The 288,358-nt window shown below is 36.4% G+C and overlaps 1 protein-coding gene, 1 long non-coding RNA gene and 1 pseudogene across 10 annotated transcripts; 2 read left to right on the top strand and 1 right to left on the bottom strand.

Annotated features, from left to right (window-relative positions):
- Positions 1 to 2,121: 2,121 nt before the first annotated feature.
- Positions 2,122 to 199,632, bottom strand: SLC16A7 (solute carrier family 16 member 7). 9 transcript variants are annotated; one of them, XM_009425020.5, is made up of 7 exons: positions 199,401 to 199,481; positions 153,028 to 153,125; positions 140,430 to 140,528; positions 90,107 to 90,353; positions 20,615 to 20,758; positions 16,509 to 17,327; positions 9,363 to 12,556 (listed from the first exon to the last, which is right to left on the bottom strand). In XM_009425020.5, exons 4-7 carry the CDS (start codon positions 90,321 to 90,323, stop codon positions 12,300 to 12,302), a joined length of 1,437 nt encoding a protein of 478 aa, XP_009423295.1. In that variant the 5' UTR covers positions 90,324 to 90,353; positions 140,430 to 140,528; positions 153,028 to 153,125; positions 199,401 to 199,481; the 3' UTR covers positions 9,363 to 12,299. The 9 variants fall into 9 exon arrangements, 8 of the variants coding, with proteins under 8 accessions (XP_063641589.1, XP_054520164.1, XP_009423295.1 ...); XM_063785519.1 differs by lacking the exons at positions 9,363 to 12,556; positions 153,028 to 153,125 and adding an exon at positions 2,122 to 2,501 and having other exon boundaries at positions 199,401 to 199,537; XM_009425018.5 differs by lacking the exon at positions 153,028 to 153,125 and having other exon boundaries at positions 199,401 to 199,632.
- An 8,415-nt stretch (positions 199,633 to 208,047) lies between these two features.
- On the top strand, positions 208,048 to 208,198 carry LOC112205201 (U4 spliceosomal RNA; annotated as a pseudogene).
- A 64,104-nt stretch (positions 208,199 to 272,302) lies between these two features.
- LOC107967752 (uncharacterized) lies at positions 272,303 to 282,037 on the top strand. The gene is made up of 4 exons (XR_001708468.4): positions 272,303 to 272,396; positions 274,120 to 274,338; positions 274,546 to 274,641; positions 281,924 to 282,037. It is a non-coding gene; the product is annotated as an uncharacterized LOC107967752 (long non-coding RNA).
- Positions 282,038 to 288,358: the final 6,321 nt, after the last annotated feature.

The raw sequence follows: 288,358 nt of genomic DNA on the forward strand, positions 1-288,358 counted from the left end.
GTAACACCTCTCCAGCAAAGGCACAAAACTGCACTAGAGCTGAGATGGCTGAACTGACAGAAGTAGGCTTCAGAAGGTGGATACTAATGAACTTGCTGAGCTAAAGGAGAATGTTGTAACTCAATGCAAAATCCTAGCCAGTTATTTTGTGGATATAAATAAACTATTTCTAAAGTTTAAATGAAGAGGCAAAGCCCAGAATAGCCAACACAATATTGAAGAAGAATAAAGTTGAAGGACTAACACTACCTGACATCAAGAATCACTATAAAGCCACTGTAAAGCAAACAGTGTGGTATTGGCAAAAGGATGAACAAACAGATCAAGGAAACAGAATAGAGAGTACAGAAATAGACCTACATAAATATAGTCAACTGATCTTTGACAATGGGAGCAATAGAGGCAACAGAATGCTATGGAGGAAAATTTTTTCAACAAATGGTGCTGAAACAACTGAACACTCACATGTAAAAACAAAAACAAAAAAAAAATGAAAGTAGACACAGACCTTAAATCTTTCACAAAAATTAACTAAAAGTGGATCACAGATCTAAATGTAAAAAACAAAAACATATAAAACTCCTGGAAGATAACAGAAGAGAAAATCGAGATGATTAAGGGTTTGGCAATGCCTTTTTAGATGCCAACCCAAGGGCACAATCCAAGAAAGAAAGAATTGACAAGCTGGACTTCATTAGAATTAAAATATTCTGCCTCCCCAAAAACACTGTCAAGAGAATAAGAAGAAAAGCCACACACTGGAAGAAAATATTTGCAACGGACATATCTGATAAAAGACTGTTATCCAAAATATACAAAGAACTCTTAAAACAGTAAGAAAACTAACAACCCAATTTATAAATTGACCAAAACTCTAGATTAACACCTCAACCCAGAATATATACAGATGGCAAATTCACATATGAAAAGATGTTTTACGTCATATATCAGCAGGGAAGTAAACAGCAATGAGATACTACACACATATTAGAATGGCCAAAACCCAGAACACTGATGATACCAAATGCTGGAGAGGGTGTAACAGAAAGTCTCATTCAAAGCTGGTGGGAATGCAAAATGGTACAGCCACTTCAAAAGACAGCTTGATGGCTTTTTATAAAACCAAACATACTCTCACCATACAATCCAGCAATCATACTCCTTGGTATTTATGCAAAGGAGTTAAAAACTTATGTCCAAACAAAACCTGCACAAGGATGTTTATAAGCAGCTTTATTAGTAATTGCCAAAAGCTGGAAACAACTGAGATGTCCTACTGAAGTAGGACATCTAGATTGGAACATCTAGACAATGGAATATTACTCAACTTTAGAAAAGAGTAAGCTTTGAAGCCATGAAAATACATGGAGGAGACTTAAATGCATATTCCTAAATGAAAGAAGCCAGGTGAAACGACTACATTCAGTATGATTCTAACTAAATGACGTTGAAAAGAGTCGAAACTATGGAGATAGTAATCAGTGGTTACCAGGGTTTAAGGGATTGGGATGACTATTTTGAGTACAGAGTTCCAGTGCACTGAAACTACTGCACCATGCCAAAAGTGAACCCTAATGTAAAAACTATGAACTTTGAGTAATAATGATGTGTCAATACAGGTTCATCAATTGTGACAAATTTACCACTCGAGGGGCCGGGGTGGGGAGTCATGTTGATAATTAGGGAGGCTATGCATGTGTTGGGGCAAGGGGTGTATGGAAAATCCTTGGACTTTCAATTTTGCTGTAAACATAAACCTGCTCTAAAAAAAATGGCCTATTTTTACAAAAAGTCCAGAGAACAAGAATAGGCTGGGAAGGGGTTTGAGGGGATCTTCTGTGATGCCAGTAATGTTCTCTTTTTGAACTCTGTTTGTTTACTCTGTATAAATCTATTAAAATGTATACTCACGAAAAACAACAGTAAAAATTCATTTCAGCCCTTAGGAATTCATTGTATTTTTGGCCGTGTCTGACTTCTATTGACATTGTCAATTATGTCCATTCAGACAAAAGAAATGCCCTTAATTTGGTCTGGTGTGGAAAAGTATGTTTTGATTAGCATAGAGTAACAGCATTTAATGGCCCTTAAGAATATGTAGTATAGATTTCATTTCAAAAATTTAACATGAATTTTTTTATTTTAATTTTAATTTAATAAGCAATACAGGTTTTTTCTTACATATTATAGAAATATATATGCATGTACTTTCTAAGAAACAGCACAGACCTGCAGTAAAAATTAGTGATAAGTAAGAAACAATAACTAAAATACAGTAAGAATAGAGTACAGAGGAACATGGACAGGGTTAAACTGCATAATTCAGACAAGAGAGATTCTGATTTTATTGCAACCTTCCCACCAAACTTTCTGTCCAAAAACAATAAATAAAGCTCAGCAGATAGAAGCACTTATGATCAAGGTCAATGTTGAAAAATAAGTAGCACCTTTGGTCATTAAAATGATTGTCGACATTTCCAGGAAGCTTAAATACAGCATTTCTGATTTTGAAAAGAAAATAAAACTAATTAATATGTACCATAAAGTTTAGCTGTTGCATATTTCAATATTTGCATAGAATGTTTGACAAAATAAAAAGGATTCAAAACAGAGTTTCAATTTTAAATAAAGAAAATGCTACAGGTGTTTTGTTTTCTATGTCTTACTTTTAAAATTAGCCAGAGAATTACTGTAATATACATTCAGCCTGCATCGTAGAATACTGTAGTAGCATTTTAATAATCAATATCTATCAATTCATTTCGATAAAGGAATACTCTATGCCTGGCACTTTGCTAGATATTAAAGTTGTCATTATAACTAAAATAACATCCTTGTCCACAAGGAGCTCACAGTCTAGTAAGAAAGAGATGAATTTGAAAATATGTTTGAAACTGTAGGCAAAATAAGTACCCTCACAGAGAAATTCAACATTTGGTTTCAAATTTGTTATGCAGTGAAAATTAGAAACTACAACCAAGATTTTTTTAAAACGTTATGTTCATATAACACTGTAGTATACCTGAAAGGCAAGAACTTAAACAAGTGTGCTGAAAAACAAAGTAGGAATATTTGAACAAAATATACTTTAAAAATGATCAACAACATAAAATATTCCTGATTTAAATAAATCTAAGTTATTTTATTTAGTTTAAGCAAAATATGTATCCATATGAAAATGCCAGTTCTTTCATTTTTGGTTAATTCCTTTACACATATTATTTGCTAAGTTCAGAAGTGCTATATATACAAAAATTTCAAAAATAAATAAGTATCCCAAGATCACATAACAATACTTTAAGTACATTCATGTGTAAGAAGGCAAAAAAAGAAGGTTCTATCTTATATTTTAAAACTTTGACAGGTATTTAAATGTATTATTTTATACTTTATTTTCTTTAAAAATGAAATAATACAGCCATGATTTAAGTCATGTAAAAACAACTGTTTGGATCATTTAGGTGTCAAGCAAAACTATCCTCTTTATTTCACTATCATAGTAACCATAGTTGATAGCCCATGTGGCAATATGATCATTTGTTCAGTGGTCATTAAGATATCTATAGAATAAACAAGACAACTACATTTTATTTTTTTCACTTAAAAATCACAAAAATACAGCCTAAAATATAATTTATATTTTAAAAATAATTCTAAACATTAACCCCTAAATCTAATCCCTTAAAAAATTCTTGCAAAAGTTAGCTGGATGTGGCTGTTGTCAAGGAATGTCTTTTATTAGCAACAAGTGACTATCTATAACTTTTATTCCAACAATCTTATTTTAAATATTTGTTTCAATTTAATACTGGGATGAGAAAAACATATTTGTTCAAAGTATGTAAGTAGTAAGTAAAATAATTTCAAAAATCTATCAAAAAAGAATTATTCATTCTAGGAAATAATTAACATACTGGTTTAAAATATCTGGGAGAAGAACTTTTACATAAAAAGCTTCAAATTTAGTCAGTTGTAGCAAGCACTTGAAAAGACCCTGCTCTTTCATCTGCAATATCAGGAATTACTATATCTGACTCATATTTGATTAAGTTACAATCTCATTTTTGTTGTCACTACAAAGAAGGATCCTTATATTAGTAAATGCACTCACTGCAACTACTGAGGCCTGCCTCCTGTCAGAATGACAATGCAGTCTTAGCATACGGGTGTCGGTTTGGCTGAATCTAACCAAACACATCACGTACTACAGATGTTTTTAGGGCCCACCCAATTCATAAAAGATTTTACTGCGATACATGAGTTTACCCAAATTTTTATTAAAATGTGTTTTTAGGGTAAATATCTTGATGAACTAGGCAAACAAATACTGAATGCAGATTACTGTTTTTACAGTTTTACCGGGAAAACTCCTAATAGCAACCCCTCTTCCCCTTCACCACAGATCTTTAATTTAGGTGTGATTTTTGTTTGTTCTCTACATGGGAATAAAGGAGAAAGTCTAGAAAGACTATCTAGCTAGATAAGATGCAGAGGTAGATGGAATCTCTAACATAAAAGAAGCTCTAATTACACTGTTGCCAGACAGCTGTTATGGATTTTAGTATTGTTTATTAGGTGAAGAAAACATTCATAAAGTAAGAAATTTTTGAGATAGAACTTATTCTAATAATTTCATTAACACATGTTCAGGTTCATAGATCAAGAAATACTGTAGAGGTGTTCTCAAGACTATGCTATGGCAATAATTTCTTGCATACAATTTAATAATTTAAACTTGAACTGTGTGTTCTGTGCTCTGGCGTTCTACTTTAGAAAAAAATGAACACTGCTTCTAAAATAAAAAGGAACATAAAATAAAAAAGGAATTAATGAGATATTGACATGTTTTCTATTAATACAATATTATGTTTTAAATGATTTTGATATTGCTATAACAACATATATTGTGCAAAATAATCTCACTAAATATTATTTCTGATTTGCCACGAATTATCTGCCGTGGCAATCAGGAAATAGTCTTCAAAGTAAGTTTGCAAACATGATTTTGCAAACCATGATTGGAAAAATATATTCATTTGGGATATAAACTATCAAGTAGGGTTGTTATACATATTTCTAGGAAAATATTTTATTTACTCTACAAAGATCATCATTGTGACCTTATGGCTTCTGTAGTGCAATGGAGAAAAGTGTGTTAGAAGTTAAAAGACCTGAATTCTATCTCCAACCCTGCATTTACTCAGAGTATTGGTATAGGTTTAGGCAAAATCCTTAATCCAGTCTAGTTTTATATGGTAAAAATGTGGATACCTAACAAAACTGAGGGTTGAGAGGATGAAATGAATTCATTAAACATATCTTCTGAGACATAAATATATCAAAACAAATCAAAATACAATTAGATCTAATGTTTAGAAATAAATATTTTAATTCATATTTGCTATTTCACTAAATCTAGAAATACTAATGCTTTAGTTAAATATAGAAAGTTGATGATAGAAAAATAAAATCCATCGTACCATTGAAAAGCTTGTCAGAAATATGTACTCTTGAGATTCGGAGGATGAGAAAAAAAATGTGTACTCTAACGAGGAAGCTATATAAACTGAGTCTAACTCAAAACATTTATTTTAGATGCATATAAGAATTAAAGTCTTAGTCAAAAGAATGTTTTAAAATTTCATCCTAAATTTATGTGAGATAAAATGCCATTCTTTTGTTTTTCTGAACAGAGGAGCTTTTTATCAACTTATTCTATTTTTATTTTTATTATTTTATTTTATTTATTATTATTGTACTTTAAGTTTTAGGGTACATGTGCACAATGTGCAGGTTAGTTACATACGTATACATGTGCCATGCTGGTGCGCTGCACCCACTAACTCGTCACCTAGCATTAGGTATATCTCCTAATGCTATCCCTCCCCCCTCCCCCCTCCCCACAACAGTCCCCAGAGTGTGATGTTCCCCTTCCTGTGTCCATGTGTTCTCATTGTTCAGTTCCCACCTATGAGTGAGAATATGTGGTGTTTGGTTTTTTGTTCTTGCGATAGTTTACTGAGAATGATGATTTCCAATTTCATCCATGTCCCTACACGAACTTATTCTATTTTAATAGAATGTTCAGTATCAGTGTTTTCACACTGAGATTCTCTAGCTTATTTTGCCATATTTAAATTAAAAAGAAACAAAAAATCCTGTTTGATCATGTGAAAAATATTTACTGAAATGTGAATAAATTTATGATCATTAATTGCCTACTGAAATATTCCTGAACATTGCTCACCTTATTAACAAGTATATATGAAGACTGAAAAACATGTAGATCATGCAAACAAGTGTAACTAAATACACCAAAGAAACAAAAGTCCATACTAAATATGTCCATAATTAAATAAAAAATGCTAAACAAGTTTTACCTAGATATTATAAAAACATAGAAAGGAAAACATTTAAAAAATAATTATATAAAGAAAAGGGGGGAGATGATGAAGAAGCAGGAGATTGGGATGGGAGATGGAATTTGATCTAAATTCCCATATGCTCCTGTAAAATCAAAAATTCATTCTGCAATATTAATTTTGCTCTTAAGGTAGAGACTTTTAAAATGACCATTCTCAATACTACAGCAATTCTTCCCTGATTTGCACATAAATGAATTGAAGTGAAGAAAAAGCAGTAGAGGAGAGAAGACTAAAATAAACCAGATTGTAGCACCCTGTAAAGAGCTAAAATCTCCAGTGTACAAACAACTGATAGGAAAGAAAAGAAAATCAGAACTATAAAAAAATGACATAAGCTCAGAAAATTACTCAGTTTTAATTGTATCAACAAAGATAATTTATAATTTTGATCATGCAAGCATTATAATTACTGATAATTGGGCCTCTCAGCTTTTAAGTGCCTTCTCAAACATGAGCTCTGCATATGGTTGTGCAGAAATCAAAATCTTAAAGAGAGATGAGTAAAGTCAAGTTTGTAATATTAGTCTTATATTCTCAATATAGATGCTAATTAGTGCTCTGAATGGTTGTGGTTAGAAATCTTGTTGGTATGATGTATCAGTGATGTCACTGCATTGATGGAGACAGAATAATACATAATGGTGCAATGTGGTGATGGTAAGCTTTGTTACTCAATATTGTCAGGCACTTTAAGAAAATCAGAAACATTCAGGATAGTGCCAAAGAAGATCAGTTTTTCAAGACTCTAAAATCATATTAAATTACAAATCATGTGTATGTAATTATAAACGTGCATCATGGCTGACTTTGAGAAGAATGCAGCGCCTTGCAAGTGCACTATTTGAATAGAGCTAAGGAGAACTATAGTCTAAGGACTGCAAAAGTCTAGATGGAGAAGACAAAAGCAATGACACTTGTTTTCTCTACAGAACAAATAGACAAAGAGGTGAATGACAACAAAGATGTTCAGAGAAACTTGAAAAATAAGCTACGGTGTAGGGTAAGTTGTATTAAATGATGAAAATTAATATGTAACTGTATGGGTAAACCAAATCATTTGTATCTTATAATCTTTTTTTGGTAGCTAGGGGATAATATTATAAATGGAATAATCACTAAAATTCTAAATATAATGTTTTCTAGTAAGAACATTTTACTTTTTTTTTTTTTTAATAGAGACAGATTCTCACTCTATTGCCTAGGCTGGACTGCAAGTGGGGCCATTATAGCTCACTGAAGCCTCAACTTCCTGGGCTCAAATGACCCTCTCGTCTCAGCCTCCCGAGTAGCTGGGACTACAGGTGCACATCACCACATCCAGGTAATTATTTTACTTTTTGAATCATGATATGTAGCAACCAATCTGGGAATTATTTATTCATAAAAGATAACATTTTCCTGCTAACTCCAACCTCAGAAAAAATGTATTATGCCTGACTCAAATATGTCATTATTTTTATGAGAAAAAGAGTCATATTGAAGTAATTATGTCTATATGTAATAATTATCATTATTTGAGATAATTTGCATTGGGGAGAAAAGCAGGCAATCAGAAATTACATATTCAAGGCTGGGCGCAGTGGCTCACGCCTGTAATCCCAGCACTTTGGGAGGCAGAGGCGAGTGAATCACCTGAGGTCAGAGTTCAAGACCAGCCTGACCAACAAGGAGAAACCCCATCTCTACTAAAACAAAACAAAACAAAACAAAACAAAACAAAACAAAACAAGCCACAAAATTAGCCGGGCATGGTGGCACATGCCTGTAATTCCAGTTAATCGGGAGGCTGAGGCAGGAGAATTGCTTGAACCCGGGAGGCGGAGGTTGTAGTGGGCCGAGATTGCGCCACTGCACTCCAGCCTGGGCGACAAGAATGAGACTCAGTCTCAAAAAAAAAAAGAAAGAAATTACATATTCAGGTTCTAGCAAATGCAGTTCTCTAATAAACACTAAATAAATCATAATACAAGTTACAGTTAAACCTAATTGTTTTACTATATAGGATGTATCTTTTTTGTACCTATATTTTATCTTCCTTTGCTTCTCTGGCCTCTATTGGGAGGCAGCACGGTAGTGAACACCTCGGGGATCTTTCTGGTTAGGTAAACCTGAGTTTTAATTTTGGTTCATACTACCTTTTAACTTTGGGTAGTCTGCTGAGCTTCTTTGTTTTTTGTTTTCACTCATCTGTCATATCAAGCTAGTAATAATTCTGCCATGGTTTTGGTTTTCATATTGAAAGGCATTACATAAGCAAAATGCATAACATATAAATATTAGTTCCCTTTCCACTATGCATCCAATCTCCCTATTAAATTAAGCCTAAAAATAATAATTTTTATTTTTATTAAAAGTCTTCCACATTCTACATATGAAAGGGATTTTTTAAAGGTGTTTTAGATAAAAAATGTTTCAACCAACTGACCAAGAATATCTCTTCATATTTATGTCATCTACATAAAAACTTACATTTATATCATATATCTTTTAGTCTTCTTTTCTATATTCTTGATTGTCATGTTGTACAGCCAGAAAAGAATGAGTATAAATTATCTAGATTTTTTAAAGTGCACATTCAAACACAGAAAATCTAATTATTTTACTTGTTTCTTAGTATTAGGCTGACGCCAATGAGTCCATGAGCTAAAGGGTTGAAACTTGGCACCAAAAAATTGATTATTTATGAGTCCTGTAGATTTATGCTGAGAAAACATCATGTCTTCCAATGTGAAATACACTAAAACCTGATTTGTTGTCTCTTAAGGTGTGCTAGGTGAATGCAAAAAGGATCAGGAAAGGGGGTGAGGATAGGTCAGGAAAAGTGCAAACCCAATGTTCTATTCATAAATTAGTGATGGCATATTTAAGGTTAAAAGTAGTAAAAAATATGGGGGGCTCAGTTAACATGAATGAAAAAATAGTTAAAGTAGCCATGAATTATTTGGATACCTTGATTTAATGACACCCTTTCTTCTGTACAATTTCATAATGTGGGAATAGAGATTAGTGGGGATTGTAGTGGTATACCCTGACTTTGCTTCATGATATCTCAAATGTTTAAAACCTATTATTCCCTAGAGAAAGAAATATGTTCATACTAATTGTTGCAGAGGCAGAAGCCAAATATATCTCCTCCTCCATTTATGTGACTATATAATAATGAAAATCCTAGGTTGATACACTTTTCTCAATCTTGGAAAGATTCTGCTAAAGCAGCAAATCTTCTAATAAGTTCAAGAGGGTGGGGAGAGTGAACAAGTAGAATAATTTATATTACCCTGGAACAATTCTGAATCCTGTAGGTATTTATGTCACTGTTTCAATTGTGTTCTGGTTTAACTGTCAATATTTATGCATAGCAGTTAACGTGTGTGCATATTTGTAACTGTGCAGTGCTACCGCCAGGTGTGACTGTACAAATCATGTGCTTTGAATGTGCAAGTTTTACTTTCTTTTCTAACAATTTAATACAGTGTTAGAAATAAATAACGAATGAAGACAACCAAAGAGCAGCCAGACAAATGTGAACTGGTTTTGACGTGACGAGAAACTCATCAGTAAGTAAATAAACCTCCTCCCTGGAGAAGGCCACTGAAATGCACCCAGGAGGATGTCTCTACTAGAAGGTAATAAAAAATATATATAATGTAGTCTTTGACCTAAAACCTCATGATTATTACTTTGCCATTTATTTCCCCCTGGTATCTGATGTTCATATTAGTTTAATATGCCTTTTCAGAGAATTCAAGACACTTTTTGGAAAGTAGAATTTTTTTTGAAAATTTATGATTGGAGAGGTACTACACAATTTAGAGGTTACATTTCTTGACAAATCTGAGTTGAATAAAAAAGAACTAAAAATATAAACATAGCTAATTCAAGAATCAAGATCGGGTGAAACTAAATTAAAAACAGCCATAAAGTCCCACATTTTCCCTAATTTATTTACCTATGATATTGGCACATCTTGTTTTACTTAACATTTGAAAAATACAAATATCTCTTCATATGCAAAAGAGCAAATGTTAAATGAAAAACTGAATTTTATATAGCTTCCTAAATATGAGCCACATGCTTAAGCAGTGAATTAACTTTATGAATCAAATATTTAATGTTAACTATTACAAAAGCCTGGTATCCAGGTGCAATCTCACCAGAAAAAAATAGCACCTGCCTTTATTACAATAAAAAAAATGGCTAATTCCCTTTGACATCTTAAGAGTGACACTACTTTAATTGTCAAGCACTAAATACTTTTTAAATTAATCATAATGTTAAACTTCAGATTTATAGATATAAATATTATAACTTTAGTCATAATGTACAATTTTTTTCTTGTTTAAAAGTACTTTCTCACTCAAAATGGTATTTATAGTTTAAAAAGAATATGCCTCTGTATTCAGGAGTGATTCAAATTCCCAGATGTTTTCACATAGTTATGAAAATGGGAAAGTGCTGAATTAAACTGGGCTGCAATATTTCAAGTTTTTCGCTATCAGGTTATAAACTATACCTACAATTGCAAGTCATACAGTGCCTCTATTTCTAGAAGGCTTTTTAAGTTTCCTGGCTTAGTTATGTCCAAAGGCAGCAGGAAGTCTCATCGGTAGAGGGCAGATTTTTCAAGTGCTGCCATTCTTATCCTAGGAGGCATTTCCAGTGGTTGAGCACAAGGCCTGTTTGTAGTTTGCTTTTGCTCTTGCATTTTGTGGAAGGGAAGGAACTGAGAGAGCTTAGAGGGTTCATTAAAACCACCCCTCACTCTCTTAGTCGTAGTCAGATGGAGTATTCATAACAGTAACCTCCAATTACCACTATGTGTTGGGAAAAATTAGAATTCGGTCTACTTACAATCCTGCCAACTAGGATTTTACTTTGATATTTCAGTATAACAGTGAATCTGGATTGATGCCTGATTAAAATAAAATCCCTGATTATTACTTTCTGGATTACGAACTAAAATCCCTGTAAAATCAATGGATGTGGCTCATTGTTAAGAGTCATGCAGACTTTTACATATTAGGTAAGAATTCTAAAAATTATTTGAGGGTTCTATTCTCTAGCACCAGATACTAATGCTCCCTACTCAAAAAAAATCATGTGCATGGATTAATCAAGTCTAACCGTGCTCAGATTTAATGGTTTAACATTGATTTTCTTTTCGTTGTCAAACTTATATATGCAAATATTTTTATAGTAGTCAGATGTTATTTTTGAATAAGGATCACCCTCATTTTTACCCATGTGCTTATCTTTAAAACCAACATTGTAAAGTAGCACGCAGACATATGTTTCTTTGATCTTCATGGATTATTTTTACCTTAAAAATAAATTATCATTTTTTTTTTGAATTTGGGTTTTATTCTCCAGATACTCTGTGTACATGTGGGTAAGTATGTGGGAGTATGTGTGTTTGTGTGTAAGAGGGGATAATTAATTGTCTCTCAACTCTATCTCATACTTTAATATCAAATAAAAAATGAAATGTATAAAGGGTCACTTTGTAGGTTTAGGCATCCTCCTTCTACCTACTTAAACCAGGGGTTTGGGATTCAGAATTCTCCATATAACCAAGACCAAAAGTCACTGGAAGACTTTAAAATTAGTATTTTAACCACCACACCCAGAGTCAGGTATGGAAATAAACCTATAGCATGGATTCTTTCTATGCATAATCTCAAAATTTAACTATCCAAATAAGTTTTTAAAAACTAATTTAAAATTTGCCATTGAGGAAAATATCATCTCCATCCTTAATTGTGATTCCTCATTTCAGCTAAAACCTTTTCTAATACTTTTTACTTTAAAAAAACAAAATGAAAAACAAACTCCTAGATAAAGTCATAAACACTGAAATCAGAGATGTGATTCTTGTTAAATGTTAGTTTCTCTTTCTGAGGTTACACTCTGTGCATTTGAAACTTTGACATTAACATCTTCCGAATGTTTAGATTTGCTCAAGGGTTCAGATTCTCTGGTCTTCTGCCTTGCATTTTCCTCCTTCCTTTCCTTTGCAAGCAATCTATAGTTGATAGCATTGCCAATGAGCAGCCACACGCTTGCTGCTACCACAATAGCCCCACAGGACATGTACATGTATTTATATTCTCCAGTTAAATCCACCAATTTACCTAGAAGACAAAGAACATCTTTTAAGTTGGCATAATAAAACAGTCATATAATGATAAAAATTCAAACAAATTATTCTTCAAAGTATATTCCTCTTATTTAAATTAATGTCAAATAAGACTTTAAAAATAAAAAAATCTAGATTATGACTTCTACATATGCTTAGTAAAGGTATGCAGAGACACAGTATTATATTACTAGTACATTAAATTTACTAAAAATTATTTCTCTCAATAAAATATACAAACAAGACAAACTAGGCATTTTTTGTGTGTATATATTAATACATACACGAGTAAGGTATATTTTTATATCTATACATGTGAATATAGACATCTCTATTTACAGCACACGTTAGGATTGCTTCACCCTTTCCATGCTTCCTTTTCTCTTCAATAGAGAAAAATTACTTTCTTTAGGAGAAACCCAAAGGCTTTTACATGGTTCCTAACAGTGTCTAATATTTACTAAGTAAGTGCTTTCTCTATGCCCCATACTAGCCTAAGAATTTTATCTGTAATATCTCACTTGATCCTTACAAGGAGTACTGTGAAGTAATCTGGGCATGGTTATGTAGCTAGTTAGTGGTAGAATCTAGACTCTTAACTGAGGTCTGTCTGTACTCATTCTTAACTACTCTGCAGAATGGCTTCACCTAACCTGTTGTTTAAGTGCCATGTCACTATTTGAGCTAATCCTAGTTTTTCACTTTATCTGAGTCTAAATTATTAAGGGGAAACTAATCAGTAAAAAAACTATTCCACTTGATTATTGAGACCATTTAAAATCTAGCCTGGTGCCATTTAATATGAAGGTTAATTGACTTTTAAAATTTTGTCAGCTTATATTTAGTTTTGTCTCTTGCTTATGCAGGCATCTAATTCTTAGTAATTATTAACAGCAAAATTTAGTGTATACAAATCTATATAAGTTAGCATATGCATTCCAAGTGATTCTGATATACAACTTTCAAACCAGTCTGTTTAGTCAGAATCCATAGCATTCTCCCTAGAATCTAGTCAGTGGCTCAACATTAAATTTGGCTACTTGTAATATATTACCTATTTAAACAAAATTTTCTGTTTTAATCAGGTAGATGGTATAATGGGTTTATTTAAGTAAGCATGACATAGTCATAAACATAATAAAAATTGCATAATTTTAATTTGCTTTCTTAACTTGAGTCAAATATTTCTATTTCTACAATGATTATTATACTTCTAAATATAAAAGCATTAGGTCCATGGCCCATCAGAGTTAATACCACTTTGGGCTGCCACATCAGCATACTTTCTAAATGTTTTAAGAATTTTTTATTGCGGCACTATTCACAATAGCAAAGACTTGGAACCAACCCAAATGTCCAACAATGATAGACTGGATTAAGAAAATGGGGCACATATACACCATGGAATACTATGCAGCCATAAAAAATGATGAGTTCATGTCCTTTGTAGGGACATGGATGAAATTGGAAATCATCATTCTCAGTAAACTATTGCAAGAACAAAAAACCAAACACTGCATATTCTCACTCATAGGTGGGAATTGAACAATGAGAACACATGGACACAGGAAGGGGAACTTCACACTCTGGGGACTGTTGTGGGGTGGGGGGAGGGGGGAGGGATAGCTTTAGGAGATATACCTAATGCTAAATGATGAGTTAATGGGTGCAGCACACCAGCATGGCACATGCATACATATGTAACTAACCTGCACATTGTGCACATGTACCCTAAAACTTAAAGTATAATAATAATAAAATAAAAAATAATAAAAAAAGAAATATTTTAAGGATCAAATAATAATTAGCATAATACCGCTAATAAGAAAAAAAAAGAATTTTTTAGCATCATCAAGAAACCAGATATGCTTTCCAGAACTAAAGCTTCAATTCTTTCTGAGAGGAGCAGTGAAAGTTCAGTCTGAAAAAAACAAATATGAAATAGAAACCACACACTCCCTACTTTTCACTGCTGTGCTGCAACTATGTAGGACATAACAGCAATAATATACAATCATTCAAAAATATTAACTCAGTGCCTACTATGGGCCAGCAGTTGTAGCGATAATCAAATACTATAGAGAAGAAGCCAATCTAAAAGTCAAGAAATATTAGGGGTAGCAGATGGCAGACATGGAATGAAAAAATGGGTATATAATGGATACAGTCTGAGAGTTTCAACAATAGGTCTAAAATCAATTATTGCCATTTGCTACCAGTGGCACATGGTTTGGCAATGTTAACACAATAAGCATTCAAAAATATTGAAACTGTTTTTTAAAAATATTAATGCACATTATCTGCTCAGGTGGGAGTGGCCAAATAAGATTCCTTTATTTTAATTCTTTTCTTAGAGTCTATCCCCACTATGTATTTGGACTTGATTCTTTTTTCATCCCCTCATGCATGGTAACTTCTCTGTTGACACTAAGAATTGTGTGGATAAGAATAGGCTCTAAAACTCAGTTGATCAAACTAATTCCGTATGAAAAGAAGGACCAATTGTGCTTATCTTATGTAACAAAATCAACTGCCTGATAAATAACAAGACCTACTGGCTTTCACTCTCTTTTGACAATTGTTTTGATGTCATGGTATATTTATATTGAGAGATATACCACCTAAAACACCTGTGCTAGATACCATAGGATAGCCCTGGTGGACAGAGAAAGACAACAACCACACCACCTAGGTCTTAGAGCCGACTTTGATACATTCCTAACCAAGTGAAAAAAAAATGAAGAGACAAAAGGTCAATGATGTCATTAAAATTAACAAATTAAACATAACTTTTCACACTTTCAGAATGGTTCCTTGATGTCATGTAGAAAACAGTTTAAAAACTGACTAAATAATGGAAAAATTTACATTTAGCCTGGCAATGACTCTGACCATGAGAGAGCAGGCCAAGAGTCTAAGTGAATACTTAAGTCCGGTATTAACCAAAACAATATACATTGGTTGCTGGCAAAGGCTGGTGCACAAACAGAATGTAATATTTATAACATTTAAAGTCTAAGACTAAACAAAGTTTTAACTTCAAAATGCTCTGATACATGTCTTTAAACCATAAGTTCAGAAGGCATAATTTACTTCTAAAAGCATTCACCACTGTAATTCAGAAGGAAACTATAAAATAACCACAAGCAATTCCAATAAAAATCTAATGCTTCTGTAATGTATATTTTATCTATTTCTCTCTCTCTCTTAAGTATCAGACCAGCTTCTCAATTTGTGAGGGTATTCTTTGGTCATGCTCTAAACATGTACTGCATCTTTTTACTGAATAATTTAGCACAGACACTTTTATTGGCATCTTTGAAAATATTTCAGATCTTAAAAGCTGAAGGTAATCTTTCCAATTTATAAACATGGAACATGAGTGGCCCTCAAAAAAACTGTGAATAAATTTTCGGTCATCCCTGTCTTTCTCTATATGGAATAGATACATGAATATATTCTTATCAGTGATATTATAAATGTATTTTCTCAGCATGTAACAAATTTCAAATTAATATATCCAATGTACTCAACTAAAAAATAGATTCTGACCTTTTGAGAGAATATTTTACAATTTTGGCTCATTTCAATATAAACAGACGAGAGATCTGTTCACCAATGATAAAGATAAAATAGCATTTTTTTCTGATATATTTTTAAGAGACCAAAACAACTGAAGTAGATAAAAATCCTGAAGATTATGCTACTAATTATCAATCTAACATAAGTTCTTAAGTTCACAGGTCCAGGTTCTGAAACAAATTTAGGTCTAAAATTGACTAATTATGAAATTTTAAAGTTTATAATAAAACCTAAAATTAACCTGCCCATATTCCTTCAGGCTATTAGTATTATTATAAAACACATTTAAACATCTGTATATAAAGTCTCAGTTAATGGATATTAATTTTATGCTTTACATTTTCCTTGATGAAAAATGTTCTTACCTGCAAGAGGAGGGCCAAGAAGAACTGGGCCACACTCCACAATTGTGACAAGTCCGACGGCACTGGAAAATCTTGGTGCACCCACGAGGTCCATGAGAGTTTCAAAGAGAACACTGCTAACACTCCCAAATCCAAGGCCAAAAAATACAGCATATAATACCAGGCTTGTGTAGTCCTGTGCCAGTGGGCACAAGAGGTGACACACTCCATTGAACATGATTGCAAAACTGAAGAAGTACTGAATTCGAGGTCGAATATATTTGGAGTTTGCAATTAATCCTACAGAAGGCCTAGCAAACATATCAACGAAAGCCATAACAGATAGCAGAAAAGCTGCCGAGTACTCATCAATTCCTTGGTCTTTAGCATATGGAGCCAAGAATATAATGGGGGCAAAAAAACCTAGGAACATAATGACATTTCCAGACAGATATATCAGAAATCCTCTATGCTTAAAAAGGGAGAAATCTAAATACTTATTAACTTTTTCCCAAGTTGATTTCTTCGTTTTGATTTTCTTCGGGCTTGAATCATCTTCTGTTTTGCCAGTCTTATTTTTAGACTTAGAAGTGGTTTGATTGGGTCCAAGGGGTCTCATGAGGGAACCAGCCACACAGGCATTCAAAAGTAGACTTCCCAAAATCAGGAAGCTTCCTTTCCAGCCAAAAGTATTAAAAAGGTACTGATTGAAAGGAGCCAATGAACTTAAGAAAACAGGACTTCCTGCCATGGCCAATCCATTTGCCATGGGTCGCTTCCTATAGAAGTATTTGCCAATTATGGTTAAGGCGGGTTGCAGGTTGAAGGCTAAACCTAAACCTAAAAAGAACAAAAGTGGGGGAAAACATAAACACATTATGGCACTCACAAAAGAAATTACTCCTCAAAATGTACATTCAAGTGGGAAAGGCAGAATTAAAAACGCAATATCAGATAGTACATTTTGATTGATTATTATAAATGTAATTGCACAAAAACAATAAGGTTTTCATAACTGAACGCTTGAAACGACAGTTTCATTTCAAGTTTAATTCCTTTAATTTTAAAGCACAAAAATAAAATTGAGAATTTCTACTGATATATCAACAGTCGTACAATAGGTTGAAACTAGGACAAAATTATTAGTTCTCAATTAAAATCATTTAATTTCTCAGATCCTTTCCTCTTGACATATACTTATATACACAAATATAGAATAGATTTCTTCCTTGTGAGCAACAGGGCAATATAAAAATTAATACTTTCCTTTCGGCATTGAAGAATTATAAACAGACTAAAAAGGTCGTAATTTGTAACAATCTTATGTCTCCCCACAAACATTTGTTTCAATACTATGCAAATAACAAAAATTTCATGCTGTACATCCCTCACATTCCACATTTAATGTATATAGATGCACTTGTGTGCTAAGTAAAAAGGAATTTTTTGCTTGAAACATAGTTTTAATTCAGGGATTAACACTGATTGTTTATATGAGCCAAAGTCCCACTGTCTAGGGAGTTCCTTGGCAGTGTTGAGTATCACCTTTGGAAAATAAATTACCTCTTGTAGCTCACTAAGGCACTACTGAGCAATTGTAATAAATAAGATCCTTTAAAAAGTACATTGATTTAGGCTGGGAGTGGTGGTTCATGCCTGTAATCCCAGCACTTTGAGAGGCCAGGGCAGATGGATCATGAGGTCAGGAGATCGAGACCATCCTGGCCAACATGGTGAAACCCCGTCTCTACTAAAAATACAAAAATTAGCCGGGTGTGGTGGCACATGCCTGTAATCCCAGCTACTTGGGAGGCTGAGGCAAGAGAATCGCTTGGACTGAGGAGGCGGAGATTGCAGTGAGCCGAGATCATGCCACTGCACTCTAGCCTGGCGAAAGAGCAAGATTCTGTCTCAAAAAAAAAGTACATTGGTTTATATAAAATTGGGCTTATATAAACTATCTCTTGTTTTCCCTTAAACTAGGAATTACTCTATATTTATTTTAGGGGCTAGAGAGGTAAGAGTTCTTCTATATTAACTAATTTACCTAGATTGAAACAGTTCTGTAAAGTGGTTAAGTATTCCAGTTGTGAAATACACAGGTCTGTGTACAAATACTCCAACCCTTTAATACAGACATTTTCTATAAGTAAGATGACCCCTAAAAGCTGACAAGAAGGAACAAGAACATGCTTTGGAGAGTAACAGGACAGCATGTTCTCTAACGCTATACCTCAGCCATACCTGTGAGATATTCAGAATGAGTGTAATTAAATCCGATTTATAAATAACAAAACTGACCAGCCTATGGTCAAGTAGCTTGTAAGTAGAAGAACCCAAATTAAAATCCAGGTATTATGTTTCAGAGCTTAAGGTTTTTTTTTTTTTAATCTTATATCATTTTCCCCATTCTGTTGCCTGGAACTTTTGCCTTCAAATCTTAATCCATATTTTCATTTGGAAATAGTTGCCATCTCTTTCTCATTCTGGCATGGTAAAACAAACATAGGCTTGAAATCAATAGAACTGATCTACTCCAAATAGGTACCTATTTTATATTACTGGGCAAAACACTTAGACTTCCTGAGCTTGACTTCACCTAACAACACAAAAAGATTTTGCCAAAATAAAGTAAGTTTTAGAACTGTAAGATATTATATAAATGGTATTATGATTATTTGCAAATATTTATTTATGATCATCAAAATTCTGGGTACTCTGTAAAGTACTACGTATTCATTTTTTACATTTTTCTAATAACTCCTTTAAAAAGAGCTATTATTTATCTAATTTTATAGACAAAGAAAGTATAAGGGGGTTAACGTACCCATGATCACACAGATCATATGTGTCAAGTCAAGTTTAAATGCTAGATCTGTCTACTTTTGGAAACCAAAGTCAAAGTATTTGCTGATAATGATTTAAAGTAAATCCCTCATAGATGGACTTAATAATTGAATTTGGGGGCATCAAAGTATTTAAGAGCCAAAGGAATACAATCCTAAGTTGAAACACCAATAATGCCATTGATATCTGTAGTGAAGGAAATAACAAAATCATCTTTTCCCTACTTGTAGGCGCATCCCGACTTCTACAGTCAAATGCAGTAGTCAATTTCTCTACACAAAAGAAAAGGCACTCTCTTCACTATGATAATGCTTACATATAAGACGGTTTTCATTTACAATATTAAATGCATTTTGTTATATCAAAAAAGGAGAGAGATGTGGATAGATTGTAAAGAGAAAGATTTTAACATCACTATTACTGTAAGCTTCAATACTTTTTTTCATCAAATGATGCATGAGTGTAAGATTACATGAGTGTAAATATGTTTGCCTTTTTATCTCTGGGCAGAAAGAAAAGATTCAGTCTCTTTATATATTGAAGTCCAATTTTTCCTAATATGTTGAATATAAATTTGTAATGCAATTTTTTATTTAGACTAATAAAAATAGTGCTTTCCAGGTGTACATATTGTGGTCATTTTGAGTCAATAGATATGTGCATGAGAAACAACTATCATCAAGTGACAGTAGGTCATTTTTAATATTTGCGTTAGAAGAAAGTGTGGCTCACCGAGCTTTTAAACAGGATCATTTCAGTAAGAAAAAGAAGGAACAGGGTTAATGAGCTCTACCACTAATCAGAACAAGTAACAATAATTTTATTGTTAAAGCTAAATCAGTGCATCCAGAAAATATCTCTCTGGCATCGTTTTAACATATTATGAGTGGAAAGTCAGATACTGCAAATGGAGATAAGTCATGAAAATAAGTTTTATAATAACGAAGGTATTTATTTACATCAGAAAGTCTGTGTCCAACAATACCATCTCCATTGGCTGAAGAGTAAAAAGCAAAAAAGGAAAAAAAGCAAACTAAAGCTGTTTTCTTTTTAAATTTATAACATGTAACTTGTCTGATAATTTTTTATTTTTTTAAAAATGAAATGTTTGCCCATTATATAGCTTGAATTTCAATGTACTAGATAAAAATACTTTAAAACTGCATTGTTTATAAAAAAATAAATTCAAAGAAAATAAGAATTTTCTGTTGTTCATTCTTCTCATAGAGCTTTGAAAATAACAGAAGAGTTAAGAATAAGCTGAAGACTAAATGGCTTACCTGTAATGAATCCCATAGTGAGGTACAGCTGTACCACGCTGCTACTAAAGGAGGCCAACACCATTCCAAGACAGCATAATAAGCCTCCTGCTATCACCACCGGCCGGCTGCCGTATTTATTCACCAAAACACTACTTACAGGACCTACAGCAGAGAGGAGATAAAGAAATACTCAGTTGCTCTTGTCATTTATTTGTTTATCTTTAACATCCAATCATTTGGAAAGGCAAGAAAGCACATTTTAATGGTCAGAGGAGAAATACTAGTTCACATGAAACATAATGAGAACTTTCCAATACTTCACAAATGATCAGTTTGACAGGTTATTTTCAGTCATACGTATAAAAGCACATGAAATAATAAATTAGAAGTGTTGAACATATATTTTGTTGTAACCATAATCATTCAAATCTTGATGGAAAAGTTTTTCAATAGAACATAGCTAAAATGTCCAAAACATCTTAAAAGATGCAAGTAAATTTATGTAACAAAAAAATCTAGGAATTACATAAATGACTTGTCTGTTAAAATTTTATTTTCTAGAATAATGTGTCTGTATACACATACATATGCCATTAATTAGAGCTGAAATTGTTTTTTAAAATTATCTTCAACAGTGATTTTTCTTTAATACTATAATTTGTTGATTCTAAGACACCTATTGTTTTCACATCCTATCATATTAGCAATAAGGATGTCTTACACCTAATGACTTTTTCCAATCTAGGTTCATCAAGAGGCAGTCATAGGTAGTAATGTTGTTATCATGGACTATGCATGTCTGAATTTGGTTATTATTTCCTGTGGCTTGATTGGACAATGCTTAATCACATTTCAGTAGAACCTTTTAAGGAGCATTTGAAAAATGAATATAAATATAAATCCTGATTTTTGACAGGAAAATCTTCTATTGACACGTTCTAGTAAGGTAGAGTAAATAGCAACATCAAAACTTAAAGATTGGGTGTAGCTCTTTAGATGAAATCACTGGAAAAATGGTGGATCTCTCTGTTAAAATATATTGCACACTGACAGAATAAGCTTAGGTGTGAGATGTGAATGTTGAAAACTCAGACTCCAAAGTAATTTAGAAGAGTCCGGTAGTGAAAGGGAAGAAGGTTTAGGAATGCCTTACCAATTTTTTTAATGTATATTTTCCAATGTATGTCTGTGTGTGTATATACATAAAATATTCACAAGTGATTAAAATTATTAAAATAATCTGCATTTAAGTCTAAAAAAGTTCTTTTAGTAGTTATAAAAATTCTAAATGTTAAGAAACTGTGTTTTACTTCAGTGACAGCATTATTTTCTTTCTTCGTGTACTATAAAATAACAGTGTAACTTAATAATTGAGACTATCTTAGACTTGATTAAATTCCATAGTACTTTATGGGACTTGTCAACGTATAAATGGCTTGCTTTCACATTTCATTCTTAAATTAAAATTGTATTTCATCTGAAACTAGGGACACTATTTGGAGGAAATAAATACTAGGTTAGGTCAGAATTTTCAATCCAATATTTGGCCTAAAAAACATGATTTTTCAGCTAATACTATGGTATTAAGAATTTCCAAGTGTATTGTATTTGAGAATTTTTACATGGATCATATATAAAACACATTGAGATTCACTTATCAATGCACTCATATCCTTTTATACAAATATAATTATTATTTTTATTCTGCAAAAAAATTTAAAATTAAACTTCAGTGCCTAATACTATTAACTCCACAATATCTTTTGAAAGAATATTGGTAATAACACACAATTTCAGAAAGAGATAACTCAAACACAGAATACAAAAGTTTGCATTTATAATAGCAAACAACATAAAACTTTAAAAAGGCCACATGAAAGAATGCTCTATAAAAACAACAGGGTTTGGAGGCAAGAACTAAAAGAAAATTGTACAAGTTGTATAAAAAGAATATAATTCTGTCCCTAACATGGTAAAGTTCACCTGAAGAGCTGAAGAAAATAAATTATACACGTAGAGAATATATATAACACATATTATATAAGACATACCTCAGAGACACTGCAGGTGAGGTTCCAGAGAACCTTGATAAGGTGAATATTGCAATAAAGTGAGTCACAAATTTTTTGGTTTCTCAGTGCATATAAAAGTTATGTTTACACTTTACACACTATATTAAGTGTGCATAGAATTATATCTAAAAAGTGTGCATAACTTAATTAAAAATATTTTATTGCTAAAAAATGTTAATGATCATTTCAGCCTTCAGTGATTTTCAGTCTTTTTGCTGGTGGAGGGTCCTGTTTTGATGTTGATGGCTGCTGACTGATCAGGGTTGGCAGTTGCTAAAGGCTGGGGTAGCTGTGGCAATCTTTTGTTGTTGTTGTTGAGACAGAGTCTTGCTCTGTCACCCAGGCTGGAGTGCAGTGGATCGATCATAGCTCACTGAAGCCTTGACCACCTAGACTCGAGATCCTCCCAACTAAGTCTCCCTAGTAGCTAGGACCACAGGTGTGTGCCACCATGCCTGGCTATTCTTTTTAATTTTTTTCATAGAGACGGGGCCTTGCTATGTTGCCCAGGCTGGTCTTGAATTCCTGGGCTCAAGTGATACTACCACCTCAGCCTCCCTAAATGCTGGGATTATAAGTGTGAGCCATTGCACCTGGCTGGCAATTGCTTAAAATAAGACCAACAAGTTTGTTGCATCAGTTGATTCTTCCTTTCATGCTAGATTTCTTTGTAGCATGTGATGTCATTTGACAGCATTTTACCCACAGTAGAACTTCTTTCTAAACTGGAGTCAGTTCTCTCAAACCTTTCCACTGCTTTATCAACTAAGTTTATGTAATATTCTAAACCTTTTGTAGTTATATCAACAATATATACAGCATTTTCATCAGGAGTAAATTATATTTCAAGAAACCACTTTCTTGGCTCATCCATAAGAAGCAACTCTCCTTGATTCAAGTTTTATAAGATTGCAGCAATCTAGTCACACCTTCAGGCTCCACTTCTAATTCTAGTTCTCTTGCTATTTCTACCACATCTGCAGTTACTTACTTCACTGAAGTCCTGAGCCTCTTAAAGTCACCCATGAGGATTGAAATAAACTTCTTCCAAACTTCTGTTAATGTTGGTATTTTGACCTCCTCCCATAACAGTGAATGATCGTGATGTTATCTAGAATAGCAAATCCTTTCCAGAAGATTTTCCATCTCCTTTTCCCAGATTCATCAGAGGAATCATTATGTACGGCAGCTGTAAGCTTACAAAATGTATTTAAATTTTTTTATTATGCTTTAAGTTCTAGGGTACATGTGCACAACGTGCAGGTTTGTTACATATGTATACATGGGCCATGTTGGTGTGCTGCATCCATTAACTCCTTATTTACATTAGGTATATCTCCTAATGCTATCCCTCCCCCGTCCCCCCACCCCACGACAGGCCCCAGTGTGTGATGTTCCCCTTCCTGTGTCCAAGTGTTCTCATTGTTCAATTCCCACCTATGAGTGAGAACATGCGGTGTTTGGTTTTTTGTCCTTGTGATAGTTTGCTGAAATTGAAACTTGAAATGACTCCTTGATCCATGAGCTGCAGAATGAATGTTGTATTAGCAGGCATGAAAACAATATTAACCTCTTTGTACATCTCTATCAGAGCTCCTGGGTGACCCAGGTGCATTGTCAATAAGCAGTAATATTTTGAAAGGAACTTTTTTTCTTAGCAGCAGGTCTCAACAGTGGGCTTAAAATATTCAGCAAACTATGCTGTAAACAAATGTACTATTACACAGACTTTGCTATTCCATTTATAAAACACAGGCAGACCAGATTTGGCATAATTATTAAGGGCCACAGATTTTGCAGAATAGTAAATGAGCTTTGCTTCAACTTAAAGTCACCAGCTTCATTGGGCCCTAACAAGAGAGTCAGCTTGTCCTTTGAAGCTTTGAAGACAAGCATTGGCTTCTGCTGTCTACCGATGAAAGTCCTAGATAGCATCTACTTCCAATAGAAGGCTATTTCATCAACACTGACAATCTGTTGTTCAGTGTAGTCACCTTTATCAATGATCTTAGCTAGATCTTCAGGATAACTTGCTGCAGTTTCTAATCAGCATTTGTTGCTTCACCTTTCACTTTCATGTTAGCAAGATGGCTTCTTTCCTTAAACCTCATGAATCAACATTTACTAGCTTCTAATATGCAAATAAACTAGAAGCTAGTAAATGTTGATTCATGAGGTTTAAGGAAAGAAGCCATCTCGCTAATAAACTAGAAAATCTAGAAGAAATGGATAAATTCCTCAACACATACACCCTCCCAAGACTAAACCCGGAAGAAGTTGAATCTCTGAATAGATCAATAACAGGCTCTGAATTTGAGGCCATAATTAATAGCTTACCAACCAAAAAAAGCCCAGGACCAGATGGATTCACCGCCGAATTCTACCAGAGGTACAAGGAGGAACTGGTACCATTCCTTCTGAAGCTGTTCCAATCAATAGAAAAAGAGGGAATCCTCCCTAACTCATTTTATGAGGCCAGCATTATCCTGATACCAAAGCCTGGCAGAGACACAACCAAAAAAGAGAATTTTAGACCAATATCCTTGATGAACATTGATGCAAAAATCCTCAATAAAATACTGGCAAAACGAATCCAGCAGCACATCAAAAAGCTTATCCACCATGATCAAGTGGGCTTCATCCCTGGGATGCAAGGCTGGTTCAACATACAAAAACCAATAAACATAATCCAGCATATAAACAGAACCAAACACAAAAACTACATGATTATCTCAATAGATGCAGAAAATGCCTTTGACAAAATTCAACAACCCTTCATGCTAAAAACTCTCAATAAATTAGGTATTGATGGGACATATCTCAAAATAAGAGCTATCTATGACAAACCCACAGCCAATATCATACTGAATGGGCAAAAACTGGAAGCATTCCCTTTGAAAACTGGCACAAGACAGGGATGCCCTCTCTCACCACTCCTATTCAACATAGTGTTGGAAGTTCTGGCCAGGGCAATCAGGCAGGAGAAGGAAATAAAGGGCATTCAATTAGGAAAAGAGGATGTCAAATTGTCCCTGTTTGCAGATGACATGATTGTATATCTAGAAAACCCCAATGTCTCAGCCCAAAATCTCCTTAAGCTGATAAGCAACTTCAGCAAAGTCTCAGGATACAAAATCAATGTGCAAAAATCACAAGCATTCCTATACACCAATAACAAACAGAGAGCTAAATCATGAGTGAACTCCCATTCACAATTGCTTCAAAGAGAATAAAATACCTAGGAATCCAACTTACAAGGGATGAGAAGGACCTCTTCAAGGAGAACTACAAACCACTGCTCAAGGAAATAAAAGAGGATACAAACAAATGGAAGAACATTCCATGCTCATGGGTAGGAAGAATCAATATCGTGAAAATGGCCATACTGCCCAAGGTAATTTATAGATTCAATGCCATCCCCATCAAGCTACCAATGACATTCTTCACAGAATTGGAAAACACTACTTTAAAGTTCATATGGAACCAAAAAAGAGCCCGCATTGCCAAGTCAATCTTAAGTCAAAAGAACAAAGCTGGAGGCATCACGCTACCTGACTTCAAACTATACTACAAGGCTGCAGTAACCAAAACAGCATGATACTGGTACCAAAACAGAGATATAGAACAACGGAACAGAACAGAGCCCTCAGAAATAATGCCACTTATCTACAACTATCTGATCTTTGACAAAACTGACAAAATCAAGAAATGGGGAAAGGATTCCCTATTTAATAAATGGTGCTGGGAAAACTGGCTAGCCATATGTAAAAAGCTGAAACTGGATCCCTTCCTTACACCTTATACAAAAATTAATTCAAGATGGATTAAAGACTTACATGTTAGACCTAAAACCATAAAAACCCTAGAAGAAAACCTAGTCAATACCATTCAGGACATAGGCATGGGCAAGGACTTCATGTCTAAAACACCAAAAGCAATGGCAACAAAAGCCAAAATTGACAAATGGGATCTAATTAAACTAAAGAGCTTCTGCACAGCAAAAAAAACTACCATCAGAGTGAACAGGCAACCTACAGAATGGGAGAAAATTTTTGCAACCTACTCATCTGACAAAGGGCTAATATCCAGAATCTACAATGAACTCAAACAAATTTACAAGAAAAAAACAAACAACCCCATCAAAAAGTGGGCGAAGGATATGAACAGACACTTCTCAAAAGAAGACATTTATGTAGCCAAAAAACACATGAAAAAATGCTCACCATCCCTGGTCATCAGAGAAATGCAAATCAAAACCACAATGAGATACCATCTCACACCAGTTAGAATGGCAATCATTAAAAGTCAGGAAACAACAGGTGCTGGAGAGGATGTGGAGAAACAGGAACACTTTTACACTGTTGGTGGGACTGTAAACTAGTTCAACCATTGTGGAAGACAGTGTGGCAATTCCTCAGGGATCTAGAACTAGAAATACCATTTGACCCAGCAATCCCATTACTGGGTATATACCCAAAGGATTATAAATCATGCTGCTATAAAGACACATGCACACGTATTGTGTTTATTGCGGCACTATTCACAATAGCAAAGACTTGGAACCAACCTAAATGTCCAACAATGATAGACTGGATTAAGAAAATGGGGCACATATACACCATGGAATATTATGCAGCCATAAAAAATGATGAGTTCATGTCTTTTGTAGGGACATGGATGAAGCTGGAAACCATCGTTCTCAGCAAACTATCACAAGGACAAAAAACCAAACACCACGTGTTCTCACTCATAGGTGGGAACTGAACAATGAGAACACAGGGACACAGGAAGGGGAACATCACACACCGGGGACTGTTGTGGTGGAGGGGGAGGGGGAAGGGATAGCATTAGGAGATATACCTAATGCTAAATGACGAGTTAATGGGTGCAGCACACCAACATGGCACACGTATACATATGTAACAAACCTGCACGTTGTGCACATGTACCCTAAAACTTAAAGTATAATAATAATAAAAAACAAAAACAAAAAAAAATGTACTAGCTTCAAACTTCTCTTCTGCAGATTCCTTACCTTCAGTAGAATTGAAGACAGTTAGGGCCCTGCTCTGGATTAGGCTCTGGCTTAGGGAATGTTGTGGGTGGTTTGATCTTGTATCCAAACTTCTAAAACTTTCTTCACTTTTCCTTTGCATTCACAACTTGGCTAACCTTAGTGCTAGACACCTAGCTTTCAGCCTGCCTGTGCTTTCAGCACCTTTCTCATTAAGGTGAATCATTTCTAGCTTTTGATTTCAAATGAGAGACTTGCAACTCTTCCTTTCACTTGAACACTTAGAAGCCACTGTAGGTTTATTAAGTGGCCTAATTACAATACTATTGTATCTCAGACAGTAGAGAGGCCCTAGGAGAGGGGGAGAGATAGCAGAACAGCTGGTCTATGGAGCAGTGAGAATGCACACAACATGAAACTTACCCTCTTATATGAGCACAGTTCATGGCACCCAAAAACAATTACAATAGCAACATCAAAGATAACCATAACAGATATAATAACAATAAGAGTTTGAAATACTGTGGGAATTACCAAAATGTGACACAAGACACAAAGTCAGCACATGCTGTCATGAAAAATGGTGCCAACAGAGTTTCTGAAGGCAGGGTTGCCACAAACCTTCAATTTGTAATTAATGCAGCATTTGCAAAGTGCAATAAAGTGAAATGCAATAAGTAGAAGTATACCTGTATTTTAATTTTTCGATTTTTTGCCTCTAAATGATAAAAAGGCAGTATAGTTATTTTCATTTTTTAAGTTTTGGTAAATGTTTTTGATACACTTCTCAGAAATGCTAAGTTTATTGACTAGAAATAATCTTTTTGTTAATCAGATGGTTTCCAATTTTCTGCTTTTCACAATATTGAGGGAAGATTCAAGTGAATTGTCAGTCCACAGATCATTACAAATAATTTTTGATAATAAATCATTATGTGATTTTTGGCAAGTTCAAATAATTGACTAATACTGAAAATAAAATACTTTCCACCGTCATCTACTTTATTATGTGAACAAGTTACTCAGCACGTACCTCAATTAAAAACCAAGAAAAACCAAGAAAGAAATATAATTGAGACAAAAACCTGTATCTGCTTAACTAGCACTAAAAATTATTCATCTATAGATATACAGGATGCCTATTGATTTCATTAAAAGGGACATTTCTAGTCAATGTTTACATTTTATTCAGTAATTATCTTATTTTGATTGAATCTGCTATAAAAGTATTATAATAGAATATTTTAACCATGTAGTCTTATGATCCCAGAAAATTTTTAAAAATCAGATGTATGTACAATGTTTTTGCAAATAAAAATAAAATGAATTAAAAATACTTAAACCCATGAAAATAATTTGCAGAGATGTAACAAAAATATCAGTTCAAATATAGATTGAATACAGAATTTATCATTTTTCTGTCCCATGATCATTCATTCATTTATTTTTAAATGATTGATACTGAGCATCAGATTTTTTTTTTTGAGAAAGATGTGGTCTCATTATGCTGCCCAGCTTCAAGTACAGTGACTATTCCTAGGCACTATTATAGTACACTGCAGCCTCAAACTCTGAGCCTAAAGTGATCCTCCCACCTCAGCCTCCCAAGCAGCTAGGCCTACAGTCATGCTGTACTTAACCAGACTAATTTTGATATTGAGATTCCACTGTTGTTTTAGAAAGAAGTTACTGTTTCTGTTCTTATGCAAAAATTTGTAGTAGAAAGAAAATTCAAAAGAAATTTTTAGACCTTTTTTAGTTCTGGGAATGATTGTTTTACATTGAATATGTCCCTTATGGACAATTTGCAGTCAGTGGATAATTTTAGAGATATAAATACATAATACATAAGCAACAGCACAGCTTTTCAGAATTTTATAAGACCTTTCGTTCAATTCACAATGTGTCATAACTATATAAATAGTATAATAATAGAAACGTACTTATGAATTTATCTTAACACATTCCATTTGGATATTCAAGCTAGAATGAAACAATTCAATAAGAAAGCTTTTCATGAAGAGTTTCAAGGGAGTGTATAAAAAGAAAGGCTCCATATTCATCCCATTGCATTCTGGCTTATGACACGAAAATTGTAAAAAGTTTCTCAAATAGCAGGTGTAAAACAGAACAACTCAGACTCCAGAAACAGAGAAAATTCACATGACACAGTAGAATGACAAAGACCCTCTCCATTTGTTCTCCTTGAGTCAGATTACGTTACAGAACAATTCAGCCAGAGCTTAAGTATACCACTCACTGTATATCGTGGTAGCCTGATGAGGGCCCAAAGAAAGATGGAATCCCCTTAATACAGTTGGCATAATGAGTAAAATCATATATAACATTGTATAAACACCATGTGCTACTGATTTGTCCCATAAAATGGCCATGTTTAGGACTTCTCTTTTAGTAAATATTGTAATGATGCCCAGATACCATGAAAATGCTCTGAATTTCTGTTTAGAGCCTTGAAACCAAGGGAACAAATAGATAAATATGTGAAAACAAATGAGTAGCCCTGCCAAGAGTTTCCTTGGGCATTTTGGCATTGTCATTTCCAAGGAATTATGCCTGGGCCTCAGCCATTTACTTCTGTTTCTTGACAAGAATGTGTGTAGTTCACATGAAATAGCTACTGTTTAAGTTGATGTTCATTGATTTACACATGTACTCATGGTACATATTTTTAGAGAGCAATCTGTGCTACAAATAAAACTATATACTACAATTTGGTATCATTGTGATTAGTTAGAAAGAAAAATTAAATAAAATTTATATGAGCCAAACAAGGCAATGGTAATAAAAGAGTTGAACAAATAGATTCAGATGTAAGCAATAGTCTATGGTAAATCACTGTTTTCTGTACTCTTTGTATAACCAATTACTAGAGAGTCATATAAATGCATTGAGATTTTATATATGCCATTACCAATAATAAAGCATTTATGTAACTTAAGTAGTACATTTACCAATCCAAATATTGGAAAAGTTAGAAACCTAACCATCAGACTTTAAGCGAACATAAATGCTTCTAAAACAGAAGATGAAAAAAGAAATCTAAATCTTATCAACCAGGTATTTAACAATACATAGTTTCATGTACCTAGGAATGATCCTGATTGAGTAAAGCTGCACTGAATCCTCAAGGATGTGAAGATCAAAAAGCTTTAAAATATTCTACCTGTAAACACAAGTACATTTTGCAGTAACTTCTTCAATTAAATATCATATTGTCAAGACGTGATTTTTTTTAATATTTAAAGTATTTGAAGACTAGTTGTTTAAAAAATACACGTGGTTTAATATTTAACAGAAGAATCCATGCACAATGTTACGATATATTTCACTAACAACAATGAAACGATTAACCAATCTGCTCCTTGCTTCATGCCTTTTTATTTCAGTAGTCCCCCTTACCCAAGGTTTCACTTTCAGCGTTTCAGTTACCTGTGGTCAACAAAGGTCCAAAAATGTTAAATGGAAAATTCCAGAAATAAATAATTCATAAGTTTTAAATTGTGCACTGTTCTGAGTAGCATGATAAAATCTCGTGTTGTCCTGCTTCAACCTGCTTGGGATGTGAATCCTTCCTTTGCCCTGTGTATTCACGCTGTATAGATTACCTGCCCATTAGTTACTTAGCAGCCCTCTTGGTTATCAGGTTAACAGATTGCAAGAAGAAAAAAGGCAAGTATAGTACAGTAAGATCTTTTGAGAATAAGAGACCACATTCACATAACTTTTACTAAAGTATATTATTGTTCTTTTTTATGAATTGTTGTTAATCTCTTCTTGTGCCTATTTTAAGGGCATATAGTGTTGAGTACTATCTGTGATTTCAGGTCATCACTGAGGGTCTTAGAACATATCTCCCACAGATAAGGAGAGATTACTGAATATGCGATTGTGAGTTTACTATGAAATGCAGCTTAATCTCCAGAGCCCTGCACTTTTATAGGTCACTTCCAAGGACCTGGGAGGACCTAGAGATGTGTTCACATGGTCATAAGCTTAATAAAATTTGAAAGGTAAGACAACATTCATATTTTTTTTCTCAAACACTTTTTCCCAAATGGTATAATCTTTAGAGGGAATAAAATCTAGATTTATTCCTGGAAATGCCAATGCTTTTTGTCTGCACTCTACATAAAAGTCTCAAGTTTAGATTTATTTTAGTTTCACAAGGCCAAGTTTGAATTGTTTTGTTCTTGTAATAACGGGTATAGTTTCTGTGTATTTCTCGGACACTAAGATCTATGATAGATTTTTAAATTAATGTGATCCATAAAACTGGGAAAATTCCAGGGTGTTCACAAGAAACATATTTATTTTCTCTATGGCCATGAAGATCAGAGGCCATCTATTTTTGATCTACACATAAATCTCATTAGAAAAACATAATTGCTAGGTTTAAAATGTCATGCTAATATTAGTTACTTGTGCAATTTAAGGAAGAAAAAAGATTGTTTATAGGAACTGACCAAAAATAATTCTACAGAAAAGATAGCCTTTAATATTGCATAAGTTATCCCAAACACACCACTGCATTGTTCTATATCTCAGAGGCAGAGCATCAGAGCATTCTGAAATAACATATTTTCCCCTGAATTTATCTCAAATACAGCCTACAAATATTTTATAAAATATTTACTATTGTGCCTTAATAACATAAATCACAAGATGTCTATTTACATTCATTAATAAAACTGTTACTTTTCTGGAAATATAAATATTGTTTTTCATAGTTCAGTAATCTGTAAAGAAACATTGGGATGTAAATAAAAAACTGTATTCTAAAGGCAAATGATAAAATTAAAAGTATCTGGCAAATAACCAACAAAATAAGAACTTCAAGGATATAATTTACCATGTTTCTTTGCATCCCTAACTATTGTCAAGAGGTTTTAAGAAAAATGCCCATAAATATGAAGTAAATCTTATTCAGTGAACAAGAAAATGGGGTCCTATTTTAATGACCCTCGAATGTTTCCAATGGTATATAAAGAACAGACTTTAACAGACAGATAAAAGTGCAGCTATGTAGATAGGCACATAGAAAGATGGATTGATTTTAACTTAACTACTATGCTAGATACTTCTTTACACTCTACCCTAAATACTATAAAATATATGCTTACTTTCATAATTCTGAAGGATAAAAGTTCCAAGTTACATGGTTATTATTAAAATACTCAGTAGTCACCAGATTAGATTAGTATATGTAGTAGTAGATTAATAATATATGTCCAGTTTCAGAATGTACATGTCTTTCCTTAAATAGAAAAAAAAGTCCATACAGAAGACTCATAAAAAAGACTGATTGACCCAAAATATTTTCCATATCAAATTATGTAATACAGCTGACAGCCCTTAAAAATGGCAACAAGACTTGGAGATGAAACAATACATACATGCATTAAAATAATGTTATCCTAAAGCTATCTGACAAATGAAAATGAATTTGTCATAAATTGATGCCCAAGAACCAGTTCACTGTGAATTACAGACTTATCTTAAAATGAAGTGGCACAGAGATGTGCATGTGGTACTGTAGCAACAATAAATAATTATCATAGTTAAGAAATTTGTTAAATTTATAGAAATGCCAATCATATGAGACAGTGGTTTACACATTCTTCTCAAATACATATTATGTACATATAAACTGGTAATCATTATGATTCCATTCACATTCTGCTGGGTCTATCTCTTTTTTTGTTTCTCCCTGCTTTTTTTTTTACATCAATATTATCATTTTATTCTATTTGTGTTATGAATTATTATGATTGAATAAATACCCTATAATAATTATGCTATCTGTTGTAGAGATTCTACTCCCCTTTTTGAGGATACCTCATGCTAGTTTCATTAAAAACAAAGTTTTAACATTTAAATGTAAATTATTCCCATCTTCCTTTGTAGAGGAAGTAGCATATGAGAAAATACAGTATCTCCTGGAAAATATAGAATATCCTTTAATAAATTAAAATCTAATAATTATTCCTAAGTTTTCTAAAATCTTTTTGAAAAATTTATTTTATTGTGGTAAGAACACTTAACATGAGATCTAGTCTCAACAAATTTTTAAGTGTACAGTAAAGCATGGTATAGTTTTTTCTAATTTTTTTTGTTAATTGACAAATAAAAATTACATACAATTGACCCTTGAACAACACACTCTGTGTATGCAGTTTTGAATGCATGGAGGATTGGTCCCCCTAACCCCTGTGTTGGACCCTGTGTTGTTCAAGGGTCAATTGTATGTAATACTTATTTGTCAATTAACAAAAAATAACTAATACCTAAAATGGATAAAAAACTAATAGCCTTCTGCTGACTCTGGAAGCTTTACTGATAACATAAATAATAGATTAACACACATTTTGTATATGTATTACATACTGTCTTCTTATAACTGAAGCTAGCAAAAAGAAAATGCAATTAAGAAAATCATAAGGAAGAGAAAGTATATTTACTATTAATTGAGTGGAAGTGGGTTATCAAAAAGGTCTTAATCCTCATTATCTTCATGTTAAGTAGGCTGAGGAGGAGGAGGAAGAGGAGAAGTTGGTCTGGCTGACTCAGGGGTGCCAGAGATGGAAGAGGTGGAGGAGGTGGAAGGGGAGGCAGGAGAGGCAGGAGAGGCAGGCACATGGTGTAACTTTGTGAAAATACACAGAAGCTTCTGTCTGACATTTTTGCACTTTCATTTCTCTAAAAATGTTTCTATACAGTACTAATCTTCTTCCACCATTTTGCTTTAGTTCCAGTGCCTGTATCATAGAAGAGTGCAAGTCATTAAAAAAATCAAAAGCAGTCTTGAATAATTAGAACCCTCTGTCAGATTATTTAATGTCAATTTGTTTTCTGGAACTACTTTGTCTTCTTTTTTTATTATTATTAAAGTTCTGGGATACATGTGCAGAATGTGCAGGTTTGTTACACAGATATACACGTGCCATGGTGGTTTGCTGCACCCATCAACCCGTCACCTACATTAGGTATTTCTTCTTTTTTATTTTATTTTATTTTATTATTATTATACTTTAAGTTTTAGGGTACATGTGCACAATGTGCAGGTTAGTTACATATGTATACATGTGCCATGCTGGTGTGCTGCACCCATTAATTCGTCATTTAGCATTAGGTATATCTCCTAAAGATATCCCTCCTCCCTCCCCCCACCCCACAACAGTCCCCAGAGTGTGATGGTCCCCTTCCTGTGTCCATGTGCTCTCATTGTTCAATTCCCACCTATGAGTGAGAATATGCGGTGTTTGGTTTTTTGTTCTTGCCATAGTTTACTGAGAAGGATGATTTCCAATTTCATCCATGTCCCTACAAAGGACATGAAATCATCATTTTTTATGGCTGCATAGTATTCCATGGTGTATACGTGCCACATTTTCTTAATCCAGTCTATCATTGTTGGACATTTGGGTTGGTTCCAAGTCTTTGCTATTGTGAATAGTGCCACAATAAACATACGTGTGCATGTGTCTTTATAGCAGCATGATTTACAGTCCTTTGGGTATATACCCAGTAATGGGATGGCTGGGTCAAATGGTATTTCTAGTTCTAGATCCCTGAGGAATCGCCACACTGACTTCCACAATGGTTGAAGTAGTTTACAGTCCCACCAACAGTGTAAAAGTGTTCCTGTTTCTCCACATCCTCTCCAGCACCTGTTGTTTCCTGACTTTTAATGATTGCCATTCTAACTGGTGTGAGATGGTATCTCATTGTGGTTTTGATTTGCATTTCTCTGATGACCAGGGATGGTGAGCATTTTTTCATGTGCCTTTTGGCTGCATAAATGTCTTCTTTTGAGAAGTGTCTGTTCATGTCCTTTGCCCACTTTTTGATGGGGTTGTTTTTTTTCTTGTATATTTGTTTGAGTTCATTGTAGATTCTGGATATTAGCCCTTTGTCAGATGAGTAGGTTGGGAAAATTTTCTCCCATTCTGTAGGTTGCCTGTTCACTCTGATGGTAGTTTCTTTTGCTGTGCAGAAGCTCTTTAGTTTAATTAGATCCCATTTGTCAATTTTGGCTTTTGTTGCCATTGCTTTTGGTGTTTTAGACATGAAGTCCTTGCCCATGACTATGTCCTGAATGGTAATGCCTAGATTTTCTTCTAGGGTTTTTATGGTTTTAGGTCTAACGTTTAAGTCTTTAATCCATCTTGAATTAATTTTTGTATAAGGTGTAAGGAAGGGATCCAGTTTCAGCTTTCTACATATGGCTAGCCAGTTTTCCCAGCACCATTTATTAAATAGGGAATCCTTCCCCCATTGCTTGTTTTTGTTAGGTTTGTCCAAGATCAGATAGTTGTAGATATGCGGCGTTATTTCTGAGGGCTCTGTTCTGTTCCATTGATCTATATCTCTGTTTTGGTACCAGTACCATGCTGTTTTGGTGACTGTAGCCTTGTAGTATAGTTTGAAGTCAGGTAGCATGATGCCTCCAGCTTTGTTCTTTTGGCTTAGGATTGACTTGGCGATGCGGGCTCCTTTTTGGTTCCATATGAACTTGAAAGTAGTTTTTTCCAATTCTGTGAAGAAAGTCATTGGGAGCTTGATGGGGATGGCATTGAATCTATAAATTACCTTGGGCAGTATGGCCATTTTCACGATATTGATTCTTCCTATCCATGAGCATGGAATGTTCTTCCATTTGTTTGTATCCTCTTTTATTTCCTTGAGCAGTGGTTTGTAGTTCTCCTTGAAGAGGTCCTTCTCATCCCTTGTAAGTTGGATTCCTAGGTATTTTATTCCTCTTTGAAGCAATTGTGAAAGGGAGTTCACTCATGATTTGGCTCTCTGTTTGTCTGTTATTGGTGTATAAGAATGCTTGTGATTTTTGTACATTGATTTTCTATCCTGAGACTTTGCTGAAGTTGCTTATCAGCTTAAGGAGATTTTGGGCTGAGACAATGGGGTTTTCTAGGTATACAATCATGTCATCTGCAAACAGGGACAATTTAACTTCCTCTTTTCCTAATTGAATACCCTTTATTTCCTTCTCCTGCCTGATTGCCCTGGCCAGAACTTCCAACACTATGTTGAATAGGAGTGGTGAGAGAGGGCATCCCTGTCTTGTGCCAGTTTTCAAAGGGAATGCTTCCAGTTTTTGCCCATTCAGTATGATATTGTCTGTGGGTTTGTCATAGATAGCTCTTATTTTGAGATATGTCCCATCAATACCTAATTTATTGAGAGTTTTTAGCATGAAGGGTTGTTGAATTTTGTCAAAGGCCTTTTCTGCATCTATTGAGATAATCATGTGGTTTTTGTGTTTGGTTCTGTTTATATGCTGGATTACATTTATTGGTTTGCATATATTGAACCAGCCTTGCATCCCAGGGATGAAGCCCACTTGATCATGGTGGATAAGCTTTTTGATGTGCTGGTGGATTCGGTTTGCCAGTATTTTATTGAGGATTTTTGCATCAATGTTCATCAAGGATATTGGTCTAAAATTCTCTTTTTTGGTTGTGTCTCTGCGCAGCTTTGGTATCAGGATAATGCTGGCCTCATAAAATGAGTTAGGGAGGATTCCCTCTTTTTCTATTGATTGGAATACTTTCAGAAGGAATGGTACCAGTTCCTCCTTGTACCTCTTGTAGATTTCGGCTGTGAATCCATCTGGTCCTGGACTCTTTTTGGTTGGTAAGCTATTGATTATTGCCACAATTTCAGAGCCTGTTATTGGTCTATTCAGAGACTCAACTTCTTCCTGGTTTAGTCTTGGGAGGGTGTATGTGTCGAGGAATTTATCCATTTCTTCTAGATTTTCTAGTTTATTTGCGTAGAGGTGTTTGTAGTATTCTCTGATGGTAGTTTGTATTTCTGTGGGATTGGTGGTGATATCCCCTTTATCATTTTTTATTGTGTCTATTTGATTCTTCTCTCTTTTCTTCTTTATTAGTCTTTCTAGCAGTCTATCAATTTTGTTGATCCTTTCAAAAAACCGGCTCCTGGATTCATTAATTTTTTGAAGGGTTTTTTTGGTCTCTATTTCCTTCAGTTCTGCTCTGATTTTAGTTATTTCTTGCCTTCTCCTAGCTTTTGAATGTATTTGCTCTTGCTTTTCTAATTCTTTTAATTGAGATGTTAGGGTGTCAATTTTGGATCTTTCCTGCTTTCTCTTGTGGGCATTTAGTGCTATAAATTTCCCTCTACACACTGCTTTGAATGTGTCCCAGAGATTCTGGTATGTTGTGTCTTTGTTCTCGTTGGTTTCAAAGAACATCTTTATTTCTGCCTTCATTTCGTTATGTACCCAGTAGTCATTCAGGAGCAGGTTGTTCAGTTTCCATGTAGTTGAGTGGTTTTGAGTGAGTTTCTTAATGCTGAGTTCTAGTTTGATTGCACTGTGGTCTGAGAGACAGGTTGTTATAATTTCTGATCTTTTACATTTGCTGAGGAGAGCTTTACTTCCAACTATGTGGTCAATTTTGGAATAGGTGTGGTGTGGTGCTGAAAAAAATGTATATTCTGTTGATTTGGGGTGGAGAGTTCTGCAGATGTCTATCAGGTCCGCTTGGTGCATAGCTGAGTTCAATTCCTGGGTATCCTTGTTAACTTTCTGTCTCGTTGATCTGTCTAATGTTGACAGTGGGGTGTTAAAGTCTCCCATTATTATTGTGTGGGAGTCTAAGTCTCTTTGTAGGTCACTCAGGACTTGCTTTATGAATCTGGGTGCTCCTGTATTGGGTGCATATATATTTAGGATAGTTAGCTCTTCTTGTTGAATTGATCCCTTTACCATTATGTAATGGTCTTCTTTGTCTCTTTTGATCTTTGTTGGTTTAAAGTCTGTTTTATCAGAGACTGGGATTGCAACCCCTGCCTTTTTTTGTTTTCCATTGGCTTGGTAGATCTTCCTCCATCCTTTTATTTTGAGCCTATGTGTGTCTCTGCACATGAAATGGGTTTCCTGAATACAGCACACTGATGGGTCTTGTGTCTTTATCCAATTTGCCAGTCTGTGTCTTTTAATTGGAGCATTTAGTCCATTTACATTTAAAGTTAATATTGTTATGTGTGAATTTGATCCTGTCATTATGATGTTAGCTGGTGATTTTGCTCAGTAGTTGATGCATTTTCTTCCTAGCCTCGATGGTCTTTACAATTTGGCATGATTTTGCAGTGGCTGCTACCGGTTGTTCCTTTCCATGTTTAGTGCTTCCTTTGGGAGGTCTTTTAGGGCAGGCCTTGTGGTGACAAAATCTCTCAGCATTTGCTTGTCTGTAGAGTATTTTATTTCTCCTTCACTCTTGAAGCTTAGTTTGGCTGGATATGAAATTCTGGGTTGAGAATTCTTTTCTTTTAGAATGTTGAATATTGGCCCCCACTCTCTTCTGGCTTATAGAGTTTCTGCCGAGAGATCCGCTGTTAGTCTGATGGGCTTCCCTTTGTGGGTAACCCGACCTTTCTCTCTGGCTGCCCTTAACATTTTTTCCTTCATTTCAACTTTGGTGAATCTGACAATTATGTGTCTTGGAGTTGCTCTTCTCGAGGAGTATCTTTGTGGCGTTCTCTGTATTTCCTGAATCTGAATGTTGGCCTGCCTTGCTAGATTGGGGAAGTTCTCCTGGATAATATCCTGCAGAGTGTTTTCCAACTTGGTTCCATTCTCTCCGTCACTTTCAGGTACAGCAATCAGACATAGATTTGGTCTTTTCACATAGTCACATATTTCTTGGAGGCTTTGTTCGTTTCTTTTTATTCTTTTTTCTCTAAACTTCCCTTCTCGCTTCATTTCATTCATTTCATCTTCCATCACTGATACCCTTTCTTCCAGTTGATTGCATCAGCTCCTGAGGCTTCTGCATTTTTCACGTAGTTCTCGAGCCTTGGCTTTCAGCTCCATCAGCTCCTTTAAGCACTTCTCTGTATTGGTTATTGTAGTTATACATTCGTCTAAATTTTTTTCAAATTTTTCAACTTCTTTGCCTTTGATTTGAATTTCCTCCTGTAGCTCGGAGTAGTTTGATCGTCTGAAGCCTTCTTCTCTCAACTCGTCAAAGTCATTCTCCGTCCAGCTTTGTTCCATTGCTGGTGAGGAGCTGCGTTCCTTTGGAGGAGGAGAGGTGCTCTGCTTTTTAGAATTTCCAGTTTTTCTGCTCTGTTTTTTCCCCATCTTTATGGTTTTATCTACTTTTGGTCTTTGATGATGGTGATGTACAGATGGGTTTTTGGTGTGGATGTCCTTTCTGTTTGTTAGTTTTCCTTCTAACAGACAGGACCCTCAGCTGCAGGTCTGTTGGAGTTTGCTAGAGGTCCACTCCAGACCCTGTTTGCCTGGGTACCAGCAGCGGTGGCTGCAGAACAGCGGATTTTCGTGAACCGCTAATGCTGCTGTCTGATCGTTCCTCTGGAAGTTTTGTCTAAGAGGAGCACCCGGCCGTGTGAGGTGTCAGTCTGCCCCAACTGGGGGGTGCCTCCCAGTTAGGCTGCTTGGGGCTCAGGGGTCAGGGACCCACTTGAGGAGGCAGTCTGCCCATTCTCAGATCTCCAGCTGCATGCTGGGAGAAACACTGCTCTCTTCAAAGCTGTCAGACAGGGACATTTAAGTCTGCAGAGGTTACTGCTGTCTTTTTGTTTGTGCCCTGCTCCCAGAGGTGGAGCCTACAGAGGCAGGCAGGCTTCCTTGAGCTGTGATGGGCTCCACCCAGTTGGAGCTTCCTGGCTGCTTTGTTTACCTAAGCAAGCCTGGGCAATGGCGGGCGTACCTCCCCCAGCCTTGCTGCCGCCTTGCAGTTTGATCTCAGACTGCCATGCTAGCAATCAGCGAGGCTCCATGGGCGTAGGACTCTCCGAGCCAGGTGCAGGATATAATCTCCTGGTGCACCGTTTTTTAAGCACGTCCGAAAAGCACAGTATTGGGGTGGGAGTGACCCGATTTTCCAGGTGCCTCTGTCACCCCTTTCTTTAACTAGGAAAGGGAACGAACTCCCTGACCCCTTGTGCTTCCCAAGTGAGGCAATGCCTCACCCTGCTTCGGCTTGCACACGGTGCACTGCACCCACTGTCCTGTGCCCACTGTCTGGCACTCCCTAGTGAGATGAACTCAGTACCTCAGATGGAAATGCAGAAATCACCCATCTTCTGCGTCGCTCATGATGGGAGCTGTAGACCAGAGCTGTTCCTATTTGGCTCCAGCAAATCTTGGCTCCAGCGATCCAGGTGTTTCTTCTAATGCTGTCCCTCCCCTAGCCCCCCGCCCCCCGACAGGCCTCAGTGTGTGATGTTCCCCTCCCTGTGTCCATGTTTTCTTATTGTTCAACTCCCACTTGTGAGTGAGAACATGTGGTGTTTGGTTTTCTGTTCCTGTGTTAGTTTGCTGAGATTGATGGTTTCCAGCTTCATCCATGTCTCTGCAAAGGACATGAACTCATCCTTTTTTTATGGCTACATAGTATTCCACGGTGTATATGCGCCACATTTTCTTTATCTAGTCTATCATTGATGGGCATTTGGGTTGGTTGCAAGTCTTTGCTATTGTGAACAGTGCTGCAGTAAACATACAAGTGCATGTGTCTTTAGAGTAGAATGATTTATAATCCTTTGGGTATATACCCAGTAATGGGATTGCTGGGTCAAATTGTATTTCTAGTTCTAGATCCTTGAGGAATCGCCACACCATCTTCCACAACAGTTGAACTAATTTACACTTCCACCAACAGTGTAAAAGCGTTCCTATTTCTCCACATCCTCTCCAGCATCTGTTGTTTCCTGACTTTTTAATGATCGTCATTCTAACTGGCATGAGATGGTATCTCATTGTGGTTTTGATTTGCATTTCTCTAATGACCAGTGATAATGAGCTTTTTTTCATATGTTTCTTGGCTGCATAAATGTCTTCTTTTGAGAAGTATCTGTTCATATCCTTTGCTCACTTTTTGATGGGGTTGTTTTTTTCTTGTAAATTTGTTTACATTCTTTGTAGATTCTGGAAACTAGCCCTTTGTCAGATGGATAGATTGCAAAATCTTTCTCCCATTCTGTAGGTGGCCTGTTCACTCTGATGATAGTTTCTTTTGCTGTGCAGAAGCTCTTTAGTTTAATTATATCTCATTTGTCAATTTTGACTTTTGTTTCCATTGCTTTCGGTGTTTTAGTCATGAAGTCTTTGCCTATGCCTATGTCCTGAATGGTACTGTCCAGGTTTTCTTCTAGGGTTTTTATGGTTTAAAGTCTTATATTTAAGTCTTTAATGCACCTTGAGTTAATTTTTGTATAAGGTGTAAAGAAGAGGTCCAGTTTCAGTTTTCTGTATATGGCTTGCCAGTTTTCCCAACACCATTTGTTAAATAGGGAATGCTTTCCCCATTGCCCTGCTTCTTCTATGTCTTCTTCCTCATTGTCTGGCGCTGGTTTGGAAACTTTCATCTCCATCAAGTCAGCTTCTACTAATTACTCTGGTGTGATTTTTATTATCTCTTGAATTTCTCCAAGATCCATATCTTGAAGTCCTTTACCTTCCAACCTTTTCTGCCACATCCACAATCTCTTTCATGATTTCTTTGATTGGCTCTATCATAAATCTTGTGAAGTCTTGCAAAACATCTTTTCTGTAGCAGAAATTTATTGCTTCAAGCTTGGTGACTTTCATGGCTTTTTCTATAACAATAACGACATCTTCAAGGGTGTAATTCTTCCAAACATCCATGATACTCTCTATATAGAGGTTCTCTTCCACAGCGTTGACAATTTTTTCCATAGAGTACCATGTGTAATGAGCCTTAAAGGTGCTATGACCTCACCTCCTGATCTAGAGGCTGAATGAGATATTTTGTGTATGGGGGCAAGTAGACCACTTCGACACCTTTGGCACTGAATTCGTGGGGTTTTGGGTGGTCAAGGTCATTATCCAATATCAAAAAAACTGCCAGTATGGCAGCCCTTACTGGCAAGGTACTTCCTGAATTGAGGGACAAAGCATCAATGAAACCAATACAGAAAAAGGGTTCTCATTGTCCAGGCCTTCCTGTTGTACAGCAAAAAGACTGGCAGCTGGTGTTGATCTTGTCCCTTCAAAACTCAGGAGTTATTGGCTTTGTAGATAAGGGCAGTCCTGATCATAAATTGCATTTGCTTAAAACAGTACAGTTAGCCTGTCCCTTCCTACCTTAAATTCTCAATGCTAATTTCTCTTCCTTACTAATAAATTTCCTTTGTGGCATTTTTTCCCCAGACTAGTGTACTTTTGTCTGCATTAAAAACCTGTTCAGGCAGATGTCATTTCTTCTCAATGATTTTTTCAGTGATGTCTTGGAAGTCATCTGCTGCTTTTTGGTCAGTAGAAGCTGCTTCTCCTGTTATTGTGACATTTTTTAAAGCCAAATCTCTTCTTAAAATTATCAAACCACAGTTTGCTGGTACTAAACACTCTGGATTTAGATATTTCATTTAGCTTTTACTTTAAGTTGTCATTTGCTTGTTCTCAAATCACATTAAAGTGCATATCTATAGGTATGTCTTATAGCAATCCTGAACCTACATAAAAACTGCATTTTCAATACAAGATAAAAAGGCAGTTTGCAAAAAGTGTAAGGTTTTCACACCTGTTGGCAGAGTCTGCAACAAAAATTTCATAAATTTCCTTTTATTTTCTTACAGTAGTATTTTTGCTGTATTCAATTATCTTGAAATGGTAGGCAGCTACAGTAGCCGACTTCAGTCTATGGTACATATCAAGCAATTCAACTTTGTATGGGTCCCGTGGTGTTATTCAAGGTTTATGGTATTGCACTAAACATGATACAAAATATGCAAGAACTCTGAGAGCCCATTTTTTATTGTGATAATTTATTAGAGGAAAGAACCGCTCACATAGAGATAAGTGTCACACGTTTTAGGCATGACACAACACTTTAGCCCAGCACAGTAGCAACAGGAGATGGCTACAAAATTATTACAGTAGTACAGTATGTATTACAGTTAATTTCAGGCAGCTTGATTTTATACCGTGTCCTTATGTTTGTTTACATTTTTCTGCACTGTGGATGGTGGCCTGTAGCATCTATAAGGGTTCCTGTACATAAGTTCTGATAAAATTTTAACTTTTTATAATAGATTTGTAGCTAAAATCCTATCCTATCTAGCTAAAATTTTGTATCCTTTGACCCACGCCTCTCCACTTCTACCAATCCCTCGATTAACCCTTGCGATTCTCCTGCCTCAGCCTTCCGAGTAGCTGGGATTACAGGCACCCACCACCATGCCCAGCTAATTTTTGTATTTTTAGTAGAGATGGGGTTTCATCATATTGGCCAGGCTGGTCTCAAACTCCTGACCTCAGGTGATCTGCCCTCCTCGGCCTCCCAAAGTATTGGAATTACAGGTGTGTGCCACAGCGCCTGGCCTATGATTCTGTTTTTATGATTAATGGTATCTAGACTGCTTCACAGATTGTTGTAGGATCAGTGTTGGAGGATCAAGTGAAGTAATATATGGGAAAGAGTTTTGCAATTATTAAACAAATAAGATCCACTTTTTCTTCTTACACTAAGGTTGCCTCTGCTTACACAGCTTCCAGTTATACAACCCTACCCTACCCATTACCTATTCTAGGGCTAGAGAGAAAGAATTGCTCAAGTAATTGGTTAGAGTCTGCAAATGGATTCAACCTGTTTGACAGTATTGTTTGCTTTAAATAGTGTGAGCTAGACAATTGCACCCTTTCACTTATGGTGCCTCCTATGTGCTCCTCTTCTTGGATTGTTTCCCTCCATTTGGCCTGAAAGAAGAAGTTAAGATCACAAGTTCTAGATATATGGTGGGGATCAGGAAAAGAATGATACAATCAAATGTTTATTTATTAGAAAAGAGTTAGAAACAATTAATTAGAAAAATATTTTATAATTTTTTAATTTGAAACACTTAATACATTATAGTATTTTCTGTACAATACATTTTGAATTTTGCATTAAATAACAATTTTGTTGTTGTTTAGAGTTATTTAATGATTTTATTGAAATGTACAACATAATAACTTTATTATAATAGTCTAATAATTGTAAAACTTTCTGCTTAAATAGTAACTTAATTTTTAATGCCTTTCTTTATATAACTATATCATTAGATGTATACACATATATGTATGCATGTGCAGTTCTTGGTAGTAAAATGTCATTTGTTTTAAAACACAATAGGCCAGGTGCACTGGCTCACACTGGTAATACCAGCTCTTTGGGAGTCTGAGGCAGGAGGATCTCTTGAGCGCAGGATTTAGAGACTAGCCTAGGCAATACGGTGAGACACTGTCACTACTAAAATAAAATAATTAGACAGGCATGGGGGTGCACACCTGTAGTCCCAGCTACCCGTTAGACTGAGGCAGGAGGATTGCCTGAGCTCAAGAGTTTGAGACTGCAGCAAGCTATGATCGTCACTGCACTCCAGCCTGCGTGACAGAGTGAGATCCTGTCACAAAAGCAAAAACACATACATACAAACAACAGTAAAAAAACACACTATTGCCTTTCTGACTTTGAGGGGGTAGGGATCATATTGCAAGGACATCCTCATCCATAAATTTCTTAATTATGTTGCTGTTACTTTGTCAATATTCTTTGAAGGAAAAGATAAAATAATTTTCTGCTGGGTTCAGATGCATGAGAGGACAGCCTATTTGGAATGCTAACATAGCTTGAACCAAACTGGGGTACTATTAAAGATGTTCTTGAGGGAGTTAACATTAACTCAGAGTCTACTTTTGCTCAGCTCAACGTTAAATGTGAAGCCATCTTCTCATCTCACTTTCTAAGTTTTCTTTAGACTTTAACTACCTGGTGGGTACCAAATTAAAAATTGTAGATTAAAACTCTTTTCTGATTGTAGGACAAGACAAACAAGACCTTTCTAGCATTTTCAGGTGCTCATGTCACTGATGCCTCAAAATAAACTGAGTCATATATATTGCTTAATTCATGCCCTGAAATAAAATTTGCTTTGGCTCTTGTATTGCTGATTTCATTGGTAGACATCACTATCCATTCAATCAAGCCTGAAAGCCAGACATCATCTTAGATTACTCCTTGTGCTTCACATTTGACATCAAATTAATTACAAAGTACTGATAAGTCTGTTTTCTAAATATACTTCGAAGACAGTTATTTCTTTTCTCCTTGTTGCTGTTTCCTTACTTGAAGTTCATCCGACCTTTTACTGGACACAAAGAAGTAACCAAGAGTGATCTTTCAAAAAGCATATTATTGATTATGGTTCTCCTTTTTAAAACCCGTAATTGACTATTAGCTCCAGAATAAAGACTAAATACTTTAAAATAAGACATGTCCCATTCATCATGTGACCTGTCTTCAACTTCACAATTTTTCACTTTATGTTTTCCATTCTTTCATGATTACCTTTGTGAATGTTGTTCATATTCTTATAAATATTGAGTACCCACTATGTTTTAAACATAGCTCTAGGCATTGATGATACAGAATGAACAAAAGGTAATTAAACTTCCTAGTCTTCTAGTGCTTTCAGTGTAATTCTGACGAATATGCCTTTTTTGCAGACATAAGAAATGTCTATAAGAATTTCAAAATTCATCTTAAATATAACCTCTATGTACACCTTCTAAACCTTCCAGGAAGAATATCTGGTTTTTTATGTGTGCGTGTATCATAATTGCCACAGTGCTATATTATGGCATGTTACTTTGATTCTGATACTTCTGTCTCCTGAAGTAGAATGTGAATTATTTTTTGTCATTCATTGTGTGTTTGGTGACCAAACCATTGAATTTCTACTTCAGTGCCTATGTACAGAGTTTCTTCTATTATTTGTTGATTTAAATCTTAACTTGAAATTTTACTACTTTTATATCAATTCATAGGGCAATTATCCATCATCCCCATTGTCATTATCATCATTGTAGTGGATACTATGCTTGATTCTCCAACATCCATTCCCAACCCAATAGGACTCTATGCCAGTGACAATGACCTCATTCTTTTGCTAATACTTTATGGGAATGGTTAGACCTAAACTCACTTGAGTGAATAAAATGCAAGAATAGACTTGGTTAGGGCTTTGAGGGTAAGGAAGACAAATTTTGTTTCTGTTTTCTTCAGATATGAAAAAGACAGCATATTGTCTGATTGCTCCTGGCAGCCATTTTATAATCATAAAGAGAAGCAGTCTAAGGATGAAGGTGATGAGGGAGATGAGGGGAGGGGTGTAAATACCTGGTTTCTGATGACATCCTTGAACTCCAGAATCAACTAACCTTAGGGTCTACCCTACCTCTCAATTCAATGAGACGAGGCTCTCATAATGAAGCAGAAAAGTTTCCCTGACACCTTCGATGGGGGGATCTAGAGTACATGGGCACTGGATGTAGCCGGCCACTTCAGCACTGGCAGGGGCAAACTCCACTCACTGGGACCCATTACATTTCACCCCTCGCAAGAGGGAGTGCACAGATGAGTGGGTACAGGAGTTGGGGCAAGTGCTTTTGGGTGCCGGCCAGACCAATCTCCATCCAGGGCCCTGCAGCAGTGTCTAGGAGGTGCCTGCTATCGCCGAAGCCTCAGAGGGCATGTGTTACAGTCAGCACTCTTTTAGCTTTTGCCGTCCACAGACGGCTTAAGTATTTATAGCTCAGTGGGCCCTCGGCCTTTTTGCATGAGGTGGTTGCTCTCTGCCAGTGAGGGCAGAGGGTCAGTGTGATAGCCTTTAGCATCTGCACCTGTGGCACCCGAGCTCTTGTTTAGCATCCAGGAAAAATCAGGTTGCACGAATGAATTGAGGTTTGGTGAATATGGAGGATTTTATTGCCAATGAAAGTGGCTTTCAGCAGGAAGGGGAGCTGCAAAGGGAATGGAACTGGAAGATAAGCTTCCCCGAGAGTCCAGCCTTCCCCGCTGGACTCCTCTTTGAAGCAACATTGTCAAGCCGTCACTCTGAAGTCAAGCTGCTTCTCTCTGACGTCCAACCATAGTCTCTGATGTCCAGCTGCTTCTTCTCTTCTCTGCCAGCGTAGCCTAGGGTTTTTATGGGTACGGGATGGGGGTGCTGGGTGGGGGGTTATGGGTGGTTTTGGAAAAGGCAACATTCCAGTGGGAAAAAAGAAATGTATGTTCTCACTTTGGGCTGCTGTTCCAGGCTTGAGGGTGGGGCACTTGCCAGGGGACTCGCCCTCTTCTGCTCAGAATTTGCCTGCCTCCAGTCCCTATCAATAATCTTACACAAGATAATACATGTGCATTTTGTTTAAACTGAATCTTTTTTTCTGTTTCTCATATAGAAAACATTCTAATAATAACTTTCAACAGTGAGTTTTAGTGAATTACAAGTACTCCACTAAGTGACTTTCATTCAGTATTTCATTTTCTCTCAGTAAGACTGTAAGTTGAATAGTTGAACTCATATTCTACAGATTTGGAAATGCAAGCTTGGAAAAGTTAAGTTCTTGTGACTGAACAAATTACAGAGCCAGGCTTTGAATCTAAGTCTTTTTCATTGCAAATCCTATGTGCTTAAGATTATTGTAAGTTCAGTATAAAAATTCCTCATTTTCAGAACTAGAAATTGATATGTAATTGGAAAATTTATGTATCAATTGTACACATTTAAATGTAATATTTGGATGTAGTAGCTTCTAAATATATTTAATTTGTTTAATAAAAATTTGTTAAAGTCTTAATTTACTTGAAAATTGATTTAGACAATTTTTACAACAATACAAGTGAAAAAATTTGTTCATTCCTTTACTCACCACATATTTACTGAGCATCTTTCAGGCTATGTGCAGGGATTATGATGAACAAGATAGTTATGACGCCTGCCTTTAAGGAGTTTATATTTTAAAGGATTTATATAAATGCTAAAAATGCAAAGCATGTCATGTAAGACTATGATGTTGTATCCTTTTCTCTAATTTAGAGATGGCAAATTATCGGAATGAATTTTAAATGCAAAGGCATTTAAATGATCTTTTGTCAATACAACTTTTACAAGTATTTTCTTAAGTCCAAAAATATTAATGTAGAAAAACGATGTTTTGATTTATAGGTAAATAATTTACAAAATTTGCCTTTTGTTCTGACTCCTCAGTAATTACTCTAGCCTCTTTCTTTAGTGCCGGCATCCTAAATTTCTCTTTTTACACAGTATGACTAATTATCAGTGAAACAGCATGATGAGTCCCTGGAGTAACTGATATTCATATGCATTTTCCCTCTGGTACCTCAAGCATTGCTTCTTCTGCAGCCTAGCATTATACATATTAAGTTCTGAAAGAGTGGTTTCTTCTTTGTCAGAATAATTTCTGTGCACTGAGTCATCTACTTTTTTTTGACAATTTATAGATGCATGCAATTTCTTGTGGGTGGGAAGATCCTTTCTTAAACTTCCAATAATGTAGCTCTAGTAATAAAACAAAACTAAAACGTGAAATTATGAAGAAAATTAACTGTGCATGGATTTATACAGAGAGGAAAAACATGCTGAAGGAAAGAGAATCTTCAAAATATATTGACTGATAAAGATATTGATAAAGATGTAGCGCAAGAATATCATTAATTCCCCATCCTTACTTTCAGCAGAGCCTAAAAGATCTCTAGAGAAATTCATTTTGATAAGTGTTTCTCTTCTTTGGGTTTATCTTTTAGGTCAGGACCATTATCTACAGATGCCTGATTGTTTCAAACCTCTCTATACATTTTTATCAACTTTCATTAGGATATTTTTCCTTGCCTTTTATTTCTCTTTAAACTGCAGAACACTTGATTTTCCCATCTCCATTGTGATTTCTCACTTTCCTCCTAGGTTGACATTTAGGGACACTGTGGAGTGTTACAGGTTATTAGGCATGAACAGGGCAAGAGCGGGCTTTTCTCCCACATCCACTAGGAATATTAGGTGGTGGTTTGACAATTATCACACTGCCTCTTTAAAAATGATAATTCAGCAGCCCCACCTAGGCCACCAGGGAGAGACAATTTCCTGATGATCCAGAGCTGTTAACATTAAAGTGTTAATAGAATGCAAGTGCCAGGGAGAAGCAAGTTCCTGGACATGACCATTAAGAGACAAAACGTTGGAATATGACTTTCCAGGGGCACTCTACCAGAAAAGGGAAGAAAGCCTCAGATGCACATGTGTGCAGCTTCCTAAACAGACTGCTCATGCTCACTTCCCAAGAGCAAGGAGGGCACTGTGCATGTGAGCAGCCCACCCTAAGGGAAGAATCATGGGAAAGGGCTGCAAGATGCCAGCCTATAAAGTCCTAGGATCACAGTTAAACACCCCAAGTCACCCGCTAGGATCTCTTTTAAGTGTTCTTTCTTTTCTTTCCTGCTGCAAAACTTTTTAATAAACGTCCACTCCTGCTCTGAAACTTGCCTCAGTCTCTTTCTGCTTTATGCCCCTCAGTCAAATTATTTCTTCTGGGGAGGCAGGAATTGAGGTTGCTGCAGACCCAGATGGATTCACCACCAGTAACTCAGATACCTTCTACCATAACAGGAGGACTGGCAGGCAACAAAGTGAACATTGAACACACACTCCTTTCCTCTCTGTCCTAAAATAAGCTGTAAATCAACTAACCAATAGCATAAAGTTCTTGCTTTTAACTACTGGCTGGCTTCAGAGATTCCCGTGAATTTTCTTCAGATTCAAATCAATGTTTCCTTGCTTCTTGAAAGAACTCTAAAATTGAGTGAAAAGAATGGTGGTAACTGAAAACGGCGACTGTATTAGCATGCTATCCCTACGATAACTTGCTTTTCATTTCCTTCTGAAAGAAAGGAGCAGAACCCGTCACTGTATCTCTGGATTTTTTGCCCTATTTTTAATGAGCATCTACAAGAAACCCTAGGAAGCCTGTTATTCCTAAGACTAACCAGCACTAACAGCAAAGAAGGGGAAATTTCTGGCATCTGTCCAGGACAGCTGTGAAAAGTTTGTTCCTCCTGACACCACATTTACAAACACACTGGGTAAGGTTTCTCAAAGTGCTCCAAGGTATAAAGGGGACTTTGATACCAACTGCATAAGAATCTTTGAGGATAGGCTTAGGATTGACTTGGCAATGCGGGCTCTTTTTTGGTTCCATACGAACTTTAAAGTAGTTTTTTCCAATTCTGTGAAGAAAGTCATTGGGAGCTTGATGGGGATGGCATTGAATCTATAAATTACCTTGGGCAGTATGGCCATTTTCATGATATTGATTCTTCCTACCCATGAGCATGGAATGTTCTTCCATTTGTTTGTATCCTCTTTTATTTCCTTGAGCACTGGTTTGTAGTTCTCCTTGAAGAGGTCCTTCACGTCCCTTGTAAGTTGGATTCCTAGGTATTTTATTCTCTTTGAAGCAATTGTGAATGGGAGTTCATTCATGATTTGGCTCTCTGTTTGTCTGTTATTGGTGTACAAGAATGCTTGTGATTTTTGTACATTGATTTTCTATCCTGAGACTTTGCTGAAGTTGCTTATCAGCTTAAGGAGATTTTGGGCTAAGACAATGGGGTTTTCTAGATATACAATCATGTCATCTGCAAACAGGGACAATTTGATTTCCTCTTTTCCTAACTGAATACCCTTTATTTCCTTCTCCTGCCTGATTGCCCTGGCCAGAACTTCCAACACTATGTTGAATAGGAGTGGTCAGAGAGGGCATCCCTGTCTTGTGCCAGTTTTCAAAGAGAATGCTTCCAGTTTTTGCCCATTCAGTATGATATTGGCTGTGGGTTTGTCATAGATAGCTCTTATTATTTTGAGATACGTCCCATCAATACCTAATTTATTGAGAGGTTTTAGCATGAAGCATTGTTGAATTTTGTCAAAGGCCTTTTCTGCATCCGCTACCTGACTTCAAACTATACTACAAGGCTACAGTCACCAAAACAGCATGGTACTGGTACCAAAACAGAGATATAGATCAATGGAACAGAACACAGCCCTCAGAAATAACGCCGCATATCTACAACTATCTGATCTTGGACAAACCTAAGAAAAACAAGCAATGGGGAAAGGATTCCCTATTTAATAAATGGTGCTGGGAAAACTGGCTAGCCATATGTAGAAAGCTGAAACTGGATCCCTTCCTTACACCTTATACAAAAATTAATTCAAGATGGATTAAAGACTTAAACGTTAGACCTAAAACCATAAAAACCCTAGAAGAAAACCTAGGCATTACCATTCAGGACATAGGCATGGGCAAGGACTTCATGTCTAAAACACCAAAAGCAATGGCAACAAAAGCCAAAATTGACAAATGGGATCTAATTAAACTAAAGAGCTTCTGCTCAGCAAAAGAAACTACCATCAGAGCGAACAGGCAACCTACAAAATGGGAGAAAATTTTCCCAACCTACTCATCTGACAAAGGGCTAATATCCAGAATCTACAATGAACTCAAACAAATATACAAGAGAAAAACAAACAACCCCATCAAAAAGTGGGCAAAGGACATGAACACACACTTCTCAAAAGAAGACATTTATGCAGCCAAAAAACACATGAAAAAATGCTCACCATCCCTGGTCATCAGTGAAATGCAAATCAAAACCACAATGAGATACCATCTCATACCAGTTAGAATGGCAATCATTAAAAAGTCAGGAAACAACACGTGCTGGAGAGGATGTGGAGAAATAGGAACACTTTTACACTGTTGGTGGGACTGTAAACTAGTTCAACCATTGTGGAAGTCAGTGTGGCGATTCCTCAGGGATCTAGAACTAGAAATACCATTTGACCCAGCCATCCCATTACTGGGTATGTACTCAAAGGACTATAAATCATGCTGCTATAAAGACACATGCACACGTATGTTTATTGCGGCACTATTCACAATAGCAAAGACTTGGAACCAACCCAAATGTCCAACAATGATAGACTGGATTAAGAAAATGTGGCACGTATACACCATAGAATACTATGCAGCCATAAAAAATGATGAGTTCATGTCCTTTGTAGGGACATGGATGAAATTGGAAATCATCATTCTCAGTAAACTATCTCAAGAACAAAAAACCAAACACCGCATATTCTCACTCATAGGTGGGAATTGAACAATGAGAACACATGGACACAGGAAGGGGAACATCACACTCTGGGGACTGTTGTGGGGTGGGGGGAGGGGGGAGGGATAGCTTTAGGAGATACACCTAATGCTAAATGACGAGTTAATGGGTGCAGCACACCAGCATGGCACAGGTATACACATGTAACTAAACCTGCACATTGTGCACATGTACCCTGAAACTTAAAGTATAATAATAATAAAATAAATAAATAAATAAATAAATGAAAAAAAAATTTACACCCAGCTCCATAGTGAAATAGTTTGCATCCTAATATATAATATTCCACGCACAAATTGATTTGGAGAACTGTAAGTTCTCCATAGATAAATGGGTAAGTGATATAAATTTAAAAATGGCAATAGTTTATAAACATGAAGACCTTAATAAAAATGTAAGATAAAAAAAAAAAAATTTGAGGGTAGAAAACAAAAATCTGCTCTTAATAAGGATCAGTATCCTCAAGAGATTCTTTTGTACCTAAGTGTTAAATTTCCTGAGAGCTAATCTGTGTGCTCATAATCTTTCACCTATGAGCAGTCATTAGCATTTTCTTTCTCTGAGGCAAAGCTCCTCTGTGGGTCAATACTATTCCCTGCCATAAACCCTTGTTAAGATAAAGAGTCAAAATTAGTGACAAGCAAAATGTTGAAATGCCAGCAAAGGGTAGGATGAATGAAAAATACTTTATATTTTGGAAACAAGGACAGAGACTTGGTCTATGTCAGAATAGACAGGCCTTCTCCCATAACCAGTTGCAGAAAATAAAAACTCTCTTCCTCCCCAGTTCATCTGCATCTTGTTATTGGTCCATGAGAAATAGCAGCCCAGCCCTCAGTTTGATATGGAAACAAGTTTAGATTTGTACTTGTATTTCACAATCATTCACACATACGCTTTGAAGAATTATGTTTTTGTTAGGAGGTATTCTATCTTGGAAATCTTATAGTATAGTTGCATATTTTATGGATAAAATAATTCCTTGGCAGAAAGATTTCATTCTTGTGATGGTGTGACATAGACTGCAAAGCAATTCTCCAAATCAAAACCGAAACCACCCAGATCCAATGTGGTATACGTGCTGGGCAAAATAGTTTAGACCAGACATCTGCTGTGGAGTTGATGTGAATACATTTTTTATAAGTACAATATCTCTGTGATAAAGCAGCATGAGAATGCATAGCCTAGAGATCTTTAAGGATATAATTTAATATAAATCTTATAAACAACCAAATAATGAAATAAAACAGGAGAATGGATCATTATCTCATACTGTATAGGCAAAGCAGTATCAGTCTCTGCAATCCACAAGCTCTTTGTGTGGTGTACTCTAGTTTAGACCAGTGACCTACAGGCAGAAGCTGACATGCTAAACCATTGGAGAAGAAAGGAACTATTCCATTTGTTGGGTTGGTATAAGAGTTGACAGGATAAAAACAGGACCATACCCCAAGTATCAGTTAATTTAACTGTGCTTCTAGGGCCAGGAACACTGGTTCAGAGCTAGGGAAAATTTTGTAACAGGGACAGGCTAGAGTCAGGACAATCTAAAGACAGGGAGTCCAAGTCATCCCCCCCAAAAGTCCAGTCTTTTCAAATAAAAGCAATGGTATTAAACATTAGAAAATCTAGAAAAAGTCCTATCAATTTACCCAGTTACTCAGGAAGTCAGCTCCCTTTTTATTGCAGTCAAAGCAGTTAAGGAGCATAAACATTTTGTTAGTAATCAAATGCCTAAGAGGACATAGTTTAAAGTAAAATTATTTAATGATGTTTCAAGAGGAAAGAGGTTTTAGAGATTGGATTGACTATTTTAAAAGGTCCATTACTAAGCAAAAATCACTCCTTAGAATTCTAATAAACTGGTCTGAAATTCCTCTTTCTCAACAATGCAATCAACCCAAACACTGGCATTTTTAACTTATTATAAATCTTCAATTTTAATTCGTCAATGATTTCATAAGATAATGAGTAGCCTCTTTATTATTATTATCTAGGCTTTTAGGTGTGTGCCAAAATTCTCTCAAAGAAGATAACCTCATGGAGAGGATTAGGTGAGTTGTATGTCCTGTTTGATGCTGACCCTAAATGTCCTTTGTACCTCATTTGCAGATCCCTTCCCCATCTGCAACTGTGCCTCACAGCACAAGCACAGATGTTATCTGAGTCTTGACAGCCGGTGTCTGTGACTCACCATTGAAAAGCTGTGGAACAACATGCAATCTCCAATATGCATATTAGAAGTCAGTCAGAGAAGACCTCAGGGCTTGCTTAGGATAAGCAAACAGAGGAATTGTTCAGTGAAATGGAGGCTGAGGGTGTAGAGAACAGATGACAGGAAATATCTTGGAAAAGCAGTTTCAGAGGGCTCAGTGGGAGGGATTGGAAGGCATGCTAATGCAAGACTAGAAATCATTGGAGAATCATTGGTCAGCATGTGGAGGAAGTTATGCATAAGGAGGACAGATGATCAGGACTTGTTTAGTAACAAAGGCTAGAAAGAGATGAAGAACTAAATTATTAAGATGAGGTCTTAATTTCTAGGCAGAATTAGGCAGTGAGTTCTAACGAGGCTGGTCATCTGTGGTCAAGTTATTTTGATAGGGTCCTAAAGTGGCATCTGCCCAGTCTGTTGTTTAGAAGGAATGATTTAACTGCAGTGGTGGGAAATACAGCATCTGCAGCAGCTGATAGTGGGGAAAGTCACCAAGTGTAGCCTCCTGAACCAATCCAGCCTTGGAGTGATGCCTGACCAAAGTGAAAATTAGTTCAAGACAAGAACTCACCCTACAATGGACCTTAGTGGCTGCTGGAGTTAGTAATTTGGATACGGTGTTTAAAATTAGTTTTAGAAAAACTTTGTTTTTGTTTGTTTTTGGTGTGCATTTAAAGCATTTCACTCAAGCCCTCCCTATTTTCTATTATTTCATATTTATGAAATCTCTTCTCTCAGATAAACCATTTGATTTAACACCCACTCTCTAGCAATTCTTATTATTTTGCCTCCATTGTGCTTTGTGTGCATGTTGTTTCTGATAATATTTTGCTCTTTCTTTAAGATCCAGCTCAAACTCAGCCATGTCCATGATGCTTCTGTCCCTGGAGCCTTGCTCTCATATTTCCAACCACTGATACCTTTTATTCTCAGATATGGGAATAAATCTCTCACAGTTGTATGGTGTCTCACCAACTATATCCCTGAGTTCTTATTAAAACCATGCATTAAAATAATGTTTCTACCAAAATCTTGTTACCTCAAGTAGATGGTGATCTCTTTAAAGGGTGAATGATGCATTCTGCTTCTCCTTTTTTCCTATCAAAGTCATAGAGAATTTATATCTGATAGGGGCCATTTGAAAGGTTAGTTTTGTTCTAATGTTGGTATGTTTTAAAATATATGGCAATCTTCATAACATAAAATTTATAATATATTACTCTGCAAAATTTCATGATAAATATATATTAATAAAGTGTTCAAAAAACCCCAGTGGAAATTGCATATTAAATTTATGTTTTAATATAATGCAAAAGCAGCAGGGCTACAGTTTTTCATTTAAAAATACCCCACAGTTACCTATGATAAGGCACAGTGAAGTGCATGATATATTGTTACATAGAACTGGTAGACTTCTGACCTGATGCCACTTTAGGACTGGGTTTATTTTCCTTTTGATATAGTCATATTTTCTCATCTGACATCAAGAAATAAAACCTACCACAAACAGAACTCTTATTCGCCATGAACTGATGTAAAGCAGCTTACTACTAATGGCTGCAATGCATCATAAATTCAAAATAAATTAGTGGCCATTAAGCCACAGGCTCCCCATCATTTGTATTACAAATGATGCTGAGACATCAGGCATTACTGGAACCACCTTTCATCTGAAGAGTGATATTGATATTCTTCAGTCAGAGCACATTAAAATGATTCAATGAAATACACCAACTTTGGGAAAGATATAGCATGTTAAGCTTGTGATGAGAATAATACTGAAGTTTCCTAGGAGCAAAAAACATTTTCTTCCAATATAAAAACTATGTCTTCGAGGTAGAAGTTAAATATATCTCAAATCAAAGCAGCTTTTTAGGAACCTAGTAGTGGTGTACTATTTATACCTTAGCCGTTCACCACCTAAATCACAAAGCACAAAGGGAATGTTCAAAATTTATTCATAAGCTATAAAAGACAATTTCAATTTCATTTTTGTATCATGTTTTAAACTCTCTTCAAGATGATTTAGTTATACAGAAAATGCATTGGGCTTTATTGGTGTCATAGAAAAGGAAATGTCAAGCTGAATGTTAAGAAACTAGAGAGTAATGCATAAATGCATGAATTTATAGCAATGGATGAGATTTTAAAAAATATAGCTATATACCTAATGAAACTACTCTTTTAATGTGTTATTTATATATATTTTTTGAATTTAACATCTGAATAATATCTAGTTACAAATGAAATAGAGAATGACAATGATGTATATCATCAAAGTCCCCAAATCCACTCAACTATAATCTCAAAGGAATTTTACTATTTTTGGTCCTAATGGCAGCAGAGGCTGCCTGAAGTGGCCTCTGCAAAGGCAGATGCTGCAGTGGGGCAGGTGTGGCCGGGGCTCCACACTGTGCAAAGCCGGCAGGGGCCAGGAACAGGTGGCAGCCCCGCCCCCTACCAAGTTAAAGGGGTTGGAGACCTACACTTCCCAGTGCAGGTGCAGCTGCTGCTGCTGCTGCCTAGCCATGGCTCCAGACCTGGACATCCTGCACTCTCTGGGGCCCTGGAAGCCCCCCTGCCCCTGCAGGCTCAGAAGTGCCTGCTCCTGCTCCCTGGCCTTTCCCCGCTCCTGGTGCCTGCCCAGATTTCAGGTCAAAGTTGAAGCCGAGCCTGGGTGCTGTTGTGATCTGGCCATATGCACCTGCTTGGGGCAGTGTTGACATGCCAATCCTGCCTGGAACCCCTCTGAAACTTTGTGCATTGATGAGCTCTGGGAGGGAGGCTGGGGCAGGGATGCTGAGGGCAGCTCGGTGTGGGTCTGCAGGTGCCCCTACCTGGGTGCCATGGAGGGCATGTTGATGGTGGGAGGCAGACAGATTCCTGGGCAGAAAGGGGTGGATCCTTAGTGAAACCCCACCTTTAATCCAGAGACAGTCTGAGGCCTGGGGGTCAGACTGTCAGTTCTGGGTAGTCTGTAGACCAAAGTGAGAACTTATGGAGCTTTTTCCAGGCCCACCCATGGCTGCCCACAGACCAATCAGCATGCACTTCCTCCCTTCTGACCCCTTAAAAACCCCAGACTCTGCCAGACTCACACAGACGTCAGGATTACCAGCTGTGGGAAGGAGATACCCACTTTGGGTCTCCTCAACTAGTCAGGACGACCTGCCTGCAGAAAGAAGGTGCCCACTGTGGCTCTCCTAAGAGTTGTTATGTTGCTCAGTGAAGCTCCTCTCTGCCTTGCTTGCTCTCCAGTTGTCCATGTGCTTCATTCTTCCTGGAGGTGAGATGGGAGCTTGGGACCTGCTGAATGGCGGGACTGAAACAGTTGTAACATAACCAGGGCTGAAACACCCCGGGATTGCCATGTTCAGGTGATGAGAAGGAGAGAGGAGCTGTGGCCCTTTGGGAAGCCCTTAGTTCTAGGATCCCTGAGCCAGGGCTGTGACACCCTTTGGGGCTCTGTGGCTCCTGGCATTGCCAAGCTTCCAGGCACCATTGCATTCCCCAGTGCCCACAGTAGAAGCCGTTTGTGGTATGCCCAGTCCAGCCAGCAGCCTCACACAAAGCCGGTGACTTTGCCAGCGCCTGGAGCTGCCCACCAAACAAAAAGCCAGTGCCTTTGCCAGCACCTGGAGCTGCCCACCCTGCTGCAGCCGGCATGCCTGGCTGTGTGCAGTGGCCAGACCCCAGTGCTCACTCACACACCCCTCGCCGCTTTGCACCTTGCTCACCCTTGGCAGGTATGGGATCTGGGCAGATCCCACAAGCCGAGCACAACCTACTGGGCCAAGTAAGCTGAATGAGCCCAGCAGGCTTGAACAAAACTTGGACAAAGGCGCCACTGGTCACAGAGGTTTTGGGCTGGTGAAGCGACACCCCTAAGGATGCCATGACCCTAACCCAAATCTTCCTGTCGATTCCCTCTATAGGCCAGAAGATCCAGTGTGTATTAAGACAACTCACATTTGTTGAGTTGCACATTGAGAGTGTAAAGTTACCACTTAAATGTGTTTGCTCACCTCCCAAGAGCCCTTTTGGGTGTGTTTGCAACTTCAGGGATTTTTTTTTACCCCCACATATCAATGAGAATGAATTACATACTCTTTCCATAAAGACATTTAAAAGTGATCTTGTCTGTCAATTCATAGCAATCAGTGCTTCATATAACACCTTCTCTTTTGCAAAATTAGTGTTGGCAGTGAGAGGATAAGGAGGCCTCTAGCTATATCTAGCTCAAGAAAGCTGTCAATTTAATAAATGAGTGGGGTGAAGAACTATGCATGAAAGGAAAAGTCTGTATGGAATGTCAGTTCAACTCTTATGAAGTCCCTCAGAATGTGGTACAAAAATTAAGAACATTGGGTATTTGAGAAATTTAAGTAATACAGGAAGAAAGGAGTTTGAAACTCCCTGAGAAAGGCAAAAGTGTGAAGATGAGTGAGTTACAAGTCACAAATTAGGCTTCAGTCACATATGATCTGTGCACAGCACCCTCTCATATACCTACTTTGGCATATTTCCTTTAGAAGCCAAAAAGATTCAGGAGCCATTATGTTTTCTGACATAGTACTAAAACTATAGCATTTTTTTCCCCTTGAGATGGAGTTTTGCTCTTGTCGCCCAGGCTGGAATGCAGTGGCACGATCTCGGCTCACTTCAACCTCCACCTCCCAGGTTCAAGCAATTCTTCTGCCTCAGCCTCCCGAGTAGCTGGGATTTCAGGCATGTGCCACCATGCCAGGCTAATTTTGTGGTTTTTTTTAGTAGAGAGAGGGTTTCTTCATGTTGGTCAGGCTGGTCTTGAACTCTGACCTCAGGTGATCTGCCCACCTCGGCCTCCCAAAGTGCTGGGATTACAGGCATGAGCCACTGTGCCCAGCCAAAAATTAGCATTTTTAAGTATACTATATGCAAATAATGCTTTTCTCCATATATATGCAAATATATATATAATATATATATTTGCATAGCTCCTTTTCATTGTATAAAGACCTTCACACTTTTGTTTATCCCATTCAACCACTCACAGCAATTTGTCATTGATAAATATCACTATTTAAATGACTTAAATATCACTCAAAAATCCTTATTTTACAGTGAACAAAACAAATTCTCACATAGGTTCAAGGACTTGTCTGGAGTCACACAGCTTCTAGTGGTAGAGTTGAGGTTTGACCCTATATCTTTTGCCTCTGGGTTAAATCCTCATTACAAAATGCCATGATGGTATGAAACAATATTTGTTTATGTTTTTAAAAGGCATTCAGTCATTTTCAGAGCATTTTTCCTTGTTGGTGTGGGCCAAATGAGCTCTATGTGGAAGATCCAGGAGCTGCACTATAACCATGTTGCAGATACAGAAGTCAGGCTCAGAGAGTTTACATCATTTGAATAAGAATCACATGGCTAGAAAATAACGAAGACTGGAATTTGGCCTTTTTATTTTAAATTCAAAGTTCTTAGCCAGCAAACTCAATTAATTGAAGCTATACAGAGAAAAGTTAATGGGAGGGCTATCTGGGATTCTTATCCTACTATCAAGCACTTCAAAGCACTGAGCTTGGGGCTACCAGGCTTGCTTTCCTAGGAACTAGTCCTGTGATCTTTCACCATTTAACCTTTTTGTACTTCATTTCTATAATTTGGAAAGTGATGATCATATCCTTCTCTAACTCATAAATTGTTTGAAATTCAAATGAGGTAACACATGTAAAAGGATGCTATAAACTTTACAATGCCATACAAATGTAAAATGTCACTGTTTTCTACCACTTAACTCATGATTTTCTTAAAAGGTCTTAAGAGCAGTTTCTTATTTGATTCATAAATTTTGAACAAACATTTGAATAAAGTTAAAAAATATATACATATTTAAGCTTGAATATTTTATATTCAATTTTATTAGCAGTATACAATATTTACCATTTATTAGGTAAAAGGAATTATACCAGACCAAAAAAAAGATACTTGGCATAAACACATTGAGGACCTGTCTTGGCAGAAATTTAATAAACAAACATGTATGCTTTAGATTTTCATGATAATTTATTTTATAGAGTGACAACCTCCCCCATTTTGTTTCCAATTGACTCGGTAGTGCAAAGATCTTGATGGGTCTCAGGATAAACACTGCTATACATAATCACAAGTGGTGAAGAGACTTGAGAGCAAGTCTCTCAGAGAGCATGAAACTTTCTTAAATCTAATAACAAAGTAATACTTTAGTGGAGGAAAATAGTACTGGGCCATTCCATTCTGAAATGCAAGTATTTCAAGAAAGAGTTTCTGAGCATACAAATGCCATTTGGCATCTGAATGACTCTCAAAATAAACTAGGAAAATAAAAAGAAAAATATATGAACTTTGCATAGATACTCAGAAAAAATGTCCTCTGTCATATGGTCACCTAACTTGTCCTCCTTAGCTAAGTCAATCCCAATGTCTTTTGGTGATTTCCTTTGTTCATTACATAGCGTTATTATTATTATTATTTTTTGCTTTACCAATATTTGTACTCAGCTGCAACTATACTATGTAACAATAACCTTAATACTCATATGCTAACATATATCCCACAGTTATATTAATATACTAACATAGGAAATAGGTGGCATTTTGGAAATTCCAGTAGGTCATCATTTTAGGAGGTGTGTTGTCTGTCTTTTTTTTTTTAATTTTAGGAAGCATACCCTTTTAGAGCGGACATAAGACTATCCATGTGGACGGGAGTAGAAAATTAAGTTATTTTTGGTAGACAGTGCTAATGGAGAGGTGCCTAAATATGAGTCAGAAGTGGTTTTTTTTTTTCTTTTGTATTGGGAATCCTAAAGAACCCTGCAAACAGTGAGGAAATATGTTAGCAATAACTGATGTGGACACCTGCAAGCTAAGGCTCCAATAATTCCTGGTAGATCCTGAACTAATTTTTGGGAAGAACCTCAGTCCTGAAATTTCAAATCTAGATTTCCACAAGTGGTATGGCCATAACTGACCTCTTTGTAGACACAGAACAATCTTGCAAATGTGAAAGCTTGCAGACTACTCAGTAGAAGAATAAGAGATGCTCATTAAATTTTAATTATTTGAAAGAATGAATCCCTTCCTAAACTTACTTTTAGCTTTTCCACAAAGGCACATGACTGGATAGCACTTTCCAGGTGTAGGGTCAGCTAAATTGTCAGCAAGCCACATTGTGCTATTGAACACTGTGTTTAGCTTTTCCTGAACTCGTCATTCCACATTCAGATGCTTACTTTTGATAGGTCAATTTTAAGTGACAAATGAAGACCTATTTTAAGCCAAAAATTGATGAAACTATTATGTTTGCATGATGAGGATCCATCCCTTTGCTATATAATCTTTTTAAGAACCACAAAATCATCTATCTATGCAACTTATACTAGAATTAAGGGGTGGGGAGGGAAAGGGTTGGGCTTCTTGTAGAGAAAGATGAACCATAAAAGGCTTTAGTTTACACAGGTGCAATGAAAGGATTAAAAGCTATAAAATTATAACCAAATGATAGGAATGAAAATGTCAAAAAATAATGATTTGGGAATTAGAATAAGGCATTTAATAAAGACAGAATAAAGAGAGAGAGGCCGGGAAACCGAAACAGAGAGACTTTCTACTTTTTACTTTTGTCCCAGAAGATTTACATGAAGCATGAAGTCAAAAGGAGATGATAGGAAAGGCAAAGACAATGCCCACCTGGGCAGCATGGTAATCCGCATGATGAGTTATAATACCAATAGATTCCTTCGATGTTTATGGATTCTGTGAAATTGTGTAAATTGTATAGGCCTTAACAGTAACCTTAATACGAAGAATAAATGACTAAAAGGAAAAGTGCATACTTATTAACTCAATTATGCAAACCACACATAAATATGATTAATAAGAATGTGTTAAGTATCCAGTGACATCATATAGATGACATAACTTTCACTCAACTTAATGGCACCACTAATAATCTGAAGTGAAAAAGTATTTTGCAATTTTTCATTGATAAAAATGAATTATAACATGAAAGTTGAGACAAATTGGAAAAATCATCTCAGACAAGTATCTAGGTAGGACACCTAATTATTTGATATTTCCCACTTAAGAAGTTAATAAACTTTCAGAATTTCTAGGTTCCTATTTTCCTCTACTAGGAAAAAAAGTACGCTACAAAGTATAAAAGTGTATGTCTTTTCATGGGGAAATACAGCTGATTGTCATCCCATAGGTGTCACATAATGGCATTCATTATCTAAACATTGTGTGATGATAGTTTCTTATTTATTTTTTAAGAGAAAAGATCTTGTTCTGTCATCCAGGCTGGAGTGCAGTGGCACAATCTTAGCTTACTGCAGCCTCAAACTCCTGGGCTCAAGTGATCCTCCCACTTCAGCCTCGTGAGTAGCTAGGACTATAGCCATGCTCCACCACACTCAGCTAATTGGCTTCCAAAGTGCTGGGATTACAAGCATGAGCCACCACACCTGGATGACGATAGGTTCTTGTACTTGAAAGCTCCAATACTATTTTTGTCAGTAATCTGAAAGCATATCCATCTCCCAGGGGCAAACTCATATTGATCATTTGCCATCTTAGTTCAAGACATTATCATTTATCTGCAAATTGTTACTTGCTTAAAGAGCTGCTCACAGCCAATAGGGCCTCACTCCAGTGTGTAGCTAAAAGAATATGCACTGGATGCCAGGATGTCACTAAAGGAAGTGTTTGAACTCAGAGAATTAGCAGTGAGTGAGTGCCCATGCTCTTCCACCTGGCCCAGACCCATTATGTCCCAAATCCATGGTCATCCTAATCACCCCCAGAAGTGATTTTTTTAAACATTCAGGTTGCTGTATTAAACCCACCATGTAATACTCTGCTTTATAATTTCTACCTTTTTACTGTATGCTTTGAAGCTATTTCCATCAACTCATAGCACCCTCTCCAACCTCCTTGTTGTTATTATCTATTGGAACCTGGGTCTCTACTCACCTTTTCATACTGGCTTATGGCTAAGACTCTATCTCTGTTCCATTTCCAATCATCTTTCATAGTGACATCAGTATACACGTGGCTTCTTAAGTTTCTCAACATTTTTAAATTTCCCCTGACCTTTTGTCTTTCTCTTTTTTGTCATATTCCACCTTATTATATACTGCATGGTCATAAACTAAAATTTGTCATTAACCAATATGAAACTACCTCCCCCCAACACAATTAAAATGTAAACATCGCCCTCACCAACTTAAACTACTGTCAGTTCATTTCACTTGCTCAAATACTCTCACTATTAGCAGTTTTTTAGCCTCTCCAAGATTCCCAATATGCAAATGCTATTACTTCACTCAAACCTCCGGTATTTATCAAGTTACCCTACTTTTTGTTCCTTTGTTATAGAACTTAAATTAGATGGCTAATTCTTACAACAACTCCTTTGAAAGCATTTCTGAATTATTTACTCCTCTCTTCATGATGTTTATCTGGAAAATACCTAACCCAGGATGAACTCAAGTGCATCTCTACTAAAGACCTGAAAATTGCTGGATTAGATCACAAAACCATACTAACTGGTGCCTTTAAATTTCATGATATCAAACTTCAAATGTAATCTCAACAGTGTCCCAATGCTGCAAAATAATTTTCTAGTAATTTGGCTTTCCACAGTATCTGAGATTTTGTACACCTTTTCCTCTATCCTCTGTTCACAAGTAGCCACTGCTCCATTGTCAGCCTATGATGAAACTGTTAACGTCATCACCAGGGACTCACTCATCTTTTCATGACTAAATACCTCACTCTATCTGAATATGTAGTTTTACTCCTTCTAAATACAACATATATATATTATATATATATATATATATATCCATCTCATATTTTTAATGATCTTGCTGACAGAATTGTAATACTCAATATCAGTTGGCTAAAGTTCCTCCAACACCGGTCAGTGTTTGGATAGATACTGACAAGTTTTGCCTCATGATCACTCCTTTTGATTGTCATCCTTCTTTAAATAAGTAAATGAATTTAGTATAATTACTATTGTAATCTAGATGCTTTTAAAATTTTCTGAGGTGACTTTGCATATCTCTATTCTGATCTATTATGTATTGATCATAAAGCATAAATCTCTAGACAATCTGATTTTCAAGTATTGTTTCCCATACAATTCCTAATTTTTTTCAGATTATGTATATAATGATTACTGGGTGGTGAGTTTCTGGAGGGGCTTAGTTGAGGTTGCAACGTCTCAGGACAGGAAGGTAAGGAAAAACGTGACCTGAAACACCACAGCCAGCATCTCTGACAGCCCAAGACGGAGAATCCAAGACTAGAAATCAGATCTCCTGGTCCTTGGTTCTGTACCCTTTTAATTTTTAATGTTATTTACTAACTTGCTCACAACTAACACAATCATTATAATCTAGTGGATCAGAAACTGGTTAATAAGATTTTAGACCACATAATTCAATATCCAAGAGCAGTAAGAAAAAGAAGATTGTATGAAACAAACAAAGCTGTCTGTCATAGTACCTGAAATCAATCCAATCTTCCCCTTCTTTCTCTTTTACCCTATCCTTCATTTTTTTTCTATTTTTAAAGTGGAAGATCTACTTGAAAGCCATACACTTAATATTTCCACTAATCTACAACTAAAAACTTTATTCTGTGCTTTCAATAGATTTAAAAATATTGATTCTTTAAAAACATACATTTTGGCTACCTAAAAATAGCCATTCTTTATATTCCCAAGACCCTTCTCAAAAGAGTCTCACGTCACTTTTAATTTCAGTGTGAACGCCACTGGAATTCAGAGTAGCATTCTGATAATTTACAGGTCTAAGACAAATTAAATTAGATGTGTACTCACTGATCACTTTAACTAAAATAGCTTTAAACGTGGTTGGAGGAGAAACAAGATTGAGACTAAAAAATGCTTCTGAAATCTAACCACTGACTGAATTTTGATTGCTTCTTCATATTCCATACAAGATTAGAATGGCTTAGTCCACTTAAAGTTCAGTCTGTGACTTCCTGAGAACACACTAAACACAATGTGGCAATTTTAGTCACCTCTGAAAAAAAGATGTTATGCTGTGAACAGTGCCAAGTAAACTGTCAACACTCAAAAACTAAATTACAATAATAAGAACATGTAGGAGGCTGTTCAAGAAAAGACAAGTGAAATGTCTGAAGCCTAAGGAACTAATTTATGAGGGGTGATTAAGAGAACAAAAATGAGTAGCATGGCCAAAGAATACTAAGGACAGTGATGGAATAACTTCATATTTTTTGAAAGGCTTAAACATATTGAAAAGTAAAAGCATTTATTATTCACCAGGTAGGATAATAATGATAACACTATACAACATTTTCTTTAGCATAGTTTTCAAAATACATCTCATCTATCTTAGAGTGTTATTAAGCAGTAAAGAAGTCATTTAAAATCTATAAAATACTATTTTTGTGATGAAATACTTTGGCAGAGAAAAGTTATTTCTAATGAAAGAAACTGATGAACCATTTTTAATAGGGAAATGGAGACTGACCTAACAAGGATAAATAATTCTAAAAGAATGATAGAAGGTGCCACAAAATCCTGGAAGTTGGAAGCAGACACCCTCATCCTACCTCGCACTGACACTCCCCGAATGGCATTCAGAAAACTCCTAACTTTCTTAATCTGTAAAGTAAAGCAGTAGAGAAAAGTTTCCCTCACTTTGTAAAGATCTATGAATTCATACAATAGTGATTCAAAGTGGTAAATATTTCTTTAGATAATATTAAGTTCTATGGAGTTGAAAGTGGAATCTAGCTGTTTAACAACAAACCATACCTGTAGAATGGCATTAAGAACGCATCAAAAATAGTATTCTATACTTTTAGTTATGAACATAGCAATGAATGATTTCCAGTATCTCTGTGATTAAATTTGGATGTGTTCTTGAGGGAAAGCATTCATGCAACAATATTTTTGGAATTATACTATTATTCCTTGGTAAAGAATATCAATAGGTATCATTTTTGAGCATGCATTACGTGGCAGGAAATACACTACACTTTGCATAATTCATCTAATTTATTGGTATTTTCACAAACCAAAAATTTTCTATTATTACCTTCATTTCAAGGATAAAGAATTTATAGAGACTTGCTTTTAATGTCATCCTCTTAAATGCAGAAATTCCATATACATCCTAATTTTTAAAAAGTTATTCTTAAAAATACATAAAAACCCTCCATTTCTTTAAATCTAATTTTAATGATAATATTCCGAGTGACATCATAAACTAGTTAATCATGCTCTGTAAAATTAAATACAAAGTCACATTTATGTTTTAAACTCTAGCCTTTTTCTTTTATGCAGCTTGGCAAATATCTCATATATAAGCACCCAACTGGTTCCAGCAAGTCCTGTAGTAATAGTTACTTAGAATTATAATTGAATTTGCTAATCTGTGGTATTACTTCCAAGTAAATACATGTTGCACTTTGCACTTTGCAACATGTATTTACTTAGAAATATATGTTGCAACATGTTTTTACTTCGAAGTAATACAGCAGATTAGCAAGTTCAATTATCATTCTTTTTTATTATCTATATTGACATAAAAACCTACAGACTAATTTATTTTCTTCTTTCTTTAGTATACACCTGAAAAGTTGTATTAAACTATGACAACAAGCTTAGCTTTCAGGGGAGATACCCAATATGTCCTTTGGCTGGTGTGAAAGGTGAAAAGTTGCCCTGCTTTATCACATTACCAGTACTTTTTATTCCACTGTCACTTAATCCTCAGCAGTAGAATGAGACACACACACAAAACCTGTATTCTGCTGAGGATCTAACAGAAGCTGCTCTGCACTTGCACAGCCTTCAGGCTTCTCTGCTTTAAAGTTTCTTGGAAAGTGTATCTGACTGCTTATGGAGCTGGTGAGGTATCTAAAATATTAAAATCATATACTATACATATATAAATCGGTAGGCCAACGACATTATACATATTTTTTAATTGCCACAATTACATTTTTCATTTTGAGTTTTTATAACTTGCATGCCTGTTTAAGAATGAAAAGATGAAAATTTGTAAAATATTCACTAACTATAAGTGGGAATATACTTCTCACATGGAAGAAAAAAAGGCAATGGAAACAAAAAAAGCAATATAAACAGGGGAAAAACAGTAGAAAACAAATACGTATTGTTTTAGAATTTTGTAATAGAAAATAGCTGAAGGATTTTCAGATCTTATAAGAGTATTTGTGCATATTTACACTGTGACCTAATAATAGCACACAGAGTCATTGTGCAATGCCTTATGCCTAAATATCCCACATTTCCACATTTCATGTTATAGGAAGGAGTGAATTTTGAATATACTGTATGTTGCCTTTATACTAAAATGCTGTTTCTTTCTAAACATTTAAAACCTTTTTTATCTTCAAGAAAGTCTTGCATTTTCCCTTTCATCAATTATTCCCTTGACCATTAAGGCTGTCTTTTATTTCTTCTGTCTTCTCCCATTGCAATTCACATCTCCGTCTTTAAGAGTATCATGAAGCTTTAATAAATTTTACTTCTCTTTATTCCTAATTAAATCTTTGTTAGCACTACATCTTTGTCACCTTTGTACATCAATATCCACCATAATTCCTGGCACACAGGAGGATCTCAATACATGTTTATTAAATGAAAGAGAAAAATATGAATGAAGGAACTTGGGTTCCAAGAAAGTAAGTAACTTCTGAAAAATCACCACATTATTGAGTGGCAGGGCAAGGACTAGGATTGTCTTTCAATGTCTTATTTGATCATTATTATAATAATTTTTATAATGATCAGTTTGTTCATTCCTTCAAAAATATTGTCTACTATATGCCAGGGTATGTCTAGGAATACAGCAATGAACAAAGCAGAAGGAAAAAAAATCTCTGCTCTCATGATATTTATATTCCAGTGGGGGACTGAAAGTTTACATTCTAAACACACATTGTCCAGTATGGTAACCATTTGCCAAGGGAGGTTTTTAAAATTTAAATTAATTAAAGTAAAATACAATAAAAATTCAGTTCCTTTCTCAGACTAGCTTCAAGTGTTTAATAGCTACATGTGACTAGTGGATAACATATATTAGACAATCAGATTTATAGAACATTTCTATCACCACAGAAAGTTCTATAGGACACTACTATTCAAATGAAAAGCAAATAATAGTGATTAGTGTTATGGAGAAAAAAACATAACCAATGAAGATGGACAGAACCGTGTGACATGTTGTTGAAATTTTAGACAGAGTACACCTAGAAGACCTCTATGAGAGGTGATTTTTGAGTAAAGGCCTGAAAGAAACGAGGGCATTTTTAAATCCAAGGGAAAATCATTCCAGGTAAAGGGAAGAATGGGTGCAATTCCCTGAGGTAAGAGCATGGCTGGTATATTCTAGGAAGAGTAGGTAGATAGTATAGCTAAAGCAGAGTGAGCAAAAGGGAGGATAACAGAAGACAGGTTCAGGGAGATAACAGGGAGAGTAGATAATTAGAGTGAGTTGGGAAGTCTTAGGTAGGCTTGGACGTGATTGAACTTAGGTTATGACAGGATTTCATTGGTAGGTATATTCAGAAACAGGAACACCAAATCATAGACTACAAAGATAATCTAGACTACAAATAATAATACCTTGGGCCAGGTAACAGCAGCAGAGGTGATGAGAAGTGATTAAGTGTTGGATTTATTTAGAAGGCAGAACCAATAAATTTGCTAATAGAAAGTTATGCAGCTGAAAGAAGAGAGAGGAAAAGTCAAAGCATGGCTCCAATGTTTTTGACCTGATCAACAGGTTTGGAGGAGAATTTCAGAAGATGAATTTTAGATATGCGAAGTCAGAGATGCCTGTTAAGCATTTGAGTGGAAAGACTGAAAAGAGGGTTTATATATAGGTCTAGAGTTCAGGAGAAGTTGAAACTGAAGATATAAATTTAGGAGGCATCAGCCTATAAATATGAACTACAGTCACGAGAAGGTGCAAGGTCATTTATGGAGCAAGTATATATGGAAAGGAGATCCAAGAGCCAAACTTTTGAACATTGAGAATTTAAGGGGAAAGGAAGAACCAAAAATAGATACTGAAAAGATGTGGCTAATGGCATCAAAAGAAAAAATTTAAGTGTAATATTTTATAAGTAAAATCAAGAATGTGTTGTATGGAAGACCGAGAGTGATTAAGTACTGTATCAAATGCTCCAGAAAGGTCAATTACAATGGGGACTAAGAAATGACCACTACATTGGTAGCATTGAAGTCCTGAGAAACTTGGAAAGAGCAATTTCAGATGAGGGGTACAAGAAAAATTCTGATTGGAGTGGGGGCAAAAAGAAGGGGAAGAGAGAAACTGGAGCAACACTTTCAAGAAGTTTTGCTTAAAGGGAAGGACATAAGTATGGTTGTGGCTGACAGGTAACATTGGTCTAAATAACATTTTCCATTTGTTTTGTTTTTTTCCCAAGTTGGAGGTTAGAATATCATGGTTATAAGCTACAGGAATGACCCAGTTGTGAGAGGGAATATTGCTAATGGAGAGAGAAGAAAGAATTTTGTCCACAGTAATACCCATTAATAGTTGAGGGGGTGAGAAAGGAAGTGTATAGTTGGCCTTAGTTAGGATAGATACTGATACAGGAAAGAAGGTAAAGTATGTCAGATCTGGATGTAAACAGGCAGGAGAATGTGGTAGTAGAAGTATGTGGAAGTTCTACTGATAACGTAAACTTTCTGAATGAAGTAGGAATTGAAGTTACCTTCTGGGATGAAGAAAGGAGGGAAGACAGTGGCTTTGGGGAATATGGATTAAATGACAAATAATCATCTCATATAGCGAGAGAGAGAGACTGGACTAGAGTAATAGAATATAAAATATGGTTACCAAGCAGCATTTCGGGCCCACCTAAGATTATCGATCATCAATTAAAGAGATTAGTAAATCCTAGAGTGTGGTTTACATTCTGCCATGGAGACTCAAAGGAACTAAGCTGATGGCTTTAGCCAGAGTTCTGGTTTCATCAAGAGATACAAAAAAATTAATGGTAGGTAGATGAGTTAAGAATGTATGCAAGAAACTTAAATTAATTGAATCTGAAGTTTAGATGGTAAGGAAGGTGAAAATGGTATGGAAAGCAGTGATGGATGAGGTAGTATTGATCAATAGCTTAACAGTACTGATGGAGTTAAAGGATTATTATAGTTGCAGTACTAGAAAACAATGCGGTGGAAGATACGACATGGTGATTGAGGAGTAAGTTATTTAAAAATTGAGATTATTTGAAAGCTATTGATAATGACAAGTTTAAGGGTGTGAACATGGGAGTTGGGGAGCTTCTGGAAGACAAGGAGTGGGGAGGAGATTGGATGATGATAATGGTGATGATAGCTATTGTTTAATTAATTCCCTTTTCTCAATTACGACAAAGTGTCTGGATTGGATATATAATTTCCCCCTATATTGTAGAAAAATCACTAAAATTTAGAAGGGATGGATAACACACTTAAGGAGATACCGGAAACAGGACATTCCTCGGTCTGACATCAAATATATGCTTTTGTTCACTATTTCATTTTAGTGATACAAGAAGTTTACCCTACTATGACTGGTCCTTTTCAATAACAAAAAGGTATACATTTCTATTGTTATGGGTACTAATTATGGTCTCAGAAGACTAAAAACCTATTTCAAGAAAACATAGACCAAATTTATGAAAGGGTGCTTAAAAAAAGAAAAAGACCTAATAAATTTTAGTCAACTATAAATACATAAGTAACAATTAACAATAACTTAGGAAGATTCCAAACTCGAACAAATTTATTATCTTTCCAATTCTGTGTTCTTTAGACAGCGATCCCATAATAACACGTCAATCAACTGATGGAATATACAGCTATTGCATATGATACCAACCTGAAGAATTAGAAAAGAAAGGTATAGTCATGAGGCATTCCTATTCCAGAAAAGTTTACAAAAACATGAGATTCAAAGTCAGGTAGACTCAGGTATGCATCCTGTTTCCAATATTTACTTAGAAGATTAACATGTTTATAATAGCTAAGGTTCCACCACTGATAAATGCCAACTTCCCAGTGGACCATGGAAAATTGTCTATTTTGGGCCACTCCGTGGGAGGCCATGGAGCTTTTATTCATGCTGTGAAGAATCCTGGAAAGTGCAAATCTAGGGCAGCATTTGCTCCAATTTGCAACCAGTTCTCTGTTTTTGGACGGTGGAGGTGGGGATGGGGTAAAAAATCTCTCAATGAATATTTGAAATCAGATCACAAAAATAAAAGGCTTATGATGCTGCCAAGAAAAAAGAAGATTAACATGTTTATTCTTAGTAAATTCAAAATACAGCAATCCTCAATAAGTGCAGATTGATATAAAATATATATTTAATACTTTTGTTTCCCTTTAAACCTACAGCTATCACTAATGAATTTAAAGTTTATTTATTACAAACTGTTATAAAATTTGGTTTAAATCGTTTTTTTTGGGATCACACATTTTGTATATTTTTCCCTTATGTTATAAAATAGATCTTTTTCAAGCTTCTCTTGGGCCCCATTTTTCTGTCTTATTTCCCACTGCAATTCCAATATTGTGGAATTTAATTAACACATCTCTTCATATAATGCATACTCTTCAGGATTTCATATTGTTTTATTATATCTCTTCTTAGACTTGATATTTTTACCTTGTAAAGATAAAATCTGATTTGTCTTTCTTACTAGAACAGGTATTGTCTGTTTCAAAAACAAACATGAATTCACAAATGTGTGCTTTTGATGATTTTAGCTTCTCTGTTTTTAATTTTCTCTGGATGCCATGTTATGAAGAATGCTGCTCATTTTGTGCACCTATTGTGTTAAAGTCTGTTTGAACACAATACACAGCTATTCACAGCAAAGGGAAAGCACAATGACCTCTGTAATTAAAATGGATTTTACAATTTATACATTCTCACATGTGACAAGTTTTCTTACTCTAGTGCATTGAAAAAGACAAAAAAAGTGGGGGAATCGGGTCCTAGATGATAGAACATAAAGCCTGGACTAAATGTTAAAACATCTAATCTAGATAGTGTCTAGAAGTACCATAGGCTAAAGATGGCCAGAGTAACAGAAAGATGAATCACTTTTTCTCCTTATGTCTATAATTCTTTTAGGTTGAAATATAAGGCAAAGCAGGCATTATCATGTGATACTTATTTCCTTCTTATCCATTTTCCCTAGTTCCCATGCTGCAGAAGCTGTCCACATCTTTGGATAATTTTGAATTTTCAAAACAGCTTAAATAAGCTCAATGTTATAACATAACCTTAACATAAACATGTTGAGAAGGTAAGACATCTTCACCCAGATAGCCACATTATTCTTTCTTATTGTATTTAATTATGAGATATGAGCTAATCAGTAGAGTTCAGAAATATTAGTTCATACAAATAAACCATGGGCATTTTATACATAAGGAATTGAAGCAGAGAGGTATCGAGTATCTTCCCAAAATTCCAATTAGTAGGAAGCAGCACTGGAATCTGAACACAGCCAAATCCTCCATGCCCTACCACTATTCCACTATGTCAATGCCTCTTAAAAACAAAAAAGGCAAAAAATTGTTTAGGTATTTAGTAAAAACGATGAGTTATTCATCTCTGAAAGCTTTTGGTATGCTTTGAAACAAGATTGTATGCAGGCTCTTTACTTAAAATCAATGATTAAGCACTCCAAAGGAATAAATAAACAAGATTGCCAGTGGAAAAAGGAAGACCTCTTAGAAAAAAATCACCACAACAAATAAAGAGTTATATTTGTAATATTACATAAGTACCATTGAAGCTATAACTAGTACTTGTATATATAGCTAATTTAATTTTGACCTTATTCAATTTATTCTGTGGTTAATAAATATTTATGACTTAGCTAAAGCAATAAAAAGAGAACTGTCTGGAACCAAACAGAAATTTAGATACTTTGTGAGATGTATTTTTCTGACACTATTACTGCCCCTCCTAAGGGAGCATGAATGTCTGCAGAAAATATATCTTTCAAAAGGCATTTCTGTGTCCAATTTTGTTTCTTCACAAATAGGTAGAAAAAAAATCTAAATATAATTGTTCAACATTCACTGCTGTTTCATTTAATAAGCCAAAGAGAATAAAATCACTCAAATAAACAAGAGATTACAAATATAAACTTAAAATATGAAGTGAATAAAAACCTTTCCTTTTTTTCTCCCACATTTGTATTTTGGAGTGTTTATAGGGCACAGAGGTGAGACTATTTTGTTAGGGAAACAGTTTCAGAAGCATGCATGAATTGCCTCAGGTTTATAGTTCAGTTGTGTTTGATCTAATTTGGGAGCCAACTCTAAGGGGCAGAGGTTATGTTGCCTTTGAAAAGTTGTATCTAGCTTCTAAAACATATCATGTTCGATTTAAGGAATACCATTAAGTAATATTTTTGCCACAACAGAGGTACTTAATATTTCTCGTGAGAAGCAGTGTTCATGAGAAGGACTTAAAGTTCATTTTATCAGAGTCATCTGATTAAACTTGTTTTTCTTTATCTGCAAGTGCCAAACTAACTCTGTGTAGATATTTTACATACATTTTAAACTAATCATGAAATACTCCTGGCGCCCAAGAGGCATTTGGAAAGTTAATGACAACCTCTGTGTATTCAAGGACACTGTAACTAAGGTTATTAAAATTCAACCCTTTGCATATTTCTGATGGAAGTGGGGAAAAGTTTGTCCCACATAACAAAAGACTAAGAATACAAAGGGAAGCTTTAAAAATTTTCTCAGTCTCTAGATCCATGCTCACTCTTTGGAAGATGATAGAAATCTGAAACATTGAGAAAGACCTATTTCAACAGCAATTTCTATATCCCAGTTCTTGCCCAAAAGTCAAATAAGCAACCATCTGTTGTTTGCTACGTAGATTTTACAGCTGCCATTGCCAAAACACCTATCATTTCATCTTTGCACCAATATCACAGCCGCTTACACCAGCTGAGATAAAAGCCTAAATGTTTTGAACTTACTATACGATTTTTTCCTAATAGAACCAAAAAGATACTTTAAATGCTTTTGATTTATAGATAATTCTTTTATTTATTTATTTTTATTTATTGTGAGACAGAGTCTTGCTCTGTTGTCCAGGCTGGAGTGAAGTGGTGCCATCTCAGCTCACAGCAACTTCCCCTCCTGGGCTCAAGTTATCCTCCCACTTCAGCCTCCTGCGTAGCTGGGACACAGCATACACCACCATACCCCAGTAATCGTTTGTATTTTGGGTAGAGGCAGGGTTTCACCATGTTGTCCAGGCTGGTCTTGAACTCCTGTACTCAAGTGATCCCCCTGCCTTGGCCTCTCAAAGTTCTGGGATTACAGGCATGAGCCACTGCACCCAGCTGATTCTTGTATTTCTGTATCAATGTAAGTCATATACATGAACTCAGGATTATCTGGGAGAAGATTGGAAAATTTAAAAGAAATTCCAAATCGCCTGCACACACATCATATTTCTCCTTTTGCTCCCCTTTGTTCACTACCCAGATTTCTCTCATAGTCCTATTTACAGATGCTCTTTACTCATCATATAAGGAGAAGAGATGAATCTGAAGTAGATCGGAGTTCTATTTAACGGTTTTATTCCATTTCAGCCTTCCAAGAATGCACACTCATTTCCTGGGGTGCTGAGAATATATACAGGTTGCTTCCACGGGCTGCCGCTAATCCAATCATTGATTGCATGAGATGCAAGGCCAAAGCAGGAAACCACCACCCAACAGAATGCTACAGTCATGCACAGCACATTCTAATCAGAATAATTCAAGGCTGTGGATCTTCAGTTGTTCATCAGTTTTCAAAAATCCATCAAAGCTTCCACAGAAGCTTTCCAAAGCTTTACACTTAACACCCTTCTAGTGATTAGTACTATTCTAAGTGTAATTATTATTGCTTTTATAGCTTAAGAAAGTTGTGTTCCTTTAAAAAGAACTTCAGTAAACCCCAGGATGATAACCAATGCCTACCTACAAAAACGCTAATGTAAATTAGCTTTGTGGTTGTGCAGGCTTATCCAATTCTTATAAACAACAGATAAACAAACTGTAATAAAAACATTGGGTAATTACAAACACCTTTATAAAGTATAAGAAATGCAGTAATTTCACCAGAGAAAGGGAATAGGTATATTCAACCTTCATTATTTGCAGATTCTATATTTACATATTTATCTACTTACTAAAATTGATTTGTAACCTTAAAATCAATACTCTCAGTTCTTTTGCAGTCACTGGTGGCTATGTGCAGAGTGGTGAAAAATTTGGATCACCTGACACGCATTGTGTGACCTCACCTTCCCAGCGGAGGTCAAACAAGATGATGAACTGCTTTCTTGGTCCAGCTCCCAGAGTGTAAACAACTGTCCTTTTCAGGGTCTATATAATACCACATTTTCTGCATTTTTGTGCTTTTAGTTGGTAATTCTTCTGTTTAAAATGGCCTCAAAGCATAATGCTGAAGTGCTGTTTGGTGTTCCTAGGCACAAGACGGCTGTGATATGACTTATGGAGGAAAGGTATGTGTTTAATAAGCTTAATTCAGGAATAAATTATAGCACCTTTGGCCAAAATTCAATGTCAGTCAGTGAAATATATTGAATACAATGTCTTTAAATGGAAACACATAGAAAACAAAGTCATGGATTGCTTGGTGAATTAAAATTTTATGATTAGAGGTTCAGGGGCCTGTAACCCTAAATCTCCCCTAGAAGCAGCAATTTGGTATTTTTTCATTCAGTGTTTGTGGCAACTTTATAGAGCATAACTACCACAAATAATGACAACCACCTGTATTTTAACACATTCTGGATTATGCATCTGCTCCTAAAATTGATTAAAAGGGAGGAGAGTACTCAGAGTTATGATCCTAGTACCTGTTACGAACTAAATTATATCCCTCCAAAATTCATGTTGAAGCCCTAACACTTAATATATCTGTCTGTGGAGTTAAGACCATTGAGGAGGTAATTAAGGTTAAATAAGGTCATAAGAAATATTAAGTTGGGCCATAATCCACTATGACTAGTTTCCTTATAAGAAGAGAGAGAGGCTGGGCATGTTGGCTCATGCCTGTAATCCCAGCACTTTGGGAGGCCGAGGCGGGTGGATCACCTGAGGTCAGGAGTTCAAGACCAGCCTTGCCAATGTGGCGAAACCTCATATCTACTAAAAATACAAAAATTTGCTGAGCATGGTGGTGGGCACCTGTAATCCCAGCTACTCGAGAGGCTGAGACAGGAGAATCACTTGGACCTGGGAGGCGGAGGTTGCAGTGAGCCTAGATCGTGCCACTGCACTCCAGCCTGGGCGGCAGAGCAAGACTCCATCTCAAAAGGAAAAAAAAAAAGAGAGAGAGAGAGAGAGAGAGAAAGACACCAGGGGTGGGTGCACATGCAAAGAAAAGACCATGTGAGGACACAACTAGGAGGCAGCCATCTAACAAGCCGAAGAGAGAGGCCCCACCAGAAACCAGCCCTACTGGCACCTTGATTTTGAACTTCCTGCCTCCACAGCTGTGAGAAATAAATTTCCATTGTTTAATCCACTCAGTCTGTGACATTATTTTATGGCAGCTAGAGCAGACTAACATGGTAGCATAGATGCCTATCCTCTGATCCTCTTCTCTTTTGTTTATGTGGATAAAATATGTGGCCCAGGATCATTTCCAGTAGGTTTTAGACCGTCAAACACAACTTTCTCCATCTTTTCACCATAGATCAATCACATTCACCTCCTCTGGGCTACTAGAACTCTCCATGACTCTTCCACGGCTTTCACAAATACTGTTTCCTCTGCCTCAAACACTTCCTCTCCCTTGACTAACGCTGCCTCCTTATCCTTCAAATTCAGCTCCAAGAAATATTGCCTGATCACTCAATTATGAGATCGATTTCCATTTTCTGCTGTTGCATGGCACCCACTGTGCCTCTTTACTAACATTTATCATAACTGTAATGAAATAAGGAAAAGTGTAAATGGCTATTTAATATTCTGAAAGCATAGCCTGTGTCTGTTGGCTTGCTGTGGTTTTTCCAATGCCATACCAGTGTTTTGCACATTTAAGATGCTCAGTGTGTATCTATGGAATAAATGAATGAGTGAAATTATGTATAGTTTTCTTCTTAATTGTGATGCTGGATTACCTGGACATCCCTACCTCTGGTGACTACAAATGAATCCTCAGGCAATGATTGTGCAAGGCTAGTGTCTGCCATTGCCAGGGCGTCCCCTTAGGGTCAAATCTATGAACCACACTCCTGAAGCATATACTTCCAGCCAGCTGAGCAAATTCTAACTCAAGGAGAGCCATCTAGATTAACCATTTAAAAACCCCTTTGGAACAATGCATTTACTCTGCCAAAGTCACTACTATTATAATGAAAAAGTATTCAATGTGTATTTACTTTGCATTTTGTGACATAATCCATCAAACTTAAGTCACCCACAGCATATGAAAATATAAAATTTAATTTCAATTTTTACAGAGCCCTTTAAAATAGTTAATTAAAAAGAACTGCGGTAAATTTATAGCACTAAATGCCCACAAGAGAAAGCAGGAAAGATCCAAAATTGACACCCTAACATCACAATTAAAAGAACTAGAAAAGCAAGAGCAAACACATTCAAAAGCTAGCAGAAGGCAACAAACAACTAAAATCCGAGCAGAACTGAAGGAAATAGAGACACAAAAAACCCTTCAAAAAATCAATGAATCCAGGAGCTGGTTTTTTGAAAGGATCAACAAAATTGATAGACCGCTAGCAAGACTAATAAAGAAAAAAAGAGAGAAGAATCAAATAGACACAATAAAAAATGTTAAAGGGGATATCACCACCGATCCCACAGAAATACAAACTACCATCAGAGAATACTACAAACACCTCTACGCAAATAAACTAGAAAATCTAGAAGAAATGGATACATTCCTCGACACATACACTCTCCCAAGACTAAACCAGGAAGAAGTTGAATCTCTGAATAGACCAATAACAGGAGCTGAAATTGTGGCAATAATCAATAGTTTACCGACCAAAAAGAGTCCAGGACCAGATGGATTCACAGCCGAATTCTACCAGAGGTACAAGGAGGAACTGGTGCCATTCCTTCTGAAACTATTCCAATCAATAGAAAAAGAGGGAATCCTCCCTAACTCATTTTATGAGGCCAGCATCATTCTGATACCAAAGCCGGGCAGAGACACAACCAAAAAAGAGAATTATAGACCAATATCCTTGATGAACATTGATGCAAAAATCCTCAATAAAATACTGGCAAACCGAATCCAGCAGCACATCAAAAAGCTTATCCACCATGATCAAGTGGGCTTCATCCCTGGGATGCAAGGCTGGTTCAATATACGCAAATCAATAAATGTAATCCAGCATATAAACAGAGCCAAAGACAAAAACCACATGATTATCTCAATAGATGCAGAAAAGGCCTTTGACAAAATTCAACAACCCTTCATGCTAAAAACTCTCAATAAATTAGGTATTGATGGGACGTATCTCAAAATAATAAGAGCTATCTATGACAAACCCACAGCCAATATCATACTGAATGGGCAAAAACTGGAACCATTCCCTTTGAAAACTGGCACAAGACAGGGATGCCCTCTCTCACCGCTCCTATTCAACATAGTGTTGGAAGTTCTGGCCAGGGCAATCAGGCAGGAGAAGGAAATAAAGGGTATTCAATTAGGAAAAGAGGAAGTCAAATTGTCCCTGTTTGCAGACGACATGATTGTTTATCTAGAAAACCCCATCGTCTCAGCCCAAAATCTCCTTAAGCTGATAAGCAACTTCAGCAAAGTCTCAGGATACAAAATCAATGTACAAAAATCACAAGCATTCCTATACACCAACAACAGACAAACAGAGAGCCAAATCATGAGTGAACTCCCATTCAAAATTGCTTCAAAGAGAATAAAATACCTAGGAATCCAACTTACAAGGGATGTGAAGGACCTCTTCAAGGAGAACTACAAACCAGTGCTCAAGGAAATAAAAGAGGATACGAACAAATGGAAGAACATTCCATGCTCATGGGTAGGAAGAATCAATATCGTGAAAATGGCCATACTGCCCAAGGTAATTTATAGATTCAATGCCATCCCCATCAAGCTACCAATGACTTTCTTCACAGAATTGGAAAAAACTACTTTAAAGTTCATATGGAACCAAAAAAGAGCCCGCATCGCCAAGTCAATCCTAAGCCAAAAGAACAAAGCTGGAGGCATCACACTACCTGACTTCAAACTATACTACAAGGCTACAGTAACCAAAACAGCATGGTACTGGAACCAAAACAGAGATATAGATCAATGGAACAGAACAGAGCCCTCAGAAATAACGCCACTTACCTACAACTATCTGATCTTTGACAAACCTGAGAAAAACAAGCAATGGGGAAAGGATTCCCTATTTAATAAATGGTGCTGGGAAAACTGGCTAGCCATATGTAGAAAGCTGAAACTGGATCCCTTCCTTACACCTTATACAAAAATCAATTCAAGATGGATTAAAGATTTAAACGTTAGACCTAAAACCATAAAAACCCTAGAAGAAAACCTAGGCATTACCATTCAGGACATAGGCATGGGCAAGGACTTCATGTCCAAAACACCAAAAGCAATGGCAACAAAAGCCAAAATTGACAAATGGGATCTAATTAAACTAAGGAGCTTCTGCACAGCAAAAGAAACTACCATCAGAGTGAACAGGCAACCTACAACATGGGAGAAAATTTTCACAACCTACTCATCTGACAAAGGGCTAATATCCAGAATCTACAATGAACTCAAACAAATTTACAAGAAAAAAACAAACAACCCCATCAAAAAGTGGGCGAAGGACATGAACGACACTTCTCAAAAGAAGACATTTATGCAGCCAAAAAACACATGAAAAAATGCTCACCATCACTGGCCATCAGAGAAATGCAAATCAAAACCACAATGAGATATCATCTCACACCAGTTAGAATGGCAATCATTAAAAAGTCAGGAAACAACAGGTGCTGGAGAGGATGTGGAGAAATAGGAACACTTTTACACTGTTGGTGGGACTGTAAACTAGTTCAACCATTGTGGAAGTCAGTGTGGCGATTCCTCAGGGATCTAGAACTAGAAACACCATTTGACCCAGCCATCCCATTACTGGGTATATACCCAAATGACTATAAATCATGCTGCTATAAAGACACATGCACACGTATGTTTATTGCGGCATTATTCACAATAGCAAAGACTTGGAACCAACCCAAATGTCCAACAATGATAGACTGGATTAAGAAAATGTGGCACATATACACCATGGAATACTATGCAGCCATAAAAAATGATGAGTTCATGTCCTTTGTAGGGACATGGATGAAACTGGAAACCATCATTCTCAGTAAACTATCTCAAGAACAAAAAACCAAACACCGCATATTCTCACTCATAGGTGGGAATTGAACAATGAGATCACATGGACACAGGAAGGGGAATATCACACTCTGGGGACTGTGGTGGGGAGCGGGGAGGGACAGCATTGGGAGATATACCTAATGCTAGATGACGAGTTAGTGGGTGCACAGTGTGCACATGTACCCTAAAACTGAAAGTATAATAAAAATAATAATAATTAAAAAAAAAAAAGAACTGCGGTAAATTCTTCAATCCTAATATGTTGTTGAGGAAGAGCTGGGAAAGAGTAGGAAAGGTCCTTCTTTTAAAGGAAACATTCAGCTGGGTGCGGTGGCTCATGCCTGTAATCTCAGCACTTTGGGAGGCCTAGATGGGTGGATCACCTGAGGTTGGGAGCTTGAGACCAGACTGGCCAACATGGTGAAACCCTGTCTCTATTAAAAATACAAAAATTAGCTGAGTGTGGTCGTGGGTGCCTGTAATCCCAGCTACTCAAGAGGCTGAGGAGGGAGAATTACTTGAACTCTGGAGGCAGAGATTGAAGTGAGCCGATACTGTGCCAGCGCACTCCAACCTGGGCAACAGAGCGAGACTACATCTCAAAAAAGAAAAGAAAAGAAAAAAAAAAGAAAAGAAAAGAAAAGAAAACATCCATAGAAAGTTTTCAGAATAACCAGTTAGTTCACGAGAGCATTTCATGCTAGACCTCACTAGGACCTTTGGGGAACTTAATACCACATGTATCTATCATATATCCTAGTTAAAGAAGAAGGCATTCAATAAGGACATGAAAGAATGTCAGAGAATATGAGGGGGGATTAAAAAAAACCAAGCTATGATGCTGACCAAATCACATGACAAAACTGATTGCTCCAGTGGGGACATCACAGCTGCCACCAATGACCACATAGTTTACACTGCAAGTCCCATTGACCCTAAACACTGACACTAGTTTTGCGTGAATGGATTATTAATTACCTATAACCACCTCATCTGAATGTTTTTCTTGAGGAATCTGCTTCTTCACATCAGTAGTTTCTGAATGAAAACGGGCCTTTCTACACCGGGTTGATGGAGACTGGGTCACATGCCTGTGCCCTTAAGTGTAATAAACTCTGAGAAAGTATATTTCTGTCTTTTCCCTTGGGGAGGCAGAAAATGGTGATGTTGGGAATTCCCTAAACATAGAAGGATTTTTCAATATAGGATGGCCCAAAAAGAATGACCAATGTCTTGTCCACTATTCAAATCATAGGAGGCACAAGAGAAATGCCACGGAAAATATGGGTAAAGGGCATAGATTTCTTTTAGAAATGATTATTGACCTATTTATTTCTTGCATTCCCAGTCGTTTTTAAACGTTATTGGCACAGATTGCTTGAGTCAGACTTACTATCTTCTCTGTTCCTTATCTGCAGTTTCACTGCATAATGGAGAATATCAAGAACAACAGCAGCAACAACTGCAATGAATCAAAAACTACAATTTCCTAAGTATCGTATTTGGTGTTTATTACTAATAATGACTCTGAGCAGGAGAGTGTACATTATACATACACACACACTCACATATGCACGCATAAATGTATATATTCTTGTGTGATTTTTACAGATAAGGAAACTGTGTCCAAGGTAAAATGGCAAATAGGCTGAATGACCAAGTAGCAAAGTCTCAATTTCATATCTGCTATTAATATTTTGGAGCTCACTCTCCAACTATAATGCTCTTCTGCTTCTCATTGCATAATTACATAATTAATAATCCATTTTGAGATCCCAGTACCTTCCATATCCATGTTCCACTCTAGGCACCAACTCACATAAGATGCAATTAGGGCTGGGTGGGTGTGGTGGCTCACATCTGTAAGTCCAGCCCTTTTGGAAGCCAAGGTGGGAGTATGGCTGGAGTCCAGATGTTTGAGACTAGTAAAACCTCGTCTGTACAAAAAAACAGAAATAAGCTGGGCATGGTGGTGCACCTCTGTAGTCCCAGAATATTCAGGAGGCTGAGGCAGGAGAATTGCTTGAGACCAGGAAGTCAAGGCTGTAGTGAGCCATGATCACACCACTACACTCAGCTTGGGCAACAGAGTGACCCTGTTTCAAATTTTAACAAAATGCAATTGAGTCCTCTGGGTGGCTACTAAGCATTATATTTCATGGCTACTAAGCATTATATTTCATTAGGCAATAGTTTCCAAATATGATATACGCATTTTGACATGTAACCTATCTATGCAGCTTGCTAGCTAGCTATAAAGTATCTACATGCAAAATTCCCCATGAGTGACTAGTAAAACCCAACACATTTTTATTCTTGAAACATAACATATTAATCTCTTTAAAAAGACTAAAGTAGTAAGTGCTTATTGTTAATACTTTGTCTCTTCAGAATCCTTCCTTCTTCTGGGAACAGTAGTGCCCTTCCATTACGGAACTGCTCCTTTCCTATCTCAGATACATAGTTCCACTCAGGCTGCCAATGTTAGTCCCTCATTCACCCACTGCCTGCAGGGCAAATGCAAAGTAGGCCATGTCCTAGCAATCTTCCTTAGAATTTGTCAAAGTATAACTTAGGGAATAGTGGCAGTCTTCCTAGTGTCAAATTTGAGCTGAAATATGAGGCTGAAGTGTTGGTAGACATCTTCCTTGTGCCAGGGGAAGAATATCAACATAAATAAACAAAGCTGCCCTCTGGAAGAAACAGAAGAGAGAAGAGAGAGTGTAACATGCTGGACAAACAGAATTACTGGTGCTAGTTGAGCTGGAAGACATTGGTGTCTCTGCTTCTCCTCTGATTTGTATACATGAACATTTCTCTTTAGGCTTTAGGGTATCTGTATCAGGTTTCTGTCACTTGCAACAAAAACACGTCTGCATAAAGTGAGTAATGATATAATAACATATTTTTGAAAATTTTTAAGCCAAAAATCAGGAAAGATAGTCTTATTCTTGTCAGGTCATAAATTAATAAATAGGTTCTTTTTATACATCAGTAAGTGAAAGGTTCACTGTCTGAGGCACATATATCAGTCAGAAAAGATTTCAATAAAGGTTCTTAGAATTTCTGTTGAAAATGACATTTAGTAACTATCTGATATTATTTGTACTAGATTATCAGCCCTCTGTAGGGAAAGTGTGTCCTGGAATAATTTCAAAGGCTCTAAGCACACTTCCAATCTGCTGTTGACCTCTGTCCCCTTGCATCCCTGTTTTGGAAGAGACACACAGATTTCATCATAGAAAGCTCCAGGGCCATGATTCCATTCCTACTTTGTGTTTTGAAGTCCTTGCCTCTCACTTTTATTCCATGAAGACTGGCAATGATAATATCCACTCACAACTTCTTTTTCATTTGAGAAAAATGAACATGCTCTGAACACGCTCCGTCTTACTCAGTGACCCCACAGTAGTGATTAATAGGTTGACTGCTAAGCCCTAATGAATGTGTCAGATCTTAGGTGTTCTCTAGGCTACCAAAGGATACCTCTTCTCTAACAGAGATCTGATAGAGTAGCATTTGTACATTTCATGATATAATATAAGCTAAATTGACTAAGGCTATCTCATAGTGTGTTCTCATCCCATGTAATAATTTATATAACTTATATTGTTGTTACACAATAAACCAAGCCCTCATGTTTGTAATGATCAGTATAGTCTATATAACTGTAGAGAAAGGGAAGATGCATGCCAGATCAAACCACTTTGTCCAGGAGGTGTCCAGAGGGACAGATGTCCTTCCGCTTATATTTAATTGGTCAGAACTAGTCACTTGGCCTCAGCCTAAGGGGAGGAAAGCTGGGAAATATAGAGGAGTGCATGGATGCACGGTGAGCATAATAGTTTCTGCCACACTGTGCCATATTTCATAGAAAGCTTTAGTAATATTTATGCCTACAGATGAAAAAAAGAGTCTAACATGGCATAGATATAAAAAGTCCACAGCCTACTTGCACAGGGCTGTCAAAGTGTACCTGGTACTTTTTGCTTTTTATAAATCTAAGATGAAAGCTCTACCTATCTCAAACACAGGAATGGAATGACTTTCTTTTTTTATTGCTGCTAAGATATTGCACAGTATGAATTATTTTAATAGCCTCCCTCATTCTGCAAAATATTAGGGCACAATGTAGAATAATATATTGAGCTTATTTAAAATTTTAAGAGAATAGAAAAATACATATTGTATATTATGACCACCAACCTGCTATGTTAAAGCCTTTTGCTTCTCGGCCTCCAGTAAAATAAGCTCAGTGTTCTAATGTTCAATCCCCATGTAAAGTAGTTCATCACAAAACTATCACCCTTACTTTAGCACAATTGGCCGTCACTATTCACATAAAACAGAAAAATAAGTTACCATGGAGACAAAGCCAATTCTTCTCTCCAGAATGGCTGATTCTTCCAAGTCAGAATAGATTTTTACCAGAAAAGTCATATAAAGTACTCACAGAAACTGGCAGTCCAAATCTGTCGCCAGTAACTGTAGAGGTAATCATGTATAGATTATCATTCAATAGAATACAAAAACAAATATTGCACTAAAAGATAATCCTATGTAATCACTATTTACAAAATAAAACCCTATGTCCTTCTAAACAGTGTAGAAAGTTTAAATTATGTTTTCTACTGCTACTTAGTGCTTTATTAATGGGGTGACCACACTGTTTGACCTATTTGCTAAAATTTGCTAGACCTCCAGGAGAACATATGGACATCCAGATGGGTTGCTGTAATGTGATACCATTATTCTAAGGATGAAGTAAGGTATAAACATAATTTGCATTCTTTTCCATCCTTCCTGCGAAACTTTCATTAGTTTCATTTTTAATTCAGACATCAGAAGGGAAGATAATACCTTGCTACCAAAGCCCAGATGCCAACTAATTACTACAAGAGACTCCAGTCCTGACATCACAGGCCAGGCCTCTGAACATGCTCCATCTTACTCAGTGACCCCACAGTAGTGATTAATAGGTTGACTGCTAAGACCTAATGAATGTGTCAGATCTTAGGTGTTCTCTAGGCTAATGCGATTAGCATTGTGTTGAACAGAATATTTCAGCTACTTGCTAGAGAGACTCATTATACTTCATAGTAAACTATGCCTTTTCACCTTTGCTCTTCAAATTTTTTTTATAATCATCAACCTAAAAGGCTCCTATAAATATATTTCACATAGTGTAAGAAAATTTAAGTATTTTAAAATCAAATAGTGATTTTCTTCTACAACAGTGAACCCCTGTGTTGTATATAAAGTGAAGTTGTTTTCAGAGATGCTTGTTAAAATGCAAGTTTCTGAACTCTAACAACAGAAATCCTGATAAAAGGGGATTTGGGATAAGGCCTAGGACTTCATTTTTAACAAGACTCATGACTCAGAAGCAAAGCATTCTGTAGACCACACTTGAAGAAAGACTGCAATGTGAGTAACAGGACTAATACCTGTGTCTTAGATTAACTGACTATATCAGACTTTTTGTTCTAAATAGTTACTATGTTTCTGAAAAAAAATTATCTGCATCCACATTAAGAAAATTGTTTCCACATTAGATTATAATTTTAAATGTGCCAATTATTTTTGGTTAAAAGATTAGAAACTAATTATCAGGATAAGACATAGATGTTATTTCCAACAAACTACGTAAAAGTGTAAGATCTATATTCAACAGTGGACATGGCAGGTAAAAGCATTTTCATCCACTAGACAATAGGCCTAGAACTGTGTTTCCAGTTTTAAAAGAAGGACCAAAGGTGAGCAGAATTTCTGCAATTCCTGACTTTTCTCTATGGCCAGAGATGAAATGTTTGCATGTTTTACCCCGATAATGGAGGACTTTAGGCAATATTCCAGGTACTTACTTGGATCTCACCTAGATATTGCCTTCATCAATTACTAAATACCAAGAATTTGTATGTATCTAGCATTGCTTTCACAAAACAAGCATATATAAAATCCCTGTTAATATTTAACTTAGACATATTTTATTCATCTATCACCCTAAAAATTTTAAGGCAGCTTTTTCCAAATTTATAACTATTTTAACAAACTACCATTTTCTTCATGAATTTCAGAAGAGTTCTTTTGTGCTTTTTAAAAATTATACCAATATATTAAAATAGAAAAATAAGTATGAATAAAATAAAAACATTTATTTGTAGTAAATACAGTATATTTACTTTTTATAATTTCGTATTGAGATTTAGTGGTTTGAGAAAGTTAATTATGCCATTGTTCATTCTAATGTTCCTTTTAGATCCAGCCAGAGGGTGGAGGGCTGTCATAGGCAAGTCTATAAACACATGCTTCTTTTGTTCAATGGAGAATATTGAGATACCAGGCTCTGACTAGGACTGGCTGGATGTTATGTAGTTCTGTTTCTTCCTTTGGGAAGGCTGTATTTCCCAGCATCCATGGCCCCTAACTCTGGGTAGGGCAGTATAAGAGTTCTGATCAATAGAATATGTACAGAAATAATGTTTATTCCTCCCAGGCATACCCCCTAAAATAGTCCATATGATCTTCCATGCTGTCTGCCTTTACTATTTGTCCAGCAGATGGAGCAGATTTAGAAAACAACATACAAAGCCTTGGGTGATGGAATAGCCACCTTTTGAAACATTGCTTCAGAAAGAAATAACCTGTATTGTTTTAAGTCATCGAGACTCTGAGGTCTGAAAACTAACAGAGAATGTAAATTAAGATTTGGCTTAACTAAAACAGTATATAAAATTTTGTCCTACTGATGAGTTAGTCAACTATCTGCTCAATAAGGAATTATGACTATGTAAGACCTGAAGTTCAAATTCAATGGACTTATATTAATTCACTAGAAGAGACTGTTTCAATTGTATTTAAGAGGCAAGAAAACCCTCTACATATCTTAATATTAGCACATTTTGGAGCTGAAGTCAAGATGACTGTGTGCTGCTCTAGCAAAACATTATTAAACAACACCTGTCCCACAGGATACAGGAATATCTACTCTACAATACCTACTGTTTCTATGGTCACAAGAAATAACATTCTTACAATCTATAAAGCAACTGTCCAAAGGAGATTCACAGAATGTGTGTTAGAAGTAGAATTTTCCATTGACACGCCCAAATAGTATTTAAAGGATACCTTTTGATACTGGAAGAAAAATGCATGTTTAACCTAACCAAATGAATAAGGGAAACATATGCTGTATTAATATAAAGTCACTATATATAAAAAGTAGAAAACACATTCCAACACCAACACACATAAACACACACACACACACACACAGAGAGAGAATTATTTCAGGATCAACTGTTTACCTTCGTAGTACAACAAAAAGATAATGTCCTAAAGAATAATTATTATGTCACTGAACAAATGACATTGGTGGAGGTGGTACACAAGCCACTGAGCTGAAGTAGAAAGAATTGAATCAGGTTTATAGAAGGCCTGGGCCAGATCTGGCTTTGTTACTCTCTAGATGTAAAGAGAAAGTTATGAGAAAGTCAGAGACCACAGGTGTTAAATGCTAGGAGTTACAGTCTCTGTTACTACTAACAAGTTGTTTGACTTGGGAGAGCTATTGTATATATTTCCTCAGCTATGGAATAAAGAGAAGATAATACTTATTTCACAGATCATTAAGAGGATTAAGTCATATCACACATATTAAGTACTTAGGCCTTGGGTGAAAGTAAATATTACTAAATACTGGATATTATACTAATGTTATATCTTCATGACTAAGAGCCATATTATCCTTACTTGAAAAATAAGAAATCACAGAAGATAATTGATATAATTTCTTTAAATGACTATAGTCTGAGTCTATATCTATCCCTTAAAGTCAAATATCCACTTGAAAAATAAAAACGCTAAAAGACATATTTTAAGTAATGACTTTCAAAAAATTCTACAAGAGAGTCTGGTCTGCTATTGAGATTGATTTACAGAAAATAGGTGACATAATAAGGCACCAATAATTCCAAATTTGTAACATTTAGAAGTGGGATGGTACTTTGATTTATTTATTATCCGTCATGACTAATACCCTCATTTGAACATAGAATGTAATAAGATAATTTCCAAGCAACAATTTAAGTTAAAAAGATGTCCTATTTAATGAGCCTTATAGAGATAAATAATTATTTCAGTCACACAAATTTGAATGGGTCTAGAATGTACATGTTAACCCTTCATTTTTGCAGCTTAAAGTGATGTACTTTCTGGGCTTATAAACTGTCAGCAACTTAAATTTTCTTCTCATTCAGAAGAAAGCATTTCTACCAGAGGTAGCGATTGTTAAAAATGACATCAGCAATATGTTGTGAACTTTATTTCAAACTAAATGAAGTAGCCTCACTTAGAAATTCCATAATTTAGTAAATCTTGCTTTGTGCTTACAAATTCTTATTCAAACAAATCCTCCATTAAGACTCAATTCGAAGCAAATAGCTTAAGATGCTGAATCACTAAAATCATTGAAATTTCAGTTCTAATTATACTTTTGATTGGTTTTAAGTGACTATAACATAAAACAGGGTTTTAATATACCAAGACACTCCATGTAAAACATTGTGACATGGAGGAGTTATTTTCTTAATTCAGGATTCTATTTATTGCAAGAAGCTTACCTCCTGCGTACATAACAGCCAGCATAATGGATGAAATCCATGCTATTTCACTGTAGGTAGTGTGGAATATTTGCTGAATTTCTTTGAAGAATACGGTGACAGCTTTGGGGAATGCATAGGAAAATCCAATGGAGATAAAAGCTGCTCCAACCACAATCCAACCCCATCCTCCATCTGGAGGTGGATGCACAGGTGGGGCACTTGGCATTGGTGGCATTTCTGCTCCTCTAATGGAAATTCAAGTAACCTATATTAAAAAAATGAAATAACAGCTTAAATTTTATTTCCTCTTTTGTTTACCACTCTTGATAGTCACTAAAATAGTACTTTCTAGTTAAAACTACAATATGATTTTTCATGAATATTTTTCACATTCTTGTACTCAGAAAATTACCAGAAAATGTACAAAAACAATCGATGCAAGTTATATACCTTTGATTATTGTGGGCTAAATATTTAAATAATTTAATTTGATTATTGAAACAAAAAGTACTCAAAGTGAAGTCAAGAATTTAGATCTGAACTGAAGTACCATTTTACATTACACATCAGTCATAGCTCTAAGATAGATCTCATACATATTCTACTTCAATCACCAGTTGTTTTAACCTCATTAATTGATACTTTTGGTCTCATTTTTCCTTCCTGTTTAAGGCTAAGCCAAGGAACGAAATGATGGATGCAAAGCCTTTTGACAAGATCTATTGGCTTTTTTTATTGCTTTCTGTTGTCTACGCTTTTTGATGATTGTAGAGATAATTCTAACTCACTTTTTTCTTTTTCTTTTTCTTTTCTTTTTTTTTTTTGAGACAGAGTCTCACTCTGTGGCCCAGGTTGGAGTGCAGTGGCATGATATTGGCTCACTGGAACCTGTGCCTCCCAGGTTCAAGCGATCCTCCTGCCTCAGCCCCTAGTAACTGGGATTACGGGCAGGCGCCACCATGCCCGGCTAATTTTTGTATTTTTAGTAGAGATGGGGTTTCGTCATGTTGGCCAAGCTGGTCTCGAACTCCTGACCTCAGATGATCCACCCACCTCAGCCTCCCAAAGTGTTGGGATTACAGGTGTGAGCCACCGCATCCAGCCCCCACTATTTTTAAAAAATAAAAATTATATATTTAAGGTATAAAACATGTTTTGTTATACATATTCATAGCAAAATGATTACTACAGTCAACCTAATTAACATAACCCTCGCCTCATAGAGTTACCACCTTTCATTTTTGTGCTCAGAACACCTGAAATCTATTCTGTTGGCAAATTACCAGTATACTATACAGTATTACTAACTATACTCACCCCGTAGTTCAAGGCTGCAGTGAGCTCTGATGGAGCCACTGCACTCCATCCTGGGTGACAGAGACAGGCCCTATCCCTAAAATGTTTTTTGATTAAAGTAAAATAGCTAAATAAGACTTTTAATTGCCACAATGATTTGTACAGAAAATATCTCCTTTTTAAACATTTTTTATAAATATATTTTACATGTCTTCTTCACATACTCATACATCAAAAAATTAGCTTTTTTATATATTTGCTTGTATCTATTATATATTTATGGGGTACAATGTGATGTTTTATGTTTATTTTTTAAAAAGCAGTCTCAAATTACTCTTTTATAGGAAGTAGAGGTATAAATGATAAATGCACCTACCATTCTATTAGACAATGTAGGTAAAACAAATTTTAAAAATTGTTAAATGGTATGAAAAGGCAAATCCTTTTGATTTTTCCAAGAAATTACAATAAAGTAAAATTTAAAGTTATTCCTGACTAAATACACACATATAAAATATGGCTTTGGATACAGTGGCATTAATTTGATGGAATAGTTTCAAGAGTTCAAATTACTTTTCTTATTGAATTAATGCATGATACTCAAAGTAACCTATAATGTAATCTTATAAGTATACAAAAATGGATAAGGGGATCTCACTCAATAAATACTGTGTACTTATTATGCTAAATAAATGCTTTTTATTTTCAGTAAGTATTTATTCAGTTTAGTTTCAATAAAAGCCTTTTAAGGTATTTTTTCTATTTTTTAAATGTGACAAATTTCAGAGATATTAAGAAGCCTGACCTAAGTAAAACAGTAATAGCAGTGACGATTTCACTAATCACTGCTGACTCTACAGATAATATAAATAGAATTAGAAATAAGACTACCGAGTGATGTAATTTAGGGAGAAAAAAAAGCAAGCAAAAAAATCCTCAGCATTTTTATTACATCCTCTCTGCATATCCGTAGTATTCTTTTTATTGATCAAAAAGGTCATAGGCATCTGCTTTTCAAAAAATGAATAAAATAACTTGAAAGATTTTTTATAGGTATACATTTGTATGTTAGAAGCCTACCAAAAAATGTCATGGAAACTATAGTGACAAGGTCAAATGAAAGGCTTTAACCACAAACAATTAATGCACATAATGTAGATCCTAGTCAATCACAGTAATTGGGGCAAAGCCACTTCTATAAGTTAATGTCGTGCAGATGCTAAAACTGCTAAAATCAACCCCAAATACCACACCTCTCAACAATTATTTTGAGATGGTTTGTATGTCTTCAGCATGTGTACAGCTTGCTTTTGTAATCATTTTTGCTTTCTTAGAAACATAAAAGTTTTCTATCTTCTATCTATCTATTCATCTATTAACTGGAAGATAGGTTTATTTCTCCTTGGTCATCAGTTAACCTAACATGATGAGTTTACAGCACATGTGCATTGGAAATAGTATCTTTGAAGATGTATAATATTTAAGGAAAAAAGAAAAGGAAATAAATATTGTAGGTATTAGTGAAACCAGTTGAAAATAGCAAATGATCTTTGAAAGTTGTCTGAAGAATCTGAATCTATATATTACTAAATTTTATTACTATATTTTAAAGTACCTATTTTATTGCTTGAAAATTAAAAAAAGAAACCCTAGAAGAATACTGAGGAAATACCGAAGGACATTTATGTGGTAAACTACTCTTTGTTGTATAATCAGCGTGTAAAAACAGTTATGGGGCTTAAAGTCCTCACTCTGCAGTTTTCCTGCTTGCATAAAGAAAACTAAACCATCTTTTATTACTAATTCTTGAGTTTAAACTATTGTAGTTTTTATCATATCTGCTATAGTAAACATTCAGAAATACAACTGGATGATTTATTTTTCACTCACTTCAAAGAACATAAATAACATTTCTAAGTAATCTTAAACCCATATTTTAAAATAATAATATCAATACAAATATTATAATTTGTTAATATTCAAATCATGTTATAAATATGGGATTTCCATTTTACAGACAGGAAACTATGCCCATAGGAAAGTAAAGAGGTGTGTGCAGACTCACACAATAAATAGGTGTCAACACTAGTATAAATTCTATGAATTAGAATTTTCCCAGCATTTAAATATGCCCCCCTTAAGAAATGTATCACTCTTATATTAAAATAATTTGAACTTATAGACCCATTAAAAGCATTCTACTTGGTTTGCTCCTATACAAAGAATAAAATAGAAGACAGAATGTACACACATACACACACACACACACACATATATACAATTCTATTTTCTAAAATTCTAGTTTATTATGAAATTGTAAATTTAAGCCTATTTTCCTTTACATGGTTTCATCTTGTGGCATGAAAATTACGCATAAGAGCTTCAAATGCTACGAACACTGACTCCATCATTTACTCTGTAACACTTAGTAAAGTAATAAAACTGAGTCTGTGGTTTCATCTGTAAAAACAGGATAATAACTATATTTAGTTTACAAGGTAATTAAGAGCATTGACAAAAGACTACATGTAAATGGCATGACTAATACGTACTAGACAAATTTACCTATCATTATCCTAATTTTTCTTAAAATTATACATAAAATGAAGATGAGTGAAGATCTTAAAATTACATTTTTGAAGAGAAAAAATATATATGTGGCTTTCCAAATTACATGTCTTTTATTACATTTAATGTAGAAGCTATAACTTTTAAAAGCCAAATCTTAAAGTGAACTTTGCATGACGATCTCATCATGAGTGTCAAAAAAAATTGCATGGAGTACCTACCTCACAAGAGTAATATAAGAATTAAATGAAATAATGTATGCTTGCCTCAGATTAGTCATCTGTACATAGTTAAGTGTTCAATAAATCATAGTTGGGGCTGAATGTGAAATCCTCCAGAGTTTCTCTAAAAACATGAAATAATTTTAGGATCTTCAGAAAATAGCAATAGCCATTTTTAATCTAAACACCTCTGTGTGTTCCTCTCTGACCACATCACTCTTTCTCTACCAAAAGGCAACAACTATCCCGAATTGTATGATGGCTTTTAACTTAATTTTATTTATACTTTTACCATATATGTACGTGTGTATATGTATATGTGTATGTGTTCCTAAATTTATATGTAATACATAAACTAAATATATTATATTTTATATAAAATTTGCATTACCTAAAATATATATAGATCAGAGTCAAAATTAAATTCTTAATAATTAATAATTAAATAATTATTTAATACAATTATTAATATTTCAAATATATATTAAATTTTATATATTATATGCATGTAATAATATGCATATGACATATATAATCTTGGAAACAGTTTTTTAATTTAATATTATAATTTTAGATTCAGACATGATGCACATAGACTTATAAATCTGATGTCACAGAGTACAGTTGATTCTCATTATTCATGGAAGCTGTGTTCTGTAAAGTCACCATGAACACTGAATTACCAAATGCTGAACCGCTGCACATAGTAGAAAAACAAGGATAGGTTTCTGTGAGACTCTGATCACATTTTCATCAACCAATCAATACAAAACCTTGTTTTATGTGTGTTTCTGTTTAAAGACACCTTACTTAATACATATTGCTGATTCACTGACATTGAACTTACAGCGAATAGCGCTGTAACTCATGTCTGGATGAAGCTTATCTAACACAAGTATTTTTTCTATAAAACACTTCACAGTTTTCTTGTACTGAGGAATGCTAGAAAGCACTTCAGCATTGTTCTTAGGGACCATTTTAAACAGCAAGATCACCAGCAAAAAGCACAAAATGTGAAAAACATGGTATTAGACTATAAAAAGAATGATAGACTGGATTAAGAAAATGTGGCACATATACACCATGGAATACTATGCAGCCATAAAAAATGATGAGTTCATGTCCTTTGTAGGGACATGGATGAAATTGGAAACCATCATTCTCAGTAAACTATCGCAAGAACAAAAAATCAAACACCGCATATTCTCACTCATAGGTGGGAATTGAACAATGAGATCACATGGACACAGGAAGGGGAATATCATACTCTGGGGACTGTGGTGGGGAGGGGGGAGGGGGGAGGGATAGCATTGGGAGATATACCTAATGCTGGATGACGAGTTGGTGGGTGCAGCGCACCAGCATGGCACATGTATACGTATGTAACTAACCTGCACAATATGCACATGTACCCTAAAACTTAAAGTATAAAAAAAAAAAAAAAAAAAGAATACTGGTTTACAGTATGAGAGAAAACTAAAACCAGAAGGCAGGGTCTTGCCTTGTTTGACTTCAGCTGGGAATGTAAGTGTTGCATAACAAATTTTTATGCTGTTCTGTGCATGTCAGCAAATGATTGCAAAAGTGCTGTGAATCACAAATTTCTGTGGATATGCAAATTTACAAATATGGAACCACTCATAAGGATTGACCATATGTCATTTCTGAATATACATGTGTATGCATCTATATCTATATGTAACCCATAACTATGTATAGAGATTTGGACTGTCTCCAGTTAGATGTCATTATACTCCTATGAACATTCCTGTACTTTCCTCTCTTGGGGCATTTGTGCAAATAATTCTTCAGAGATACTGGACAGGAATTATAGAAGATTTATTGTAGAAATTTACACTGAAACCAGCAGTGCATAAGAGTTCTCCTTGTCACATATCCTGACCAATGCATAATTTTTTAATTTTTTCTAATGCAGTAGACATGAAAAAATTCATTGTGGTTTTAATTTGTATTCTGTGATTACTAATAATTTTGAGTATCTTTTCATGTAGTTAGAGCCATTCTGTTCTTTAAATATCAGTTCTTTTATTTTACTAGTTATGCTTACACCAAAGGAAAAAAGCTTCCAATTTGTCCTTCTAAAATTTGGAAGTTTAGGCATCATATTTATACTTCAGTAATTACCCTACACATTTAAAATAAATTTTCACTTAAAGATTAAAATCAGTAACTATTTATCATTTGCCAAAGATATAAATACTAATTAGTAATTTAAAATTAAAAAAATAAAAAAATACGCAAAGAAAAACATGCAAATCACCCACAATCCTAACACTAGAGTAAACTATGTAAACATACTGGTGAATACTCTGCTATAGCTTCAGTTATACATGTTTACATAATACATTTTATCCAATTGAAAATGACAACAATTTTAAGTTATATCAAAATTATGTGTATAAATATATACTAAAACAACTTCTAACTCATTAAGTATTGCTAAATATTTTCACAATCGGATTATGATTCTTCTGAATCACTTTTTGAATCACAGTTTGCAATAGCTGTGTTTTCTTACACAATATCCTCCTCTGGCCTATAAAGAGCATCCATGGTTTGGCATTTCTACAGAGTACTCCATTACTGTCTCTAGGAATTTCTTTCAAGCTGCTTATGCCATTGTAAATTTTGACACTGATGTTCTTCATCTTACCAGAAAATATCAACAGAAGATATTCAGTGAACAACGGAACTTATATTCCTTCCTCTAATGGTCCACAAACGGTTTATTGACTGAAATATCAAAAGACTGAAACTGTACAATCATGATCAGAAACAATTAATAGGCATAGGCCATGACTCTGCCATTCCTGCCACCTTAGCAACAATGATCATAAGATGCCATCCAGTGTAAGACATCTTCATTTCAAAGATGTTAAAATGTGAAATATGTGCTTCTTAGAATTGAAGAAACAACAAATGCGTAAATATTTACCTGTATATATGTATATTCAATGTGTGTATATATTTATGTATATAAATTTAATAAAAATGTGCTATATAGAAGTACAGTTCTAAGATTTGAATATCTCATTTATTTGGATTTCTTTAAAATCATAAATAGTTGCATAATCAGTTTTAACAATATTTCCCTAGTTAATATTCTATAAATTATTTCATAAAAATTCAGGACTGTTTAGATTCTTATCTCAATATTATAAGCTATTGTAATAAGTACTTTTCTTATAGTTCTGATTTCAATTTGAATCGTAGGAAAACATAGATTTTTGCTCCAAATTCCTGATTCTCCCAATGAATAATTTGGAAACATCTACAATATTGTTGCCTTCAAATAACATTTCTACTGATTTATTTACTACCCATCTTTCCCATCAGAGTCTAAGATAACAAGTCAATTATTGTATCCCAAGTTCTCAGTATAGTTATTAGCATATAATAGGGTAAATAAAAGATAAATTGATCAATAAATAGCTATAAATATTTGAAATTGGAAAAAGAAAACATTTCACCCATTATGCCATCCGCTGTCATTTTATCTCTGTAAGTATGAAGTTTCAGGTTTTGTTTTGTAACAAAGATGAAGAGAAATAAACCAAAATAAAATGTTAGGCCCATATATGTTTGTTTGAGGCAGACTTTTTTTTTTTTTTTAACAGTCTTTTCTAGACAGGGGCAGCAATATCAAGGCAAATGCTGGTAGCAATTATGGTATAAGTGCCTGAGACGAGGTTGGCTTTAGATAACATCCTAAATGAAAAGTAAAGGAAAGGAATATTTGCTAAATATATCTTGACTACAGTATATACAAGTAAATGATGAGGCCACCATCCAAATTCAGAAAAGGACTAAAAAAAGGAAGCATCAGAAAAACTGAAAGAAGTAAAAATGGATAGTAATAGCATATACTACCAGCCCTTTCCTTCAACTCTTCCCATTTTTCTATCTCAAACTCACATACACATGTGCACCCACGTGCGTGTGCACGTGCATACACACAACTACATATCCTCCTCTAAGTATCAATCATATCCCCAGACATATTTTAATGCACAAATGTTCTTTCGTTAATGATTCTGAATGACAATAGGTGACCTGCACATCAGCCTTCCATAGATAATCAACTGTTTCACATTTCTCTACATTCTGGCCTGAAGGAATATCACCTAGGAATTCTGATTTATATTCCCTATTAAATTCATGTTTTTCTAATGTACTGTATGTTCGTTCTCTGAATTGTCAACTACTTAAATTGTTCCTGCTTTGTTATAAAAGTGAAGCTATTTTCTCAGATGCTACACAAATCATTCCTTTCAAAAGTTTCCTTGCCTTTAAATAAAAAACATATGATTAAGCGTTTTTTCTCCTTAATCTTTTCTGTTTTGTATTACTTTTTTTTCCATAGTTCATCAATTTATTTCTCATTTATATGATATTTTACTCTCTGTTTTCAGCATATTTCCTTGATTTGAATGATAACTATGGGTTCCAGGGTGCAAGGCGCCACTCACATACTTCTTCATTTTCTTATCTACTACTTATTTTGTTTTTCTTCATATAAAATGACATCTTATGATCTCTTAACTGATCCATTAGAAAAGAGACCCAGAACCAATCAATTCCAAAAATTCCAATTCCAACACTGTCACCTCTTCCTCATTAGTGACTCTTGAGTTGACCAATTGTCAAGATTCAAGTCATACACACTCTGGCTTCATGCCTTTTTTTCCTATGCCCAATTCTGTAATATTTTAATACAATTTATATCTGTTGTGTCTTATTTCTTTTAACAAGCACAGCTTGTAAGCACAGCCAAGAAAAACAGAGTTAAAAGTATAGTTTTACGTGTTGATAGATGTCCACTTGAACAGATTTCTTTGGATTATATGTGGAATCTTTAAGCCTAGTCACTATACTTTGAAGAGTGATATTTGAAGGCAATACAAAGGAAAAGAGGTAGATTTTGGATTATCTAAAGAAATAGAAAACAAATTGTTACATGCATATTTGAATTCAATAAGCCTAATTAGAGCCACTGCCTTTAAATCACCTCAATAAATTTTGAACATCTTTTAATAATTAGCAAAATTGAATATATCTTTGTCAATATAATAATAGAACTAAGATATGACTAAAATGACCAAACATGCGCATGAGAAAAAATTAAAATAAAAAGTATAAGATTAAAAAAATTAGGTTTTGTTTAAAAAAACAGTAGATTACAAGCCTATGATTATAAGAAAGAAAATTCTTTTTGGCATTCACTATCTGTCATTTAAATAATTACCTATACTCATTTAAATAATTTTCTCTAAAATTCAATTAAATAAATTAAATATCCACTGACAATGAAAATAAAAAATTAAAATGTAAGTATTAGAAATACTGTCAGTAATATACATGGCTTATAATAAGACAGACTGGGTTTTAGGAAGGAAACAAAAATTATTTTAGAGATCTTCTGATTTAGAATTCACACTTCCTAATCAAATCGGGGCAACAGAAAAATATGCTAAATCTCTAATCCATCCAATATCTTTGTTTCAATTTAAATATGGTGCTGAATATATAAAATTTAGTACCTAAGAGTTTGTTTTGTTTGGACCAAGGCTTTCTTTGCCTAGATCAAAACTAAGAAAATGTCAATACTTCGAATTAAATAACCAGTGTCTGCCTTATATCCAGGGCCACCTATTCTAAAGTGCTGAACAAGGGCAACACAGCCACCAGGTCAAATGACGTTTCTATGAGAGGATGAAGAAAGTGTGATCTGCATGCCAAGTCCATGAGAAATGGAGGGTGGGGACTAGGAAGACTATGAGTAAAGAGGCTTAAAAGTCAGGGATAAACACTGAGAAATTCATAAGGATGGAACTAAAGGTCTAACTTGTGGTAGGAATGAAGAGTTCACACTAAATGGGTCTCCTGGGCCTGGGATTAGAGCAGTGAGAAGAGGCTCATACATCAACTCTGGTCCTACCAGGAGGCTTCGGACCCATCGGTGGCTTTTTAAAGCTGGGTAATTCGAGAACAGCAGCTCCATCCCACCACAAGTAACCAGCTCATCCAAAGGTAGAAAACCTTTATATTTTGAGGAAATGTATTTTCTATCTATTTCCTCTGGCAGGGAGAACTTCCCTGGCTTCAAGGCAAAGCCTCAGAAGACAGCCTAAGGCATATCTAAAAATTAGGTTTTGATCTTTCAGTCTATGTGCTTAATTACACTCATAATTTATACAGGCTCCATGTGGCAGCCCTCCAAGAAAATAAAAAAAAAATTAATGTAATTTATACAGGCCAGCTTAGGGACCAGATAAAAGAGATCTTGACAAGTCCAAATTATATATGCTCACCAACATTTCTGTGAAATTTCACAGCACGTTAACATAATTGACCCATTTTCTTCCAGAAAGACTAACTCACATCCAGAGTTCCTTTCAACAAATGGGTAAATAATCCAGGAAGACTCTGCTTGACAGTTATATCTATATTAATCTATGTTACATCCTTTTCTTTACATATATTAAACTATCATCATATATTTCATATACATTTATGCAGATATATTTATACAATGCATTTACTAATCTTTAGTTTTAAAAATGAAAGGTAGTGTTTTAGTGGAAACATTAAAGATGAGGAAACATAGAAGCAGAGAATAGTATAGTTGTTTCCAGGTGACTAGAAGAGGAAAATGGAGAGGAATTAGTCAAAGAAACAAAGATAAAATTATGCAAGATGAATAGATCTTAGAGATCTACTGTACAGCATAGTACCTGTAGTTAACAATACTGTATTGTACACTTAAACCATGTGGTATGAGGGTAGATCTTATGTTGTGTTCTTTTCAAAATGTAACAATAATAAAGAAGGCAGGAGCAAACTTTTGGGTGTGGATATATTTAAGGCATATATTGCAGTGACGGTTTCATGGGTGTACACTTATCTCCAAACTAACCAGGTTGTATACATTATAGACAACTTTTTGTATGTAAATCATACCCCATTAAAGTGGTTTAAAAGTTTTTTTAAAAAGGTAGTGTTTTAGAGTTTGTGTGTCTGACTACAAAGCCTGTAGAAAACCAACAATCCTTAAGCCAGTGAGAAGGCTTTCCTTCAATTTGGAAAAACCATTATTTAGAGGACTGCTTCCTGAAGTCCAAGTAGGCATAAAGCTTATTCCCCCTACAAAAGTAGCTTTAATTATTATAGCCAGAAGTTGGGCTTTGTCATCTGCTAATTTTGATCCTTAGTAATCACACACATGCCATATGATTTATGATTGGCTTTACTTGTAACAGGGTGCATAAAAATAAACAATGTTTTAGAGCTTTTTATTTTTCTAAAAATACAAATAATTTATTTTCATAATCCCATGAACTCCAAGGAACTGGTATTTTGAATCATGTTTCATAGATGAGGGCATAAAGGATCAGAATTGCAAAGTGACTTTTTTAAGTATAATGTCTAGTAGGTGACCAAATTGCTACCACAACTAGTATTTTTTTTCATTAGGGCCTTTGTTGCTGATTCCACTATAACACAACATGAAAGCTAACTTTTTCTGCATAAAATTATACTCCTTCGATTTTATTCCTCTGGGAATTTCCAGATTTCAGTTCTTGCGCATGTCCATTCTGATGGTCTTGTTCATCAGAATTTATATCTTATCTTTGGAATTCAAAAACTACAACTATCCTTCAAAGTCTTTTGAAATTCATCATCTTTCCAGCTTATTTACACCTGTGCTGTCCATAATGTTTTTGAGTGTATAGGCTCCAATATAATATCACTGTTTACAAGAGTGACCTGCAAGTGTTTTTCAACAATTTATGTGGTGGGATGGACTGAAGCCCAATAAATTTGCCTTTTCTTTTAGAATCAATACGGGTTGATTAAACTATGGAGAAAAATATGTAAGACATAGGAGTAATGAAACTATTAGTGATGATCCATGGCTAGACTATAATATTTTATTCAAGACTCTTTCAGTCACATAAAATATTAGAATGTTCCTTTATTTATTTTGTGAATAATCTTTCAACTTTTGAAACCTAAACCAGCATGCCTCCATTCTATGAAGTCTTACCAATATTCCATGCTATCCAGTTTATATTTCAAAATACAGTTTAGAAATAATGTACTCAGCAAACTAAGTCCCAAAATAATCAATAGTTCTTAGACTACTGGTTTCACTATAAATTCCTCTAGAAGCCCTACAGTTAAAGCATGAGTTTTTCTCTACATCCTACTTATAAAGTGTTTATAAGTAGTAAGTTATATTATATTATGTTTTCACCTAAATGAATTAATTTGTTCTCAAAGAATAATTGTCTGGTTTTTTGGCTATTTTCTTTTTTTATACAAAAGGATATAGCAACATCAAATTAATGTACAGTGTTTAAGTTTAGGTGACAACTCACCCAATTTTACAACAGAAATTAAATTGAACCAAATCTTTTCTTTCCCAACATGTAATTAAATTAAAATTGGACTCTAATCCCGAGAGGCTATTTTATTCTTCAGAGTGAACCATCTCTTAAATCCTATTGCCTAATTTACTTTGACATCTAGACAAGAGAGATATCAATAGCTCATAGACCACAAAATGTCAGTAACACAAAATCTGTTTTTAGACTACACTATTGCAGTGGTTAAATGACTCTGAGAATGCTAACTGGCAATAAGGGTCAAACTAACTAAAAATGCTTTATAATGGGCAAGTTAGAAAAAAATAATATAAACCAGTATATAATTATCTATGAAGAATTGGAAGTACACCTCCCATACAAAACAATTCCCCTGATTTCTAATACAGGTTGAACATCCCCAAATCCAAAAATCAGAAAAATTATACTTCAAAATCCAAAACTTTTTGAGTGCCTATTTGACATCACAAGTGAAAAATTCCACAGCTGACCTGGTTTCAAGCATTTCGGACAAGATATACTCAAACGGCAGAATTGTGTGTAAAAAGTTATAATAGGGTGAATGCCAGCTATGTCCATGTCTGGATCCCCAGAACTTGTAATATTACCTTATATGGCAAAAGAGTGTATAAATTAAGGCTGTTGAGAGAGAATCTTATCCTGGATTACCCAGGTGGGCCCTAAATGCAATCACATGTATCCTTATAACAAAAAGAGCCAGAGGGAGTTCAGAGACACACACACAGAAAGGAAGACGCAGAGAGAGATGCGATGTGAAGATGGAGGCCCAGCAGAAAGTGATGTGACCACAAGCCAAGGAATGCCAACTGCCACCAGAAGCTAGAAGAGGCATGGAACAGAGTCTCCCATAGAACCTTTTTAAGGAATGTGGTTCTTCACCTTGATGTCTAGAAATGTAAGAATATAGTTCTATTGTTTTAAGCCACCAAGTTTGTAGTAGTTTGCTACGACTGCCCCAGGAAACTAGTATAGTAGTAGTGGTGACTCATTTATAAAAGCCATTAACCAAGCAACTGCACTACAAAGATGTTTTTCTTGTAGGCACAATTGCACAGGTATGCAAAGACACATGATGTCCAGGGCAACATCATTTATCACTGTGGCAAACTGAAAGTCATTAGAAAATGTATAAATTGTACATTCATAAAAAGTGTTAATATCATATAACTATAAAATGAATAGGCAGATTTACATGCACTTATACAGCTAAAATGTTGTTAAAAGTGTAATAAATGAAAAAAGTAAGATGTAGAACAGAATATAATTCTTTTAAATTGTATACACAGAAAGACTACTTAGGTTGAGAAAAGAAAACTAGCTCAGAGCAATCTGAGCAACATGAGGTATCCAAAATTTATCAGGCCCAGAGAGACATGAGTATGAGACTTCAGTCAGCCCAGCCCCTCTTCCCCACCCATGGTGGAGGCAATTGTTCAAAGTAATTTTGTTCTTGACTAGCTGCTTCATCCATTATCTTCATGTTCTGGAGCTTGTCACACAAAACAAACAAACAAAAACAATATATAGCCAATCAATAGCTGATGTTATTTTAATGTAAATGTTTTTGTAAACAACTCAAGAACCCCCTCTTCTTTTAAAAATCCACTTGTAGACTGCCACTAATTGGAGTGTATATTCGGGGCAACTGAATCGATGCTCCAGAGCTGCAATCTGCAAGCTTGGTCCAAATAAACTTTCTATGTATATTAATTTTTCCTCAGCTTCTTCCTTTAGTGAGATAATGTACATATATTTACATATCTATACAAATTATGCCTTTGGAAAGTGACCATGTATGATTTATATATTTTGAAATCTTTAAATATTATATAATGAGTAAATCTTATGTTTCTATTAAAAACTTGCAAATACAAAAATGTTGAAATACAAAACTTTAGTATGCAAATATAAATATATTTCCTTACATGTTTACTTGGTTGTGAGTTGTACTTCTGTTCATATTAAATATGAAATTTTCTTATCTTTTTTTCTAATGATTTTCTCCTTGTAGCTAAATTTCTATCATACTTGAGGAAAGAGAAATCGATCTGTGCTTATAGATATTATCTAGTGTTTACAGAAGACCGGAATATGCCACCCCAAAATATGCCTCTTTAGCATAAGGATTACTTTGAGCTGATTATTTTGAGAACCAGCAGACACAGGAGAAGCTCTGAAAGTTAAGTCACCCTTTTTGTAAGGGAAATTTATATCTATAAAGGAAATTTCTATTTTTAATGGTGTCTGCCTCTCTGCACCAGGAAGAGAAGAACAACTAAATAACTAGAGACTTACCAAAAGAGAAGGCATGGACTTAATCTGTGTAACAAACCTTATCATTGTTTATCTGCTTTTTCTAGGCATCTCCACATAACTGGCCCTTCCCACACTCTTCTTTCTTTTTATCAGTGGACAATGGTATTAAAGCCTGAATTCAAATCCACCTCCTTGAGATTTACTCATTTTTCTGGGTATCTCACAAGTATAATGATGTACATACTTTAATAAACTTCTTTTTGTTTTTCTCTTGTTAATCTGCACTTAGTTACTGGGGTCACAGCTAAGAACTCAGAAAATATAGAAAGAAAATTATTTTTTTCTTCCCTTACATGGGAAGCCTGAACAGTGCTGAACAGTGCTCCCCTCCTGAAAAGGGGAGTCAGCCCAAACTTTTAAATATGATTTTCATGTCCTTTAGGGAAAAATTTATCTGAGAGTTTTACATGTTACCATGTGTGCAGTCTTTTCTTCTCTCTCAGAGTCATGGCTTAGGGAAATTATGTATATGGCTCTACAGTGAAAGAGGATGATAACAATCATTGTGTGTATATCCCGTTTTGTTTTTGTTTTTCTCCTTCTAAAGTTTTTAAAGCCAGAGAATCCTTTCTAGGAATGAAATCTTACTCAGAATCCTGCTATGTAAACCAGCTACTCTGGTTTATGGGGTTGGAAGCGTCATAGAGAGCCTGGAATTCCACTTATCAGCATCCCCTGACTCCTGAAATGGTCCCTGGTTCTTCCTAGAAAGTTTAGAATTTCTTAGAGCATAGCTGGGAAGCCACTTATAATACTTTTCTCACCTTTCAACTTAGGAAAAAAACAGAATTATATTTAAGAGATTTTGGATCCTCCATTTTGCATTAGTCTCCAAAGATTCTCTGGTGTTTTGGTTCTTTTCTCAATTTGAAAGCATTAGATCATTAACTGGCACTACAGAGGAGGAGTTAAAGAAAAATTCCTGGATACTTCTAGGAAGATTACATGGCCAAAGAATACCTTTCTGACTTTTACATTAAAATGCCCATTTTAAAAAATCAAAAAAAAAAAAACCCACAGGGTCTCCTGATATCAATGATGAGATTCAGAAAGATGTTAGAATCCCTAAAATTTCTAAAAAATACAGTATCACTGAGGCAGGATTAAGAACAGTACCACAGCAAGGTGAACCAACCTGGCAACAGGTGTTGAGAAACATGGTCTTCCATTTCACCAAGACATAAGTTTCCCTGATCTATGGACTCCTCTCCCCACCTGAGGCAGAAGTTTCCTTGTGAACCATTGCTCTTTTTAGAATCCTGAACATACTTAGTTCCATCTATGACATATCTCTTTGTCACTCAACACTTTGTCAGCTATAGTCTCAGGATTCTATGACCCCTTCCCCTAGCTCACTTGAGTAATCATAATATGGGAAAACTAATCTAAATGCCAACTCTGAGAAGCAGTTGCATATATTACTGTCATTCACTTGATAAACTATTATATATACATTAAATAATGATTAGGAAAGCTACATAATACAAACGGAAGTATTTATTATATAATTTTTAGTTTAAAAATAGTGATATAAACCTGTATGATAGCATAATTCCAAATATGTGATAAAAGACACATGTCAAAAAAACATAAACATAGGCTATAGAATTAGGATAAGGATTGCAGAAAAAATTATAATTCCTTAATTATATTAAGTTGGTATAATACCACTATAATGGCATAATATATAAAGTACTTAAATTAATATTACACATTTACTTATTTGCCCTAATTTTGATTTTTATGTCTGCTTTGAAAAATAGGTTGCTTTTAACTAGTCCACAACTGATTCAAATATAGTTTTTGTAAGGAAATACAATGAAACTGGAAGCTGTATTTTATTTACAGATCTTACCTACATTGTTTTAAGTTTCTCCTTTTTTGTTTTATATTGATTTGTCTTTAGTCATACCTAAATGAAATTATGAGACTCCTGCATAATTGTAAAGAGGATACTCACAGACAGTCACCACACAAAAATTTAGATATAAATAACATTTGCTGATTACCAATTGCATATATATATATATATATATATATATATATATATATATATAACATTGCTGCCACCTGTTATGGTACAGGTAAGTATCAATAACCAAGACACTGAACAATTTAGTATGCATTTTCACATAATACTATCTTTTAGCTATTGTCTTCATTTGGCAGGCAATGAAAATAAAGTTCAAAGATGTCAAATATCTTGTTCAAAGTCTTAAAGTCTACCGCAGTATTCGTCTCACTCTAGAACTATGTTTTTAATGAATTAAAAGCCATACACTTCCTACCAACTTACTATCTCATTCATGAACTCCTTAAAGTGGTCATATTGCCACTCCTTCTCCACCCTCTTGTATTTTGCTTGTTCTAATAATGGCTTTCCTCGTGGTCACTTGCCTGGGTTTTCTGCCTCCACCATTCCAGCTATGTGCTTCCCCAATGACTTCAGGAGACACTCAATTAGTTGGTAATTGTCAAAACAAGAGGAGGAAATGAAAGCTGGAACCCACAGAATGTTAACTATCCACTGGAGTCAGAAAATAATACCAATAATCAGGATTATGAAAGAGCCATGTTGAAGGGAAGGACTGTAGAATTCATAGGAACTTAATAAATTTACCAGGTCTTTCTTCTACCATACACTTACGAGTGAATTGAATTGGTAGATTTTATTTTTGTTAATACTTATTTGTCCCCTACTCATACTTGTCATATTTCTCTGTAGGCAAAGTATAGCCCCCCCATCCATTGACTTTAGGTTTGGACATGTGACTTCCTTTTGCCAATGGAATGTAAGTCAATGCAGCGTAGGCCATGTCCAAGAGTATGTTTAAAATGTGTTTGCATGTTTTGCCTTTATAGCAGTCCTTGCTTTCCAAAATAAGAACATGTCCCTTTAGCCTGGATCTCAGAAAATAAGAAAATGTTTGACGGTTAGCTGAGCCCCTCAGAACCAACCAGAGCCCCAGCTGACCCATAGTGCCTAAGCAGCATGGGCAAGAAATAAATATCTGTTATTGTAAGCCCTAAGAGACTGCAGTTGTTTCAGACAATAGCAAAATCTGAGCTAGGGTGCATAAAACAAAATCCTGAGAAACACATTGGCTTCAAGGATGGGCAGCCAATAGTGAGGAATCTGTTAGAAGAAGTTAGAAAAATGGCAAGTTATGTTAAACAGTAACAAAATATTTGGTAAAACTTTTCCCTGATATCTTCAAATGCAGAAAATGTACACAATGTATTTGGGGCTCTGGGAAAAGAGGTTTGGAGATGTTGCTGCTTGCATGAGTTGGTGGTAATTAGCTACATTTAGAAGGTTACTATGGAAGCAATAAGGCCATAATAGCAGGATAGCAGGGACAAAAATAGGAAAAGGGGTAGGTGTTACAGGACTTGCAGGATTGAAAGATATTTTCTGCCCCCACCCCCCACTTAGCTTTAGCCTGGTAAAAGATTCTCAAGTTAAGACACTCAGGACAAGTAAAAACAAGGTCACTAAGCCAAGGAAAAGATCAAACCAAGAGTATGACTTTAGCATTTTTTTTAGTTTATATCATTTTATTAATATATTTCTTAAATTAACAAGTAAAAATTATATATATTTATGATGTAAAATGTTTTGCTATATGTATACATTCTGAAATGACTACATCAAGGTATTTAACATACATAGCACCTCACATACTTATTTTCTGTGATGAGAACACTTAAAATCTACTCTCAGCAATTTTCAAATATATAATATATTGTTATTAACTGCAGTCACCATGATGTATAATAAATTTCTTGAACTTATTCCTCCTAACAGAAATTTTGCTTAGCATCTCTTAAAATCTTTTTGAAGGATTAAGTCAGACACCAGTAAGTCTTTTCAGTTTAAAAAAATAGTCGGGAATGTAGCAGGGAAAAGAGATCAATGGTGTGGTCTCATGCAGGTCTGATAAACTTGAATTTTCTATAATGAAGTATATAGCGAGAGGCATGTCTTTTATAAAGAACCGATGGTACTATTATTTGTATTAACTGGAACTAAATGATCTTTTTAATGTTTTTAAGAGTATTATACTGCAAAACATGCTACTAACCTGGATATGGAAAGGAAAAGCGACTGTTGGAAATGTAAAATGACCAAGTGATTAAGATGACTCAATATCCAGTAACTTGCTTTATGTGATGTGCAAAAATATAACCCTATGTGGTATTTAAAAACATATATCACAGTAAATGTCACTAAAGTGTTGTAACGTTTTGGCCAAGTGACAATAATGCTGGATCTTAGTTTCTTTATTTGTAAAAAACACAGTGCAGAACTTAGTATTCTGAGTCCCTCTGAGCTCCCATACTTTGATTCTATGACACTAAAATAGTTCTCTTATCGGCTGTCTTAGCATGTAAAACACAAATTTCTTCCCTGCTCTAAGAAAATGCTACTGCCATTCAAAATAAGTAATAAACATATGGACAGTGTTTCAACAACTTTTCCAAGCTCCTAAAAACTATGGCGACAGAACAGGGACCCTCCCCCGCAAAAAAAAAAAAAAGAAAAGAAAAGTTCTTTTTGAAAGAATCATTTGAAGAAATTACATTATATAAGCAGACAGGGCCTGTGCTTAACAATTAAATACTAGAGGCTCCCAAAGGCCAAGTCTTAGTTCCTTAAGACTGCTTAGAATTTTATTATATTCTCAAATCACAATTTAGTTTCCATAAAAGTTATGATATGAGATCCTCAGAGAATCTGGTATATGTTTAAATAGTTTTTCATTCATGAAGATTAAATTATTAAAATTTTTTATGCTATTTAACAAAATATGTTCCTATAAAACTGGTACAATTTAGCTCAATATTGTAAATAAATCACATGAAGATTTTTTTCAAAGACAGAATGAAAACAGAACCTTGTATATTGTATATTCAAATATAAAAGAACTAATATTTCAATTCATAAACTATGTATGTTATTTAGTTCCCTGTATTTGCCCAGTTCATATACTCTTAAAGCAAACATTTATACTATACGACTAGCAGGTGGGAATCATGTCAACCATATGTTGTTGGATAAAAATATCATGATCAATAGCATTTATATAGCCACAAAATATGTCATAAATAATGCATAATAGTTGACTATTTACAGACAGTCCAAAATGTATTTCCTTTTTCAAGCTTCTCTACACATTTTATAACACTGGCATCAGTGAGGTCTATTCACCACCAGCATTTCCTATAAAGGATCAAAAAAACCCATTAATGTAAGAGGCAAAGCTGAAATAGATCATTTCCATCGCATTCTTTAAACATCAAGATTCACTATGAAAATCCTCTCCAAGGAAATGTCACATTAAATCACAGAATTCACAACTTCAAGTCCTTATATTTAGAATTTGTTATTGTTACATAATAAACACTAAACACTGATAATGAAGTTGGTGCTGAATGGAATAAAAATGATCCCATAGTTAAATATAACCTAAATGAAAGCTATAGGAGCTGCTAAAATCAGTTTGTTGGATCCTGCTTGTCACTTATGGAAGATGACCGGAAAGAACCATCATCCTAAATACAGAGAAAAGAAAAACTTCTCTTTTTCTTTTCCCCATACCTTCCTGTACTAGTCAAGATTGTGAGTCTCCCCTAAAACACATCAACAAGCACACACAGTCCTCTGGGGATTGATGGCATACCTGTACCACACCAAATTAGAAGTAACAAAATTATTAGGAAAATTTTGTCTTTACTCATTGTGTCCATTTTTCTTCCCCCTTTGCCTCCCCCTAAAGACCTGTAGGCTGGCCTCTTCCAGGTTTGGTGACAATAGGGAATAAAATATATCAATAATGCCAGGCATCAACTTGATACTAATTTAATTTCTCAAATTTTAAATTATTTTATTGTTTAATTTTGTTTCCACCTTGACCTTTCCTCCTATATCTGGGTATCTGCCCATCATCCTAGACTAGAGATTTCCCTGCCTGACTGGGTTCCACTCTGCCCCAGTCTACACACTCATGTTTGCTCTGATTTTGCTGCAGCGTGGAAAAGTAGCTCTGTGCTCCTTGTCCTAACACTTCTTCGATACATCTTCACTCTCCACCAGAGACACTATGTTTTTCTGACCTTTGGTTTACCAACCCCATTCACTCCAGCCTGAGAGACAGCCCACCAGCAGCTGAGTGGGGAGCACCAGGTTGCTGTCCTTCCTACCCTGCTCACTAGAAGGACAACATTTCAAACCTGGGAACAGCAGGAAGGAGATTTCTACCTTCTATCAGAAAACCTTTCCTTTCTTTTCTGTCCTAGAGGAAAAGGAGTCCCTCTCATGCTAATCCATTTACTTATGATTTTTAATGAAGTCTTTTGTCTTTCTAAAGGATTTGGTGTCAGTAATTTTCACACTTTATTTTTATCAGTCTTTTCTAGTTATTTTCTTAGCCTACAAAATGTGTATATTTCTCTGAGCCTAGAAAAAGTAGGAAAAATGTCCTCTTTTAGAGTTGCCTTTATCTTGAGCCACCACTAAATTTCTTTCATCTTCTTTACTTCAAAGTTTCATGCAAGAGTCACGTTTCCTTGTAAACTCTACTATCTCACCACATTGGCATTGTGAATTTCTTGCACTGGGCCTTTCTCTTAATAAATTCTGACTGAATAAATTCTTTCCTAAAGATGAGCTATAGCTTTCTAATCTCCAAAGCCACTGAACCTCATCTAATTACAATTTTTAATGGTATGTAATAATATTCAGTTGTACCTTGTACTTGAGATTTTGCAGTCCTTGGCTTCTCACTTACTATATCACTATTCTTTCTTCAATGGCTACTTTTCCTCATTAGGTCCAACATATGTGGGTTCTCATAAAGGTTAAATTGTTGGCTCTTTTCTCTTTACATACCCCCCATTATATTATCTATCGCTATAGATTCAGTTACCACTTTTATTTATGGTGTGTTCCAATTCTCTACCTCTTGCAGTAATCTTTTTCCTAAATTTAAATTCTTCATTTATTGCTACTTCCTAGATATTTTCAAATGGGCACCCCACTGAAATGTTACATTTTTGAGTTTGTACATTGTAGGAACAGTTCCTAAGCTGAAAAACCCCAAGTCCTTTCTTTAATAAGTAATTCCCTTTAATAGCTCTTGAATGCATCTTCTTTTTATCATTTCTCTCTTGATCATCATGGTTCATGTGCTTTTCACCTCACACATGGACAACTGTAATAGTCCCCTAAAGGACTGTCTCACTTTCAGTTTCCCAACCTTGCCTCCCATCTTCTGGCCTCTCTCCAACACATCCTAGCAGGATTAATCTCGCAACAGTACTTCTCAGATTGGGTCACTCCTCCATCTTCAATAGAAGGCATACCAAAATTTGACTACCTTAAATCTTTCTTGCCTATTTTTCATAATTTCATACATTTTATTCAAATTGCATAACACTCTATCAGAAGACACCTGTCTCACAGGATGTTGACAGGTATTACATGGAAATGATTGGTAGATTTGAGAAATTTTCTGTTAAATGTTATATTTATTTCACAATTTCTCAACATCTTCATTATGTCAATATGCAATTTTTTTTTTCAAGACAGAGTTTTGCTCTTGTTGCCCAGGCTAGAGTGCAATGTCATGATCTCAGCTCACCGCATCCTCCGCCTCCCAGGTTCAAGTGATTCTCCTGCCTCAGCCTCCTGAGTAGCTGGGATTACAGGCGCCCACCACCACGCCTGGCTAATTTTGTATTTTTAGTAGAGACAGGGTTTCCCCATGTTGGTTAGGCTGGTCTCGAACTCTCGACCTCAGGTGATCCCACCTTGGCCTCCCAAAGTGTGGGATTACAGGCATGAGCTACTGTGACTGGCCGCAATTTGTTTTACTTAGACAATATAGAACTCCTAGACTTGCTTTCATGTACAAAGTTTTTTTTTCTCAAGAAAATCCATTTTCCCTCCATTTACCTGACCTACTTGCATTGTCACATGATGAAATCACACCTATCCTTCCACACAATAGGTGGCACCATTTAAAATAAAACTGAATTATTTATAATCATTTCTAAGAAAGGAAAATCTCCCTTCTCTAAATTCTCAATTAATATTTGATTATACTATACTACATTTCATTTTTAAAATTATTCATGTCTCTTTCCAAATCTAAACTGTAAGCATCTTGAGACCATGAACAGTGAATAAATCATTTATATTCACTATAGCGTCTAATACAGTGACCTCAGCCCAAGGAAATAACCTCATGTCAGGATATGCTGAACTTTACTTTTTTATAACTATTCATAAAATTATTTTTTATAATAGTCTTCTGTCCCCTAAGATGTTAAAATTTATGTACTTTTAATTATATAAACTAGCACTTAAAAATAAAATGACAACCCTAACATGTAGTTTGTTATTCATGCAATCCTAAAACAGACATTGCTGCTAGAATCATTATCTGCAGATAATGATTAAGTTTAGATCTACTCAATGGATTTAGTTTAAAAGCTGAATGTGTTTCCATAAATGAGGTACAGGATTCACAAAGTACTAAGTACAGCTAGGTAAAGAAATTTTAGTCTTATCAAAAGTTTTTCTAATGACCAGTAGAATTCTACTTGGAATTTCTAGGGTGAGTTTAACCCAGTTCCTTTGGGATCAGCATGTAAAATTCATTTTCAAAGACCTTGGGGAATGAAGCTGTGTTATGAGATTCTCGGGGTCTCAGGACTCTAATTGGCTCTAAGCTGGTCCCTACAGGTGATAGAAATAGACCTATTCTGAGAGGAGTTCAGACTGAACTGAGCCATGTTCCTCAGGGGCCTAAGAAAAAATGACCTGAATGCTGTTGATTCCCTATATGCCCACAGCTGACCCTCTCAAAGAAACCAGTGACAGAGAGATCCCTATCCAAATATAAGAAATTAATAAAGAGTATACATTGAATCACTGTTTGAAATACTATGTTCAGTAACATTTAAACTGGAAAGGAGCTGCAAGGTGAGAACTACTCTTCATTCCGTTTCCTTCCATCCTCTTCCCCATGCTTAAATCTCTCTAACTTGTAGGGATCTCCTGATGAACAGGAAGATTATTACAGGAAATAATTTGGTTAGGAAAAAATATTAACAATTGTTCTACAATTTTTTGAAGCAGTTCTATAAAAACATATTTGCAATGAGCCACAGAAGTATCTAGATAAAAAAAAAATTTGCTGGCACAGGTAAAGCTGGGACTCCCAACTGTATGCTTACAGAGCTAGTGTACTGACAAACATCCTAGGAGTTTATTTGCATGAAATGACAATTTTGTTTGCTTTGCAATGTGGCTAAAGACAGACAGGACAGTGCATGGATGCCCAGGAGGGAGTAAAACAATAAACAAGATGGATGACATGGTACATACATTTGTCTCGCCTGCAGGAAAATTTGAGGTTCCAGGGGATAGGTGATTAAGAACTGATGCTACAGAAGCTGTTTTCACAAAATACTTTGAGACTCTAAACACAATGATGTTTTAAGATTCGGATGGTCAGGTGTGGCATGGATTTGAACAGGGGTCATTTTTTCCATTGCTGCCTGTACCTCAGCTTTGGTCTTTGGGAATCAGTTACTTTGGAAGCACTAGAGGACAAGAACTTTACATAGGCAGTGTTTTTGTTGCTGCTGTAGTTTTTTCCATTGAGGGCATTATCAACGGTGAGAAAGCAGTAGTGCAAAAACTCATTTGACCTCTCTTTCAGCTCATGTGCTTCCCAGAAATATTTGGTGGAGGAATTTACAGAGAATTCAGGGTCGGTCATCGAAAAGGCAAATGAAGGGTGAACAGCCAGAAGAACTACAATTATTACTATCAACCTAACTCCATTTTTAGTCATCAGTTCATCTATTCATTTGTTCAACAAATATCAATTGAAATCCTACTATTTGTCAAGCACAGTGGCTACAGGGCTAAAAAAAAAACATGAATACATATTTTAGTAGAGGAGAGAGGCAATGAGAAAGTTAAAAGTGTAAATAAGATAATTATAGATTGCATTCTATATAAAGAAAATAAATACGGTATTATAATAGACATTAATCACTCAGGGATAGAGGTAAAAAGAAAAAAGTTTGCAAGTAGAGAGTGGCCAAGAATGTAAGAGGTGGAGAAATTTTCATTTTAGTTATTCTGAAGAGTAGAGGCTAAAGAACCTCCTTCTCTCCTATCTGCCTCCTTCTCAATCCAGAACACAATAGCAATCAAGATAACTCATTTTCAGTCTAAAAGAAATAAGACTAGACATAATTCCTATAAATTCCAAGGTTATTTTTGAAATCTGGTTAAATAATATCTTGAAAACACTACATTGGAAAAAGTCCTCTATCTTCTGTGATGTTCGGCCCTAGGACTCTTGGAAGCTCTCAGGACTACCTCACTGATGCCTTGTTTCATTCTTTCTTGGCTATGAATCCCACAGACTTGGACTGGTTTCCACTTTTCCTGTCCTTTGCCTCTCTATTCTCTGTAAAAGTTCTATTCTTGGACATTTTGACTGCAAAGTGGGATAGCCTCCTAACTTGCTTTTCCTTGATGCCAGTAAAGTTAGGCAGAAAACGCCTTTATTTTTCAGGTTATTACTTATCATTACTGTGGAAAAACACATGAGCATTGTAAAAATGATTAACATGAATAAGTTCCACAGCTTGAAGTTATGGAATATTAACTGTGCTGGTCTTCAATTACAGATCCTGCCTGTCTCTGAAATGATCATTTCAGTGGCAATAACTTTCTACCTTGGGTTTTTACACTTAGAAGTAACTCTTACTATGCTTCTTTCTTAATTCTAATTTTTCCCTTATGATGAAATCAAGGTAAAACATTGCATTTAATGTCTTGTTGTCTCCAGCATTCATTAATTCATTCATCAAATATTTATTTGGTATTTCATTTTATGCCAAAGACTGTGCCAGACATTGGAAATACAAAGATGACTAAGACATAAGATATAGTTTCTGATCTATAAAAGGACAAAATGTAGGATGTAATTATAAAGTAGATAATTACATCATATGATAAACATCATGAGACAGGTAAGTTCAGATTTCTAAGGGGCTAAGAGGAGAATAACCTAAACTAGATAATGACAGTCAAGAAATTATAACAAGAAGAGTTAAGGTTGCACTCAACTGTTTGAACTGCCTTGAAGAATGAGATTAACTCCTGGGATAAGTTCAGGTAGGGTGAAATTGGGAGTAGTAATAGGTAACAAAAAATGCCAGTTGATGATGGCAGTGGTGGCCCTTCTATAGTGGCCACTGACATGATGCCAGCTGCAGTGGGAGGGGTACGGCTGGGGCTCCAAATAGCCGGGAATAGGCGGAAGTCCCACTCCCTTCTGACTTGGCAAGGCAGAAGTCTTGCACTCCCGGGAGCAGCTGTGGCCACTGAGCCATGGCTGGGGACCCGGCCATCCCTGTGCTCTTGGGAGCTGGAGGTAGGCAGGAGCCCTGCCTTCCTGGGTGCAGCTGCAACCACCCAAGCCACACTGTGGATGCTGGCATCTCTGCACTCTTGGGGGCCTAGGAAGGCCCCTCTGCCCCTTCAGGCTCAGAAATGCCTGCTCCCACAGCCTGGCTTCTCTCTGCTCCTGCTGCCTGTTCTGATCTTGGAGCAAAGTTGAGGCCAAGCCTGGGCACTGTTGCAACCCAGCTGGGTGTGTGTTCGCTCAGGGCAGCACTGACATGCCAGCCACCTGTCACCTCAGCCCCTCTGGACTTTGGGCATCAACAAGCACAGGAGGGAGGCAAAGTGGGGGCTGAGGGCAGCTCTGCACTGGCTTGCAGTCACCCCTTGGCACAAGCAGCCTGTGCATCATGAACAGCTTCAGAAGACAGACTCCTGGGCAGAAAGGCATGGGTTCCAGGTGAAACCCCACCTTCAAGCTGGGGAAGGCCTAAAGCTTTGGGGCCAGGCTGCCAGCCCCAAGGACCAGAATGGGAAATTATGGTGCTTTTCCCATGCCTACCCGTGGCTGCCCATGAGCCAATCAGGAGGCACTTCCTCCCATCTGAAGCCCATAAAAACCCTGGACTCAGCTAGACTCAAAGAGATGATGGGACAACCTGCCTGCGTAGAAGAGTTACTCACTCCAGAGTCTCCTCTCTGAAAAGAGCTGAGCAGACATCGGAACTACCAGCCGCAGAGAAGAGTTACCCATTTCAGGGTATCCTCTCTGCTAAGAGCTGAACACTCATCGGGACAAGCTGGCTGCAGAGAGGAGCTACCTACTGCAGGTCTCCTCTGAGCTGTTCTATCACTCAATAAAACTCCTCTTTACCTTGCTCACCCTCCATTTGTCCACATACCTCATTCTTCCTGGACACAGGACAAAAACTCAGACCCGCTGAATGGTGGGGCTAAAAGAACTGTAACACAAACAGGGCTGAAACACACCCCTTCCTCGCCATGTTGCAGGCAATAAGAAGGAGAGAAGAGAGAGGGAGAGAAGAGCTGTGGCCCTTCAGGGAGCCCAGACCTAGGAGTTCCCTGAGCCAGGGCTGTGACCTCAGCCAGCATGCCTGGCTCTGCACAGTGGCTGAGCCCGACACTTGCTCACTCACATGTCCCTTGCTGCTCCACACCTGGCTCACCCTTGGCAGGTGTGATATTCAGGCCAGCAGAGCAAGCCAAGTGCAGCCTGCCAGGGCAAGTGGGTGGAACAAGTCCACCAGGCTCAAGTAAAAACTTGGGCAAAGGTGCCACCAGCCACAGAGGTTTCTGGCTTGTGAAGTGACACCCAAGGATCCTGTAATATTTGTATGTCCTAGAAGTAAGAGACACCATGGCACCATGACCTATGTAGTTGGACATAAATGAGGGTAGAAAAGCACACAGCGCATTTTTCTTAAACCTTTCAAAATTACTTACTGGTTTTTGAGTAAGGGAATGATTTGGCTAGTTTGCATTTAAGAGATAGGGTAAAGAAGACAGTTGAAGACAGAAGTTATAGCAACAAACTATTAGATTCTACTGCAAGTAATCTAGAAAAGCCATGACAAAACAGTAGCCTTGTGGAAAGACAAGAGGGAAGATTTGAGAGCAATTAAGGAACTAGAACCTTGCTGTACTTTGAAGGTGGATGCTAAAACTAGTGGAAGAAAAGAGAGGGATTGAGAATGAGACAGATATTTGACCTGAAATACTCACTGAAACCATTTATTTCTTGAGACAAGTTTTAGGTAAAAGAAGATAACATGTTTAGTTTGGAATAAGTTCCAATTTGGAGTAAGCTATAAATACCACTAGCTTTGTTAATAAACATTTGCATGCACAGTTTCAGAGCTCCTTAAAAAAATCTCTTTAATATTTTAATGTTCAATTTTCAAATTTTTCCAGTTTAAGTGTTACCCCTTCCAATATGCCTCTGGCCTACCCAATAATGATGCATTGGACCAACCTCTTCACACACAAACCCTGATTTTGTCTTTTTACTAGAAAGGAAAATGCAGTTCACAAAAAGACTGCACTCCCAAGATCTCATCCTAGATTCCATTATAAATTCAAAGTATCAAAAATTCATGATTCATTAAATATTTCTATTATAAGAAAAAACACACACACACACGAGCAATGGGCTAAAACATATAATAAAGTTTAAAATAAGCTGTCTCTGTATGGAACAGGGTGCAGATGAAACAGGAAAGGAATAAACTCATTTCAAGTGACATTCTAGTAAATTCTTGAGTTGAATGGTAGTCCTCTGGATATTAATTATGTTAATATGCTTTCTACCTTATGCAAATGTTACTTAAAATCTTTTGCATTTAATGAAAGATTTTAAGTAACGTTTGCATAGGTAGAAAGTATAAATTATATAGGAAACTTAAAATAAAAATATGTCCCTTTACCTACTTAGTAGATACAAATACTCTAGGAAGGAATTATGTATTATCTGTACTCCCTCCATTTTTTGCATTTTGTTTCCTTCTTTAATGTCGCATACTTTAATTCTTAAAAAATTAAACATTATAATAACTTAGAGTAATTGAGGAGTAAAGAAAAGCGATTTATTGTTCTCTATTTTCCAGAAATTAAACTTTGTTAGTGGGGGCTGTACCTAATTGTTTATAATTGTTCTTCACATCCATTTGGCATGCTTGAATGAAAAAATGGTTAAAAAAATCCATTATTACTGAATAGATTTTATATGAGTAATAGTTTGCTGTTAGCTACAATTAAAAAAAAATCAGGAGCTACTTAACATCAAAAGAGAAAAGAGCAGAAACCATGTCAGCATCCTAAAAATAATTGTACTTTAAAAAATAAAAGTTCAATTTAAAATATTAGTTTACTCAAAATGCACACATATTCAATATAAAATTTTATTTTTTATCCAATTAGTGAAAGAACATAGTAAAAATACTAAAAAATGAAGTAAATTGTTTTTACCTAGAAGCATAATAAATCAGAAGCAAATTCTGTCAAATGTTAGTCATTGAGAACATCAATCTGTACAATGACTCTGCTGTCAACTTTAGGTTTTGAGACTTAATAATTTCAGGAGCAAGAAAGCCATAAGTCATATTTTACCCAAGAGACACTTGGGAACACATATTCAAGCTGTTACCCTCATAAATTTCTTGACAATTTGCCTGAAGGTCAATTGGCAATGAAATAATAAAAATTTAATTTTTGAACAGATTATGTGAAGGAAGATTTAAAGAAATATTTAGTAATTTGGCTATATATATATATATATATATATATATCTGGGGAATTTGCAATAGCTGCAAAACTAGTAAACACATAATAGTCCTGAAGTATACTTAATATGTAAGTGCATGATGTGGAAAGTGGAAGTGCTAAATAACATCAGGACATCTGATCCAGGTCATTTTTTTTCTAAAAGTGTTCATTTAAAAATTTTTTTATATCAGAAGCATAGTTCATTAATGTATAATCCCTACACAGATTTTATTACATCATGCATTATATTTATTCAGACTGTGGCACAATTATGGTTGATTACAAAATAGACCACAAATGGTTCCCCTCTCTGTATCTTCCTCTGTTAACATTTTCCTTTTACCTTTACTTTGAGGCTTGAACATGTGATCTGCTGTGTATGCTAGTCTGCACTGGCTGCCATAACAAAATACAGTGGTGGCTTCAACAATGGAAATTTGTTTTTTCACAGTTCCGGAGGCTGCAAATCTGATATCTGAGTGCCACATGGTCAGGTGAGGTTGAGGACTCTTTTGCTGTGTGCTCACTTAGCCTTCCTCTGTCCAAGAAAAGAGTGAGAGAGATCAAGTTCTCTGTTGTCTCATAAGGGCACTGATTTCATCAGAACAAGATGCTACCATCACAACTTAATTACCTCCCAAAGGCACCATCTCCAAATTCCATCACACTGGGTATTTTGGGGGTACACAAAGATTCAGCCCATAACACTATGATCAGTGAATAAGACAATAAGAAATATGAAAATATGAAATAAGTAGATATTTGAAACCATTTGTGCATTTGAGCCTGTCCTCTCTTGTCAGGTCTTAAGGATGTCTTGGGACCCTTGTCATCACCATGCTATGAAGAAACAAACTAGCCTGCTGGATAATGACAGGCATACGGCCTTGTTCTATCATTGCCCTTGTTGACCCAGACTCGCTTAGTTATGGGTAAGATGACCTGAGAGCTGAGGATCAGACCTACCACTTTATGAGACAACTGTAACTGAGTCTTAGTATTTTAGAAGTCCTAAACCCTCTAGCATGTTTGAATTTGATCTATCTTCTGTCCCATTGTATCCACTGTAATCTGGGATATGAGAATATCATGTGAGTAACAGCCTTCCCAAATGTACTCCTATCTCTGTAGCACGACTTCTATCTTGACTGTTGGTTTTCACTCCAGTTCCCAAAGGACTGAAATCCTTGCCTAAATTTTAGCCCTTTTTATTGGAACATAGATCTCCTGCCTTATTTCTGCCATGCTGCTCCTCTTTTTTGCACCTTCATCCCAGCACCTCTTACTTTAGAGAGCGGATAACGCCGTAGAGAATTTTGACTTAACCTAAACAGACCTACTACCTATACATATAACATTGGTGCGCTGACAAAAAATATTAGTGCAGTTCAGATTTCCTCTGCTTTCCTCACCTGACTGGCCCTTTCAAATATCAACACTAGTTCATGTGTAATCTAAGCTCCTTGGACCCAGTGATATGGATTACCTGTCACCTTAAATAGTTCTATCAACAAAGTTTTGTGAGAAGAAGAAAGCCTCTTTCTATCATTTAATTCACAAATATTTATCAAACAGCTCCTATGTGGCAGAAGTCCAGTGTGCTAGCACTAGGGGTACAAAGATGAAACAAGATATAGTCTATGCCTTCATAGAGTATATAATCCTTTTAGAGATAATAACAAGGAAAAAAGAACGTAACACTCTATGGCAGCTTTTCCCTGCTAGAATTATCTGAATCCCTAAAAATGGAAAATTGTTTTAGTGGCTATTTTCTTAGTTCTTCTAATATTACATAAATATTATGCAACATAATGCAAAAGAGAAATGTTAATTCAACATAAAATGGATAAATCAGATGTAAGGTTTAGGTTATTAGGGAATAATTTTCTCATCAAAATCTAGTTGGGAAAAGCTGCTCTATAGTAATAACTATTGTATAAGGCAGTATAACTAAACCAGACTGAGATCATAAAAATATTTTGGTTGAGGCTTGAATGATGAGCATGATTTCATCAAGTGACAAGGAAAGAGTAAAAAAATCCAACAAGAATATTTGCAAAAATTCCTCTCAAGAGAGATGATGATATCCTTGGAGAACTAACAGATAAATAAATGCCCTCTTCCAGTTAGATAACCAATGATGTCCCAACAAGTATCACAGCAAAGACCAATAGAGACTTAAGTCATTTGAAGAACTGATACACAGAATTGAACATGCAGTGTCATCTTTATAAACCTGTTCCAATATTAAGTTCAGTGTATGGGTAAGAAATGAATATTGCAATATTTTATTCATCTTTGTTAATGTCCTTTTGGGTTATATGAGATAGTTTTTTCACTCCTATGATGTTAGGCTGCACAAAAGAGAAGAAAATATACTAATTAAGTGCTCATGTGAAATATTTTATTGCTAACAAAAATTACTAGAGATTACTTGTGGCCAAAAAAAAAAAAAACATGTTTGCTGACAACTTGCCTAGTCTATAAGTAACACAGGGTCCTACCTTACTGAGTTAGGGTTTAATTTTGTTCAACATCATGGGAGTCTCAATTTCAGCACTTATTCTATGTTATGGCACATTCTGACTAGTATATTTTAGAATCAACTTCAAGAAATAACTGAATCTATTTGCCAATTATTGTCAAAAATAACAGCTCAATATTTATTATGCCAAAACCAATTCATCAATTTCAGCAAATGTTCTACACTCAGATATAAAATGCTAAAAGTTTTGCTCAAGAGGTTAGCTTCATTATACGTGGAAATATTATGTAGCAAAATCGTTCTGACATGCTTAATATACTGCTCAAAATTATAAATTTCATAAGAACCTTGTAAGTTATTTTATTATAGAGGCGATGGAAATGAGACATTAGCCTACAAAATATCCTGAGTCAAAGTCAACTCTTTTATGCTTTAGAGTGCAGAATTCTATGGCTTTGTTAAAGCTCAGGTCAAATAGCTGACTAGATCCAAAACTGCATTTGAATTAAAGTCCTTGGACTACTATAAAGTACACTTGCAGAACTATCTTGAAAGAGAGATGGCACAGCCTTCCATCCAGGTAAGAATACAAATAAAGCTCTTTGACTATTATATAAGAATGTCATTCTTGCAACCCACACAATTAGAATTCAATGCATATCTAACTGCAATAGGTAATACAGAACTGTGATGCACTTTAGATTTATTTGCTATCCACCCTTAGTCCAAAGTCAGCCAAAGAATCAACATGTTGCTGTAAATTTACATGTGAATGTAAACTCTCTTCTGCAAGCACATGGTGATAGAAACATCTGAAAAGCAACAAACAAATTAAATATCTAACCTAAATGATGATAATAATAATAATATCAACAAGAAGAAGAACCATCTCCATTGCCCAGAAACAGAAGGAAAACACAGCATGGTGAAACAATGAGCCTGCTGGAATGTGGGACTGGAAGTAGTCAATGAAGCAGAAGTTCATGCTCTACATGGTAGAGGGGGCTCTAAGTACTCCACGCAAGATGGGAGATAAGAAAGTCTGTCTCACTGATACAGGCCTAGCGCTGGTCCGGCCTGCTTTCCATACTTTCAAACTGTATTCAAAATATAAAACTTATTCAAAAATAAAACTGTTGCTCATCAACACCTGAGAATATATATATATATACACACATATATATACACATATATATACACATATATATACACATATATATACACATATATATACACATATATATACACATATATATACATATATATGCATATATACACATATATATACACATATATGTGTATATATACATATATACACATATATGCATAAATACGTATATATATGCATATATACACATATGTACATATATATGTATTGTATACGTATATACGTATACACGTATATACGTATACGTATATATGTGTACATATATACGTATACGTATATACGTGTATACGTATATATACACATATACATATAAACGTATATATACACATATACATATAAACATATATACATATATACACATATATACATATACACATATATACATATATGCACATATATACATATATACATATACACATATATACATATATACATATACACATATATACACATATATATACATATATACATATACATATATACACATATACATATACACATATATTCACATATATACATATACACATATATACACATATATACATATACACATTATATATACATATATACATATATATATACACATATATATATACACACATACATATATAGAGAGAGAGAGAGAGAAAGCACTGTAGTCAAAGGGACACAGGCAGAACTTTACAACAAAAACTGATTGAAGCTACTCCATGGGCTTAAAGCCTAAATTCTAATAGCTTCCAAACAAGTACAGGATGTGAGAATGCATTTATGCTTCAAAAACTGCTTGGGAACATTGTGCATATCTTACAATCATCTATTTTAATCCTAGGTGTGCACAGTTGTGCATGAGAAGAAATACAAAGGAATGTTTATAGCAGCATGGTACATAAGAGTCAAAAATTAGATCAGTAGAAGAATGTATATCAATAGGGGAATTGGTAACTAAAGTATACATATTCATAGAATGGAATTCACAGAAATTAAAATAAATGAGCTAAAGCTCTATGTTTGAACCATATCATTTCAAACATATTATTAAACAAATAAAGCATGTGGTTTTCTAAAAGGACTAATTCAGATGCCATATGTGAGATTTGGTAACTTGTAAAATGATATCAATAAAATATTGTATAGGGAAGCATACATATGTAATAAACCATAAGAGAAGAATAAAGAACCTCGAATTCAGGAATAGAGATGCAGATTTACAGAAATGACTGTACAGGACCCTCTTGTCTGATGGCTTGGACCTTCATGAATTGCACAAGAGGCTGACAAGTGTTTTTGAAATTATTTTATCAGCAGAAATGCATAGAAAGAAACAGAGACAGGATGACATGAAGAGAGAGGAGACTCATGGATGCAGAGGTCTTGGTTAAGGGAATTTCTTATGTCTAGAGGGCAGGCCCACCTCCTGGGCTCCAGCAGTCAGGGCTACCAACCAGGGTGGAGGGGGCAGAGTTACTGTCTGGACCACCACGATGAGCCCAGAAGACAAGGTACTGAGCCACAGATCATGATTGCCAAGCCTTGCAACCTAATGGAATTTGTCCCACTAGGTTGAACTTGTTTTAGACCAGTGAATTTAGACCAGTGACACCATTTGTTTTTCCTTCCAATTTCTCCTTTTTGGAATGAGTATGTCTATTCCCTATCCATCCCACCATTGTATCTTGGGAATAGATGACCTATTTTCTATGTTTCACAGATTCACAGATGGAGAGGAATTTTGCTCTGGGATGGGCTGTACCCCAAATCTCACCCATAATTGATTTAGAGAGAATTTGCACTTAAGAATTGATGTTGGAATGGTTAAGACATTTGGGAATGTTGGAATCATATGTATGTATTTTACATGTGGGAGGGACTTAAATTTGGTGGGGGGGTGGATTGGAAGGCAGGCTGTGATTACTTCAATTGTGTCCCTCAAAAAAGATCCCTTGAAGCTGTAACCTCCAGTATCTCAGAATGTGACCTTATTTGTAAATAAGGCCAACGCAGATGCAGTTAGTTAAGATGAGGTCACAATGGAGTAGGGTGAGCTTTTATCCTGTATGACAGATGATCTTATAAGAAGACAGTCATGTGAAGACACAAACACAGGGAAAATGTCATTTGAAGATACAGGCATAAATTGAAATTTTACTGCCACAATCAAGAAAAGCCTGGGTTTACCAGAAGCTGGAAGAGGCAAGGGAGGATATTCCCCTAGAAGCTTTCAAGAAAGCACAGCCCAGCTGACACCTTGATTTCAGATATTTTGTTTCCAAAGGAGAGAGAATAAATTTCTGTTGTTTTCAATTACCCAGTTTATGGTACTTTGTTATGGCAGCCCTAGAAAGTGCTTAATAAGAACTTGTAATCTACCAGGTACAGTTTTATATAAATTCACATTATTCTCACGCTAGACAAGGAAGGTAAGCATTATTATTATTCTTATAACCCCCAATTATAGTTCACTTAACAGAAGTTCTTACAGGTTATGTGACTTATCCATGATTTGCAAAGCAAGTTAACTGTGCTGCTGAGACTTTAAGCTTGGTTTTCTGATGCCTTCACCCTTTACAGCATTGAAAGTATTGATAGCCTTTGTTTCTCTCCCGTTTAGATAAATCGTGTGTGTGTGTGTGTGTGTGTGTGTGTGTGTGTGTGTGTGTGTGTGTGTGTGACTATCTATGGGTAACTGCTAAAGAGCCTCAGTAAACTTCAGGAATTCATGAGGCATACCTAATACTGGGCTAAAGGAACAGAGACAAACTTTCTGATGGTTAAATGTATTTGTGTACTCTGAAATGGAAACTGAGAAGCATGTGAATATTCAATGGCCACAGTGAATTAGACCAGCATTTAGTTATTAATATGCGAAAGCCAGGCTCTGAATATAAATATCTAATACTAAAAGATAAATTGAAGAGTCTACTAAAAACAAAAGAAATCTATATATACCCCACTTTAAAAAACCACAATCTTAATTGTTAGAGACCCAATAACAAACTTGTACTTTTTAACATCATGGAAAATAATTGTTTTATCTTCAAATTGTATGTGGATTGTTTCAACCTTGAAATGAATATGATTCACATGTATTTATATATTTTGATATTATTCATACTTTAAATTTTCTTGAATAGTAAAACTTCAGCCATCTGAATGTTTAACTTATAAATTATGAACCTGTCAGCATGGCTTTGGTGTGTATCTAAATGAGAACTGGTAATACTCTCTGTATTAGTCCGTTCTCACACTTCACATAAAGACACATTCAAGACTGGGTCATTTATAAAAGAAAGAGATTTAATGGAATCACAGTTCCACATGGCTGGAGAGGCCTCAAAATCACGGCAGAAGGCAAAGGAGGACCAAAGGCATGTCTAACATGGCAACAGGCAAGAGAGCATGTGAAGGGGAACCCCCCTTTATAAAACCATCAGACCTTGTGAGACTTATTCACTATCACAAGAATACCCGCTATGATTCAATTACCTCCCACCAGTTCCCTCCCACGACACATATTATGGGAACTAAAATTTGAGATTTGAATGGGGAACAAAGGCTAACTATATCATTTCACTCCTAGCCCCTTCCAAATTTCAGGTCCTTTTCACATTTTAAAACCCATCATGCCTTCCCAACAATCCCTCAAAGTCTTAATTCATTCCAGCATTAACCCAAAAGTCTACATCCAAAGTCTCATCTGAGACAAGGCAAATCTCTTCCAGCTATAAGCCTGTAAAATCAAAAGCAAGTTAGTTCCTTCCTAGATACAACTGGGGTGCAGAAATTGGGTAAATATGCCCATTCTAAATATAGAAATTGGCAAAAAATAAAGGGACTACAGGCTCCACACACATCCTAAATCCAATAGGCCAGTCATTAAATCTTAAAGTTCCAAAATGATCTCCTTTGATTCCATGTCCCAAATCCAGGACATGCTGATGCAAGAGGTGGGTTCCCGTGGCCTTGGGCAGCTCTATCCCTGTGGCTTTACAGGGTACAAACCTCCTCCCAGCTGCTTTCACAGGCTGGAGTTGAGTGCCTGTGGCTTTTCCAGGTTCACAGTGCAAGCTGTTGGTGGATCTACCATTCTGCAGTCTGAAGGATGGTGGCCCTCTGCTCATAGCTCCACTAGATGGTGCCCCAGGGGGGACTCTGTGTGGAGCTCTGACCCCACATTTCCCTGCTGCACTGCCCTAGCAGAGATTCTCCATGAGGGCCCCTCCCCTGCAGCAAACTTGTGCCTGTGCATCTAGGCATTTCCATACATCCTCTGAAATCTAGGTGGAGGTTTTCAAACCTCAATTCTTGACTTCTGTGTATCCACAGACTCAACACCACGTGGAAGCTGCCAAGGCTTGGGGCTTGTCCTCTCTGAAGCCATGACCCTAGCTATATAGCTATACCTTGGCCCGTTTTAGCCATGGCTGGGATGCAGGATACCAAGTCCCTAGGTTGTACACAGCAGGAGGGGGCACGGACCCAGTCCGGGAAACCATTTTTCCCTCCTAGGCCTCCAGGCCTGTGATGGGAGGGGCTGCCACGAAGGCCTCTGATATACCCTGGAGACGATTTCTTCATTGTCTTGGTGATTAGCATTTGGCTCCTTGTTACTTAGGCAAATGTCTGCTGCTAGCTTGAACTTCTCCCCAGAAAATGGGTTTTTCTTTTCTACTGCATCATCAGGCTGCAGATTTTTCAAACTTTTATGCTCTGCTTCCTCTTGAACACTTTGGCACTTAGAACTTTCTCCCACCAGATATCCTAATCTCTCTCAAGATCAAAGTTCCACGGGTCTCTAAGGCAGAGGAAAAATGCTGCCAAACTTTTTGCATAACAAGAGTAATCTTTACTCCAATTCCCAACAAGTTCCTCATCTCCATCTGAGACCACCTCAGCCTGGACTTTATCATCTATATCACCGTCAGCATTTTGGACAAAGCCATTCAACAAGTCTCTAGGAAGTTCCAAACTTTTCCACATCTTACTGTCTTCTGAGCCCTCCAAGTCTCTAGGAAGTTCCAAATTTTCCTACATTTTCCTATCTTCTTCCAAGCCCTCCTGATATGGTTTGGCTGTGTCCCCACCCAAATCTCTACTTGAATTACATCTCCCAGAATTCCCACGTGTTGTGGGAGGGACTAAGGGGAAGGTAATGGAATCATGGAGGCTGTTCTTTCCCATGCTATTCTCATGATAGTTAATAACTTCCACAAGATGTGATGGGTTTATCAGGGGATTCCACTTTTGCTTCTTTCTCATCTTCTCTTGCCTCCACCATGTAAGAAGTGCCTTTCACCTTCCACCATGATTCTGAGGCCTCCCCAGCCACATGGAACTATAAGTCCAATTAAACCTCTTTTTCTTCCCAGTCTCCAGAATGTCTTTATCAGCAGTGGGAAACAGACTAATACACCTCCAAACTCTTTCAACCTCTGCCTGTTACCCAGTTCTAATGTCACTTCCACATTTTCAGTTATCTTTACAGCAGCACCCCACTCTTTCAGCACCAATTTGCTATATTAGTCTGTTCTTATGCTGCTAATGAAGACATATCCAAGACTGGGTAACTTATAAAGGAAAAAGGTTTAATGGACTCACTGTTCCACATGGCTGGAGAGACCTCACAATCATGGTGGAAGGCAAAGGAGAAGTAAAGGCACATCATACATGGTGGCAGGCAAGAGAGTATGTGCAGGGGAACTGCCCTTTATAAGACCATCAGATCTCAGGACTTACTCAACTCACTATCACAAGAATGGCATGGGAAAAACTCACCCTCATGATTCAATTACCTCCCACCAGGTCCCTCCCACAACACGTGGGGATTATGGAAACGACAATTCAAGATGAAATTTGGGTGGGAACACAACTAAACCATATTACTCTCTTCTCTAACCTTGAGAATCTCCTTTTGTAAACAGAACTTAAATACCTAAGGAAATCCTAATGGGATTATGTAAACTGAACTGATATATAAATTTAGCAATGCCGAGCATAAATTGGGAAAATATCACTAAACAACTATACCTTAACTGCCAGCCCTTATCTAGATATACTTCAAAATGGAAATGAATTAAGGAATAAAATATGATTTCTCTCAAAAACAACATGAATATTGACTAATAACCATCAACTCGACTTTTCAGCAAGTAAACAGAGAGTTTGATTTTAGTTTTAGCACTCCCAATAACTGTTGTTGTTTCCCTCTCTAGACCTAGTTCCTCATATATGAAATGTTACGTTCTTCCAAATTCCTATCAACTCCAAACTCCAATTGTAAAATCATCAATCATTGCCTGACATTTAATTTCAGTTTGAAAAGAACACAAATGGAAAACTGCATATGTAGTACCATAAGAACATTTAGCTTTTGATGTTTACTTGAATCTAAATCCAGCCAAAGCAAGCTTTTTGGCTTTGGATACTTGCCGAATAAAGATAACAAAGGTCAGACACTTTAGAAAGAACCAAGACACATACACATAGACACACACACACACACACACACACACACACACACGTGTTATATATATAAAAGTTATATGTATATAAAAGTTACATATATGTGTGTGTGTGTATATATATATATATATAAATTCCTGTAATTTATGATGCCAGTAACTTAAGCAATGCATCTCTCTATGTTGAGAGCTCAATGAAAAATGATTACTCTGTAAATGTATACAATATTTTTATTTTTAGACTCCAGCTGTGAAGACTTTAAAACTTAGTGAGCAATGTCTTTAATTACATATAATTGTACATATAGCATCCCTGAAATATAACTGTACAATAACTTCATATCATACCATAATATTATACTATCCTAAATGTTTTGGAATGAAATTACCTAAGTCCTATAATAAAAAATCTATTAATTTTTACTATTTTTTTTCAACAAAGTACACATACATAGTTATAAATATAATGATTTAGAATAGGAAAAATAGGTTACTTTTGGCATTATAATATGAAATACAAATAATTTTAGTGATTAAACATTTAGTCTTATTTTCAGAATGTCAATGTTAAAAAAGTTTTTAATTTTCCTTACTAGCCAAGACTTGGCACACTATATAATGTACATTATTTTAAATAATTATGAGTAATACATCTTTCAGCTGGTAGATTAAGAACCACAATTGATAGTTTCATAAAAACATGTAAAAATTCTCTTCCCATCTAATACAATACAGAATCTCTCCTTAGCCTTAACTTGGTGTACTTCAAAAGTAAAATATTTTTACATTAGCCAGCATATATAAAGTTTCTCATTGTTATTCCAATATGCTTAGAGTATGAAATCACATGACACTAAAGGAAAAAAAATCACATCTCTATAATCTAAACTACAATGAACACGAATACGATTTGTATAATTTTTAAAGTTACCTGAATAGAGAGAGAACCTGCATTTGACACTTTTCTCCAGGCTCAGGGCTAAGAACAGAGGCAACTGATCATTAACTTTTAGCCACAAGCAAACTTACATACATATCTCCAGAGACTCTGCTTTGCCCTTCCCTCTCTCTTCTCTCAAATAGGGCAAAGTTAGTTATTTCTCTTTTTCAAGAACCTGCTTTGACATGCACTATTAGTTCATACTTTTCAGAGTCTAAAGTAAGCTTGGCTTAAATTATATCATGGGTCAAAGAAGGTGGCCAAGTCTGGCAATTTGAACTGCTAAATTTAACCTTCTCATGTGTTGTGTTGATGTAGCCACATTTTCAAGCACATTTTCCATTGCGTGATTTAATATGCATAAAACATATTGCAAAAATACTGTACTATATACATTAATAGTTTAGTGACTCTTCACTGAGTCTGAGACTAGGTAATTTGTAAGTTATGAACAATAACAAAGAGGCCAGGGTCAAAGTGTTGAATCTCTTGTGGGCCAGTTTAATCTATTTCTTGATCACACATAACACTCCCTACATGGTCAGCCACTCTGTAAATGCATGCTCTCTGTCCCAAAGAGTCCCCAACCCTGTGTGAGGGTGAATCTGGTGATAGATCATTAGTACCATCTTCGTTTTAGAAGAAATTACTATAACCTTTGGAAAAATGCAGTGGTGTAATTTATTAAATGCTTCTCATATTCTAGGTAAGCATTTTGCCAAACAATTTATACCCATTACCCCATTCTCTAAATGATACATGATAGACATTATGATAAATATTTTCCTATGGGGACACTGAAGCTCAGAGTTTTGATTACTTATGTAAGGCCATATAGCTGTGAAATATGGGGTCCTGGATTCCAACGTTAGATTGTCTAGATTCGAGGCTCATGTTCCTCTCTATCAAACAGCATGCCAGACTCCTCTATCAGTGGATGAGAAATATCTGATTTCCTATGTGAAAGATACAATTATTTAGATCTAAGCACTAAGCAGTAGCCACTTGTAAAATATGCTTCCCAAAGATTTGGGAAGGCTGCATTTCTAAATGTGTATAATAATGAAATAATAATAACCAGGTAATAACATAAATAACCTCTAGAAATTTTATCTAATTTACTTAACCAAATAAACCAAATGCTTTTACAAAATATGTGGTATGTTTCTTTCATTTCTACTGAAAACTTAAGCTTAAAAACTAAAATGAAATAAAAGCATAAAGAAATTTTACCTAGTACAAAATTAGACATAAACTGAGGTTTTAATACAGTGAAAAAATTATACTATGGATTTCACAATTATATAGTACATCTGACAACCAAAAGCAGTCTATATATTTACTGAGAACTCTTCAAATGCTTCTTTGTCCCAACGAAACAAGGTGCTTCGTGGCTAGTAAGTGTTCAATACATTTATTTGGGGTAAAATTACTAAAATGTAATATAAGTGATTAACCAATGAATAACTTCATTTTGTACCCTGTACATATACCTCAAAGTAGTTTCTTTTTTAAAAAGGGTAAAAGAATAAAATTTCAATATTGTTTGCTTTATCAACTACTTTTTTATATTGATAATATGAAAATAAGACTCAATTTTATGTAAAGAAATTATTATTAACTTTATTCAGTTAATGTTATTTATTACATCAAGAATAATAATTTTAAAAGGCTCCCATATGTATAGTTAATTTAGTTAGTATTATTACAAAATATTCTAAAGTTAAATAAGAAGAGAAATACAAAGACATACATTTGATATGTAAAAATTATATTATCAAGAAAATAGCTTGATAAGATCTATAAAGAACAAAATTGACAGGAATTTGAATAATGTATTTTGTACTTATTTTGTATTATTTTGCTTACTGTCATTACCATATAAAATCCTCAAAAAATACTATCCACTGACAGAAACCATGGTCTGTTAAGTCTAGTGTGCATGTTCGAAAAGTTTAAAGAGTTCAAATTATAAATCACATATTTTCTTTCTAAATGTAGAATTCATCTTTCTTCACATAAGATATTTCTTCTACTACATTACTTTAACATCTTAAACATTTTAAGCAAATATACAAAAAATTAAAATTCACCTAAAGCAGCAAATTATGGATTAATGTTTGCTGGTGTAAAACACATAGCAAATAGAATGAACTGACTTTAACATTAACTTTAGTCACCTTTGTAATCACAGTAACACCTTTAACAATTTGACTCATCTTTTTTTATAAGAATATAACTTAAAGCACAGAGAAATCATGTTACTAAAGTTGAGCAACTAAGTTCTGTGAGATGTGAGATAAACACAGACAGTGAGGTTTCTACATGCACTTTTGAGAAAAAGAAAAGCCAAATGCAAAACAGACCTGTTCACCAGGAGCCCTGGGGAGAGAATGGCTAAAGGTGACTAACTTTTGCCAAGGTTATAAATTCTCAAAAGTAACTCCAAAAATAGGATCATGCGAGATTTTTTTTAAATTTCCGGTTTCCAAAATTCTTCAATAATATGAGGACAGGAGAGAGGAAATGCAGATAGTCTTAGGAGAAAACCTTGATAAATAGCCTGTGTGCCCTTGGAATAGGTTATTAATTCTGTGTTTAAAACATGACAATAAGTTCTTGGCAACAGATTTATTTATAATATTATTTTCAAGTTTCACTAAGCATTTTACACATTTCCCTTATGAGATTATGATGTTTTTCGCATTGTAACTAAGGAGTAAAACTGAATTAATGTGCAAAATCCAAGTTTTTTATCTGAATAAAAAGTGCAAGAAATTCTAAAGAACAGAAGGCTCAGGTATATATTTTGAATGGAAAACGGCAGTAAATTAATCAGAAAACACAAAAAACAAAGGTCTCACAACATAATGGAAATAATATAACACATTTCTTTTCTCATCTGGATACAATATTTTTTTCTATTCTTTTCCTGGAAAGAGTACCATAATCCTAACATTCACTGAGTAGAACTAACAGTGATTCTATTTTCTAAATCTAGAATTACAATGGAGCTAAAATTTAGCTTATAGCAGAAGAAAACAATCCACGTTAATTATCTCTTACAGTTATAATGTAAAAAGGCAACACTTTTAACCTTGATAAGCATAAGAGAAAGATGCCATCAGTCAAATTTGCTTTCATAGAATAATTCCTTTAAAGTTTTAATACATCCTAGAAAAACCTAATTGGGGGAGGGTGGTCCTAAACACAAATATGCAAGTATTCTACCATCTTAATGGATTCCCCCTTCTTGCTGACAACAGTGGCTCACTAATGGAAAAGAATTATTGGAAAGGTGATTTGAGTACATGGTACATTTTTTTTAAATTATACTTTAAGTTTTAGGGTACATGTGCACATTGCGCAGGTTAGTTACATATGTATACATGTGGTACATTTAAGACCCTTACTTTCTTAGCTATTATCCATTCAATAGAAGATACTACTGTATTTAGCCAATAGAGGAAACATGTTCAGAGAGAGAGTGCTTTAAAAATATCCTTCTAGCTCAGGACCTTGGGTTCCACTTAGCTCCCCGCCATCACTCTCAGCGTGCACTGTGGTCCCACAGCTTTCTATTAAATGCACTAACATTCTGCCAGTCAGCTCAAAGTCTCAGAGTCAGCAAAAATGTCTCCTCTTCTCTAAAATGAAACCCAAGTTGCCAATCCTTGTAATTCCACTTGCAGAAGAAGTTAAATCTATCTCCTTTCCCTAATTCCCACAGGCACCAATAAATTTAGTAGCCTCCAATTGTTATCCCAGCCTCCAATCTCTCTACTCCAAATCCCAAATCTTAGCCTAAATTGTACATCTAATACAAATGCAGACAATGGCATGCTCCTACTCAAAACTGGTCAATATCCCCTCCCCTTCCCAACATTCACATACCACAAGCATCTTCCACCCACCCAACCACACAACCACTTCTCCTCCACATAGGAATAACAGAGAATATGTTATAAAATGTAATATGATCGGGTATGTAGTTTCCATCTATTGCTATTGCCAATTATAGTAGAATAGGTATTTTAATGTGTTTTGGCTTTTTACTGCCACTTGTAAAATAAGAAGTCATTATTTCTCCTGGTTTTAAAAACACTACAAAGGCATTAGTCATTAACCAGATATAAATAAATGAAGTTTGAGGTAACATTAAATCTACTGTCTCGGTCACATCTCACAGGGTATGAGATCCTTCCACACCTCAAAACAAATTTACATCTTAAATAAAACTTAAGGTAACCTTTTGTTGTTATTTTAGGATTTTTATCATAGTTTATTTCATTGTATTTTTCAATTTTGTGACAGGGTCTCACTCTTTCACCCAGGGTGGAGTGCAGTGGCAATCAAAGCTCACTGCAGCCTTGAACTCCTGGGCTCAAACTATCCTGCTTCAGCCTCCTCAGTAGGTGGGACTACAGATACATGCCACTATCCCTGGATAATTTTTAAAATTTTTTTTGTAGAGACAAGGTCTGGCTATGTTGTCCAGGCTGGGATTTTAAGTTATTTTAAATAAAAGTATAAAACCTCCATATGATGATGTCAGAATATAACTATTTAAAAAGCAATGTAAAATTATATGGCAAAGACAGTTTATAGAAGCCATAACCACGCCCTAGAAGTTAAAGTCCCATGGCTTCAATGCTTTTATTACCCTCTGGGTTCCCCATGGGGACTAGACTTTCTTGGTGTTCTCCTCAGCAGCAGATGGAAGACGTGGACCTCTTTTGCCCTGGATTGGCACTGCGAAAGGCCTCAGCCTGTTCACTAGGCTTCATTCCCCTGGGAGCACCAGTTATTACTATTATGATGTAGCATAAAATTCTTTTAAAAAAAGAGTTTTTTAAAAAAAATCTAAAGGATTCTTTTTAAAAAAGGATTATTTAAAGGGCTCTTTAAAAGAAGAAGAAGAAGCAAAAGCAAAAACAAAAACCACAAAATAAAACAACAATGACAACAAAACACCTTGATTTAGTATTAGAAGAGTTGGGTAAGACCTATATTTTACTTCTCATCTTGAACAAATTATCTAACCTCTCTTACCCCCAGGCTTTTCAACTATATACTGGCCTAGTATTTCCTAATGCAGACACTGCTGTTAAAATAACACTTCGATCCATTCCACATCTGATTGCTGAATTTTCAAGAAAAAATTAAGCAAGCTTGATGCAGAAATATTCTGGGCTCTCCCTTTTCCAGATATGCCTTCCTACAGAGGAGACAGATTCTGATCTGGTCTACACAGTATGATAATTTTACTAGAGCAGGTTCTTCCCATACAAGGGAAAGCCTAAGTTTTGATGATAAGTTCAAATGAGAAACCCCATTTGACCATATATCCAAGCAATATTCTCCAGTTCAGCATCAATTTTAAGAATTAAATAGATGAATCAAAGGGGCTAGCTGAATATATTTTTCCTTGTTTTTAATTAATTAACTAATTTAAGCAACATATAGTGAGTAGCTAGCTACAAAACCCATTATATTATGTACAGGAGGGATGCCAGGATAAGTAAGGCAGCTTCTCTTTCCTCAAATAGTCACTCGCTGGAATAATAGACATTGGAGGGTACCAAAGGTGGGAAGCTAGGAGGAGGGTGAGGGTTGAGAAATTACCTTTTGGATACAATGTTCACCACTTCGGTTATGGGCACACTAAAAGCCCAGATTTTACCACTGCACAATATATGCATGTAAGAAATATGTACTCATACCTGCTAAATAGATTAAGAAAAATTTTTAAATATTCACTTTCCCATGGTGGGAGGCTATATGTGTGTGTGTGTGTGTGCGTGCACATGCATTTTAAAACCATAATTGTCAAAGCTAAAATAGTGTTATAAAGTAGTATTAGCAATGTCATATATTATAGAACCTTGCATAATTTAATTGATCACCACATACATTCACATAGGCTAAAGGTACGAGCCAAAATAATAAAACTACCTACTCTAGGCATCTGCTGTTACATCATAAAGCTGTTAAGTAATGTTAGGATTTTAATTATCAGGACAGTATCACAGAAATGTTCCCCTGTATCTAAAATCATTATACTCATTTTAACCATATTTTTATAGACACATTAGCAAATTTGACTGATTATTTCATATCAGAAACTCTCAATTCATTATTTCTGAACCATGTTATAAATGGACAAGACTTAACATTTAAAAACTTTCCTAGGTTTAATATACTGCCAAAATACGTAAATCTGGAGTTATCAACATGAAAGAAAAAGCCTAATTATTTGATTGCTAGCATTTATATCAACCCACACAATCCATAGTCTATGTAAAAGAAATGAGGACACAGTGAGTGGCTTAGTGGAATATTAGGGAGAATATATTAATAGCTGGGCATGCTCAGCTTCCCTCTATACTGATTTCTTGATGCAGTTTCAAGGTAGAAAGGCATGGAAAGGCAAAGAAGGCACAGCAAGGTATTTGGTACATAATTCACTTGAAACCTTCCACTAACTCACAGCAGTGATTTTTTTGGTCAAATAGTTCCTATTTTTCTCTGCTACTCTTCTGTTAACTGCTGGATTCAAGTGAAAACATAGGCAAGAAACAGTGATATCCTTTGTAGGTTCCATGTTCAAACAGTTCTCCAAGGCTACCCAAAGATCCATCTATTTCCACATAGTTAAGTGCCTTGGGGAACCCCTTCTCATTTTCTGTGATTTTTAGCTTTGTCCAGGTAAATGAGATGCCAATTAGTGAAGTGTGGGAGAAGTAAGACTGTAAAATGAAAATCAAAGGAATTGACTGAAAAGCACCACAAAGATACCATACGTATTTGAGGAAAAAGAGAAATCTCATTTTACTAAAACACACCATGTGATTATTGATATCTGTTTCTTAACCACAGACTCAATAGGCCTGTGGTTATAGTTTTTAAGTATCCAATTTAAAGGGATGGTATCCCTTGTATTTCAGGTGTCTGTGTAAGGAATGTATTTTGTTTTGTTTTTCCTCATACTAGAGAAAACCTAGGGTGTCAAAAGACAGGCACAGACAAACTGTTTTGTAAGAGCAAAACAGTTTGCTCTTATGCACATTTTAAAACTGCATAAGAAATCATGGCATGCTGCAACTGGCCTTTGTGTGTGGGTAGCTAGAAAGAGTAAATATGTCTTACCTCCCTGCCTAACTATAATGCTAGAATCTATGCTACTTCAGGGATCATTGGTTCTTCCCCTCTATGCTGTGAACATTTTGAACAGACATCATTTGTTTATTGGCATTAGGAGGTATGTAACACATGTTGGTCCAATTAATTAATATATTGTCCCTTGGGATATAGCCACTGTGGTGAAGGCCTAAAAGATTGATCAAATATATGCTACCACCAGGTCTAAAGCAGACCCACCACCACTGTCAAACACAGAGAATGGGGCACTGACCAAAGTAGTCATTTCTATGTATCCATTTAAGAGACTCCTCTCTCAACAATGTCTTTGAAAACGCCATTCAGACTAGGTTTTTCTCACTTGTGAAGTATTTTTAATCTAGGATCTCTTATTACAGGGTGCTGCATACTTTCCCTACTACCAAGATATTCACATGCTTAAGTAGTGACATCACAACAAACCTGAAGACTCACAATACAAAACAGCTAAGACAGAACAATAAGTAAAGTCAATGAAATGAATTATTATAGAATATACAAAATTGCTTCATCTACATATGATGATGAAAACAGACAAAGAAGAGGTATTTCAAAGCATGAAAGGTTTTTAAAAATTAAGTAAAATTACAAATTACAAAATTCACATAATTATATTAAAATGCCTCTACCACAAAGGCGCTCATCCCAAAGTTTTGGATACTTTCCTATCTATATCTGAATAAAGAAAATGAATCTAGAAAATACAGTATTTGAGGAATAATTTAGTAATAATAATAGCTACCACTTAATTAGTCCCTATAATATGCCAAGTATTAATAATATTCTAAGTACTTAACACAAATTAATAGTTAATTCTCACAACAGCCCTATAAAGAACTTGTATTGTCCTCATTTTACAGATGAAAAAACTGATGCTCAAACAGATTATAATTAGTAAGCATCAGAGGCAGCATTTGAACCTAACACTCCAAGATCCATATTCTGTACTCTTAATAAGAACAGGCAGGGTTAGGCTGGTTCCCTTAGTAAACTATGTATCTAAAAGGAACCATATGACATATTACAACCTAGCCCTACAAGCATACTTACCATGGAACAAAAAATTCAATCAAAGCAGCAAATACCCCTATGACTGACCTAATAACCTCTTGGCATAAACCGCTGTTTCTACTCTGAGGCTGTCTGTAATTTCACAGTGTTGAGCTGTATTTGTTTTCTGTTGCTGCTGTAACAAACAACCACAAATACAATGGCTTAAAGCAGCACAAATTTATTATCTTACAATTTCAGAGGTCAGAAGTCTGAAATGGGTCTCACTGAACTAAAATCAAGGTGTGAGTGGAAGGTTTAGGAGAGAATCTGTTTCCTTGCTTTTCCATACTCTGAAAGCCACCACTGGCATTCCTTGGCTTCTGGCTGCATTCCTACATCAACAAACTGTCAAGGTTGGACTGAGCATCTTTCCTGCTGCCTTCTCTCTTTCATTTATAAGGATCCTAGTGATGTTGCTGGGCCCATGCACATAATCAAGGATAATTTCAAAGTCACCTGATTAGCAACCTTAATTCCATCTGCAACCTTAATTCTCCCTTTACCATGTAACATAACATATTCAGAAGTGGCAGAGATTAAAATGTGGGGGTCCATTATTCTGTTTACTACATAGATATACCAAGATTTGTTCATGAACTTGAGGTAGAAGACAGAGTACATGATACAACAGAGGTAGAAGACAGAATACAACCATACAGTTGGTCTAGGAATTGTTCACAAAAAACAGGTAATATAACTTTGTAAATTTACCATACTACTCTTATAAGCTAGTTAAAATACGTAGCAATCTAATGCAAAAATACAAATTTGACCAATTGAATACAGTTGGTTACATTCATTTGAAAGAGTATAGATTAGTTATAAGAACAGTCTACAGAAAAGAGTATAGACTGTTTATAAGAACATTGGATTTTAAATTATCTCCCTTACAAGTTATGCAGTCTTCAGCAAGACACAATGCTGAGCATCAGTTTTCTCATCTGCACAGCGAGGATTAAAATCCCTGACCTGCTTTACACCAAGATTGTATGAAGGATTAAATCAGATTGAATCATGAGTGTGGAAACACAGTGATAAAGCCCTTTGCAAACAAAATATGAACGTAAAAAAACCCCAATATGATCATTTTTGTTCAAAATGTAGTTTTTTTTTAAAAGTGCCAATGGTAAAGGTAAATAACTAAAAGTATATACCTCTAGCTTTCTCGTTTATTTTAAAACCAGAATTCATGCTAGTAATAAAAATAGAATATAATTCTATTATTATTATTGAAACTTTCTCATTTACTACTTTATAATCATTTAAATGAAGGAAGTTTATATTTAGCTTCTTTTTATATACAGAGAAACTGAGACTTAGTCTCTTGACCAAGATCACACAGTATATTGGATCATGGAAACACTAGAAGCTAAAAGTACCAACTTTAAGATATGTCCTATTTTAGAAAATGGATTAAAACAGTAGTCATGCCAATACTACCATTCACATTAAGATTTACCAATTGCATAAACAGCATGACTTACAAGAGCTAGATGGAAGAAAACATCATTACACACCAAGGATACTCACAGAGTAACTCTGTTGGCACCAAGAGTCCTAGAGTCTTTGGTTCCCCAGATCACCTTGTTTCAGGTTTCACAGGAAAGTATCACATCTTAAGATTGACTCCTAGAAGAATCAAAGAATATAGTAACCATCTAAATATTTCAATGCATGTTTAGAAAAATGAAAAATATATCCAACTCCATATCTGAAAGACTTAATAACATGTAGCTTTCTATTGCTGGCTGAAAATGCTATTTACTGTCTCTTAAAGCTCCAAGCTTTTATTTAAAGGACCATTTAGATATAAACAGATTATTTAGTTAAATGTGTTCACATCACCACTAGCCCCATGTTATAATTATGGCACCTGCCTGCCTTTATTTGTGCCTGCCTTTATATTTTCTGTCCCAAGTACAATTTCTCAAGGTGCAGAGGATTTCCTGCCAAAACATCAGAGAGACTCATTTCAGTCCACCATCTTTGGGATTTCAAACCAATAGCTTGTTTTTAACTTTTGAGTGATGTTTCTCTCCATTTTTGGTACAAAAATATATGTGAGTGTGAGTGTGTATGTGTGTGTGTGTGTGCATGCCTATGTGTGTGTTTATAAAGTAATATCTTGAAATTTTTTACATAAATACATTAAAACTATTTACAATAAATGTCTTAATTAAAAATTGAAGCAACATTTCAGTGAGACAAATAAGGTTTAACAATACATCAGAAATATTATAAAAATATAACCAATGTTTAATCATCAGTTCTTGTATGTTCTTTGATGATATGAACCTTGAAACAAGTTTTTCATTTCTCTGTCCAACTTCTTTACTTGAAAACAAAGGATATACTAGTATTTACCCCAAAATTGTGACTATTGAATTAAGCTAGTTAACATTTGTAAAATATCAATACATATAGTGTTTGGCAATGAAATGACAACAACATGAATAATAAATTGTTGACTGAATAATTGTTATTGATTATAACAATTGTTATTAATAGTTAATATTATTAATTATTAATAACTATTAACTATTAACTCTTCTCTTAAAGCTCCAAGGTTCTATTTAAAGACTCCTTTAGATACAGATTATTTAGTTAAATTTGTTCACATCACCACTAACCCTATGTTATAACTATGGCACCACATAATAGTTGATTAAAATATAATTAATTATTAATAATAACATTAATTAACATTAATATTGCTACTTAAGACAGTTAAAAAAATTGGAATATATAGATGAATAAACAGATCCCTACTGATTCTTTATTTAAAAAATAAGTTTAAGTATACAAATTCTGATATTTATCTTATTATTAAACCAATATAATCGACTTTGAGATGTAATCAAGAAAAATTAGATTGTTCTACAGTAGTACAGTGCAGTGCAAAGGTTTTTAAAATATAAAAAAATCACATGAGTAAAAGAAAACAGAACAGAAATAGTCTGAGGTCATTTCGATAGCACTTGTAATGTTACGCGATTTAACCAGAGAACCTTGACATTGTAATCTAAAATGGAAGGAATTTTAGGCTGATAATCAATTGTTTACTTTGTAAATTCCAAAACTATAATAAGTAAACCATGTATATACATGGTAATTTAGTAAAAATTGCACAAAAACTTGTGAATTTTACATGCAAATACCTCCTTAAAACAATAATTAAATTCACTTGAATTTAGAATTAACATTAAGATATACTTCACAAAATTACTGGTATTATTATACCACAATAATTAAAATTTATATACTAAATATTTTTAAAATATAACATCTTACTCTAACTTTCTGATTCAGTAGCTACCACTAAAATTATATAACTTTGAATTTATTTCATGTATAGGTATGGTGACAAATTGGTATTTTTGCTGTAATCCATTTTTGTCTGCATAATTATATTTCTTACCTCATACCTAAAAAGCGAGATCTCCCACATTTTGATTCTCATGTGAAATAAAATAATATTACTAATATTTGAGAATCATTAGTTAAGGAAGTTTTCTTTCTCTTTTCTTTTTTATTCCTCAACTAAAAATTTCTTTTAACAGCGTGACTTTAGAAATTCCCTGGTTTTTCTCTACAACATTAGAATATTACAGTTAATTTTAGTTTACAGTATTTTGTTCCGCAAAAATAGGGCAGTAAAAGTTTCATTTGTCTTAAAGAGTGATTTTATTTCTTTTAAACGGGAGCAAACCTTAAAAGTTATGTTTGTGGGCTGATATGTAAAACAATAAACAGTAATTTGACAGTTACATAATCATGTCTACCAAATAAAGATTTTTAAAAAAGAAAGGTAGTTAAAATGAAGTAAAATGTTTTCTATTTGTTTCGGCATGCCTTTTCATCTTCCACGTAACCTTCGCCTTGTACAAAAGTTAGAATACCTGACCTTCTGAAGCATGCATGTGTAAATCACAGATAAGTTCTACAAAGACTTTTATTTATATTAAAAGGCAACTTTTTCATAATTTCTTTAATATAAAACCAACAGCAAAAGTATATGCTATACTTACTTTTCTAGAAAGGTTCATAAACTAAGAGAAATTCCTTGATCTGTTTTACTGAAAATAAAATTAACACATATAAGAAGGAACAGGAAAGAAAAAAAAAGGAATCTCTAGGCCTTTGGAAGGCTAGGTTAATGTCTAATTTCTCATCCAATTATCAGGTAGGAAATAGTATGGTATTTTTAATTCTGTAATTTCAGAGATCATTATTTAGGTGATTTAAATGGTCATACTTTTTAGAAAGGGCCAGCAGCTATTTCAATACTGCTATTTTAATAGACTACTCTGGGTGTCATAAAGTTCCATGTCTGGTGTAACTCATAATTAATTGACTTAAGAATTTTAGTTACAACGAAATGCATTACCCAGGGTTCATGATCTCTTCCAACTCATGAAACAAATTTTAATCAAGACAGAAATGAAATATATTTTTGCAAAGGTGCTCATTCAAAGGGCTAGGAATGTATGATATAATAGGGGAAATATGTTACTCATGTTTACACCTGGTTGATTATTATCTACAGAATAATAAAAGTGAAAAATTATGTCAGCTGACATATGTAATTTTATTAACTTATTTCACAAAATAAATAAATGTCCTCCAAAAATAAGAGACTGTTTTAGAAACCACAGTAAATCTAAAAGGAATATTTAAAACTATGTAAATCCACGGTCAAATTTTCAGAAAATCAGCAAACAATCTACTCTATAAGGAGAGAGCGTTTCTCCCTTTAACTCAACAGCACCATCCAATCATGTTTATAAACTCTCATTACGGCTGAAAAAAAAGTTCCTTGAATAAAATATTTATTAATACCTCAAGCTTAGTTCTATACCTTATGACAGTAGTTAGCATTAGTAATAAAGCCAAAATAACTGTGAAACCATCTACTATCTTCTTTTAAATCTTTTTTGCTTTTCCCTTCCTCAAGCCCAGAAAGCATGTTTGTTTGGAAGCAACTGGCAAACGCTATAAATGGAGAACTTAGAGTGAATGATTAATGATCAAGGCAAAAATGTAAAATCACATCAGCTGATAAGTGGCTGACTAACTCAAGGTTGAAGAATGTGAGGGCATTGTGGCAAAGCTGAAGAGTAACATTTCTTTTGCTGGTAAATGACAGGCATGAGACACCACATCATACTCTTAGATGTCCAAAAGCAAATCCATTGTTTTAAGTTTACATAACCAGCAAAGGTGATGTTTGAAAGTCACTGGAGACAGATTCTAAAAAGCCATGTTACAAACAGCTATATGTATATAACTGTAAACACTATTTACAGCTACAGTATATAGCTGTTTTCATGGTTGACATAAGAAATTCTATGGTACTCCTTAATAAGTAGCATAACTTAAAATCTCTAAGCAAGGGTAATACAGTTACATGAATGGAATCTAAGGAAATGGCCTACATCATCATATACTGAAAATGAGTAAGAAAAACACTAGGACAATAAGCTTTGATCTCAAAACTGTAACAAAATTATTGAGTTCACTAATCTTGTTCTCACTTCTTTGTTATAGAGACATTCATAGCCTACCCTTTTCCTAATTGAGGAAGTCAAAGATGAAAGAAAAATCAATAAACATTGAAAAAATATAATTTGTTTAGTGGTGTATTGAAAATTAACCATGAAGAGGAGCAAAGCCAAGACACACTGCAAAGGCAAATTGTACCGAGCTTGTCTTGGAATGTTGCCATGCTCAGTTTATCACCTTACTCTGAGGGAAGCATGGGTGGTTTTGAGAAGGGCTCTGCATGGGAGTAAGAGAGAAGCAAAACTAGTAGCTTCTTTCAGCTACCATCTCCCCATAGCAAAATTTACATTTATCTTTCACTCTATAAAGCAAATACTACACTAGAGCTTTTAGCAATTTTATTTTTACATACAATTAAGATAGACAAATATGATGTGGTGCTTTTAAGCATGTGCCTCAAAGACCTACAACTAGAGGGAGTATAACTGACCAAGGGCTCAAGCTGCTGAGCTCTGAAATCCATTGCTGAATTTGCATGGAGTCCACCCTTCCCACAGGCACCTCCCAACCCACGCCTGAGCACAGCAGGGATACCAAAGCAGATCCATTCCTGGGACATAACTATATGTGAATAGATATATTCACTGAACTACAGAGAGATAGATTTTTGTTCAGTATAAGTATGACCTCATAGTCAAAGATATCTAAAAGTAAAATGGGCACTCTAGTCCTCTCAATCACTCTTTGATAATGGTAACATCTCCATTTTACAAAAGAGGAAATACTCTGCTTGGAGAAGTCAAGTTCTCAGGGGTATACAGCTTTAAGGGTAGAGACAATATTCCAACTTTGATCTTGCTCACTGTTTCCACAATACCAGTTAGAAGAAATATCTTTCATGAAAAGACACCAAATGGATATGCATCAGCCATAAATAGGTGGCTGGACTATGTGGTGTATAAAAACACTTCTAGTGCTAAACTTTGATGAATTGTATGCTTAGAATTCACTTCATAATACCATATCTCCTTTATTTTGAATAAGACACACACTCTTTTTCATGTCTTGTGAAACAAGTAAATCTACAGACCCAATTTAAATTTTCGTTACAGTTATTTAAGTGCTCAGGTAAGACTATGCCCTTTTAAAATTTAACAATGGAAATTAATATCATCAAGGGGGTATCTGTTCTAATAAGCAAAAAAAAAGATGATATATATAAATCCTAAACACTAAATATTAAATTAATACAATGCAATGCCTTGAAAAAGTGAAATATTAGACAAATATCTATAAAATTTTTACTAATATTTTTAGAACTTTTTTTTTGGTGGGGAGGGGGGATGGAGTTCCACTCTTATAGGCCAGGCTGGAGTGCAATGGCACGATCTCAGCTCACTGCAACCTCCACCTCCAAGGCTCAAGTGATTCTCCAGGCTCAGCTTCCCAAGTTGCTGGGATTACAGGTGCCCGCCACCATGCCTGGCTAATTTTTGTATTTTTAGTAGAGACGGGGTTTCGCCATGTTGGCCAGGCTGGTCTTGAACTCCTCACCTCAGGTGATCCACCTGTCTCAGCATCCCCAAGTGCTGGTATTACAGGTGTGAGCCACCTTGTCTGGCCTAGAACTTTTAAAGTAAAATACTATTAAGTAAGGCCACAAAACCAGAGGTATAGATCCAGTTAATATCATCCAAATCTTCCACTGATCTGACCAACAAGACTCCTGTATCAGCCCCAAGCACCACTGAACTTTGAACATTGTCATCCTCACTTAGCTCAAATAATAATGTGGTTGAAAGTCAGGTCATGGCAGTATTTGGAAATGAAATAGCAAAACACCTTTAAACCAAAGCTCTGTTTACAAATTTAAAGCCACTAAATTCCACTGATGCCTCTTGTCTCTCACTCTCAAGCCCCAAATAAACTGTTTCCTCTAATCACTAATCCTCTTTCGCAATCTCTCGCTTACACAGCTATGCACTTTTTCCCTTTTGGTTCATGCTCTCCACCCTACCACACTCCTTTTGATGTCCTTCTCAACCTTGTCCATTGTACACTCTATGACTCCCATTTTTTAATAAGCAAACTTCCTTATTCCTGAGACATTAGTTTGTCTCCAAATTGTTTTCTCCTTGAAAGCCTGATTTATATAAGTCATCGTCTTCATGCATTCAGATCAAGATAGAGGCTCAGAATAATCCTACTTCCATTTTGTGGCTTTTGTGTCATTACTTTTCCACTTTCATGCAAAAAATTCTTTTTCACTTACATTCACTTCACCAATCTGTATCACTCTGAATACTAGGACTCATCAACTTTTACATTATTCCTTCAAAATCCATTTCTCCTGATTCCAAAATCCCACCAAAATCAATATTGATAATCAATACCTATGCACCACAATCAATAATCTATCCATAGAATTCATGATCTCTACTTCAACTCTCATTTCAGAAAACCATTTCCAACTTGGATCTCATGGCCACTCTGAATGCCTCTATCACTAGAGGCTTAAACATTGATGTTCTACTTACCAATTAGTTCCCTGTATTTCACCCAATCTAAAATATTTTATTTCAATCAATCCTGTCCTGGAATCCTCTTGAGACTGGTTAGTCCCTTGATACATCTTCTCCTAAACTATGAGCCCTTTTTAGCCTCACTTTTTTTCTCTGTTCAGCTGCAATGTTTCTTCACTCAAATCCCAGTTACACTACATCACGGTAAATCTATTTTGAGAAAATTACATACCTGAATCTTCAGTTGGTTTTTAGAAAGTGGCAACAATATTTATTCCTCATAGAAAAAAAGGTTTAAATGTGGCAACGTATATAACGTACTAAGTACAATTACTAACACATCATATGTACTCAATAAATATTAATATCATCTATAATCAATCACTAACAATCTCAAGTCCCTCATGCCTATGTCTTCTTGCAACAAGAAGTCTGAAAATTCCAAACTTGGAATGCACTATGCAATTATTGCATTAAATAGAGCTAAGGGACATGGATTAATTGCACAGATTGATACCACTACATATTTATATGTTTCAATTTCAGCAGGACCCCAAGGCCTGTCCAGTAAGCTCTTCACACATATCTTGGTATCTTCCTCTCCTCCATTACAGTTCTAACATCATCCCTTAACCTTAAGTTCCCTAAATATCCTCAATCACCCCCTGCAGTTGACCTGGCTTCTTATTGTTGTTGTTCTTGTTGTTGTTGAGACAAGGTCTCACTCTGTCACCCAGGTTGGAGTGCAGTGGCACAATAATGGCTCACTGCAGCTTTTACCTCGCCAAGTTCAGGTGATCCTCCCACCTCAGCCTCCCAAATAGCAGGGACTACAGGCATGTTCCACCACATCTGGCTAATTTTTGTATTTTTTTTTTTTTTTGTAGTGACCATGTTTTGTGGTCACCATGTTGCCCAGCCTGATCTCAAACTCCTGGCATCAAGCGATCCTCCCAACTAGACCTCCCAAAGTGCTGGGCTTACAGGAATGAGCCACACACCCAACTGACCTGGCTTATTTAAATTAAAAATTAATGCCATCAGATCAGGCATGAACTCCCACAACATCTTGGTTACCTGTGCACATTTCTGTATCTCTATTAGTCCTTCATTCATTTTCTTCTGCTTCTGCAGTGAAGGTGGGCCCCTTTCTGGTCACCAAACACAACTTTACCTGATGTGATCATTTCTTCATGAAACTTACAGTGTATTAGTACATTCTCAAGTTGCTATAAGGACATACCTGAGACAGGATAATTTATAAAGGAAAGAGGTTTAATTGACTCACAGTTCCACAGGGCTAGGGAGGCCTTGGGAAACTTACAATCATGGTGGAAGGGGAAGCAAACACATCCTTCTTCACATGGCAGCAGAAAGGAGAAGAATGAGAGCTGAACGAAGAGGGAAGTCCCTTATAAAACCATCAGATCTCATAAGAACTTACTATCACAGGAACAGCACAGGGGTAAGAGCCTCCATGATTACATTACTTCCCATCAGGTCCCCTCCCATGATACATGGGGATTATGGGAACTACAATTCAAGGTGAGATTTGGGTAGGGACACAGCCAACCATATCATTCCACCCCCAGCCCCTCCCAAATCTTACGTCCTCACATTTCAAAATACAATCACGCCCTTCCCAACGATTCTCCAAAGTCTTAACTCATTTCAGCATTAACCTAAAAGTCCAAGTCCATAGTCTTATCTGAGACAAGGCAAGTCCCTTCTGTCTATGAACCTGTAAAATCAAAAGCACGTTAATTACTTCCTAGATACAATGGGGGTACAGGCATTGGGTATATACACCCATTCCAAATGGAAGAAATTGGCCAAAACAAAGGGGCTACAGGCCCATGCAAGTCTGAAATCCAGTAGGACAGTCATTAAACTTTAAAGTTCCAAAAGCTGACTCACTCCATGTCTCACATTTGGGTCACAATGATGCAAGAAGTGAGCTCCCATGGCCTTAAACAGCTCTGCCCCTGTGACTTTGCATGGTACAGCCCCCCTCCTGGCTGCTTTCATGGGCTGGAATTGAGTGCCTGCAGCTTTTCCAGGTGCACAATGCAAGCTGTTGGTGGATCTACCATTCTGGGTTCCAGGGGATGGTGGCCCTCTTCTTACAACTTCACTAGGCAATGCCCCTGTGGGGTCTCTGTGTGGAGCTTCCAACCACACATTCACCTTCTGCACTGCCCTAGCCCTAGCAGAGATTCTCCATAAGAGCTCCACCCAGCAGCAGACTTGTGCCTGGACATCAAGGCATTTCCATACATCCTCTGAAATCTAGGTGGAGGTCTCCAAACCTGAAATCTTATCTTCTATGCACCTGCAGGACCAACACCATGTGGAAGCTTCCAAGCCTAAGGGCTTGCACCCTCTGAAGCAATGGTTTGAGCTGTACGTTGGCCCGTTTTAGCCATGGCTAGAGTGGCTGAGACACAAAGCATCCAGTCTTGAGGCTGCACACAGCAGGGGGGCCCTGGGCCCAGCCCAGGAAATGATTTTTCCCTCCTAGGCCTCCAAGCCTGTGACGGAAGGGTCTGCTGTGACGGTCTCTGACATGCCCTGGAGACATTTTCCCCACAGTCTTGGTGATTAACATTTGGTTCCTCATTACCTATGCAAATTTCTGTAGCAAGCTTGAATTTCTCCCCAGAAAATGGGTTTTTCTTTTCTATCGTATTGTTAGGCTGCAAATTTTCCAAACTTTTATGCTCTACTTACTTTTGAACATTTTGCTGCTTAGAAATTACTACCACCAGATACCCTAAATCCTCTCCCTCAAGGTCAAATTCCACAAATCTCTACAGCAGGGGCAAAATGCTGCTGGTCTCTTTGCATAGCAAGAGTGACTTTTACTGCAGTTCCCAACAAGTTCCTCATCTCCATCTGAGACCACCTAAGCCTGGACTTCATTGTCCATATTACTATCAGCATTTTGGTCAAAGCCATTCAACAAGTCTCTATGAAGTTCCAAACTTCCCCACATTTTCCTGTCTTTTTCTGAGCCCACCAAACTGTTCCAACCTCAGCCTGTTACCCAGTTCCAAAGTTGCTTCCACATTTTTGGGTATCCTTATAGCAGCACCCCACTCTCTGTGGTTCTAATTTACTGTATTAATCTGTTCTCATGCTGGTATGAGAACACACCCAAGACTCGGTAATATATAAAGGAAAGAGGCTTAATTGACTCACCATTGCACAGGGCTGGGAGGGCCTCAGGAAGCTTACAATCATGGTAGAAGGGGAAGCAAACACATCCTTCTTCACTTGGCAGCAGGAAGAAGAAGAATGTGACACAAGCAAAGGGGAAAGCCCCTTATAAAATCATCAAATCTTGTGAGAACTCATTTACTATCATAAGAGCAGCATGTGGGTCTCTCCCACAGCATGTGGTGACTATGGGAACTACAATTCAAGATGAGATTTGGGTGGGGACACAGCCCAACCATATCAAATGGTTTTGCTATCTGATCTGACCCTATACCACTGCTTTATTCTCTTTTAGCATCATGTCTTCTCTTGCACTACATCCAATAATAAAACTGAACTAATTTAACTTTCTAGCCTGAATAGATGTCAGTGCCTATTAAGAAATCCTCTTTGTCACCTTTCTGTTGAGCAAGCTCCTATTTATTCCTCAAGACCCAATTTAAATGTTTCTCCCCTGTGAGAGTGGTACACAAGAAAGACATAAGAGATAATCAAGAGTACTAACAGGATAAGGAAACTCCAGGAGAAACAATAATGGGGAAGGCTCATAATGTTTAAAGTTGATAAATGATAACGGGTTTCAATTATGATACTGGATTTCATGCTTAACTTCTATCTTTCACATACATTTTTACTTACTTCATGAAAATCATTTCAACCACTTTCTAATGGCATTAACAAATAAGAGTCTTAAACCTCGCAGGTTTGCAGATAATTACAAAAATGTCTCCAACTGTCAGGAAATTATGTTTTCTATCCGTTATAAAGAAATTCTGAAAGGGGAGGGAGGAACGAGAAGTAAAGTTACAACACACATTTGTTGGTGAGAAAATAAAAATCAAATAAACAGATCATTAACTTAGAAATTTTTTTGCAATCAGAAATTAGTTAAGTACCAGTTATTTATGATATTATATTACAGGTCCAAGGTAACTTCTAAAACTAAAACGTAAGACTTTATAATGGTTTTCATTTTTGTTTTTTGTTTTTGAGAAAGAGTCTCACTCTGTTGCCCAGGCTGGAGTGCATTTTCTTGGCTTACTGCAGTTTCCACCTCCAAGGCTCAAGCAATTCTCGTGCCTCAGCCTCCCAAGTAGCTGGGATTACAGGCATGCGCCACCATGTTCGGCTCATTTTTGTATTTTTAGTAGAGATGGGATTTCATCATGTTGACAAGGCTGGTCTCGAACTCCTGACATCAAGTAATCCACCCACCTCAGCCTCCCAAACTGCTGGGATTACAGTCATGAGCTACCGTGCCCGGACAAGACTTTATAACTTTTGATGCGCACTAAAGCCAGGGTCAAGGTTGTCGTTAACATCTGTCAAAGTTTCACATAGTTTGGCTTTGCTTTGTTTGTATTTTTTTGTTTTTTTTATTTATTTTGACCACCCACCTTTACTAAGTTCTAAATGAAATAAATTCTCCTGTTATATTACTATTTTGATTTTATGCCAAATGTTATCAATATTTTAAGCCAAATATTCAACTTATCAAATGCTGTATCCATATTTCCGATTCAAAATCTGCCATATGCTCAGAGTTGCAGCAAGACAGATACTGCTTTTTTAAAGGGCAACCTAAGAGTTATCTCCATGGATAATTATGTTCTCTTGTGAACTGATGTAGGTCATTGATGAAACAGTTTCAAAGTCACTCTCCAAAACTGAAATACCGATGTGACGTTTGGTAAATTTTCAGAACCTATTGTTTGCCAAAATTCCCTCTGTGCTGTGAAAAGACTGCTAGAAGACCAACGTTTTCAGACTGTTCAGCTTGATTACACTGGTGTGGTCCCATTTATCTACAGCTATTTTAAGCATCTTCTTGAATTACAGTAAGCTATATTGTAAATCTAATTATATTTGCCCACAGGGAAGTAAGTACATAAGAAGCCTGCTCTGTAATCTGCTTAATAAAAGGCACTCCAGTTTTCTTCATAACATTTATCAAAAATTGTCATTATACAGTTGTTTATATTTCTAATGCCAGTCTCTTCCACTGTAACTTCCATGAAGATATATGGATATGTTACATATGCAGTACCTAGCAGTGCCTAGAGGGCCAATAAATGTTTGATGACTAAATGAACAAATGAATAACTATGTAAGAGACAACTAGATTTATAGACATATATGCTTACCACTTTCAACTTGTGCCGAAAACTTATATGTATATTAGAGACTCTTGGGGTCATAGTGCAGAGTAGTGTAAGTACAGACTTTCAATTCAAATGGAATGGATTTAATGTCAGAAATGTTATTAGTTCTATGATCCAAGACAATTGGATTGAGCTTTCTTACCCTCTGTTTCCTCATCTGTAAAATGTGAATAATTACATTGGAGTAAATATTAAAGTTAATGCATATGAAAGTATGCAGCATAGTCTGTGGCAGAAAGTAAAGTCTAAATCAAGGAAGTAATATCATTTATTAATATTTTATACAGAATCTAAGTGAATTATATTAATCTAAATTAATTATCCAAGTGCTTTTAAAAATTGACAACATAAATGTATTCTGAGGATATGCTGGCAGTGATAACTCATCAATAATCTATGGCTCTACAATAAACTTTCCAACATCCTTTGTGCCTGTATTCCCAATTATTATAAGGTTTTTCAACAAGTTACTTTCAACTAAGTTTCAGAATTCTTTACTCTGTGTACAATTTCCAAATTCTTCACAACAATTATGGAATCTATCTCAACTGAACTCTATAAAGACAATCTTAATTGATGGTTAGTCAATTCTCTAGTCTAGATTGCATGTTCTTCCTCAATCAATTTTTATTTCATTATTGCCCATTCATTCTATAACTTTGACTACTATCACAGTGGGAAAAGTCATCATCACTGAATTGTGCTTTGTCTTCTGGACTATACCTTCCTTGAGGCTCTATCTTCTGCATGAAGAATCAGATCCATCTTCATTCTTAACTTTTATTCATCCACTAATGCAATGTACATTTACTGTGCACCATCTATAAGACAGGTATTGCATTAAGCTTTAGAGTTACAAAGATTAACACATAAAATCCTGAGTATCAAAAAGGTCACAATCTAGTAGGAGATGCAAATGAAGAAACATAATTATGAAAAATATGGTAAGCGAAATAAATATGTGCATGATTTTATGGGAACACTAAGAACGGATATCTAACCACCCTGGGGTGAATGAAGGGCAGAAATAGGTTCCAGAAAAAAAGAATGGTTAGAATAATTCTTAAAGGATAAGGAGGAATCAATGGGCTAACACGACTATAGGTAAGGAATTCCAAGCCTGAGGGTCAAAATGAAGCACGGAAAGAAAGGATAATGAATCTGTACAGGAAATGCTAACAGAGCAAATTCATTTTGAAATACTTGTTAGATCATCTATGCAGTTCAAAAACTTTGTCTCCAGAATGTAAATGTATAAGAAAGGACTTAATTTAGATTGTGTTAAATTGAAATGAATTAGCATTATAATTTTTTAAATTGATACTTTTTTTGTAACACTATATAAAGCAATATTAGAAAACATATGGTTTGCTAGATGCTACACAGTGTTTTAGGGCACATAGATACAGTTTTGATAATCCAAAATGGTGAAGTATTACCACTATTATACATCTTCCCACCAAGGACAAACTCTACACTGCCTTATTAATGACATCTAGGAAAGGGCCACAAAGACATTCTATAAAAAGAAAGTGACACACATTGAAAAGTACAATGAATAATGGTTCTTTAAGCCCTGGATTGTAGAAGAGCATCAGAATTGGCTCCCTTCTTTCACTAACGGAAAATGTAAGAAACAGTGACATCCAATAATGTTAAGCAACTCTCCTCAAATTAGAAATATCCATGTAAAATGGCTCCCTTCAATGTAAATATTAGAAAAGTTACAAAGGCAATATTTTGTACAACGGACTAATTTTGTTTCCTATGCTGATACATGCTAAAAAAAATAGCCCTAGAAACTATTGCACAATTATCATATATATTTGGACTCATCAAAAAAGTATTGGCTTATAAATAAACTATTTTTATATCCTATCAAAGCAGAAACTTCATTTTTCATTCAGCATGGTAACCCCATCTAAAGCAAAGTAGGCTGTAAGAATTGTTTTTGAATGAATGAATAAATGAATGCATACCATGTATAAGAATAGACTCTGGAGAATTTGGCAGCAAATGAACACATAATGTCTCTGCCCTAGTAGGGAATACAAATACATTAAAAAGACTGCTTTGTATCAATTAAATTTAAAAAGGATTATAAGAATAAGACATGGTGGAAATTGGTTCTTTAGCTTGTGTGATAAAGGAGGCCTCTGGGATGGAAGAGTTAGTGATAAGATAGAGATTTACCTAGGTAACTACTTTGTATGTGCTATTTCATCCATTTCTCCCTACATCATTTCCTGGCAGCTATCACATCTCCAATTTATAGATAAAGCTTAAACAGTTAAATAAGATTTTTCAAACAATATGTATGTATAGACATATAAATATATATATTTTTAATTTTCTATACAAATGTTGCCTTCAGTGTTTTGTTCAACTAGAAACATTCTTAAGCATGCAATTTGACCACATAAGTCATTTTTTCATACATGCAGTTCCTCTTTAAAAAACCTATACAATATTAGTTTTAAAATTCTTAAGGGAACTTTGGCAAAACACCAAAATATTTTCTTTTTTTAATGTTTTAGAAAATACATTTAGAATATCAGACTCTTTATGAGGCTTCCAAGATGAAGGATGGGTATTTTCACTTTTTAATACATGGCAGCACTTGTTTTGGATAGGGGCTGTGAAAAACTTTCATTGTATCTGTCAATCAAATGGTAAAAAAGGAAAAAATCATTGAAAAAAAATCCTACACAATTGCAAACACATGGGATGATAAACAGTTTTAGTAGTAAACGGTGGCATGGATCCTCTTGTTATCTGGATAGACAGAATTCGAGACTATTTTAGGAAAAGCACTACTTTTTTTTTCAGAATGTCACGTATTTAATTTCTCGTAACAAGCAAAAATAACAATCCTAATGCTTGGAAAAGTGAAATTCTAAATTATTTTTTCTCTGGGGGGGCATAAAGTTCAAGTTAACCCAAGATTTAATTTCAAATTATAAAACAGGGACATTCACCAAAATTTAAATAGGACACAAAAGTTCTAATCATGAAATGTCCCCCAAAAGTCAAATATTAAAAACATTAAATTGCAAATTCCCTTTTGTTCTGCTTACTACTTGTGTTGAGCCTAATGTCTTCTTTGTTTCTAGCAACATTCCTGAGTTTCCTTACAACCATTTAAATTTGGCATGTGGCTGAGAAATAGTTACAACTGTTAATGCTGCTCCAAGTACTGGGAAGGTGGCATGCCTAGAGGGAACATGAAAGCTGTGTACCCCCACCCACACCATGTCCTGTGCATCTCTTCCGTGTGACTATTTCTGAGTTATATCCTTTATAATAAACTGGTAACTATAAGAAAATGTTCCTTTGAGTTCTGCGAGCTGTTCTAACAAATTATTGAACCTGAGTAAGGAGCTAGAATCCCCAATTTGTGGCCATGTTGGACAGAAGTTGTGGGAGATCTGGGGACATACTACATGTGATTGGCATCTGAAGTATGGAAACGTATTGTGAGATTGAGCCCTTAACCTGTGGAGTCTGCACTAACTCTGGGCCATTAGCGTAAGAATTGAGTTAAATTGTAAGACACTCATTTAGTATGAGACAAAATTGGAGAATGGTTGGCAAGGGAAAAATTATCACATATTTGGTGTCGGAAGGGTTGTGTGCATGTGTAGATAAACAGTAGTTGGCCAGGTATGCTGGCTTATGCCTATAATCCTGGCTCTTTGGGAGGCCAAGATGGGAGAATCTCTTGAGCCCAGGAGTTGAGACTAACTTGGGCAATATCGGGAGACCCCTGTTCCTACAAAAGATACAAAAAAATTAGCCAGTCATGGTGGCTTGCATCTCTTGTCCCAGCTACTTGGGAGGCTGAGGCAGGAGGATAGCTTGAGCCCGGATTCAGGGGCTGCAGTGAGCTTTGATTGTACCACTCTACTCTAACCTGGGCAACCGAGTGAGATCTGGTCTCAAAAACCGGAATGACAAAAAAGAAGCAGTAGTTTTCTTTTTTCCTTTTAATCACTTTGGTTATACAGCATGACTTCAACCCCCTCATTGTTACAAAGAGTTTTATATCATAGTTTTAGGTTGCTTTTGTGTTTGTTTTATTGCTTATAAACAGTAATATCTGTAAAAACATTGTAAGGAGAGAAATAAGAAAGGAGCCAAACAATGCGCTGTTTTGTCTCAAACAAAATTGATGGAGTAAACTAAAAAATGATTTTCAGAATACAGAAGGATAAAGCCAAAGAATGATGGTAACAATTACAAGAGTGTTATGAAAAATTAGCTCTCAACTCCTGAAACAGGTGTTGAAAATTGCTGAAAAAACTTTGAAAAAATATAACCAATGCAGTTTTAAAGAATTATTCAAGTCTAAAGCCCATCACCCAAAAGTATTATACAGTTTGCTCATGTATGTATTACTCAGTTTATATTTCCCAATGAAAGATTAAAACTGAATAGGATTGTAAGCTATTAAATTAAAACTTAATGTTTAAGAATTAACTATTCTGGCTCAAATCAGTTTCAACTACCAACATACAATGCAACTCACATGTTAATAGTAAAGATGTAATAACCCATCAGGATACATAAAAATACATAAACTCTTCTCATAATTTGATATTCATATAAGTACTTAGTATCATGTTTCCTGTGTTAATTGTAGGCCAAAACAGCTAACAGAGATTCTAGTCTCCTCTGATAGAAACTTACACAAACCTTTTTCTAGAAAATTATCATGAAAGACATTTTAAAAATTACACCAAATAGACTGGAGAAAGTATTTTGAAAATGTTTAAATTTTCAGAGATATAAGAATTCCTTGTAGAATATTTAAGATGTTAAAAGTCAGGTCTGTCTTCTTGGGTCAACCACTAATGAACTGAGTGAATTGGGAAAATTTAGTTAAGCTCTAAAAATCAAATTTTCTTCATTTCTAAAATAGGAATATCTCCTAGGTCAGTGAAAGAATGAAAATGATATACTACTTTCCCAAAGTGAATCACAGAATCTAGAACCCCTCTTCTCTAAAGCAAGCCATAAAATCTAGAAAGTCACTCCCTTCCCTCTCCCTTCTTTCTTGAAGATTCTCATTCCAGAAAGAGCTTGCCCCTTCCTGGGAGAAAAGAATGCTACACAAAGAGTCCAAGAAGCATCTGAACAGACAGGTTTTGCTGGGTTTTCCTCCTTCAGCCTATTACCATTTCATTTTACCCATACTTTTATCCAGTTACATTTCAACACAGCTGTCTATTCTTTATCGAATAGACAGCTTACAAAATGAATCTTAGCTTATTTTGTACTGCTATAACAGAAAACCACAGGGTGGGTAATTTCTAAGCAATAGAAGTTTATCTGGCTCACAGTTCTGGAAATGGGAAGCCCAAGAGCATGGTGCTGGCATCTGGACAAGGCCTTCCTGCTGCATCATTTCATGGCAGAAGGCAGAAAAGCAAAAGAGCATGAAAGAGCAAGAGGGAACCAAACTTGCTTTTATAGCAAGCCAACTTTCACAGTAACTTATCAACTCACATGATAAGGGCATTAATCCACTCACGAAGGCAGAGCCCTTATGACCTAATCACCTCATTAGGCCCCACCTCTTAACAGTGTTGCATTGGGAACTAACTTTCCAACACATGAACTTTGGAGAACACAGTCAAATCACAGGAGAACGTAAACATAAAACAGACGGTTTTCCCTGGGTCTTTGGTCTTCATTTCTGAAGGCTCCCATATCACATAAAACTTTGATTAAATAAATTTGCCATGCTTTTTTCATTAACCTGTCTTTTGCTATAGGAGTGTCAACCTATTATGTAAGTCTAATGCCTCTGACTGATGTATGAGAAAAGGTCTCACACCTTTCTAACCCTACAAAGGTGAATGCTAAAACAGAAAGAAGAGAAAAAAAAAAACAGAAAGAGAATGATAAATGAGCAGGAAAGCCTCAACGAGACCGAGGTGAAAATAACTAGTCACTCTAAAATATCAGATTATTAGATTTAAAATATTTAGCAGAAAAAATCCTTTTGTCCCAAAATGCATTTTACCAGTTTCTTTTGAGCTCTGGGCATGTAGGCAGCACACGACAGATTTGAGAATAACACTTTGTGGTATCTTAAATTTAGGTACTTTTTAAAAATTTAAATATGTGTGACATGTTGGTTTCTTTCCCTTTCAATGTGCACACAAAAGGAGCAGTGAAGGGACTGCTTCTTTTACTAAAAGCAGTCAGAGGCTAAAGCAAAGATAATCTTTCTACTAAGCCAGAGCAGAAAGCTAGATTTACATTTGAATCATGTGACATGGTGACAGTTTCTTTTTTAATACTCAAAGGGTAGAAGCTGATTATTCTTAACTATTTTCTGTTCAAAGAAATGAGCTGAAAGATCAGAGGTACTTGACTTCTACAGGCCCATAATGGAAATAAAAACAAAATTTTCTAAGTTATGGGAAATCAGGAATTATTTTCTCATAATCTACATACTACATGAAAAGTAACAACATATCAAGTAGATGTGCTTAAGGATTAGCATCTGGATTATCACAGTGTGCCCAGCACTACATAAAACTAGTATAACATTGGAATTTCTAATCTTAAATTCATGTAATCAAATTCATCATATATCTCCAAATGTATGTACTACTTATTGTCTCTCCAGCTGAATTTGTCCACCACCCTTATAATTCTGCAAATTGCAATATCTGATAATAAATTCCTACTTTAAAACATATTAGCTAGGTGTGGTGGTACACACCTGTAGTCCCAGCTACTTGGGAGACAGAGGCAGAGGACTGCTTGAGCCTGAATAGTCAAGGTTGCAGTGAGCTGTGATTGTGCCATTGCACTACAACCTGGGCAACACAGTGAGAATTTGTCCCAAAATAAATAAATAAATAAATTCCTATTTTGTGCATCTATTTTTGTCACCAGATGTAAAAAAAAGTATGTTGTAAAAAAAAAAGTATGAACATTCTGTAGAATAACTTAATCAGAAAAGGCCTAAAATACTTTTGTTCCATACATTAGAAAAAAAGAGAATAATAATTTAACTTCAATTTTCAATGATGAAAATTTTCTACATTAATGTTTTCCTCTTTGATTGTTTCTTGACATTAATGCTGGGAAAAATAAGTTCATCTGAGGGAAACAGAAAGTGTTCTTATTTAATTTCTTCAAATATCATAAGTGTAAACAGGTATTAATTTAGAACCTACACAGTTTTGATCATTTTATCTCACGAGTTCATGAAGCCTAAGTTTGCTTTATTTGAAGATTGGTTAGTCAGTTTCTAATAGAAAAAAATAAATAAAAATGTAAGGAAAACAAAATTCACATTCAGCATACCCTACACAGTTTTTTTTTTTACAGAAGTGCATTTAATAGAAATTGGTGAAATAGCTGTTTAAATATTTAAATATGTACTAAAACATTAATACTTCTAAGTATGCACTTAAGATGAATCTTTCTGAATACTACTGATTTCTAGCATGTCATTATTAACATACATAAAGAACCGAGAACAGGGATTTTTGAGTGTTTAAGAGTTTTAAGTGCAGTATACAGTCTACCTTCCTCTGACGAAGAAGGAATATTTTTTTCTGATGGACAGATAAATCAAGTCAGAAATATCCCCTCTGCCACCTCTAGGCTACACAGGAGTCTTGTCAAAATAGAATCCATCTGAAGTATAGATAGGTTTTAGGAAATTATAACATAACTCCTTACAAAACCTTCATGGAAAATACTATTGTATAACTGATACATGGATTTTCAAACAGATAAAAATAAGTTTCAAATGGCTGGAAAATTCATGAATTTGTTTCTAGATTATTAAGTGGAAGAAATGGTGTTCAAGTAATTAATTAGTAAAGTAAAGGATATTTTAATATTCTTTAATGGCAAAAGCATTGGATTGTGTCCTCATTTATTGCATTGCATGATTTGTAATGTGTTCTATCATAAGCTCACTTTGTATATAAAACTGAGGAATTTCTTTCAGCCAGATTTCCAATGGAAAGAGAATTGAGGAAATAAGTCAACAAGGCAATCAATGTTAATAAGGGGCAGAAATTCAAGCTCCGATAGTACATTTTGTACCTGTATATAGCAGAGAACTTTCCAATTAGGGCCAACAAGTAGAAAGCTGGTAACTCCAAGCTGAGATTTATAGGGAGAGGTCAGCAGCATGTAATGAGAATATGGAGCACATACATCCAGCTGTAACACCTTTAGTATAAGCATAGTTTCTAATGGCAAAAGCTAATGGCTGCATGACAATAATAAATAATGGGGAGAGAATATTCTAGCCTTAGGCCTCAGAAAAAGAACTGTGGTGGCATTATACAATTTTCACTAACACTAGATGAAAGAATAGTTCTAAAGGGGTAGTTGCATTCTCAAGTGCATCAGCTGAACTAGAATGTGGAAACCATAATAGGCAAGAAACAACATTTCCTTGCATTCTACCCTTCCATCCTTTTTTCAATATAATTTATATCTAGGAATATCCTTGCAGGGAAAACAAAAGAAATAAATCATTTCCCTCTTTCCTATCACCCACCGTAGAGCATTCAAGATAAAATTGTTTTAATTTACAAAAATTCTCTACTTGGCCAAACTTTATTCAGACTCTTAAGCCTTCTTCAAGGCCCATCTGTGCACTTTCTTATAAAATCCAGTTTTAGCAAAGAGCCCTGCTAAGTCGCTTTAGCAAAAACCTTACACCTTTGATATAGCATTGCCCTGGATATCTACTCAGGCTCTTCATCCTCCACCATCCCTCAGGTGATATCTGACCACCCTGGCCTATCTTCAGTAAGAATCTCGATAAGGTTGGTTTGGCTGGAATCCCCCTTATCCCCAAAGTTTCCTCTTAGTAATTTTCCACCTACTAACCCCTACCCTGCTCCTTGGCTATGAATTCTCACTTGCCCAATCTCTCTCACCAACTATAACATGCAGTTGCAGTGGTTTCCCATACCTATGGTGATGATATTAAATAAAGTCTTTCTTACCAAGCTTTAACAAGTAATATTGAATAATTTTTTTTCTTTAACAAAATAAACAACACTTAAAAGCACTGGAATTCATCTGGCACTTATCATGTACCTCCCAGTATAATCTCAGTGTGCTCATAATGCACACAGTGTGCATGCTGCTACCACCTGGAGGTACTCTGCACAATCTACAAGGCCATCTACAGGCAGACCTGATGTAGTATGTAAGAACGGATTCCAGAGTTGGCAGATTTGGAATCAAGTGATCCTAACCATGTGACTATGGACAAGATAATGAACCCGGCTGTTTTAGTTTCCATATCCATAAAATAGGGATAATGTTAGTAATCATCACTAAGGGTTACTAAGCATTAAATGCAAATACAATACACAGCACAATGCCTGCCTGGCAGAAGTTAGTGAGTGATATGGTTTGGCTCTGTGTCCCCACCCAAATCTCATCTCCAGTTGTAATCTTTGTGTTGAAGGAGGGAGCTGGTGGGAGGTGATTTGATGGATCATGGGGTGGTTGGCCCCATGCCATTCTCGTGATAGTAAGTGACTTTTCAGGAGATCTGATGGTTTTAAAGTGTGGCACCTCCCCTGACTCTCTCTCCTGTTGACATGGAATATGTGCTTTGCTTCCCCTTCACCTTCCACCATGACCGTAAGTTTCCTGGGGCCTCCCCATCCATGCAAAACTGTGAGTCAATTAAATCTCTTTTTTTTTTTCATAAATTACCCCAGTCTCTGGTAGTTACTTATAGCAGTGTAAAAATGGACTAATACAGTGAGCTATGAAGCTGAATGATTTAATTTGTCATTATTATTATTTATCAACTTTTGTAGTAAGTGTGGCAAAAAAATGAAGCACCACACTAGGTGTCACATCACTGAATGTGAAACACCTGGAACTGTAGGGATTGAACTCTACTGCTAAATGTTAAGTAACAATATCTCTCTTATTTAAACTGTAGACTACATACAATACAATGTGGCTTTGTGATCTCATATGAACTGATAATGATTAGTAGTCCATTAGTGTCTGATGTATCTGTTACTTTGGCAGCCATAATGCACAAATTGCAGTTTCTGAAGTATCATAGCTTCCCTCAAAACCCAAGAAAATAGAATAGAGTAGGGTGGGGTAGAACTGATATTAGCAAATACAAATAGTACAAAGGAACCTTAACCAAAAAGACTGCCTAACTTTGTATAATGTAAAAAAAATAAAGTACAAGCACATGGCAGATTTTTGAAGAATTTTTACAAGGATCAGAAAAATGTAACTCAAAATCTTGTCATATCCACCCCCGGATGAACATCAGAATTATTATTCTTCAGTGCAACCAAGGCCTGGAAGTCGGGTATATTATTAAGAGCAGAATAGATACCTCACCTTTTGGTAACTTTCACACAATCCTCAATTCTCCCTAACGCAACACTCATCAGCCCATTAATTCACAACAGTTTCTTTCCACAGCTCTCTTCAATCCCTTCTTCCCCAAGTGTGTCTCAGCCACTCATACACTGCCCAAAGTACACCTGTATTTAATTGCTACTTTGAATACAAAAAACGCCACACTGCTGGCTGCTCCTTTTGGCATTTTACAAATAAAAAAATATGCTAATTATTCCAGTTGGATTGCATTTCACCTTAACTGGGGGTGATACTGTTCCTCAGAGGATATTTGGCAATGCTTGGAAACATGTGGCTTTCACAACTGGGAGCGTGCCACTGGCTTCTAGAGGACAGAGGTAGTGTCAGGACTAGGGCAAGGCACAGAAGGTGCCTAGGGCTCAAGATTTAAGGAGGCATTCAGGGTTGTGCAAGTACAGGATTAAAATTTATGAGCCCCAAAGAATGAATGCCTCCTTAAATATTGTGCCCCAGCTGCCTCCCTTACCCAACCCTAGTCCCAGAACTGGGTAGATGCCAGGGATGGGGCTAAACCTCCCCCATAAAAGGAATTATCCCATCTGAAATATTAATAGTGCTGAGGTTGAGAAACACAGACAAGTTTTAAAAATCTAAAGAAAATCAAGGTTAGAAACTTTCAATTCCCTTTCTTTTCCACCACTTTAAGTAACAAATCTAAAATCATACTTTGTTAAAAGTGCATAAAAGTCAAAGCAGATGAAATTCTAGCATTTAAGTTTAATCTTCTTTATTCCTATTTACATTGTATACGATGAAGTTAAATTAATTCTACCCTTTCCTTTCTGTTCCATCTTCCCTCTGCTAGCATGTCTTTTACTCATTCCATCTACTTTTAAGCTATAGATGTAAAGATGTCTTCTAATTGACATCTTCCCATAAAAATGTGACCTCTCACTTCTCAGGACAAATTCTCATATTTGATTCTACTGTCTTAGGGTTTTCATACTCTGACTTATAGTAATTTATTTGCTTATTTATTTCTTCCCACCCCACTTCCCACACACAAACAAACATACACACAAATACACACACACTAATTTAAGCTACTTATGGGCATGAACCATGCTTTTATATTTACTTTCCCAACCATCTCTACATGGAACGGTGCTTTAAACAAGTAGGGCTCTCAAACTAACGCAGGAACAGAAAACCAAACACTGCATGTTCTCACTTACAAGTGGGAGCTGAACAATGAGAAGACATGGACATAAGGAGGGGAACAATACACACTGGGGCCAGGGTGGGAAAGAACATCAGGAAAAATATCCAATACATGCTGGACTATTGGTAATGGGTTCATCTGTGCAGCAAACCACCATGGCACATGTTTACCTATATAACAAATTTGCACATCCTGCACATGTACCCTGGAACTTAAAATGAAATAAAAATTTACAAAACCAAGTAGTATACTCAATGCGTTATAAACGGACTGATGAGGCAAGTATATATAATAATAGCTAACAGACAACATGAACCATAATATTTCCTGGAGGCTATATAAACGTAATAGTGCATTACTAGGCCTTGTTGAGTCCAGTACCAATGCTCTTTTCCTAGCAGATATCTCCATCTGTTCCAAGTTTGATGTCCCAGAATGTTTGAGGTTTGTCTTCTGTAGATAACTGACTTGAATTCTGCTACAAGCGAAAGTACAGAAGGGAAACTATTTTCTTCCCAAAGGCCTATTCTAGCAGCAGAAGACCCAATGTCTTTGCCTGAGCTATGAGCTCCAATTCAGAAAGAAAATAAATCCAATTATTAGTAACAGTTGGAGAAAGAACCTTGTAGTATATGTAAAACTCTTCAGGATACCAAATTGATGCAGCTTGAAAGCACATTTCCATCAATCTCTACCTCACCCTTGCCACCGTAACTATTCTAAAACATTTCTAATTTTGAATTTTAGCCAAAAATAAGCTAAGACTACCTAAGAGGTTAATATGTAGCTATAAATATCCCCTTTGAAAAAGAATACAATACATATGCAGCAAATTTTTCAGTTACTTGTCCTTGAAACAAATCTAATGTATTTTATGTTTCTAAATATGCAATTTGACATAAAGCAAATTGAAGGCCTTCTCCTTGTGAATACCATGAAACCACTGATTTTAATCATTTAATCTTATCAAGGAATTAGCTTACACCTTAGCACCTGGAAAGATTAAACTCTACAAACTTATTATGAAATAGTTATTGTGTAAAAAAACTCTATTAGAAATGTGATGCATATATATTCCATTGACATAATAATTTTCAAAATTTGAAGTCTCAGAGCTACTACGATAGGTTTTCTCATAGTGCAATTTGACTCTGTGCTAAACACAAATCATCTTGTTTAGTTCATAGCCATTAGTTGGAAGAAGAAAGCTGACTTGTTTTGAGCACTCTGAGGATGTGCCAAGTAATTTCTGTATGTGTTTCATTCAATACTTGTAACAACCCTGATGAAAGATATTTCACCAGACACATTTTACTGATGAGGAAACAGCCTCAAAGAGGTTTATTAAGCTGTCAATTTTCACACCACTGGTAAATAGCCAGTGCTTCTAAAGCATGATCTTCCAACTGTGTCTAACTACTACCATTTGCAAAATGTACTGGATTACATTTTGTCCCATGAAAGACAGGAAATCTGTTCATATTTTAAGAGTATTCCACAAGTGAACCAATATATGCAACTTAATGTTAAGCTGTAATAATGCTCAAGATGAGACTATAAACTTCCCAAAGAGAAAACATACCACACCAAGGAAAGTGACCACAACAGAGAGCCATCATTCTGCCGAATTTTCAGTGGTGTATTCAGAAAGAAAGAAGGAGAGTCAGGGTGTATCGCAATTACCACAATGCCAATCCAGTTCTCACTCCTTTGTTCTTCGTTTCAATAATTGTTGATTTGTGACTACTATGTATAAGACAATTTGTACCTACTGCATAGAATACAAAGATTTAAAAATGCTGTCTTTCTTCAAAAAGTTTACATGCAATGAATACAAAATTTAAAGGGCAAGATAATACACAATGAGTTCCAGAAGCATGTTTCTATCAGTGAGAAAAAATTCAAAAGAGAAAACAGATTCTTCCAGCTGGAGTCATCATGATAGCATCATTAGAAAGGGTGGACTCCGAGTTGTCCTTCTTCAAGGACAGGCTAAATATCAATAGGTACCCACAGTGAAAAAAAAAGTATACTAAATTGGGAAATCAAATGTTTAGACACAGAAAGTCATACAGCATATGTGGCAATGACAATAAAATCTGAAGGATAAGAATTCCTATTAGGCACATCCTCTTAAGTGCTTTATAGTGGAAGGCTTTTATAGCAATGGCTTATAATAGAGTCTACCACTTCCATTTAAATGCTGCTTGTAAAAAGAATTTATTTTCATTCATTTTATTACTTATTAGTAGATAATTTTAATAGTTTAATGTACAACATGTATATATGGATACTGGTTATAACATAATAGCTAAACAAATGTGAGAAGACAATATCATTTTAATAGGCACATAGCTTCTGAATAGAAGATTTTATTATAATTATTTGAGAAAACATTGAATGATTCCTGGATTCTCCAAGTACTGTTCTACCACTGTATATGGCAGAAATTGAGACAGATAAATACAGTTGGATGAATAATTTTATGGACTGAATGTGTGTGTTCCCCCAAAATTCATATTTTTAAGGCCTAATTCCCAATGTGATTGTATTAGAAGGTGGGGCCTTTGGAAGGGGATTAGGTTTAGATGAGGTTGTGATGAGAGGGGTCTTCATAATGAGATTAATGTCCTTATAAGAAGGGATCAGAGAACTTGCTGGCTTCTCCCAGGCCTGTGATGTGAGGACAGCAAGAAGATGGCCATCTCTACGTCAGAACAAAAGGGCCCTCACCAGGAACTGAATTGGCCAGCACCTTGATCTTGAACTTTCCAATCCCAGAATTGTTAGCAGTAACTGTCTCTTGTGTAAGCTCCCCAGTTTACATTATTTCATTATAGCAGCCCACGCCGACCAGATAAACGGACAGACAAACTGACCTCCAAGCAATGTAAATGAAGATTTTAAAAAGTCTTTTGAGAATCTAATGTAGTCTTAAGGGATTATTTCTAGCTATATCCTAAGGATTGGAAAATTCAATTCAAAGGCTAGATGGGCCATTAATTAATTGATTCACTTATTTAGTCAGTAATTAAGAACCTTTCATATGCCAGGCCCTGAACTAGGTACTGGACAAAATACGCACACACACACGCACATGCACACACACATGCACACTTACACACACACAAAGAATATGATGTGTTTTTTCCCTCACCACATAGCAGGGGAGGCAGACAAATAAGCATATAATTGTATTCAAATGTGCTAAAAGCTACCAGAGGGTTTGTTTATGGCTCTATGAAAGCAATGAATTATTCCTATGGGACTCCGGCGTAATTTCCTACAGAAAGGGACAATTGAATTGAGTCATGAAAGTCAAGCACTTAGAGAAGAAGATTGGATAAATCATTTCAGATATAAAGAACAGAGTATTCAAAGACATAATTCTTGATGGAGGCTAGTACATGATTGCCCTAAGGAACTGAGTGAGTGTTCAGAAGGGACAAAAATTTACACTAAAAATATATGATAGTGTAAGATGCAAGATAATTTAAGACTTAAAAAGAGCTAAGGATGAAAACAACAAATAGAGGTCAATATGGGGTTTTAAGCATGGGAGGAATAAGATTAAATTTGTCTATTAGTAAAACTGCTTTGAGGTCAATGTGAAGAATTATAAAAAAGTAAAGAGAGGAGCTATGGAATAGTTCAGGTGGACAATATTAAAGATCTCACCTAAAGTAGTGGCAACAACAGTGGAAAGATGTTGGATTCAAGGAGATATCCAGAGTCTTAAGGGTTTAGTGAAAATTTACATGTGATAGTAAGAAATGTCAAGAATGACCCTAGTGTTTCCAACATGGAAGATTGGGTGGATATTAATTAATAAGTTTGTAAAACTGGTACACTGAATAAAATATATGTATATATATTTATGTATATTTATGTAGTCTATATATAGTATAGTATAGACAATGGTCACACAGGACTGCTGGTAAAGAGATGAGTTAGGGCAACAAGTTGTAGGCCTAGAAATCATCAGCTTAGAAGGCCTGAGCTGAAACTGAAGAGACTTGTCACTGAAAAAAATGAGTAAGAAAGGGAAAAAGAAGGGGTTTCAATAATAGTGTTGGGTAATACAAAGAAAAACATGAATCTGTGAAGGAGACAAAGGTAAGGAGAAAGATAGATAGTCAGATGTATAAAAAAGAATGGGAACTGAGTAAATATGATGGATTTATCCAGAGAAAATTTCCACATTTCATTTGACTTCCTCTGAAGCTTTGTGGGCAGAAGGATGTCATTATTTAACAGTAAAAAATCTTTCCTCAGCAGGCTAAAGTCTGTTTTTAGCAAAATTAATAACAAATAGCAGACACGAAAAGACTAATAAATAAAAATCAAAAGACAAGTACATACACACACATATATAGATAACCGTATGATAACCTTATTTACATAAGAAATTGATGTGTACTTTATACAGCACAAGAAATGCAAATACTGGTCTATAAAACTTTATGTACTTATGAAATAATTCATTTACTTTTTCTAAATAAGTGCAAAAAAATTAATGGATTTTTTTCATCATTGAGGATGTGACATAATGCCACAGGAAATTATTTCTGGCTTAATTCACCAATTGTGCATAAACTCTCTTGGGTTCCAGGTCAATGTATAAAGCGTAGCACATTGTAAGTGATATGAGTCCTGTGGGGAACTGCAAGATTGGCTTCATTTCTAATGAGGGAAAAGTTTTATTTACAAGACAACTCAACTGTGAAACTGAAGTAATAACAAGAATTAATTTAAACACACAGCATTTAAAGGTCGAGTACTTTTAACAACCTCTCTCCATGTTCTGGAGACTAGGAAAAAAACTATGTCAAATAATATTCATAAATATTTACAAATGTCTCTTGTTGCTAAATTTTGAACTCCCACATGCAATATATTCTGTTGAAAAGTTTACATCTATTTTACTCAGTGGCAAAAAATTAAAACTGTCCTGGTCACAATCTATATGTTTTTACCAGACTTGCTTTCCCTCTTACACAATCTGACCAATTTGTCATCTGCTGTGAGCCTGACAGTCCAAAAGCTAAATAATCAAAGGAAAAATGAGTAGAAATCTGCATCTTAGAGTTACTCTGAGCTCAGGCCTGTATTTTAATATGATGATAGTCATGTTCATTTCTGTGCCAGGATGGGTGGCTGGCAAATGTGGGAAGAATTTTGAGCTTAGATCAGCACTCCTGTGTTTGAGTCAGGATCTACTGTATTTGCTATGTGACTTCAAGTGAGTCACTTAAAGTGCCTGAGGCTCAGTTGTACTCATCTGTCAAATGGAGAGAATTATAGCATTAGTCCACCTCACTGGATTAATGAGATGAATCAATGAAAGCACTGGTTCATTGTAAAGGACCATACAAATTTGTAAATAATTAGTCGTTTTATTTATACATTTTTGAGTTATCAGAGGCCTAGAAATAACCCAGAACATAACTAGATATACTCATTTGTGGAGAATTAAGGTGGGTCCAGATAACTGCTTTTAAGTCATAAGTTCTTCTCTTTAAAAAACAAAAGCAAACAAAAAAACCTCAGGGACTTAAAAGGAGGACATAAAAAATTATCCCTTAAAATGCTTAACATTTTCTTAGAATTATTTACATAAAAAATTAAGATTATTTTCTATAATATGATGATTTTACTTTTATAATCTGTAATTGTACCTACTGATATATTCTTTTTTGCCTTTATGCTCTGCCCACATAATATGGCGTTTCATAGACAATGAATTTGCAATAACTATAGAACATATTGGAAGAGCAAAAATTTTAGATGTTACACACAATATAACTCAGTCAATGTAACTTTTTGGAAAAAATCTGCTCCTTTAAGTAACAATTCTATCATTTAAGTATTTTTATATAAAGGGAATTATATGGTAATTTTTTCCCCAAACTGACAAGTTGTTCTGTTTTTATTTCCTCCATGTGTATTAGGCATATTTGCTATTGTCTTCCTTTCCCTCAATTTGCTTCTCAATGGTGCTGAATGCACATACCTAGGTAGACATGCTTATACCACACGATCCTTACCCAAGGCCACAGCTAAGTAGACCACAGGTCAAATAAAGTGAAAGGGAAAAATAACTAATATTTCTTGAGTTGCTACCATATCCAAATTGTTACTCTTATTTTCAACTTTTCCCATGTAGTAACTCATTTATTCCTCACTACAACTATGAGGTAGGTAGTATTACCCAGCATTCTCATTCACAGATGAAGAAATTGAGTCACACAATCATTAAGGAAGTTTCCCAAGATTACAGAGCTAGGAAGATTTGAATCTGAGATTCAAACCCAGCCAGTCTGGCTATAGAGCTTGAGCTTTAACCATTGTAATATATACTATTCTTAAATAGTATCCCTTGTTACCATCTATAATTGAGGCTAAGCCAATTTTATTTTCTGTCTTAAGAATGTGAACTAATACACATAGAGACTGCATCAGTTGAATTGTGCTGGGCACTAGAAGTGTGAGGTCATTTTGCATTGCAACAGAATGGAAAATTGGTAGTCCATGAAGAAAATCAGCACTGCATTATCATTCCTGTAAGGCCTCATAAAATCAGGCTTCAGAAAACTCCTCCATATTTCAAACTTCTGAGTTCATTATTGGAGTTAATTTGTGCAAGTCTCTGTCCTTTGTAATATAAAAATCCTTCCATTGAAAGCATCTAAAAAGTGTACATACAGTAGGAAAAACAAATAGCAAGAAAGTACAATATATCCAGAGAATAAAACTAACTGAAAGGGGAAACCAGATGGCTAAGACTAGTACTTGCTCCAGATATCCTCTTGGGACACTTGATGCACTGGTGGACTTGAACTTGGGGTTTTACAACCCAAAAGGGTACATGCAACAAGCCACAAAGCCCAGGGCCAGACAGAGGTAGAAAGTGTAAAAGGTGATATGGCCTGCTGTCACTCAATAAAACTGCATTGTCACTATACCAGAAATATGCTTGCAATAGTACACACACATATAGATAAACACACACACACACACACGCACACACACACACAACTAACAATGCAAAGAAACAAGTCTGCCTCTAAATTTGGTGCTAATAGTGGGGAACAAAAAATATCACCTGCAGATTAATGACCAATAGTTATTCCAATTTCATATTACCAATTTTATATTACAAAGGTGATTCAAAACATGTTGAAATGTTTGGGAGTTTACAATGTTGTGTGATGCCCCAGACCCCAGCAAAGAGAAAAGCAAACTTTCTCAACTGGGAATTCAGCTTAATCCAAGTTTCAAATAATTCCCACATGATAAAGATCAAAGTCATGCTCATTTATATAGCACTATGAACAAAACCAGGAGAAAACAGATAGCAGAATCAGGCTCATAACACCATTAAGTAGCAAGATTATCAAAAAGAAGACATAAATTAGAGAACATGAAGAATTGTATGAGAACTATTTTAAAAACTGCTCATATGTAAGTTATTATTAAAAGAAAAAAAGAGAGCAAATGAATGACAAATACAAAATTAACAATGGTGATTATCTCAAAAAAAGAGATATGAGTAAAAAAAAATGAGACTATGGAGATTCATGTAGGTAAGTTTAGAGTTTTGTTAATATTTTAATTATTGAGTTGGCTGGTAGGTTCAATGATTTTCATTATATTAATAATTAATTAAGACAGAGATATCTATGACAGGAATATATCACAACCTAAAGATGATGATTAGTCTAATCCAGTTCTGAATACTTGAGGGTCAAAAAACAATAAATAAATAAATATTTTAAACTCTATTACTGTAATTTACTACATTTATATAATACAGAAAAAAACTATAAAATAATCTCAAAACCCTACCAACCTAAAAATAGAAGAAAAATTCCTTAATCTGATGAATGAAATCTATAATAAATCACAAATAAAAACAAAAAACAACCAAAATCTGTAACATCATACTTAGCGCTATCCCTTTAAGAGATCAAAACAAGACTCTGTTATTTTCTTAAACATCCTTCGCAAAATAGTAAGACAAAACAATAGAAATGGAATGTAAGAGGTTAGAAACAAAATTCTCTTTGCATACATTACAGATAAACTATCAGAATAGGGTGGAAAATCTACAAATAAAACATAGAATTAATTAGATAGTCTAGCAAGTTTGATAGATAAAACATCATCACATGAAAATAAATTGCATTTAGCCACAAAATACAGAACATGTAATTTTTAAAAGACAACATATATGGTATCTCAATATATAGGTTTTCCTTAAAAATATAACAAAATATATCAAATTTATATAGATAAAATAACTTTTAAAAACATAAGACATAAAAGACCAGAATAGGGAGATAGGCCATTCTCATGAATTGAAAGCTTCAATACCATAAAAATGCCAATTCTCCCCAAATTTGAAATTGATGTATTGATTTAAATGCAGAGAAAACTCCTATTATTATGATTTTCTATTTGAAAGCCCTAATCTGTAATTTATATGAAAGATCAAATGGCCAAGAATGACAAAGTCATTTCTAAAGTAGAATAAAGGTGAGGATATGGGGGATTTGCACAATGATGAAAGCTTATTAAAAAGCTTTGGTGATTTCGACCATGAGAGGTGCTAATGCCATGACAGATGAATTTAACAAGGAACAGAATAAAAAGTCCCAAAATATATACATATGCACATACAGACACACACACACACACACACACACACACACACACACACAGCATTCAGTAGGGAAATGCTATTTATTGCTCTAGGCTAACTGGTCATCCATAGGGGAAAATATGACACTACCCTTTCCCCTCCCACCATGCACAAAAAACAAAAACAAAAAAGAACACCAGATGGATCACCATAGGTGAAAAAACAAAGCTGGAGCTGAATTATCCAATTCAGTAGTCCATAGCGACATGATGCAAATTAAAACCTACATTAATTAAAATTAAATTTAAAAATTCGGCTACTCAGTCACACTATCCATAATTCCAGTGTTCAATGGCTACATATAGCTAGCAGTTATTGTTTTGGATATTGTCAAATATAAAGTATTTCTACCAGTGCAGAAAAATGTTTCGAACAGTGCTGGGAGATATTTAGGATAGAATCTTTATGACCTTGATGTTGGGAAGCATGTACTAAACAAAAAACCACAAAGTAAACAAACAAAAAATCACAATGGAAATATAGCTAATAAGTTTAGCTAATTCATAATCACATATCAAAAAAGACTGTGTAGAAAATGAAAACGAAGGCTTTAATCTGAAAGGTTTCTGAAATACATGCAGAATATACAGAATATATAACACATATAAAACAATTAGAAGATAAAACAATCACAGAAAAATAGACAAAAGATTCATGAGGTGCTTCATTCTCGTTGATGAAATAAAAGATAATTGAAGTCAAACATTTTATCAATATATGTAGGACTGAAATGTTTGACCAAGTTCTGTGTTCTATTTTAAATTACCAAGAGTACTCGGGGAACAACAACCTACGTTTTTTCAGCCTGGAAGAAAGACTACAGTGGCTTACACAGAAGCCCAGCAACATATAAGTAGGTTGAGAATAATGTTTGAACATGTTATTAAATAGATACTTCTAATGTTAGCTTATCCTTCATTAAAAGATAGTTTTTCTAGCTCACTTAATAATTTACCTTTACCTTATTTTGAGCACACAGCAGAATACTTGGGAGGCCCACAGTGCATTCACACCACGTTTCACTCTGAGTGTAGAAGTTGACAGTAACTAAGGCATTAATTTTATATTTACTTCAATTAGAAGAATCAGAGACCACAAAAGTGTGCGTGATTGGAGGGCGGAATGGAAAAAGTAGACAGAATTATAAACATATGAGGAAATACTGTAAATATAACTAAAATGCATAATTTCCTCAAAACAAAGATAGATTTCCATCACTGGAATTCATGAATAAGTATTACTCAGCACCATCCCACATCCCCACCCCAACCCCCCCACCTAAATAAAACCATAGACATGATTTTTTAAAATCATACTTTCTTAGCATATAAAATTGAAGTCCTTGAAGTGTTTATAAAGACTTTATATTTTAATAATTGTTAAATGTTAAAAAATAATGTTTGTATGCCTTAAAATTCAAAACAAAACTATGTTCATACCACATAATCTAAGTGTTTTGCCTCTGAAGTTCCTTGTAATCTAAGAATGACAGGAAAACAATTAGTAGCCTGGCAATTCTGGTACAAATTGAAGGGCATTAAATGGTGCACAGAGAAGTAAGGCATTCAAATCAGATTAAATATTAGGAAACATATGACAATGACTACTAATAATTAGGAAGAATCCACACCATAAACAAGGATCCCTGCTCAATGGATGGAGAGTGAATGATGGGTGGTAGCCTATAGTCCAGGGAATCCAGAAATCATCACAGCCATGATCACTTTACAGTAGTCAGACTTCAGCTTTCGGATGGGGTTCAAGGACTGCTCTATCCAGGAAAGAAGACTATAAACAACATGGCAGTGCTACAATACTCACAGGGATTGGGAGACAGATTTCTACAATCAATAATCAGTGTGAGGGAATCATGAGTTAACCCTAATAACAGAGGAACATGAAATTCAAGCTCATGAATGCAGGCATTTAACTTACCAAAAAAATAGCAGTCTAGAGAACAGTGGTGGAGACCCATGGATAAACCATAGTGCACCAAGTCTTGCCTCAGACTTGTTATTTAAAAACACTGCTAAAAATGCAACTGTCCAGTGGGCTGTTTAATTATATATTCTGCCTCAAAAAAAGATTGTATTTGGGCTTGAAAATACAATTGATGGGCCAACTTTGCATAGCCAAGGAAAATAGAAGGCCATAAGCTCGGACATTGGTGTGAAGGATAATTTTTTTAAGTACTACTGTGATTAATAAAAACTATAAATATTTCTCCCAGTTTGGAGTGGGTGAACTTATGTGCCTAATTTTATTGGTTTCTGATTAATACTCCCATATGCTTCCTTTTTGAGCCATGTTCTTATCGTACATTTGATTTCTCTTCCTCACAAATGCTTGCCTCCTACTTCCTCCTCGGCTACACAGGCTCTCAATCATTTCTTTTGCCAATTTCCTATTTTCTGTTCCTTCCAGTGGAGACAATGTCTATGCTATCCTGCTGTCTCGAGGATGAAAATACAGGCACCATTCTTTTCACGAAACCAAGAACAGGAGTGACTAGAAAGGCCTTAGTCATCAACTTTCCAGGCTGACAGAAATGCAAAAATAAATACTATGACTTCCAAATACCACTGCATGCCCTGAACACACAAGCAAGGTCAATTGGTTGATACCTACTTCCTTAAAATTAATTCTAATGTAGACCATTTTTTGCTGTCTTCCTCTTTTGTAAACATACCTCACTGTAAATTTTTTTTCAGAGGAAAGGGTTTTTATATGAAGCAGTAGGTAATTCCCAAGTCATTCAGTTTTGCTTTGCATCTAGAATCTCAACAATGAATCTATAATACTCAGAGTTCTTCACTATGGCAAAACAGAATAACATGAATATCCAAACCTTTTTCGTAGGCAGGGAACAATGGTTGCAAAAAGCAAAATTCACACAGTGCAGTTTTTAAGAAAAAGAGGAGAAAAAAAAAACCACACAGTATCAACACAGAACTCAGCTGCAGAGTGTTGTTAGGCAGCTGCCCTCTCTGTCTCTATAAGGAACAATTCAGTTGCTATTAGCATCATCTAAGTGCTAACATGTGGAATCTGGGGTTAGAATGTCTAGTCTCAAACACCATCTCTATTATTTACTAACTTTGTGAATTTTAGTGAGTCACTTAAAGCCTCAGTGCCTTGGATTGTTTTCTGTAAAAACTGAAGTAATAATGGTCCCTATCTCAGGTGTATGGATTAAAAAAGGTGACACATGTAAAGTGTTTAAGATAGTGCCTGGGACAGTAGATAATCAATGTAAATCATTATTATAATTGCTTATTTGGAACATATGCTCCATTCTTCTCCTTGCCTAGCAATTTATTCCACTTGCACATGCCAACAGAGCCACCAGTTCAGAGTTAACAGTATCTCACAACTGCAGTGCCCATAACCTCTGGCATACTCAGTCCATGTCATGTGAGGTACACATGGCCACCTTCACCTGGTCTGTGGGTAGGAACAGATTATCTTAAAAATCTGTCAGCAGGAAGTCAAAGACCTGCCTTTCTGGTGTGAATGTTTCTAATTTATAGATTTATAAACATGTAAATGACACAAAGAATTCACATTACATGTATTTTCCCTCTCAAGATAATATGAAAATAACATTATGAACAAATGAAGCCAGATGAGGAAAAATGTTCTGCTTCTAAGGTGATGAGGTCACTGTATGCCTGCAAACCTTTTAATTGAAACCGGATAATCACTTTTCATGGATTCAGTAAGATTAATTCACTGGGTAAAATAATGGGCTAAATAACCAAGATTCTTTGATTGCACGATTCAATTTTACACAGAGATTGTGTAATACAATGCATGATATTAAATTGAAATGAAGTCTTTAATGCAAATCAGGAATGTAAATTTCCCTTTGTTTGACTCCTACAAATCCAAAAAGGAATCTTGTAAATCAGATTAGGTAAAGGCTAAATGTTCATTCGAATAAAAACTATTTGGTAAAATGTTCATGTTAAAGTGTGAAGTCACTCTAAAAGGTTAAATGCTCACATTAGATACATTTAACATTTAGGGCTATTAAAGTAGTTGAGAAATAAAATAGAGTCATGGAAATTTTCTTTATAATCAGGTGTTGCAAATGGGAAAATACAGGAGCAGAAAAATCACAAAATTATATCAGCATTAAACTTTATATAGAAAACGCAGCCAATTGCCAAGTAAAACATAATTTCTATTATCAAAGATATCATTTATTATGCCAATATTTTACGGAAAATAGGTGATTTCCACAAAATTCAGAAAAAAAGTGATTTTCAGGCAGGGAGAAGAGGATGATAGTGTTAGTGATACCATTTCTCTTTGAAAGTTCTTGATCATAATATCTATGTGTACTTTATTACCAGAACAACTATTGGAAACGGAAGATCACACACCTTAAGAGTGTGATTAACGAACAATTAAGACTACAAACTATGATGTATTTTGGACTTGGAAGGGAGCATTCTACTTTACAAGAATTAGTTTCCCATAATATTTATTTTAATTACAGTGGTGAGTGCAAAAACTGTGGAAGGAAAATTCCAGCTATTTCAGCAGATTGGCAAACATTAGCCAAAATTTAGGAAACTTACTCCTATGCTTCTTGAATACAGGTGACTTTTACTCATCTTTTTTGCCCCATTATTGAATAGAACGTTATTTGTAATTTCACAGGTCTCTCATGCTAGAAAGAATGAAATGAGATTATACGGAAACATAGATAGAAAAAGTATTACATTTATAATAGTATAGCAATTTATGCTGGCCATGTGGTTTAACAAATGTTTAAGTACGTGGTATGTGGGATAAAGCTTTAGAACGAGGTGAGAAAAATGATTTAGGGATGCTGAGTTGTGTAGCTGATAAGCATATAAATGGTACTGATAAGCAGTGTAGCAATATAAGCTATAATACTATGGCTCTAAAAAGAAAGATAATTTGGGATAAAGATATCAGGAAATGATTTCAATATTCACTATTCCTGCAATATAATCTAAATGTCTTTGCCCCTTATGAGGAAAAAAAAATCTCAAGGATACAAAAAAATTGAGTCACAGTTAACAATAGTAAAATATAGCTATATTTCAGTAATTAAAAGCTTTTACCAGGAAATGAGTTCAAAATTTTAAATTGCCTCTATGATGTGGCAATGCACAGAAATAAGGAAAATCAAGATGTCAGTAAAACAAATGCTTTTTCTAATTATTAAAACTCCAAAGTTTGGGAAGAAAGAGTGATTCTATCAATAATAAAACAACAATAGTGATTTCACACTTACTGCCTAATGATGTTCAATTTAAATTATTTGAGTCAATTAGGCCAGACCTTAGGTCTCAACAATTAATTCAGACCTCAATAATTTCAGTTATTATTTTGCTATTATTATATCCATATTAAAATTTTAATAAACCATATAATTCTGATATTTGTGATTTTTATTATGAAAACAAGCGCAGAGCCTACTTCGACATGCATTGTAAATCACCTGAGATCAGGTCACATGTTTAGAACTGTGAAAATAAAATCCAAGTTTAAGTACTCTTTAGGTATGTACAGGGCATTATAAATAATATTTTCAAAATTCTAGTTTGTCTATAAAGACAAAGGTCTTTCCTTAAGGCAATGTTTCCTAAATAGTCTTCCATAAAATACCAATGTCCTAAAATCTTCTACAAAAATGGCATCAATAATCACATAAGCTTGAAAATTTCTAAACCTAGCAATTGTCTGAATATAGACTATAGATTGGAGCCTGGTGCCTGTCCAATATCAAGTAGGATTTTATGAGTATATTAATAAAATGGATGAGAAGGGTGCATATATTTAATAAGAAGGAATCATTTTGCCTTTATAATTTTTACAAATGTACTCTAATTTAGGTGATATATTCCCATGACTAAAGACTCACAGAATAGAGCAGGAATACAAGCAGATTAAATTTTTTATTCCCTATTTTGCAAAGAAATGAGGCTAAAAATAATACTAAAATACAGAAGTGATTTTATTCATACACCACAATATTAACTCAAAATATTATTCACTGGAAAAATCTAGATTAATTATGTTATACTGTTAGCCAGCCACCTATCCAAATAATGCATTTATGCTATAACATATAAAAAAACCTATAAAACCTCACTTATCTTAAGTAAATTCTCAGGCAGAATATGATTTTTAACTGGGTAATGATGCTAAAAAATATGCTATTAACTGCCATAGTAGAAATAAGTTCTAGTAACCTTTTAAATAATGAATGTTGGGAAAAATGTGAAAATAAATTACATGTATCATAGTTCTCCTCATATAATAGGCTCACTCTGGAAATAAAATTCCTTGAATTTCCATGACCTATACTTTTTTCCAGAATAAAAGTTACCCAGTTCTCTTGTGTCATTCTGTTGAACATTCCCTATTTTTACCCTCACAAACAGCTGACTTGAGACACTTGAATAACTAAGGAATTGAGTCAAGCAAAATCCTAAGGCGATGGGCCTATTTTTGCACAACTGAAGGCAAATAAGATAACTTAAAAATCAACTGCACATATTTCTTTTTTGTATTTTAAAAACTAATTCTTTTTTTATTAAAAAAGCTAAAATATTTATCAAATTTAACATAAATGCAGAAAAACATAAGAACTTACAGAAAATAAATGCAAATTTAGGCATGTTTAATGGTCTACCCAGAATATTGCATGACAAATGATTTTTAAATTGTTATCATTGTTTAATTCTCTTTACTTTTGCTCAAAGTCAGTGACAAAATGCTTGGGTAAGAAGTAAAAGAAAATGTTTCCACAAAATGATGTTATTTAGGTACTGTCAGGGTGCTTCCCACCTTCAGTAAATACTTTAGTAAATGCCTTCAATTTTTCTGTTATATGCCAAGCAAAATGCTGTACAATAAAATACCTACTCCATGTATTTATAACTAAAGGTTACAGGCCCAAGGTGGTAAAGCAACAAGCCAGTTACCTCAGGCATCATGCTGTTTGTGTGTCCTTTATGCTTTTCTTTGTCAGGCTGGCTTCTGGGAACTGTTAGGTTCCCATGACTATTATCTGTAGTTTCCCCTTCCAGTGAAATTGAAGGGCATTACAGGGAACAGTCACCAGGTCCTGGCCAGAGTTGATGCCAAGATCCAACAGAGTCAAGTGATGGAGCAGGAACCAGGCCAGGGTGCAAGATAGGTAACAAACAGGTTCCAGCAGACTCTCTTTTCGATTTCCTGGCACTTTGGAGTTAGTAAGGATAAATTCACATCTCTCATGAATAAAGTGAAGTCCAGAAAACACTGTCAGCTACACAAGCATCTTTATGCTGTTTAGGACACTATTTCAGCAACAGGCCAATAACAGATTTCTGAGGCAATGGCAACAATATCCAAATACTCCAAGAGTATGAACAGTCACCAAAGGGAAGAATGCCTGGTAACTTTGCTGGTATTATTATTGATGCAGGTGTGTTGCTATACAGTGTGATAGTTTCACAGATGCAGGAAACACTTAGCATCTGAGTGTTTGCCAGTCTTGACACATAGGCCTCTCCATGTGCCTCTTTTTAATCTTATCAGAAAATTCCTCTTACAAGAGATTGTAAAAAAAACAAAAGGTAAAAGTCAATGTCAAATGAAGTAAGAGCAAGTTTTTAATAGTAATCACTGCCATAACTGAAACAAAATTATACTGAAAAATTGGTGAACGATGTGTGGTTTTATTTTTTTTTCATTTTCAGATTTCTAGGAATTTGAGAGACTTCTCACGGATGTGAAAAGGAGAGACCTGTTCTCTTAGTCTGTTTGTGCTGCTATAAAAACAATACCACAGAATGAGTAATTTATAAAGAATGCAAATTTATTTCTTATATTTATAGAGGCTGGGAAGTCCAAGATCAAGGTGCAGGCAGGTTCAGAATCTGGTGAGAGGCCCTGTCTCTCCTTCCAGGATGGTACTTTGTTGCTGCGTCCTACTGAGAGGAAACATTGCATCCTGAAATGGCTGAAGACAGAAGAGCAAGAGGCCCAAATGCTGCACGGAGCCTCTTTTATTTATTTATTTATTTTTAAATTTTTTTTTTGAGATGGATCCTTGCTCTGTCGACCAGGCTGGAGTGCAGTGGTGCAATCTCAGCTCACTGCAAGCTCCACCTCCCGGGCTCAAGTGATTCTCCTGCCTCAGCCTCCCAAGTAGCTGGGACTACAGGTGCACACCACCATGCCTGGCTAATTTTTTTTTTTTTTAATAGAAATGGGGTTTGACTATGTTAGCCAGGATGGTCTCGATCTCCTGACCTCGTGATCCACCTGCTTCGGCCTCCCAAAGTGCTGGGTGGGATTATAGCCTTGAGCCACCATGCCCGGCTGGATCCTCATTTATATAAGGGCCTGACTCCTATTCATAAGGCAGGAACCCTCACAAACTAATCACCTCTTACTGGTCCCGACTCATATTGCTATCACAATGGCCATTAAGCATCAACATGTAGATTTTGAAAAAGACACATTCAAATTACGGCAGCTGTACAGGCAAAGAATATATAATTTTTCAAAATAAAAGTTTGATTATGTAATGAAATAAAGAATCATGGCACTTCAACCATATTATATTATTCTGATGCCTTTAATAGCATAAAGAACACATACAAAACACTTCGTTTGAATCATTAATGATTTGATTACAAGAGATGGTCGTTTTCTGGAGCCAATATAGTGCATGTAAAAATGTTTCTTGGCCAGGCACAGTGGCTCATGCCTGTAATCCCAGCACTTTGGGTGGCTGAGGCAGGTGGATCATCTGAGGTCAGGAGTTAGAGACCAGCCTGGCCAACATGGCGAAACTCCATCTCTACTAAAAATACAAAAATTAGTAGCACGTGTAGTCGCAGTTACTCAGGAGGCTGAGGCACACGAATAGCTTGAACCCAGGAGGTGAAGGCTGCAGTGAGTCGAGATCGCACCACTGCACTCCAGCTTGGGTGACAGAGTGAGACTCTGTCAAAAAAAAAAAAAAAAAAAAAGGCTCTCATTCCAATAGACTATCTGGGAGCACATGCTGCATCAGGATCAGAATGGACCTGTCATTTGTATATCATATTTGTTTCATTCAGTAAGGGTTTTAACAGTATTACTGTTCATAATCTTAGCATGTTCTTCATCATCTTGTATCTCTAGTTCTGCTTTTATGAAAGAAACCATATTCATACAGAAATACCTCGTTTACATAACTTTTTGTTTGAATTGTTGGTCATAGACTCTTAGCTTTGGTAAATTACAACTTAAATATTGATTGTCTAAAACACAGATGTTCCATGCTCTTGACCAGACCATAAAAGTTCTCAATTAACAATGAAGTATTTCATTTTTTCCTCATCGTCTCTCTCCTATAAAATACCATTGAGTGGGTAGTATGTATCTTCTACCTGATAGTCTTCCCACACTTCCTTGATTGTGTATCTTTTCAGAGTCAAGAAAGAGATATTTTGTTGCCAATGCATGGATCAGATTCTCTTGTCAACTGCAAAGAAAAGTTCCACTCATACTGTAATACTATTAGACACTATAAAACTTTGCTGTACACTGAATATATATGTCCCCAAAACTAATATATTGTAACCTAACTCCCAAAGTGATGGTATTTGGAGATGGAGCCCTTGGGAGGTGATATAATTTGGCTGTGTCCCCACCCAAATCTCATCTTGAATTGTAGTTACCATAATCCTCACATGTCATGGAAGGGACCTGGTGGGTGGAATTTAATCATGGGGTGGTTTCCCTCATGCTTTTCTCATGATAATGAGTGAGTTCTCACAAGATCTGATGGTTTTATAAGGGGCATTTCCCCCTTTTGCTCAGCACTTCTCCTTCCTGCCATCATGTGAAGAAGGATGTGTTTGCTTCCCCTTCCACCATAGTTGTAAGTTTTCTGCGGCCTCACAGCCATGTGGAACTGTTAGTCAATTAAACCTCTTTCCTATATAAATTACCCAGTCCGGAATATGTCCTTATAGCAGCACGAGAACATATTAATACAGTAAATTGGTACCAGGAGTGGGGTGCTGCTGTAAAGATTCCCAAATATGTGGAATCGACTTTGGAACTGGGTAATAGGCAGAGGTTGGAACAGTTTGGAGGGCTCAGAAGAAGACAGGGAGATGTAGGAAAGTTTGGAACTTCCTAAAGACTTGTTGAATGGCCTTGACCAAAATACTGATAGTAATATGTACAATGAAGTCTGGGCTGATGTGGTCTCAGATGGAGATGAGGAACTTTTTGGGAACTGGAGTAAAGGTCACTCTTGCTATACAAACAGACTGGTAGCATTTGCCCCTGCCCTAAAGATCTGTGGAACTTTGAACTTGAGAGAGATGATTTAGGGTATCTGGTGGAAGAAATGTCTAAGCAGCAAAGCATTCAAGAGGAAGCAGAGCATAAAAGTTTGGAAAATTTGCAGCCTGATGATGTGATAGAAAAGAAAACCCCATTTTCTGGGGAGAAATTCAGGCAGGCTGTAGAAATTTGCATAAGTAACAAGAAGCCAAATGTTAATCACCAAGACAATGGGGAAAATGTCTCCACAGCATGCTACAGACTTTCATGGCTGCCCCTCCTATCACAGGCCAGGTCCAGGAGGGAAAAATGGTTCTGTGGTCTGGGCCCAGGGTCCCCCACTCTATGCAGCCTCGGAATGTGGTACCCTGTGTGTCAGTTGCTTCAGCTCCAGCCATCGCTAAAAGGGGTCAAGTTACAGCTCAAGCCACTGCTTTAGATAGGGCAAGCCCCAAGCCTTGGCGTCTTACACGTGGTTTTGCACCTGTAACTGCACAGAAGTCAAGAATTGAAGTTTGGGAACCTCTGCCTAGATTTCAAAGGATGTATGGAAATGCCGAGATGTCAAGGCAGAAGTTTGCTTCAGGGGCAAGGCCCTCATGGAGAAACTCTGCTTAGGACAGTGAGGAAGGGAAATGTGGGGATGGAACCTCCACCCAGAGTCCCCATCGGGGCACCGCCTGGTGGAACTGTGAGGAGAAGGCTACCATCCTCCAGACCCTAGAATTGTAGATCCACTGACAGCTTGCACCATGTGGCTGGAAAAGCTGCAGACACTTAATGCCAGCCAGTGAAAGCACCTGTGACAGGAGCTGTATCCTGCAAAGCCACAGGTGAGGAGCTGCCCAAGGCCATATGTGACCATGTTTTGCATCAGCATGACCTCTATGTAAGACATGGAGTCAAAGGAAATCATTTTGGAACTTTAAGGTTAAATGAATGCCCTATTGGATTCCAGACTTGCATGGGGCCCAGAGCCCCTCTGTTTTAGCCAATTTCTCCCATTTGGAATGGGTGTGTTTACCCTATTGTATCCATTAACAGAAAGTAACTAACTTGCTTTTGATTTTACAGGCTCATAGACAGAAAGGATTGCCTTGTCTCAGATGAAACTTTGGACTTGGACTTCTGAGTTAAGGTTGAAATGACTTAACACTTTGGGGGACTGTTAGAAAGGCATGATTTTGTTATAAAATGTGAGGACATAAGTTTTGAGATAGGCCAGAGGCAGAATGATATGGTTTGCCTGTGTCCCCATCCAAATCTTCTCTTGAACTGTAGTTCCTAGAATCCCCCACATGTCATGTTAGGGACCTAGTGATAAATAATTAAATCATGAAGCAGTTACCCTCATGCTGTTCTCATGATAGTGATCAAGTTCTCACAAGGTCTGATGATTGCATAAGGGGCTTCCCCCTTCGCTCAGCACTCATTTCTCTCTCCTGCTGCCATGTGAAGAAGGACATGTTTGCTTCCCCTTCTACCATGACTGTTAAGTTTGCTGAGTCCTCTCCAGCCATGCAGAACTATGAGTCAATTAAACATCTTCCTTTATAAATTACCCAGTCTCAGATATGTCCTTATAGCAGCATGAGAACAGATTAATACAGGAGATGATTGAGTCCTAATGGTAGATACCTCATGAATGGAATTAGTGACCTTATAAATGAGACCTAAGAGAGCTCTCTCACCACTTCTGCTATGTAAGCACACAGGTATAACACTGCTAACTGTGAATCAGAAAGCAGGCCACCAGACACTGAATCTGCCACCAGCCTGATCTTGGACTTGCCAGCCTCCAGAACTGTGAAAAAAAAAATTCTGTTGTTTATAAGCACTCAGTCTATGGTACTTTGTTATAGCAGCCCAAGCTAGGACAAAACATAAACAAGACATACTGTCATTCAGCTCAACTGCCTCACAGTTAGAAACATATATTATCTCAATTACGCATTTCAGAACAGTGTATTACTATTAAAGAAACACGTTTTTAAACATGTATGCTGGAACATCATTACAGCACTATCTTTATGTTTCCTATCAGAGGGCTAGAGTTAAGAGCTAAACTGTCTATAATGAGGGACTACCTAACTCTTCTGGAATAGGTTTAAGATGAACCCTTACATTGAATTTCAAATTATAATGAAGTTCTGGTATTCTAATGAACAAATTATTGAGGTTTTTTTTTGAGTAGTCATTCTCATTAAAGTATAATTGGAGCTGAATACACCTGTTTAATAAGGTATAATCAAGCACTCAAAAAAGAAGAAAACAATATTCAAATCCCAATTATTTAAATGTAACCCTAATTCAATAACATTATCTGTTTCTATTTGATTTCTTGATACTAGCATCAATCCCAACATATAATTTATAAGGTTAACACTTTTGAAAGAGGAATTGTACATGTGGAAGAGTCACAAAGTAAAGTATTGCCAACATTTTTCTCATTCTTTTAAGTTTGCCTTTTGTTTTTTGAAAAAGATTTCCAGGTGTAATTCTGACAGTTAAAAATATGATGATTTTTATTTTTAGCTACCACATTTTAAAAGAACAGAATCCTAAATATTTCTCTTGCTGCCCTGTAATTTCCCTCTTCTATAAATTGTGTGTGCAAAGAGGGAGGATTCCACTCTACCTCGGAAGAAAACATGTAATATAAGGGAAAATATGGATTTTGGAAATAAACCTTTGTTTCCTAACCAGCCAGAGCCAATCTAAATTGGAGATAGCAATGCCCAGGTAATAGAGATGCTGAGGTTGTCAGGGAATGATTAAGGATTGCATGAAGTGATGCTGTAAAAACTCTGTAACTGTATGTTTGGCACACACTTAGCACCAAGTTTGTTACCTGCCTTCTCTCCTTTCTCATTCCAAAAATCTGAGTGTATAAACTGGATTTTGCAAATCCTTCAGACACCAAGAGAGTACCAAAAAATCATATATTTAAATTTAGGTTTTACAGACCACAAGCGGTTATCTGAATGCATAACTGAGCAAGCATTAAGTATTACTGCTTCAAGACAAGAGCTAATAGAATGAGGCCTAATAAAATGTAGAACAATTTAAAATAGCTCATAGATTTTTAAAAGTTGGATGGAAATGTTACAAAATTGGCTCAGAAACCAACACCCTAAATATGGCACTTTGACATTCAGAAGGAGCCACAAGGTCTCTCTCACTTTCTCCACCCTCCACCATCCTCAACCCTCCAACCCCCTATCTACCTATGCCCCCCGACCCACATCTCTCAATCTTCTATGTCTCCCAAAGCACAGAATGAAGTTGTTCTCTAAGTCACTTATCTGCCTAAAGTCCAGATATGCCAAAGAATAAAACAACTACTGCAGGTCCCTTCCCTGAGTCTTCATTAACTGAATTCATATTGCGGAAAGGAAGACTGAAGTCTGTCAACAAACCAGGACAGATTTTTGTCAACAACCCTTATCGGTTCTTTGGTACAAATGGGCTTTGTCCCAGGACGCTGTATGTTCTTCAAGCCTACTGAATTCCCTAAAAATCATTTAGTATCTCCCTAAAAGCATCCATCCTTTGCCATCTTCCATTCCCCTAGGAAGTAGGTTATATAAGCATCTGTACCACATGGGGATACCGGGAACTCACTCGGTGATTCTTCCCTGGGCATGACAATAAATTGTATGCCTTTTCTCCAACTAATCTGTCTTTTGTGAATTGATTTTTCAGCAAACCTTCAGAGGGTAAAGGGGAAACTTCCCTTGGCCCCTACATAATATTCACACTTGAAGTAACTGACCAAATATGCATAATAATTTTGATCATAAATACTGAAGTATCCCAATGAACAGTCATAATTAGGTTTCTAGGCATTTAAAATATTTGTTGGTGACACTTTTTTTAGAAGTGTTTCTTCCCCACCTTTATTTGGAACATTTGAAAATAAATGTAGATAACGGATTCAGGTAGCTTAATGAGGTAGAGTAACAAATTTGTGTTATTAACAAAAATAAAATGAAAACAAATAAAAATACACATTTCCTCATACAAGTATTTTTTCTTAAATTAATAGCATATATTACTTAGAAATTTAATGGTAAAAAGGAAACAATTTTATATAAGCCTTAGATCTGATGTCTATAAATCCTCCTGTACCAGGACATTACTGTGTTTAATGCTCTCCCCATGGCACAAGAGGCCAGGTTACATTCACACAGATGCTAATGTGGCCTACAGGGAACACAGACTTACATTTTCTTAGATTATCTGTGGCTTCCTCTGAATCATTCACCTTTTCCTATCTACTTATTAGTTTGTCATATTCCTTAGTGATACTCAAACAATTCTGCAGTTTCTGCCCCTTTTTCAGTTCAGAACAAGAAGCTGGTATGAAGTTGCATTGATTCTTTCTTTTTCTTCTGGAAGCTGTCACTGCTTTATGAAAATGCTTTCAAGCACTTTATTGTTACATCAAAGACACTGCAACAAGTAATGGGTAATGAGGACCTATATGGATATTAAGAACTGATACTACAGGAAACAGAGAAAATTACAAATGACTGAATATGAAGAGGCAAGGTAAAGAGAAAAAGAGTTGTGGGCAGAAAGTGACAAAGAAACAGAGAGAGGATGCAGAAAGTTATAGTTCCATAAAAAATCAGTAAATTCAATAAAAATTTGCAGAACCATTTGTACTAAGAGCTAACTCAACTTTTTTAAAAACATGGCGCAATGCTTTGAATAGAAAAGAATTAAGCCACATGATAGAACAAATTGGGATGTTCACTTTTATAAACTTCTGAAAGTATATTCCTATCTATGTTCTAGCTCAAAAAGTTTTTCATTTTAAGAGTCCATTTCTGGATGTTATTGGATAAAGAGGATCTACTTACTAGTTTTGTAGACTTATGTCAATTATTTGATACATCTGTTTCCTAATGCTCTCTGTTACAAAAATGGAAATAATAACATCTACTTCATTTGGCTACTCCAAGTTTTTAATGAGATAAGGTATGAAAAGCTCTGGGGACACTCTTGGTACTTAGTTGTATGCTCAGTATCTAGTATTTATTATAAACAGTGATTAGAAAAAAATATTAGAGTTATATCCAGCATTCCCTCATGTTATGAAAATAGAGACATGGGGGAGAAAACAGTCTCTGCCATCAATGCAAAATACTCAGTTTTATCCAGTGAATAAATATCCTAGATCAGTGATTTTCCACATGGATTATATTTTAGCCTCACAGATTATTGAGTAAAATATAACTTTTAAGTAGTTAATTAGTTGATTCAAATGTTTCATCAAGTTTAAGAATCAGCGTTCCAGATACTTACAAAAAATATTCATAGACAAATGGTTATAGCATTATATAAATTATATACAGTAATATGATCCTTATTCTTCAGCAGACTTTTAATTTATCTATTGGTGTACTTTTGATTTTGAGTTCTGTGGCACTTACTACGACTAGCTCCTCTCTTAACTAAAGACTATCCATCTCTCAGCTCCAAAATAAATTTCACTTGTTTCATTAATGTCTTCTTTGATTCCTCCATCAGAAAGCAAAGTATCTTCTGAAATTCTAGAGCAGGATTTAATAATTTTTTTTTCTCTAAAGTGCCAGATAGTAAAACTGTTAGGTTTTGCAGGCTAAGTCACAACTACTCAACTTTGCCCTGCAGCAGGAAGGCAGCCACAGAAAACAGGAAAACAAACAGGTGTGGATATATTCCAAAAACACTTTATTTACAAAATCAGGCAGTGGTCTGGATTTGGCCCAAGGGGCTATACTTTGTCAACCTCTATCCTAGAAAATCATGTTCTCTATCATTAATTTTGACACTAATCCTACTCTGGGTTGTGCCTTTAATTAGTGGGTGTGTGTATATATATAATCACACACACACACATATATATATTCACACATACACACACGTACACACACACACAATATCTCTAAAATTTCAGTCTCCTTTGTAGGATGACAGACAGAAAAGATGTCTTATACATATTTGTCCAGGTATTTTTGCAGAGTACTTCATATAGCAATGCTTAATTATTTACTGATTTGAATTGATTTAAGGTATGGGAGCCAAGATCTAGTTGTCATTAGCATCTTACCTGCACTGAAACATTGGGTGACGCACTGACTCTTGGGGTGCTATAATGGCCAGCCTCACCTTGCTGAGTCCCTATTCTCCCTATCTGTAAATGAATATAATCTATCTTACATGACAATATGAGGATTCAAAATATGTATAAAACAGCAAACACACAGAAGACACTTAAATGACATCAATAATTATGTTGGCATGTGTTTTAATTGGAACAAATATCTCTAAGTCATTATAACAGAATGATTATTGTCTTGCTCTTTGTGGTAGTTTTTACATGTGTTTATGTGCGCTATCACATCTAAAGGGAATTTCCCTCTTAAAATTCCCTTAGGTTGTATTCCCAACTGGTATTACTAACTTTATAACTAAGTGAAAATTTCACCACTTAAAACATTTTTGCAGCATCAATATCAGCACTTGAATCTCCTCATATAGGTGCCAGAAACTAGAATTTTATCCATCTTGAAAAGATCCACATTATTTTAATATTTGTTTATTTTCTGACCTTCCTACTTGGGTCATGCTGGGAGTACCAATATTATAACTCATAAATACTTTTGTACAGAATGGAATGCCTCAGGAGTAAAGAAGTTCTGCCTCAATATATGCCAAAAATAAAGGTAGAGATAAAAATGACATTATGATGATTATCATTTATTGACTACCTACATTATTTCTCCAACAACAACTCATAAAATAAATTTTATTATTTCCAAAATGAGAAAACTGGGGCTCTAAAAGTTACATACCTTGACTGTGGTCAAACAGCTTAGAAGTAGCTTAGTCGAAATTTCATTGGGCTATATCTATCTGTCTTCAAAGTCTCTGATCTGACATGTGACACAGATTGAGAAAAAAGGAAAAGAGAATAAAGAGATAACTACAGAATAAGACTGACTACATAGAGAAGATGACATGAGAGGTCTACAAAAAAAAATTGGCTCAAGGACATAAATTGCTTAACCTTGCTTTGAGAATATATTTGATATCTGTGTAACTCAAGACTAAAAAGGACTTACCTGTTCTATTTACAGCCATCTCTCTAACATCCAAAACAGTGTCTGGAACACAGCAGGAGAATAAATAGTTGTTAAAGTACTGCATTCTATGCCTTAAAATATGTCAGAGGCTTTATTCAAAATCCCTCTTCACTGTAAATTTGATATATACCCATCTATGAGAATTCTCCAGACCCTACTCTGTTCATGCACTCACTGATACCCACAGCACAGGGCTTCCATGGGAGTCTTGCCACCTCCCACATATTCTATCCCTACCACCTTGCAAACTGAGTTATAGGAATGACATCCTGGACTTACTGTTCCTTCAGTCCCTACTGGTTCTCCAGCCTCCTTGAATCCACAAGGGGTTGTTACTTTCTCTAAGCTTTCTAGCTTGGTTCCAGGTAACTCCTTCAAATAGTAAGGAAGCCTTATCATTCCTATTGACTTTATGTTGTAACAGACCCAAACTCATTATACCTGACTACTAGTCTCTGTTTTAAAAAATATTTATCAGACTTTGCCTGTAATCCCAGCACTTTGGGAGGCTGAGGTGGGAGGATCAAAAGGTCAGGAGATCAATACCATCCTGGCTAACACGGTGAAACCCCATCTCTACTAAGAATACAAAAACAAAAATTAGCCGGGCGTGGTGGCGGGCGCCTGTAGTCCCAGCTACTCGGGAGGCTGAGGTGAGAGAATGGCATGAACCTAGGATGCAGAGCTCGCAGTGAGCCAAGATTGTGCCACTGCACTCCAGCCTGGGTGACAGAGTGAGACTCCGTCTCAAAAAAGAAAACAAAAAAAATTATCGGACTTTTCCCAAGAATGTCTTAAAATTTACTGCAGCATGAAATACTTGAAATTAATACTATTGAAAAGGTACATTGTGTTCAACAGATTAAAATCCAGACCCTTCCAATGACAAGATGTGTAACCTTGGGCAAAATACTTCACCTCCGTGCTCTACTCTGCCCATCTGTAAAATGAGGATAACAACAATGCTTCCTCATAAGGTTTTGAGGATTAAATTAGTTAAAACATGTAAGGTATTAAATATAGAAGTGTTCAACAAATGTAAGCTATTCTTACTTAAAGCTTATCTTTATAACTTTACTTAATAGCCACTTATTTGGTCCAATGTCTTTAAATTCACTTATTATACACACACACACACAAGACATGTTTGTTGTTTTACTACTTAGGGCATTAATCTATAAAAGAGTATAATTTTACTGAGTGGCTAATTTCCAATTACAATCAAAAGTTAAAGTGAGCTTTCCTATCATCCTCCAGTGGTTTATTCATTTATTTATTTATTAAACTGTCGGCACAGAAAGGAAAGTTCAGCCCTGAGATAACTATGGGATTCTCCCAGAGGTAGATCGCTATATATACCTTGATTTCCCACCCTGACTTCACCTGAAGAGATATTGACAAGTTACATCATGAAAAACAGTTCCAATATTTACATTCAAAACCATTGTTATCCTTGAAGTATTCTATGCATTTGTGGACTTTCCTAAAGTTGAATTACTCCACAATACAGCAGCCTTAAATAAAGAATGTAACCAGGTCACATGCAAAAAACAGGAAGAAAAACTGAATATGTTAAATTGATAGAGAAAACAAAAGACATGTGAGCTGTCACCACATTGGTACAGTATGTCATTCAAACGAGAAAGGGATTCATTTCATGTGGCCCCAGGAAGCTGAACAAAGACCCTAGGTAGAAACAAGAAAATTTGAGTCACAAGTAGAACTGCCTTTAAAAGAACAGTCTGCCTCAGTGTGTACACTTAAATAATAGACGGTTTATTGAACATAATGAAAACAACACATAAAAGTGGAAACAGATGTCCTCCAAGTTTCTTGCAACTCTATAATCTACCAAAATGCTAAAGATGACGTAAATATGAATACATTATTATTCCTGACATCGACAACTTTATAGTATATTAAGAAACTGAATAATTATATAAAATCAACTATAATAGAATGTCAAGACATTCTATTATACAATGTCAAATAAGACATTATAAACATAATGTTCCTGAAATTTTAGAAAAATTATTCTAGCTATCCAGACGTGTCAGAGGAAAATTTGTATGTGGTATTTAAGCTCAACTTCTTAGAAGGTGAGGTTAGAGCTAGAAATGGTAGGAAGTTAGATTCATTTCAAGATATAAGAAGAGCATGGCCAAAGATTTGGCGGTAGGAAGTAGAATGAGAATGAACGAGGCATGAGGACAGTTCCATTTGAGTTGAGTATGATGGTAGTGGGAGATGAACATGGAACAGCTGTTTGGACTTACATCATACAGGGACTGAAATGTCAGTCCTTGGACCTAGGTGATGGGAGTGTTTCTTAACAAAGGTGTGCTTCCGTGAGAGTATCTGATACCATGTACAGAATTAACTGGTAGGGTGAGAGACCAGAGGTGGGAATACCCACTAAGAGACTATTACATGACTGTAGGTAGTATGTCAAAAGCACCTGAAACTTCTGGCAACAACAGAATAGAAGGAAATAATTAAAAATTATTTTGGATGTACACAAGTCCAGAGAAAGGGTGGTCTCAAAAGCTTCTAGGCTAGAATACTGCTGATAGCAATATGAAGAATGGGGGTGACAGAAAGAAAGAAGACAAAAAGGAAGGAAGAGACCACAGGATACTGGAAGTATCAAAAGCACAGTAAAGAGAAGCTGTCCTGCAAACATCTAGAAATGTCTGGAAATGCCTAAAAGTTGTGGGAAGGTCAGGACTGCAGCAAATGGCTTGGGAGTTATTCCTACTGAGGTGAAAGCGGAGGTCCAGAGCAGATGAGCTTTGTCAATCAACAGAATGCAGGCTAAAGAAAAGTCCAGCCAGGCTCAGTGGCTCATGTCTGTAACCCCAGCACTTTGGGGGGCCAAGGTGGGCAGATCACTTGAGGTCAGGAGTTCGAGACCAGCCTGGCCAATATGGTGAAACCCCATCTCTACTAAAAATACAAAAAATTAGCCAGACGTGATGGCGGGCACCTGTAGTCCCAGCTACTCAGGAGGCTGGGGCAGGAGAATCACTTGAACTCAGGAGGTGGTGGTTGCAGTGAGCCAAGTTCATGTCATTGCACCCAAGCCTGGGTGTTGCAGTGAAACCCTGTCTCAAAAAAAAAAAAAAAAAAAAAAAAAAAGCCCAAAACAGAAACTGGAGAACACATACTTATATTGAATACGAGGTGAAAGGCGAGCTGGAGAAGAAGCAGTAAATGAGCGGTGAGAGAAGTAACAAAATAAAGAGCACATGAAAGCCAAAACAGGAGTTCAAGAAGCATTGGGCATGAATACTGCCAAAGGTTACTGACAGTCCAAAGCAAATAATTTGGAGCCTAGGAGGTCAATGATGCTCTGATTATTAAAGTTAACAGTTGTTATGCCTTACTAATAAAGAACTCATTGTTTCAAAACAAAACATTTTTATACAAGAGTATTATTTTCATCCTTTAATGAAAGGCAAAATAATTTTGAAAGTACTCTGAAAGTACTCTGATCCCAAATAAATTGTTTAAACAATCTCAATTTGATCTTATTGGCTGACAGTTTTCAACCATATGGATCACGATTCCACCACAGGTATATTAAAATGTAGAGAGGCATTTTTGATTGTTACAATGACTAAGGGAAAGCCACTGACTTATAGAAAACAGAGATAGATCATTGTTACGGACTTAATGTGTGCCTCCAAAATTCATGTCGAAATCCTAATCCCCAAAGGAGTGGTATTAAGACATGGGGACTTTGGGAGTTAAGTAGGTCATGAGGATGGAACTCTCATGAATGGGATTAGTACCCTTATAAAAGAGAGCTCTCACTCTCATCCCACCATGTGAAGATGTAAGAAACCAGCAGTCTACAATCCAGAAGAGGCCTTCACCAACACCTGGACCATGCCAGCACCCTGATCTCAGATTTCCAGCCTCTAGAACTGTGAGAAATAAATTTCTGTTGTTCATAAGCTACCTAATCTGTCTATAGTTTGTTATCGCAGCCCAAATTTACTCAGAAAGGTCACAGACACCCAATGCTCTGCAATGAAAGAGACAGTCCTACACAATGAAAAAGTATCCCACCCCAAATGCCAATAATCCCACCTGTTGAAAAATACTGTCACCGACTGCCATTTATCACTGAATTTGCCTTTCACATATTTGTGAAGAACTGATGGAACTTCAAATCCTAGAAATTTTGAAAATCGTTTTTAAAATAAGATAAATGTTAATATCCCTTAGAAACTTATCAAATGCATGCTTTGTAGTTTTATTTTTTATTCTTATCTAATCTAGTTAAAAAAGATATAGATATTCAAGTTAATTACTTAGTAGGGCAGCTGCTTTGTAAAAAGTACCATTCTTTTACATATTAGCTTCAATAGAAATCTGATTAGAGGTATTGACTAATTAATAATGATACATATTGTATTATGAGGTGGAGAAACAGCAAATGCTTGTAATAAAATGCTTTCTACAAAATACCAACATTGTATATGGATCTTTATTTATCTAAACAAATATTTCATTTGTGTTCACCACTTACACAAAATATTTTCTATTGAAAGTTGCTATTTTAATGCCAACTATTACATAAAACTAATCACCAGGCTCTATAATTGAACCATACAGACATTTTTGTGGAACTTAACGAAAGTACCTTTAGGCCAGTATCTTGCAGCTGTCGTTCAATTGTCCCATAGGATTTTCATGAGGTCCTTTGAGACTTCAATGAGTATTAATGAAAACATTTGCAGGAGTTTTAGTATTAGGTCAGAAAAATTATTTCCAAAAATACTTGCTTCATTTATCAACACTGATATTTGTGAATATGTTGAAATTGTCTATGGTGCACCCAAGTCCCAGTTAGTCCAGCTCCAGCTGGACTAGTTTTATTATAGTCAACTCCAATTTGTTTAATTTTCTCCCATATTTTTAATGATTACAGTTGATATATAAAGACCCTCCACTTATTTACTAATTACCAAATACGTGTGATAAGTGTTATTTATTCCTCTCGACAATGGTCCATTTTAGGCTAGTCTCTCATATTATGATTTTAAACAGCTGGATCTCTCACATAGGTAGACTCAGCCCCTGGATTCACCATTTATAGCAGCAACTGAGAAAATGAAGCTTTTTCACAAGTTTAAAAAAAAAAGTTCCATTATTCACTGAGAGCTAGTGTGCAGATGTTTCCCAAGATATTTCTTAATCACTTTGATCCAAAGTTTTGAGAAAGCCTGTGACAAACCAGGATGACTTCTCAAAGGGAGTCCACTTAATGGTTTATTATGCAATTCAACTTTGTTGTGCCATCTAATGGCAAGTTTGGCATTTCAGAGTTCCCAAAAATCTGTTAAAAATAAGCCAGTGATGCTTATGATAAACTAAAAAACATAAAGCCAAATATTTAATACCTAAAAGTAGTTATTGAGTTATTTCCATGTATGTGCTCAGCACAGTGCTATTTCACAGATATCATCTCATTTAATGTTTACAACCAATATACAAAATTGGTTACTATTCTATTTTTACACATGAAGAAACCGAGACTTAAAGAGGTTTAGCAACTTGTCTTTGTTGATAAGTGGCAAAGCTAAAATCAAAACCCAGACAGGCTGGACTTCAGAGCCCCTCCTCTGCCCTGTCCTGTCCCAAGCAGCAGCTCCACAGAGGTTCCCAGATGAATCAGATATACCATCTACTCTCAAAGACCATGTAGCCCAGGAAGAGAGATAGGATGCCTTCCCAAATAATTGTAATTCAAGGTAATAAGAATCAGCCTAAGAGAAGCCCAGATCAAGTTACGAAGTAGTTCAGATGAACACAGATTACTTCAAGATGTGGAAACCAGGAGGGTACTTTTTATTTGGGATGAGTTGAAGGGAGGAGGGGAACAAAGGGCAATAACAGAATGTAATTACTCTTTGCTGCATGCCATTCTATTTATCAGGCACAGTATAAAACAGCTTATATTTGTTATCGTCTTTGGTGTTCAGAACAACCATACAAGTACTACCACAACATTGCATAAGACAAAGCCAGCCAGTGGCTTAACTAAAATTTAAATCCAGTGCCCCTGCATTATGGTCTGCCCTTTTAATTTCTTCCTTCTTTTTTTTTCCTGGTCCACCTTGAGTAGGTCACTCTTTGATGTTTGCACTTCATGGGCACCTTTTGCTAATTTGTCAAACCAAAGAGAATATTTTCCTATTTTGCATAAATGAGCATCATAAACTAGATGATTAGATGCAAGACAAGGAAAAGGAATCCTCAAAAGAGCCTCAACTATTGTGTTCTCAGGGCAGAGTTCATGCTGGATTTCCTGCCAGATTCAGTGTTGAAGGCAGGAGACACTTGGACTTGCTAATTTTTATTTCCTCCTCTTCCTCCTTCCCTCTAGTTCTGCTTCCCTCCCTCTTTCCTTCTTTCTATAATCAGTTGTTCTGAACCATGACATGCCAGACACTGTACTGGGCTATGCAGAAAACAACAGGTAAGGTCTTTGCTCCTATTTAGCTTCATGCAAGGCAGAAGCTATATTACACAGTGGTTAAAGCCAAACAGATCGCATCGGTGCTTGCCCCAGCTCAACCACTTACTAACTGTACCAGCTGAATAAGCTATGAAACTTTCTGGGCATAAATTCTTTTTTCTGTAAATATGGATATGGACAGATCCACCTCAAAGGGTTGCTACATGCTATCAGACAGTGGTAGCACAGTGCCTGGAATATGGTGAGCATTACAGAGTTGTCATTATAGTTATTATATACTACAGTTACTTTATACTCTTAGGAGTGAGTGGATTGGTTTGCCCAAGGTGTAGTAGAAACTGCAACTCAAACTCTTCTCTCAAATAATGGAAATCAATTCATTGACAAAGATAATCTTCAGAGAAGGATCATCCTCCCCTCATAACATGAAGAAAAATCCTTCATTACCTGTTTTTATTCATTAAGGATCACTATTAATGGACAAAAAACGGGCTGAATACAGGTTCCTGAGAAAAGACACTCTTCTCAAATTTGCCTTTTAGCAGATCTTACCAACATTTCTTACAACTGTGGAGTTCCTTTCAAGTTACTTGGATATATGTTTCTTCCATCAAGAGGAGAAAAAAAAATGGACTAAAAGGCAAATGGGATACAAGAAAGATTAACCTGGATGACTGACTATATGAGAACTTCTTGAAAACAGAATTACAGCCTCATTCATCTTGGCAACCCTGGTAGGGTGTCTAGACTGATTATAGGGGCTCAAATATAGCCCGTCTATATTCTAGGTACTTACCACACACTTCATTCTTCCCAATATCACTTCAGAGTGGGTACCACCAATCTCATTTTATAGACAAGAAAAAGGTAAAGCCCAGATTGTTAAACAATTACTCAACCTTACAAAAGTGCAGAACCAATCTGTTCTAAAGTTAATTCCCTTTTTCCATGTGAATGTCTCAAAAATGTTTGGTGGATGAATACAGAATTAAAAGCAAATTCTGGAGATGCCTTTTATTTCAGATCCGTGATCCAGGAATATGACTCTAGACAAGGAAGGTTTATTTAGGTAATGTTGCTCTCCTTCCCTTTAAAAGAGCTCAAAGCCAAAAATATAAGCCAGACATTATCAAAGAGCAAATGAATGTCTAGAAATAAACTGAGCATTTATAGAAGGATACACTAATCTGAACATCGGGAAACAGATGTTAAAATTTCAGATCACTTATTATTCAAACATGCCTTGGGGGGAAAAAAGTAATATGTAACTGCAAACTGTTGTTGTATTTGCAAAAAATAGTTTCTGAGTTTGTAAGTTGTTACACAATACACTGAGTTTCTTACGGTTGTAATCTTTCCTTTCCACTGAGATCATTCAGTCCCTCACTTGGATTGCTTTAAATGTAATGTGCTCAGTCAGAAGTAGAACCTGGAGTTAGGATTGCTTCACCAGAGCTAAATATTAGTCACTTTGCTCAACCCTCATTTGCCCTCTGCTGTCCCCACCCAACTCTCATTTTTCAGCCACACTCCACCAAATGCATACTTAGTGCTTGTGGTTCCAGTAACACAACACATTCAAGCTAACCTGTCTGTGGAAAGTTTGCAACCCTCTGAGTTCAGACTGGGGTTAGCCATGAAGCATGGGGTGACAGGAAATGGCATGCAGTAGTCACTCTTTCCTCTGGGTCCAGTCTTTTTCCATCACTTTCATCATTGTCCGCTATTTTATTCCTCTGCTGCATCTCCTTTGGGACCCAAGAGGGAAGGAGGACACGAAATAATACAGGAAAGGAAATCAAAAAACAATTGTAGAGAAACCACTCCTCGTTTCCTCTTCCATGTCTCGTGTGTGTGTGTGTGTGTGTGTGTGTGTGTAAAATTTTAATTTCCCTGGAATTGGAACTACAGAAGTCCCTCCTCAGCCCTACCGGGAAAGTGGCACTAGGCACGACCGCCCTTTCCAAGGCAGTCTGCAATCCTTTTCGCGGAAGTAGAGGAGAAAAGGGGGTGGAGAAGGGCGCCGCGATGCAGCATCCGCCGAGAAAACAAGCAGTTCGCACGTGAGCGGGCTCGCAGCCTGTGGCGCCACCTGACCGGGCCTGGCGCCCCCAATGTGGTGCAGTGACCCAGGAAGACCAGAAGGCTCAGGCCCTCCTGAACCCTTGCCAAGTCAGAGGTCCCTTTCTGCCTGGGCTCAGGCCTCGCCCGCATATAGTTTTCCATCTGCTTCCACCCCTGCCATCCTTCCTGGGGACCAAAAATGAAGAAAGACAAACCCCCCATCCCCCGGTATTTCGTCTTCCCCTCACAGCCTCTTCCTGTCCTGATCATCTGCTCAAAGAGAAGACGTTCTCTCCACACACTCTCACCACCCCCGCCTCCACCTTCTGCGGCAATGAAGCCACGCCACCCTAGGGGGCTCGGGGGCCGGATGCTGGCGGGGCGCGCACTAGAGACACGCCGCACTGGAAGCAGCCCTCGGAGTCCCGTGAGCCAGGGAGACTGGGGTGCACCGCGCCACGCTGAGTCTCGGTGTAAAAGCCGAGAGCGTGAGCACCTCCTGGCCGAAAGCACGCGAGGCGCTCCCTGCCCAGGACCCCGCGCGCCCCCGCAGTTCCCGGGCAGCTGTCGGCGCGCACTGGCTGACGCGAGCTCTGCTCCCGCGGCCGCTTCGGGGTTTTTTTTTTGTCTATATAAGGGCTCGCTGGCCAACTCTGCGTTGGCACGTTTGTCACAGGCTGGCCATTATTTGCACACACGCGTGCGGCTCCGCGGGCAGCTCGGGTCGCAGACGCAGGCTCGCCCTCCTCTTAGCCGGCGCCTCCTCCTCCTCCTCCTCTCCCCTCCCTCCCCAGCTGTACTTACTTTATCTGGTCTCTGGCGCAGGGTGGGCGCTGCAGCCCTCCGTTCCCAGCAAACCGCAGCCGATTCGCCTCGCTGTCAACGGGTGAATGGAATTATTTATTTATTTATGGCCCCTGACGTGTCCTCGCCCGCCACAGCCAGCGGAGAAGGAGGCGGTGGCGGGAAGGGGAGGCGCGGCTGCTGAACGCCCTTGTGGGTGCGGAGGAGCGCGCGTCAGGGGTGGGGGCCGGACAGGCTGCGGTGGAGGCCCGCCCGGGGGGTGGTGGGGGGGAGCCGCCTCCCGGTGCCTGGAGACCGACTGAGCATGCTCCAAGCGGCTGTCAAAGCTATAGGCACTTTCTCTATCGCTCGGGGCACTCCACTTCGGATTTTAGTTTTGACCAAGGAGGAAAGCCGAAAGGCAGGTAGATCTGTCTTTCCAGATGGGTCGTAACTTGCTGTATCCGAAGTACTCTGTAGCCTGACCTAGAAGACAGATGTGCGGTAGCTCTGTCTAGATATCCCAGAGAGTTGTGCAACCCATGCATGGGAGAGGAAAGCATGCAAAAAAAGAAGAGTCTGGCCTAATGCAGGGAGAATAGGAGATCCTCATTGTGAGCTTGCAGGGAAAGTGTTGAGCCATTTTTCAACTGAGGCCTTTTTGGGAGAAAGAGGTAGGGCACTGTTGGAGATTAGACTCACCAACCAAATCACTTCACGGAAAAAAATATAATTGACACCATAGGAGGAAGGACATAGAAAACAGCACCAAAAAACATTAAAAATAAGAAGGATTTTTTTTCAAATCATTTATAATTCCTTTCATTTTTAATTTCTCAAATTACTTAGTTCTTCAAACCAGCATTTAGTTATTTGACAACGAATAGTGCTAGAGATAATGGTAATTCTGCTGTCATTGGTTTGGTCTATTCCCCTGTCTAAAATGTGCTTCTTGGTAAAACTGGAAAGAGGAAGGGTTGGAAGAGAACATTTAAGTAACCCCATAGATTGGGTTTCTTTAATATCTTTAAGTTAAATTGCCACTTTAGAGAAAAAGAAACTATCCAAAAGAATAATTGTAGGTTTTGGCTTGACAAGTCCTATTGCAGTTTGTCTACCAGTTTAGCTAGCTTTCTCCTCCTTGATTTCACAATCATTTTAAGGTGTGTTCTATGATTCTTCACATTTTATGAATTTATAAAAAGAGTTAAGTCATTTGGGTAAATTCACATTGTCTTTGCCACAGCTAGTCTGTTGTAATGGACGAAATTTGAATTTCAATTTCTGTAGCTATGAAATAAAAGTAATATCAATCTTGTGTTGATTTCATAAGATTTAAGTGAAATAATATACATGAAGTGGCTGGTAGGCATAATACAAGATGAATAAATAATCGTGATTAATAACTTCAAAATTATTGGAAGATAATTTTATTGAAAGAATATTTGAAAATGAAAAAAAGGCAGAAAATTACAGAAAGGATTTTATATTTTTAAGCTAAAAATGCTTAAATAGACATTTGTATAAGACATAATAGGCCTTTGATAATGATGAAATGTCTAGCAGTGACTATAAACACTTCATTTAATTACAAAAAAGTTAAACATTTAAAAGAAACAACATAAAGGCACATTTCAAGGTCATAGTCTTGAGTGTTTGCTATTGACATTTTTCCTGCTCATTCATCACTTTTATTTCCTGTCAAAGAAGAGGAAGAAGAAAGACCATATGCTTTCTGAATTTTGATCCTATTCTCCCTTTTCCTTCTCTTTGATTTTTCTTTTTTGTTGTTTTTTTTCTTATAGTCCCATGTTCTTGACCTGTTTAACCTATTGCTGAATGCCAAACATCACTACTTACAGCATGATATCGTAACCTTCTTTTTAAGTCTTGTTTTTTCAACAATTAAAACTCTGGATCTAATTTACCTACTGTCACATTTCTAAATTGCTTTGTTGTGATAGCTAGGTATGTTATGTAAAATTTGATTGGACTAGAAAGGAATCTGAAAGGAGGGAGAATCTGCTAAGAATAAATTCAGGCAATTTATCCTATGACTTACAGTTTAATATTGTTAAGAAATTGAGAAAAAAATACAATTTAGGGAAAAAACAAGCCATATGATTAGAACTTGGAATGCTCTGGTAAAATGTTTGCCTTGATTTCTACTCATAAGCTGAAATAACAGTGGGAAAAACAAATAGCAATACACTTAACATTCTAGCAACTCATATTCCACAGATGAGCAAACTGTGAATAGGTACATCACATATATACTCATGAAGTCCACATGTCTTTTACTATACACCCACATCCTTGTGGTTTAGGTTCTTTCTCCCTTCTTCATTCCTCAGTCATGCACAATCTTCTCACATTTTTCTGTCTTTTCTCATTCACTGCCCTCTTTTCCATATCAAACTTGTCTAAACCTTTTTTCCTCCTTTAATGCCCAGCAAATATATCATCACTTCTATAGCATTTTAAGGATTCTTTGTTAACAAATAAGGGTTAAGTTCATCTTTCTCTGTGATCCTGCCCATAGAAAATGATTTAGGCCTCTATCTGGGGCATTTTGTTTCTGCTTCACATATGACTATATTATAATATGATTTTTGTTTCTGTAGCCCCAATATATTAGGCTATTTGAAAGTAGAGATGACATTTTATTCATCTCTGGGATTGTCACAGGCATTTGAACCAGAGCGACTCCATCTTGAGTAAGGCCTGGGTAAAATGAGGCTGAGACTTATTGGGCTGCATTCCCAGGAGATTAAGGCATTCTTAGTCACAGAATAAGATAGGAGGTTGGCACAAGATACAGGTCATAAAGACCATGCTGATAGAACAGGCGGCAGTAAAGAAGCCAGCTAAAACCCACCAAAACCAAAATGGAGACAAAAGTGACCTCTGGTCCTCCTCACTCCTCATTATGTGCTAATTACAATGCATTAGCATGCTAAAAGACACTCCCACCAGTGCCATGACAGTTTACAAATGCCATGGTAAGGTCAGGAAGTTACCCCATACGGTCTAAAATGGGGAGAAACCCTCAGTTCCCAGAATCTCCCACCCCTTTCCCAGAAAACTCATGAATAATCCATCTCTTGTTAACATATAATCAAGAGGTAATAATAAGTATAAGCAGCGGAGCAGCCCATGCTGCTACTCTGCCTATGGTGTAGCCATTTTTTTGTTCCTTTACTTTCCTAGTACTCCTGCTTTCATTTATAGACTCACCCCAAATTATTTCTTGCATGAAATCCAAGAACCCTCTCTTGGGGTCTGAATCAGTACCCCTTTCTGGTAACAGAATTATCTATCATGCAGCACAAATCCTTGCAGATAGAAAATAGTAATGTTTGCCAAATGAAGAAAAGAGATGACAGTGTGGCTGTAGGCAACAGATATGTGGTAGAAGCTATTGGTGCTCACAATATCTATGATCTGCCTGGCTCCACACTTCCTGGCTTTCCTTACAGTTATATTGGGACCATGCAACTATGTAGTTCTAAAACAGTATGAGTGGAAGTGACATGTATAATTTCTGGTAAAGGGAGTTAAGACCCAGTGTGCCTCCTTCATCACTCCCTTTCCCTGCCATAGTACCATGTTTCTGATGAACTAGCTACAAAATGGAATCTCTGAAAAAGAAAGAAAGACTGCTTGAATTGCACTGTAGTTTGTGTGAGCAAGAGACCATTGTTTTAAGCCTTGGAAATTTCAGGCTCTATTTGTCATGGGAACAAAACCTAGCCTATTCTGACCAATATAAGATATTACTGAAAAAGACAATAAATCAGCCAGGCGCGGTGGCTCATGCTTGTAATCCCAGCACTTTGGGAGGCCAAGGCAGGTAGATTACCTGAGGTCAGAAGTTCAAGACTAGCCTAGCCAACATGGTGAAACCCCATCTCAACTAAAAATACAAAAAAAAAAAAAAAAAATTAGCCAGGTGAGGTGGTGGGCACCTGTAATCCCAGGTACTTCGGGAGGCTGAGGCAGAAGAATCGCTTGAATCTGGGAGGCGGAGGTTGCAGTGAGCCAAGATCACAACACTGCACTCCAGCCTGGGCAGCAAGAGCAAAATTCCGTCTCAAAAAAAGAAATTGTAAATCATAAAGGCATAAAATCCCCAATGAAACATTGAACTTTTGAAAGTGCACTAATGTGTCCTTAAGTCAAAACTAAAAATATAGTCTCATGACCCCAAAATTCATATAATAGCCTTTTCAGAGTAAGACTGTGAGATTAAATTAAGGGTGTGTGTGTTTATAAACTACACACGATAGATTTGTTACAGCTAAGTACAAAAGACCAGATGTCCCAATGCTCCCCTCAACTTGGGTGAAAACAAATGTACACCTGCCTTCAAGTGGCAACATACTATGGTTGAGATTGTAGCTGGCTAGCAGCTGTGAATATGATTGCTGTGACCTGGTTTCACAGATTATACAAACTATAGAAATACATCTCCACTACTTCTAGATTTAAATCTTGTGTATATCTATATAGGCTACTTTGGAAATATCTTCTATGAAAAACTCCCATAGGATTTTGGGGAATGACAATCTAGTCCAATTCAACAAAGCATATAAAAGGGGAATCAATTGCATTGGCATTGCTGTATGGTATGCCTTTAAATAATAGCACACAAGAATCTTTGGTTTAAAACAAAATGGGTTTTTTGGCTCCAAAAATCTCTCAACGGATTATGTATTAAAAAACTTGTTTGTTGGGGTATTTTTCTAAATTTACATTTTATCAATTATTATCTATAAACTAAACTTAATGGATTCTGGGTGTTTTATAGATGCTTTACCACGTAAATATTCTGATTATTTTGAATGCATATAAGATTGGAAACTTAAATTAAAAGTTATCATCATAGACTGTAAACTTTTCAGGCAGAAATCCTGTAAACGGTGGCTAATGAGTATTAATACTTAATATATTTTATGAAATGAATCAATGATGACTGAATGTGTTATCAAGACGCTAAGGCTTTAGTGCCTTTTTCTGTACAGTTGATCTTTGCTGGGTTCCTTAACCTCTCTGAGTCATAGGTTTTTACTTTAAGAGCTTAATAATTATTAATAGCTTCACTTTCTACAATTCAATGATACTTGCGAGCACTTCAAGGGTGCAAAGATCCACAGAATTTATGCATAATCATAACTAATGAAGAAAATATTTATGTAGTGTTTTTCTATTAAACTAAAAATAAATGTTTACTTCTCAGATTTTGGAGAACAGTGTTAATCAGGATGCTTTATAAAATGTGACCATAAATTTACCTGCTTAATTTTTAATATTTGTATTACTTGCCATGTGCCTGGAATGTCCTTGAAGGGTTAGTCATTATTTGCATCAACATAATACCTCATAGGTCACAAGAGAGTTTCATACAAAACATTCTCAACTGCAGGAAGGTTTCTCAGTAAACTGGGTTTTCAGCTGCTGTTGCTTTGTTTCATTGCTCAAAGTTAAGGCCATGTTGCCATTCTGTTTTCCATTCAGGAACTTTTCTTCTGCTTTCCATCCGGCAGGAATTTTTGTGCTGTTTTGCTATACAGGCATACCTCAGAGATAATGCATTTTCATTTCCAAACTACCTGAATAAAGCAAATATAGCCATAAAGTGAATCACATGAATTTTTTGGTTTTCCAGTGTATATAATAGTTATGTTTACACTATATCATAGTCTATTCAGTGTGGAATAGCCTATGTCTGAGAAAACAGTATATGTACCTTAATTAAAACTATCGTATTTCTAAAAAATGCTAACCATCATATAAGTCTTCAGAGAGTCATCATCTTTTTGCTGGTGGAAGGTCTTGCTTGAGGTTGACACCTGCTGACTGATCAGGGTGGTGGTTGCTGAAGTTTCGGGTGGCTGTGGCAATTTCTGAAAATGAATTTTGCCGCATTGATTGAGTCTTCCTTTCAAGAAAGATTTCTCTATAGCATGTGATGTTGTTTGATGGCATTTGATCAATAGACCATCTTTCAAAATTGGAGTCAACCCTCTCAAACCCTAATGCAGCTTTGTCAACCAAGATTATGTAATATTCTAAATCCTTTATTGTCATTTCACCAATGATGACAGCATCTGCACCAGGAGTAGATTCTATTTCAAGAAACCACTTTCTTTACTTATCCATAAGAAGCAACTCTTCATCTGTTGGCAAGTTTTATCATGAGATTCTTATGATAAAATGAGCAAATTCAGTCACAACTTCAGTCTACACTTTTAATTCTAGTTATCTTGTTGTTTCCACTACATGTGCAGTTACTTCCTCCACTGAAGTCTTGAACCCCTCAACGTCATCCATGAGGGTAAGAATCAACTTCTTCAAAACTACTGTTAATGTTGCTATTTTGACCTCTACCTATGAATCATAAATGTTCTTAATGGCACCTAGAATGGTGAATTATTTCCAGGTTTTCAATTTAGTTAGCCCATGTTCATCAGAGAAGCCACTATCTGTGACAGCTATAGCCCTATGAAATATATGTCTTAATTGATAGGACTTGAAAGTTGAAATGACTCCTTGATCCATAGTCTGTAGAATGGACAGTGTGTTAGCAATTATGAAAACAACATTCATCTCCTTTACATCTCTATCAGAGCTCTCAGGTGACCAGATGCATTGTAAATAAGCAGTAATATTTTGAAAGGCATCTTTTTTTTCTGAGAAGTAGGTCCCAACAGTGGGCACATTTCCATTGAAATTTTCCATGTAAATGGAGTTGTAAATTGTAAAGCTTAATAGAAATAAAGATGATATTATTATATATAACATATACACATATTTCTAAAATAAATAGTCCTTCAGAAATAAGATAGTAAAAGTTCATCTCAATAGTTTTTTAAAAGAAAAATTGGACAATTGCAAAATCCAGAAATAGTTTTCTATAGAAAAGTTAATCACTTCATTGGTGTATTACTCTAAATAAATTCCTTATTCTGTTAATATTAGATGTTTATCTTTGGTTAACTATATGAAGCAGCATTTATCACATAGCAGCTACAGACCCAGTTATAAAGTAGTGCACTAAAAAAATATTTATTTTCCTCTGCAATTCAATCCAATTATACTCTGAGACTGAAATTCCTCCCCATAACTATTCTAGAGAGAATTTTATCTTTATTTCCATCTAGATATGGGATCTTTGAAAATTATCCTCTTTTGGCTGAGTGTGGTGGCTCACACCTATAATCCCATATTTTGGGAGGCTAAAGCAGGTGGATCCCTTGCACCCAGCAGTTTGGAATCAGCCTGGGCAACCTAGCAAGACCCCATCTCTACAAAAATAAAAAACATTAGTTTCATGTGGTGGTGTGCACCTGTAGTCCCAGCTACTTGGAAGGCTGAGGGAGGATGATCACTGGAACCCAGGAGTTAGAAGCTGCAGTGAGCTATGATTATGCCACTGCACCCCAGCATGGATGACAGAGTGAAATACTGTCTCTAAAAAAATAAATAGATTATCCCTATTTTTATTTGAAAGAGATTTTTTTCCTTCCTTTCTGCTCTGCTTACTATTTGTGTGTTTTAAAAAGGAGTATAAATCAGCAATAATGTTATGCTCATGGATTTTGTTTCCTGAACGGGTGTTGCTTGTCTCTGCTCCACAATGTCTGAAGCCCCAGCTGGCAAGACTGGAACACAAAAACACAAGCCTCTAATGTCACCTAGAGGCTTCTTCAATCACATGTCTGATACTTGGGCAGGAATGACTGTAAGGCCAGGTTCACTTGAGCCTCCTGATTGGGGCACCTAAACATGGCTTCTCTATGTGGCTTGGGATTCTTAGAGCATGATGGCTGTGTTCCAAAATGTAGCATACTGAAAGACAGCCTTGTAAGAACGAGGTAGAAGTTAACCTAGACTCAGAAGTTACTTGAGGCTCAAAATAACACAAATGTATGAATTTACTGTTTTGTAAGTCAAAATTCTGAATGACTCGGTGGTTCCTTTGCTCTGGGTCTCACAATCTGGGGGAAAATCTTCCAAGTTCTTTCAGGTTGCCGGCAGTACTCAGGCCCTTGCAATTGTAGGGCTGAGGTCCCCATGTCCTTGGTAGATGTCAGCTGGGAAACTTTCAGCTCCTTAAGGTCACCGGAGTTCCTTGTCACATTGCCCCTTCATCTTCAAAAAGCAACAGAGCCTGGCATCTTCTCATATTTCAAACTTCTCAGACTTTTTCTTCAGCTGCATCTCTTCTTCTGCCATAACAGAATACGATACACTGGGTGGCTTAAACAACATTTATTTTTCACAGTTCTGGAAACTGGAAGTCAAAGATCAAGGTGCCAGCATGAGCAGGTTCTTGGCAACAGCCTCTGCCTGGTTTACAGGTGACCATCTTGCTGTGTCCTCACACGTCAGGGAGATAGCTTTCTAGCTCTCTTATTTACTTTTATAAAAGGAATTCCATCAGGAGGATTCCACCCTCATGACCTCATCTAAACCTAATTACCATCCAAAGGCCCCATCTCAAAATACCATCACATCGTAAGTTAGAGTTTCAACATGTGAATTTTGAGGGGACACAAACATTCGGTTGTTGGCAACTGTAAAGTTGGAGCAACCCCCATACAGAACTCTTGGTCTCTGTGGTAAAAGATATTACAGTATGAAAGCCAAGCCTCTGAACTTAAGTCACCCTGCACAGTAGTAGTATCATAGTCAATGAGGTTTATCCGAGGCACAATTATTGCTAATTGAAGGCTTTTCACAATATCCTGCCATGATGACTTGAAATATAGTCATATATTTCAAGTATTGGCAATTATTGACAGTCTTTATGGAGACTGAACAAAAACAAAACAAAACAAAACAAAAAAACAATGTCACATATTAGGGAAAAGGGGGACTCTCAGGAGATTAGTGCCACCCTTAAAGGAAGCAGGAGTGGTAGTCCGATGATATTTTAATTCACAAACTGGCTTCTATAGAAAATAAATAATTTCCAAAAGACAATTGTAAACTACCACGAACTCAACCAAGTAGTAGCTCTGATTGCCACTGCCATGCCAGAAATGGTATCTTTGTTTAAGCAGATAAATATAAATATACCCTCAAGTACGTATCATGGAGTCATTAATTGGGTGAATGCACTCCTTTCTACGCCAATGAGAAAGGAAAGATGAGAGCCGTTTGCTTTCATATGGAATTGACCAAAAATAATAACAATACATTTAGAGTTTTTGTTCAAGGATTTCCTAATTTTCCTTTTCTCTCACATGATATAGTATGAAGAGATCTGACTATATGGACCTCTCACAGAACATCACACTGACCCATTACACTGGTAGCACGATATTTACCAGACCCATTGAGAGAGAGGTGCCTAACACTGGAGTTCTTAGAAAGACACATCACTCCTGTGGATGGGAGGTAAAATAGTGAAGCTTAGAAATCTTCCACTTCTGTACAATTTTTAGGGATTCAGTAGTGCAGGGTGTGTCAGAATAGCCCCTCCAAAGTAAAGATACATTATTACACTTTGCACCTCCTACCTTGTAAAAGGAAGTATATTGTCTATTAACCTCTTTGCATTTATTGGTAGCATATTTCAAACCTACAAATACTGCCCTAGCTCATACACTAAGTTAGGTGAAAAGCTGCCATCTTTCAGTGTTGTTCAGAGGAAGAAAAGTCCTTATAATGTAAGCACCCTTGCCTGCTGAGAAACACAATCCAACAGGCCCTATGTTGTCGGTGGTAATCAGTGGTAACTATATATATAGAGAGAGAGTTTATTATTAGATAATTAGTACATTTTGCAGTGGTAATTATACTTATATACCACTGATTACCACCAACAACATAGGGTCTGTTGGATTGTGTGTGTGTGTGTGTATATATATATATAAATTGTATGACGTGGGCTTTGTGGAAATACTGAGTGATATATACTAACTTATAGGCAGTAGTAAATGACCAGGCTGCTGGTCAGAGGCCCATTTAATGAGAAACACCTTTACTACTAGAACTTGAACTAAAAATACTCTGAAGAATAAAAAAGTTTATTTTTAGATAATGGAAATTATTTAAATGGCATGTTCCTGAACCTGAGGGAGCATTAATGTGATTACTAGTGAGACAATCACATTAAAACCTCCCTGGGCTTCAAGACCATGCCATTTGCAACATAGTGTCTCATACCTTTTGAAAAACTACTGGCTACTGGGCCCTGGGAAAGAATGAGTGTCTGATATCAAATGAGCATGGCCAGGGAATTGCCAGTTATCGGCTGGATCCTGTCAACCCCACCAAATCACAGGCAGATCCAGCAATGATCGATTATAAAATGGCAATGGTGCATGTGGGATCAAGCATGAGTAGCACCAGCAGGTACAAGAAAGTAACATGAGCATTTAGCTCAGACTCCCATGGCACCCACAACTACTGCACCAGCACACCACCCCTAGCCACATATACAGCTATATGAGGGATCCCATACAGCCATCAAGGAGGAGATAAAAAGACAAAATTTGTTTTATGTATGGATCAGTTCAGCATAAACAGCTGCACTGCAGCCTTATCCACGGGTAGTCTTAAAAAACAGAGGTGAAGAAAGATCTTGCTAATGGGAAGAGCTTCAGACGGTGTACCCTGTAATGCACATTGCGTGAAAAAAGATGTGGTCTCAGGTTAGGATATGTACAAACTCATAGGCAGTAACAAATGATCTGGCTGCTGGTCAGAGGCCTGCAGTGTAAAGGATAGGGAGAATGGGGACAAAGATGTCTGGAATATAGGTATATGGATGAACGTAGGTGAGTGGTCATAAAGTGTGAAGATGTTTATATCACATGTTGGTGCCCACCAGAGAGCATTCACCACAGAATAGTTGCTAAACAAGCAAGCACTCAAAGTGGCCACTAGGTTGATGTCAGCCAGCTTCTCTCATTGGCCATGCCAGCGCAGTTATGATGGACACATATAAAGCAGCTATGAGGAAAAAAAAAATGGAGGCTATGCATAGACCCAAAATCATGGACCCTGACTTTTACCAAGGCTAATCTAGGCACTCCTTCTGCCAAGTATTCAATCTGCTGCAATAGAGACCAATGTTGAGGCCAGATATGGGACCATTCCTCCAGGAGGCCAATAGACCACTTTGTAGCAAGTTGTCTACATTGGGGTCCTTCAATCGTGAAAGAGCCAGCATTTCATTCTCATAGGAATAGACGTATTTCACATATGAGTTTGCCTTTTCTGCATACAGGACCTCAGCCAGCACTATTATCTGAGCTTATTTGACCCACTGTCTTGTTATCTCACATAACATCATATCAGATCAGGGGATGCACTTTTCAGCAAAGGAGATGCTGGAGAGGACCTTATCCATGTTATCTACTGGTCATTACACCAACTGGATTCAGAGGTATCTGGCCTGATAGAGCATTACAGTGGACTCTGAGGGCACAGCTGGAGTGTCAGCCCAGAGCCACCAGTCTGCAAAAATGGGGTACCATTCTCCAGAGTTCAGTTTATGCATTAAATTGATGGCACAAACTTGCTTACTCCCCCTTCTCTTCTCTAATGAACACCTTGCCCACTAAATTCAGTGTCGTTGTATGCTTCTTGAGAAAACTATCTGTGACATTATAAATATTTCCTCAGTTTAGAAGTAAGGAACTGCAGATCAGCCACAATTTCTCTCATCTTTGCCTTTGAAATTCACATTCAAGACACAGAACTATGTGAAATTCCTACACATAAAGAATACATATCATCATTAAGCCAGTAGTTTAAAAAGAGTTAAATATGCAATTTTAAGCCCCTTCTTTCTAAACTCTGGTTATCTCTGGTAATCACATGCAGTAATTTAATTTTGAGTATGTAGATTAAATCATACACATAACTGTATTTTTATTTTTTATTTTATTAGCAAGCTCACCTTTCTAAGTGAATCATATTTACTTTTAATACTTTTTACTCAGGCTTTATGAGTATAATTTACTCCAAGGAAAATTCACACTTTGTAGGTATATAGTCTTATGAATTTTGACAAAAGTATACATCAGTGTAACCACTACTATAATTAAGTGGTCAATTCACTAACTCTACCACCAGCCCATGGAAACCACTGATTGAGGTTTTTGGTTTTGGTTTGTAAATACTTTGTAAAGCTTTTCTTTCTTTTTTTAAAAAAATTTCTGCAACATTGTTTCTTTTTGACAGTTTATCGCCCTTCACGATCATGCCTGGTATTTTAGAATGACTCCAATTTAGTGATATCAGGACAGCCCTCAGGAATTTCTTTTTTTTTTTCTTTTTTTTTTTTTCCTGCATGTTCTGGAACATCTTATATCCACCTGGGGAGAGTTACCACTGCTGCATGACATGATGTGTTAATCCACTTTCCACATTGCCTAGCTCTGGGGCTTTACCTTCTGCCTTTTCTAATCAGTCAAGCTAGCTCCTTCTATCTCAGAGTTCATTGCTTTAAGGTTCTCAAAGATTCTCTGCTTGAACTGAGTAATCACACACAGCCTCCAAGACTCATGAAATGAAATGAATTTATGCTTCAACTCTAGTAATTCTATCACCTACTTTGTCCCTATAAGTCTTAGGTTTAAATGACTTGCTGCTTCATTAAGTTGTAAGCCCATTTAATGGGAAACACCTTTACTACTAGAAGTTGCAGGAAAAATATTATGAAGAATAAAAAAGTTTATTTTAGATAATGGAAACGAATCTTAATTCAAGCCCTCATTAAGGTTCAAATAGATTATTAAAATGTTCTTCTAAATGATTTCCCTACCACTAATTTTATTCCACCTTCAGCATTTTATCCTTTGTAAGGACATCTGTATTATCCTTCTCCCTACTAACCCTTCTAATGAAAGTAAAAGATTAAAAAGTGAAGACTAAAAAGAAATCACATGAGAAGCTGATGTAACATTTAAGGTGATGTGCAGATATATTTAAAATAATGCCTCTGTTCCCTATCCAATGTAATACAATGACTGTTCTTCTAGAAAGCACTTTCGAGAAAGAAATATAGATATATAATATTTGCTTTTCCGCTATAGAAACACTGTGTAGTTCATATAACATTTTTTGACCAAGCCTGAATTTCACGTTGTAATAGGAGAAAGCAATTTGGAGATTAGGGGAGTCCTATGTTCTTGTACCTTTTCGTAGTCTGAGAAGAGATTCAAGTTTGCAATACTATTTGCCTTATTGAGTCATAAAATCCTTTATTAAACATTTCCTTATGAGAATCCAAGAAGGGTAAATCTATATAAAATCTATAATTCAACATTGAATGAATGAATCTGCTACCTGTTTCTTAGAAAAAAAATCTGGGCATTTTTATTACTATTTAGAACAACAAACAGCTCACAAACCCATTAGTTCCCATTCCAAATTGTTGTAATTAAAATGATTATTCTTAATATTTCTTATTTCAATTTCCTTATAAATATAATTAGCCTTAATCTGGACTTCTGATTTATTATTCATTTTACAGTTGAAAACATTGCAATATTCTGGAAGAATTTTCCACTTAAGTTGTCCTCATGTTTTCCATATCTGATATTATTTGAAAATTATCTAATGAATATTAATTTTATATGCACAAGAATAAAATACTAGTTAATAATTAGCTGTTTCTTACAAGTTAAAACTTGAAATGGATAGTCAATATACCTGAAAGTAGAAATATTTGATTGCAATTACATTAGAAGGCATTTCTCCTGTAACTTTATGGCCTCTTTCATGCTTGATACCAGCCACATCTACATGTAGTCTCAAAAATGGAATCAATGAGTTAGCAAATGTTTATTGAGGACTTTTTATTCTGTGCAGCAAAAATGGAAACAATAGGTATTTCGTGAGTACTCACGATGTATTAGGATCTATGTCCAAATTTTGATGTGCATTATGTCCTTTAACTTCATCACAAGCACAAGAAAGATTAGTACATTTTGCAGGTGAGGAGTCTGAAGCACATAAATCTTAAGCTCTATGCTCATGTCACACAGCAAGTCAGAAACATCCAGTCTACTCAAGCCTCTCTGATTCCAGGGTTTTTGCTATATTAGCTACACTTTAGGGCTATGCCTTTTTAGTTATAGGCACAAAGATGAATGAGAAATGGTCCTTGCCTGAAAGAACTTTACCAGCTAGTAGATAATCTAGTTAAAACATATATAAAAATAATGATAACTCAAGATGGAAAGAAATAGCCAACATATGAATTCAGATCAAGCTAGGGTGAATGGAGCAATTTCTTGTTGTTGAAGGGATCATGAACGGCTTTTTATAGGACAGAAAGCTAGCAGAGTGCAATGATTAAAAGCTTGGGCTACTTGAATTTAAACCCCTGTTCTGCTACTTAATAGCTACATAAACTTGGGCCTCTTTTAGAGTCTCAATTTCTTTATCTGTGAAATGTGGATGATGATAATAATAATAGTAATTGCTTAATAGGGCTATTGTGAAAATTCAAAGATCCAATATTTAAAAAGTAGGTAGACTCATGCCTGGCATATACTACAGACTATCAATCCATTAAAAAAAAGTAAATGACGAGTTAATGCATGCAGCACACCAACATAGCACATGTATACATATGTAACCTGCATATTGTGCACATGTACCCTAGAACTTAAAGTATAATAAAAATAAATAAATAAATAAATAAAACAGGATCTTACAAGACAAGAGTAAAAATTGCTTTTTACATGGAGAAAAACGAAATTAGAAGAGGGAGGGGTTAGCATTTCTTGGGGATATATTAAATCCTCCAAGTCACTATGGAATTGTTATTATGATATAAATTGTAAACTAAAGATTCTAGGACTCTGAGAAGTAATAATTGCACCAAAATGTATAGCACATATGTAACAAAATTAGTTGTAAAATACAACATAGGATCAACATAACTAACTCTGAAGTTTCCCATATCTAGCATTATCTTTGATTGAGCCTGTTTATTTCTTCATATCTGACCAGTCATTATAGTCTGCCATTTGTACCTCCATAATCTTTCTTGAATCTATCTTCTCCTCCCACTTCAGCTGCTTCTTCCTTATTAAGGAATGCTACTCTCTACTCCCTTTAAATTATTCCCATAACCTTCCGACATACTTGCTCTCTGCCTTCCCCTCTTGTTTTTACTTTAAAGGACAGATTTGAGTCTGTCACTTGACAGATAACATATTTGAAAGCCTCACAATACCAGAATATCCTTTACATAAAAGACAAAACAAAAACAAAAAAACACCTGTTTCTAATTTCTCACAGAATGACACTGGCTCTCTGAAGCAGATCTTTCCACTTTGCACATTCTTGGCTTCCCGAATTTATTCGTTGTGCTTTCTCTTTGTTGTCTGGTCAACCTCTTCTCTTGACTATTTTTATAATATGATGTAATGGATCTTTCCAGTAGTCTCAGAATTCTGGCAAAAAGACTGGATACATTCATGCAGCACCTACTACAAAATTGCCAAAAGAACAGAGTGACCACAACCTAGATAAAAGAAGACTAGAAAGTTAATATAGGAAGGTTCTTAAAGGGAATTTGTAAAAATAAAGGACACCTTTGTTTGCCCCTTTCTAACTTTTCAATCAAACACTGTAAGAATTTTTGAAAGTACCCTTGGGAGGACTTGACATGAGTTCTCAAATATTTGGGAATATATATTACCATGGAAACATAGAAATACATGCATCCTTCTTGTCTTCAGAAGTCTGATGGAGGGAGTTGGCTAAGATACTTACAACAGAAGGGAAGAGAGAGAGTGTTAATTTCAGAAGCCACACATCTACCGCTTGGCAAAGCAAAGTTGCATAATTTCCCCACAAGGCAATCAGATGCCAGGGAATGTACCTAGGCTTGAGCTGTCTCGCAGAGACCCACTCAGGATAATCTATGATGTACTTCCAGGAGGCAAGAGCTGAAGAAAGGTAGCAAGAAGTCAGCCTGTACATTTGCTCATATCAGGAATCCAAGAAAGTTAACTCAGGACTGGATTAAATAGCACTAAAAATAAGACCCTTGCCTACTTTCCTCCAGTCCCTACTCTGTTTCTAGCAGTGCAAACAGCAGAGAGAGGAATAAGCGAAGGAAGATCAAACCAATTCCTTATTTGCCAGAGCAGATTTCTAGGAACAAAAGAAGGCCTAAATTGGAAAAGGAGAAGACACTTTAACTTGTATGAGATGGATGTTTAATGTAAGACAGAGCCAGACTTCTTAATTCATAAGATTGATATTGAGGTTGTGGGATCTTCCTGAGAGGTACTTAATTTTGAAGGTAGATCTGAAATGGTATATTTGAAGGCAGAAATAAAAAACATATATAACAATTTCTTATTCGTCTCATCACAGTTTCTAATTTAAGAAACTATTTGTATATAGAATCCTTCTTTGCAGTATCTAAACTTCATTAAATCTCTACCATTTAAAAAAAGCATAAGTAAAAGAACCAATTAAAAAGAAAATTTTCCTTAGAGCCTGCACTTTTCTCTACATACTTCACTATCTTCATTATCTCTTTGCAATATACCTTTTTTTTTTAATTGTTGAGACAAGGTCTTCCTCTGTCACCCAGACTAGAGTGCAGTAGCACAATCATTGCTTACTGCAGCCTCAACCTCCTAGACTCAAGCACCCTCCAGCTTCAGTCCCCTGAGCACCTGGGATTACAGGCACAAGCCATCATGCCTGAATACTTTTAAAATTTTATGTACAAGTAGGGTCTCCCTATATAGCCCAGGCTGGTCTCAAACTCCTGAGCTCAAGCAATCCTCCTGCCTTGGGCTCCTGAAGTGTTGGGATTACAGGTGTGAACCACCATACCAGCTTATAGCATAAGTTTTTGAAGTGGTAGGATTTGTACAATCCATCTCCACTACCTCCATCACCTTACTGCCCATTGTCTCTCAGTTTAGTGCATGCCGACTTATCCAATCTTCCCTTTACTGAAGCAACTCTTCATTTTCTAAATCCAATGGATACTGTTCAGTTATGTTTTACTTGATATCTCACAAGTATGTGACACTTAAAGACTCTCTCTTCTTGAAACTCTCTCTTTTCTTGGCTCCCATGATGCTGCATTCTTCTGTTTTCCCTCCTACTTTTTTACTCAGGCATTTTCAATCTTCTTGCAACCACATCCTCTTCTACAGGAAACTAAATGTTGAAGTTTTTTGTGGCTTGGTTCTAGACTATCTTTTCATCTTATTTTATATGCTTTTCTTCAGCAATCTTACTTATGTCTGCAACTTTAGTTATCTTCTATATGCTGATGATTTCCCAATTTATTTTATGACCACCTATTTAACAACCTACTTGATACGTCCATTAAATATCTTAAACGCATTTGCAACTCAATATGTCTTGAACTGATCCTAAGCTTCTGAGCCTCTAATCTAGATTTCTTCCAATATTCCATAGTTCTTCAAATAACAATGCTATTTATTCATCTAGTCCTAAAAGTCACAATATTTAAGCCTTCCCTGCCATTTGCCTCTCCTTCAACCTCCATATTTATTAAATCATCATATCCAGTGGATGTTTGTTCTTAAATATCTCTTTTGTCTACACGATTTATTCATGTCCAGTAGAATTTGCCCTGCTTCATATTTCTCCTGCACTATTGCAACTTGAGCCCCCTGACTGGTCTCTCTGCTTTTACACTTGCCCTCTGTAATCTATTGTTTATATGGCAGTCAAAAAATTAAAAAAACACACTCACCCAAACTGTAATCAGATTAGGCACTACCCTGCATAAATCTCTTCATGGCTTCCATTTCACTTAGAATAAAGAACATATTAATGCCTTTTGCACAGATTGCTAATTTCCCACCTAATATCTATTCTGTTTTTCTTGTTAATAGAACCCCTATTTTATCTGGTGCAATATCAATATACTTGTCTAAAAACTATAATATCTAACTTTTTTGCAACTAAGTGATACCATATGCCTAAATTTCTGCCAGTGAAATGTAAATGGAAGGTTTTTAGACTGAGTCTTAGGTGAAGGATACTTAAAAGGTATAGGCCTTTTTTGTTCTTTCCTCACTCTTCCTTGTTCTTGCCTAGAATGTGGACATGATGACTGGAGCTTCAGAAATCTGGAGCCATGAGATAACCATGAGGATAAGCCATACCTAGTGCTGGGCCTCAGAAAATTATACACCAAAGTATGCCCTTGGCAGGCTGAGTACTTTGAACCGGAGACAACTGGGAGAGCCTCAGAAACAAGGTCTCTCTAATATCCTCCCACCCTCCTTTTTCTCATACCTCTTTCTCCTCCAAAGTGAGTCATAGAAACCAGAATTCCTCTCCGTCAAAACAAGCTATAAAACCTAGAAAGTATTCTCTGACCTACCTTCTCTGGAAGCAAATATTAAGACCCCCTTCCAGAGTGTCCTACCACATATGGGGGAAGGAATGCTACACACAGAGGCCTAGAATAGTCTGAACAAACAGACTTTGCCGAGTTCCCGCCTCAGTTTATTACCATTAGATGACGCCCTTTTTGTCTAATCTTATATCTCCACAACTATCCATGTGTCTTATCAGACTTTATGTAAAAACACACAGTTTTCCCTGGGTCTTTAGGTCATTACTTCTGAAGGCTTCCATGCCAAGTAAAACTTTGGTTAAACATATTTTTAATGCTTTCTCCCTAACCTGTCTTTTTGTATAGGCACATCAGCCATTACCCTTGTGATGGGTGAGGAAAGGGTACTACCTTTTTACCCCTACACTGGGAATGTTGAGAAACCAAGTTAGACTATATCTATGGAGCTGTCAGATCAGGCAAGGACTTCCTACCTCTGTAACTTTTTTTTTCCGTGAGAGAAAATTAATCTTCTATCTTTTTAAAGCTCTTCTTACTTCTGACATATGATATTAATAGCCAAGGACAATTCCTAATTGATACTATGATCTCCCCTTATCTATTTACAGAATTAGAATAATAATATGTCACCAACCTGGGAAGCTTCTGAGAGTGGAAATGGCAATATTAATTATTATTGATTATTACTTATCTTAAACCCTAACTGCCCTAAGGAATTGGGATGTGTGGTCACCCTCCCTATAAAGCCCTCTGCAATCTATCTGCTTTACCTCTTGCCTCCTCCCTCATGCTCAGTACACATAATTGATTACCTTTCATTTCCTAGACCATATCAAGTTCTCTCCCTTCTGGAGCCTGTGTTTCCCCTTCCTCTAGTTTTCTTCCCTCATCCCCTACACAAGTCATCATCTGGATCTCAGCTTAAATATCATTTCCTTAGGAATCCAGACTAAGTTAGTTATCTCTGTTATATGCTAAGTATCTTTGCTTTTTTAATGTTTGATGCTTGCTATATTTAATTATAATTTTGTGTTGATTTGATTAAAGTCTGCCTTCTACCTAGACGGTACATTCATGAAGGCGCTGATGGTGTCTGCTTTTTAAAAAAATCATCAGTAACTAACACAGGGCCTGACACAGTAATACTTACATCTTGCATGCATGAATAAATGATATTTAAAGAATTGGATGTGGCATCATTCTATTTGCATAATAACTTTGCACAGTTTCTTAAATTTTTCTCAATGTTTTTGAAAATAGCCTGTGTTTTATTATGTAAGTTCATGTTTCCCTTTTTTTTTTTTTTTGAGATTGAGTCTCTATCTGTCGCCCAGGCTGGAGTGCAATGCAGTGGTGCAATCTCTGCTCAATGCAATCTCTGCCTCCTGGGTTCAAGTGATTCTGCTGCCTCAGCTTCCTGAGTAGCTGGGATTACAGGCACATGCCACCACGCCAGGCTACTTTTTGTATTTTTAGTAGAGATGAGGTTTCACCATGTTGGTCAGGCTGGTCTCGAACTCTTGACCTTGTGATCTGCCCGCCTCAGCTTCCCAAAGTGCTGGGATTACAGATTTGAGCCACTGCACCCAGCCTCATGTTTCCCTTTCTTCTCCATTCTCCATTCTCTGTTCTACTTTGTAGTAACAGGTGCAGGTAAAAATATTCAAGAAACATCTCAGCATTGGACACTGATTAACAAGGTAGATACCAAATACTTAGTGAGATTGATCTAACGTTTAAATGTAAATAGAACCTGATAAAGATTAAAACAGGAAATTTGTAAATAACTCTATAGCATGTATACAATAACATTGATGTTGAGTTTGCTAAGCAGATTGGTTAAATGTATAAAACTAGTAACAGTTTTGTAGTCCATTGTTTTAAACTGAGCTCCTGCACTAGGCCCCAACACACCAAACCAAAATGGAGTCACTCACCCCAAATAGCATATAATCCAACTGAAACTGTAAGGAAGCGGAACAAATAGATAGGTTTTTCCTAAAAAGAGGAGATTCACAGCAACAGATCAGAAAGGGCTCAGTCAACCTGAGCTGGCATAATAAAGAAGTCCCCTTCATTTTAACCTTTACAAGAAAAATAAACTGAAGTAAACTAATGTTAACCAATCTGCTTTTTGTGTTATTCTATTTCCTTGTTCCTGGTCAAAACCAACTGTTTTGTGATACCCAATGGAGCTCCTTCTATTTTTATACAGAATGATTTCATATTTCATGAATTGCTAATAAAAGCCAAGTAGATCTTCAAAATGTGGGCTTTTTAAAACGGTTTTATTTCAGGAAACTATGTATAATTATGACTTGTTTTTGGCAACTAATTTATCTTCCATGAGGAATTTATAATAGTTTACTAAATTATAAGTTATATACGTGTTTATTTATTTTTTTAATTTTGTTTGTTTTTTGGTCTTTGCTTATACTCTGAAGTGCCTGAAATTTTCTTTATCCATCTGAGCAAGTCATTATCTTTGGTGATACTTCTGTCTTTCATTATGTATTTTCAAGGAGACTAAGAGATTCTTATCAAATGGCTCAATGTTATCTCATTTCTACTACACAAGGGTTTTCAGCCCTTGCTGTACATTCTTATATTTTAACTTTAATTCTATGTTTGACCTTTATTTCTACTTATGCCTCTGTTTATCTCCTTGTTCAATCACTGATACTAAATCCCTTTCTAATTGTACTGACAGCTTTCATATTCTCTTAGCTGATTCATCTTCACTGATTTCTTGCAAAGCAGGAAGATCTGCTTATCTAACACAAAAATCACAGTAATTCTCTTAATGGTGTGTTGTGTTCATTTCATAGGAAAGGAGCTTCTAAAATTTGTTTGTCAGGGATCATTTAGCTACCTGTTGAAGCTTCCTTCTCAGATTTAAATGAATACTATGAAATGCATAGGATTATCAAGGAAAACAATTATATATATATGTATGTGTATATGTGTGTGTGTGTGTGTGTGTGTGTATATATTTATACTTTTTTTTTTTCAAGACAGAGTCTTGCTCTGTTGCCCAGGCTGGAGTGCAGTGGCATGATCTCCACTCATTGCAACCTCCACCACCCTGGTTCAAGCAATTGTCCTGCCTCAGCCTCCCGAGTAGCTGGGATTACAGGCATGTGCCACCACACCTGGCTAATTTTTGTATTTGTAGTAGGATGAGGTTTCACTATTTTGGCCTGGCTGATCTCAAATTCCTGACCTCAAACGATCCACCCACCTCAGCCTCCCAAAGTGCTGGGATTACAGGCATAAGCCACTGCACCCAGCCATAAATATGTCTTTAATTACATGTTGCATAGAATGGTCTAGCAGTGTATCTAATAATTACCATATTCCAAACAGTTATGGGCTTAAAAATATTTCATATATCTACAATAACTCAAACTTAATATGAGCAAATTTGTGATTTTCTTAGTGACAAACTTATAGGTACTATTGTCCTTTGTTGGCTTAAAAACAATGCTAACTTCAGTCAGAGGTTAGTGAAAAGTAAGATAATTTCTTTTTATTACTGACCTATGAATTCTATCCACGGATCTCAGGTTAATAGTTCCTACTTTTAAACATGATCAATCTACAGCAAACAGCCATGCAAAGAATGCATTCATTCCATGAAAATTTAGTGTACTTGATACTGTTCTAAGGATTGAAGCCTACAATTTGTCCTTGAGGAATTTATATTCTGGTGGAGATAGACATGTGTGAAGGCTAATACTGACTGTCAACTTGATTGGATTGAAGGATACAAAGTATTGATCCTGGGTGTGTCTGTCAGTGTGTTGCCAAACGAGATTAACATTTGAGTCAGTGGGCTGGGAAAAGCAGATCCAACCTAATTTGGGTGGGCACAATCTAATCAGCTGCCAGTGTAGCTAGAATATAAGCAGGCAGAAAAATGTGAAAAGAGAGACTGGCCTAGCCTCCCAGCCTACATCTTTCTCCGGTGCTGGATGCTTCCTGCCCTCAAACTTCGGCTTCGGACTCCAAGTTCTTCAGATTTGGAATTCAAACTGGCTCTCCTTTCTCTCCAGCCTACAGACAGTCTATTGTGGGACGTTGTGATGGTGTAAAGTTAATACTTAAACTCCCATACTCATATATATATGAGTATATATATGAATATATATGAGTATATATATGAATATATATGAGTATATATATGAATATATATGAGTATATATATGAATATATATGAGTATATATATGAATATATGAGTATATATATGAATATATATGAGTATATATATGAATATATACTCATCTATATGAGTATATATATATGAATATATATGAGTATATATATACTCATATATGAGTATATATATGAGTATATACTCATATAGATGAGTATATATATATGAATATATATGAGTATATATATGAATATATACTCATCTATATGAGTATATATATATGAATATATATGAGTATATATGAATATATATGAGTATATATGAGTATATATATGAATATATATAAGTATATATGAGTATATATGAATATATATAAGTATATATGAATATATATGAGTATATATATGAATATATATGAGTATACATGAATATATGAGTATATATATGAATATATAAGAGTATATATGAATATATGGGTACATATGAATACATATATGAGTATATATGAATACATATATGAGTATATATATATAAGTATATATATGAATATATATATGAGTATATATATGAATATATATGAGTATATATGAATATATATGAGTATATATGAATATATATGAGTATATATGAGTATATATGAATATATGAGTATATATATGAGTATATATGAATATATATGAGTATATATATGAGTATATGTGAATACACATATGAGTATATATATGAATACACATATGAGTATATATATGAATACACATATGAGTATATATATGAATACATATATGAGTATATATATGAATACATATATGAGTATATATATGAATACATATGAGTATATATATGAATACATATATAAGTATATATGAATACATATATGAGTATATATATGAATACATATATGAGTATATATATGAATACATATGAGTATATATATGAATACATGAGTATATATGAGTACATATATATATATATATATAAAAACTCCCATACTCATACATATATGAGATATATAAATATAGATTCCCCTATATGGTAGCCCTCCCCCTACCAGTCAGGGAGGCAATGTGGGGGTTATGCCAGCTGCTAGGTATGTCTATGCCAATTAAGCATTCTGGCACTCGGGAAATTGCCAAGGATGAGTCTAGGCCCATTTATCAAGTGACCTGAAAGGCTGCCAGTTTTGAGTGGGATCCAGAACAGGAGAAGCTCTGCAACAGGTCCAGGCTGCTGTGCAAGCTGCTCTGCCACTTGGGCCATGTGACCTAGAAGATCCAATGGTGCTTGAGGAGTCAGTGGCAGATAGGGATGCTGTTTGGAGCCTTTGGCAGGCCCCCATAGGTGAATCATAGTGGGGGCCTCTAGGATTTTGAGCAAGGCCCTGTCATCTTCTGCAGATAACTACCCTCCTTTTGAGAGACAGCTCTTGGCCTGTTACTGGGCTTTGGTGGAAACTGAATGTTTGACTATAGGTCATCAAGTCACCATGTGACCTGAACTGCCTGTCATGAACTGGGTGCTTTCTGACCCATCTAGCCATAAAGTGGGTCATGCACAGCAGCATTCCATCATCAAGTGGAAGTGGTGTATACGTGATCGGGCTCAAGCAGGTCCTGAAGACACATATAAGTTACATGAGGAAGTGACTCAAATGCCCATGCTCCCCACTCCTGCCACCCTTCCTACACTCCCCCAGCCTGCACTGATGGCCTCATGGGGAGTCCCCTATGACCAGTTGACAGAGGAACAGAAGACAAGGGTCTGGTTTATAGATGGCTCTACATGACATGTAGGCACCACCTGAAAGTGGACAGCTGCAGCACTACAGCCCCTTTCTAGGACATCCCTGGAGGACAGTGGTGAAGGGAATCCTTCCCAGTGGGCAGAATTTCAAGCAGTGCACCTGGTTGTGCACTTTGCATGGAAGGAGAAATGTCCAGATGTGTGATTATATACTGATTCATGGACTGTAGCCAAGGGTTTGGCTGGATGGTCAGGGACTTGCAAGAAGTATGATTGGAAAATTGGTGACAAAGAAAGTTGAGGAAGAGCTATGTGGAAGAACCTCTCTGAGTGGTCAAAAACCAAAGAATTTGTATCCCATGTGAGTGCTCACCAATGGGTGACCTCAGCAGAAAAGTAGTTTAATAATCAAGTGGACAGGATGACCCGTTCTGTGGACACCACTCAGCCTCTTTCCCCAGCCACCCCTGTCATTGCCCAGTGGGCCCATAAACAAAGCGGCCATGGTGGTGGGGGTGGAAGTTATGCATGGGCTCAGCAACATGGACTTCCACTCACCAAGGCCGACCTGGCTACAGCTGCTGCTGAGTGCCTAATTTCGCAGAGATGAACACTGAACCCTTGATATGGCACCATTCCTCGGGGTGATCAGCCAGCTACCTGGTGGCAGGTTGATTATATTGAACCTCTTCCATCATGGGAAGGGCAGAGGTTTGTCCTCACTGGAATAAACACTTACTCCGGATATGCGTTTGCCTATCCTGCATGCAATGCTTCTGCCAACACTACCATCTGTGGGCTCACGGAATGCCTTATGCACCGTCATGGTATTCCACACAGCATTGCCTCTGACCAAGACACTCACTTTATGTCTAAAGAAGTGCGGCAGTGGGCTCATGCTCATGGAATTCATGGGTCTTACCACGTTCCCATCATCCTGAAGCAGCTGGATTGATAGAATGGTGGCATGGCCTTTTGAAGTCACAATTACAATGCCAACTAGGTGACAATGCTTGGCTAGGGCTGGGGCAAAGTTCTCCAGATGCCCGTGTATGCTCTGAATCAGCATCCAATATATGGTACTGTTTCTTCCATAGCCAGGATTCACGGGTCCAGGAATCAAGGGGTGGAAGTGGAAGTGGCACCACTCACCATCAACCCTAATGATCCACTAGCAAAATTTTTACTTCCTGTTACTGCGACATTATGTTCTGCTGGCCTAGAGGTCTTAGTTCCAGAGGGAGGAATGCTGCCACCGGGAGACAACAATGGTTCCATTAAACTTGGAGTTAAGATTGCCACCTGGATACTTTGGGCTTCTCCTGCCTTTAAGTCAACCTGCTAATAAGGGAATTACAGTGTCGGCTGGCGTGATTGACCTGGACTACCAAGATGAAATCAGTCTACTGCTCCACAATGGAGATAAGGAAGAGTATGCATAGAATACAGGAGATCCATGAGGGTGTCTCTTACTATTACCATGCCCTGTGATTAAGGTCAATGGGAAAGTACAGCAGCCCAATCCAGGCAGGACTACAAATGACTCAGACCTTTCAGGAATGAAGGTTTGCGTCACTCCACCAGGAAAAAAAACACAACCTGCTGAGGTGCTTGCTGAAGGCAAAGGGAATACAGTATGAGTAGTAGAAGAAGGTAGTCATCAGTACCAGCTATGACCACGTGACTGGCTGCAGAAACGAGGACTATAATTGCTATGAGTATTTCCTCCTTCTTTTGTTAAAAACATATTTGTGTAGGTATACACTTGTACTAAGAAAATATCTTCATTTTATTTCCTTTCTCCTTTATCATGTGACATAAGATTTATTGACTTCACATCAGCATTTAAGTATTGTTAACTTTATGTAATAGTATTTGGGTTGGGGATTGGTGAATTTCTGGTTGTATGAAGGATAATTGTATTTTGTTAGGTGTAACTATTACCTTATTATTTTCTTTATTTGAATATCGTATATGATCTCCTCAGATGTGTATAGGCTCAAGTTGACAAGGCGTGGACTTGTGATGGTTAATACTGAGTGTCAACTTGATTGGATTGAAGGATACAAAGTTTTGATTCTGGGTGTGTCTGTGAGGGTGTTGCCAAAGGAGATTAACATTTGAGTCAATGGGCTGGGAAAGGCAGATCCACCCTTAGTCTGGTTGGGCACAATCTAATCAGCTTCTAGCTCAGCTAGAATATAAGCAGGCAGAAAACTGTGAAAAGAGAGACTGACCTAGCCACCCAGCCTACATCTTTCTCCCATGCTGGTTACTTCCTGCCTTCGAACACGGAACTTCAAGTTCTTCCGTTTTGGAACTTGGACTATCTCTCCTTGCTCCTCAGTCTTTAGACAGCCTACTGTGGCACCTTGTGATGATGTGAGTTAACACTTAATAAACTCTCTCTATATATATGTATGAATGTATTCCATTAGTTCTGCCCTTCTAGAGAACCCTGACTAATATGACATGTAAACAAAGTATAAACTAGATATTCAAACTAGGTTGTTATATGCTATAATTATAAAAAAATTCTGTAAATGAGAAGTGGAAAAATTATGGAGTAGTAGAGAATGTTAAATAACCATCTATATTATACATCCAGGATTGCTTTTAAAACAGGATTTTTGGCAGCATTGTATAAAGAACAAAATTATTTGAAAACGTATCATGATAATCATAATGGTAATGATGATGATGATAACGTATGCATATGTAGAAGAGGGAGGTTGAAGGTGTTGCTAAAAAATAAGGAAGTAAGGATATTTTCAAGATTTCTACTTGGATTACTTCATGGATAATGATGCTGTTTGTCAAAATCAGGCTTGCAAGAAATTTTGGTTTAATAAAAATGTTGCACTTTTTCTTTTTTTTTGTTTTTTGTAAACGTAAAGTTGAGACATTAGATGGAAATGTCCAGCAGGCAACTGAAACAACAGAAAAAAGTAAAAACTGCTTATGGGAACCTGTGATATGTAGGTGGTTTTAATCACTAGAAAGGATGAAGTTACCAAGGGAAACAGAGAAAATAGAAGAGTCGAGGATGGAACCATGGAATAGATTAACATTTAAGGGTAGCAGAGGAGCAGAGACCCCTTAAATAAGTAACTCTCATGAAAGTAGGAGGAAATAGAGATTGATGCCTTGGAAGATAAGAAAAATGTTAACTTAGTCTTTTACTGTTCATTCCACTATGTCATCTCTTTCATTCTCATGCAGTGTTCACATTTTTCATTGTAAAATAAGATTTAATATTGTGTACATTTACAGTTAATTTCTCATTTTTGAAGAAACTGACAAAGATTCCACACACTGTATTAATTCCATATTTCCATCTCTTGAAGATATGACATGCAGATATTCATTGTTCTTTTATTGCACCATCTTTTTGCCAATGTGTTTTACCTTCTCTGGTCAGTTTGGATGGCTAGCTTTTCCACAGTTATGATCTAAGGATTTCCCTTCCAGATGCTATTTAATCACAAAATCATGATTGTTTCTTACTCCTCAATTGCATTCATCTTTAAAAATAATATTAGTGTCATAAACTTTTTTTCTAGTTATTGTTTATATTTTCCCCTCTCATTCTGCTTCTCAGTAATTCTTTTTCATAATGGAAGACAAATTAATTTCTTTGGTACATTCAGAAATAGGTGTTGCAGGGTCTTCTCACATGCTTCTTATTACAGGGAGGTTAATATTGGCATAAATCAGATGGAGATTTAAAAAACAAAACAATGAATCCATTTTCCAGCCTTGTTGGGACTTTTAAAATTTTCTTATGTTACATTAAGAATATTTTAAATGTTATATTTAGATAAAATATTAATTCATCTTTTCAAATCTATCAATCTCTTGTTTGAAATATTTTGCATATAATATCTTGATTTCTTATTTTCTTAATTGTTATACCAGCCTTCAACTGCTTGTTTAACCATATGACTTCCAGAGTTTAGCCATTTACATTAAAATTTTTACTTCTTTAAATGTGATAAAGTTGCATATTCAGAAAAGTACATACAACATAAATGTATACAATATCACATTATTAGAAAGTGAACAGCAATTAAACTACCCAGGTCAGGAGAACATTGTGACTACACGGGAGTTTCCTATTTGCCGCTTTCCATTCTTCACCCACCTTTTTCAACTTTTATGTAATTTTCCCCTTGTTTTGCCTTATATTTCTACACCCCAAAAATGTATACCTAAGCAATATAATTTAACTATTCCTATTTAAAAATTGTATATAAATTAAATCATGCAGTCTGTCTGTATTTCTTCTCTGTTCTATTTCTCTTGCCCAGCATTGCTTTAACCATTTCTCCAATAATGGTCCAGGTCCATTTAGTTTTCTCAAGTTATTTTATACCATTCTAGAATGAATCAAAATGTGTTAATTTATTGTATTCTTGATGGACTTTAAATTTACTTCCACAATATTGTTATTAGATTTGTGAGCTTATTTCCTAGTGCACATATACACTATACGCCCACAATTTCCATGGCTAAACACAAGGAATAAATTTGCTGTTTGAAGTTTTGCACTTTGATGCCTTTATTAGATAATTTCTGGGTTTTTTTCCAATGTAGTTGTACAAGTTTGCATTCCTAGGAGCATTGGAGTAATTTCTGTTGCTCCATATTTTTTCTAATATCTGATATTATCAGACATTTAAAAAAATATATTTTGTTACCTTCATAGTGCTATTTCATTACAGATTTAATTTAAATTTTTCTGATATAAATGAGGTTGTTCCTTTTCATGTGCACATTGGCCAATTACATATTCCCATTTGTGAAGTTATAGCTCCTCATTTTTTCTATTTTTCCATTGGATTGACTTTTCCTATTGATTTCTGGTATTCTTTATATGTCCTGGATATAAGCCCTTTGTTAATTTCATATACTGTAATAATAGTCTCCTATTATGTTATTTGCATTTTTATACCGCAAATGGTGCTTTTGATAAAAGGAAGATCTTAATTTTAATGTAACTCAATTAATACACATTTCTATTAAAAATATTTATTTTTATGTCTTGTTTACTAAACATTTCCTTGCCCTGAGATCATGAAAATATTTTTTATTATCTTCTAAAAGCTCTACTGTCTACTATTTTCCCTTTCACATTTAATTCTATAAATATTAGTAGTGTGAAGTAGCGTCCAATTTTAGTTTTCCACATGAATGAATACTCAATTGCCCCAAGACCATTTATTGTTGCACTGCTATGCAAAGCCATCTCTGTCTTACGCCAAGTGTCTCTACATCACTGAGTGTGTTATTGGGTTTTCTATCTATATTTATTTCTGTATTCCTAGGACGATACCATACTATATACTGTTAAATGACATAAAGCAGTATTATTATTATATTTATTATTAGTTTATAGATGTTCATCTGGATTTTTTACAGATTTGCTAATTTCTATTCTTTTTTGTTGTATTTTTTTCCCCTGTATTATTAACATCATCTAGTAGAAATTCCTTTACCACCAGTCTGCTTGTGGCGAATTGTTTCATTTTTGGTTTGCTTGAAAATGCCTTTGTTGCAGTTATATTTTTGAAGGAGATTCTTTTAGATAGCAAATGGTTGATTCTAGCACATTGATAAATCATTCCACAGTCGTTTGACTTCCTTTTTGCTATTGAGGAGACAGCTGTCAGTCTGTTGATATGTGTTACCAAATTCTTGGCTCTTTCTTGCTCTTAAAAAACATACTTGATATATTTTGTCTAGTTTTAAAAATTGTTTTATGTGGAGGTTGTGGTCCAAAATACACAGTATGCCATCAAATGGAACTGGAATCTATCTATTCTTTTCCAATAAAACACACACACTTGTGAAAATACACACAGCCATCATTTTTATCTCCTTTAATATAAACAGGTAAAATTTGAAACTATATCTCCAAGATTGTGTTTTTTTAAAATCATTGAAACAAGCAACAAATTCTCATGAAATACGCCTATGCCTCTTTGAATCGATAGTACATACAGTAATTTTATCACTTTTAAAAGTGTCTATGAGTTAAGAAGGACTGATATGGCTATCACTATTTTATAGATAAGAAGAGGAAAACAACTAAAGTTACCTTTTTTTTTTTTGAGACAGGGTCTGGCTCTGTTGCCCATGCTGGAGTGCAGTGGTGCCATTTCAGCTCACTGCAACCTATGCCTCCTGGGTTCAAGTGATTTTCCTGCTTCAGCCTCCATAGTAGCTGGGAATATGGGTGCGTGCCACCACGCCTGACTAGTTTTTTGTATTTCTGGTAGAGACAGGGTTTCGCCATGTTGCCCAGGCTGGTCTTGAATTCCTGAGCTCAAGAGATCTGGCTGCCTCAGCCTTCCAAAGAGCTGGGATTAAAGATGTGAGTCACCATGCCCAGCTACAGTTACTTTTTCAGAGTATTCTCTTAAAAGATAATTCTGGATTCAGAGTTCAAACCTTCTAAATTTCTAGTCTGTGAATTTTATTATACTTTGAAGAGAATGAACTATAGAAAACAAACATTTTGTTAGTTGTTTACTCAATATATAATTTTGAGATTTTCCCCTAATGACAATTAAGAAGATAAGAACCACTATTTTCCAGTACGTGAACAAACCAGGCCATCCCCAAATACATTGTCTATCTGTCTATAGTCATCAGTATTTTATTGTTTGATGAGGAGGCAAAAGAAACACCCCTTACGCATTTAAATTTTGTAAAATAACTTTAGTTGCTTTTATCAAAATTTAATTAAGTTAGTAGTTATTTAACATGTATAGCCATAATTTTTATTAAACCATGTCTCATCAGAATTGGATTTTAGGAAACATGAATATGAGAAGTAGAACATTAAAAATATAGTATTAAAAGGTGCTATAAATAGCCTTCTCTGAAAATTTATATCTCTTCTCATGCAACCGACACAAACTGACAACTTTATGAATATTTCTACTGAAAAGTGTAATTCAATTTGAACTTTTTGAATTAGGGAAACTGAATTTTCAAGGCAATTTCTCACATTGCATCAAATTTTCATGGAAAGTTATATTTTTATTACATAAAATAAATAATTCTGAACTCCTGAGTGTCAATATGAATCACTTTATAAGTGTCTAATAATGCCTAGCATAATATTCAAAGTGGTCTAAATTGATCTTTTATAGCCTAGGCTCTGTTAATGTCTACTTATTTCCCAGTAAGTATTCCTCAATAAAAGTTCATTTGAAGACATTAATATAGCCCTACATTGAAAACCTATTAAAATGAATTCCTCGTGAAATAATATTTCTATTTCTGTCAGCCTGGGACAATTTTAAATTAGTAATACATATAACAATTCATGTTTTCTGTGATTATATGGGTATAGCCACTTCTTAAAATGCAATATATGGTATTGATTGCCCTTCTTTTGAGAAAATATATAAAAGCAATCTTAAGTAAATATTTGTGAAACATACTACTTAGTTTCTGCTGAGAAATTATTGCTTCTTCCACTTAACAAAATTATTAAAGTAAGTTAAAATAGAATTATACATTTAAATATTTTTATGTAATTAACTTCTTAACATAGTGTGGAGAAAATCCTTACCTGCTAGTTATCAGAAATTGCTGTCAAATTTATAACATATATAAATCTTAAAGTTAAATTTATAGCATACACAAATGAGAAACTAAGCCAATTTTCAAACATTTGGCTGAAATAATTTGCATAAAATAGCTTTTTTTTTTTTTTTTTTTTTTTTTTTTGAGACGGAGTCTCGCTCTGTCGCCCAGGCTGGAGTGCAGTGGCGCGATCTCGGCTCACTGCAAGCTCCGCCTCCCGGGTTCACGCCATTCTCCTGCCTCAGCCTCCCGAGTAGCTGGGACTACAGGCGCCCGCTACCACGCCCGGCTAATTTTTTGTATTTTTAGTAGAGACGGGGTTTCACCGTGTTAGCCAGGATGGTCTCGATCTCCTGACCTCGTGATCCGCCCGCCTCGGCCTCCCAAAGTGCTGGGATTACAGGCGTGAGCCACCGCGCCCGGCCAGCTTATTTTTATATAGGGTGAAATGTTATATTCAAAAAGTGTTCAAGTAATGGATACCATATCACACAGTAAATTACTATTAGGCCTTACCAATTGCCTTTAACAATGATCGTTTCTGCTACTACAGTGTTACAATTATTGCTTTACCCTCTTTTTAAAGGCTTAATTTTTTAGAGGGTTTAGGTTCATAGCAAAAGAAGAAGGTATAGAGATTTCCAAGATACCCCTGCCCCTGCGCATGGTTAGCCTCCCCCATTATCAACAGCTTCCACCATAGTGATAGATTTGTTACAACTATTGAGCCTACATTGACACATCATAATCAAACAATGTCCATAGGTCACACTAGGGCTCCCTCTTAGTGTTGTACATTCTATGGGTTTAGACAAAAGTATAATGACATATATCCAGCATTATAGTATCATACAGAATATTTTCACTGCCCTAAAAATCCTTAGTGTTCCACCTATTCATTCCACCTCCCAACTCTCACCCTCAACCTTCCCCTGGAAACTACTGATATTTTTACTATATCTGTAGTTTTGACTTTTCCAGATGTCTTATAGGTGGAATCCTATCGTATGTAGCTTTTTCCAATGGGCTTCTTTCACTTAGTAATATGCCTTACTTCTTCTTTTAAAATAAATGTTAACATTGCAATAAGTCTTTCTTAATGTTCAAAATTAGATTTAGTCAATTTGTTTGTATTTTTTAAACCTACCTTTGCCTTTTCTAGCCTTTCCACATACATTTACTGACCACCTACCACCAATTATCTAGATTTTGGGGGTCTAGCGTAGAACAAGATTTAGAAGGTCTCCTTGCCCCTGAGGCCTGCATTCTAGAAGCGGAATTCAAAAGCTCACTAGTTAACACAGAAATAAACAAAGTTAAGATGAGAAAAAGGCAATATAATAGAAATTGAGGGGGTGAGTATTAAATGTGAGAGAGGAGATAGCTCAGATTAGATTACTAGAGAGCATTTTCTGAGAAAGAAGTAACATATGATGTAGAATTAAATAACGAGGCAAAGAAAACTATTCAGAGTGGAAGGAAAAGTAATTCCAGCAGTTAGAACAGACTGAGGAAATGTTACAAGTTAAGGATGTGTTTGCAGTAATAAAAAGGCTGGAAAAAGCTCAGATCCAGTGTGAGAAATATATATACTGTGGCTGGAATATAAAGCAGGTGGGGATTGGAAATGGTTTGAGAAGACATTAAAAAAGAAGGCAGAGGCTAGGCACAGTGGTTCGTGCCTGTAGTACCAGTACTTTGGGAGGCCGAAGCAGGAGGATCACCTGAGCTCAGGAGTTCAAAACCAGCCTGGGAAGCATAGGGAGACCCCCATCTCTACAAAAAATACAAAAATAGCCAGGTGTGATGGCGCATGCCTGTGGTCCCAGCTACTTAGAAGGCTGAGGTGGGAGGATCACTTGAGCCAGGGAGGTCAAGGCTGCAGTGAGCCATAATCGTGGCACTGCAATCCAGCCTGGGTAGCAAAGCTAGATCCTGTCTCAAAACAAACAAACAAACAAACAAACAACAACAAAAATAAAGTAGAACTTAAGCATGTCAAGTGGTAGCTGCAGTTTGGGAACTGTTAAACACCATGCACAAATCTCTCTCCTCATTCAAATAAATATACAATCTGAGTGAAAATATGTGCTTGCAATGCCAGTGTATGTAAAATCTCCCAAACCTTCTAGCCAAGCAGATTATTGCTCCAAGGTATGCTTGTATAGAAATTATAGGGTGGCAGAGCCAGGCACTATCTCAAATGAAAGAAAGAAAGAAAGAAAGAAAGAAAGAAAGAAAGAAAGAAAGAAAGAAAGACTTGAGAAATTATAAAACTACCACTAATATAAAGCCATAGAGAGCATTTTATAGGGAAAAACATTGCTGTCATTTGAATTAATGTAAATTTCCTGGGACTATTGTGGATAATGGTTACGATGATGCTCAAATGGAAACTTTAAGACTAATAATGCAGAAACAAGAAAAGGAGATGGATTTGTGACATATTTTGCAATAGAGATAATAGAAATTTCTAAAATAAATAGATATTGGCAATGAGGAAAAGAAAAGAACCAAGGATGATTTCCAGATTGAGAAAAAGAGTGGGTAGTGATGTCATTTGCTGAGATGAGAACAGCTGTGGGACAAATGTTGAAGAATGGAAATCAGAAGTTTTCAACATATTAAGATATAAATATATATATATAAATATATATATATATGTATATATATATACCATATCTATCTATCTCTATCTCTCTGTCTAGGTATACCTAGACAGAGAGGGAGAGAGAGAAAGAGTTTAAGGGGATTCTGACGCTAAGATAACATGTAAGTTATGCCTGTAATCCCAGTGGCTCATGCCTGTAATCCCAGCACTTTGGGAGGCCAAGGCGGGTGGATCACTTGAGGCTAGGACCAGCTTGGCCAACATGGCAAAACCCTGTCTCTACTAAACACACAAAAATTAGCCAGCCACAGTGGTGCACACTTGTAATCCCAGCTACTTGGGAGGCTGAGGCATGAGAATCACTTGAACCCAGGAGGCAAAGATTCCATTGAGCTGAGATGGCACCACTGCATTTCAGCCTGGGTGGCAGAGCAAGACCCTGTCTCAAAAAACGAAAACAAAAACAAACCAACAACAAACAAACAAAAAACATGTAAGCTTTTAAGATACATTCATAGCCATAACCACAGGAATGCTATTTAAATCATGGAACTGAATGAGTTCATATTTAAATCGTGGAACTGAATGAGTTCATCAAGGGAGTGCATGAGTACAGAGAAGAAATTTGGACTCATTGCTGAAAGTACCAATGCCTGTGGCTCTGGAGGTTTATCTCATCACCACTCGTTTTTTCTTAAGTTCATAATAATTAAACGTAGTTTCAAACCTCTGATTTTCCCATGTATCTCAGACCATTTGTGCTGCTATAACAGAATCCCTAATGCTGAGTAATTTATAAAGGATAGAGATTTATTGGCTCACAGTTCTGAAGGCTGGAAAGTTCAAGATCAAGGTGCCAGCATTTGGAGAGGGCCTTCTTGCTTGTCATCTCATGGCAGAAGGTGAGATGGGGAGGGGGAACAAGAGTTAACCTGAATGAATCCTTGTATAAGAAACACACCCCCACAATAAAAAGAAAAAATTACCAAGTTAATGGCATTAATCCCTTCATAAGGGCAAAGCCCTCATGGCCTAATCACCTCTTAAAGATACCACTGTTTAATACTGTTAAAATGGCAATCAAATTTCAACATGAGCTGGGGAGGGGACAAGCATTCAAACCATAGCATCATGAGTTTGGATTTTTCACATGCCCAGATGATAGAATTCTGATGATGACATTTGAAGTCCCATGTTACCCTTTAATTGACAAGCAGATCTGACCATTTGGTATCTCAAGAGCTGCTGGTGTCCCATTTTAGCCCTTGACATACTGCCCTCATTATTTTTCCCACTTTCCACTCTTAGATTTCAGTTTTGCAAGCCACTGAGCCATACCCTTGCAGGTGCTGTTTCCATTGGCTGGAGCCCTATTAACTCTTGAATTCTGCCCATCACTTTACATACAATGACACTGCCTCCTCCGATGAAATCTCATGCATCATCCACTTATAGCTTCCAGAAATGTACTATATATAAGTATTTCAGACACTCTTTATCTCTTCCTGAAACCTCAGGATGGTCTACGTGGACTGAACTTGTCATTTTGCAGGGACAATGGCTGATTATGAGACATTTCTCCTACTTTCAGCACTACTATGGTGGAAATAATTTACAAACTTATTTTTTATTTCCAGTGTTGTGGCAAGAACCTCTAACTATAAAACATATGATATAATATTTTCTGATGAAATAGACGAAGTAGACAAAATACATAGACAATATTAGATTTGGGGTTTATACGGTAGATCAAGAAATCCTATGACAATAAAAATTTGAGTTTTACTTTCTCTATTAAATATTATATTTAAAATCATTAGAGGTTCAATATTCTCGAGTTTTTATTGTGTTTTGAGTTTTATTTTCTCTATTAAACATTATATTTAAATATCATTAGAGATTCAATATTCTGGATCTGATAGAATATCCATATTAATAGCACTATTTGAGCATTGCTGTCTTGGGCAAGGCACAACACTCAATCCACTAATATATCTACTCATATAAAAACTTATTTAATATCTGAATTAAGTGTCTGTGAGCTACATGAGGGTTAGAAGGATGAATTGGCTTCATTCCTGTCCTTGAAGTGTTTTCCTTTGCTGTTTTGTAATTCCTACCCACACTACCCTCTATTTAAATCTTCAGACTTTCAGTAAAGGTTGTGAAACATTGCAGCGTGGTGGAACTGTGCTTTGGGGCAATTAAGAAATGACCAAAAGGTCTTTCAAAATATAAAAATGTGGAGACATTAGTAGTAGAAGAAACATAATAGTGGGGTAGGAAGAGACGACCGGAAAGAAACCTGGATATATCAGGTCACTGAGAGTGACCAAAACGTATCTGTTAGAAATACACAACTCACTGGCCGGGCACTGTGGCTCACGCCTGTAATCCCAGCACTTTGGGAGGCCCAGAAGGGCGGATAACGAGGTCAGGGGATCGAGACCATCCTGGCTAACACGGTGAAACCCCATCTCTACTAAAAATACAAAAAATTAGCCGGGCGTGGTGGCGGGCGCCTGTAGTCCCAGCTACTCGGGAGGCTGAGGCAGGAGAATGGCGTGAACCCGGGAGGTGGGGCTTGCAGTGAGCCGAGATCGTGCCACTGAACTCCAGCCTGGGCAACAGAGCGAGACTCCGTCTCAAAAAAAGAAAAAAAAAAAAATACAACTTACCTAACATTTCTCAGACAGAGTTGGAAAAGATAAACAATAAAAACTGGACTTACAATGTCGCTGATAAAGTGACTCAGGCTCTGCCTTATAAAGGAATGAATGATCTTTTGCAAACTTCAGGGTGTGGAAACATTAGGGTTATACCATATTTTAGGTTGTTTGAAAAAAAATAATACAATACGAGCTTCACAGCCAGACTAGTCCTGAGTGAAATCTCAAAACAAACAAACAAAACAAAACAAAGAGCAAGGAAAATCCCAGGCAAAAGAGAAATCAAGTCCTCTCAATTTCACCATTCAATCTAATTCCATTTGTCACTATTCTGAAACTATTAATAATTATATGTAGGTGTGCCTTACTTTACATTGTTGATAAATTCTAACTTATCTAGAAAATCTAATCGAGTATTTTTCCTCTCATTTTGTTGTTTAAAAAAATCCGATCTCTGCTTGACTGCCATAGAAGTTATAACCAGATTTCTATCATGTTCCTTGTTAGGTATCTTTCTCAGAGTCATAGACTGAATTTTCAAAATCAAAAGTAAATAGTGATTTTGATTTTTAAATCTTAGTGTTGTAACTAAAACAGCACTTGCTTTTCATATTTTTAGCCTCTAAGTGAAATAAAGCATGTTTATTCCATTCTTTGCTTCTGATTTCTCATCACTAAGTAGAACACATACCCACTCGGGAAAGCTTTAGGCAATCCATCTCAAAAGGATCACACTACACTACAGTATTTGTCTGTTTTCAGTAAATCACATAGGTGTTCTTTCATTGTGTTGTGTTTAAGAAATTCCAATTCCACTGTGAAATATTTCCGAATTCATTTTATCAGCTCCAGCTTTTATCTGATGGAGAGAATTTGACTTGATACTGGGAGTTGAGAGGGGAAATTTTAATGCCTAGATGAATATGTCACTCAGTTTCTTTCCTTGGTCTTTAAGGTTTTCTAGAAAGCTGAGTAGGAAATTATGTATTGTGTACTAAAATTGATGTGAGATCATCCTAGCATATATGTATACATATATAATATATATAATATATATTTTATATATATAAAGTTATACCAAGGATCTCCCATCTGATACTCTAGAAATGTCCTTTGAACATACTGAGAAGTTGTTAGCCTCTATTGAATGCCATTATTTATCTATTTATTTATTTATCTATTTATTTTGAGACAGAGTCTCTGTCAGCCAAGCTGGAGTGCAGTGACACAATTTTGGCTTACCGCAACCTCCGTCTCCTTGGTTCAAGTGATTCTCGTGCCTCAGTCTCCTGAGTAGCTGGGACTACAGGCACATGCCACCACACCCAGATAATTTTTAAAAATATTTTTAGTGGAGATGGGGTTTCCCCATATTGGCCAGGCTGGTCTCGAACTCCTGACCTAGGTAATCCTCAGCCTCCCAAAGTGCTGGGATTACAGGTGTGAGCCACGCCACCCAGCCTATTTCTTTCTTTATGTAGCTTTAATTGTTAAGTAAATCTCACAATAAATTAAATATCCCATGAAAATTCTGTCCAGTGTTACACGTATATTTTTCTACAGGAAAATGTTTGGTTTATTAACAGATGGTGTCCATATATCTTTCACAAAATCACCTCTTTAAGCTGGCAAATATCTGTTTGATTTTACATTTCTTCTGATCTAACTTTCAAGGTTTCTTCTGGAAATACTCATTTATAAAGGTTTCTTTAAAATGTGGGGCCTAGAGCTGAAGACTTTACACCATATGTCAACGGACCAATGCAGAGTTATAGAATCAGTTATATCATTTTTTTTTTCATGTCCTGAACTCTATCCTATCAATGCTACTCATCTATCCAAGTGCATATGAGTGATTTGGGCAAACACATAGTATCGTTGACTTACATTAAGCCGGAATCAACTATGCCTATTTGATTTTTCTTTGCATTAACTGCTATAAAGCCTTATTTCCCCTATTTGATATTTCAGTTGATTTTTTAAACCCAAAATCCCCATGTAAGGGTTCTTAGATGTAAAAAACAAAACCAACTCATTTCTGTTTTATTAAGCAAAAACAGAAATATACTAAAAAGCTATTGGGAGGTTCAAAGGGTCTCATGGGGCCAAAGAACCGAGCTTGGAGGCCATGTGGGCAGGAATGCAATTTCCCATATTTGTGTCCCCAGATTTGAGTGAAGCCTTGTTGCAACTGTAGATAATGTTTTAAAAAGAGAGTATCTCGCTCCTGTATTAAAAGATAGTTCCTACCTCTAAAGAAAACTCATAAAGTGGGGAATTTTCCTAACATAGAAATGAGGTTCAGAAGATGGGCCAGCACAAAAATTAGCAATGCTCACTACTCCACTTTAAACGTTTGAAATTTATGTTGTAACTGGTATAAAGCTTGTGATGGTTAATTTTACATGTCAACCTGACTGGACTATGGGATGCCCAGATGGCTGGTAAAACATTGTTTCTTGGAGGATGTTTCTGGAAGAGATTAGCATATGAATCAGTAGACTAAGTATAACAGATCCATCCACCTATGTGGGTGGGTGGATGTTATCTAATCCATTGAGGGCCTGAATAGAACTAAAGGCAGAGGAACAGTGAATTCTCTCTCTCCCTCTTCTTGAGCTGGGATATGCATCTTCTCTTGCCTTCAGACATGGGTGCTCCTGCTTCTCCGACCTCAAGGCTTGCATCATTGGCACTCTCCCATTCCTCACTCACCGCCTTGGTTCTCAGGCCTTCGGACACAGACTAAATAACACCAGTCGATTCTTGGTTCTCTAGCTTGCAGAAGGCATACCATGGGACTTCTTGGACTCCAAAATCAAGTGAGCCAATTCCCATAATGCATCTCTTATGTCCTATTGGTTCTGTTTCTCTGGGGAATGCTCAGTAATACAGAGCCTTTCCTTTTTACTGAAATATTAAACCTGCAATGTTCTTTACTCTCTTCTTATGGTTTATTATATAACATTACCTATTAGTGTTAGATATAAAGATTTGGGTTTGCAAACATTAACTTTCTAAATTAATCAATGCAATGAATTCATGTCAAATTTGAAAACAAGGAAAACTATTCCTGTTAGAAATGATGTTTTCAGGCATTAAAGGAGTGATTTGTTTGCTATCTTTGAGAATCTGTTAATATTGCAACAGCACAAAAATTTTAATATATTTGGTTCCCGGAAATTAAGCCAAGATTACTGAAAGTAGAGTCAATAAATATCTGAATGAAAATTACCAAGGGTTCTTGTTAAAATGCATATTTTTAACCCCATTTCAAACCTATTAATCCATAATCTGGGTTAGACCCTAAGAATATAGATTTTTAGCAAATCACCTGGGTTATTTCGTGCACCATAAAATTTGAGAATCACTGCATTAAATACCAGTTATCTTGTTACCTAACATTTTGAGCAAATTTCTTTCCTAAATTGCTGCTATGATTAAAATCAGGCATCTCTGTAACAGCTGTACTCTTATATTTAAAACAATAAAATGGCAAATTGGTGCCTATTTGTATCTCTTTCACATTTAATTTAATTTAATTTTGGAATAGGTAGTACATTCATATGATTTGAACATTAAAACACTATAAAAAGGTATACAGTTACTCTTGCTGCAACTCCTGTCTTCATTCTTTAAAATCACTTTTATTAGTTTATGGTGTATCCTGTTAGTGTTTCTATTGAGATATTTTCATTTTCCCTTCGTTCTTTTCCAAAATGTATCAAACCATACACTGTTCTGTGCCTTGCTTTTGTAACTTAAAAATATATCCTGAACATTCTTTCATACTATGATGTATATAAACATTATTTAAATATTTTTAACTTTATTTTTATTCAAAAGCTTTCCTAAAAGGTTAAATAAAACCACCTTATTGTTATTTGATAATGCTTCACGTTATATTCCAGTCTTAAAGACATATAATTAAGGAGTGGATGATCCAGGTAGGAAAGTTGATGTTCCCATGATATTAGTCAATTTTCTTTTTTAAGGAAACTGATATCTTTATTTTGTGAAGAAAGGAGTAGTAATCTATAAGACAAATAAAACAGGACTTAGAGCATGTCTGAATGTTTTCTATTTTAATTATAAAATTTTAAAACAGAAATCCATTTAAATCATCTATGTTACATGACAATAAAACTTTGAATTTTTTTTTTTTTTTTTTTTTTTTTTGAAACGGAGTCTCGTTCTGTCACCCAGGCTGGAGTGCAGTGGCGCAATCTCAGCTCACTGCAAGCTCCGCCTCCTGGGTTCACGCCATTCTCCTGCCTCCGTCTTCGGAGTAGCTGGGACTACAGGCGCCCGCCACCACGCCCAGCTAATTTTTTTGTATTTTTAGTAGAGACAGGGTTTCACCGTGTTAGCCAGGATGGTCTCTATCTCCTGATCTGAACTGTTTTTACTTCAATATACTATTTGTCTTGATCCCTTCAGGCTGCTAGAACTGTACCATAACATGGGCAGTGAATAAAAAACGAACATTTATTTCTCATAGTTCTGGAGGGTGGGAAGATTATGCTGGATTATCCAGCTGGACCTAGTGTAATCACAAGGGTGCTTAGAAGTGAAAGAAAGAGGTAGGAAGTAGATGACTGGAGAGATGGCAGCATGGAAAGGACTTGGCCTGATGTTGCTGGCTTTGAAGACGAAGGAAGGAGGACTATGAGCTAAGGGATATAAGCAGCCTCTAAGAAGATTAAAGGGGTAAGGAAATGAATTCTCTCACCAAGGCCCCCAGGAAGGAACATAGTGCTATCTACCCTTGAGTTTAGCCTGGTGAGGTCCATGTCAGACTTCTGTCCTAAAGAACTGTATGAAAATACATTTGTGTTGCTTATATTGCTAAACTTGTGCTAATTTAGCAACTTAAACAACACAAATGTTTTGCTTGGGATAATACGTAGCAGCAAAAAAACAATGACCCAAAGCCACTCATATCAACATGGATGATTATTATATGATGCAAAAAATATTTACAGTATAATGCCATATACATAAACATTTAATATGCTCTGAAAGTATAAAGAAATGGAAATTACCTTCACCAAATTTAGAATAATAGTTACCAGTGTTTGAGAATAATGGAATAGAAAGATGACAATCAAAAAAAAGTATACAGGACAAATCAACTATATTGCTCATGTATTCCTTGAACAATATAAGACGATTATTGTATAATTCTTTGTACATAATTTTTAAGTATGAAATATCACCCAACTTCAATATTGAGAGCAATATCACCCTCTCTCCCTCTAAATATTAGGGACACTCTCACAAGGGGGGTGCACACCCCGTGCGATATAGGGAGTAATATCACCTTCTCCCCCTTTGGATATTAGAAACAATATCACAAGGGGGATGTACACCTGCGGCGACATTGGGAGTAATATTATCCTCTACCCCCATGGATATTAGGAACAATATCACAAGGTCGGTGTACACCCCCTGTGATTCTGGGAGTAATATCTTCTCCTCCCTTGGATATTAGGAACAATATCACGGCGGTGGGGGCGGGGGTTGTGTACAGCCTCTGCAATATTGGGAGTAATATCATCCTTTCCCCCCACTGGATATTAGGAACAATATCACAGGAGGGCTGTACACCCCCTGCGATATTGGGAGTAATATCATTGTCTTTCCCAGTGGATATTAGGAACAATATTGCATTGGGGTGTACACCCCTTCCGACATTAGGAGTAATATCATCCTCTCCCACAGTGGATATTAGGAACAATATCTCAGAAGGAGTGTAGAACCCCTGCGGTATTGGGAGTAATATCATCCTCTCCCTCCCTGGATATTAGGAACAATATCACGGGAGAGTATACAGCCCCTGTGATATTGAGAGTAATATAATCCTCTCCCCGCCTGAATATTAGGAACAATACCAGGGGGGTGGGGTACACCATTTGCGATAGTGGGAGGAATATCATCCTCTCCCCACCTGGATATTAGGAACAATATCACAAGTGGAGTATACACCCCCTGCGATATTGGGAGTAATATCTTCTTCCCCCCTGGATATTAGGAACAATATCACAGGAGGGCTGTACACCTTCTGTGATATTAGGAGTAATATTATTCTCTCCCTTTCTGGATATTAGGAACAATACCACAGAATAGGTGTACACATGCTGTGACATTAGGAGTAAAATCATTCTCTCCCCCCCCAGATATTACTCCCAATATCATGGGGGACACGCCCCCCCGTGATATTGGCAGTAATATCATCTTCTCCCCCAACTGGGTATTAAGAACAATATCAATGAAGAGGTGTACACCCCCGTGATAATGAGAATAATATCCTGTCCCCCCCTGAATATTGGCAACAATATCACAGGAAGGTGTACACTCCCTGGATTTTGGGAGTAGTATTATCTTCTTGTTTCCTGGATATAACCAACAATATCACTGGTGAAGTGTACACCCCCTGCGATATTGGGAGTAAAATCACCCTCTCTCCCCCTAGATATTATGAACAAGATCACCTGGGGGGTGTACACACCCTGCGATATTGAATGTAATATCCTTTTTGCCTTTGGATATTATGAACAATATCACAGTGGAAATGTACATCCTCTGCGATATTGGGAGTAATATCAATCTCTCCCCACTTGGATATTTTGAATAATATTACAAGTGGGGTGTATACCCCCTGTGATATTGGAAGTAATATCATCCTCTCCCCCCTGGATATTACGAACAATATTACAGGGAGAGTGTATATCCCTTGCGATATTGGGAGTAATAGCATCCTCTCCCCCACTTAGTATCACGGACAATATCACAGGGGAGTGTACAGCCCCTGCGATATTGGGAGTAATATTATCCTCTTTCCTTTTGGATATTATGAACAATATTACAGGGATAATTTACACCTTTTGTGATATTGGAAGTAATATCATCTTCTCCCTTGCTGAATACTATGAACAATATCACAGAGTCATGTACACCTCCTGTGATATTGGGAGTAATATCATCCTCTTTCCCCCTAGATATTACCAACAATATCACAGGGGCTATATGCCCTCCACGATATTAGGAGTAATATTATCCTCTCCCCTTCTGGATATTAGGAACAATATCACAGAAGAGGTGTATACTTGCTGCTATATTGGGAGTAGTGTCATTCTCTCCCCCACGGGATATTAGGGCTATCACAGGTGGGGGTGTACATTCCCTGTGATACTGGGAGTAATATCACCCTCTCCACACCCCCCACCGGATATTATGAATCATATCACAGGTGGGTGTACACCCCCAGCGATATTTGGAGTGTACACCCCCCACGATATTGGGAATAATATTACTCTCTCTCCTTCTGGATATTACGAACAACATCACAGGTGGGTGTACACCCCCAGTGATATTTGGAGTGTATATCTCCCATGATATTGGGAATAATATTACTTTGTCTCCTTCTGGATATTACAAACAATACCACGGAAGGGTGTACACCTCCTTTGATATTTGGAATAATTTCATCCTCTTTCCCCCTGGATATTATGAACAATATCACATGGAAATGTACACCCCCTGTGATATTGTTCATAATATTGTCTTCTTTCCCCCTGGATATTACAAAAAATATCAAAGGGGGGTGTACATCCTCTTCGATGTTAGGAGTAATATCATCCTTTCGGTCCCTGGATATTACCAAAAATACCATAAGGTGATATTGGGAATAATATAATCCTCTCTTTCTTTGGATATTACGAACAATATCAAAGGGGCATGTATACCCCCTGTGATGTTTGGAGTAATATCGTCTTTTCCGTCTCTGGATATTATGAAGAATATCACAGAAGGATGTACACCTCCTGTGATATTGGGAGTAATATCATACTCGCTCCCCCTGAATATTATGAACAATATCACATGGGGGTTTACACTTCCTGTGAAAATGAAAGTAATATCATCCTCTCCCACCCTGGATATTACAAGCACTATCACAGGGGGGTATACAACCCCTGCCACATTGGGAGTAATATTATCCTGTCTTCCCCTGAATATTAGGAAAAATATCACACGGGAATGTACACCCGCTGAAATATTAAGAGTATCATCATCTCCCCACTTGGATATTATGAACAATATTACAGGGAGGTGATATTGATACAGCCTCTGTGAGATTGGGAGTAATATCATTTCCTCCACTTTGGGATATTATGAACTAGATCACTGTGTGATATACATCCCTTGTGATATGGGAAGTAATATCACTGTCTCCCACTCTGGATATTACAAACCATATCATGGAAGGTGTTCAGCCTCCCCGATATGGGGAGTGATATATTAGGGCGGGTGTACAAATCCTGAAAAATTGGGAATAATATTATCCTCTCCTCGCCATGATATTAGGAACAATATTACAAGAGGGTGTACACTCCCTGTGATATTGATTGTAAGATCATCCTCTCCCCCCTCGATATTAGAAAACATATCACAAAGGGGCCGTACACCTTCTGCAATATTGAATGTAATATCACCCTCTCCCAACCTGCATATTAGGAAAAATATCATCAGGGAGGAGTGTTCACCCCTGCGATATTGGGAGTAATATCATCCTGTCCCTCCAGGGTTATTACAAACAATAACACAGAAAGTGTGTACACCCCGTGAGGCATTTGGAGTAATATCATTCTCTTCCCCATTGGATATTACAAAATGTATCACATGGTGGTGTCCACCCCTGCGATATTGGAAGTAATACTGTCCTCTTTCCCCCTGGATATAAGGAACAATATAACAGAGGGTGTGTACACCCCCTGTGATATTGGGAGTAATACCTTTTTCTCTCCCCGCAGACATTAGGAAAAATATCACATGCGGGGTGGTCACTCACTGTGGTATTAGGAGTACTTTCTCCATAGCATACTATGAATAAAATCACAGGGTGTACACCCACTGTGATATTAGGACTTATATCTTTCTAGGATATTATAAATAATATCACTGAGTTCACCCACTGTGCTATTAGGAGTCCTATCCTCCTATGATATTACGAATAGTATCACAGGATGTACAACCACTGTGATATTAGGAGTAACATCTACCTAGGATATCAGGATGTACATTCACTGTGACATTAGGAGTAACATCTCCTTAAAATATTATGAATAATAGCACAGAGTGTACACCCACTGTAACATTAGTAGTAACATCCTTCTAGGATATTACAAATAATTTCACAGGGTGCACACACACAGTGACATTAAGAGTAACATCTCCCTAGGATATTACTAGTAATATCACAGAGTGTACAACACAGTGACATTAGGAGTAATATCTCCCTAGGATATTACAAATAACATCACAGGGCGTACACACATGGTGTACCTTCACTGTGACATTAGAAGTAACATCCCCATAGGTTATTACGAATAATATCACAGAACGTACACCTTCTGGGACATTAGGAGTAACATCATTCTAAAATATTACAAATAACATCACAGGGTGTACACCCCCTGTGACCTCAGAAATAACATCCTCCTAGGATGTGAGAAATAATATCACAGTGGCTAGCAAGATGGTCGAATAGGAACAGCTCCAGTCTGCAGCTCCCAGTGAGATCGATGCACTTCTGCACTTCTGCAGGTGATTTTTGCATTTCCAACTGAAGTACATGGTTCATCTCCTTAAGACTAGTTGGACAGTGGGTTCAAGCCCATGGAGGGCGAGCTGAAGCACCGTGGGGCGTCACCTCACCCGGGAAGCACAAGGGGTTGGGGGATTTTCTCCCCTACCCAAGGGAAGCCATGAGGGACTGAGCCTGAGGAGTCATCCACTCCAGCCCAGATACTGCACTTTTCCCGTGGTCTTCGCAACCCACAGACCAGGAGATTCCCTCCAGTGCCCACGCCACCAGGGCTCTGGGTTCCAAGCACAAAACTAGGTGGCCATTCGGGCAGACATTGAATTAGCTGCAGGAGTTTTTTTTTTTTTTTCTTTTTCTTTTTTCCATACCCCAGTGGCGCCAGAAACACCAGTGAGACAGAACCGTTCACTCCACTGGAAAGGGGGCTGAAGCCAGGGAGCCAAGTTGTTTGGCTCGGTGGGTCCCACCCCCAAGGAGCCCAGCAAACCAAGATCCACTGGCTTGAAATTCTTGGTGCCAGCACAGCAGCAGTCTGAGATCGACCTGGGATGCTTGAGCTTGGTGAGGGGAAGGGCATCTGCCACTGCTGAGGCTTGAGTAGGCAGTTTTGCCCTCACAGTGTAAACAAAGCCGCCCTGGGAAGTTTAAACTGGGTGGAGCCCACCACAGGGCAGGGCATTTCTGAAGAAAAGGCAGCAGCCACAGTCAGGAACTTACAGATAAAAAAGCCCCTCATCTCACTGGGACAGAGTACCTGGGGGAAGGGGCAGCTGTGGGCACAGTTTCAGCAGACTTAAAGGTCCCTGCCTGATAGCTCTGAAGAGAGCAGCTGAACTCCTAGCACAGCGTTGGAGCTCTGCTAAGGGTCAGACTGCCTCCTCAAGTGGGTCCCTGACCCGCATGTATCCTGACTGGGAGACACCTCCCAGAAGAGGCTGACAGACACCTCATACAGGAGAGCTCTGGCTGGCACATGGCAGGTGCCCCTCTGGGATGAAGCTCCCAGAGAAAAGAACAGGCAGCAATCTTTGATGTTTGGCAGCCTACATTGGTAATACCCAGTCAATCAGGGTCTGGAGTGGACCTCCAGCAAACTCCAGCAGACCTGCAGCAGAGGGGCCTGACTGTTAGAAGAAAAACTAACAAACAGAAAGGAATAGCACCTCCACTCAGAGACCCCATCTGAAGGTCATCAACATCAAAGACCAAAGGTAGATAAAGCCACAAAGATGGGAAGAAACCAGCACAAAAAAAGTCTTAAAATTCCAAAAACCAGAACTCCTCCTCTCCTCCAAAGGATCACGATTCCTTGCCAGCAAGGGAACAAAACTGGACAGAGAAAGAGTTTAACAAATTGACAGAAGTAGGCTTCAGAACGCAGGTAATAACAAAGTCCTTCAAGCTAAAGGAGCGCGTTCTAACACAATGCAAGGAAGCTAAGAACCTTGAAAAAAGGGTAGACGGATTGCTAATTAGAATAACCAGTTTAGAGAAGAACGTAAATGACCTGATGGAGCTGAAAAACACAGCACAAGAACTTCGTGAAGCATGCACAAGTATCAATAGCTGAATCAATCAAGCAGAAGAAAGGATATCAGAGATTATCAACTTAATAAAATAAAGCAAGATGACAAGATTAGAGAAAAAAGAATGAAAAGGAATGAACAAAGCCTCCAAGAAACACAGGATTATGTGAAAATACCAAACTTATATTTGATTGGCGTACCTGAAAGTGACAGGGAGAATGGAACCAAGTTGGAAAACACTCTTCAGGATATTATGCAGGAGAACTTCTCCAACCTAGAAAGACAGACCAACATTCAAATTCAGGAAATACAGAGAACACCACAAAGATACTCCTCGAGAAGAGCAACCCCAAGACACATAATCATCAGATTCACCAAGGTTGAAATGAAGGAAAAAATGTTAAGCACAGCCAGAGAGATAGGTCCAGTTACCCACAAAGAAAAGCCCATCAGACTAACAGCGGATCTCTCTGCAGAAATCCTACAAGCCAGAAGAGAGTGGGGGCCAATATTCAACATTCTTGAAAAAAATTTTCAACCCAGAATTTCATGTCCAGTCAAACTAAGCTAAACACCCCGTGATATTGGAAGTACTATCATCCCCTCCCTCCTGGATATTAGAAACAGTATCACAGAAGGGGTGTAAACCCGCTGCGATATTGAGAGTAATATCTATCTCTCCCTGCCTAGATATTAGGACCAATATCGGAGTAGGTGTGTACATCTCCCGCGATATTGGTAGTAATATTATATGTTCCCTCACTAAATATTAGGAACAATAGCACAACCCCTGTGATATTGGTAGTAATATTACTTCTCACCCCTCGGATTTAGAAACAATAGCACAGGGCGTTGTACAGCTGCTACGATATTGGGAGTAATATCATGCTCTCCCCCTTTGGATATTAGAAACAATATCACAGGGGTGGTGTACACCCCCAGCGATATTGGGAGTAATATTATCCTCTATTACCCTGGATAATACAAAAAATATCACAGCGAGGCTGTACATCCCTTGCAATATTGGAAGTAATATCATCCTGGTCCCCACTGGATATTAGAAACAATATCACAGAAGGGGTATACAGCCCCTAGGATATTGGCAGTAATATCTTTTTCACCTCAAAATGTTAGAAACAATATCATGGGGGCAGTGTACATCCACTGCGATATTGAGAGTAATATAATCCCTCACCCCTGGATATTAGGAACAATATCACAGGGGAAGTGAACACCTCCTGTGATATTAGGAGTAATATCATCCTCTCCCCAACCCCCCCACCCCCGGATATTAGGAATAATATCACAAGGGTGTTGTACACGCCCTGCAATATTGGGAGTAATATCACCTTTTCCCCGCTTGGATATTAGAAACAATATCACAGAAGGGGTCTACCCCCACTGCGATATTGGGGGTGATATGATCCTCTCCCACTCTGGATATTCGGAACCATATCATAAGGGTGTGTACAACCCGTGCAATATTAAAAATAATATTATCTTCTACCTGCCTCGATATTAAAAACAATGTTATAGAAGGGGTGTGTGCCCCCTCAGATATAGGGAGCAATGTCATCCTCTCTCTCCCTGGATATTAGGAACAATATCACAAGAACAGTGGACACTTCCTGCAATATTGGGAATAATATCCTCTCCTTTCATTGACATTAGGAACAATATCACAAGGGAGGTGTTCGCCCCCTGTGATATTGGGTGTAATATTATAATCTCCTTCCTGGATATTAAAAACAATATCACAGAAGTGGTGTAGAGCCCCTGGAATATCAGGAGTAACATCATAGTTTTCTTACCTGGATATTAGGAACAATAGCACGGGGCACGTGTACACCCCCTGTGGTATTGGGAGTAATATCATTCCACCTGCCCCCTGGACATTAGAAACAATATCACATGTGAGGTGAACACCCTTGCGATAATGGGAATTATACTCTCCCCCTCTCCAATTATTAGGAACAATATCACAGAGAAGGTGTACATTTCCTGTGATATTGAAAGGAATATCATCCTCTTTCCCATTGATGTTAGATAAAATATCACGTGGGTGGTGTACAGCACCTGCGATATTGGGAGTAATATCATCCTCTTTTTCACTAGATATTAAGAACAATATCACAAGGAAGGTGTACACCCACTGAGATATTGAACGTAATATTATCAACTCCCAACGTGGATAATTAGGAATAATATATCAGGGTGCTGTACAACTCCTGTGATATTGGGAGTAATATTATACTTCCCCCCCTTTGATATCAGGAACAATATCACAGAAGGGGTGTATATTTCCTGCGTCATTGGGAATAATATCCTCTTCCTTTTTAGATTTTATGAAAAACATCACAAAAAAGGTCTGCACCCCTTGAGATATTGGGTGTCATATCATTCCCTCCCCCATGATATAACAAAGGAAATCACAGGGGGTTGTTCACACTCCGCTATATGGGTGATAGGGGAATACCGCCACCCCCTCCCCTTCCGCATATTACAAACCAGATAACAGGGGGTTGTACACTTTCGATGAGATGAGGAGTAATATCAACCTCTCCCTCCCTGGATATTAGTAACAATATCACAGTGGGAGCATACATCCCCTGTGATATTGGGAGTAATATCATCCTCTTCCACACTGAATATTAGGAACAATATCACAGGGGGATGTACACTCCCTGCGATATTGCAAGGATTATCATACTTTCCCTTCCTGAATATTAGAAACAATATCACAGAGCAGGTGAACAACCCCTGTGATATTGGAAATAACAGCTTCCTCTTCTCCATGGATATTAGGAACAATATACGTGGGGGGTGTACACCACCTGAGATAATTGGAGTAGTATCCTCTCTTCACCTGGATATTGAAAACAGTATTACAGAGGGGTGTACAATCCCTGGGATATTGGGAGTAATATCATTCTGTCTCCTATTCGATATTAGAAATATTGTTAGAGGGGAGGTCTACACCTATTGAGATATTGGGAATAATATCATCCTCTTGCCTCCTGGATATTAGGAAAATATCACAGAGGGTGTGTACACTCCCTGCGATTTGGGGAGTAATATCAACCTCTCACACCCTGAATATTAGGCACAATATCAAAGGGGATTGGTGTACACCCTTTTAGACATTGGGAGTAATATTATCTTCTCCAACCCTGGATGTTAGGAACAATATCATAGAGGGGGGTATATACCACTGTGATATTGAGAGTAATGTCATCCTCTCCATTCTGGATATTAGGAACAATATCACAGAAAAGGTGTTCACCCCCTGGAATATTGGGAGTAATCTCATTCTCTTCCCTCCTGAATATTAGGAAAAATATCACAGGGGGTGTGTACACTTCCTGTGATATTGGCAGTAATATCATTCTTTCCCCGCCTGGAAATAAGAAACAATATCACAGGCGGGTTTTACACCGCCTGAGATATTGCAAGAAATATCATCCCCTTTCCCGCTGTATATTAGGAACAATATCACAGGGGGTGTGCACACTATCTGGGATATTTGGAATAATATTATACCTAGCTATGAGGATATTAGAAACAATATCATGGGAGGGTGTACACCCCTTGAGAATTTGGGAGTAATATCAGCATTTTCCCCACCTGGATATTAGGAACAATATCACAGGGAAGGTGTACACCGCTTTTGATATTGGGATCAATATTATGCTCTCCCCAGTTGGATATTAGGAACAATATTTCAGGGGGAATGTCTCCCCCGAGACACTGGAAGTAATATCATTCTTTCAACCCCTAGATATCAAAACAATATTACAGGGTGGGTGTACACCCCCTGCAATATTAGGAGTAATATCATCCTCTCCCCTTCTGGATATTTGAAACAATATCACACAGGACGTGTACACTCCCAAGATATTTGGAGTAATATCATCCCATCCCCACTGGAATATTAGAAACAATATCACAAGGGGGATGTACACCCCCTGCGATATTGGGAGTAATATCATTCTCTCCTCACTTGGATATTAGAAACAATATCACAGGTGGGGTGTACAGTCCCTGCGATATTGGGAATAATGTCATCCTGACCCCACTGCATATTAGGAATAATATCACATGGAGGGTGTTCACCCCCGGCGATACTAAATGTAGCAAAATCCACCCCCTTCCTGCATATTAGAAACAATAGCTCAGAGGGCGGGTACAACCCCTGCGAAATTAGGAGTAATATCATCCCCTCTCACCTTGGATATTAGGAACAATACCATAAGGGGTGTACACCTCATGCAATATTAAGGGTAATATCATCCTCTCAGGCTCTCAATATTAGGAACAATGTCACAGGGGGAGTATACACTTTGAGCGATATTGGGAGTAATATCATCCTCTTCGTCCTTGGATATTAGGAAAAACTCACAGGGGGTTGTACACCTGCTGCGATATTGGGAGTAATATCATACTCTGAGCCTCTGTATAGTAAAAACTGTATCACTGGGGGCTGTACACCCCTGAGATATTGAGAGTGATATCATTCTCTCCCCCTTTTGAAATTAAAAAGAATCACAGCAGGGGTGTACACCTCTTGCAATATTGGGAGTGATATCATCCTGCACCCACCTGGATATTAAGAACAATATCATGGGAGGGGGGTTGTACACCCCGGGCAATATTGGGTGTGATATTATCCTCTTTATTTCTGGATATTAGAAATAATATCACAGGGTGGGTGTACACCCATTGCGATATTGGGAGTAATATTCTCTCCCCCCATGAGTATTAGGAACAATATCTCAGGGTGGGTGTAAACCCCATGCAATATTGAAAGTAATATCATCCTCTCTCCACTGGAGATTAGGAACAATATTACTGTGAGGGTGTACATTTCCTGTGAAATTGGGTGTAATATCATCTTCCCCCGCCCCCCCCCCCCGCATGTTAGGAACAATATCACAGGGGAGGTTTACACCCCATGAGATATTGGTGGTAATATAATTTTCTTCCCCCAGGATATTAGGAACAATATCAAAGGGGGGGGGGTGTACACTCCCTGATATATTGGGAGTAATATCTTCTCCTCCCTGGATGTTAGAAACAATATCACAGGGGGGTGTCTACCCAGTGCAATATTGGGAGTAATATCATCTTCTCTCAACCTGGATATTAGGAACAATATTACAGGATTGGTATACACCCCCTGTGATATTTTGAGTAATATGATTCTCTCCCCACCTGGATATTGGAAACTATACCCAGCAGGGGTTGTACACCCCCTGTGACTTTGGGAGTAATATCATCCTCTCCATCTTTGAATATTAAGAAAAATATTACAGAAGGGTGTGCAACCCCTGCAATAGTGCAATAGTGGGAGTAATATCACCCTCTTCCCCATTGGAAATTAAGAACAATATCATGGAAAAGGTGTACACCTTCTGAAATATCGGGAGTCATATCATCGTCTCTTCTTCTAAATGTTAAAAACAGTATTACAGGAGGGTGTAAACCTTCTGTGATAATGGGAGTAATATCACCTTCATCCTCCCTGGATATTAGAAACCATATCACAAGTGGGGTGTACCCTCCCTGTGATATTAGAAATAATATTATCCTCTTATCCCTGAATATTAGGAATGATGCCACAAGTGGGGTGTCCATCCTCTGCGATATTGGGAGTAATATCACTTTCTCCCTCCCTGGATATTAGGAACAATGTCATGAAGGATGTATACCCTGTTCAATATTGAAAGTAATAGCATCCTTTTGTCCCTGAATATTTTTTAAAAATCACATGGGGATGTAAACCCTCTGTGATATTGGGAGTAATATCATCCTCTCCCCCCTGGATATTAGAAACGATATCACAGGGCCAGTGTACACTCCCTGCAATATTGGGAGTAATATTATCCTCTTTCCCCTTGAACATTAGGAACAACATCACAGGGGTGGTGTACACCCCCTGAGATACTGGGAGTAATATCAGCCTCTCTGTATTTGAATGTTAAGAACAATATCACCGGGGTGGGGGGGGGGGGCGTTGTACACCATCTGAGATATTGGCAGTAATAACATCCTCTCCCTCCCTGGATTTTAGAAACTATATCACCTGGTGGGTGTACACCTTCTGCGATATTGGGAGTAATATCAAACTGACCCACTTGGATATAGGAACAATATTACAGGGGTGACGTACATCCCCTGTGATTTTAGAAGTAATATTATCCTCTCCCCCACTACAATATCACAGAAAATGTGTACACCTTCTGCGATATTGGGAGTAATTCCATCCTCTTCCTCATGGATATTCGGAACGATATCACAGGAGGGGTGTACAGCCTATGAGATATTGGAAGTAATATCATTCTCTCCCTTCCTGGATATTAGGAACAATATTACAGGTGAAGTGTACAGTCTCTCCGATATTGGGAGTAATGTCATCCTGTCACCCCCTGGATATTAGAAACAATATCGCTGCAGGGGTAGGGGGCTCTCGACCACCAGCGATGTTGAATGTAACAAAATCCTCTCCCCCCATCCCCACATATTAGAAACAATATCTCAGGGAGGAGTACACCCCCTGCGATTTTGGGAGTATCATTCTATCCACCCCTGGATATTAGAAACAATATGACAGGGGGAGGTGTACACCTTCTGCGATATTGGGAGTAATGTCACTCTCTTGCATTCAGGATATTAGGAACAATATAAAAGAGAGGGTGTACATCGTTAGTGATATTGGGAGCAACATCATCCTCTCCCTAGTTTCATTAAAAACAAAACAGGGGGGTTTGCATTTGATGCGATATTGGGAGTAATATCATTCTCTTACCCCCTGGATATTAAGAATTATTTCAGTGGGGAGTGTACACCCCCTGTGATATTGTAAGTAATATTATAATCTTCCCCTTGGATATTAGGAAAAAATATCACAGAGGGGTTGCACACCCCCTGTAATATTGGGGGTAATATCATCCTCACCCCCACCCCGGATATTAGGAATAATATCACAGAAGGGGTGTACACCCTCGGCGATATTGGATGTAATATTATCCTCTCCCCCACTGGATATTAGGAGCCACATCACAGGGTGGTCGTACACTTCATGTTATACTGGAAGTAATATTTTCTTTCCCCGTGATATTAGTAACAATATCACAAGGTGGAAGTACAACCCCTGCGATATTGGCAGAAATATCCTCCTCTCCACCCCTGGATATTAGGAACAATATGAAATGGGGGCTGTACAACCCCTACCATATTTTGAATAATATCATTTTCTCCCCCCGTGGATATTAGGAACAATATCACTGGAAGGTGTACACCTCCTGTGATATTGGGAATAAGGTCATGGTCTCCCCCTTGGATATTAGGAATAATATCACAGAAAGAGTGTACAGCACCGGCGATATTGAAAGTAACATCATCCTCTCTTACCATAGATATTAGGAACAATATCATGGGGATGGGGCGGTATACACCACCTGCGATATTGAAGGTAATATCATCCTCTCCCCCGCTAGATATTAGGAACAATATCACAGGGGAGGTGTACAACCCCTGCAATATTGGGAGTAATATCATCCTCCGCCCCAGGATATTAGGAACAATTTCCCAGAAAAGGTGTACATTCACTGCTATATTGGAAGTAATGTCATTCTCTCACCCTCTGGATATTAGGAACAATATCACTCGGAGGGGGGGATTGTACACACCCTGTGATATTGAAAGTAATATCATTTTCTCCCCCCCAACCCGGATGTTAGGAACAATATCACAGGGTGGGTGTACACACCCTGTGATAGTGGCAGTAATATCATCCTCTCCCACTTCGGATACTAGGAACTATATCACAGGGGGGTGTACACTCCCTGTGATATGGGGAATAATGTTATCCTCTCCTCCCTTGGATATTAGAAACAATATCACAGAGGGTGTACACCCACTGCAATATTGAGAGTAATATCATTCTCTTTTCCTTTGGATATTAGAAAAAAAATCACAGGGGGTATACACACTCTGCAATATTGGGAATAATATCATCCTGTTTCCCCGTGGAAATTAGGAACAGTATCACGGGGGGGTGTACACCCACTGCGATATTGGGATCATTCTCTTTCCCCCTAAATATTAGGAGCAATATCACAGGGGGCATACACACCCTGCGATATTCTGAGTAACATCATACTCTCCTTCCCTGGATATTTTGCACAATATTATAGGGGTGGTGTACACTTCCTGTGATATAGGAAGTAATACCATCCACTCTTTCCATGGCTATTAGGAACAATAGCACAGGGGGTGTGTACACCCCATAGGATATTGGGAGTAATATCATTCTGTTCTTCCCTGTATATTAGGAACAATATCAAAGGAAGGGTGTACACCCCCTGCGATATTGGTACTAATATTATTTTCTTCCCCAACGGATATTAGGGACAATATCACAGTGGGGATGTAAACCCCCTGCAATATTGGGAGTAATATCATCCTCTGCCCCACTGGATATTAAGAACTATATCACGGGTGTGTGTATATCTTCTGTAATGCTGGAAGTAACATCATCCTCTCCTCCACTGGATATTAGGAACAATATCACAGGGTGGGTGTACAGCCCCTGTGATACTAAGAGTAAGATCATGCTCTACCCCCTGGAGATTATAAACAATATCACTGTGGGTGTGTACACCCCCTGCGAAATTGAGTGTAATATTTTCTCCCCACCTGGATATTAGGAAGAATATCACAGGGGTTGGGTATACCCCATGCAACTTTGGGAGTAATATCATTTTCTTTCCTACAGGGTATTAGGAACAATATCAAAGGGGGTGTGTACACTACCTGATATATTGGGAGTAATATTATACTTTCACCCCCTGTATCTCAGAAACAATATCACGGGGGGGGGGTCTACCCCCTGAGATATTGGTAGTAATATCATCTCTCCACCTGGATATTAGGAACAATATCACAGGAGGGGTGTACTCGGCCTGTGATGCTTTGAGTAATATCATTTTCTCCCCACCTGGATATTAGATACAATATCACAAGGGTTGTATGCCCTCTGTGATCTTCAGAGTAATATTATTATCTCTCCCTCTAAATATTAGAAACTATCACAGGGGGAGTGTGCATTTTCTATGATATTGACAGAAATATCATTGTCTCCTCCCCTGGATATAGGAACAATATCACAAGAAAGGTGTAAACCCACTGCAATACTGAAAGTAATCTTGTCCTAACCTCTCGTAGATATTAGGAACAATATCACAGAAGGGGTGTACACCAACTGCGATATTGGGAGTAATATCATCCTCTCCCTTCATGGATATAAGAAACAATATCACAAGGGGGGGTGTACACCCCCTACGATATTGGGAGTAATATCATCCTCTCACCCCCTGGATATTTGGAACCATATCACAAGAGGGGTGTATATCCTCTGCGATATAGGAAATAACATCATCCACTCCCCCCACCCCGGACATTAGGAACAATATCACAGAAAGGGTGCACACCACCTGTGATATTGGGAATAATGTCATCCTCTGCCCCTGGATATTAGGAACAATATCACTGGGAGATGTACACCCCCTGAGGTATCTTGTGTAATATCATTCTCTCTTCCCCTAGATATTAGAAACAATATTACAAGGGGAGTGTACAACCCCTGAAATATTAGGATTAATATTATTTTCTTCCCCCCTGGATATTAGGAACAATATCAAAGAAAGAGTGTACACCCTCTGGATATTGGGTGTAATATCGCACACTGTGATATTAGGAGGGTAATATGTCTTCAGAATATTACGAATAATGTCCCAGGGTGTACACACATGGTATGCATACACTGTGATATTAGGAGACTAATATCTCCCCAAGATATTTTGAATAATATCCCCGGTTGTACACAAATGGTGTTCACTCACTTTTATATTAGGAGAGTAATATCTTCCCATGATCTTAAGAATAATATCCCTGAGTGTACACACATGTAAGCCTGCTGTGATATTAGGAGAGTAATATCTCCCCAGGATATTATGAATAATATTCCAGAGTGTACAAACATGGTGAACACCTACTTTGATATTAGGAGAGCAATATCTCCCCAGGATATTACGAATAATATCCCAGGATGTACAAACAAGTTTTACATGCACTGTGACATTAGGAGAGCAAGATCTCCCCAAAATATTATGAATAATATTCCAGATATTATTCACACCATGTGTGTACACCCTCTGTGATATCAGAAGCATAATATTTCTGCAAGATATTACCAATAATATCCCAGATTGTACACAAATGTTGTACCCCCACTGTGGTATTAGGAAAGTAATATCTCCCCAGGATATTACAAATAATATCCAGGGTGTATGCACATGCTGTACACCCAATGTAATATTACGAGAATAATATCTCCCCTAGATATTATGAACAACTTCCCAGTGTGTACACATATGATGTACACTTATTGTGATATTAGGAGACTAATATCTCCTCAAAATATTACTAATAATATCCCAGGGTGTACCCACAGGGTGTACACCCACTGTGATATAAGCAGTAATAACTCACCAGGATATTATGAACAATATCCCAGGGTGTACACCTGCTGTGGTATTAGGAGTAATAGCTCCCCAGGATATTATCAATAATATATTTGGGTATACACTCACTGTGAAATTAGGAGTAATATCTCCCCAGGATATTACAAATAACATCTCAGAGTGTATACCCACTGTGATATTAGGAGTAATATCTCCCCAAGATATTACAAATAATATTTCAGGGTGTCCATTCATCGTGATATCAGTATTAATATCTCTGCAAGATATTACAAATAATATTCCAAGGTGTACATTCACTGTCATATTAAGAGTAATGTCTCCCCAGAATATTACAAATAATATCCCACAGTTGACACCCACTGTGATATTAGGAGTAATATCTGCCAAGATATTGTGAATAATATTTCAGAGTGTGTACACAGCGTGTACACCCAATGTGATATTAGGAGTAATATCTCCCTAGAATATTACAAATAATATCACAGGGTGTAAACCCACTGTGACATTAGAAGTAACATCCCCCTATTATAATACGAATAATATCACAGGCTGTAGACACACAGTGTACACCCATTTTCACATTAGAACTAACATTTCCATAGAATATTACAATAATATTACAGGGTGTATACACATGTTATACACTCACGGTGACATTAGAAGTAATATCCCCCTAGGATATTATGAATTATATCACAGTGTGTACACACATTGTGTAACCCACTGTGAAATTAACAGTAACATTTCCCTAGGATATTACAAATAATATCACTGGTGGTACACACATGGAGTACACCTCCTGTGACATTAGCAGTAATGTCACTTTAGGATATTACAAATAATATCTCAGGAGGTGTGCATATGTAGTGGACATTGCCTGTGATATTAGGAATAACATCCCCCTAGGATGTTACAAATAATATGACAGGGAGAGTACACACATGGTGTACAACCCCTGTTTTATAGGAGTAACATCCACTAAAATGTTAGGGATAATATCCTCTTAGCATAATAGGAACAATATAACAGGCATTGTACAGTCATGGTATACAACCACTGTGACATTAAAGCTATAATCCCCACACGTTATTAAGCATGATATCACAGGGGGTGTACAAACATGGTGACACCCCTAGTGACATTATAAGTAACATCCACTTAGGATGTTACAAATAATATCACAGCGTGTGTACACACATGGTGTACACCCCCATGATATTAGGAGTGACATCCCCTTAGGATATTACAAATAACATCATAGAAGGTGTACACATAGGGCGTACACTCCTTGTGATATTAAAAGTAACATCCCACTAGGATATTACTAAGAATGTCACAGGGGTGTACACACATGCTGTACTACCCCTGTGACATTAGGAATAACATTCCCCTAGGATATTACGAATAACATCACAAGGTGTGCACCCCCTGTGACATCAGGTGTAACATCCCCATAGGATATTAGGAAGAACATCAAGGAGGGTACACCCTCTGTGAGATTAGGAGTAAAATCCCTTTAAAATATTAGGAATAATATCACAGAGTGTACACCCTCTGTAACATTAGAAGTAACATCTTCCTAGGATATTGGGAATAACATCATAGGGCGTAAACTCCTTCTGACATTAGTAGTAACATCCCCCTATAATATTACAAATAATATCACAGGGTGTACAACCCTTGTTATATTACGAGTAAAATTCCCCTAGGATATTATAAATAATATCACAGTGTGTACACACCTTGTGACATTAGAAGTAACATCCCTCCAAAATATTATGAATAATATCTCAGGGTGTACACCCTCTGTGGCATTCGCAGTAACATCTTCCTAAGGTATTACGAATAATACCAGTGTGTACACCCCCTGTGACATGAGGAGTAACATCTTTTAAGGATATTACGAATAATTTCACAAGGTTTACACCCCCTGTGACATTAGGAGAAACGTCCTGGTAACATATTATGAATAATACCACAGGGAGTACAACCCCCATGACATTAGGAGTAACATCCCTATAGAATACTATAACAGGGTGTACCTCCATTGTGACATTGGTGGTAATATTCTCCTAGGATATTACTGCTAATATCACAGGTTGTACACCCACTGTGATATTAAGAGTAATATCTCCCTAGGACATTATGAATAATATCACAGGGTGTACACTCATTGTGATGTTAGGAGGAACATTCCCCTAAAATATTACCAGTAATATCACGGAGTGTACACGTTCTTTGACTTTAGAAGTAATATCCACCTAGAATAGTAAGAATAATATAACAGAAAGGACACCCCTGGTGATATTAGAATTAACATCCCCCTAGGATATTACGAATAATATCACAGCGTGTATACTCCCTTTGAAATTAAAACTAACATCCCCCTAGAAAACTACGATTAATATCAGAGTGTACATCCCCTGTGAAATTAGGAGTAACATCGTCATAGAATATAACGAATAATATCACTGGTTACACATCACCTGTGACATTAGGAGTAACATTTCCCAAGGATATTACAAATAATATCACAGGGTGTACACACACTGTGACATAGGGTGTAATATCCAACTAGGATATTACTGCTAATATCACCCACTGTGATATTAAGAGTTGTACACCCACTGTGATATTAAGAGTAATATCTCCCTAGGATATTATGAATAATATCACAGGGTCTACACCCACTGTGATATTAGAAGGAATATCTCCCTAGGGTATTACAAATAATATCACAGGTTGTATACACAGGCTGTGCAACCACTGTGATATTAGGAGTAAAATCCACCTATAATATAACGAATATTATCACAGGGTGTACACATATGATGTACACCCACTGAGACATTAGAAGTAACATCCCCTTATAATTTCACTAGTAATATCACAAGGTGTATACACATGGTGTACACTTACTGTGAAATTAGGAGCAACATTCCCCTAGGATTTTACGAATAATACCACAGGGTGAACACACATGGTGTACACCAACTGTCACATTAGGAGTAATGTCCCCATGGGATATTACAAATAATATCACAGAGTATATACACAGAGTGTAAACCCACTGTGACATTAGGGGTAACATTCCCCTAGGATATTACATACAATATCACACGGTGTACACACAGAATGTACACCCACTGTGACATTAGAAGTAACTTTTTTTTAGAATATTATGAATAATATCACAGGGTGTACACACATGGTGTACACTCACTGTGACATTAGGTATAACATCTCCCCAGGATATTACAAATAATACCACAAGACTGTACACCCACGGTGACATTAAATATAACATCTCACCAAGATATTACAAATTATATCACAGTGGGTGTACACATATGGTGTACACCCACTGTGACCTTAGGAGTAACATCTCCCTAAGATATTACAATTAGTATCACTGGGAGTACACACATTTTGTATTAACACTCACTGTGACATTAAAAGTAACATCCCCAAGGATATTAAAGATAATATCATAGAATGTACACCCATGTAACATCCCCCTAGGATGTTATGCATAATATCACAGACTGTGCACACATGCTGTACACACACTGTGACATTAGGAGTAACATTTTTCTAGGATACTACGAATAATACCACTAGGTGTACACACATGGTATGCACACACTGTGACATTAGGAATAACATTCTCCTAGGAAATTATGAATAATATGATATTAATAATTATTATCGTAATTGTTAATTAATATTATTCATAATATCCAAAGAAGATGTTACTCCTAGTATCATACAGGGTATACTTCCAGTTATATTATTCGTAATATCCTACAGAGATGTTACACCTAATGTCACAGTGAGGGTACAACCATTGATAATATTCATAATATCCTACTGAGATGTTACTCCTAATGTCACGGTGGGTGTACACCTTGTGATATTATTCGTAATTGCATAGGGGAGATGTTACTTCTAATGGCAGAGTAGGTGTACACCCTGTGAAATTATTTAAGATATTCTAGGAAAATGTTACTTCTAATTGCAAGTTAGGTATTACAAAGAACTATACATGCCCCGCAATAGGGGGAGTAATATCATTTTCTCCCCACCCTGGATATTATAAACTCTACCACAGGGGAGTGTACACCCCCCACGATAGGGGGAGTAATATCACCCTCTCCGCCCTCTGGATATTATGAACCCTATCACAGGGGGGTGTGCATCCCCCTCAACAGGGCGAGAAATGTCACCCTCTCCCCCACTGGATATTACGAACCCTATCACAGGGGAGTGTGTAATTACAAAGGGGGGTGTGATATCACGAAGAACTGTGCACGCCCCGCGATAGGGGGAGTAATATCACTTTCTCCCCACCCTGGATATTACAAACCCTACCACAGGGGAGTGTACACCCCCCGCGATAGGGGGAGTATATCACCCTCTCCCCCACTGGATATTGCGAACCCTATCACAGGGGGGTGTGCAACCCTGCGATAGGGAGAGTAATGTCACCCTCTCCCCTCCTGGATATTACAAACCGTATCAAAGAGGGGTGTATATCCCCGCGATAGGAGGAGAAATATCACTCTCTTCTCCTGGATATTACAAACCCTATCATGGGGGATGTACACACAGTTTATTTTCTCTATAGGGAGTAATATTATCTTTCTTCCTGGATATTATATACAGTATCTCAAGAAGGTATACACCCCCTGCGATAATGGGAGTAATATTCTCCTCTCCCTCCCTGCACAATAGAAACAAATCACAAGCCTGGGTGTACATTCCCAGCAGTATTGCAATTAACATCAAACTTTTTCCTCTTGATATTAGGAACAATATCACAAGGTTGGTATACACCCTCTGTGATAATGGAAGTAATATTATCCTCTCCTTGTCTAAATATTAGGAACAATATCATGGTGGGGGGGTGTACTCGCCTTGCAATATTGTTAGTAATATCATCCTCACCTGGATATTAGGAACAATATCACAAGGTTGGTATACACCCCCTGCGATAATGGGAGTAATATCATCCTCTGCTCCCCTGGAGGTTAAGAATAATATCACTGGAGGGTATACACCTCCAGTGATATTAGAAATAATATTACTCTCTCTCTATCTGGATATTATAAACAGTAACACAGAAGGGTGTACACCTCCTCCAATGTTGGGAGTAATTTCATCCTCTCCCAGCCTGGATATTGCAAACAACGTCACAGGGTGGTGCGTACCTACACTCTCTGCGATGTTGGGAGTAATATCATCCTTTCAGTCCCTGGATATTACCAACAACATCTCAGGGTGGTGTACACCTCCAGCGATATTAGAAATTATATCATCATCTCTTCCTTTGGATATTACGAGCAATATCAAAGGGGTGTGTACACCCCTGCAATGTTTGAAGTAAAATCATCCTTTCTGTCTCTGGATATTGTGAACATTTTCACAGAAGGATGTACACCTCCTGTGATATTGGGAGTAATATCATCCTCTCACACCCTGGATATTACGAACACTATCACAGGAGGGTGTACAAACCCTGTGATATTGGGAATAATATCCTCTCTTCCCCTGGATATAAAGAACAATATCACAGGGGGGTGTACACCCCCTTCAATATTAAGAGTAATATTATTCTCTTCCTCCCTGGATATTACCAGCAATATTACACGGGGGGGTACACCCGCTGCAATGTGAAGAGTAATATCATCCTCTCTGCACTTGAATATTACGGCCAATATCACAGGGGGGTATACAACCCCTGCGATATTGGATGTAATATCATTTTCTCCACTTCGTGATATTAGGAACTAGATCACCGTGCAGTGTACATCCCTCGTGATATGGGGAGTAATATCGCTTTCTCCCACTCTGGATATTGCAAACCATATCATGTAGGGTGTACACCCTCTGCGATATGGGGAGTAATATCAACCTCTCCCCATCTGGATATTAGGAACCATTTCACAGGGGGATTAAACCCCCTGCTATATGAGGAGTAATATCACCCTCTCTTACCCTGAATATTACGAACCATATCACAGGGTCGTGTATACATCCCACGATATGGGGAGTAATATCACCTTCTCCCACCCCTCCCCCCCCAGATATTATGAACCATATCAAAGCAGGGCATATGCCCACCGCGATGTGCTGAGTAAAATCACACTCTCCCCCGATGGTTATCACGGGGGGTGTATACCCCCCGCAATATGGGGAGTAATATCACCCTCTCCCCCACTGGATATTACAAAGTATATCACAGGAGCGTGTAAACCTCCCGCGATATGGGGAGTAATGTCACCCTCTCCCCCACTGAATATTATGAACCAGATCACAGGGGGTTGTACATGCCCCCGCGATAAGGGGAGTAGTTTCATTCTCTCACCTTCTGGATACTGGGAACCAGAACACATGGGGGTGTACACTCCCCGGGATATGGGCAATAACTTCAACCTCTTCCTCTGTGGATGTTACAAACCAGATCACAGTGGAGTGTACACTCCCCACGGTATGGGGAGTAATGTCACGCCTCCCTCTCTGGATATTATGAACCAGATCACAGGGGGGTGAACAAACCCCGAGGTATAGGGAGTAATTTCACCTTCTCCCCCGCTGGATATTACGAGCCAGATCACAGCAGTATGGCAGTTATGTCACCCTCTCCCCACTGGATATTACGAATCAGTTCACAGAGGGGCGTACACACCCCGCGATATGGGGAGTAACATCACCCTCTCCCGCTCTGGATATTATGAACCAGATCACAGAGATATGGGGAATAAAGTCATTCTCTGCCCCTCTGGATGTTAGGAACCAAATCACAGGAAGGTGTACACCCACCAGGATATGGGTAGTAATGTCACCCTCTCCTTCTATGGATATTACAAACCAGATCACAGGGGAGTGAACACCCCCCACTATATTGGGTGTAATATCACCCTCTGCGTCCCTGGATATGACGAACTATTTCACATGGGGGTACACCCCCCAAGAAATGGGGAGTAATATCACCCTTTCCCCCGACCCCCGGATATTACACAGATCACACGGAAAAGTACACCTTTGGCGATATACGGAGTAATATCACTCTCTCCTTCCCTGGATATTATGAACCATATCACAGGGGGTATGCACACAGCATATGTACGATATTGCGATTAATGTTATCTCCCCCACCGGACATTACGAGCAATATCACAGGGAGGCGGACACACACTGCGATTTGGGGAGGGATATCATCCTCTCCTTCCTTGGATATTAGGAACAATATCCCAGAATGGTGAACACCTTCTGCGATATTGGGAGTAATATCATATTTGTCCACCCTGAATATTAGAAATAATATCACGGGGGGGTGTGTGTACACGCCTTGTGATATTGGGAGTAATATTATCCTCTTTCCCTCTTCATATTAGCAACAGTATCACAGGAGGGTGTACTGCCCCTGCGATATTGGGAGTAATGTCATCCTCTCACTCCCTGGATATTAGGAACAACATCGCAGGGAGGGGTGTACACACCTTGCGATATTGAGAGTAAAATCATCCCCTCCCCTGCCCTGGAAATTAAAAACTGTATCACAGGAGTGATGTGCACCCCATGCGATATTGGGACTAATATTATCCTCTCCTTTTATGGATATTAAAAATAATATCACATAGGGTGTGGACACCCCCATGCGATATCGGGAGTAATATCATTCTCTCCCTTCAAGGATATTAGGAACAATGTCACAGGGTTGGTGTACACTCCCTGTGATGTAGGGAGTAATATCGTCCTCTTCCCCCTGGATATTAGTAACAATATCACAAGGGTGGTGTACTCCCTCTGTAATATTGGGAGTAATATCATCCTCTCCCCTGCTGAATATTAGGAACAATATCATAGAGGGGGTGTACACCCCCTGCCATACTGGGAGTATATCATCCTCTGCCCCTTGATATTAAAAACAATATCACGGGGGGATGTACACACCCAGCGATATTGGGAATAATATCATCCTCTGCCCCTTGGATATTAAATACAATATCTTAGGGCGGGTGTGCAACCCCTGTGAAGTTGGGAGCAATATTATCCTCTGCTCCTCGTGATATTAGGAACAATATCACAGGGGGTATTAGGAAACACATTCCTGGATATTAGGAAACACATCACAAAAGGGCTGTACGCCTTCAGCGATGTTGGGCATAATACCTCTCCCCCCTACCCGGATATTAGAAACAATATCACAGGTGGGTGGTATTGGCAGTAATACCATCGTGTTTTCTTCTGGATATTAGGAACAATATCACAGGGAGGTTGTGCACCCCCTGCGATATTGGGAGTAATATCACCCTCTCCTCCGGGGATATTATGAACAATAACACAGAAAGTGTGTACCCGTCATGTGGTATTTGGAGTAATATTCTCTCCCCCACTGGATATTAGGAAATATATCACAGAATGGGTGTCCCCCCCTGTGATATTGGGAGTAATATCATCCTCTCCCCTCCTGGATATTAGGAACAATATCACAAGGGCGGTGTACACCCTCTGTAATATTGGGAATAATATCATCCTCTTTCCCTCAGGATATAAGGAACAATATAGCAGAAGGATTGTACACCCCCTGCGATATTGGGAGTAATGTCATTTCCCCCCCAGCGGACTTTAGGAACAATATCACATGCGGGGTGTACACTCCCTGTGGTTTTAGAAGTGATTTCTCCCTAGGATATTAGGAATAATACCACGGGGTGTACACCCATTGTGATATTAGAAGTTATATTTTTCTAGAATATTATGAATAATATTACACAGAGCACACCCACTGTGCTATTGGGAGTCCTATCTTCCTATGATATTATGAATAATATCACAGGGGGTACACCCACTGTGACATTAGTAGTAACATCCTTCTAGGATATTATGAACAATTTCACAGGGTGCACATACAGTGACATTAACATCTCCCTAGGATATTACAAATAATACCACAGTGTGTACACATTAAGAATAACATCCTCCTAGGATGTTATTAAAAATATCACAGGGTGTACATCCCCTGTGACATTAGGTAAAACATCCTTCTAGAATATTATGAATAATACCACAGGGTGTACAACCCCCATGATATTAGGAGTAACATCCTTCTCAGGATATAACCAAAAATATTACAGGATGTACATCCATTGTGACATTAGAAGTACCATCCCCCTAGTATAGTATGAATAATATCACAGGAAGTGCACCCACTGTGATGTTAATAATAATATATTTCATAGAATATTACAAATAATATCACAGGGTATACACTTATGGTAATATTAGGAGTAATATCTCCCTTGGATATGATGAACAATATCACAGTGGGTGTACACACCTGGTGTACACCCACTGTGATATTAGATGTAATACCTACCTAGGATATTATGAATAATATCACAGTGGGTGTACACACATGGCGTGTACATGGTGTATTCATTCATTTTGATGTTAGGAGTAACATCCCCCGAGGGTATTACCAGTAATATCACAGGGTGTACACCCTCTTTGACATTAGAAGTAACATCCACCCAGGATGTTAAAAATAATATCACAGAATCTACACCACCTATGACATTAGGAGTAACACCCTTCTAGGATATTACAAATAATATCACAGGGCGTACACGCCCTGTAACATTAGGAGTAACATTCCCCTAAAATACTACAAATAATATCACTAGGTGTACACCCTCTGTGAAATGAAAAGTAACATCCCCCTAGGAAATTACGATTAATATCACAGGATGTACTCCCCCATCATGTCATTGGGAGTAACATTTCCTTAGGATATCATGAATAATATCACAGGGTGTACACACACTGTGACATTAGGAGTAACATTCCTTTAGGATATTATGAGTAATATCACAGGGTGTACACACCCTGTGATATTAGGCATAACATTTCCTTAGGATATTACTGCTAATATCATAGGTTGTACACCCACTGTGATATTAGGAGTAATATCTCCCTAGGATTTTATGAATAATATCACAGGCTGTACACCCACTGTGATATTAGAAGGAATATCTTTCTAGTATATTATGAATAATATCCCAGGTTGTACACACAGGCTGTACAACCACTGTGATATTAGGAATAAAATCCCCCTAAAATATTATGAATATTACCACAGGTGTATATATATGGTGTACACCCACTGTGACATTAGAAGTAACATCCCCTATAATTATATGAATCATATCACAGGGTATACCCACATGGTGTACATTTACTGTGAATTTAGGAGTAACATCCCCTTAGGATTTTACATATAATACCACAGGGTGAATGCACATGGTGTACACCAACTGTGACATTAGGAGTAACATCCCCCTAGGATATTACGAATAATATCACAGAATGTATACACATAGGGAACACCCACTGTGACATTAGGAGTAACATTCCCCTAGGAAATTACAAATAATATCACAGGGCGTACACCATGTGTGTACACCCACTGTGACATTAGGAGAAACATGCCCTAGAATATTATGAATAACATCACAAGGCATACACACATGGTGTACACCCACTGTGACAAAAGGTATAACATCCCCCTAGGATATTATGAATAATATCACAGGGTATACACCCACTGGGACATTAAATATAACATCTTGCCTGGGTATTATAAATAATATCACAGGGGTCTACATACATGGAGTACACCCAACTGTATCATTTGGAATAATACATAGCAGCAAAAAACAGTGACCCAAAGCTACTCATATCAACACGGATGATTGTTATATGATAAAATACAAAGTAATGTGTACAGTATAATGCCGTATACATAAACATTTAATATGCTCTGAAAGTATAAAATAATGGAAATTACCTCCACCAAATTTAGAATAATAGTTACCAGTGTTTGAGGATAATGGAATAGAAAGATGATGATCATGATGATCAAGAAAAGTACAGGATACATCAACTATATTGCTCTTTTATTCCTTGAACAATATAAGACAAATATTGTATAATTCTTTGTGCATAATTTTTATGTCTGAAATATTTCAAAATAACAATCTTAAGTACTTATCTTAAAAACAACATATGAGATCACATTATGCCTCAGCTCAAAACACTCAATTGAATTTCAAACCCCTTCCCTGTAGCTCCTGGGTTATACAAATCTAGCTCATGCATTTTTCTCCAAAATTGTCTTCTAACTTCCCTCTTGCTTACTTTGCCCCAGCTACACTGATCTTATTGTTACAAAATTTGCTAACTTTATTCCAGCTTCAAGGCCCTTAACTTGTGTTACCGCTATCTATAATACTTCCATCAGAGTATGATAGTATTTAGGATTATGTATTAATTATTTTCTGAGTATTTGAGAACAGTGGCAGAATATGAAGAAAGAAAAGGACCACTTCTTGCTTACTTCCAAGGTAAATAGAACTTTCCCTACTTTTAATTCTGGATCTTCCTTACTATCAAGAAAGGTTAGCTTTCTCTATGGATAGTGTATTGTCAAAGGAAGGGAGGCAGAAAGAACTCTGTGTTTCAGAGGTTGAAAAGAAAGCAGATTCCTTGGTGATATCTCTGGGAAGGAGGAATGGTGGTTGAAGATGTTATTAGGCCCAAATTTATACGGGCAGAGAATCTCCCAGGCAGTAAGACTTTAGAGGAAAGTGGCTGCCAGTAGTGAAGCCTGTAAAGGATGGCGCATTACAGGTTATGGTAGATGTCAGCATGGGGTGAATGAAGCGCAAAAGGAGAGGGCTTCCCTTGTTGACGTATCCTTCTTCTAAGAGAAGAACCCTTTAGCATAAGCTAATAAAATGTAAGACTTGACTGCAGTGCAAACAGCATCATTGGAGAGATGGGTGAGAACCAGTTTTTTATAGCAGGGCTATGTGCAGCAAGGAGCAAAGACAGCCATAGCAGCAGGCACGGGCTGCCAAACTTGAGCACTCCTCACTGCTTAGAAATGGTGGCCTGTGGCCGGGCGCGGTGGCTCACGCTTGTAATCCCAGCACTTTGGGAGGCCGAGGCGGGTGGATCACGATGTCAGGAGATCGAGACCATCCTGGCTAACATGGTGAAACCCAGTCTCTACTAAAAATACAAAAAAAAAAAAATTAGCCGGGCTTCGTGGCTGGTGCCTGTAGTCCCAGCTACTCGGGAAGCTGAGGCAGGAGAATGGCGTGAATCCGGGAGGCGGAGCTTGCAGTGAGCCAAGATTGCGCCTCTGCACTCCAGCCTAGTCAAGAGAGCCAGACTCCATCTCAAAAAAAAAAAAAAAAAAAAAAGGCTGGCCTGCTGGGCATCCATTTCCCATGATATCAGCTTCTGCATTACTTGTATGATCAAGGGGAGCCAGCATTTGACACTGGCTTTTCTACCAGAAAGGAGTGTGGTGTTCAATCTGGTTCTAACAGAATTGGGTAGAAGTAAGTTATGAGTCTTGCACCCTATGTGAGAAGCAAATATAAATAATCAATAGCTTGAAACACCTACAGTCCAGCTATGCCAGAGATCTCATTTTCACTAGGATATACTTTACACAACTTTCCTCCTTGCTTGTGTTATTATTTATGTCATACTATTAAATTTGAATTCAGCAAAGAGAGCATTTCCTAAATAAGGGAATGGTTTTTAACCCTTCTGATGAATTTCTGCTGAAATTAGCTTGGAGGTCACATAGAACCAGGGTTTCCTGTAATGAACACGAATACCTACTATGTTCATATTTTCCGTTTTCAGGAAATGGTTAGCTTCTTCTATTGAGAAACAGCAATGTCTTTCTACAGAGCGGTTATTATCCTATCAAAAGTCAAAAATTTATGAGTGAACCGATAAAATATTCAATGCATTTGTTACACAACTTAGTAATATTGATAATCCTTGCTGAAAGATATTTGGTAGTCTATTTCTCTATTAATAAACATTGTCAAATTTAGATTAAGAAGCATGTATAAGACTTTTGATGCAATTTGCATTTGAATTGAAAGATGTGCACTCTAACAGCTGGAACAATGGACAAAAGTCAGTTTCCTCTAGGGGAAAAAATAGAAAATTGCTTACCAAGAAGATATCAGCATGAATAGACGATAGTTAATGATTTAGCTCACTGATTCTAAGCACTATTTTAGAAGCCTCGTTTCTCCACATGACCTAAAGCATTATCAGAATTCATGTTTTTTCATAAACTACACATGTGTGGCTACAGGAAATCCAAAGTAATTTGATGTCCTGCTGTTTCACATTCACTTTTGATATAAATGGGCATATGAAAATTTTATAGCAGTAAAGACAATTTACTGATTCTGTCATACCTGTCTTGGTCAGTATGAGTTTTGGTATTAACATTTTCAGTTTACTTTAAGATATAAGAAGGTCATTGGAAGATATGACAAAAAAGATAAAAAATCTTATATGATAAGTGATGAGAATCTGACTCCACAGTTCACTCTTTTTAAAGAATCAAATGGCTGGGCACGGTGGTTCATACATACCTGTAATCCCAGTACTTTGGGAGGCTGAGGTGGGAAGATCACTTGAGTTCAGGAGTTCAAGCCTGGGCAACACAGCGAGACCTCGTCTCTACTGGCAAAAAAAAAAAAACAATAGCCAGGAGTGGTGGTGCACACCTGTAGTTCTGGCTACTAGGGAGGCTAAGGCAGGAGGATCACTTGAGCCCAGGAGAACAAGGCTTGAGTGACTCATAATTGTGCCACTGAACTCCAGCCAGGGTGACGAGCAAGACCCTGTCTCAAAAAAAAAAAAAAAAATTACATGTCTTCATCTTAGTTTCTCCGCACATACCACCTACCTATTTCCACCACCTGCATCTACCCTCACCTGCTTGACCAATAGACTTTAACACTTATGTAACCTCCCAACCCTGAAGACAAGAGAAAAACTTGGTGTCTGGATTTTGTTTCTTAACATTTATTTAAAAGTATAAAAAAATATTATGTTACATTTATTAGATGCATAATAATGTTACCAGAGCAACAATAAATATATAAGTTAGAAGTCAATAGGCAACATATAGTCACCATTATGATGTAGGGGCTGTGGTGATAATAAGGTGATTTATTACTCACAGTGCAGGAACAATAGTGAACATAGCAACATTCTGACTTGAAACCTCTCTTCTGATCCAGGAACAACTATCCTGAGCTGCTGTTCGTGATTCAGGTTGGCATCAATCAAATTGGAAGCACATGAATTATACATTATTGTTTCTGAGCCACAGGTGGGTATTCTGTTTCTAGCTGCTCAAATGAGTTGCCTCATTCCTTATTGCTTCCTACTAATATTCTCATCTTCCAGTTTTTTGTTTTTATCTGCTAAAGACATGAAGAATGGGAACACTACCATTGCATCTCCCAGCCCCAGAGAAGGATGTTCACTCCCATGTTCTCACCTTTTTTTGATGGCTATAACTTTGTCATTCATATTTTTAAAAAATTGTGGGTAGATGTTTTGGATTTTTTTAAGATATACAGTAAATACCAACTTCTTAAATTTTCCCTCGCTGCTTCCAGAGGAGGCTGGTATATTTTTTCTCTGTTCAACAAAGAGAGAAGTATCAAGTTTCAGGTGAGTGTCCAAAGAGTCCACTAATACTGAGTACCTGCTCAATGAATTGCTTCACTCAATAGTGAACACCGTGCCTGTACAACTGAAACTGACTCTTGGCTTGTTGCAGCTTGGAGCATGCTTTTTTACATTGTTTAGAAATGTTCAGATTAATGTTTTACTCCTTACTTAACTGGTTACACAGCTGGCTTTACTTAGGTGAGTAATGGGATACAAAAGACCCTGATGTAAAGTTTTGCACAGGCTCCCTTCAAATCAAGACAGTTCGTGTGTATCTTTGTGGTTCATAATCTGAAAACAAAGCACATTCTGTGTGACTGAGATGGGATCCTAGGGGCTGGAAACCATCACTGATTGCCTGTACTGTCCTTCTCCTGTCGTACCATACCCTTTTCTTTTAATAAAGACTTATGTGAGTATACCTTGGGGAGTCTTGTTTGTCATTATAATTATCCAACCCTGTGTAATCAAAGCAAAGTCACCCTCCGTAGGGTTCCTTTAAGGGAGGAAGGAAAAAAAAGAGCATACAGAACAATTTTTCCAATCACTGAGTTTGAAATAGTCACTTGCCAATAAACACTGGCATACAAAGATTTTATTCACTAAAGAAAGGGTGATAACTATTTGAAGACTACATTTACCTCTCACTTTACTTTTTTGCTATTTGTAATGTGACAACAGTATCACAATATTTCAAATTACATATACGCATACTCACACAAAGATATGAATGATTAAAACAGCACATGCATTAAAATAGTATATATACTATTGTATACATATATATATACACACACACACAAATAAATAAATATATGACCAAATATATAAGAGTTATGTTACATAGCAGTTTCTGGGGTCAATGTCCTTCCTAGTTCTGACATTTAAAAGTTGCGGAATTTTAGTCACTTCGTGTTGTCTATCTGTGCCTCAGTTTCCTCATCCATAAAATGTGAATAGCAGTAGTAGATTATATCAGACCATGCATGGTTCATAAGTGCTCAGTTACTGTTAGCTATTATTATTATCATTATCTTTATGAAAGTCATCAAATGGGCAGAAGTATATTGAAAAAGAATTAGAACTGTTCCCCATGTATTGCAAACTTTGCCAATCAGAAGTAAGATTTAGAACAAATAACTCTCACTTTTTATTATTTTATTCAACAATTTTAAGTTTATTATTGGAATACTAGTATCACAAAAGTAAGCACATAAATATATTCTTTCAATTGTGAATGTCCTTGTTCCTAGATCTTGTGGAATACTATTTGAAAAAGTATGTTGTGAATTCTACAGTATTGTGCAAAAGTTGATGTTCCTATTAATTTGAACCTAGTTATTGGTTTCAATGTAAAATGCTGCTCTTGTTAACAGTTATCTTCTACAGCACATCTTTTGAGTAAAGACATGCAAGTAGTACTGAAACGACTGCAATGTGATAATCATGGAGACTGGACTGGTTCAACATCCAGATGTTTCGATTTTTTTGATAAATCAATCTCCAAGGTTCAGCTCATTCACAGTGTGAGGCTACTTACCTGTTCAAAGTACTTCACTTTTGTCCTCCAGTTTTCATATTGGCTTCCTGTCAAGGTTTGCATTGATTTTAAAGTTTTATTGTTGACGTTTAAAGCACTTAATGGCCTGATACCTTCTTACATTAATGATTTGCTTATCCCTATGGGACAAGAATAAATTTTGAGATGTACTTTTGCTAGCTGGATGTCAGTCTTAAATGTCACCTTGAGATTCAGAGTGCAAAGGCTTACTGTCTTTTGTTCACATTCTTTTTGAGATCAGATAAGACATCATAAAGAAAATAACACAACTTTTCTAAAGGTCAGTGGGACATCACAGAAAAATGATGTATCAAGACCTTCGGTTAATCAAATTAATGTAAGTTTTCAAGTTCTCAAATAAGATTTGTAATGGGCAAAGCAAAATGACTAAAGCCTCTATCTAGAAAAGTAACAATACAAACGTTAAATCTATGAAATGCAGAAATTATTAAAATAATACTTTTATTTTGAAAACTTGGAAAATATGCTATGTTCCTGAGTGAAAAAATATTTTGCTTATTCTTCTCTCAAAGTCAATCTCTCAAGGAATTTTTAAAAATTTTTAGATAAGTATGATAAATTGCATGGATGGAAAAATGCTGTAATATATTCTAGAATCAATCACAAATAGTCTTTTTGAATTTGGTGTTTAATTTTGAAGACTAGGTTATGCTGTATTTGTGTCAGATTGCTTTGTTTAATGACACATGATTAATGCCAAGCATAGTCTAGTTTATTTTTTAAGAAAATAACTGTTTTTTGTGAGTGTAAAGTATTAAAAGATAATATAGAAAATCAGCTGTTTATGACCTGGTACACTTTATAAAAGGAATTGTAATTCATGATATAGAGAAAACAATTTTGTATACCCTAGTACCATTATCAATCTATCTTATTTCTAAAATAAGTCTTTATTTCTAAAAGCTAGCTAGCTAGCTAGCTAGCTTGCTAGCTAATCTCTCTGATCTACCTACCCACCTATCCAACTACTAGTTTTGTATCTCAGTCCATTGCCTTTTCTGTCACTTGCCATATCGATATTTGATACCTGGTGACTTAGTATAAATCAAATTTTGTGCACATAAAACAAAGTACAAGGAAGTGTTTTTAAAATATTAAGTGCCGAATAAATTACATGTTACCATACTTTGTCATTATTTTCTGTTAAAGAGTGTGTTGCAAATGAAAATAACCTGAGTGACTTCTAAAGGTCTCTTTCCCATTCTACCATCTATCTTCCATCCTGTCTATTCCTGTAGCTATGTAACACAATTTCTTCTTGTAGATATGGCCAAAATAAACCCTTTAAACTTCTATGATATGACGAAATGGTGAAAATCAAACAAAATATTTTTTCCAGGTCATTTAGATTTAGAGATATTTTGGGTAAGATTATTTGTTGATAGCTCAAATCAAAACATGAAATGTGAAAGATGAACTGTTTAATTTATTGTTAAAAGGTAAGTTTATTTTCCATCATTATTTTTTCTATTAGAGAATTTAGTATTTGGTACCATGAAAGTTAAAGAAGGAAAAGTTAACAAGTTTATTAGAATAAAAGATCCAAACTACATTGGTAATGTAAGGGAAAAAAAGCCATGTTTAATTACTTATAAGCAATGCAAAATATGTATTGATCCCCCAAACAAATAATTTGGTGGAGGAAGTCATGGAAATAAACATAAGCACTATTAATCTGTATGTAAGAAATGTAAATCTGAAGCTATACTGGATTGATATGCCTTTGTAATTTGGGGACAGTTAAATTTTTTAAAAAATAAAATATTATTTTTTGCCGATCAGTTTTCTTCTCCTGGCATAGGACTTGCTTAGAAACATTGGCAGATGTATTCATTCCTTTTGGTAACTGAGGAAACATTTAATGCATTACTTCTGCTCTGCACTTAACATAACTAGAGGTTTAAACCATGAAAGCATGTTCCTATAGGACTGAATTACTCCCAGGGAATATTTTTTAGACATTATGATAAAAACTTGCTATTAGGTTTGTTTCTTCTGGATTAATGAAAGAACTTTAGAAACATAAGGAAGCCTAGTTCTTGTTGCCCATTTCTTATAACCACAGTACTCTTTAGGTTTCTATGTGTGTATTTCAAAGAACTCAATGATGATTTCCTGGAAGTCATATGTATGACTGTGATGGTTAATACTGAGTATCAATTTGATTGGATTGAAGGATACAAAGTATTGATCCAGAGTGTGTCTGTGAGGGTGTTGCCAAAGGAGACTGACATTTGAGACAGTGGGCTGGGAAGGGCAGATCCATCATTAATCTGGGTGAACACAATCTAATCAGCTGCCAGCACTGCTAGAATATAAGCAGGCAGAAAAATGTGAAAAGAGAGACTGGCTTAGCATCCCCCGCTGCATGCTTCCTGCCCTCTAACATTGGGCTCCAAGTTCTTTGGTTTTGGAACTTGGACTGGCTCTCCTTGCTCCTCAGCCTGCAGACAGCCTATTGTGGGACTTTGTGATCATGTGAGTTAATACTTAATAAGCTCCCCGTTTTATATACATATATATATATATATATACGTATATAAAATATATATTACATACATATATATATGTATATAAAATTTATAGTAGTTCTATCCCTCTAGAGAACCCTGACTCATACAGATTTTGGTACCAGGAGTGGTTCTAGAGGAACAGAATATTAAGGATAGAATTCTTTCATTGGTTTTGGAGTTTCTGGAGTTGCCTGCTTAATATGATTAGACCAAAAAATTCTAAGAACTCTACTTCTAATACTATGGAGAACACTGATAGTCCTTGGCTTGAACTGTTTAGAGAGTTATGCAAAATAAATGCATTTGACACTCCTGACTCATCGTTCATGAGAGGCAAGGAGTTTAGTGACTCTACAAAATACCTTTTACTATATTTTGAGAACCAAGAAACATAATGAAGCTGGTTGTTTGCTCCTAAGTTTAGTGGACAAAATGATGAAAGAAAATGATGAACTCAGGGATTCTATTTCCCGGCTTCAGAAGCAGATACTGAGCCTGAAGTCTGCTAAGATTGCCCTGAGTGACAGTCTTATCTCCTGTAGAGAAAGAGCTGAAATTATGGAAAAACAGAAACAAGCTCTTATCATGCGAGTGGCTGACCTGCAACGAAAGGTGCATGCACAGCCCCATCAGGTGTCTACTGTTAAAGTGAGGGCATTGATTAGAAAAGAATGGGACCCTGCAACTTGGAATGGTGAAATGTGGGAGGACCGTGATGAAGCTGGAAATACTGAATTTGTAAAGTCTAATGAACCTTTTTTTGCCAGAAGAAACAGTTTCCCCATCCCCAGAAATGCCAACATCCCCTCTCCAACCCATGCTGCCATCAGCCCTTCCAGCTTTGTCTAAGGAGAAAACCCTGTGCTGCCTGAGGCAACAGTGATGGCCTCCCCTGAGACATTTGCCAGGCAAGATAATGTTGATTTTCCTCAGGAGCCACCCCCAACACCCCTGTTTGCTTCTAGACCTATAACTAGACTAAAGTCTCAGCGGGCCCCTAGAGGCGAGGCTGAGAGTGTGACCCATGAGGAGGTACACTACACTAGAAAAGAGCTGCTTGAGTTTTCTAATTTCTATAAACCAAAAACTGAAGAACAGGCATAGGAATGGATATAAGGGTGGAAGGAACATAGAGTTGGATCTGGCTGAATTTATTGATTTGGGCCCACTAAGTAGGGATTCTGCATTTAATGTTGCAACTAGGGGAGTTAAAAGAAAGTTTCTAATATATATAATAAATATATATAATAAATACATATATTTCATATATAATATATATATTTCATATATAATAAATAAATATATGTCATATATAATAAATATATGTTTCATATATATAATAAATATATGTTTCATATATATAATAAATATATATATATTCCATTAGTTCTGTCCCTCTAGAGAATCCTAATACAATGACTATTGTATTAAAATAGCTTTATTGAGGCTGTAATTGACATGCAATAAACTGCACATACTTAAAGTGTATAGTTCAATATTTTGATATATGTATACATTCATAAAATTATTAGCAAAGTCAGAAAAATGAGAATATTAACTACACTCAAAACTTTAGTTTTCTTGGGCCTCTTTATAATCTCTCCTTACTGCTCCCTTTCTTCTTCCCCAAGCAAACACTGATCCGATTTCTGCCACTATAAGTTAGTTTGAATTTTCTAGAATTTTGCAGACCTGGAATCTGGCCTCATCGTAATTATTTTCAGATCCACCCATTTCTTTGTGAGTGACAATGACTCATTACTTTTTATTGCAGAAAGTATTCCATTTTATGGATACACTGCAATTTATTTATTTATTCACCTGTTGATGACATTTGGGTTCCTTCCAGTTTGGGTCTATTAAGAAATAAATGGTATTGGCATTTGTGTATAGTTCTTTGTATGCAAATGCTGCTATTTCTCTTGGGTAAATATCTACGAGTGTAATAGCTATGACATATGGTCTGTACATGTTTGAACTTTTTATGAAAGCTTTTATATTTATTGAATTTTGTTTTATGGCATAGAATATGGTCTTACTTGGTAATTGTTCTTAATGCACTTCCAGAAAATGTATATTTTACTTTTTCTTGGGTGTAGTATTGAGTAATTATCAAGAAGATAAAGTAGGTTGAGAATGCTTTTAAAGTCTCCTATATTCTTACTTATTTCTTATGTCTACTTATATGAAATAGTCTTATTTCTATGAGTTATTGAGAGAGGAGTGTTGATGTCTTCTACTATAATTATGGATATGCCTATTTTTCTTTACAGGTCTCTCAGTTTTTGTTTCATGCATTTTATTAGATGTATACATGTTTAGAATGGTTATATTCTCTGGATGAATTGACCCACATATCATTTTAAAATACTGCTTGTCTGATATTAATATAGATGCTCCTGATTTCTTTTGATTAATGTTAATATGGTGTATATTTTCTATTTTTTTAACCTTTAATCTAGTTGTGTCTTTAAAAAGTGGACATCTTATAGAAACTGCTTAGATGGCTCTTGACTTTTAAAATCCATTCTGATGATATCTGTTAATTATTAGTGTGTTTAGACCATTTAAATGTAATGTGATTATTGATAATATAGAGTTAAAATCTGATATATTGCTATTTTCTATTTTTATATCTTGTTAAATCTATTTTTCTTCTTTTTGTGTTGTGTTTTGAATTGAGTATTATTTGTAAATTCATTTTATATCCTTCTTTGGCCTACTAGTGCTTTCAGTAGTTGCTTCAGTGTTATTGTATATATCTTGACCTTATCACACCCTACGTTTAAGATACACAGTTCACCATAAATACAATGACCTTCAAAATTATGTTTTCATTCTTCCCCCTCTGACATTTGTGTTATACTTGCCATACATTTTATTTCCATATAAGTTGTATTATTTTTGCTTTATATATTTTTAAGAGATGTGAATAATAACAAAAAATCTTTTATATTTACCCATATAGTTATCATTTCTCATGTTCTTTTGTGAACATCCAGCTTTTCAATTGCATCATTTTCCTTCTGCCTGAAGGGTTTCCTTTAACATTTTTTGTACTACAGATGAAGTTTGATTTTCATCTCTATTTTTAAATGTTCACCTGGGGGGCTGGGGGTAAGGGGAGGGAGAACATTAGGACAAATACCTAATGCATGCGGGGCTTAAAACCTAGATGTTGAATTGATAGGTGCAGCAAACCACCATGGCAAATGTATACTTCTGTAACAAACCTGTACGTTCTGCACATGTATCCCAGAACTTAAAGCAAAATAAAATAAAAAACAAAACAAAACAAAACGAAACAGTGTTCCTAAAAGCACTTGACCATAGGTTCTGACTAAAAGCTCAAAATTCAATTCAACATTAATTACGCTCTATGAAATTTCCAACATCAGGCAGAGTTTGGGCTCATTAACTAGGACAATTCTACAAAAAGCAATATTGCTCTGGTGTGATGGTTAATTCTGCAGACAGCATGGACTTCGTACATATCCATCATCAGTGCCTTGAAAACCAAACAACTTTAAAAGTTAGTGGCAGTTTCTGCAAGTACAAAAATTCACTCTTATTACAGAACATATGGTAGTAAAATTTGTCAAAATATATTATACAAACAAAGCATTTTTGATAGGGCATCAGTCTAATAATATATTATAGATTGATGGAGTATAATAAAATAGCATAGTCTGTCTTCAAATTATACAATATAATCCTGTACAGCAATATTAACAAACTATTCACATTAAGCACTATAGGAGTATCTAAGGGAATACAGAGAGTAGGAATGATTATAAGCAACCTCAGCAACTATTTTCTTCTATGCTTCAAATTTGGTGGTTGATTTTTTACCTGCCAATATGAAAGACAAAGGCTAAAACTATTATTTAAAAAAAAGTTCACCTATGATTTCCAGTTATAAGAGATGATTTATTGTCCTTTTCCATTAATTTTATTATCTGAGTCATTTATAGGTCTAATTTCATGAATTCATCTTTCTCTTCATAATAAGTCACATTTTCTTGCTTCTTTGCATATCTGCTACTTTTTACATTGGAAGCCAGATGTTGTAAATTTCTCCTTATTGTGTAAAGGTATTCCCTATAAATAATATTTGAGCTTATTTTTGGGGATGAGATATCTGGAAGAGTTTAATCCTTTCATTTCTCACTTTTTTCTTTTTTCTTTTTTTTTTCTTAGAGATAGGGTCTCCCTCTTTTGCCCAGGCTGCAGCGCAGTGGCAGGATCTTGGCTCACTGCAGCCTAGACCTCCCAGCTCACATGCCCTTCCCTCCTCTACACTCAGTGAAGCTGGGACCACAGGTGCATGCCACCACTCTCGGCTTTTTATTTTTTTTATTTTTATTTTTAAGTTTTATAGAGACAGAATCTCTCCACGTTGCCCAGACTGGTCTCAAATTCCTGGGGTCAAGCAATCCTCATGCCTCAGCCTCCCAGGGTGTTAGGATTACAGGTGTAAGGCACTGCACCAGGCCCAGTTCTCACTTTTAAACTTTGTTAGGCAAGGCAAGAATAATATTTAATGTAAGCCTAATTTTTCCCACTATTGAGGGAAAACCCTTCTGAATACTTTCCCTAATACTCCATAATTATAAGGTTTGCCATGTTGGCTAGAACTTTTCTACTATATCCTATGGGATATCCGGGGGCTGTTCTCTCAAATCCTTTCTGGTCATCCTTTTACCAGCCTCAGTAGATTATTCACACACATGCAATGATTAATACACAGCTAAGTCTTGAGGGGCACCTCTGCAGATGGCTAGATTCTCTCTCTCTCTCTCTTTTCTCCCCCCCTCTTTTCTCTTCCTTCTGGCACCCTTCTCTGTTTATTCCAGCTTTCTTGATCTTCCTGAGCTTACAGCTGTATCTCCACTACTTAGAATGACTGCATTTCTCTGAGTAAGTTCTTTCCTGAAATGAAGCCTCAAATCTCTCCTTAGACAATAATATGGGGGCAATCATAGGGCCCACCTCTATTGTTTCCTGACTCTCAGGCGTCATTGTCTTTTGCTACTGTGTTGAAAACCATTGTCTCATGTACTTTGTTCTTTTCATTTTTCTCAGGAGGCAGGACGAAGATAGTCCCTGTTAACCGCCTTGTTTGGAAGCAAAATTCCTTCTATTACTACCTGGTATTATTGTGATCAAAAGATAATAAATATATGATTCCAAACTTGACTTCAGCACACATTTTAAAAACTACTGACAGAAGCTATACAATATTGACAATGGCTACTTCAGAATTATGGAATTACAAATTATTTTTACTTTTTATTTACTTTAAAAATGTGTTTAATGAACTTATTTCATTTTTAAAACATGTATCAAATATCCTTATTCTGATTCTTTGGAACAGTAAAAGGTGAAGGTCAGGGTTCACAAAAGGTGCAGTAGATTTATGAAAGATAGATCACATATTTTCTCAACATTATGAGAATATTTGCAATTGTAACCACACAGTCAATTTGATTGATTATTTATTGAAGTATTTGCTATGTTTAGGAGACATTCATGTGAGTGTGTTGTGGATATGAAGAATAATATAATACTGTACTGTCGATAACTCTAAAAGACTTAAAATATAGTAGGTACTATAGCTTGTTTTTCCCTAAAATAGACCCTGGGAAAAGAATTTAAATGTAAGTAGTCGGAGGAAGTTAAAGTATGTTCAGTAGTGGTGTGAGATAGTGAGACAGGGAAGGGAAGGAAGCCGTCTTCCTTCTTGATAAGATGTAAAAAAACATCTTATCAAGCTAGTCTGTCATTGGGGCAATGGCAGGACTGTCTGGGAAAAGGTGAGTAACAGTTCTTGGAGCTGTCCCACCTGAGAGATGACAGATGACTGATTTTAGATTGTTGTAGCTTGAGGGTTGCTCCAAGTGTATTAATCCCTGGCACTTCAGGTCTGTGGTTAGGGGTTTAAAATTGGCTTTTATGGCTTCTAAGAAAGCTCTGGGGCAACATCATGCAGATAATGGCAATTGAATGTCATCTGGAGCATAATGAAGTATAAAATTTGGGGAACAAATAATGTCTGCAGGAGGACAGTACGATGGTGACAGTATTTTTAGCCACAGTAGACTATAACATTATACAAAGAGAGACATTTTTTTCTGTGTGGTATAGCAAAAACACACACATACATAATAAATTTTTAAATACAAGTGTGTGAGGAAGCACATAAACTAAGTGTATCATATATCTTTCGGAATCTTTTCTGTTTCAAACCTGAATCAGGACTTTTAAACATAAAGACAAGACTTTCTTGCATTTGTTCTCTAGCTTTTTTGTACTGGGCTAGATGTGGTGAAGTAAGAGTGAGTGGCTGTACAAATAAAGAAAGCTCAAAGTTGGTGAAAATAACCATGTAAAATCTTTACATTTTTGTTACTTAATAAAATAAATTTAAGCTTGAAAACGCAAAGGCTGCTTATCTAAACTGCTAACTTATTCAGAGTCCCCCATGGAACAATTTAAAGTTTTTGGTCATAAAACATGAATTCACTCAAAAATTCTTTTATTTTCCTTAGAGAAGATCTTAGTGTTTTATAAAGTAGATGCTTCCCAAAATTTACAAAAAGTTCATAACTCATAATTCCACATAACTTAGAAATTTAAAAAATACTGAATTTACCCCTGGATTGTATAATTCGGAAACATACTCAGTAAAAAACACACAGTTTTTTTGTATGAAACTCCAGGGCAAAACTATGCACCAAGTGAGAATTTATGAAATCCTAATTGAAGATGAAGTAGCTACCATCTGCCAACATAAATAAGTAAAACAAAAATTATTTAAAGACTCTTATTAAAAGAGTAAAAGGGTACTAGAACAATGCATTTTATTTTATTTTTATCTTCATTGAGTTATAACAGACAAAGATAGTATATATTCAAGGTGTACAAGTGATGTTTTGATACAACTCTACAATGTAAAATGATTACCACAGGAAAGCTAATTAACCATCTCACATAGTTGGCTTTGCTGTTGGTGGTGTTGTGAAAATACTTAAGGTCTACTTTTAGCAAATTTCAAGTATATGACACATTATTATTACTATAGTGACCATGCTGTACCCTAGATCTCCAGAACTTATTCACTTTATAGCTGCAAGTTTGTACCCTCTGACCAACATCTCCCCCTTTTCCTCACCTAGTGGTACATGGTAACCACAGATCTACTCTTTATTTCTATGAGTTCCATGTTTTACATTCCATATATACATGAGATCATGTATATTTGTCTTTCTGTGTCTGTTTTATTTCACTTAGCATGCTCTTTTAGGTTCATCCATGTCATTGCAAATGGTAGATTTCCCTCTTTTTAAAGGTTGAATATGATTCCTTTGTGTGTATGTATACTTGCATGTGTGAGTGTGTGTAATACAAACTTGATATTTTTTTAAAAAAACTTTTTGTTTCAGGTGTACATGTGCAGATTTGTAATATGGGTAAGTTGCATGCAATGGGGGTTTGGTGTACAGATTATTTTGTCACTAGGTAATAAGCATGGTACCCAATAGGTAGCTTCTCTATACCCATCCTCTTCCCACCCTCCACCCTCAAGTAGGCCTCGGTGTCTTTTTTTCCCTTCTTTGTGTTCATGTGTACTCAATTTTAGCTCCCAATTATAAGTGAGAACTTGCAGTATTTGGTTTTCTGTTCTTGCATTAGGATAGTGGTCTCCATCTTCATCCATGTTGCTGCAAAGGACAGGATCTTGTTCTTTTTATGGCTATGTAGTATTCCATGGTGTACATGTCACGTGTTTTCTTTATCCCATCTGTCATAGCTAGGTTGATTTCATGTCTTTTCTATTGTGAATAGTGCTACAGTGAACATATGCATGTGTGTGTCTTTATGGTAGAATGATTTATATTCCCTTGGGTATACGTCCAATAGTGGGATTGCTGGGTTGAATAGTAGTTCTGTTTTAAGTTGAGAAATCACCAGACTGCTGCCCACAATGGCTGAACTAATTTACATTCCCACCAACAGTGTACAATCATTCCCTTTTCCCCGCGATCTCACCAGGATCTGTTCTTTTTTTACTTTTTAATAGTAGCCATTCTGATTGGTGTGAGAAGGTGTCTCATTGTAGTTTGATTTGTATTTCTCTAATGATTAGTGATGTTGAGCATTATTTCATATGCCTGTCAGTCATGTGTATGTCTTCTTTTGAAAGGTGTCTGTTCATATATGTGATATTTCCTGTATTTATTTATTCACTGATGGACAATGAGATTGTTTTCGTACTTTGTTGTGTTTTTCATTTTCAATTTTTATGGGCACATAGTAGTTGTACATATTTATGGGATATACGAGATATTTTGACATAGGCATACAATGCATAATAATCACATCATGGTAAATAGGATATCCATCACCTCAAGCTTTTGTCATTTTTTTGTGTATTACAAAAATTCCAGCTATAATCTTTTAGTTATTTTTAACTATACAGTAAATTATTGTTAACTATAATCATCCTGTTGTGCTATCAAATACTAGATCTTATTCATTCTATCTAACTCATATTTTTGTACTCAATAACCACTCCCACTTTCCCCCCACCTGTACTACTCCTCCCAGCCTCTGGTAACCATCCTTCAACTCTCTATCTTCATGAGTTCAATTTTTAGCTCCCACAAATGAGTGAGAATATGTGAAGTTTGCCTTTCTCTATATGGGTTATTTCAGTTAACATAATGTCCTCCATTTCCATCCATGTTGTTGCAAATGAATGGATCTCATTCTTTTTTATGGCTGAATAATACTCCCTTGTGTATATATACCACATTTTCCTTGTCCTTTCATGTGTTGATGGACACTTAAGTTGATTCCAAATCTTGGCTTTTGTGAATAGTACTACAATAAATACGGGAGTGCAGATATCTCTTTGGCATACTGATTTCCTGTCTTTTGGGTGTATATCCAGCAGTGGGATTTGCTGGATCATATTGTAGTTCTATTTTTAGTTTTTTGAGGAACCTCCATACTGTTCTCCATAGTAGATGTACTAATTTATACTCCCACCAACAGTGCATGAGAGTTCCCTTTTCTCTACATCCTTGCCAGCATTCATTATTGCCTGTCTTTTGGATAAAAGCCATTTTAACTGGGGAGAGATGACATCTCATTGTAGTTTTGATTTGCATTTCTCTGATGATCAATGATATTGAGCACTTTTTAATGTACCTGTTTGCCATTTGTATGTGTTCTTCTGAGGGTTATCTATTTAGATCTTTTGCCCATTTAAAAATCAGATTATTTGATTTTTTCCTATTGAGTTATTTGAGCTCCTTATGTATTCTGGTCATTAATCCTTTGTCAGATGGGTAGTTTGCAAATATTTTATCTCATTCCATAGGTTATCTCTTCATTGTGTTGATTGTTTTCTTTGCTGTTCAGAAGCTTTTAAACGTGAAGTGATTCCATTTGTCCATTTTTGCTTTGGTTGCCTGTACTTGTAGAGTACTACACAAAAAATCTTCCCACAGATCAATATTCTGGAGAGTTTTCTCAATGTTTTCTTTTAGTAGTTTTATAGTTTGTTGTGTTAAATTTAAGTATTTAATTCATTTTGATTTGATTTTTGTACATGGTGAGAGATGTGGTCTAATTTCATTCATCTGCATATGGATATCCTGTTTTCCCAGCACTGTTTATTGAAGAGACTGTCCTTTCCCAAAAGTATATTCTTGGCACCTCCATCAAAAATTAATTCACTGTAGATGTATGGATTTAGTTATGGGTTCTCTATTCAGTTCAGTTGTTTGATGTATCTGTTATTCCAAATCTTGGCTTTTGTGAATAGTACTACAATAAATACGGGAGTGAAGATATCTCTTTGGCATACTGATTTCCTGTCTTTTGGGTGTATATCCAGCAGTGGGATTTGCTGGATCATATTGTAGTTCTATTTTTAGTTTTTTGAGGAACCTCCATACTGTTCTCCATAGTAGATGTACTAATTTATACTCCTACCAACAGTATGAGAGCTCCCTTTTCTCTACATCCTTGCCAGCATTCATTATTGCCTGTCTTTTGGATAAAAGCCATTTTAACTGGGGAGAGCATCATGCTATTTTGGTTACAGTAACTAGTATAATATGAAGTCAGGTAATATGATTCCTCCAGTTTTGTTCTTTTTGCTCAGAGTGGCTTTGGCTACTCTGGGTCTTTCGTGGTTTCATATAAATTTTAGGATTGTTTTTATTTCTGTGAAGAATCTCATTGGTATTTTGATAGGAATTGCATTGAATCTGCAAATTGTTTTGGGTAATATGGACATTTTAACAATATTGATTATTCCAATCCATGAACATGGAATATCTTTTTGTTTTTTTGTGTCCTCTTCAATTACTTGCATCAGTGTTTTATAGTTTTCATTGTGGAAATCTTTCACCTCTTTGATTAAGTTTATTCTTAGATGTTGTATTTTAATTTATAACTATTGTAAATGGGATTACTTGTTTCCTTATTGTGGCTATTGTGAATAATGCTGCAATAAATGTGAAAGTGCAGATATCTCTTTGAGATTATTTTATTTTCTTAGTATATATATGCAAAGGTATGATTACTGAATCATATAGGAGTTCCATTTTTTTTTTTGAAGTATCTCCATACTGTTTTCCATGACAATTGTACCAATTTGCTTTCCTCTCAACAATGTATAAGGGTTCCTTTTTTTCTCCACACTTATCTTTTGACGTTTTGATAGTAGTCATCCTAACTGTTGTGAGGTGATATGCCATTATGGCTTTGATTTGCATTTTTGTAACACCTAGTGATGTAGAGCAACACCTTTTTCATTTGCTATTGTTGTATTGAATAACCAAATTGTCTCCTTTCTGTAGATAAGTTTGGAAACTACTGTGACATTGATGAATAACATAAATTATAATTATTTGTTGATTTCTCCTTTTTCATCACTGACAATCCTCTACGTTTCCTAAAATCTATTCTATGCACAGTATTTATTTATGTATTTTTTAGAAACAGGGTCTCATTATGTCACCCAGGTTGGAATGCAGTGATGCAATCATGGCTCACTGCAGCTTTGACCTCCCAGCCTCAAGGGATCTGCTGCCCCATCCTCCTGAGTCATTGGGATCACAGGCAAGCACCACCATGACCAGCTGTCTATTATTTTTTAGGACAGTGTCTTCCTACATTGCTCAGGCTGGTCTTGAACTCCTGGCCTCAACAATCTCCTTGCCTTAGCCTCTGGAAATGCTAAGATTACAGGTGTGAGCCACTGCACCAGGCCTGCACACAGCATTTACATTAGTCTTTTCATACACAAATCTATCACATTATTAGCTAGCTTTAAATCCTTGAACTCCTTCTTGTTTCCTAGAATAATACACCCGTAACTTGGATATTGTAGGTTCAGTTCTAGCTAACTTCAGTAAAGTGAATGTTGCACTAAAGCAAATTACACAAATTTTGTGGTTTCTCAGTATTTATAAAAATTATGTTCACATTATACTATAGTCT

This window comes from Pan troglodytes, chromosome 10 (genome assembly GCF_028858775.2).
Source record: "Pan troglodytes isolate AG18354 chromosome 10, NHGRI_mPanTro3-v2.0_pri, whole genome shotgun sequence".
NCBI classification, from domain to species: Eukaryota; Metazoa; Chordata; class Mammalia; order Primates; family Hominidae; genus Pan; species Pan troglodytes.

Coding starts and splice junctions, on each gene's coding strand:
- SLC16A7 (XM_063785518.1), bottom strand. CDS start 38,750: ATGACAGGATCAAATTCACACATAACAATATTAACTTTAAATGTAAAT.